General features: G+C 40.8%; 14 protein-coding genes, 2 long non-coding RNA genes and 1 other non-coding gene across 27 annotated transcripts; 8 read left to right on the plus strand and 9 right to left on the minus strand.

Annotated features, from left to right (window-relative positions):
* Positions 1-293: 293 nt before the first annotated feature.
* On the minus strand, positions 294-16,424 carry vars2 (valyl-tRNA synthetase 2, mitochondrial). The gene is made up of 30 exons (XM_019253353.2): positions 16,053-16,424; positions 15,756-15,952; positions 13,234-13,315; positions 13,041-13,141; positions 12,826-12,947; positions 12,681-12,747; positions 12,394-12,491; positions 12,223-12,304; positions 11,892-12,011; positions 11,277-11,385; positions 11,094-11,182; positions 10,338-10,428; positions 10,124-10,251; positions 9,907-10,010; positions 9,067-9,148; positions 8,916-8,992; positions 8,640-8,727; positions 8,423-8,516; positions 6,874-6,944; positions 6,667-6,792; positions 6,462-6,566; positions 5,416-5,484; positions 5,222-5,300; positions 4,797-4,927; positions 3,502-3,654; positions 3,067-3,291; positions 2,782-2,893; positions 2,467-2,672; positions 1,447-1,596; positions 294-1,294 (listed from the first exon to the last, which is right to left on the minus strand). Coding segments are annotated over exons 1-30 (3,231 nt in total). The 5' UTR covers positions 16,054-16,424; the 3' UTR covers positions 294-1,222.
* A 1,062-nt stretch (positions 16,425-17,486) lies between these two features.
* ppp1r11 (protein phosphatase 1, regulatory (inhibitor) subunit 11) lies at positions 17,487-23,135 on the plus strand. 2 transcript variants are annotated; one of them, XM_027287207.1, is made up of 4 exons: positions 17,487-17,807; positions 19,270-19,378; positions 19,898-20,094; positions 20,170-23,135. In XM_027287207.1, the coding sequence occupies exons 1-3, from the start codon at positions 17,730-17,732 to the stop codon at positions 20,080-20,082; spliced, it is 372 nt and encodes a 123-aa protein (XP_027143008.1). In that variant the 5' UTR covers positions 17,487-17,729; the 3' UTR covers positions 20,083-20,094; positions 20,170-23,135. The 2 variants fall into 2 exon arrangements, with proteins under 2 accessions (XP_027143008.1, XP_010744284.1); XM_010745982.3 differs by having other exon boundaries at positions 19,898-23,135.
* A 1,024-nt stretch (positions 23,136-24,159) lies between these two features.
* On the minus strand, positions 24,160-31,060 carry cxiiih6orf47 (chromosome XIII C6orf47 homolog). Its single transcript, XM_010745981.3, has 3 exons — positions 30,803-31,060; positions 29,242-30,585; positions 24,160-26,766 (listed from the first exon to the last, which is right to left on the minus strand). The coding sequence occupies exon 2, from the start codon at positions 30,167-30,169 to the stop codon at positions 29,249-29,251; it is 921 nt and encodes a 306-aa protein (XP_010744283.2). The 5' UTR covers positions 30,170-30,585; positions 30,803-31,060; the 3' UTR covers positions 24,160-26,766; positions 29,242-29,248.
* Positions 31,061-33,226: 2,166 nt separating this feature from the next.
* On the minus strand, positions 33,227-35,571 carry LOC104931060 (uncharacterized). The gene is made up of 7 exons (XR_002041549.1): positions 35,490-35,571; positions 35,238-35,303; positions 34,617-34,693; positions 34,356-34,429; positions 34,124-34,168; positions 33,702-33,745; positions 33,227-33,425 (listed from the first exon to the last, which is right to left on the minus strand). It is a non-coding gene; the product is annotated as an uncharacterized LOC104931060 (long non-coding RNA).
* On the minus strand, positions 34,013-34,081 carry LOC113747512 (small nucleolar RNA SNORD52). Its single transcript, XR_003463669.1, has one exon. It is a non-coding gene; the product is annotated as a small nucleolar RNA SNORD52 (small nucleolar RNA).
* Positions 35,572-38,259: 2,688 nt separating the features above from the next.
* Positions 38,260-54,741, plus strand: sacm1la (SAC1 like phosphatidylinositide phosphatase a). The gene is made up of 20 exons (XM_010745979.3): positions 38,260-38,369; positions 41,010-41,107; positions 42,436-42,510; positions 42,605-42,732; positions 45,286-45,435; positions 46,380-46,439; positions 46,535-46,568; positions 46,692-46,793; positions 46,935-47,020; positions 47,471-47,554; positions 47,640-47,708; positions 47,795-47,874; positions 48,073-48,171; positions 48,250-48,388; positions 49,386-49,455; positions 49,555-49,627; positions 49,712-49,805; positions 49,920-50,012; positions 50,107-50,164; positions 50,912-54,741. The coding sequence occupies exons 1-20, from the start codon at positions 38,341-38,343 to the stop codon at positions 51,046-51,048; spliced, it is 1,758 nt and encodes a 585-aa protein (XP_010744281.1). The 5' UTR covers positions 38,260-38,340; the 3' UTR covers positions 51,049-54,741.
* Positions 54,742-56,697: 1,956 nt separating this feature from the next.
* Positions 56,698-60,917, plus strand: LOC104931058 (major histocompatibility complex class I-related gene protein). The gene is made up of 6 exons (XM_019253376.2): positions 56,698-56,848; positions 57,527-57,793; positions 58,463-58,741; positions 58,964-59,266; positions 60,015-60,125; positions 60,446-60,917. Exons 1-6 carry the CDS (start codon positions 56,803-56,805, stop codon positions 60,550-60,552), a joined length of 1,113 nt encoding a protein of 370 aa, XP_019108921.1. The 5' UTR covers positions 56,698-56,802; the 3' UTR covers positions 60,553-60,917.
* A 14,774-nt stretch (positions 60,918-75,691) lies between these two features.
* Positions 75,692-88,256, plus strand: eppk1 (epiplakin 1). Of its 4 annotated transcripts, XM_027286165.1 has the most exons (4): positions 75,692-75,793; positions 78,956-79,034; positions 80,371-80,459; positions 81,055-88,256. In XM_027286165.1, the coding sequence occupies exon 4, from the start codon at positions 81,069-81,071 to the stop codon at positions 87,402-87,404; it is 6,336 nt and encodes a 2,111-aa protein (XP_027141966.1). In that variant the 5' UTR covers positions 75,692-75,793; positions 78,956-79,034; positions 80,371-80,459; positions 81,055-81,068; the 3' UTR covers positions 87,405-88,256. The 4 variants fall into 4 exon arrangements, with proteins under 4 accessions (XP_027141966.1, XP_027141965.1, XP_027141967.1 ...); XM_027286164.1 differs by having other exon boundaries at positions 78,956-88,256; XM_027286166.1 differs by lacking the exon at positions 75,692-75,793 and having other exon boundaries at positions 77,298-86,275; positions 87,353-88,256.
* A 572-nt stretch (positions 88,257-88,828) lies between these two features.
* fbxl6 (F-box and leucine-rich repeat protein 6) lies at positions 88,829-95,449 on the minus strand. Of its 3 annotated transcripts, none has more exons than XM_010745974.3 (11): positions 95,346-95,449; positions 93,316-93,530; positions 92,297-92,874; positions 91,581-91,739; positions 91,408-91,471; positions 91,135-91,266; positions 90,666-90,773; positions 90,421-90,534; positions 89,744-89,975; positions 89,185-89,425; positions 88,829-89,038 (listed from the first exon to the last, which is right to left on the minus strand). In XM_010745974.3, exons 3-11 carry the CDS (start codon positions 92,803-92,805, stop codon positions 88,909-88,911), a joined length of 1,689 nt encoding a protein of 562 aa, XP_010744276.2. In that variant the 5' UTR covers positions 92,806-92,874; positions 93,316-93,530; positions 95,346-95,449; the 3' UTR covers positions 88,829-88,908. The 3 variants fall into 3 exon arrangements, with proteins under 3 accessions (XP_010744276.2, XP_019110188.1, XP_010744277.2); XM_019254643.2 differs by having other exon boundaries at positions 93,244-93,530; XM_010745975.3 differs by lacking the exon at positions 93,316-93,530.
* Positions 95,442-102,028, plus strand: LOC104931053 (hypothetical protein). Its single transcript, XM_019254618.2, has 3 exons — positions 95,442-95,557; positions 97,590-97,656; positions 99,093-102,028. Exons 2-3 carry the CDS (start codon positions 97,596-97,598, stop codon positions 101,597-101,599), a joined length of 2,568 nt encoding a protein of 855 aa, XP_019110163.1. The 5' UTR covers positions 95,442-95,557; positions 97,590-97,595; the 3' UTR covers positions 101,600-102,028.
* Positions 102,029-104,866: 2,838 nt separating this feature from the next.
* slc52a2 (solute carrier family 52 member 2) lies at positions 104,867-111,398 on the plus strand. The gene is made up of 4 exons (XM_019253512.2): positions 104,867-105,186; positions 107,697-108,561; positions 108,643-108,766; positions 109,531-111,398. Exons 1-4 carry the CDS (start codon positions 105,057-105,059, stop codon positions 109,738-109,740), a joined length of 1,329 nt encoding a protein of 442 aa, XP_019109057.1. The 5' UTR covers positions 104,867-105,056; the 3' UTR covers positions 109,741-111,398.
* Positions 111,399-112,867: 1,469 nt separating this feature from the next.
* Positions 112,868-117,179, plus strand: slc52a3-2a (solute carrier family 52 member 3-2a). The gene is made up of 4 exons (XM_010745970.3): positions 112,868-112,939; positions 114,212-115,235; positions 116,129-116,252; positions 116,333-117,179. Exons 2-4 carry the CDS (start codon positions 114,229-114,231, stop codon positions 116,540-116,542), a joined length of 1,341 nt encoding a protein of 446 aa, XP_010744272.1. The 5' UTR covers positions 112,868-112,939; positions 114,212-114,228; the 3' UTR covers positions 116,543-117,179.
* Positions 117,180-121,043: 3,864 nt separating this feature from the next.
* nfatc1 (nuclear factor of activated T cells 1) lies at positions 121,044-162,826 on the minus strand. The gene is made up of 10 exons (XM_010745969.3): positions 162,428-162,826; positions 160,087-161,134; positions 159,671-159,830; positions 154,479-154,681; positions 152,140-152,312; positions 149,568-149,708; positions 139,264-139,319; positions 135,920-136,052; positions 132,523-133,143; positions 121,044-122,766 (listed from the first exon to the last, which is right to left on the minus strand). Exons 1-10 carry the CDS (start codon positions 162,444-162,446, stop codon positions 122,711-122,713), a joined length of 2,610 nt encoding a protein of 869 aa, XP_010744271.2. The 5' UTR covers positions 162,447-162,826; the 3' UTR covers positions 121,044-122,710.
* A 10,510-nt stretch (positions 162,827-173,336) lies between these two features.
* atp9b (ATPase phospholipid transporting 9B) lies at positions 173,337-213,632 on the minus strand. 5 transcript variants are annotated; one of them, XM_019254270.2, is made up of 32 exons: positions 213,491-213,609; positions 213,072-213,103; positions 210,418-210,520; positions 208,316-208,489; positions 205,224-205,374; positions 204,088-204,201; positions 203,229-203,337; positions 202,474-202,532; positions 201,788-201,839; positions 199,663-199,757; positions 197,778-197,858; positions 195,869-195,944; positions 194,160-194,236; positions 190,878-191,038; positions 190,557-190,699; positions 188,574-188,686; positions 185,858-186,109; positions 181,947-182,108; positions 181,665-181,757; positions 180,388-180,471; positions 180,015-180,185; positions 179,781-179,879; positions 179,566-179,655; positions 179,115-179,259; positions 178,672-178,736; positions 178,185-178,340; positions 177,841-177,905; positions 177,571-177,679; positions 177,401-177,458; positions 176,289-176,492; positions 175,730-175,762; positions 173,337-175,209 (listed from the first exon to the last, which is right to left on the minus strand). In XM_019254270.2, the coding sequence occupies exons 1-32, from the start codon at positions 213,568-213,570 to the stop codon at positions 175,073-175,075; spliced, it is 3,543 nt and encodes a 1,180-aa protein (XP_019109815.1). In that variant the 5' UTR covers positions 213,571-213,609; the 3' UTR covers positions 173,337-175,072. The 5 variants fall into 5 exon arrangements, with proteins under 5 accessions (XP_019109815.1, XP_019109821.1, XP_027142113.1 ...); XM_019254276.2 differs by lacking the exon at positions 175,730-175,762 and having other exon boundaries at positions 213,491-213,608; XM_027286312.1 differs by lacking the exons at positions 175,730-175,762; positions 210,418-210,520 and having other exon boundaries at positions 213,041-213,103; positions 213,491-213,607.
* LOC113747264 (uncharacterized) lies at positions 213,235-248,340 on the plus strand. Its single transcript, XR_003463509.1, has 3 exons — positions 213,235-213,415; positions 232,871-233,070; positions 247,841-248,340. It is a non-coding gene; the product is annotated as an uncharacterized LOC113747264 (long non-coding RNA).
* Positions 216,384-226,730, minus strand: sall3b (spalt-like transcription factor 3b). The gene is made up of 4 exons (XM_010742291.3): positions 225,763-226,730; positions 218,825-221,782; positions 218,368-218,708; positions 216,384-217,246 (listed from the first exon to the last, which is right to left on the minus strand). The coding sequence occupies exons 1-4, from the start codon at positions 225,845-225,847 to the stop codon at positions 216,854-216,856; spliced, it is 3,777 nt and encodes a 1,258-aa protein (XP_010740593.2). The 5' UTR covers positions 225,848-226,730; the 3' UTR covers positions 216,384-216,853.
* A 20,956-nt stretch (positions 248,341-269,296) lies between the features above and the next one.
* Positions 269,297-272,569, minus strand: galr1a (galanin receptor 1a). Its single transcript, XM_010742290.3, has 3 exons — positions 271,706-272,569; positions 271,398-271,463; positions 269,297-270,237 (listed from the first exon to the last, which is right to left on the minus strand). The coding sequence occupies exons 1-3, from the start codon at positions 272,357-272,359 to the stop codon at positions 269,884-269,886; spliced, it is 1,074 nt and encodes a 357-aa protein (XP_010740592.1). The 5' UTR covers positions 272,360-272,569; the 3' UTR covers positions 269,297-269,883.
* Between the last annotated feature and the right edge of the window lie 15,789 nt (positions 272,570-288,358).

Raw genomic sequence — 288,358 nt, forward strand, 5'->3', positions numbered from 1 at the left:
AATTGGTAGATTTATATACAGAATAAACAGCTAGATATGAGTGTAAATGCTTGAACACTAAACTGCATTACTGGCTTTAAAAGCTTTAATATTAACAATAATGGGTGATATATATGGAATATTGTAAGTACTAAATATTTTACAATCTGATGGTAAACTGCACAGCTGGCTTTAATTTGTAAGGGGCTGCCCAGACTGTGAGCTGAGTGTTATTGTTGAATATTGTGATGTCTTTGTGAAGATTTTATGTTAAAAAAAGTGGAAGTAATTATGACAACAAAAAAAGCACAGAATAATAATAAAAATTTTCTTTGTTGCTTCCAGCATTCACACCAATAATCATACATTCCTTTTAATCACCATATAATCTCTGTAACACTCGCATCCAAAGTCAGTTTTCTCTGTCGGTTTAAAGGGTCTCTCCAGTGATTAAGTATTGCACTTCACTGAAGTGAGGGACTTGTTGGAGACAGACAAAAAGATGGATGGCACACAGATGGAATGGTATGTCCACTTCTAAATCCCTTCCTAGGACGGCGAAGGGGAAACCCTGTTGTCCAATTTTTATGAGTGGGTGTTTTTAGTTTTTAGAAATACTTCCAAATTCCAAATAAATGATTTGTCTCACTCGTCTTTGGCTCAGTATTCATGCCAAAATCTGCACCACTTCTGTGGCTGATGTCATACTTAGACTGACTTCCTGTAGTCAGCCAGCAGAAATTATTAAGTGATACTACTGTCTCATTTTTGAGTGAGTTCATGGACATTTGCTGTCCAGTATGCAACATAACATGTAATCCCCACCTGACTGACGTTTTTTTTTTTTACATAACTAGCCTTATATGTTGGACCAGGGCATCAAAATTCTGACATACCCAATGAGAAAACACCTTTATCAGCTTAAAAACAATGATCAACATGAAGGATTCATAATAGAAAAGCCATTTTGTGATCACAACAAGTAAAACATCACGACAGGACACACATTTACTGATCAGGAGCGACTAATGAAGTGCAGAAAACTTCCATGAATACCTGCAGCTGGTTAAAAATCCATTCACTGCAGTACTCTCCTCATTGCAGTCCTGCAGTATCACACCTTCACGGAGTGATACTGCATTACATAAACAACATATTCATGATATAATGCAAGCTATTTCTCCTTCATTCAAGTAGTGTTCAGATCTCCAGCTCGGGTAACATAAATAATTCTTCAAGTTTGTCAGTTTTGGGTCTCTTGAAGGACTCTCAGCTGGTCCTCAACGGTCTTCAGTTCCTGCTGCAGGGCTGACATCTGAACGCAGAGGAAGAGGAGGAACACAGTGAAGAGTTAAATGATAGATCACTTCAACGTTCAAGTTTTTAGAGGAAAATGACAACACCACCTTAGATATGATGATAAACAATACCGATCAGTTCCCATGCATCGTACCGCCCGGTGCTCACCTTGCTGTCTATCTGCTCTCTGACATGAGCGGGAGCTTTGGTCAGATAGTCCGGAGATCGGACTCTGCAGAGGATTTTCTCCAGCTTTGGGACAAGCTTGTCTCTGCGCCGAGAGAGCTGCAGGATCTGTTTGTCGACGTTTATCCCACTCTGACAGAGAAAATGATAAAATACTGTTTGTTGTTCGACACGATCAACATCCCCATCACCACAATGAAAACCGTGGAATACAACAGTATACTGATGTGCACAGATGTGGTTGACTTTAAGTGAGCTTCACCTTTAATATCTAATAATTCTGTTTTTTCATCTTAATGTCTTGATTTTTTTACTCTTATACATCAAATACCTCTTCAATTTGGTCAAATAATTTATTTTAATCAGTTGTCAGTTGATGAAATTGACTGTTTTGAATGAGAAATATGGCACCCTCATGATTCAGGTTCAAGTTTTGGGCTATTTGTGCTTTACCTGGACAAATGCAGCTACATGTTTGTAAAACAAACTGTTTTGTGGTTACCGTAAATTGAAATGTTTCAGTTTAACTGAGCTACAGTAACAGTACAAGGCTGTAAGTTTGTCCTTATTTATGGGACGGGAAAACTTCGCTACAAGGACAAACACGTGACGGCTGCTGCGCCTTGACTGTTACTTCTGCACGATGTGGTCAGTGGCGTTTTATTGCAGAGAGACGGAGGAGAACACTCGAAATCTTCAAGTTCAAAATATCTATTGGTGAAGATTTTTCAGAATTTCTCAGAGTTGACATCCTCAAATAACTTATTTAGTGAGTCAGTTATTATTTTTATCAGTCAGTCCAAGCCCCTAGATGTTTTATTTATCACAATATGATACAAAGAAAAGCAGAAAATCTTCAAATTTAAGAAGCCAGAGAATGATTTTGAGAGATGAACTGATTATTAAAAATATGAAAATATATTTTTGGCATGTTAACTGATTAGCTGTGACTCAGCCCTGCTAATCCCTCTTCATTCTGCTTAGAAGAAAGTGGCTACACACCTGAACATGAAGGTGTAACTGACAGGTGTGATCCACCACGCCGAGGAGGCTTCCTTCAGGTGGAGGAGGAGCGGAGTGTGTGGAGAGGAGGTCGTCTGCTCCGTGAGGACAGTAGAGGTGGAGGTTGGAGATCCGGCTCAAAGTCCAAACAGCTGACCCGAACTGAAGGAGGACTTGAGCCTGGCTGGGTGAACACACTGCCCACACTGAAACACACAACGTGGATATGAACCACTCTGACTGCATGCGTTTATGAATCCATCAATATTTCCTGCATCCAGATTTATATCCTGCAGTCTTTGAGCAGTTACTCACTGACAGGTTTTTCTTTGGTCATGCCGCACTGGGCTCGTAGCGAGCGGGCGACTCGGATCACTTCCTGGACTAGCAAGAAGTCTCTCTCTGTTTCAGGGAAATTCCAGTGTGCCTGCAGGATGGAGAGGTAAAAGAAAAACAAACACACATACTGTATCTAGTGATGGACAAACCTCATTCTGTGTTTTTTTATTTGTTTGTTCTGCATGGTTTGTTTTACTCGTGACGACAAACTCTGCTGCAGAATATCTGCTCATCACGAGGTTTGGTTGGTTGTCGTCCTACCAGTTGAGAGGAGGAGGGATACGGCTGTAAACACAGGCTGTTGGTCTGGGCAGCAGGTCCGGGTCTGAACGGTTGGAGTCTCTGCCACAGCTCCTCAGTGATGAAGGGCATGAAAGGGGAGAGCAGGGCCAGAGACATCGACACACAGTGATAGAGGACACTGCTGGCCACCTGCCTCGATCTGCCGCTGTCATCCTGCTGGAGCAGCACAGGCTTCATGTACTCCTATAGGACACAGAGAGAGGGAGATGACAAACACACCTCCACAATGAGGTAACTACCGTGATTTTATTTAGATTGATCCGATCAATTTCAAGGCTGAGCGGTAAGTAGATTACCGCTAATACAAAAGTAATGACTTTCTTTCTAATATGTCCTTTTTTTTTTTAATGACATCAAGCTGTGTGCTGTATTGTGAAGGTAAATGCTCCTCACCATGTAGACGTCACACAGGCTGTGGACCCAGAATGAGTACAGGGCAGACGTGACAGCGTGCAGCTCGTAGGCTTCAAAAGCTTCCTCACACTGCACTGCTGTGCTGTAGAGTCTGGAGCAGATCCACTGGTCCATGCTGCTCAGAGGAGCTGTCTGAAAATTGGAAAACATTTATTTTGTTATTGTTAAAGCTACATCACGGATTCCTACAAAGAAATCATAGCACTGTACCACCAACTGCAGATCAACTGTTCGGATCGAACAAGCACGCGTCATCTTTGACATCTTTACAAACGTCTGAAGTTTGATTTCAGTCTGATTTCGCGACTGTCTGACCCAAACAACCTGCATCTGAAACATAATACAGTCTGCGATGTGATTGGTTCCCTACGGTCAGTGCCAATATTCTTAATATAGCGTGCACTGAAACGGATATTGATTTTCTGGAAGTGAGTCTTTTTTTTTTTTATGTGGCTAAAATGTGTTTTTTCATCGCTCGGCTTTTGTGTCTGCTTCTCCGAACTGAGAGAGTGCTTGACCGTCAACACTGACTATGTATAAGTACAGCATGTCATAGCACAAAAAGAGGCTCCTGCCTTTATCTGTGATCTGTTAACACTCTGTGAGCATGATAACCTCTTGAGATCCTCTGTCAGGGCTCAACTGTGCAACACCCTGCCTGGGGGCTGAAGGCAGGAAACTCTGTATCCTCCTTTAAAGCTCCACCAGTCTAAATATACAGCTTTTTCCTAACTGTTGGTATTTAACATTAACTTACTTTATCTTGTCTATATGTTGAGTTATTTGCTTTTATTGTGTTTTTATTGTAAAGCAATGTGAGCAAACTGTTTAGTAATTATTATTAAAGGCCAGGCTAACCATGTCCTGACTCCAGATCTGTACTTATGCATTGCTGCATCACAGGAATTTGGGATAATCTACCTGAAACAACAAACTGTGTGTTCGTATTTGGACATATTGGAGTTGTAATTCATACTTGGACGTTGACATTAACAGCATTTACAAGCCGGAATCTGTAGTTTCTGTGGATCATGTGACAGATTTCATTCATGTAAATCCTCCCCTCCACCATCTGCTGTAACCAGACACTTAAAGCTGCTGATTTGTGTAAGATGAGCGGCTGTGACCTGTCCTGTGTTTGTTGGTTTTGGTTTGAAATTCTTAGGTTTTATTATTGATATCTTATTATTAACGTAAAGACAAGCCTGGCCTTTCCCCCCCCAACAACATCCATTGAAATCCATGCAGTCAGATGGGCGGGTTCTTTGCTGTACCTCTTCCAGTGTTGTCACTGGTGTCGTGTTGTCGCCGAGCACTCCCAGTGTGAATCTCAGCGTCTGCCACATTTTATTACAGAAGTTCCTGCAGCTCAGGACCTGAGAGACGGACAAACTGATGTCTTCACCTGTCGAAGGCAGCAAAAAAAATGAAGGTATATGAAGTCTCACAGTGGTACCTTAAACAACTGAGCCCTCCCTGTGTTGTTTTAACGTAAGGCTTGGTTATCTGCTAATACTCTGCGGCTCCTGAGAGTTTTACTCCTAACTATGAAAAATGGAGTGGAGTTCCCCTTTCTGTGCTGTGCTGTCACAACTCATCTCTCTCTCCATCTGGCTAAAGTTTCCTGCAACACTTTGTCTCCCACTGACAAACGGCCTTCCTCGTCAGCTGAAGCGAGCAGCGGCCGAGAGTCACTCACCCTGCGTCCTGTGAGAGCAAAGGGCGAATCTCAGAGCATCGGTCCCGCACTGAGGGATCCCCTTGGGGAAGTCTCTCCTCTGTCGGAGGGGGGGGGGAGCAGCAGATGGAGCAGACAGATAAGAGAGGAAGTAATAATGAGCGAGCTCTGTCAGCCAGAAAGAAACAGATAGGAGAAAAAAAAAGGGGGCTAACCTGTGCTTCCATGGCAACCAGTTGCTCCCTGGGGTCAAGGTTCCCCTCCTTCACTTTCTCTTGAAGTCTCTGAGAGGAGAGAACGAGAAAACAAGCGGAGAAAGAGTTTGACAACAAAAAGTCTTTTGTGGGAATTCGTTCAGACGGCTGTGTTCGGTGTGCTGTTAACCACTTTCTACTATCGGCTGTCGCCTCTTCAGCTCTGTGACTCACATTCCAGAGAAGCTACGACGCCTTCACTCTTTATAAACTCCGACTCCTAAGAATGGAAGTCAGGGCAGCGCAGAAGTAATTTTTTTATGTTAGATACAATTAAATAATCTTACTAGGAGTTCTTTATTTATTATTTATTATCAGCTCATATTACTAGTCCAGGTGCATCTGTCTTTTGGCCTTTTATTTTACCAAGGTCTCACCAATGACTAAAAGTCAGTCTCAGATTTACTCTTGGCTTCTTTTTCTGTCACTTTCTCTCTTTCTCTTCCGTTAAACGTCACCTTCAGTCTTTATGTCTTTGTCATTATATCTAAAGTGGCTGTTGAGCCCGGTTACAGTGGCCAGCTCCTGTTCTGGCACTACACTGCACCACACCCTGGGCCTGAAAACCTCCTTTGGTGGTCCGAATCACTTGTGGTACAAACACGGTGCTCTGAGCTCCCTGTGGTTTGTGACTTGGTACCGTAAAGCACTACGAACTTCTCGCGGTTGCACAAAGTTACATACACATGTAAGAACAGACGTACAAATGACAGCTGATGATAAATGTTTTAAAGCGTGTTGATGTCGCTTTAATTCATCTTTATTTTATGAGCAACTAAATTAGGAAGGATACAGGACATTCACTGACTCCGACAGCTTGAAGCTGTGATGTATATTTATAAGGACAATTTAGAAGTAAACTTCTACTTGACTTCTTACTTTGGAGTGTGTGGAGATTATATTATTTCTGACACCTCAGAGTTCTGCCGCTTCATTCAGCGCGACAGATATTAGAAAGTCATTAACAGTAATCCGCCTCCTGGACCGAGCCTGTGCTGCTAACCTACCTCCAGAGAGACTCCGTGTATGAAATCTAATGGGTCGATGACATTTCCCAGAGATTTGCTCATTTTCCTGCCGTGTTTGTCTCTCACCAGAGAGTGGAGTAGAACCTGAGAGGTACGGCAAGAATACAAAAGAGAGAGAGAGAAAAATCAGCACTGTGATCCATCAAACTATGGTTTTGTTTCAGGTTTCTCTTTATTTATTTACCTGTCTAAAAGGCAGCTGTCCTGTCAGCTCTGTACCGAGCATCACCATCCTTGCAACCCAGAAGAATATCAGGTCGCTGCCCGTCTCCAGGATGGAGTTGGGGTAGAAGCGCTGGAGGTCGGCGGTCTGTGGGAAGTGCGGGTTGTGGTTATAACACAAAGGGAAAGGTTCATACAGGGATGTGTTCTGGAGGAGGGAGTGCGGTACCTGCTTAGGCCAGCCGAGCATGGCGAAGGGAAACAACCCAGAGGAGAACCACGTATCCAGGACGTCAGGGTCTGACACAGGAAGTGTGCAAACAAGAAATACATGTAATATTTACATATTTACAACATTACCTGGGAAAGTTTGTTTAGTATCTGTTGACTGTAAGATGACCTAATGTGAACTACTAATAACAAACAGCTGTTATGAGAGTCGCCTGACTGGTTATTGGTATTCAAAACATACGCACAGAACAGGGCATTTGATACTTGTATGGAAATCTGTGGCTGACAATATTACAACTGTGCACTGAAGAGGGCATATTCTTAATATTCATAATGCCATGGTGATGGTGGTGCATGCAAATATGCTGCTCTGCACCCCGCACAGCCTACTCCAGACAAATGTCCAATGACAGCAGAAGTAAACGGACAAAATAAGACTTTAAGGCTAACTCAGCCTCAGTCTCTAGATTATATTTTGGGCTACAAAAGAGACTGAAGAGAGAGGGAGGACAGGGATGACATGCAGCAAAAAGGAGCCACAGGAATGAGTTTTCCTAAGTAAGTCAGCATTATTTCAGTTGCCCTGACTCATTTTTCTGTCTGGAACAAATTCAAGCTCAGTTACTACGGCAACTTGTTCCTGTAACACTGATATTTGTCTTTTCGCAGCCACCATCGTCTGTACCCCCTGTCTGCAAAGTCTAATCTCTACGACTTCATCCTGTCCATCCATCCATCACCCCCCACAAACTGATGAGGCGCTTTGACAAACTGGTTCAACATCCCAGCCGGTCTGGACCTTCTCCAGTCTGCATTCAGAAGCTAAAGAACACGACATATGTGAAAATGTTTGTTGATTTCAGCTTCGGCGTTCAGACAGTTTGAATTGGCAGTGATTGTCTCCACCTGTTCCCCATTACCCATCTGTGTGTGTCTATATAGTTTCTGTGTCTCCCTTTGTCCTGTGCCAAAGTGTTTCGTCTTATGTCCGATCAGCCAAGCCAGCGCCACAGTGTGTATGTTCGGGAGTTTTTTTCTGCCTCTAAAGAGTTGGTCTTGCTTTTGGTTCTTAGTGTTTAGTTTAGTCGATTTATTGTCAGCCTCCCTTGGAGAGATTTTCAGTTCTTGGTTTTAGTGTACAGTATTGTCTAGCCTCCGCCTTTCAGGAGAGTTTTTGTTTCTTCCATGTTTTTCTAGTAGAGGTTTAAGTTAATGTTTTGTAGCCTTTTGATTTTCCTCCTTGAGAGTGATTTAGATAATTTTGCATAACCGGTATAGAGTTTTTTTCCTCCTTAGGAGTGTTTTTTGTTTACTTTAGTTTTGGCCTAGTTCTCCCTTAGGTTAGTTTTCATAGCATTTTGTTTTGAATCATTCTGTCGAGAGGTTTTGTTGTCTCCAAATGAATCTGCTCACTGACACCTCAGCTTCTGAGTCCTGTTTGAGTTCCGCCCTCGATCATTTATATGCCAACATTTGTTGGACTGTAATGGCAGATATATATTGGTATTATACTGATATTGGCTTAAACGACCAATAAAATGATTCACCCCGAGTCAAAGTGACGTCTTCCGGCTTCACTCCATATTTGACAGCAGCTCTCTGTCGGGCCTCGTCATCGCTCCGTCCCCAAACCCAACGCTCCTACGACAAACGACACACACAATGAAACTTGCATGCACAGTCTAGAGAAGACTGACACTCGTCCATTTCTATAACTTGTGTTTAGGGTTACATTGGCTGAAAGGCCTGAAGGTGTTCACAGACCTCGTGTCTGTCAGTAGGATTAGGAAGCTCCACTTGGTAAGCAGGGACCTGATGACCCCACCAAAGCTGCCTGGAAACGCACCAATCGCTGTAAAGCAAACAGAGGTGACATTGTTGACAAGCCATACTTTGAAACAAGAGTTTATTCATCATCAGCGTGGTGTCATTTCAAGCATGTCACGCCAGAAACGACGACACACAAAACCATTGTTCCTCCTCACACCACCGCTCGGATATATTCTTCTTTCCCAAGTCAAAGGTCGGGGAACAGTTTACCTGATGTTGGACAACCAGTTCTTCCATGTCTTGGTGTAGAAGTGCGGGATGATTTCCAGCTGTCCGTCCTCCACAGCCTGACAGGGAAGATTGAAATGTTGAGATACTCTATTCTTCACTATGTTTCCAAACCGAAGTGTTGAGATCTCACCTGTACGGCTTTTTTAGCCATTTCCTCACAGTGGACGAACCACTGCTTCTTTAGAAGAGGTTCGATGATATCTCCTGAGCGACTGAGACGGGGAAGAGAGAAACCATCACAAAGAACCAAGGAAAGCAGCGAGAAGCTTGTGCTGCATGTTTGTGACCTGTGTTTATCATCTTGTCGTCTCTGTTTGGTGAGCTAAAGAGACTAATTTCCATCCCAGGGGAAAATAAACAATAAAAAACTAAAATATTTGATTCTAAACTAAACAAACTGACTTGAGTTGTGATTCTTAACTTTCACTACTTTGACGCCACAAACAAGCAGAAAAACTGGCTGGTCAACACTGGAACAGCTGTGGAAATTTTACTGGGATGCAATGTATCGTGTCGCTGAGATGCTGTTCAGCCATATTCTTAAATATAATTATATTATTATATATTATAGGACAAAAGACAAACCTACAAACGCCAATTTTTTGTAATAATAATTGACAATTTTCACCAAAATAATGGTGATAAATCAGCGGACGTGTCCAAAAACACAGAGCTCTTGGCATTTAATCACCGATAATAATTATGCATGAACTTTATATCAATCATAAACACATATTAGGCATATAAACAGGTTAATAAGGTGAAATAAAAGTTGAATAAAGTAAATATAAAAGTTATTATAGGCCAGGCTTAAGAGAATAATTACATGTGGGGGTCCCTGTTCTGTTTGTCTCTCATCCAAGGGCTGAAAAAGGTTGAAGATCCCTGGTGTACAATTACCACGTGTGTGTGTGTGTGTGTGTGTGTGTGTGTGTGTGTGTGTGTGTGTGTGTGTGTGTGTGTCCTCTACCTGCAGACGGGTAAAGTCATTGCGTGACTCTTCTTTCCTCTGAACAGCTTCTTCTCAACCAGAGCGTCCACAACAAGCTGCCGGGCATCAAAACGCTTCACTCCCTTCAAAAAGAGACACAAGCTGGGATGAAAACCTTGAGACAGCGTCACATGTCACGACGAATCAAATCTTCTCAACACTTCACATGCAGATAATGACAGTGGTGTCCATGCACCTCCAGCCATTGTCCACAGGGGTGCGTCATGGTGCCGTCTCCTCCGATCACGGTGAGGCGCGGCAGCGAGTGTCTCTGTGACAGCAGGAAGTCGGTGTGGTCGTGAGCAGGAGTCACCTTCACTGCGCCTGAGAACCGACCGACACAGAGCGGCTCAGATATCAGGATTGGTTCAGCGTGTCAGAACGCACACAACATAAAACGCTGCCGTTACCAGTTCCTAGCTCCATGTCCACCAGGGAATCAGTGATGATGGGCAGGAGCCTGTGGGTGAAGGGGTGTCTGCAGTGCTTCCCGTGAACAGCCTGGAACAAGGCGGACAGACAGTGATGTAACAATGTAGAAATCTATCAACTGCCTCCATTTATAATGTGGTAGGTGTCCCTTAAAGGTTGACACCCCTCACCTCAAATTCCTAATTTATATCTCTCTGTGGATCAAGCGTACCAGTAAGCCAGCAGCGTTGGTGGTGAAAGAAACTCTGTCCTCATGCCACTAATGTAATAATCACTTACAACGATGATGAATGTTAAAACCACAAAAAAAATCTGTATTCATTTGCATAAAAGTCTTTGTCAAAGCCACAGGGAGCCTCTGGAGAGAGGACGGCGAGCTGCAGGCGTTTCCCTGTGAGCAAATCAGTGAGCACAGCTGATTTATGGTCAAACTGATGTCACTGTGATTAATGGAGCTTAAAGAACTGTGTTTAAGTCCCTTTGTTGGGCTCCTGTATTGTATTTTACAGCTGTATTTATCTGACAGCTTATTATTTTTCTGAAAGATTTTACATTAATGAGCACGACGAGCTCTTAAAATCATTGTTAAAGACCGAACAAACAGTTACAACCTTGTTGACTTACGATCTATTTAAAAAAAAGGTGTCTAGGTTCTCTAATTTCAACCATTCAAGGTCAAATTAACTTTACAATCATCTGATTTATCAATATTTATGTCTGTACATCTGACTTGCCTGATATCGAGGATCGTCAGGGTGGACGGCTATAGCCACGTCTCCCAGCATAGTCTCGGGACGGGTGGTGGACACCGCCACCTCTCCATCTAAAAACACAGAGAAAAGAGAGATCATACTAAAACATTATAACTAGAACAAACACAACATGTATCATATTTAGAGTCAGTCACAGATACTCGCCCTGTCCATCTATCGGGTACGCAAAGGTGAGCATCGTTCCAAACTCCACTTTGTTTTCATAACCAGGAACAGACAACGCTGTCTGTCCAGAGAGCTCCTTCGAATCCACCTGAGAGGAAAGTCACAACTTCAAATACATATACGAGTACATGCAGAGGCATCGCTGTCTGTGGCATTAGAGATCGAACACATTAACCAGTTGCCAAGACACAATACAGGTTGAAGGTTTCTGGTGATTTTCCCAAACATCAACCCCTCAGATGGAGGCCAAAGGTGGAAAATAGTTCCTGCATCGGCTCAGCAATGAGAAAAGGTCTTCCTTTCAAAATAAAAGGACATTGCTTAAGTGTAAAACTTCACTCTTGTCCTTAGAAATAGTAGTTTGGTACCCTGAAGGCCTTAAACATTTGACTTCCTTCCTTCCCCAATCATCTGACAAGTGGAACAGAAAGTCCTGATCATCGCTTGAGCAGTGAGTTAAAGTAGCTTTCGGCTGCTGAGTAAAGGGAAGCCAGTGGAAAAGGAAGAGCCTTAGTTTTATGCCGTCGATACGTGGTAACCATTATCTTGTCTACCTGCAGGATTTACTGTAAAATAAGTGTGAAGCTGTTTCACCTCTATGTCAGAGATGGCAGACTCCAGAGCACAGCTCCAGTTGACCAAACCCTCCGAGCGATAAATCAGACCGGAGTCACACAGCCTGACGAAGGCCTCAGTTACAGCCCGGCTGAAATCCTGAAAGAAGAACAGAGTAACTCATCAAAAACAGTTTGAAAGGTCGTACTTTTGACACTTGCTTAACATTATTATAAACCCTCTTCATCGCTCCTCAGTGGACTGTGAACTGTAGATATAATATTTCACACCCTGACAGTTTTTTAATCAATTTCTCAGATTTCTATGTCAACGTATGATCACTGTGGGGGGCTTAAGGCTGGAGTCTTACTGGGTCCATTGTGAAACACGCTCTGCTCCAATCCAGAGACGCCCCAAGCCTCCTCAGCTGGTGGTAGATCTCGTCTCCTTTCCTGGGACACACAGAGACAAAAACACTCAAACATCATGCAGACTAAAACAGTAGATGAAAAAACGATGTCGTAAACGCGAAGACACTCACTCGTTCTTCCATTTCCACACCTGCTGCAGAAACTCTTGTCTGGTGAAGTCGTGTCTGCGCTTCCCTTGTTCTCTCAGGAGCTTCCTCTCCACCACGGCCTGTTCAACATTCACAGAAACGACTAAATGAGACTCGCCAAACAGGTGGTGGGTTTTCTTCACTTGAACTGTAACCAACAACTCTTAACTCACAGATGTGCATGTGAAAATTGTTTTAAAAAACACATGAGCCTATCTTTTAAAACCAAAACTGTCATGAAAGAAAAAGAAGAGAGAAAGTTATCATACCTGTGTTGCGATACCTGCATGGTCACATCCAGGGACCCACAGCACTCTGTGGCCTTGCATCCTTCTCCTGATGGATTACAGATTAATATATTTACTGTCACGTCGACAAATTCTGAATCTGACTCTCAATATTTTCTGTAGTTACCATCGAACCAGAGCGTCTTCCACAGCGACGGTCAGAGCGTGGCCTATGTGCAGAGTTCCCGTCACGTTTGGAGGAGGAATACACAGAGAGAAGGTCCGATCCACAGAGTGAGGTAACGTCTCCTGATGGACATGAAGACATTAAGTTTAAAAGTTTAAAAAGCAGAGAGAGAGGCCTGTCTCTCTAATTCAGGCACAAGCACTGCTTCTACTCACGTGTTGCTCTGGTCTGAAGAATCCCTCTTTCTCCCACCACTGATACCAGCTGGCCTCCACATAATCTGGACTGTATTCGGATGGGAACGGCAAACTGGTGTCTACACAGAAAAATAATACTTTGTCAAGTCTGCAAAGAGACACGGCAGGTAGAGGAGCTGGTAACAAAACCTGCCGACAGGAAGTCAGTCACCTTTCTTTGTCCCAGCAGGTGTCTGAGCGGTGTACACGATCTTCTGCTTCTCGCTCCAGGTCACTGCTTCGTCTTCAGCAGCCTGGAGACAAAAATATCATCAAACTGTCAGAGTAACTACCTCTTTAATATCCATCTATGGGTGTGTTGGGACAGTGTGGACAATGTTACAACTCAGTTATAATCAACTGTTTCAAACAAAACGCAGCATTGTTCTCACTGACAGTTTGTTAGTTGTTGCTGCCCCCTAGACTCCACAGAGGGAGTGAAGCTGACATCCATCATGAACAACTGTGAGACTGTGGAGGCCTTAAACAGCTCCTTCAGCAACAGACTGTTACCCCCACCGTGTAAGAAGGAGCTCTACCACAGTCAAACACCAGCATGACTCACGACGATGACAAATTTTCTACATATTTCTTATTTATGAGTCATTTCTTATCGACCTTGCTGCTGTGACAAGTGAATTTCCCCCAGTGTGAGGTTATTAAAGTCTAATCTAATCGTCTCTGGTGTTTAGGAAAGCAGGCTCTATTCTGGTCAATTACTATGGTAACCAAGGTCAGAGGATGACTCACTCCCTTGATACAAAAAGGGGCGGCTGTGGCTCAGGAGTCGAGCGGGTCGTCCACTAATCGGATGATCGGTCCCCGGCTCCTCCAGTCTGCATGTTGAAGTGTCCTTGGGCAAGATACTGAACCCCAGAAATCTCTTTTTGGATAAAAGCATCAGCTAAATGACTAAAATGTAAACATATTTCTTTGTTTCCTTGTATCAAATCATGACAGGTGTATTGATAAATCCTTCACTCTCCTTGGCCAAGCTTCGATAAACCTTTCGACACTCTCTCTGTTGTGGAGAAATTGCTGAAGTCAAAGGTCAATGGTGAGGTCAGGAAGGAAGAAAGTGTTCAGCAGCCTCTGATGTCTTATGCTGTATTATTTATTGACACTTGATCAAGGAGAATTAGAGACACTCTCAAAGTTCATCAGAAGTGCCTGAGTCGGTCTCACATTCTGCCAAACTCATCCTGGTGGATCGACTTTAAACCCCAAGATAACACCACAAATACTACACACCCAGAATTAGTCAAAGAGAATGTCTTTACCCATGGAGGTGTTATTGTCGACACATTCTAGTCTGGAGACACAGATGTCTGTTTACGCAGATTGGAACGTCAACGGCCAGCTATCTATTATGACTAAGAAGGCAGCAATAAGTCTCTTCGACCCCGGCCACCACAGTGTTGAGATAGACTGCCGAGGACTTCGAGGCCCACACGTGACCTTGTGTAACCTAAGGATAGAAAATTACATAACACTTTCTCCACAGACTGGACTGACCATTGATGAATAAAATCCTCCACAACATGAGGCAAAGAAATAACCAAGATGATGTCTCAGTGTGAGGTTGAAGAGTTGCATTCTGGGATGTGTAGGCCCAGGGGCGCCATTAGGGGGCGAAAAGTTAGGACGATTCTGAGGGCCCGTGACTGACAGGGGCCCTGAAAAAATATTAGAACGTTAACATAACAGTTTTTTTTAACATATCTGTTAAAAATATCAGGATTATACTGGGGTTCAGATGTTTTAACTCATATAGTGTGTGTATCCTGTCTTTTGCATGTCTCGTGCACTTCCCTTATTTTGGACCGTGTCAAATCAGTAGTTCAAGGACAGGAGAGACGAGGATGTGACAGACAGGCCTGAGAAGTGGAATTTTGGACAAGAAACATAATGTTCATCACTAAGCGGAAAACCAAATAACCAATTATTGTGGAGGTGTCCGAGACAGCCCATTTTTAAAAATTGTATAAGAACCAACTGTTAGAGCTCCTCGAGGAGCCTTTTCTCTGTAACCCCTTTATGTGTGTTGCACTGTTAAACGCTCCTTCTTGTACAAGAACAAATGTTTTAATGTTTTACGTAATGGGTGTATGCTCCTTTTAGCATATTTAGTATTTATTTTGATTTTAGCACATGTTTAATTTTATTTATTTTAGTACATTTTAATGTCTCAGGTATTTTTATTCTTATTTATTCTAGTTATTTTAACACTTACTAGTCATTTTAACGCTAGGATTTTATTTATGTTGCACTGACTGACTAGAAGCACTTTCAATCTCGTTGTACCTGTGACAATGACAATAAAGATCTATTCTATTCTATTCTATTCTATTCTATTCAATAAATTCAACTTAAACTTTGATACTTTGAATCCAGTCCTCCTTATTCAAGGGTAACAATATCATTTATGGATTTTAATAGTTAAATTATTTAATTATCTGTTTGCAGAATGTTTCCTGCATGTCTACACGGTGATATATTATCACAGCTCAGTTAGTATCGGACTATAAGACAGCTGAAGCCTTCTCAGGTAGAGGTGTGCTTACAGATTTGCACATGGTTGGCGTTGCCTGTGTGTGATGGTGGGACCCAGTGTGATGTCTTTTCATGGGGCCACAGTGTTTTGCCTCTTAGATGTCATTCACAACTTTACCTGGCTCTTCCTTCCTTACTTACACTGGGTTGCTTTGACAGTATGGCCTCATCTCGCTCTCGTCTTCGCCTCTGTTTCTCTTTCTGGGGCCGCAGAGAGGAGTTTGACTGAGATGAAGATGAAGATGAAGATGAAGATGAAGAGGAGGAGGAGGAGCAGAGTCTGCCTCCTCTGCCTGTCAGCCTCAGGAGCTGACCTGCCCGCCACATCCTCAGCAGCACTGACAGACACACAGAAGCACAGTCATGTCATGTCATGTCATGTCATGTCATGTCATGCTTAAGACACCTTATGAATGACACCATGTGACGTTTACTCACTGTGCACGACCTTTAACTCAGCTGCTTCCTCGTTGTAAACCCTGGAAAGTGCATTTCTGTATGGTTCCTACTTAACACTACATGTAAACATTAACTCACTGTATATCCTCATATTATAACTGTTTCATTTTATATTATTCTGATGTTGTTTTTCTTTTAATCTCAGCATGAGGAACCCTTTTCTTGAACCGGAACTAATCTTCTTCTTCTTCGGGGTTTAACAGCAACATTACTGCCACCTTCAGGATTTGTTCTCCCTTTGGTTTTTATTTATTCTAAAGACATTTTTCACTCCGGTAATTCTTTAAAAAACATAAACAATTGTTCTAAACAGTTATTTCCCCCTTAAAGCATAGATTAACACATATATCGCAGATATACACCTATGAGAGGCTGTCCGTCTGGAAATATCTTCCCCACAACACTAGTGGTGTGTCGTTCGTGAACGATTCGTTCAATACGAACTAATCTTTTATATGACTCGGGAGTAATGAGTAGTCTCAGTGAGTGATTCGTTCGTTTTCATGCAGTACGTTCCCTCGCTCACATGGCAGCTGTATAAGCTCAATCAGGACAGGAAACAGAACAGGCAGCTGATCCGCGTCAGTTAAAAGACTCTAACTTCCCAAACACTGATCTGAGTCAAATGATCTGATTCCCTAAAAAGAACCCTAACTTCCCATCAATACACAACACTACCGTTGTCAAACTCAGCCGTTAAAGAAGCTAAGCTTCCTGTCAACCTTTCAAAATAAAACATGTATCGAAAAATTTTCAGTAAAAATGTCGGTCTTTTGTTCATTTGTCACGTTTACATTGTCCACAAGAGGGCTACAGCGCTAGTGCACTAGTGAATGAACAAAATCTAAAAATAAAAAATAAAAAAAAAAGATTAGTTCATTTTACCATCTGAGAGTAAGTGATCCGAGTCAGTTAAACGACTTGAACTTCCCAACACTGATCTGAGTCAAATGATCTGACTCCCTAAAAAGACTCCAACTTCCCAACGCTGATCTGAGTCAAATGATCTGACACCCTAAAAAGACTCAAACTTCCCAACAGTGATCTGAGTCAAATTATCTGACTCCCTAAAAAGACTCTAACTTCCCAACACTGATCTGAGTCAAATGATCTGACTCCCTTAAAAGACTCAAACTTCCCAACACTGATCTGAGTCAAATGATCTGACTCCCTAAAAAGACTCGAACTTCCCAACACTACCTTTGTCAAACTCAATCCGTTAAAGAAGCTTCCTGCCAACCTTTCAAAATAAAACAACGCATCACTAAAAAAAATATATTTTATTGTGTGGAATAATATTATACAACAGCCCGGTGGATTTGAATAGTTTTTTTTTATTTTCTGATTTGTTTGTGTCACCATATCTAACTATATAACTTCTAACGGTTTTCATTTTAATGTGAAACCGTTAGTTTGGACTTCCGCTTTGAGTTCAGCTAACTCATCCAGCAGCTTGACTGTGTGTGTGTGTGTCCAACGCCTTACAACCACCGGATTAACAACCTTCAATCTTTAACTCAGCTTGTTCGATTCAAACACCGGACACCGGGTTCTAACCGCGGCTGCCGTTAAACGTGACGTCACGCCAACACTAACGGTCGGTTAGCTCCGGTTCTTCCTTAACGTGCTACAAGGCTAACGTTAGCGTTAGCAGGTATGGCGGAGGTTCCCGGGACATCGAGTGAGACGATCACGGAGACTGTCCAGACCAGCACGCCGCCGCCGCCCCAGCAGGTAAAAAAAACGTTATGAGGACGTTGTGCTAACGTTGTGTTAACGTTTTTTAATGTAAAGCGTGTGTCATCATGTAACATGGCTGCTCCATCAGGAGGCCCGAAGCTGCTGAGGTTATAAAGCAGCTGTGAGAGCGAGGTGTGTTCACATGTGACGTTATGTGTTATGGACACACACACACACACACACACACACACACCTGACAAACACAGCAGACACACATACACACACACACACACACACACACCTGACACACACACAAACACAGCAGACACACATACACACACACACAAACACAGCAGACACACATACACACACACAACAGACACACACACACACACACACCTGACACACACACATACACACACACACAAACACAGCAGACACACACACACACACACAGCAGACAGACACACACACACACACAGCAGACACACAGACACGCACACACACACACCTGACACACACACACACACACACACACACACACACACACACACACAGCAGACACTGGACCTAGTTCACCCTCTTGGTGCTGCCAGCTGCAAACATCAGTTCTGGGCTCTCACCTCTTCTCAGCATCTCAGTCCATAAAGACTCAGCTGCCCTTGAGCAAGGCACCGAACCCCCTCAAACTTCTTGCAGGGTGGCTGCCCCTCATCTCTCTCCACATCTGCATCTCAAATCAAATCAAATCAGATTTTATTTGTATAGCCCAAAAAGTCACAAAGTACATTTGCCTCAGAGGCTTTACGATCAGTACGGGGAGTGACATCCTCTGTCCTCAGACCCTCAGTTCCAGTGAGGAAAAACTTGCCCACACAAAAAAAAAAAAGGTGGAAGAAACCTCAGGAAGAGCCACAGAGGAGGGATCCCTCTCCCAGTAGATGTCACGTGTACAGAACAAATCAACACAAACATATTGTACAACTACAATGAATGATAAAATGATTACAGTAGCAGTAGAACCTGTGATAGAGATAGAGAGACAGATGCACATCAGCAGCAAATCATCAACTAACTATAAACTGTGATGGAGATATGGCAGCAATAATGACAGTAATAATATGTGTAGTGGACGTCGTGCAACAGCCACGATCCACGAGAACCTGCTGGACGACAGGGACAGAAACTCCAGGGGAGAAGTTTAGTTAGTGACATGCATTAATGAGACATGAATGTTTATGGATGGAGAGAGAGATGTGACTGCATCTTCAACCAATACCGTCCCTCTTTGTATGTGTGTGGTTACAATAAAAGCAGTCAAACCCATTTCTTCCATATCACACGACCTAATTCCATATTTTACAAGTTGCACCTGCTGCACCGTCCTTTTTGTGCTTTTGTCTTTTGCCCCTGGAGACACCACACATTTAAAAAAAAATAAATTAAAAAAAGTCCCAGAGACAGCTGTTACTGGGTTTGGACTGTGGGTGTGATGATGCTACACTGTGTTATACAGGAGGGACGGAGCCTGACAATCAAGCTGAGGAAGAGGAAGACCGAGAAGAAGGTGGAGTGGTCCAGCGACACCGTCGACAATGAACACCTGGGGAGAAGGTCTTCGAAATGTGAGTTGGAACAGTGGACAGTCTAATTTAAACTCTTATAGGTCTAATTTTAATGTGTTTACTGATCAATAATCTATTTGTCGGCTAAAATATGGTACAGAGCCAGTTTGTATTACCCGAAGAATGATGGGAACTGAAGTTTCAAACACTTGTCAGTAACCGATCATGAAAATAACAACATATGACATGCATGAAGTCACGAAGACACGCAGTGACGACTGTGTTGTGTGGTGGATCAGGATCACATTCCTTTATTGCATAATTCTGACTGTTTCCCACAGGATTTAATTGATTAATTTGTTGTAATTTGGCTTAATCTTCATCCACGATGCCTCTTCTTCCTCCCTGCTGCAGTGCTTGGTTTATCAAACAGCAGCTGAAAGTCTATTTTTACCACGCTCTCCCTTTTAGTTTCGGACTATAAATGTTTGATCAAGGTTCTTTTCATGTTCAAACGGAGAGCGTGGAGCTTACGACGTGTCAGCGATCGACCCTAATCCCGTACGTTTTGTGTTCCAGGCTGCTGTATCTATGAGAAGCCTCGACAGTTCGGAGAGTCGTCGTCCGAGAGCGAGGGAGACGACGACGACGAAGGGTGCGGCAGCGCTCACTGTATCCTGGGCCACGGCAGGAGAGACCACGGACAGACGGCGGGCGGGGGCACCACGGCGCCCCCAAACTCTGGAGGCTCACACGCCCACTAGCGAGCGCTGCAGGCTGGTTGTGTGTGGAGGGGTGGGGGGGTCTGAGGGGGTTTCTCATCACGACAAAACTGCACTCTTTGTTTTTAGGTTAGCTCCATCAATGAGGTACAGACAGGACTGATGCTGCGTTCCAAGGCAGGAGTCAGAAAGTCCAGCTGCTGCAGCGACATTAAAACGTTACCACAGAGGGACAAAGACTACAAATCACACACATTACCGCTGAGCAGTTTCCCAAAGCGTGTTGGTGGATGACACTCGGATTTATTCCACTATGAAAATAAACTTTGAGGTTTGTGAATCCGTCACAGCGAACGTCACGTTGGCTTTTTTTTAAAAAAATTATCAGAGTTGTTGTGTGGAAATGCGATCAGGGAGTATTATTGTCACCATCGATTAATCTGCTGACCGTCCGAAAGCCCAAAGATGTTTCACGTCACAGTGTGATCCAATGCACAAACGATTATGAAGCTGATAATGTTTCAGTTTTTGTTGACGCTCTCAGAGAGGTGTTGATTTAACTATAATGTTTACCACTGAGGGTACTGCTTCACACTGAGAGGTGTTTCTAATATTTTGTCTTTACATACATGAGAGGGAGACTGTGCAGCAGAAAGTAGAATTATGACCTCTCGGACAGTGTCAACAAAAACTGGAACATGATGAGCTTCATAAATGTAGAATTTATGACAGAGGAGTTGTGCTGGATCACACTGGATTGTACAAGCGTGCATAATAAAGTGGCCGGTCGGTGTGTAGATAGACACTTTTACAACAATAATAAACCAAAAAAATATGATAGATTACATAAGACAAGTTACAAGTCTCTACAAACATGATTTTTGCACCATTTGGAGGTTAAAAAATGATTTAAAAAACCTAAAAGAGTGCAGTGTGCTTTGGAAACTAGTCAGCGATGGTTATGTAAAAGTGTGATTAGTCATGAATGAGCTGGAACAGCACAGTTAAACGCTTGTATGGTCGGTAAAACCAAACCAAAAACACGCATTACTGAACTGAAAAGTGTCATCACGTAACAGATGAAACATGTTTAATGTTGTCCTGATATAAGTGATAAGGAACGAGAGCAGCTGGCGAGTTTGTTTCTGCCCTTTTTATGACACATCACACTCATGTTACGTTACATAACCGCTGAGTGAACCGCTCTGGGAAGAAGTTCAGCAGTAATGTCGATGAGCAGTTATTTGTCATGAATTCTCTGAAACTGGTTACGTCATCGTAGATCAGATCAGAGTTTTGTCCGGTCTGTCCGTGCCGTGCGTGGAGTTCAGACAGGAAATGCCACGGCGTTGCACTTTTCGCCCGACGGCAGCAGCAACATATTGAACTTTGTGACTCTGGAACGCAGCATACAGAACGTTATGAGAAGGTCACAGAGAGAGAGAGGCCATGAAACGCTGTCCGGCTGTGTATTTCCCTTTTTTTTTCTGACAAAGTGGCAGAGTTCATTGTACATAATTCAGCAACATTGTTGTTTTGTTTTTTAATTTATTTGCAGGTCTTAAGTCTGAATTTGCTAACGCAGCAATCACACTCTGTATAGTAACGTATGATAAAGCAGTGTGTGGAAGACTGAAGGTTAGACATCAACTTTTGTGACGATTGCTGACAGAACTTATATATAACGCAAGACTAATTACATCACAACCGCACGTTTTCAGAAGCGTCAGTATGATCTGTGAGACCCAGGTAATCAGTATTAGAGAGCCCGGCCCTGGTATCTGTTCTTCTTCATCTGTGGGTTAACTTGTTCGAACAGTTCTTCACACTTGTTTTAAAGTTTAGAGCCTAAAGGGATCTTAAAGTTTGAGGAATTTGAAGTATCCGAAGTAAGTGCGTTACTGACAGGAGAAGCAGACAGGGTGATCGGAAAACGGCCTTTTCTTTGTCGCTGACCGTCATACTGGGGTTTTAAACTTTCTCTCCATGAAACTTCGTTGAAATAAACTTGACTCACTTTTATTTACAAAATAATAGTTAAGATAACTTGAAGAACTGAATTAGCCGGATGTGAATAGCGAGATTACTTCTAGTCTGGCTAAACTTGAAGTGAGCTTGGATTAGTTAAGCCACACATGAAGAATGGGCGGCCCTGGAAACGGTAAACAAGACGGACTTGTTAAAGTCAATCACTTCAGCTCAAAAGCTGCCAGTTAGCTCTCACCAAAGCTTTTAATCTATTTTATTTTCCGATGAAACCTCATTAACAGAAGAGTGTTGGTATTTTTAACTTCTAAATCCTGGTTTTCATTTGCTTGATTGTTTTTTTTTTTTTTTTTTTTTTTTTTAGATAAATCCACTGGACAATCCTTTAAAAACAAAATTATGTCATTTCTGCATCATCGCTTTTTTTCTTTGCATAGGATTCAATGAGTGAGGGCGGTTGGGGTCATCAGCACCGGATCAGAATAAGAAAGCTCATTTACCATTAATGCACTTATTCACTTAACTGGACTTAAATACTGGACCGTAGGTCCCCGTTTAAACTCAGCTGCATGTTGTCTATTAAAACAAACAAATCTACATTGTATCAACTCTATTTAAAGACGATGGGTATTTGTGCTTTTCCTGCTGTGCTCTGCAGACTGACTGACATTTTTTTTTATTGGGATAAACTCGATTTAAAAAAAAATGCAGCAGCGCTCTGTGATCGGAGGTCCATTCCTGACCGGGCTGTACATATGTAACTGCAGCTAATGTGGCGTATAGAAGGAGGAGAGGTGACGGTGCATGACTGCTGCTGGCCCGGGGGTTTGTTACTCATGTCTCAGCTATGACCAAAACTCACCTGATGCAGTCTAAACCTCCATCACCACCATCATCATCATCCAGTTTCAGACCATGTTTGAAATGTGACAGTAGTGTGGATTACACTCCGTTCATTTATGCCATCACTTTATGTACTATCTATACACATTGTTACATATGTACATTGTTCTTGTACCGGTAATGCACCTTTCTGTATATATTATGAAGCATAATAAGAGCAGATTTAATGTGAATTAAAAGTTTTGAACTGTGATTAAACTTACAAATGTTTGTTATGAAGTATGTTACACACGAGTACGACAATATACCTTTGTAGTCAACGCTGACTTTAAAGATGTAATAGAGTTAAGATAAAATGAATGAGTGAGCATAATTACTCCAAATTTACATGCTGATTTTGCCCTTTTGGATCAAAAGGAGGTCTCTTAGCAGGAGAAACCAGTTTTTCAAGGACATGAATGGTGTCGAGTTAAGAGTTTTGATGTTGCCAAGGCCTACTAATTGCCCATAGGGCTCATTTGGTTGCCGTCTTGAATTGACGTCTATGTAAGTGGCGGAAAAATGTTCATAACTCCTGAGCCACTCCCGAATAACATACAGTACCACGATAAATGGAAAGGTTCACATGGTACATCCACTCTTTATTTAAAAATAGTTTCTCCCACAATAAACAAGAAAAGAGTTCAATCTGGAGCTAATGATAAGAGAATAAACTAGTTTCATTTGGAAGTCTGTGGAGGTTCTCAGACGTCCAGGTCACCTTTCTTTGAAAAGAGTTAAATCTGGACAACTGGACTGAATACCTGGTTTGTCCACTGCTGACTGACTGAAGAAACCTCTTCAAGGTGAAACATCTTCACAGTCCAGTTTCTCTAGATTGATTGATTAAACTTCTTTCATCATTTGCAAGGTAATTAATAGATTTAATGTTGCGAAACACCAGTGTGCTCATATTATTACAGCGTTATTCTGAAAACCCTGATGAAGAAGTCAGAACACATTGGTTTATCCAATTAAAAAATGTTTTATCGATGATCAGAGTGCCTCAGATTTCTTCTAGATTTTCAACCAATACCATGTTCGCCCATTAACATGAAGCTGGCGGTCGTTTTCTTTATTTTTACTCGTTTACTGTGGAGCACCTGATTCGTTTACCTCGATATCACCGATTTTATCGTGTTGGCTCAGTGCAGCACTCACACTTTTTTATTTACTTGATGGTATAATTAAATTTCACGGAGGATTTAAAATCTGCGTAAGAAATCAAAACAAGACACAATCTAATAGAAGAGGATCAGATTTATTCAGCCGGTATAGAAGCATTTAACTTCAGTGTAGCGCTGGGTTCAACATGGCTATAAATTAGATGTACAGTTATAGATCACAGCAGATACTTCGTCTGACTACTTGTTCCCGAGTTAAAATTACATCACGGGTGTCGTGAGGTCCTTCCTCCTTATTTAAGGAAGCTGGACAGACTTCTTCTTAGCTACAGTGATCCTGCACTCGTTAGGTGTGTATATAAAAATAGCTTTCCTTACCAGGGATCATCAGCTTTTATACTACAGCGATTAAAAGCTCCGTGTAAGCAAACTAATGGATAAAAGACAGAGGAGAGTTGCAGTCTTGGGATTCAAATTGTTGATAAAAATTTGGTGCCGTATCAAAAAGACCCAAGACGTTCTCCCTTTGGAAATGAAACCTTGAAATTTAAATTTAATTCGTGTGCACACGTGAAACAACAAAATCCAATTTTTATGTTTGAAAATGCATCAACACTGACACCTGAACATGAAAACAATGACAAATAATTCCAAGTTAGTATAACACTGCTGAAATAACAATGAAAGTGAAAGACTTTTTTAAAAAATTGGCAGACTCTGGACCAAAAATAATGAATTGTCATAATATCAAGAGACTCTCAGAGCTCTTTCAGGAATTCTGTTAACAACTTGATGAGGACAAAGATGATTTACAAGTTATTTTCAGTTGTAATACTGCAAAACATTTTCATACAGGGCTGCAACTATCTATTCCCATCGAGTAATCTGCCAGTTATTTGATCGTTTTCTAGATTTTCTATGAAATAAGCTTCAGAAAAATGCACGTCACATACTTCTTATGTCGTGCTGACATAATATATTACATTTAAATGCGTTTCCTCTCGATCCACTCAATAGATCTTATAGCTGTTAATTCATTTCAGCCAATTCGGAAATTAGATAATTCAATTTCATGTCGTTACAGCAGTGTTAGGCTCAGGAGTACGCTGAAAAGTACTTTGTCACTCACTTTATTTGACTTTAGCAGTAGTTATGCATTTTTCTTCAAATTGGATTTGAACATTTTTAGTCAAATTTTGTCCTAAATCACGAATCATGTGCACACAAATTAGATTAAATGGCTTCATTTGAAAAATCGCATTGTTATGGTGACACAGGCGATGATTGTTGGAAATCTTAAGCATTCATAAAAACGTAAGAAATGTAAAAGTGTCAAACAAGCAACATCATGGCACAGAGTGTGACATAAGGCAAGAAAAACAACTGTGTACAGAGATCACATTATAAAGTTTTGCAGGCATCGTGTCAGTACTTACAATCTCTAAACTGATACATCCAACAAGAAACAATGATGCAAACATGCTCCTGCGGGGCTCGTATCTGAGGAATCTCGGTGTGATGTCATGAAGGTGCCTCCTTCACAGGTGAGACAGGGAAAATATATAAAGTACAAAACAGATTCAGGTGAATGTTTGATTTGTTTTAAACAAGTAGCAACCGTCACAGCTGAGCGCTGAAGCCACTTTCTTTAAGTTTTATTCAATAACTCTCAAAATCTGAGATTTTATGGCTTTAATATGGCATATTCCTCTTGTATGTGTGTGTGTGCTTAATTTACAGGTGTAGACCTCTACGTCAGGTGTGATGGTTGCTACTTGCCCATCCCTCCTTCTCAGGCTTCTTCCCTCGTCAAATTCTGATTTTTCGCTCCACTGAAAAGGCACGAACACATTCGAAACAAAGGAACGGGATGGGTAACATGAATAAATATTAAGCAGAACTATCACAGACTAACGGAACCATATCGCAGTGTAAATATCTTGAAGGAATAACTTAACATCGTAGTGGTCAACAAAGAACGATGGACAAATTCAAGGGTGTTTTTAAGGATGCTTGAATTCATCTGCTGTCTGAGCTTCAGATTAAGTAAAGATGGGATGAATATTTGTGCAGAGTAAGACGTGTAACGTGACTGTACCTCAAGAGGGAAAGATGACGGCGAGCGTCAAAGTAAACTGGTCCAAACTTGGACGTTACTTTTTAGGTTTATCCCACAGCGAGTCTGAGCTCTTACCTCTTTGACGTGACGTTCAGGGGCTCTGTGATATTTCCCTAGTTTGTCTGAACTTCGCTGCCTTTGCCGAGTTTTTTTTTTAATGCAGTGGTTTGCAGTTCTTTCCTCTTTCCTGCTTACTCAGGCTGTGCCTTTGGATGTCATGAACGCACCGATCACCTAGTCCCAAAGCAGGTGACTGTCACGCGGTAAATCAGAAGTAAAAGGGTCACAGAACAAGAACAACAACAACAAAACATGGATACAAAATGAAATGAGTGTTATTCTTCTGCATTTCAGACCCTGATGACAGGAACAGACATTAACACCAGTGAGACTAAACCTCTCTGTAGAATGCAAGATCAATAGTGTCAAATATAAAGTGACAAAAGTACAACTTCTATGAGTTTGTAATGAGTGTGCAACACAATGTTTAAGTCGCACTGCGGAACACAGCGGCGCAGTGAAACAGTCTCTGTGTCGTCCCTCTGCTGTGATGTCAAACACTTGGTGGAGGTCTCGTACAGGTGGACTCCTGAATAGACAGCAACTTGTCGTCATCTGTGGGGAAGACACAATTTTCTTAATAAACAGCTCATAATAAGTCACATGAATCCACCAACACTAAACTTTCTTCATGCACTGTGGATTCAAAAAAATTTTATTTTTAAGATTTTAACTGCTTCCACAGGATGGGGAAATATTCAGTGCTCTGCCTCTGTATTCATGTGTTCCAATGAACTCGTTATGCATTTATTTAGAAAACATTGCGTGTCTAAGAAGTTCAAAGATAAGCATAGCTAGGAGCAGAGTCGAGTTGGGTATAAAAGGTCAAATCCCACCAGGCACGGATGTGATATGTTCGTGTGGAGCTAATCGCAGCCGTTCTAGTCGATGTCTCAAAACACTGAGAATATCCGGCTGTTTTAATTTTTGGCTGACGCCATGAGCGACCCACGTCAATCTGCACAGAGCAGCTCGAGCTGACAACGAATAAAAAAGGAAAACAAAAAGACCCTGGACAAACTTACGATCGTCAAAACAGCCCAAAGAGAAATTATTTAACTGCATAGCATATTCACATGTTCAAAAGCATAAGGCTCTGAAACAGTCCTGGTTGGGTTTAAAGTCGTGTGGAGAACAGACCAAAACAGCGGCGTTGCTGCAACGTGGCGGAGTCTTGCCTGGTGAGGTTTTGGCTTTAGGAGCAGAGTATAGTATAGAGGTATAAACACAACTACAGTGAAACCACAAAACTAAATTATCCTTGCAAATAGTCCTCACTGATCCACAGGAATAAAAATAAAGGTTTCACAACACAGGGCATTATCTATCTGTGTAAAATGTAACATAGCGTGTTAAACGTCTAAAGATTTGACCTCTTTTCATGATTAAATTATGAATAATATAATAAATTAATGTTTCAACATAATGGACTGATTGTACGTCACTCTCTGCACAGATGATTAGAAACTGTGAAGCAGTGGGACGTCGGAGGCCTCTGGCAGATAAACTGAATTATCCGTGTCTCCCAGAGGAATCCTTTTATTCTCGGTCAGTGTTTCCAGCTGGTTTCACACCACTCTGAGCTTCACACGTCTATTTCTATGGCAACAGGTTCAAGAAACAGACTCAAGATGGCAGATTTATGAGTGTGTGCGCAGCTGAGAGAACAGTTCATATTTGACTTGTTCTTACAGTATCTCAAACCTACATCAGTCCTCTTTCTTTCTGTATCTTTTCCCTTCAGGTAGCTCCGTCTGTTTGTAAACTTCATCCCTCTTAAGCCACTGTTCCTGTGTTTGTTGGGAAGTGGATTAGTTTACCTCTAACAGGATAATATCAGCCTGGAATTTATTTATCTATCTAGCACCAACTGCAGCTGTCGGATAAACAGAGTTCAGTGTGAAATGCCTCATATTTGTACTTGAGTTAACAAATCTACACAGATTCTCTCTCAGTTGATGACAGCAATGCTTGTTGCAACAAGTGGAACAAGTATTTTGCATAAAGAGGGTGGAAACAAGGGCAATCTTTACATCTAGTGACAGTACCCCACGTACAAGTGCTCGTAGCTCATCGCTGGTCACTTAAGCAGCTGCTTGTTTATGTAAATGTTCAGAAACTCAGTTCCAGGGTGTTCAGTCTCCTCTGAACACTCAATGTGGACTGATAGAGGTCACATCAGATTGTTCCCTACCAATAACATTTAGGGTTCATTCAGACAGGATTCCTTGCGGATCCCATGGACGTCCGCCAAAGAGAAGTTGAGCCTGATCCAACTTTTGGGGAAAGAAAAAAAAGGTCTCCACATTCAGACCTGAAATGTCTCTGAAACTGAGACGATCCAGGTGGATTCATGGAGTCAATTCAGCTTCTAAATCTAAAGTCTGGGTCACAAATAGTGACACGAAGAAGCTTCTTTTGATTTGACAGAGAGAGAGAGAGAGAGAGAGAGCATTAGCCGAGAAACAAAGTGAATGAGAGTGAGGGAGCGACGGCGTCGATAAAGCCGGTTAATAAGAAATAAAAAGATGATTGTTTCACAAACAGACATCACCCTGCATTACCTGCTTGTGTCTGAATCTACCCTTAGGCATCGTAGTTGCTATTTAAATAAAGAACGTTGCTAAATTACCGACCTACTGCGGACTTGTTTACGGAATTTGTTCAGTTTTATTTCTCTTGAAAGAAAAATCTAACAAAAAGATCCAACTTTAGCACCGTTAAGTATCAGTATCTGTAAGAATGGTGGTAAAATCTGAACAGTACCCTCATCCCTCATCATCTTTCTCTCACTACGTCCATGATAAGCAGCCAGCAGCCCGTGAGCACGGTTCATTCTGGAAGTTTAAACCTTGGTTAAACTCCAACTGACCTCAGCTAAACTACTTGCAGCGGCAAAACTACAGCTGTAGCTGTCTGTCTTGTCACTTATTCCTGTTTGTTCAGCTGTTCTTCTGTATCTTGGATCAGTTCAAGATGTCAGAGGAAAGGCAACTTTTACCAAACTTACAGAGGAATGAACGAGCTTACCTCGAGTTTAGCTTGTCTTCATCTTGTCCTTGACAGACACAAGCTTTTCTGTATGTTCTCTACTGTCTTTCGTCTCCTCTGTCTCTTTGCCCTCCTCGTCCTTTTCTTCTTTTTCTTCCTCCACGCTAAAGATCACGCTCTGTCGAACACTGACAGAGATCACCAACGCTTGTATGATGCCGTAGATCAGAGCAAACTGAGGGAGATACTCCTGGACCAACCAGAGTAATCCCGCCATCCCGACTGTGGAGACAAAAAACATGGCCATCCCGTGAAACCACAGCCTCAGCGGTCCCTGGACCCCCAACACCTCCAAGATCAGCTTGGCAGGAGGGGACACAGTCCACAGGAAGCCGACGACAAACAGGTCAAACAAGTGGCGGAGGAAGTTGAAGCAGATCTCATGGTGCTCCGGCAGGATTTCCATCTTCCAGCCGCTGGCAAAGAGTCGAAAAGGGGACGTCAGCTGAGAGGAAGGAGGTGTTGGAGATGGAGGAGGTGTACCGTAGTCGGAAAAGTCTCCATCGACATCCCGGTCCCAGACATCTCCGCCCCGACCTTTCCTCCGTCTTAATCCGCTTGCGTCCGTCTTTCTCGGCCACCAGAGGTAAGAAGTTGGGAGATACTTCCACAATCTTGAACCTTGTTCCGAAGTTGCCTCCGTCTCTTGTTTCCCCGCACCGAGATCTTCAATCTCCATGGGTTGAAGCTTCTCCTGCGCCTCCCAGAACTCTTCCACTGTGCTACTTTGGTCACTTTGTCGTCTCCACCCTCCCCAGATCCATGTGGTCCACCCCCTTAGGCCTCCACCGCTTCCACCGCCTTGCTTCTGGCCTTCAACTACCACTGTTGTGGTTTTCCCCGACGATGCACCGCCGCCGCCCCAGGAGCGAGCCCACCCCCACGCTCTGCCCACCACAGCTGTCATTGCTTTCCTCACTAGAGCTTGAATATCGGGTTTTTGATCGAGTCGTCCGGGCAGCTCTGCCAGTTCAGACGTGAAGTCGTGCTACTTGTTCACGAGTCTTCAGGTGACAAAGACACACCTGTGGGTGTGTTTTTAACCGGTTAATCATAAAAAAAATACCAGGGCGACCCCTCCTTACATCACTCCCTTGAATGACTTTACCACATTTATAAGTCGTCCTCCTCGTCTACATGTCTCTGGTTTTTATAAACAATCTTTGGGAGCTGCCAAGGTTAGTCTCAATAACTCAGCAAGGTGTGCCTGAAATAACTAGGTTAGTTAGGATAACCACAGCTAACTAACTAACTAGGGTTGATGTTCCAAACTTTTCTTTTCTTTTTAGCATCCCCAGAAACACACAGCTTCACTCTTCATACCTGCAAACAAAAGAAAAGATCTGGTTAAAGCATTTATTCTTGATCCAACATCAAGGCGACGTTAACCAATCTTCAGCTGACGTTAACCGACGACTACTACTAGTTAGCTCACCCAGCGACTGAGTTAACGTTAACTAACACGTTTAGAGAGCTCACTCAGACTTTTATGTGTCTCTATTTAACGTTAAAGTCACGATAAATCAGCAGCATGCCTCACCTTTAGCAGTCGTTAGCTTTTTGAGTTGGTGCCCCGCGTCGTCGGCGTCAAATATCTCGACGACACGGATGAAGTTCGTCAAAACTTCTCCGTGTTGGAAACGATAAAAGCCTCAAAGGTGGAGGTAACAGCCAAACAAGAGGAGGGAGAGAGGGAGAGAGAAAGAAAGAGGGAGGGAGGTCTGACCAAGTCGACTGAAACGTTTAATTACCAGAACAAAGAGATCACGGTCGGACTTCCGGTCAACTTTCAAAATAAAACCAGCACCGGCAGGTATAAATAATACCCCACAATAACACAACTAACACTTACCTTACTATAGTCTTAGCTACTTTATTTCCCCTTTATTTCCCATCCAGTTAAAAATATATATAAAGTATAGCATGTGGCACGGGTGTGGCCCTCAAACTGTCCAGATGTTTGCAGGCCACGTGTAACTTTTTTTATGGTCTTGACTATCAAATCAGGCCTCCTTACATAACTATACTATCTTTTAATACAGTCAGATAAGCATGTAAGTTCATATACATCATGATAAGAAATGTAGCACATGTGCATGCGTCCATTTAAGTCCATCAAACTTGTATTTGTATATTAGATTAGATTAGATAGATACTATATTTATCCCACCACAGGGAAATTCACTTGTGACAGCAGCAAGATAGAAAAACAAAAGTAGAAGAGGCCAAAACAAAAAAAACAAAACACAATAGACAGAAATTAAACAGACAGAAGTATCTATAACTACACAATAACCACAAAAGAAAACAATCCTTACATAACTATACTATCTTTTAATACAGTCAGATAAGCATGTAAGTTCATATACATCATGATAAGAAATGTAGCACATGTGCATGCGTCCATTTAAGTCCATCAAACTTGTATTTGTATATTAGATTAGATTAGATAGATACTTTATTTATCCCACCACGGGGAAATTCACTTGTGACAGCCGCAAGATAGAAAAACAAAAGTAGAAGAGGCCAAAACAAAAAACAAAAACACAATAAACAGACAGAAGTATCTATAACTACACAATAACCACGAAAGAAAACAATCAACCTTCAAAAACAGATGGCAGTACTGAGTGGCATAAAAAGTGGCATGATATATTAAGAGTATTGTAGAGTAAAAGTGACCATAGTGTAAGTAATTTTGCAAAGAAAGTGACCCTAATATAAATAATAATTACAAAAATAAGTGACCATGATATAAATAAGAGCTGCAAGGTATAAATGAAATTAAATGAAATAGCAACATAAATTGCAATGAACATGAGCAGGAGACTACAACAATCAGGTGGTGCAGGTGTTGTAGATCCTGGCAGCAGCAGGGATGAAGGACCTGCAGAACCTCTCCTTCTTACACCGTGGGTCTAACAGTCTGCTGCTGAACGTGTATAGCACGTTTCATGCAAAATATACAACAAAAAGTGCTTCACACAATAAAACCCTGCATCCACTCCCAGCCCTCCAGATAGATATACTTTTATCCCAAGCTGGGAAATTACAGTGCAGCAGCAGTGACAATAGACTACATAAGAATAAAAATATAAAGAACAAACTATACACCATATAATATCAATTGTAAATAAAATATTGTACAAAAGTATATACAGCAAATTGGCAGTGTTGATTTAGTGCAAAGAAAGAAAGGAGACAGGCAGGAAAGATTTCCTGTATCTGTCTCTGACAGTGGAGCTGTAGCAGCCTGTGGGAGAAGCTGCTCCACTGTCTGTCCATTGTGTGATGGAGGAGGGTGCTGCTCATTGTCCATGATGGATAACAGTTTTATTCAGCATCCTCCTCTGCACCACAGTCTCAAGACACTCAAGTCTGAGTCCAAGAATAGAGCCAGCCTTCCACCCTATTAACAAGGCACTATGCAAACTGAGGGAGCATGAGGAAGAATTTAAGGTGCCAACATGGATTAATGTATTGTGCAGCTGGATGAATTCAACTTTCATACATGGCAATGCATTAGTCAGATCAGAATCACTTTATTGGGCCAGTGCGTGTGACTATGAGGAATATAACTCATGTTAAAGCATCTAAAGAACAAGGAGCTTGACAGGTAAACAAACTACGTACAAATATTTGACAGAATAAGATCTGCTGCAAAGGATGTTGAAATATAGTTTATACAGCCGGTTGTGTCATACAGCATGAGCAGACTGATACATTAGAACAAAAACTAAATGTAAAGATTTAATTTACAGGTTATTGGACAGGCAATGTTCCTGACTCTGGTTTGAAGTCAACTCAGGTTACCATGTTTGTATGTGAAAATCATTCTGCAGAGCAGTGGCCTACAAACTAACAGAGCCTCAACTCCAAGAATTGTACAGCACTCCAGTTAGAGTACTCATTAAACCTCAATCATCATGTGCCTCAGCAGAAAAATGAGAAAAGTCAGGAGGAGTCTGTGTTGATGCTTTTATTTGATGTGTAAAGACAAGCAGCTCTTGAACTGCTCATTAAAGATGACTGAATGCATCTTGACAGTCACTGCTTCGATGCGCTGATCTTTGAAGCGTGTCCAAACTCGAGTCGCAGTGCCTGTGAAGCCGATCCACACATCGTGTCCAGATATCATCCATCTTGGGCCACCACATCCTTTCCTGACAAGATACAGAGTGTTATCACAAGCGTCTGGCATCAAAATATTAAATTTAAAAAGTCTGAGTGGTCTCAGTGCGCTGCGAGTAAAACTTCAGTTGACATCAGTAGAACCGAATCAGTGAATCATCATCGACCAAACTCAAGACAACTACAGAGCTGAGCCCCATTTGGATGGTTTTGATTCATCAAGGGGTCATAAGGCCTAGTGCGATAGACTTACTGCACCATTAACACCATCCTAATGGGGCTTTGCCTTCAGAAGAGTTTGTACTTACCAGCTGAGAGGACGTCACTGCCATCTCCTTTCAGTGGGGAAGACCTACAACACAAACATTTCCATGAATACCACCTCATACATAGAGCTCAGGGACCAGTGTTCAGCCCATTTACTGCAATCACTTCAAGCTTTGGACAAACAAATTTAGATTTGATGATAAAGCTTCCATAAAAGCACAGGATGTAAAAGCCAGTGTCCGATTCCATCTAGATTTTATTCTAACAGCAGCCGCATTGTCCTAGTAAAGACCTTAAGTATAGCAGATGCAGTAAATGGGTTCAAACATGCCGTGTCATTGCTGCGGTAATGTGGTCAGTGCACTGTGAAAACATCTTCATGCTTAACTCAGAGACTCTAGTCTATGAAATCATCATTCCACATACCAGCACACAACAGACGGCCTTCAGATCTCAGACTTACCTCATGTCTGAAGTCTCCATCTAGAGGCCTGAGTTTAAACTTCACCTGCAAGTACAGAGAAAGTATTAGACCATGTCTTAAAGTTGCAGTTGTCTTGATAAATCAGTGATATGTATGCTCAGTGCACTGTGAAAGAGCTTCATGGATAATCAGAGACTCTAGTCTAGTGAATCATCATTGTAGCATACTGGTTTACTCAGCATAGTCTGTGCCATCACATACCGACACTCACCATAAAGTAGTCCAAAGTACTGAATTGAAGCGTTCCTTCAGTGCCCTGAGACAGATTAGTGCGTCCAAGTTCACCTGCGAGTACAGAGATCATTAGACCATGTCTTAAAAGTTGCAGTTTGTCTTGATAATCTGTGAGATGCATGCTCAGTGCACTGTGAAAGAGCTTCATGGATAATCAGAGACTCTAGTCTAGTGAATCATCATTGTAGCATACTGGTTTACTCAGCATAAGTCCGTGCCATCACATGCCGACACTCACCATCAGCTCAGGGCTTCAGTGGTAGCTGCTGCAGCCAGATGTAGTGCGGTCCTGAGACATGGTCAGGTTGTTGCATCCTGTAAAGTAAATGCATGAATAGCACTAAATTAGAACTATGAATTGCACTAAATGTATTTTTATGAAGTTCTTGCACCTATTACTGTAAATAGGATTTTATACACCTTTAATATAGTTATATTTTTGTTCTTAATAGATGGTTACCTGTTTACATATGTTGTTTGTATACTAGAGTATTGTAACAATATAATTTCCCCCTGGATTATTTGTGCATCTGCATCTGAATTAGTGTCATGAGCACATGTGAGATTATACACCTGTTTCAATTCAAACAGGTCTAAACTCTTGGATTAAGTTCTGCAGAGGGTGCTGCAGCCTTTAACATGCACAAATGATTTAGGATTAAATATACTGTATAAAAGCTATTTAAGCGTATTAATGCATCCTGTTAAACGCTCGCATTGCTTACCCAAATACAGAATAGAAAGCTTTTATTGTCATGGTACAACAGACACTAAGCACAACGAAATTACATCTAATACAGTGTAAATGAACATTTCTCCCCCAAAAAACTTTAACATCTCCTCTTCCAGAATGACTTACTTCATCATCCATTTGCAGACCTTCTCCTGGAGCTCCGTGGACACTCAGAGCAGCTCATTTTATCGTCTATAAAGAGAAACAGTTGGTAAACAAACAGTCGGTAAACAGAGGCTGAAGTCAGTCTGGTCGCCATGCCACGTGCTGAGCATGACGAGCAAACGCAGCTGTTCGCCTCATCTTTCTTTACCGCACAATTTCTACGTAAGTTATTAAAAACACAGCTTAGAAAGACTTAAAATCTATTAAATTTACCTTTTTTCGTTTTATGTTTGAGGTTAGAAACCGGAAAGAGGACAGAGAAGTTGTTTTAGTCAGCCACCCGCAGAGAGAGAAGTTACAGAGAGAGGGAGGAGAGCGCAGCGCGCAGCTTATATACAGAGCGGCCTTTAGGTGTCCTGAAACACTGCCTGTTCAAAACGACCAATAAAAGTCAGCCTACAACTAATAATAGATAAATAATAATAAATTAGATAGATAGATAGATAGATAGATAGATAGATAGATAGATAGTCTAAATAAAACATAAAGTCTAAATTTAAATATGTGCAGAGAAATTAACATTTGTAGCGCAATTAAACATTTGCATATAATTTAAATATGTACAGAGGAGTTAAAAAATGTGCAGAGAAGTTAAACATTTGCATAGAAAAATAAATATATAACTGTGTTAAGAAGATAACCCATTCTAAACATCTATACATAAACTATATAAAAAAGTGGAAAGTGACCGTAGAAATAAAAATGTTTTATACAAATAGAAAACTATATAAAAAGTAGAAAGTGACCGTAGAGATAAAAATGTTTTATAAGAATAGAAAACTATATAAAAAGTAGAAAGTGACCGTAGAGATAAAAATGTTATATACAATAGAAAACTATATAAAACATAGAAAGTGACCGTAGAGATAAAAATGTTTTATACAAATAGAAAACTATATAAAAAGTAGAAAATGGCCGTAGAGATAAAAATGGTTTATACAAATAGAAAACTATATAAAATATAGAAAGTGACTGTAGAAATAAAAATGTTTTATAAGAATATGAGAAGGAATTACAGATGGGGGATGAAGGACTGTGTACAATTAAATTAGGCTGTAAACAGATGAATGAAAGTCAGTCACAGCATGTAGCAGAAGTAGTGAGAAATGACAATGACAGAAAGATAATATAATTAATTAAATGCGCATTTGAAGAAAAGGGAAAATCAGAAATATCTTTAATATTTACACATATGGATATGGATTTTAGTAAAAATGAGTAAAAACTGAAGCAGGTTTCAATTCTAATTAAGAAATAACTGCGCTAAACTCAAATATTTGAACTAAGTATCGTAGTTAGGATCCAATCTCATGGTTGCCAGGTTCTGTCGTGTGGGGAAAAAGCTACGTATTCTACAAGTCATATCTGGCAACCTCCAACACGGAACCTAGTGATGGGAAGTTCAGTTCTTTTTAGGGAGTCAGATCATTTGACTCAGCTCACCAAGAAGAGTCAGCTTTTTCGGCTCCCAAATGGCTCTTCATTTTTCCACCTTTCATAATAAAGCCAAATTTAGCACTGTTTTGACTTATGATTTGTATTTGTACACATATATCATGTATATAGTCAATACAGCCTTTGTACTGTCAGTATTCAAAAGTAAAAAATTACATTTTCTAATATTAATAAATTACTGTAGCCAATGGTTTTCATTGCATTTACAGACCCTTGTAACTCTCTGAAACCGCCCAATAAATGCACTAACTTGCTTGTAGATCCACTCTGTTACACAAAGCAGATAGAAACACCTATAAAAACTTTTTTGTGGACCCTGCTCGATATGACAGCTTGGCTTTGCAAAATTCTAGTGGTGTGTCGGCTGTGAACGTGACGAGATGCGCATTTTCTATTTTAATTATAAACTTTGTCCTAATTCTGTCCTGGGTTTTTTACTATTTAATAATAAAAAAACATCACAAAAAAACACTTAAGGTCATGAAAATTAATTGAGATTTCACAAAAAAACACTTAAGGTCATGAAAATTAATTGAGATTTATCAACTCAATGACGCATCCACCTGATTTATTGAAAAGGATCGGTATCTGTATCGGTATCGGCGATACTGGCCCGTATTTATTTGGTATCGGATCTGTTATGGAATTTTCTATCCTTAGGTTACACAAGGTCACATGTGGGCCTTGAGGTCCTCGTCAGTATTAGTTGTTTGGCTTTGATTGAGATCAGTAGGTGCCACCATATCTCAACACGGTGGTGGCCAGGGTCAAAAAGACCTATTGCTGCATTCCTAGACATAATAGATAGCTTGCCATTGATGTTCCGATGATAACACCTGCATAGGTAAAAACATTCTCTTTGACTAATTCTGGCCGTGTAGTATTTGTGGTGTTATCTTGGGGTTTAAAGTCGATCCACCAGGATGAGTTGGGCAGAATGTGAGACCGACTCAGGCACTTCTGATGAACTTTGAGAGTGTCTCTAATTCTCCTTGGGCCAAGCGTCAATAAATAATACAGCATAAGACATCAGAGGCTCCTGAACACTTTCTTCCTTCCTGACCTCACCGTTGACCTTTGACTTCAGCAATTTCTCCACAACAGGATCGATATCAAAATATGCAGTATCGCACACCACTACAATTTACCGTCTGAGAGTAAGTGATCCGAGTCAGTTAAAAGACTCGAACTTCCCAACATTACAAAAGAAGCCGGCTCTTTGAACGTCGGTAAGGACATTCTCTTTAACTAATTCTGGGGCGTGTAGTATTTGTGGTGTTATCTTTGGGTTTAAAGTCTATCCACCAGCACGAGTTGGGCAGACTCAGGCACTTCTGATGAACTTTGAGAGTGTCTCTAATTCTCCTTGGGCCAAGCGGCAATAAATAATACAGCATAAGACATCAGAGGCTCCTGAACACTTTCTTCCTTCCTGACCTCACCATTGACCTTTGACTTCAGCAATTTCTCCACAACACGTCCAAGAGTAAGTGATCCGAGTCAGTTAGGAGGAGCCGGCTCTTTGAAGCGGCTCGTCCACGGACGCCACACCACTAGTCAACCCACTCTCACTGCTGTCGTCATTGAGGTCAGGTAGACGAGAGCGAAGATGGCGACCGCCTACGAGAGATACAATTTGTAAGTACACAGAATATAATGAACCGTTGTCCTGCGCCGCTTTGTCTCGTCTTTACAAGTCCGCCAGAAGGCGAACGAAAGCCGGGGTGACGGGTCGCGTTAAACCCGGGGGGAGATGGAGCAGAGGAGGAAGCAGGGTTTGAGTTTTTTCTTCAGATGACACAGCGGCTGAAGTTCGCTGACAGGCTCGGCTCTGCTACAGGAACCAGCCAAGTTTCTGTCCACACTCATTCATTATGAAGAATAACGTTATATCTTGGCACCTTTTACGCAGACTGCGCCGGTGTGCATGCGTCAAATGCTCCACGGCTGCAAACAGCTGACGGACAGACGGACGGACGGGTGGTGTTATAAGTTAGTGAACCTAGCTACAGCTGCAAAGGCTTTATTATTATTTATAGTTATTTATTCATTTTTCATGCTCTGCTTGAGCTGTGCGTTGTTTTATGGGCTCATTGCTCAGGTAAACACTTTTAACTACTCTGAAAGTTGACAGATCTTTCTACTTTCTGCAGACACACCCTTGTTCAAACTCATCAGTCATCAGTCTGTCCAATCTGTCCTGTCCTACCAGTCTGTCAGACTCATGCACTGTGTTTCAGGAGAAACCAGGGAAGTGTTCAAACTGTGAATTTAAAAGAGCATTCCTCTGTTTTTTTGCACGTTAAATGAGTTTTTGCAGCTCATTTCTAAGCCACAATATCTATATCTATATTTTTTCACCTATGCATCCTTTGCCTTATTGCACAAATTCACCAAAAAACTAAATTTAATATCTGAATTGATGCAGGCTTTGTGCATTTATCTTCATCGTGGTCACGGCGCTGCACGACTATAGATAGACAGATAGATAAGCACACACAATCTCATAAAGCATAAGAGTTGTGCAACATGTTTAATCTAAAATGAGTGTGTCTTTAAGCCCTAACATCATTTTAAATAGTAGGATTTTTAGTTTTTTTGTGGAGAAGGGAGATGGAAATTACCAGAAAACTACATTTTATAGTTTAAACTGAGATATAAAACTCTGAGATAAGAAAGGGAAATGTGTGCTCACGAGGCGTAAAGAGTTGCAACATGTTCAACCGAAAATTGATTTCTCATTTGAAAACTGCAGTATTTCAAAATAAAGCTAAAATAGAAGAAATGTCAGAATAAAATAAAATACGTAGAAGTCGTCTCATAACCGCGTTTTGGACCACAGATTTTGGAGCCATTAAAATGACTCCTCCACTGTTATTTTTGACTTTTCGATGAACACATTATGGTTCATGAAGTCGTAAATTCATTGCAGTGAATGTTCTGAACCTTGTCGCGTAGTTTTAACCTAACACCGCTTGTAAAATCATGATCTTGAAACAGGAATCCAGAAATCTCAGGCATGCTTTGCAGCTCTTATGTAAAGAACGCCTGGTTTCAAATACGGCTCCATAACGCCAGGATGTAGAACATAATCCTATGATTTAGAAATGAGCCTTATATAACTCTTGAGACATATAAACATCCAGAGTGGGTAAGGAACACCTTATCCTCACCGACTAACACTGTCCGGACACAGTTCAGGTTGCAAAAAAAGTTTTGTCCTTAAACCGTCTGCATCTCGGTAACATGAAGCTACTGCGTATTGTTGGGGTAGCGCAGGCATGCTTGGTGTGATCTAGATTATTAGAGGGGCCAACAATAGAGCGATTGTGCGGTTGTGTCACTGCAGCAGCTGAGTTTCTCACTACATCACCGTGAGCTCCGGACGTCACTGAACGGCTAAACGGGAGGTCACATTTTTTCTTCTGCAGGCATTTAAAGCTGTCGATGTGATCTCACCAACATTTCTCACCATGTTTTGCTGTCTGTCCGTTTAAAACCCATTAGGAGAGGTGGAGTTATCCGTACTCCAACGACTCACATGACCAACTAGAAGGGCACCCAGAGAGCGCAGATCTCCACTAGTAGGCTATAATATGTAGATCTGCAAGGACAGCCACGACATGAGGGCGTTTTTATTACCACTTGTGGCCCACGCTGCGTCGAATGCCACGCCGATTTGCATTTTCATTACCAGTTTAAACATGCCGAGCTGTGCTGAGTCACACCTGAGATGACCGTCTGCCCGACTAAGGTCAAAGTGTGTCCGACCGCCTGCGAGCAGGTTTGCGGTGATGTCAGCTGGGCTGAGCTGCGCACACACACACACACACACACATGCATGCAGAGCAGAGAGCAAAAGAGGCTGCGTTCACACACACACAATGTGGCAAAGTGGTGCCTTTCGCAAGGTTGTGCAGAGGTGTGTCGGTATTTGTGCTTTGGAAAGTAACTGTACAATCACCGCTTTGTTTACACCTACACCACTCCCTCTTCATTCACACTCTTTCCAACACTCGTTCTCTCAGCAGGACACACCTTTATGCAGGTAACACTGGTACAATGGAGGTACAAAGTACTGGCATGCCGGGCTGACGCACTGTACGAAAAAAAGGCTTTGTCTATAACTCGGAATAGGATTTGCCCTCCCGTTCCAACATGGAAGTGTTTGTGGTGTCTGTAGATATTTAAGGCTCATTTTCAGAGTTTGGTGAACCTGGCTAAACATTTACCCCTGGATGAAGCACTCTGTAACGTCTCCCCTGTTTTTTTTCCCAGGCACACAACCCCGGAGAAGTTCTTCATCGAGGCCTGCGATGAGGGGGCTGATGCCGTGCTGGCAATCGACCGGGTCTCGAACGAGATGACCCTAACAGGTGAAGTCTTTGAAAGATTTGAAAGGCTGTGCATCGCCGACAGTTGGTTGAAACGCATGTGTACAGAGGCACGTCTCAGCTTTCACCACCTTTGAACTCAAGGACTTTAATTTCTGTCCCTTCATGTATCATCTAGGCGTGCCAATCAATGACATGAGTGGTACTACAGGACTACTGTCCATCTTAAGCTTAGGAGATGTCCACATTAACCTCTTGCACCCTGTATGGATGTCGACATCCTTGGCTGACATTACTGTTGGTTTCAGAGCTAGTGAAGAGACTAGTATCGTATGAAACTAGAAGACCTCAGACAGTCATTGGTACCAACTAACTTCTCAGGAAGGAGGCTAAATAAAGCTCCAGTGGCTGAATGTCTCACTTCTTTCCATGCATCTTGCCTGCTTTCAGCATAAATGTTATTTTGTCCTAATATATTTGAATATTTCTGCATACTGGTGTCCCTAAACAGAACTGGGGTTGCATAAATTGTGACTAGAAAGCTGAGACTTTCTAGTCATTGCAGTGAGACCATTTTTTTTGGAAACCTGACCTCACTGTATAAAATTACCTATTTTAACCTCTGGGATAATAACAGCCTACTGAAACCGTACCACCACAAACTAGAGACCGAGGGCATCCAGAGGGTGGATGGCTTTCACCATACGGAGGGTTTGTGAGCAATTCACAGAAGAGAAGAGCTTGACATTCAAATGCTGAAAGATGCATTTCTTAGAGAAACGTCAAAACTTTGTGACACCAAATTACAGTGTGACTTTTTTATGGTGTTCCTCAAGATCTTTCGTGTTTTTAATGTAGGATTTTAAAACCTTTTGTAAGTTAAGTTTGGTTACATTTTGCAACAAATCAATGTGTAAAAAAAAAAAAAAAAAGTCCAACCCCAAAAAACTACTCCAACGTCTTATGACAAGGGCCACCATATACTTGAGTCATAACCCACTAAGCCCTTTATACTCTCCAAACTTTGAATATTTGAACAGGTGTCTAAACAAAACACAATATTTATTACTTATTTATCTCTGAACTAACTTATTGTGTCTTCAGCTTCCCAACTGTCCCCATAATGACCCCCAATAAAGCCAAACATCTGTCCATTATACAGAGGTTTGGAGCGGAAGAGGTTAAACTTTACAACACTGTACAGTCATGTGCTTCCTATCTCACCTTTCTTTGTAGCACATGATGAGCTCTGCTCAGTAATTATACGTTTGACACAAGGTAATCATTATCAAAGTAAAGGAATAGATCTGCTGTCTTATATTTAATAGTTGAAGCACATCTAACTTTGCAACTGTTGTTTTGCTTCACAGGTAAAAAAGATGTCCCTCCCTCGGCGGTCACCAGGCCTATATGTGGCATCATGGGAACCATTCGCCTGGTAGCAGGTAGGTACGATGGCGAGACAGCCGTCATGTCGCCCGTGCTCTGTTTTTAGAAGCCTGTACGTTTAAAACAGCTGTGACCGCTCGCACCACGCAGGGATGTACCTGATCGTCATCACCAGGAAGAGGAACGTGGGCAGCCTCATGGGCCACGCGGTGTGGAAGGCCGTGGACTTTGACGTGATCTCGTATAAGAAGACGGTGCTGCATCTCTCAGAGATCCAGGTCAGCAAGATCACTCTATCTCTATTATCAAAAAAACAAATCTATCAGAACGACGCCCTCCGCAGTCTTTGACGTGACTCTGAAGATGATTTGGCACGTTTAAACTGTAACGGATACGCAAAGTGTGGGCAAAAGTGCAGAAGGAGAGACCCTATAGGACTCCCAACCTGACGATGTTACCTCATGGTTTATTGTGTTCTCAAGTTTTTTCGGCATAAACATGTAAACATAAAAATAAGATAAGATATGACAGTGTCGCTGAGTCCGTCCAGGTCACACCTGTAATTCCAGCTTTGCCTTGTTGGTCCATCTCCTCACAGTCTTGACCACAGGCCTAGTCACTTTTATGATGTGAGTCCCAAGAGAGTGATAGGCGTCCTTTATTATGGTATAGCAATGGACCAGAACTTCTTATCCCTGGTTTGCTGTTAAAGTTCCCAAGAACAATGAGTGAAGAGTCTGGATGCTTGTGCATGTTAATTATCTTGTGCTTAGGCTCACTAACAGATGAAATGTAAACTTCCACGGTGAACTTACAGTCTTAAGAAAACAGTCTCCAAGCGAGGATGTCTCCTTTAAAAATGTGACATCTGAACTAACCTTTGTTTGGTTCCAGCTCACCAATATCTGCATTAAGCGGTCCGCTTGGATGAGTTGTTACCTGGCAGATGTTGCGTAGCGTACGGGAAGTGACCACCCACACTCTGTGAAGCATGGGGGTGATAGTTGGGCTGACGGGAGCGCAGTTTGACCAGTAGATTGTCTGATTTTTAAAAAAAAAGTTTATGCGACTACTGTCGTCTGCTATCGATTAATAGTTCGTTAGACTATCACGCTGTGTTCTGTTGAGCGGTTTGGAAATTCAGACAACTTCTCCAGGCGTCCGATCTCTCAGCGAGACCTCATGTCCTCATTCAGGTCATTCTTTGAAGTCTGGAATCGCACTGAGCTATCTAATTTCAGCGAAGCAGGCAGTGCATTATTAATCTGACGCTGCTTCTATTTCTAGTATCCTAATTGAACAGGCAGCCTATGTGGTTCACGGTGAGAAAACACTGTAGATGTACCAAAATAGCAACGGGGAAACAATTATGGACTGTTGGTCGTCGTAGATTAGAGTGTGTGGGTGACCTGGTGAGAGGAATGTCAGAAAGCAGCATTAAGTAAACGTCAGGCTTCACTCTCGGTGCTAACTGGCTTTGCAACGAGATCCTCTTAGCTCCGCAGAGATGCACAAAGCTCTAAAAAGCATGAAACACATCCGCGTTGTCTTCCTCCTCATGAGGATGAACGCAACGGTAGAAGGGTAAGCTAAGCTCCGGCAACAACAGACGTAAACCGGCCTCTCGCTTAAGCCCCTTAGTTACTGTTGACACACGTGTCGAACTTTGCACTCTAGCATGGCGTGCATGCAGCTTACAGCGACAATGGGATCTTGATTTGAGACTTGAGGAGTTAAGTTTTGTCAGCGGATATGACAGCAGCCGCTGACCAGTTTTATCAGCTGATAATTCGATGTTAATTCAAATCGGTGGCAACATCGGAGGAAGTTCCAGCTCTCCAGCGCACTGAACACCAGGATAAAGTTCCCATCGTGTTGCTACATCAAAACCACAAACAGTAATGAAGAAGAAGGTGTTTCTTTTTGTTATTTTCTACTTTGTTCCTGCAAAGCTTCACTGGCACGTCACATGTTTCACAGGTTACACAGGAACAAGCATACTGTTTGTCTCGACTGGTTTCTTCTCTTTGAGATACAGAGCAGCTGTTTGTTTCTGTCCATTCAGATCATCACTACGGTCAGAGTAAATAATGTATTCTGAGGGCGCGTAGACAAACCAGAGAGGGCGGCTTCTTCAGAAACGATATCCTGACAAGCGTGCTGATAGATCCTCTATTCTCCTTGGCTGAGCTTCAATAAACCTTTCAGCACAACACATCTTGTGCACTTCCACTCCACTCCCCGAGCTATTGATGAGTAAAATTCACCACAGCAGCTTCGGCAACAGCTGCACTGTAGCCAATTATGATCAAGGACAGGAACTATCTGTTCTGTAATATCCTTCACACAAGTTCGTTCAACGTTCTCGAGAATGTTACAAGCAGCCAAACCGCGGTCCTCGACAATAGTTCAAGCAGCACTTCATGGGGCCAAACAATCATCATTTGCATTTCATTTTTATGCCTGGCACCTTTCCTTACCCACATGTTGCTGATTATGATTAAGCAGCATCCACAGGACACTTTTATTTAAAATTTAAGACCTGGTAGTCGTCGCTTCATTGCCAGTCAAACTCTTAACTTTAGATTTTATCCAGTAAGGGTCCGTTTATTGTTTCGTATCGATTCTAGGCGTCATGTTAACTTGAAAAGATGCTAAAAGAGAGAGTTGGTATTTAAATTCAGCAGATACAAGATATAGTTGGTGTGGAAAAGTTGGACATATACAGTACCAGTTATGAGCATGCAGTTCTGTGTACTCTGCAAAGTGCATCGTCATGTTTTCCAAAAAAACTAAAAGTTTGTTTTTTCCTCTTCTCCTTCCTCTTCTAGTCTCAGGAGAATAAGACTTTCCTGTCCATGCTCAACAATGTGCTGACTACAGACGGCTTCTACTTCTGCACCGACTTTGACCTGACGCACACTCTGCAGCGATTGGCCAACACCAGCCCCGACTTCCAGGAGATGAGCCTGCTGGAGAGGGTGAGATATCTGTTCATTTATTCATGTGCTTAAAATCATAAATAAGTAATCGAGACTTGTGCTTTCAAATGTTTTTGGTCAAGAAATGTGTGTATCAGAGTCTGATAAGTCTTCTTCCTCTGTGCCACAGAGCTCCATTGTCCAAAAACTATTAGAAACACATCCGTTAGCCACACTGTTGCACTGGGTGACGTGTTCCTTCAGTATCATGAACACACACACTGTTTATTATGACTCAATCCAACATACATCGTCCTGCTGCCCCCAAAAAACTCACTAGAGAATCAGAATCAGGTTTGTTGCCACATACCATGAATTTATCTTGGTGTTATTGGTGCATGGCAAACATGAGTCAAAATATACGGTAGATAAATGTGCAAGATATTAATCAAAACGAGGTAGTCCAACAGAAAAAAAGTTGAATAAAAGGTTTTCCGCTAATCTAACTTATAGTCTGTGTATCCTGGGTATGTGGGTGGTGAAAGTCAGTGTCAGAGGGGGCTACGGGCCTCGTTGATGAGGCCAGTGCTGTGCCGTGAGGTTCTGGTCCTGATGATGGACCGCAGCGTCCTCAACGGTTCAAAGAGTTTGTGTCTGGGCTTGTGAGAGGAGGTCAGCCACAATCTTTCCTGCACACCTCAGAGTCCTGGAGAGAAGGAAGATTGCAGCCAATCATCTTCTCAGCAGGGCGAATGACACGCTGCCCTTGTCCTCGGAGGACCTAATGTGAATTAATCCTCTGCTGAAAATAGTCCCAGACAAATGCACTTTTCCAACTTTAGTTTGACCTCTTCGTCCTCCAACAGATGCTTTCTTCATGAAGGTTATGTAACCGTCTGTAGTGGTTTTAAATATGTGTAACTGAGTGTATTTGTAAGCTGTTGTCTCATGAATAATTTTTACGTCTTACTCAGTGAATCTTGTTGCTTTGTTGTGGTTTTCAGGCAGATCAGCGGTTTGTGTGGAACGGGAACCTCCTGAGAGAACTGGCTGCACAGCCAGAGGTAACACAAACGACCGATAACTCACGGCACGTTTTGTTTTTCCAGTCATGCTTCTGTTTGTTTTTATTAAATTTCATCATTCTCTTTCCACATAGCTTCATAAGTTTGCACTCCCTGTTGTCCATGGATGTATCCTTTTTCAATAACTTCTAATAGAGCATGCAGAGTTTTAATTTAATCTACAACACGCTGTAGATAAAATGAGATTAGTTAGTTCCTGAGTGAAGCCTTTCCTTAACCCTGCTGGACTAGTCATCGTCATGAAGCCGTGTCGTATAAACGGGAAGATCTTTGAGTGGATCCTCATATCCAGAAGAAGCTGCTTCCGGGCCGGCGTCAGATACTACGTTAGAGGTAAAAACACCTGAAATCTGACCCTGAAGTGTTGCGCGAAGCGGTCTGGAGTTACAACTTTATAGCTGATCAAGATCAGCCTCTCTCACTCTAAGGTTATCTACCTTCATGGATGTCTTCTGTTGACTGCTGTCTCCACAGGCATCGACTCTGAAGGCCATGCTGCTAACTTTGTGGAGACCGAGCAGTTAGTTTTGTACGAGGGAGCGAAGGCTTCATTTGTACAGGCAAGTATAAGAGATGCCAGTCATCCTATTAAAGACTTTCAAAATTTTTAAAGTCTGTGTAAAGGTAATTTCTTTAAAAATACATAAAATATGTTGTAAAATAGTTGCTGAAAACACATGAAAAGACTTTAAACAATATTTTAAAACAGTTTTTTCACCAGTTTTCAGTTCAGGATTTTGTGGGCGGTCCTTAAAGGGTGGCTCGATGACACGCTGAGGCCACCCTGAGCAGAGAGAAAGAGATGAATTCATCTCAGCTCAAAGTGTTTCGAAGTTAGTCATGTCATTTTCTGACATGTTTCAGTCGCTTCAAAATTGCTCCCATGAGCGGGCGTGGCTTCAGCGCATTCAGTGGACACACCCACACAGTCCTGGAGCTTTATCCGAATGTTCTTACTTTACATGGACCTCAAGAATGATGTTCACAATCGACTTGCTGTTCTTCCTCAGACACGAGGCTCCATGCCCTTTTACTGGAGCCAGAGACCCAACCTCAAATACAAACCCAAGCCTATAATCAGCAAAACCAATCACGTAAGAGCCTTTTTTACGTCTCTGTGTACTTTTTAAACCAGTAAAGGGTATAAAAGTCTGATTCTAACCACTTTTCTTTTAAAAGATGGATGGTTTCCAGCGGCATTTCGACTCTCAGCTTCTCATTTACGGGAAGCAAACTATTCTGAACCTGGTGAGGACTCCTCTTTCAAGCTCAGTTTAAAAAACTTATACAAGCAGACTGAAGGTTAATCTGTTTTTTTTTTTGTTTTTTTCCAGGTGAATCAAAAAGGCTCAGAGAAGCCTCTAGAACAGGCCTTTGCCAAGATGGTATCTGGCATGAACAATGGTATGCTCAAGTAAGTGTCAATGCCTTCTCCAATGAGTACGAGTGGCTGTGGTGTCATTCAGGTGTACTTTAGTGGTCAAAGTAATTAATTACTCTAACAAAGTTGCTTTTCAGCACTATTCAGGTGAAATGTACCTGGGAAAATCAGGTTTCTCTTATCCCCTAACTCCCGACGTTCTCAGCGTAACACTGTCTCCTCTGTCCTCAGTTACATAGCCTTCGACTTCCACAAAGAGTGCAGCCACATGAGATGGGACCGTCTCCAGATCCTGGTGGACGCTGTCGCCGAGACACAAGACGAGTACAGGTAACTTAACCCGGGCAGCTGTGCTGATATCTGGCTCTGTACCCTGAAGACGTATTCAGACTTTTTCTCTGTGTGCAGTTACTTCATGGTGAACTCGGAGGACAAGACGGTGGCCCAGCAGAGAGGAGTCTTCCGCAGTAACTGCATGGACTGCCTGGACAGGACCAACGTCATCCAGAGCCTGCTGGCCCGACGCTCCTTACAGTCTCAGCTTCAGGTATCTTTACAGCCACTAGGTGGCGCTGTTGTGCACCTTCTAGTCTTGTTGTTGTTTGTCTAACATTCAGGGTTCATGCTGGTTATTGAATTTCGTTAACACGCTGAATTTTAGATGTTGGGATGTTTGATCCATTTTTTAGGAAGGTCAGCAGAAACTCAACAATAATGAGAGAAGACTTTGAATAATTCACTTCAGGGCGATATGGGAGGATGTACTTCACACACAAGTGTTAGTGGATACATTTGTTTTGTGAGCTCACTCATCTGCTGGCTTAAATTTGAAGGACGAAAGTTCATTTTTCATCTTGGAAATACAAGTTTTTACAAAACAATATAAACTCAGGAGTGGCTCTATTCTCGGAATATGGCAAAAATAAATGTTAACTTCATAACTGTGTTTTTATTTGTGTTTAATCACTTGCAAATAAGTATTTTATATCTACAGATGTCTTCCACGGTTCTCTTCCACAGAATCTGCCATGTTGCACCACCATGTTTCTACAGTAGCCCAGAAAAGACAAACTAAACACTGGCTTTACACAGGAGCTCTCTCTCCCCTGCTAAATGCAACCATTGGATTGGCCGCCAACCTTTTTTGTTTTGGTTCTGTTCGAGGTTCCTGCCTCTTAAAGGCAGTTTTGTGCGTTGAGTGTCTGTAAATGATATCACAAAGAATACGGTACTAAACGTGACCTCCGACGACTTTGTGCTGTATAAATAGAAATCGGATTGAAACTTTGGGTTCTTCGTGTATTTCGTGGCCGTCTTAGTTTCTCCGTCACACTAGGAAGGAGAGGGTGAAACAAAAGGGTCGCAATGCACACTGCTACTTTGAGAGGATTTCTTCATCAGCAGAAGAACTTGATACTTCCATACTTCCATTTTTAAATGTGTGTTTCTCAGCTAACTGGTGACTAAATCGCATGTTTGTGATGGATTCGATCATTTTGAAAAGATACAAACAGGTTATGGAGTTTCACATCTTGTTTCTACAGAGGATGGGCGTTCTGAACGTGGGTCAGAGGATCGAGGAGCAGGCCGAGTTCGAGAAGATCTACAAGAACGGTACTTTGTCTCTGACACACTCGACTGTTATAGCATGTGTGGTGTCATTCGTAGAAAGTGTAGCACTCACTCTGTTTTCTGTATGTGATCTCTAACCAGCATGGGCTGACAATGCCAATGCATGCGCTGTGCAGTATGCAGGAACCGGAGCTTTGAAAACAGACTTCACAAGGTAGAGTGCTGTAAACATCCTTTAACCACACATCAGCTGACTGTAACATGTGTTGTTTATAATCAAAGTTCACTTCTCCATCAGGACGGGGAAGAGGACCAGGTGGGGGCTGCTGATGGATGGCTGGAACTCCATGATTCGCTACTACAAAAACAACTTCTCTGATGGATTCAGACAGGTGTGATTTGTTGTAGATAGAAGCACAGTGTCTAGAGTCTGAGGGGATTTAGGAAAAGGTGTGTACGATGAGAAATGTCCAGCCAATGTATCAGTATGGTCTTGCTGCTTTCAGGACTCCATCGATCTGTTTCTGGGTAACTTTGCTGTCGACGAGTCAGACGGACCGACTCCTCTCCGCGTGCAGAAGGACTGGAAGTTCCTCACAGTCAGTACACCAGATGTTTGTTATCAAGTAGCAGTTAGTAAGTGTGACTGTCAGTCTGACTCTTTTAAATCCTGTTTTTAATTTTTTAATGCAGCTGCCCATCATCATGCTGGTGGCATTTTCCATGTGCATCGTCTGTCTTCTCATGGCTGGTGAGTACACTCATATCATCTATGGTGAGAGGAGGATGACAAGTACTGTGTCTGTATTCTAACTGAAGAAATGAGACTCTAACCAGTGAGTCTAATAGTATCGGCGTTTCCAGTGTAGCCTCACACATCGACGTGGTCCTGCTTCTTTCTCGAGCTGATACAAATATAATATAATGCAAATGTGGTTGGAGAGACATGTTTGTATCTGAAAAGTCTCTCGGTACGTTTGTAGCTTCCAACTTGAATCTCTGCGGTTACATGAAATACAATAGGTTTGTCAGAGTTATAAACTGGTCTTATAGACAGTTTATTGGGAGCGACATCACCGACCTTCAGATCAAATGCTTGGACAGGTAATTTCTCTGGTTAGCAACGTGATGGAAGGCTCCAACTATCCCCAAACTCCCCCTGGTGGCCTGATTCAATATTTTGATCATCTTATAAAGCATCCACAGATTTCATAAAGTCTCTTTTTTATCTTTAGAAGCTTGGGAGGAAAGGTCTGCGTAATGGAATAAAGAAGTCTATAGGTTGATGTGTTTATCGGAAGCTTTCTATCACTAATATTCATGTTTTTTAATCATTAAAACATGCCTCGGCTCTCAGCTTTGTGCATATAGTACCAGTGAAACGCCTCTGTAGACGGACACTTCCTGTGCAGACAGGCCTCCAGCTGAAGATCTTCAGGCGTCAGGTTCTTGTTATTGTTCTGTAAACCGCCGTAAATGACTTCCGTTTGTGTTCCAGGCGACACATGGACAGAGACCCTGGCTTACGTGATGTTCTGGGGGGCCGCCAGCGCGATCACAGCCACTATCATCCTGTTTAACGGCCAAGACTTTGTGGACTCCCCCAAACTGGTTCACAAGGAGAAGATGGACTGAGTGTGTGTGGGTATGAGTGTGTGAGTGCGTGTGTGTGTGTGTGTGAGGAAAATAAAACTGAGGAGTAGCTGAGCCCAGCAGGCTCCTATACCTCGTCATCTTCACAGACTTCCTCCCCAGGTCTGGACTCTAATACTGATCTGCTGCCTCTGTACTCGCCTGTTAAACACTGTTTGTTTGTCTGTCTTACTTGTTTTACCTTCTTCTGTTCTGTACTGCACACACTCCTTCACTTCATGGTTTACATTCCATCTCCTGCATCACTCATACTGTATCTTTAGGTTGGTTTTTGTTGGTGTTATGTTGCCGGAGAGGATCTGTGGCATCAACCGGTTTAGTCTGTAGTAAAAAACAAAACATATATAAACACTACTACTCATTTTCTTATCGCTTCCCATTCTTACAATTCTTACTTCATTCATGCACCTTTTTAGTTAAAGACACAAGCGCCGAGGCTGATTAGACCAGTCAGGTCAAAGTCTACATACCAGTAAAAGTAACCACACCCAAGCAGAAACTAACACAAGAGTGATGTAAAGTGTAGTTTCCCGAAAAGGACTGAAACAGCCGTGGGGGTTGACGATGGCTTCAAAGCTGCAATTACAAACACGATATCTGACATGTTGTCAAGTTGAAACTTGTTCGCAAACGTTCGGGGTTGGGCAGCTGATGTACACGAGGTTCAGAGCTGAAGGAAGATTAAAAAAAAAAGCTCTGCAGTGCCTCAGAGTTGGTGTCCCCAAATCTCTGTGGGGTTGTCAAACGTAGTAATTTGAGTCATTATTAATATAGAAATGTTGATTAGATACTAGATAATATTAATTAACCCTAAACTGCCACACTCAAAGATGAATATACAGAATGTACGTGTTGAGTTTTGAATGTAACAAGCCTTACAAACTTTCATACGATGAAATATAAATATCTGGCGAATCTGTACGTAGCTGGAGTGAACGACATGTCTTCCTTTTAGGCTAACTTGGGAGACTTATCTGGTCATTTTGCACTTTGGAGAACCGTGAAAACAACGTGTTGCTTTTCTAGCCCGGGTCCAGACCTCTGCGTCTTGTTCAGTGATTCAAATAAGTCTGATACCGTGCTCGTTTAGCCAATTTAGTGCTTTTTAAACAGGATTAAGAGAGAAGAAGACATCCGTCTACATCTCTATGCAGCTACTTGGCTTCATCCATGAAAAATGGAAACAGAAAAGTCAACGCAGCTTCATGAGATCAATACAGCCTCTGTAAGTTATGTCTGTAAGTCGCCTCGCTGACTTTTTCTTCTGCATCATCATGGAAAAACGCTCCTTAAACCTTGAAACAAAGTCTTTACATGACCTGGAAATGCTTTGCAGCACCACTTTCTATCTATAGCGTTGTGTTAGTGATGATCTTGTGATTGTCCCTCAGTAGAAAGTGATATCTCAGATCTCGTCTGTGTCATTTTCAATCAACACAGGAGCTGCAGTAACGGCTGGAAGCAGTTTAGCTACACTTTTTTCATGAGAATCAAAGAAATATCAGTTTATGAGTCGACTTACAACATCTTAACCCAACTACTTTTCATGGATGTAGCTAAGTACTTGACTAGATAGTTATGTTCTTAAATTCCACTCACAAAAGTAAAGGTAGATGTTTGTTTTTCTTTACCATGGGAGCACAACACCAGACAAATTTGAAAATCAGAACAAATCAGAGATGCGAGCTGTTATTCAGAGGTATGCAACCAGGCTGATTTGACACGACTGTGTAGCTTTAAAGCCTGTTCCTCTCAGCGTCTTTGGGTTGATCCCTGTCAACATGCATAGTGTCTTTTTTTTGTTTGTTTTGATATTACGACTGGGACTAGAGCCAGAGTTTGAACATTTCCAGTTCTACACATTGTGGCTTTAATTCTGACGTTCTCTGAAGACATTAGTTTTTTTTTTTGTGGTTATATCGGGACTTCAATGCCTCGTTATGTTGAGTTAACTGACTCCATGGTCTGTCATTGATCATTCCTCTCATTTGTAAAAAGAAAGAAATATGAAAACAGAAGCGGTGAAAGGAAGGTTTACGCATAATGTTACTGCTATGACCACAATTTGATGTCTATATTACCTGATAAATCATTGAATTTCGTGTTATGGCAGTCATAAAATGTTATAGAAGCACCACAAAAACAGCATACAGAGGCTCTCGGCTTCTGTTCATACAGATATTTGGAGTTTCTGTTGCTCTGATCGCTTCCCAAAAAAAATTTTGGACCACTGACCTGGTTACAAACAGTTAACCTTTTTAATATAATCATTAAAGATCCGACTTGGCTTTAAAACCTTTCTCTGACGTTTAATTTATGATGTATTCTATATTTTTTGGTCACCGTACTTTCTTTCTGTCCTGTGTATGATTTCACATACGAGCTGTGCCGTGTTAGTTTTGGATGACGTGTTTAAGATCATTCCTGCGAAACATTATCTCATGTAACAGGTTTTACAAGCCATCGGATCAGTGATCGAATTAGTTTTATGAACTATTGTTGAATTTAGTATAAGAACAACTGTACTCTGATCACGCTTGCTTCTCGAAGATGTCTAAAAATCTTGATCTGTGTAACTTTGTGACGGTAACAGATCAAGGTAACTTCTGTGAGCAGGACTTGTGTGTCTGGGAACAAGATGGCAAGTTGTGCGTAATAATAATAATAATAATTGTTTGAATCAAGATGTGTGCACAATATCTGAATATCTTGTTTACACTAGATAATAACTTGTTGATATTAACTTGTGTGCACCGTCTTCTTTTTAAAAAAATCATCTTCAGGTACACTGTACTTGTTAGACATGCATCATATGGTCAGTAAAAGGAGTTGTTGTGGAGCTACATTAATGTTTGGACCTTGAGTTTCACACCCTTCATGTGTCACAGTGCAGTGTAGGTGAAGTCCGTCTCATCGACATAACCTTGTAATGCCTGTACTTTTTTAAAATTTAGTCTTTACAGATGCGATTTGTGGGTGCGGGTGTTCGTTTCAGCAGTCGGCAGCACCTCCGTTGAAGTATGTTTCAACATGAAGGTTCCAGATTCATGTGATCATTATATCTCTACTGTGTAATTTATGCTTGTAAAGATTTTAAAAAATGGAGCCAATGACATGTTACTGTGACATAAACCATGCTCAACTCGAGGTGTTTTATGAGATTTTTATGGTATAACATGACTTGCAAACTTCACTGCATTCATACTGTGGTCAGTATGTGTGCATACAACCTGCTTCACGCAGATGTAAGTAGAGAATGAGGTCAACAAACCATTAAATCATCATTCCTCTTTTAAAAAATAATCAAGTGTATAAAATGAAGCACTTACAACCTCTGTTAGCAGATATTGAGTTGTAATTTGTGTCACAAGTTTGCAAATGATGTTACAGCCCTGTGCAGTACGGCTGATGGTTTGTTTTGGGACGTTATTGTCACGTAATAGGAACATTTGGGATCGTATAGCTGTGAATGTTTTATCATTTTAAGGCTACAAACTAAAGTCTTATCTGAGGCGATGGAAGCCAGAATCAGTTGTTCGTCTAGTTTGTGGTGGAACATTGTAAATTACTCTTCAGTGTTTTTCCTCTTCAGCGGTCTTCAGTGCTCTCCTTCCTGAGTCAGACTTTCATCCAGTACTTTCTGTAATTGTCAATAAACTCTGGTGAACACACAAAGATTACCACTGAGGTTGCTTTATTGTACATTTAACATGCCGTTACAGTATTAATGTGCTGTATGTACACCATCAGGTCCACAACCAGGGATCTTACTACCATCAAGGACACTGAGGTTAAGGATTTTGTTAAACAGATGAAGTTTGATCAGCATGTTTGCCAAAAAGACAATTTTTTTGTGCAGTCAGTTAGTTAGTCATCCCACCTTTTGCCACCTGACTCGTCATGGCATGGACTCCAAGGTGTGCTGTGGTATCTGGTAGCAGATCCTTAAAGTCCTGTAAGATGCTCGATTGGATCTAAGGATTATTTTTATTCACTTTTTAATAATTATTACTTGAATAAACAATTCAGTTGATCTGTCATTGTCAATTTTATCAAAAATGATTTAAAAATACCTTCCAGTTTTCCACTTTTTTTTTTTTTAATTTGAGCATGTTCATATGCAATATATACATATACATTGACACATATATACGTGATTAGATCATCTTATGGTGTGTGTATATATATATATATATATATATATATATATTTAAAGAAGTGATCAGTCAGTCAGTAAAAATATAAAATATGACGAGAAAAAAACCTGAACCTATTATCTCCGCTTGCTGGAGGGTCAAAGGCATCACAGACGTTCAATGTTTTACACAGTCTATGTTCACCGCTTATCTAAAACTGGGCAAAGACTGAGAGCTGAATGAAACCTAGATCAGACCAAAACAGTTTTTTGTACCAGGCTGTAAACATGTTTATTTCTGCTGTGAAGTTGTGACATTTGAACATGGGGACTTACAGTATGGATGGAGCGTGACTCAGGCAGCATCTAGTGGCCGTTTGAGGAACTGCAGCTGTGTTTGGCACTTCCTGGCTCTGAACTGAAGACACACCTTCCTCTGACAGGTGAACCAGCTCCTTTTTGTTTTTATTAAAACAAGATGAAACAGATATTATTCTTGCTTCTCTTTTGTCACGTTTCATCAGCAGGTAAGATCACATTTTAAATCTTTGTTGAACTCTTTAGTTTCTAATTTAACTTTGACCTCAACTTGCTAAGAACAGTTTATATATTTTAATGTACTTTTAAATTATATAAAAAGTGTGATGATAGTGTGTGTATAATTATTTAGAGATGCCCCAATTTATTTGAATAATTATTTATTTGCTGCTGATTGATTGTCTATGAGACATATCAGCTGATACCGATTATCGTTTCTACTGGAATACAGTTAAAATACCAAAAGCCGTGTTGAGTTTACAATAATATAATTAGTAATAAGCAACAATAGATACATTAATTTGGTTTTTAATTGCAGAACATTCAGACAGAGTGTAGTCGAGGTTATCCACTCTTAATTTGACCCTTAGACTTACTTTTAATATGGAAATTATTATAAATTATTCTAAAGCTTCTTATTATGTTCTAGTCATGTGATTATATTTTTTATATTTCAGTTTGTTGAATATCACTTTTTACTTTTTTCAATAAAATTCCCAACTTTCCACGTCCACTCTGTTTTCTTTGAGCATTTCACAACTTTTCTTTACAGTATCACAACTTTTTTTGGAAATGTGTTGCTGGCATCAAATTCACATAATTTTGAATTTAAACTGTAAATTCAATATTAAGTCATTTTTTTCACATGAGAAACAAACCCTGGTCTCCCGTGTAAAAGTCCACTGGTTGACCCATCCACCTTCTTTCTTACATTAGATTTTGGATGTGGATGGTAAAATGTTGATATTGATGCCCTGGCAATGAGAACAGACTGGAAAACTCTTTGTGTACTGATTATGACATGAAATGTGCAAGTAAAAACACAATAACAATAATAGAAATCACTTATATCCAGAGGACAAAGCACTGTAAGCGCTGTTATATGCTCTACGTGACTAACGTCCTTTCTGTGTGATAATGCAGATAAGATGAGTCAGTGAAAGCCAGTGTTACGACGACTTCTCTAAACTGCAAAAGCAAAAGTAAAAGGAAACATAATCGGGTTTAGCTGGTTTTAATTACAGAAAGGCTGAGCTTCATTTGTACTTCTCTTCTAAACCAACATGAAGGTTTTCTTGTTGCTCTTCTTCTGCCATTTTTCATCTCCAGGTAAAAAAATATTTAAAAAGCTTTAAAGCTCTTTGCTGTTTCGTTTGACTTCTACGAGCTGCCGTGTAGAGCAGGAAAAGTGACAACTTATAATATCATCAACATCAGAAGCAATGTATCAAATTCTTTACATAGTACTACTTCAGCTTTTAAATATATTCTAGTATGATTCACTTAAACTTTCAAACACAATACAAATACAATATGTTTCAAATCAAATCCAGTACATATGTTTTGTTCCAAGTGAGCAGCTTCAGGAATACCAAAACGAGGTGTGTCTCTATTGCGAGCTTTTTATAGAGTCATTAACTCACTACAGTGTATCATCAAAATGACTTTAAACCTGTTATCTTATGGTAGACATGTTCCTTTAAACTACTTTTAAAGAATTTTTAATCATAATCCAGTGATTCGTTTAATGTTTTAAATTGTTTTCAAATTTGCTGTTTTAATGATTTTAAATGACATTCTGATGTTTTTAATAAAATTTTCTTCTCTTTTTAATTTTTAATTTCTATTGCTATTGCTTGTCTTAATGTCAAATGTTTTTCCTTGCCTCTGTAAAGCACTATGAATTGCCTTGTGTACGAATTGTGCTATACAAATAAACTTGCCTTGCCTTACATGACACTCACAGTTCAGTTTACACTCATTACTTAAAAAATGTTTTTATTACAGTGAAACACACGATGAAGTTCTTCTTCACTGCGTCTTCTGGAGTCCCAAACTTACCAGAGGTCGTGGGTCTTGCTCTGCTCAATGACATTGAGGTGGGCTACTGTGACAGCAACATCAAGATAGGATTAGCCAAACAGGACTGGATGGAGAAATTAAGAGACGGAGATCCAAAGTACTGGAAGTTGCACACGCAGGAGTGTACGGTGCACCAGCAGCGCTTCAAAGTCGAATTCCACAATTTGATGAAGCGGTTAAACAAAACGGACGGTATGTTTCACACACGTGCAGTTTACATCAGCCCAGCTCGGCGTCTGTCTTTCACCAAGCTCTCACCAACCACTAAAAGTCAGTCCCAGATTTACTCTTGTCCGACGGCTGTGGCTCGCTCACTTTCTCATTTTCTCTTCTTAGCTTCCTCCATTTACGTCCTCTTCTGTCTTTTCACCTCTGTCATTATGTCCATAGAGGCTACTGAGCCTGGTTGCCAGCTTGCCCAGCTCCGGCTCCAGTTCTGGCACGACCCCAGCCTGAAAACCTCCCCTAACCTGAGGCACAAACACTCCCCCCAGGTGCTCAGCCTGGACAGCCCGGCTCACAAACTGAGCTAACAGCAGCTACAGTTGGCAGCAGTTTACTTCACTGTCCATCAGGAAACTCTGTAAATCAGAGAGAGTTTAACATTTCCTCCATAAAATATGATCCGAGTGGGAGCACACAATTTACCTGATTACATGTCAGTGTATCATCACTTTACCTGTTATCTTATGGTAGACATGTTCCTTTAAACTGATGGTGCAATGCATCCTTTTACACCCTGACTGAACCACGCATAAATGATCTTTGGCATGACGCCACTGTTCAACAGTGTCATTGGTGTCTGTGGATCTCTGTGATAAATGGTGGTTCACTGCACTGTGTGTTCTCCTCTTCTTCTAGGCGTCCACATTTTACAGAGATTGTCCGGCTGCGAGTGGGACGAGGAGACCGGAGAAATCAAAGGTTTTCATCAATATGGGTATAACGGAGAAGACTTCCTAGTATTTAATCTGGAAACTGAAACATGGATCGCCCCCAAACCTCAGTCTGTGGTCACTAAACACCTGTGGGACAGCGACACGACGACAAACAACTTTTGGAAGAATACCCTTAACCACGTTTGCATCGATTGTCTGCAGAAGCATTTGAAGTATGGGAGGAGCTCTCTGCTGAGAACAGGTAGAATCACAATCACGTTATTGTTTTTATCTGAGTTTTAACTCACACATTGAATTCAAAGGGGCATGCACCATTTTAGTAGTTTGTCATGTCTTTAAAGTATTGATCTCTCCACCTGGGCAACATAATTCAGCCTGTGCATGCACACATTGTTTCCCCATTTTCTCTTGCTTCTCTTCATCTTATTTATTTCCTCTCCCCTCTTTCTCTCTTTTTCTCCAGAGCTTCCCTCAGTGTCTCTCCTGCAGAAGACTCCCTCCTCTCCCGTCAGCTGCCACGCCACGGGTTTCTACCCTGACAGAGCCTCACTCAGCTGGAGGAAAAATGGAGAGGAGCAGCACGAGGACGTGGACCACGGTGAGATCCTCCCCAATCACGATGGAACCTTCCAGATGAGCGTTGACCTGAAACTTTCATCAGTCGCGCCTGAAGACTGGAGGAGGTACGACTGTGTGTTTCATCTCTCCGGTGTAGAGGACGACATCGTCACCAGATTGGACAAAGAAGAGATCAGGACCAACTGGGGTAAGACTGGGACCAGAAGTGACAGATCTTAGAAAGATTAAATTCACTTGTCTTGACACATTATTTGCATTATGCCTTTTTTTTCTTGTTTTCTTGAAGGTCGGTGTCATGTTTTAGTTTCCTTTTTTATGTTTGTATTCTCTCTTCGTGTCTTTAACTTCCTGCCTTAATTGTGTTTCTCCTTATTTTGATTGTCTGGCCTGCTCTGATTAGTCTGGTTGTTCCTTTGTTTCACTGTTCAACTGTTACTTACTAACTACAAACTTACATTTATGGAAAATAAATCTAAATTTTTACAGTAACTTTCTGTTGTTGATATTTTTAATGATTTATTATGAACATTATCCGTGAATCAGCAACAAATTCAGATTTTTCTCATTAATTTTGTACAAATAAATTACTATATTATTTCTACAGTGTTTCTTTTCTTTCTTAAATTACATACAAATGATCTATAATTACATTTGTTTTGTTTGTTTTATGTTTTTTTTTTACTTTTCCTGCTTCATGTTTATTTGTTTTCCTCCTCATGATTCTGGAAGTCATTTGAGTTTTGGATTAAATCACTGAAATGCATCAACAACTGATCAACAGCTGCAAATTTAGCCACTTTGTTTTCAAACTAATGCAAGTGACCAATCACATGACATAATTAGATAAACGTGTGTGCATTAGGTTTTATTTAATCGGCGGCTGGAAGCACTTCTGTTCTAACCTGCTTTGTCTATGTGGTTTGTTTTTCCATCAGTCGTTGAACAGAAGATTTCTTACGCCACCGTTCTCATCATTGCTGCAGCCGTTTCTTCTGTTTTCGTCTTTATGGCTGCTGTTGGATTCTTTGTTTACAAGAAAATAACAAGTAAGACATCAAACAGAAACAGAAATGTGGCAGGGTGGCATTTATAACCATGACAGATGAAATTATTATCTATTTATTCTCTTTTATCTGACATGTACTCGCATCAAGATGTGTCACTGCAGATTATTGACACTAAATATGAATAACAAAATCAAAGATTACAGGACAGGTTACAGTATCGCTACGTGGCACAAATGTCATTGCTTCTGACAGATGAAACATGTCTCTTGGTGGCAGAGGCGGCTCACACCGAACACCTTCTTGTGGTTGTAGCAGCTGTTTGTTAGAAGTAAGGCTAACTGTTTGTTTTTTTCTTACAGCTCCTGAAACAACTCTGAATTCAGAAACAGAGACAGAAACCTCCACACACAGTGTGTGTGACAGTGATGTCACGCAGGACAACAAAACAGTAAATGCTGCGATGTGAAGTGTTCACAACTCTATTTATAAAATATGATGATGTGCAAAACACCAAAACCCATATTTCATAGAAAATAGCACAAAGACAACTTACGAAATGTTAAAACCAAGAATTTTTTTTGGTAAATAATGTCATTTTGAATTTAATGGCAGCAACATTTTAAAAAAAAAAAGTTGGGACAAAAGGCTGAAGAAGTTGTGAAATGCTAAAAAGAAAACACCTTTGGGAATATCTCACAATTCTTTTGGGAAACGCAGTTGTAGCTGTAAGAAAATATCTGTGACAGAGATGGTTTCATATGAAGGCATGAAGGAAAAACACAAGCTTTGGATCTATGGTGATACTTTAAATGAAGTATTATTCCCTTTTTTTTTTAAAACAGACCTCTGTTCTTGTGAATATTTTAGATCTCGATGAAATCAAAATCTTCAGGTCATGATATTCTAACTTTTGAGTTTGACAAATATTTTTTAAGTTGAGTTTATTCTGTATATATACTGTATGTACATTGTTCTCTCCAGTTCTTTAGGTTTGTCGTTAAAGTGTCAGTTCACAAAAATGACCTCTGATGGTCAGTAGTTTTTCACATTAAAGGGATTAATTTATTTTTTGAGTGAGTTGATGGATTTATGAAGGGTGTGTGTGTGTGTGTGTATAAGTCAGGTCTGTTAAAATAAAGGTCATAAACTAAAGAGCTGTGTGTCATGTTGTAAAAAAATAAATAAATAAAAATGCCCAGAAACAACTTTGACACAAACCATACAGTGTGCTATAAAATATATCAGAACATCTAAAAACATTAATATATAATATCACATTATTATCTGCTGTGAGAAAACATGTAATTTAGGAAATGTAATCTGAAAACTCATAGGAGTAAAATCATCAAAAACAGCCTTTGAAGCTAAAAGGAAAGGGCCTTGAATCCAGGCCTTGAAGCAGCATGGTGCTGATCATTGCACAGAGGAACATGGAAAGCTCCCAGCAGCAGGATGTGCTCTGGGCTTTCTATCAAAATCTATGAAACAACCTGAGTGAAAAGTGCTGACAACAAAGTTTCTAGATGTGTGATGAGTATCGGGATGGGTGAGTCAACGTGCCCAGATTTAGAATCTGGCCCAGACTCAGATTTCTTATCTCCAACAGACATGAAGTCACTTTATGTGTCATGGCTTCAGTTTTTTCACCAAACATCAAACAAGCCGATTAAACATTAAACAAGCAGCTACTAGTCCAGGGGTCTGTGTGATCCACAGATTAGCCGAGCTATTTAAACGTTACAGATTAAACATCTTATCTGCAGTATTATTCTGCCTTACAACAGGAAGTTAAATGTGTCCGAGGTTGTGGAAGTCCGGGATTGTGACATCGGGATTGAGAGGTTGTTTTGAGGCTTTTGTTTTTAACATTTACTGACAAAAAATATTAACGTGTATAACTTGTGCTCATGTTTTAATCTCATGGTGGTTTTAATAAACATTTTTAAAACATAAGACGTCTGTATTTTCACCATTCTGTCTTGTTATTTTGAAGTTTCTTTATATTTGAGTCACAGTTGTGCAGCAACAACGTGCATCTGGTCTCCAGGCTAAGAGAGACACTTCTTTTTTTTAAATACTTCTCCATAAATAATTACCAGAACTGAGTGTAGTTTATAATAATAGACTTATAGTGGAATAGAAACTATAATATTATTTAGCAACGTGACAGTTGCGCAGTTTAAACTAAAGCCCAACAGAGGGAACCAAACGATGTCATCCATCCATCCATTGCAATTCTCTAATATGAAACATGCTGACGAGTTAGATAAGCAAAGAACTACAACTAAAGAACATGTCTGTGCTCATGAGAACAAGCCAAAGAAGATATATATTTATATATATATTCTTAATGATAGATGGTCTTAATAACTTAATATGTATGGTGCTGGTGAAAATTTGGACAAACTTACAGTTTATTATAAAAAATTAGCCATTTCTTAGTCAGTTCTGTCCTGCATCTTATCTGTAAAGTGTCTGTTTACAGGGTTTCAACATGGTAACCAGTATAATTCACTCCAACACAAACAACATAACACACGAGAAAAGACAGGAAACTGACTGATTTGGCCGTATTATCTGACATCTTTTGTACAGCTGGGATTTCAAGAATCCGCACGCCACACTTATGAAATGTGTCATCGCTCACAGAATATAAATTTCATTGCTGTGTAGTTATTGTCTGTCTTTCAGTCTTTTATTTGAACAAGCTCTCGCCATGAGACTTAAAGTCAGTCCCAGATTTACTCTTGACTCGTGGCTTCCTCTTCGACCACTCTCTACATTTCTGATCCGTCAACATCCTCTTCAGTTTCTTCCGCCTCTGTCATTATGTCCACAGAAGCTGCTGAGCCTGGTTTACACTGCCTGCTTACCCAGCTCCGGTTCTCACGTTTACGGAACAAGTCACAAAATGACAAACCACAAAACTAATTGAGACAGAAAGGAAGGGCGTTGATGTTAGATGACTCTGAGCATGCATGAAATATAAATCTGTAGCTTGATGGACGTGTGGCGTGAGAGCATGTGCAGGACCGGCCCTGACAATGCAGCAAGCTTTGATTCCGATTTATACCTTCTAATACAAAATTAGGTAACAGTCTCTGAGAGCACTGCTCTTCAACTCAAGATGGAAACACGTCAGTCAACGCAGACTACAGCAAACAGCGTGCGGCACCGGTATTTGCATGAGTGTAAATCTGCAGAACAAGTTTCAAAGGTCAACACTAGATACTCCTTTGACCTGCCATAGCCTTGACCTGCAGACAGACAAGGGAGGGATCTGGATTAGGCTTGCAACAGTAAATACCTTTCACCAACGACTTTGTCTGGATTTACACCGCCTCTAGCATGCGGCTTCAGTTCTGCCCAGATTCCAGGTGAAAAACACATGTTGAATATAAAAATACCAGATTAGGGCTGGTTGCTCTGGAGACGAGAGATTTCAGCCCTAAAACAACACACTGGCTGTTGTGGTCTGCTTTTACTATTTAGAATAATCAGACCCTCCAATCACGTCTCGGTAAACTTGAAAATTACAATTTAATCCTCTCCAGCATTAACAAAAAAAAAAAAAATCACTCTTACGCCTCCAACTAGTCCAGAACACAGCGTCTAGATTTAATTTGAATTTTAGCTTCTGTTCATTGACTTCTGGTGTGTGTTATGGCATGTTGGATGTAAAGCTTCTTCTGCCTCCTGGCTATTCTAATTATGTGGAAAGATGTCAATCATCGGTGGACCTGAGGCAGGCTGAACGACGCCTGGGTGCTCTAATAAGCCACCTGTGACGACACCCACCTGTCAATCAAAGCAGCAACGCTGTTAATCCTGCATAACTTTAAACCTTAATATAATGTGAACAGGTGAGTTGTATATAAATTCACCCTCAGTACAGTTGTCATGAACAGGGAAATTAGCTACAGAGACCAAAACTGTTTTTTGTACCAGGCTGTAAACATGTTTATTTCTGCTGTGAAGTTGGACATTTGGACATGGGGACTTATGGAGATTAACATGTTTTGCAGCCACTTGAGCAATTACAGATTTGATTTCATTGTACTGATCTTGTGTGGCCTTTGGTTGTGTCTGCTGCTTTTTATCTATTTAATAATCTTCAAAATCATGCTGGTTTAATCGGAGATAAAATCAGTGTTTATATTTAACAGGTCATGACATGTCAATAGATGACAATTTATGTCTGCGTGGGTGTGTGTTTTCTTTAACAACGCTGCAATCTTCTGTGGCTCAAGTGTGAGAAATTCATTGTGAGTGGTTTCCATGTAACAGTGAACGCATAAGCAGCTTCGAGGAACTGTTTTTGATTTTACAGTTGGCTGAAGAAGCTTTAACACCCAAAACTGTCTCCACTGGTTTGTTTCTGCAGAGGTCGAGCCACCCACGGTCTCACGACATCCTGATCTTTTAATTCCCTTTTGGTGTCACTGACTCTTAAAGTATGAACAGTAATAGAACTCATTGTGCAGAAAAATGCTCCCTGTCACCGTTCTCATATTACTGCTTTAAAAGTGAAAGTATTACCATGGTGCATGTAGCAGCTGGTGCATTGCTATGTTTGATATTTAATAAGGTAGCTTATGTTTCAAGAGGTATAGTTTCATATTCATACATACTGCTGAGCTGAGTAGTTCGGTCTTTCTAATACATCATATATGATATATGCTGACTGTATGTTTTGAATTAAAAATCTTAAGTATAACTGTTTGTTCATGTGTCAAGTTGAGCCGGATACTCGGCTGAAACGAGTATCCAGTATGGACAAATCACTTTTGCAGGTTCGCAAGTCTTTTTCGTTGACGTTTAGGGTTTCTTCAGCGTCAGGTTTATATTTACTTATTCACCAGTAGAGTTCTGGTAAACCTGGGTTTGTTCAGACGTGGTGCTTGGTACAATGTGAATGGCATTGTGTCTCTGCCTGTCAAATACACACACACTCTCTCTCTGCCAGTCGTTAGAGTTTGTTTTGTTTTTTAAACCGTCAACTGGCTCTAACCAGTTTTTTGACTTCGTAGTAGTGGTATAAATAATATTACAAATTAAGCGACACTCCTACACACACCTGGTGTGGAAATAAAAATAAAATAAAAAAGAACCATAAAAAAACAAACACTGATCTTAACAAAATATTAAAAGTTTAAAAAAAGAAAGTTATGTTGAGTATAAAAACTCCTGTTCATTCATCTGTAAATAGTTTGTTTGCTATCGTGATCAAAACCATTGATCTGAAGCTCAATGCTGATGCTGTCCTGTAAACAGTTTTCTAATCAGCAATAAATATAACAATTTCTGATCAACCCATATCAATTGCATGATTAAAATAACATTAAATCCCGCCCACTCTAAATACGGATACAGATACATATAATTCATATGATTAACAGATACAGATACACGGAGGTCGCTGCTTGATTTCAGCTGCCAGAAACAACACTTTTGGATACACACCTAAAAGAAGCATGTCAATACAAGCGAAAAAGAAACTAAGAGTGAGTGAGAAAAACGGTTATTTGTCTTTAAAATACTCCACCCATACGACTTATCATCTGTAGTGGTGACAGCTGATGTGGTGATAACAAGCACAAGTCAAGCGTACAATAAGTGTCATGAACACCGTCCTCGGAGAAGAGTTTTGAAGCTATACTGTATGTACAAAGGTTACATATATGACCAAAGATAACAGAAACTACCGTGTGGTCTCTCTTAAGCAGTGCAAACAACTCTTTTGCACACACATCATCTCATTTCTTGAAGTAGATCCACTAAAGACAAGTGTTTCTTCATTTGCCGAGGATATGAAACAGTTGCGAAGGAAGATTTGCTCTATATACTGAAGATTTTATGTTAATTTCCTCCAAGAATCAGCATTACTGGCTCCCATCCTTCCAGGTTAATTCCATTAGATTGCTGTAAATTAGCATTTCACCCACTTTGGTTTTGCTTGAGCTGAACAAAGACGCAAAGGAAGGTTTGGCAAAATGATCGGCTTTAGCATCTGATTACAAAGCGGTTTTATAATAAGTGGGTGAATGCTGTGTGGTTTTTAGACTTAAAAGTTAAACTACTTTTAGTGGAGAAGAATTTTCCAAAGAAGACACACCTCATTCATTCTTACTTCTCAGGACTTTTTATACCATAATTATATCTTAACTTCCTTTCGATGGTTAAAAGTTAGGAATAGATTTTATTTTACTTTTGTATGTATTTCTCGATTAATATTTAGATATACTGCATTCTGCTCCCCGGTAGCTCACCTGGTAGAGCATGTAGAGCTCCAGCCTGACCCTGATAAGGGTAAGCAGATCCAGATAATGGATGGATGGATGGGAGGCATTGAGGTGATGCTCTTTGGTGGTGCTTATTCTGTTTATTTACTGTATTTTGCAGAAGATTTTACCTGCAGCATAAAACATGCTGGATTTCGAGAATCTGTATCTGTTATCTGTAGTTAGGCAGAACTAACCTTGAACATTTGAAATCAATCTCTACCTCTGGCTACATTTGAGACAAGATAAGAGGCAAATTTGGGTGATATTGCAAGATTTGGCAACATGCTTTTAGTCCATTTATACTGCTAATACTGACATATAAAATGCTTACTAGACATTTTTGCATTGCTTCTGTCCTTAGGCAAGGCAACAAACATATAATCTTTCAGCATCTTCCAGAGAAGCAGAGATGATGTGCCAGATAATTTCCCAAAGGAGACACACCTCATTGTTTCTGTTAGTGCTTTGATTTAAATGATTACAGGCCACAGTCACAAGCACAAAGACTGTAAACAGGAAAAAACAGCTATTCTGGCTGCTTCCTGAGGTAAATCCCATGAACCAACACCTCTGAAGCTCACACGTCTGTTTGGTATTTAAAGCAAATTGTAATTCTGACTTTACTTTGGGGGTTATGCAACAATTAGGTCTAATCAAATCCTTGATTGGACAAGAGTTGTTCCATGAGTGCTGATATAGAGGTTTGTTTCGTTAATGGCCGTTAAGAATCTTAAATTATAACTTCTTAAGTTTAACTTTTAACTTAAGCTATGAATGGTCGTCAGAAGAGGACAAAGGTACAGAGAGAAGCCTATGTGTGCTCAAAAATGAAGCTAACGCCGAACAACATGGACGTTAAAATGCTCTCAGACTTGGCTCAAAGTCTCAAAAAAACACGGTTAACTGGGCTGCAGTGACACGAAGATTCATACATCAAAGATAGCAAGCTACTTTTTAGGAAAATGCCCTGTGATGAACTGGCAACTTGTCCAGGGTGTTCCCTGCTTCTCGCCCTAAATCAGCTGGGAGAAGCTCCAGCACCACCCTACAAACCTGATGAGGATAAGCAGTTACAAAAAATATGACATTGCTGCACTATTTGTTGCCTCGGAGCAGTAACACTCTGGAGTTAACCCGTTATGTAAACTAAAGGATTTAAGTACACCTTGAAGTGAAAACAAATACACTGTTGACCATAAAGTAAGAATAAAATATGTTTACCTCTTCTCATGAAACGATCGTGAAGTGTATCTTCTCCAAACTTTATTGATCAATCTCTTCCACACATATCACGGTGAAAATTAAACCACAGTTAGCCTGATGTGCATAAATTGGAATAAAAAGATGAATGTGTCAACAGTGTAGTTCCAAAATGTTGAATTATTCCTTTAAATAAAGCATTTTAATGCCTTTCCCACCACTGCATTTTAGCCCTTTTATATCCTTATATCTATTTATTCTATTCTCTATCTCTCTCTCATAGAAATAAAATTTATATCATTAATATCCCAACTTTATTTCATAATAAACTGATGTCGCACCACAAACCGTCATTTGTACAAACAAGGCACAACATGTTGATAAAGAGCTTCAGGGGTGTGAAAGCCTTCACGACCTTTGTCGCCTTTGTCACCTCGCTGATAACAAGACAGAATATGAAAGATGAGGATTAAATGTTTAAACATGTAGATGTTAATCATTACTTTTAAATCCATTCTCCTTCTGTTGAGCACTATCGACATGTGTAATCAAGCGGTGAGCAAACAGCTCGCCATCAGGGTGCCCCATCAGTAGGAAAGCTGTCAAGACTTTAAGTTACCATTGATGCATGTGAGGAAAGAGGGTGGGTGTGCCTGAGATAACACCATCTGATAAAACCTGTCCAGTGTGGTCCTGGAATGCAGAACGAACCACCTTGTCTTGACTAAAGGGTTGAGTGATTTCAATAGATACGGAGCTGACACAGACACACATTAATATATGTGCGTTAATGTGCCTAATGTGCAGATTTTCCTGCAGATCTCGACTGGTTGTCACTGGTTCAGATTGGGGATTGGTAATCAAAGTGACAGTTAGGACAAGGATTAGGTAAGAGGCAGGGTTTTTCATACAAGCAGGAGAAAGATTGGTGAGTTGTAAATAGACCCTTTATAATTTTAAATAATCAGAACAAAAACACATTATCTTAGCAATTTATATTTAGATGCCCCTAAAGAAATGTAGACAGATATTAATGAGTTGAGGCAGTCAGGGGCTCTCTGGGCAGAGCGAGCTGGGCGTGGTGTTGACAACAACAATGGAAAAAGTATTTAAAAAAACATTCCTGGCCTGGTGCATTCGTTTGAGGCAGACTAGGAACACTGAGCAATATCCTGCATGACCTCTAGATATGTGGGCAGCCAAAGGAAGAAATCTTTTGCTGATAAGTGGGTGATGAAAAACACATGACCAGGGTTATGGTGAGGGCACTGACATGAAAGAAGCTGACCTGGAGCTGGAATCCTGCCTTGACTCTGAAGAAGCAAACGTGGTGTGTGAATTCAGAGATTTATGATTGAGAAACTGGACCACTTAAATCCTGGCATTAACATTTAAACCTCCCTCGCTCTTTTTCTAAGTGTTTTTTTTGTCATTATGAAACTGAGAGAGAGCTTTGCCCATTTTCACACCTCCACAATTGCTGAAGGGACTCTACATCGTTGGTTTCGGTTAGTCACAAAAATTGGCCAACACAGACTGGCTGAATACCAAAAACTCATTTTACGAGCAATGAGAGGAACCTCCCACTACCTACGAACCATCACAAACACTGTGCATGAGTTACACAACAGTTATTCTATAGAGCAGTGAGGAAACGTGTAGAACACTAAGAAAAAGCACTAAACCAGTTGATTCCACTAATTAGTTTGTGCATGTTGGAAGATTAGTACTGCTACTCTGGCTGTGGCGCAGAGGCAGAGCACTAATCAGAAGATTGGCAGTTCGGAAGACTAGAAAGGCACTACATACATAAGTACAGTCCATTTACTCTTTAACCCTTTATAGGGCACAAATACTTGAAAATTTTTAATTTCAACCTTGGAGTATTATTGGTGGATATAAGACATAAGATCTAAGACTTTTTTCGGTCACTCGCCTACCTAGGGTAAAAAAAAGTTCCAGAAAATATGTGGAATATTTATATGCAAAATAACAATCAGACATATGTCTTACAAAACACTTATTTCAAAAATATCGTGCAAAAAATGTTAGGATTTAGGGGTAGAGTGGGATCCATTAGAGGCCATAGCAATGCTGATTGGCTGGAGAAAGCCTCCTTCATTGAGAGATGTGAGGGGCACCATGGAAGTTACTGTACACGATCCGATAAAGGGTTAGAAAGGGGATTCCCACTTCTGAATGCAAGTACATGATGATGGCCAGAGCTTTGCAAGAACTTCTGAAACAACACTGGTGAGTAATGGGACATACTTCCCAACCAACATGTTTCTATAAGCACTCTTGGGGCCATTATCCACAATCAGAAGGAAAATCACTCCGTCATTAAGAGACCACACAAAGGAAATTCTCACAGGATTTCCGACAGGAAAAATCAAAGAGTCAGAAGAGTAGGTCAAGAGCCAAGGACCACTTGAAAAGAGCTCCCGAAAGGACCATGAAGCAGGTTCAGTCATTGCAAAGCAAACAATATACACTGCAACATAAGTTTCAGTTATCCACAAAGAATCATCACCCAACACCTGCAGTTCCTATGAGCTCTGTGGAGATTTTTAGCCTCTTTTAGCTCATTGTTTTGGTTTCCCAGACTTGATATTCTCCTCTTAACTCCTCTTAATCTCACTGTATGATACCAAGCGAAGGGAAATATTGGATTTGCATTCATTAGATTGCCAGAAACTCAACTCCTGATAGTGTTGCTTAATAAGATAATAAGAAATGTCTACTAACATGTAATGTGCACAAAGCAGGACATCAGATCTTTAATTTAACAGACTGCTGCTGTCGCTGGTCCAGCAATAGCTGCCACAACACCCCAGTGCCAGATACAACGCCCCAGTGCCAATGGTGGACTCTGGAGACGTAACCACATGACACTTACCCTGACAAGCTTCACACAGATTGTGAAATGTCCCACCAGAGACAATAAAACACTGGATTTATTGTCTTGTCAATTAAGTGTATAGCTTCACATTTCTTGCCGCACTTGGCAGGTCTGATTACAACCTGGTTCACCTTTTATCTTTGCAACATGCAACCACAAGGACAGTCAGGAGTTGGTCGCTGTGTGTTGTGTTGTGTTGTGTTGTGTTGGGTGGTGAAGACTGAACCATCTACAGCTGACCATAAGCAAGAAGTTGATTGCTGGACTAAGCCCTTGTTTCCATTCAGGGGGTCTGCGAGAAGATGCTGCATATGTTCTGCCTTGATGGTGACCAACGAACAACTGATGTGTGCTAGGGTGTAACAGGTTGGTTAGGCTGATTTGGTGCCTGGAGGAGGTGGAGGAGTTGAGCTGGTGATGGAAAACAGCATGCTGTCTCCCACCTACTTCCCGACATACTGGATAAGAAGAGAAGTATCTTCAGCTGAAGCCAGCCTTCTTCCCTCAAGATGTTCCAGTGGTCATTCAACTCTATCCCACTATGGACATCAGGGGACTGGGAGGCTGCTGAGGTTCTTACTGGACTTGCCATTTGTATTTTATAATCGAATTAGGACAGTGCAATAAATCCTCAACCATCCCTTAGTTTTGCTGCTATAGGCCTACACTGCACTAAGCTCTTCTGTTCATCTCTCCCTCTCCATCTAAACACATTTGTGTCCCACTGTTACGAACTTTGCTTCCTTCCCAGAGTTTTTCTGCTTTCTCGACGCGCTGGTTCTCTTCAATCGCCTATATCTGGGATTGGGGTTGCACCTGCTGCTGCGGTCCAGCTTGACGTCCACTACAAATACCATTATTTTTTACTACTACAATCAGTCATACTGCTGCACTGTATCTTTGTTATCTCTGTTACCTCTCGAAACTCAACCAGTTGTGGCAGCTGGACAACCACCATTAGCTGTTTCTGCTTTAAGTTTCTGCGTCTTAAAGGAAGCTTTTCCTCGCCACCGTTGCCAAGCGCTTGCTCATATTGTTGGGAAAGTTCCATAAAATAATTTCTGTCATGATTTGGCACTATATAAATAAAACGTAATTTAATCTTTTTAACTTTCAAACTTATCATTGCATCCATTTTGCACACTTGTGTGCCCATTCTTTCCTTTATACTTGTTTTTGTTGCAATTCGTTTGCTCTTTGATTGAATCTATGTGTTTGGGTGTGTTGTGTCAGCGTGCGTGTTTTTTGGCTTGAGGATGGTAATAAAACAAAGATTGGAGGTTGGCCACGTTGATTGTTAGGTACCTGGGAGATGAATAATCTTGTTGACGCTTGCTTAAACCTATTCAGTTCAGTGAACATGCAGGATGTTGGCAAGCAATAGTACAAGATAGTTTACATGCAAAAAAAGCCAGTGGAATCTGTCACAGCATTATCCCAGGCTTATGCAGGTTCAACAAAGAAGGTTGTATCATTGTTTTATTCCCTGAAGATTTATTAGTGGAAATTACTTGAATTAAGACTGCACCATGTGAAACAGCAGGCTGTGTTGTCAAAGGTTGTTTAAACATGTAATGAGGAGCAAAGCATTGTGCTTAATGTGTCTTAAGTGTTCAGCAGGCAGTAGTAGAATAAGATTAAGAGCTAAAAACATGAAAAGAATTCAACTTCTCCTCAGACTTTGAAACACACGCCTGTCTCTCTTTCTGGAATGTGTCAGGTCAGAGAGAGTAGAACATTCAGTTCATCTGAAGATAAAATGCTGAAGAAAAATGTCATGTAATATCACACAAAAGGGCCAAAATATAAGGGTAGATGTGGAAATCATGCATGCATGTTCCAAATGTTTAAATCTAATATGACAAATTAAGCACATGACAACATGCTGCTTAATGCTTCAATAATAACTATGTAAAATATAAAACACTATTACACTCTGAAAGGGGCTTTTCTGTACACTTTAAACCTGCAAAAACTGTTTTTTTGACCACTTCTAAAGCTGATACAGCAAACTTAGTTAATAAGTAGTTGGATATTTACAAGGCCAGCCAGGAGACACAAAACAACGTCGGCATTCATTTGGTGTCATGGTCCTGAGGAGGAAGTGTACAGTTGTTTTTTTTTATTTGGTGAGTGAGCAGAGAGAGTAAATAAAACTGCAGGCCAAGTTGCAAGGCTCAACACCAAAACAATAAGCTGAAAGTTAAACTCGAACCGAGGGTCTAAGGACAGAGGGTGTCACTGATTGTCACATAGATTGTAAAGCCCTCCGAGGAAAATGTACTTTGTGACTTTGGGCTATACAAATAAAATCTGATTTGATTTGAAAGACAGTTAAAGGCTCTATAGAGCTGAAGGTAACTGCAGAGTTGAGTGAGAATAAACTGTGAACTTGTAACTACGAGTGACTGATTTCACATTACACAAAGTCATTTGACCTAATATTAATATATAAAAATAGATTTTAGCTCTACTTCTTTCTGTATTTGAATGAATTCACAGTTTACATTACAGAACATTTACTTGTAGTTTGATATTTGTGTTGCTTGAATAACGAGACCATTAGGTTGCATGAAAGAAGCTGACCCCATGCTTTCACTTGTCCTCAAATGTCCTGCAGTGCACTAACTGTGCCAAATAGCACAAGAGTCTGCAGCAGTGCAAGTTGCTTCAAAAGGCTGTGCTTGTACACAGTGCTGGCTTGACCTAAATACCAACATCAGCAAGTACGATGCTGAGCAATGTTAGTATGCAAATATTTGCTAATTAGCACACAACATAATGTGTTTTGCAGGTATTTGATCATAAAGCAAAGTATTTGACCAGAAATGTTATGGCAATCCATCCAATAGTTGTTGAGACAGGTCACTTAAAAGCCCAAATATCAAACCTCTCTGGGCAGCATGATGTGTGTCCAAACGCTGTACTTTGACCTGTTGGTGGTGACTGAGCCTCAAAGTCAGCAATGTCAGAAACACCATCCATCCTTCATCTAGCACTTGTTAAGTTATTTCAGTTTGGACCAAAGTGGTGGACCCATAACGAATAGTGGCAAACCTAGAGAGCCATGTTATATTTGTGCTACTGTTCCTATTAAGAGTTATTGGTTTTTAAATGTAACTAACATGACAAAGCCGGTTTATTTAACTGGTTCCAAGCCATGCAAGGGTATGTTCCAACATCTAATAAAGACTTCACTTGGTGGCCAGTAATGTGTTGGGCTTGATTTGGTGTTATTAGGTTGGGTTAATGTCCCCATTTTCAGGGTGACTAGTGAATAATGCTGCCACTTTCCTGTAACTTGTTAGAAAAACCTAGATTTTCACACGTTTTATCTTCAGTAATGACATACGTCATGTCCTAACAGATGTCTCCTGTACATGACGTGCAATTAATTTTTTTATTAGTCGAGAGACGTGCTCCAGCCAAGTCTTGTTTTTATGATGACGTACAAAGCCTGAATTTGCAATTATTGCACAACCGAGACAGATCTAGCTTTTTTTTAGTGAGATCTTATAGAGAGAGATCCTCTTTAGTCCACTTTAGTGAGGAAATATGTCATGTTCTTTACAATAAAGTGTGATCTTTTTGATATAAAACTTAAGTTATTTAATTAAAATATACTATCATGGCCCAGAAAATGTGATGCATAAAGGCTGAATCACGTAATAAGTTATTTTAAACAACAATTTTGGAGCACAAAATACGTTTTTTCAATTTAAATTACATCTGTTCTTTTAAGCCATTATAAGTGTCACATGTGGAACAAACCAATGCGAGACATTATCGCGTGATTGATGTTTTACATCTAGTTTATGCAAACAATAACAGCTGTACATGTAGCGTCTGTTTTGTGACGAAATAGACGTAATAGTCATGCCACGTTAATTATGAATGAACATTTTCTAAAGCTTTTTTCGAAGTACACAACAGTCATGATGATAATGATATGCAAAACTATGCAAACTATGTCTGAATGTGGTGCAGCAGCAGAACAACACAAACATATGGATAAACATAACATAAATAACACAAAGGTAAGTAAGAAACAACCAGTAAAGTAACAATAAATACATGCCACGAAATAATTTCACATGGCAGCAGGAACAAGGAGTCTTTATATCCGTTTGTCTTGTATTTGCAACCTGAAGGTAATAACACAAATTAGGATTTCAGGGGGTGACTTGGGTCGGCCAAGACTGACTGGTCCTTCTTCAGGGTTCTAGTCTCATACAGACTGTGTAGGTCAAGACCCATACCTGCTCACAAAGGCGAAGATAAAAAATAATAATAATAATAATTCTGTCACTTTAGAAGGAAAGTAATATTCTATATATTTTTGTTGTAATAAATCTTTTGTAGAGATTTAGTTTCATCTTCAGTGAGAAAATAAAGTTGTCAATGAGATCTTCATTTTTTGATAGCAACCCTAATTCATTTTGAAGTTATTGCATTAAAGCGTGACTTATAGAGGCTGGATTTTATTCAAATCACTTCTGTTCTTTTAAGCCATTATGTATGTGTTCTGACATGTAGAACCTGTTGCAGCTTTCCCCCTCCAAAGCAAAAACTTTCCATCATTAGTCACAGAACAATGCGAGACATTACCATGTGATTAACGTCTTTGCATCTGGTTTACCACCTGTTTTCTGTTCGTGAGGCTTGTTTTGTGATGCAATTGATTTTTTTTTTTTATTGTAAATGAATGCACCCACCCTACCAAGCTGTGACCTGTTGAGTCTCTGCTACTCAGAGTTGAAAACCTGCCAAACCTGAAGGAAATTTACACATAAAGACAAAGCTCCCCGTAATCCCAGGACATCCGCTCTGCTTGTCAAAACCTGGCTGGTTAGATAAGGAAGATAATGTCTCGCTGCTCACTTTCGATACATTGTGTAAAAGACAAATCATTTACTGTACACCAATAAAACACAAAAAGAGTTTAGGACCCCTGTGTTTGACCAGAATCATCTATAAGACTTGAATGTATGCGTGCAGAAGATTACATTGTCACTTGATTAAACCCGCTCACCTAGAGAAGAGATAGGAACACTCGTTATTGTTTAAAAGCACAATGGACATGCTCTGAGGAAGTTAACAGGAATTCCTGGCTTGAGTTCAGTGATCCCTGGCTGCTACTCCCTCACAGTCTGAACAAAAAAAGGGTTGTGCCTCAGGAGGGGAGGGACTTTACAGCTGGATCTAGTGTATATCTGACCGGTGAGCACTGAGGACTACTCTGAGATGTGAGGAGCACCTCAAGATCTCCAGGACTGCTTACCGGCGCTGACAGGAGCGGAATTTCAATATAGAAACATCAGGTAAGAGGAGATTTTATTTGTAACATTGGTGTAAATTCAAAAATTTGTTTAACTTTTCTAAATGTCTAATAGGGGAAAAAAAGAGAGATTTCAGTGAAAAGTTGAAAAATGAAAGTCCTCCTTAATCTGAAGTGAAAGCACTTTTTGTTTGATGTGGGATAAGTTGTACCGCAATAGTCTTGTAAAAGCCGAAAGTTGAGAGAAAACCTTCCTGCACTGTCAGCCCACACCCTTCTGATAAGAAGAGAAAGCAAACATTCCTTGTTGATCATCTGTGACTGCTCACACAATCCTCATGACAATCCTAACACCAGACACAGAAAATATTGTGCAATCCATGCGTGTGTCTACGTGATACTTTGTTCAATCATTGCCAGTTTTTCTAACCGGTGATTATGTCAGAAATGCACCCCAGGGATAAAAAGGATAATGAAATGATGAATCTTAAGATGAGGTTCCCCATTGGATTTTCTTCAAGGCATAAAGGTGGTAGGTTCACATGCTTGTCTGACAGATTCTTCGGTTTCTTACGTTGAAGCTGCAGTTTAAAGTCCTATAACTCATTCAGACAAGTAGGTGTAACTAATTCACCTCAGAGACAAGTCAAAGTCATTAATAAGTACATCTGTACAAAGTCTATCTTTAACGATGCCTCCATATGCCTGTCAGGGTTTTTTCTTTTTACACTGTCACAGAGGTGATAATTGAATTATGTTTTAGCATTGAGGTTCTAGTTAAGGTGGTTTCTATATGTATGTTTCCATACATGTGTATGCAAATGGAAAATACCTCTGGATATAATATAGTCCAGTACAACACCACCTTTAACTATGATTTAACTCAATTGACACATTTCTGATAATGTCACCAATGTCACCATGATCTTCTTAAAGACAAAGGTTGTTGTATCGGACTGCATTAGATTGCTGGGTACACCCTAATTAACCTTAAATTTAAGCCAGTGTGCAATTACTGCAATGCTATGTAATCAGTGGTTGTATCTACATGTTACTTATCTTTCTGGTTTTACTATTCCTGAAATTGTGCCAAGGATGCACCGCAAAGATAAGGTGATAGATCTGAAATGATACATGGTTGTCAATCAGCCCATCCAAGACATAAAGCTAGTAGGTTCAGTGGGCTGCCAGACAGTTTTTTGGCTGAGTTGAATCTACAGTTTGAAGCTCTATCACTCATCCAGACAAGTAGGTGTAACAGTAATTTGCCTTTAAGACAAATCATCACGTGTATTGGCTAAGGTGAACAGACCTGATGATTAACGACTTGACAATGACGATTTTTGCTGCTTATCCTTGTTGCGCATTCTAGGATATTAATTATCTTTGGGCATCTTTGGACGGTTGGTCAGACTTCACCTTGGGCTCTAAGAAATGATTTTATAGGGCACATTAATTAGGTAGATTTATTAGCTTATAGGTATTAATTTATAATACTATAATTAACCACTTTATTAGGTATATCAGTCCAATCTAAAGTCTATTTTTATGATGCCTGTATATGCCTGCCAGTTTTTTTTTCCTTTACACTGTCACAGAGGTGGTAATTAATTTATGTTTTAGCATTGATGTTATAGTTAAGGTGCTATAACTGGAACATGACCTTCTTAAAGACATGTTATGGCAGGGTTGTTTTATTAGACTGCGTTATATTGCATGGGTGTGCCTAATTATGTTTAAGTTAACGAAGTGTACAATTACTGTAGGTGCTTGGAGTTGCTGCAAGTGTTTACTTAGGCACTCTTGACTGTTCTTTGGACAGGTGCATGAATTTGTCCAAGTTTAAAATGTAGCCTGAACAGTGAAGCTACAGTATGTTAACACTGCAACAGCTTCATGCGACTAATGTATTTGCATTTACGACACGATAAGAGAACTTGTGCGGTGCAATAAATGTAAAGAGGGTGCCAGTCTCAAACAGCAAACTGTGCAATTGCAGGCAGAGATAATGTAATGTAGCACCACATAACTGCTGCTGTAAGTTGTCACAGCTATGATGCCGTAAGTGCCACAAGATCCACTTTGCATCGCATGCACTAGAAAGCAGTACACACCTTCAGTCCACAGAGATTATAAATGACAGGACTATTTTTAACCGTGCAGGCTTTTGTGAAGGAAATGGTTGAATGGCAGTTCACAAGCAGTGAAGCTAATTAAGCTCATTTTTGTGACAAAACTCCCACAGTAAGCAACATATGGAAATAATAATGTACAGAACAGAGCCTTGTCTATGCTCCTGAACCTTACACACCCTTTTTTTCTGTTCACTCCTACTGGGCAGGCATGACATCATCTATTACATAAAACACATTCTCCTCATGTAACACTACTGGAATTGTTCAAACTTGAATGTCAGGTTATTTCCTTTTGATTTCAACCTTTTCATAGGATCCAAAAAAAACAAAAAGATAATGCCACTACTTAATTATATGTATTTCACAGTTAGATTAACCGTAGCTGGTTTATTTTCTGATTTACTAGATGGGAAAATTTCAACACTGGATCATATGACTTCTGGTACACGAAACAAAATCCCAACTCTGCAGTTCCTCTTGTATTGAGGATTTTTGCATTGCACTCATTTTTGGATTCACTTCCAAAACGTCTACAATATCAGCTCTAAACAGCAGTCAGACAAGAAGAAGAGGTTAGTGACGAGCTGGTGAACAAAGTTGGAAAGTTAAAAAAATTCTATGATCTGATTTCTTTGAATGCTTGAAGTCCATATTGCATATTGCGATGACAAGGCAGTGTTGTGTAAGTATTTCCATGCCGTTTGTTGCAACACTGGGCGTCTTGGCTGTTCCACTTATAAAGCATGCCAAAATAAATACGTAATGTTTGTAAAACCTTTCATGAGAGTTCATTTCTAATCTGAATAGGTACATGACGAAAAAGAAAAAAAAGATGATGCCAATATACTTCTTGGTTTAACAAATAATGACACTGTGAATCAATTTATATTCATTTCAAATTAGAAAATCACTGGCAGGCCACTACCACCTTCATTAGGTAGATACAGCAGGTTAATACACAGGTGCAATAAATATAACTACACGATAATAAAAGTCATAAAATAATCACATCATAAACATACTTATGGGAAAGATAAACAAACTGTATTTTGCTTGTCTTATCTCTACAGGGACGGAGTTTCCAACCCTGCTAAAAGCCTGGGTAACGCTACTGATTTTGGAACAGTAAGGAGCATCCAAGGACCAAAGGTTGGCCACTGATTCATAAGGACACAAAAAAATTTTATTTAAAGATGAAAGAGAGATCATATTGTAAAACCTATCTCATGGGTGTCATTCAAGTTCAGTTATCTGACTTTAAAGGAAAGAAAAAAGCATCTACAGAGTCGGATATTTCCTTTTAACAAAGTAAAAAGTACTAAAAGAAGGGTGAATGTTGAGGAATGTAATGATGAGGTTTAAAGGATTAAGAATGGCACAGTGTTTATTATAACAATGAGCATCTGGATGTTCCAGTTTTGAAGTATGCCAAAGCAAATACCTGCCGCTCGGAAAACATGACCTGAGAGGTGATTTCTAATGTATGATATGAAAAGTGAGATGATATGAAAAGAAAGATATAACCTAAATTAGATTGTTAGTTAGATTGTTATTAGATTTATGAAATACGTATGAAGAAAGAATATCGTCACTTGAACTAGGCGCTCAAAAATATTTAAATTCTGTAAGGTATGTCGAATAAAGACTTACATTTACTAGGAGGTGCTATTATTGTTTTTACTGAATCAAAAATATGTGTTAATAGTTGTATTAAACTTCATTCATTTTATTTATATAGTAACTTTCATATAAGAAATGCAGCTTAAAGTGACTTAAAACTAAGAAATCACATGCTTCAAAAAGAGCCATGAAAAAGGCAAAAGATAATGTGAAATAATAAAAACCACTTGATACTAATAGTAGTCATGAGATAAGGAAAATACCAAAAAAAAAAAAAAAACCCGCTGACTAAAAATAAAGTAAGAATGAAGTGAAACACAACATTTTAAAGCGGTGCAGCAGTGCATACATCAGCCTGCAACAGGAAAAGCATGTGTAGTTAAAATCTATACTTCTTACAAGCAAGTAGTTAACAAGACGGTTTGCATTGTAGTCCTTGCTATTAAGAACTTTGCATATGAGAGGGGGACCTTAAAATCTTCTATTGCCTTTTATATCTACTAAAAAGAAAGCAAGAAAATCTGCACTGTCAAATTAGAAAATACTATTCGCATCACGAAAACATTTTGTTAGTTGGGTATTTTTACTTTAATGGTTAAAAAACATTTGCTTTGGACAGAGCATATACAACGAGAGAGTTTTATGAGTGTTGTTATAAACTTGCTATCTTACTATTTATTTGATAACGTATCTGGCGTGTGTGTGTGTATCAGTTGAATTTTATGGCATAGCTGTGAGGTAAATTACATAGGTGCAATAAAGTAGTACATAAGATGTATGAAATAATCCATTGTTAAATGATAAACATGTCTGTGAAGAAATAGTTTGATGAACGAAATCTATTTTGCTTGACTTATTTCTACAGTTTCAAAGCCGCAGGGCTAAAAGCCTGGAACAGGGAGAAGACCATCCAAGAATCTGAGGGTGCCCAAAGAGTCATAAGGACACTAAAAGGTTTGATATGAAGTTAGAAGACAGACCATATTGTAAAATGCTATGGGTGCCACTTAAATTCAGTTCTCCAACTTTAAGGGAAAGAAGAAAAACTCTTCTTTAAGAAAGATGACCTAAACGACTGAACGAGGAGCTGTTGAATTTGACTGCATTATAAAAATATAGTCTACCTTTATTTATACAAATCAGAAGCACCTCTGAGTATAATAAAACACAGTTCAACAGTACTACAACCATGAAGTCTACAAGATGGCCATACAGTTGAATCAGCACCTCTCTAAAACTGAATGTTATGAACTTCATGCACTGTGTTGACGTGTGTTAGACTGAATTAGTTGAGGAAAGTGGCACATTATACACTGAGAGTATGCCCAATTTTTGTATTACTTTGATAGACTATCTGGATCTTAACATTATGTGCAGCTAGTTAAAGTTAAACATTTTCATAAAGTACTGCATATAATTTGAACAAACTATTTTCTAATAAGAATCAATGTGTATACAATGTGGCTGAGACAAAAATATCTTAATGTTTGTTAAAGACAGTTCATGCAATATTGAAACTAATTTAAGATAATGTTTTTATATCACACAGCTTTTTAGACCAAGATGGACTCTACTGGGGTGAAGGAAAATGGCCACACAAAGGTCTACAAACCTGTGGCTGGAATCTTTCTCGAAAAGACAAAGGAGAAGGTAACCATATACCAAGCCATGAAAAAACGTCTTCTTAAGCCAGGAACAGCATTAGCCCTGCTTGAAGCACAGGCAGCCACAGTGGGCATCATCGACCCGATAAACAATCAAATACTTCCCGTAGAAGATGCTGTTAAAGAGGGAATAGTTGGACCAGAGATGAAAGAGAAACTCCTCTCAGCAGAGAAAGCTGTCAAAGGCTATGAAGACCCCTACACCAAGCAAATAATATCTGTATTCCAAGCTATGCAAAAGGATGTAGTCCCAAAAGATTATGGATTGAGGCTGCTGGAAGCGCAGATAGCCACACAAGGCCTGTTTGATCCTGCTGAGAAGAAAACAATTTCAGTTGAATCAGCGATCCAGAAGGGCCACTATGAAAAGGATTTGCTCAACAACGAGATGTCAGAGCTCAAAGTGTTCTACAATCCAAGCTCACAGGAAAATCTTAACTACAAAAACCTCCTAGAGAAATGCACTGTGGAGCCTGAAACAGGCCTGATGCTCCTTCCTGTTTGCATCACCTTCAAAGGTCTGCGAAGAGGTATTTCCTCCACTGAACTCCTTCAGTCAAACATCATTGACAAAGAACTATTCGATGACCTACAGAAGGGAAAGACCACAACACAAGATGTGATGTTGATGGAAACAGTGAAAGAATACCTGGAGGGCAAAGGCAGTATTGCAGGCGTTGCTGTACTCTCAACAAACCAGAGAATGAGCATTTATCAAGCCATGAAGCAAGGCATACTGATGCCTGGAACAGCACTAGTTCTTCTGGAGGCACAAGCTGCAACTGGATTCATGATAGATCCTGTGGAAAACAAAAAGTTCACTGTGGATGAGGCCATCAAAAACCAACTTTTTGGGCCAGAATATCATGCAAAACTGCGTTCTGCTGAGCGGGCGGTAACTGGATACAAAGATCCATACACAGGTGAAACTATATCCCTCTTTCAAGCACTGTCAAAAGACCTCATTGTTAAGGAACATGGGATTCGCCTGCTTGAGGCACAAATTGCCACAGGTGGAATAATAGACCCAATCAACAGTCACAGACTTCCCACAGAAGTAGCCTTCAAGAGAGGTTATTTTAATGAAGAAATGAACAAAATACTAGAAGATTCAGGGGATGATACCAAAGGGTTTTTCGATCCAAACACAGAAGCCAACCTAACTTATCTTCAGCTGATGGAAAGGTGCGTTATTGATCCCATCACTGGACTCTGCCTCCTTCCTCTCACTGAAAAGTCAGGCAAGCTGAATTTCAACTTCATTGACTACCAAACTAAAATGTCCTTCAAAGAAGAGAAGGTGAACGTGACATGTGGAAAGTACATGGGAATGACAGTGTCTCTGTGGGAACTCCTGATGTCAGAATACTTTGATGAACATCAGAGGAGGGACATCATTCAAAAATTCAGAGAAGGGAAAACCAATATCAAGATAATCATCACAACAGTTCTGGAAGTCATAGAAAAGTCTGTGAAAACAACTAAAGTTGTTTTTGAAGGCATCAGAGACACTGTCACAGCCAAACAGCTTGTGGAGGCAGATATCATTACCAAGGAGGTCATGGAAGATCTACAAAAGGGAAAAATAACAGCGAAGGATGTGATTGAAGATGAAAATGTAAATGTGTACCTACAGGGGAAAGAAAGCATTGCGGGTATTCTGCTTCCTAATTCTCAAATCATGACCATCTACCAGGCTAGACAAAAAGGAAAGCTGATGCCAGGAACTGCTCTGATTCTATTGGAAGCACAGGCAGCAACAGGGTTCATAATTGACCCTATTTGCAACAGGAAGTTTTCAGTGGATGATGCTGTCAAAGCAAAGATTGTGGGGCCTGATGTCTGTCAAAAGCTGCGCTCAGCAGAGAAAGCGGTCACTGGGTACAAAGATCCATATGATGGCAAAATAATCTCCCTGTTCCAAGCAATGCAAAAAGATCTCATCCTAAAAGATCATGGAATTCGACTCCTGGAAGCACAAATTGCTACTGGTGGGATCATTGATCCAGTGAACAGCCATCGCATTCCTGTCCATGTGGCCTACCAGAGGGGATACTTTAATGAGGAAATGAATACGATTCTGGATGATCCAAGTGATGACACCAAAGGATTCTTTGACCCCAACAACCACGAGAACCTGACTTACTTGCAGCTCATGGCCAGATGCGTTACTGATCCGAGTACAGGTCTGTGCCTGTTGCCACTCAAAGGCAAAGGTCACAAAATTAACATAAATGATAATACGTGGGAAAAATTCAAAACAACAACAGTTACTGTTAAGTATGGAAGGTTCAAGGGCAAGCACACAACTCTGTGGGATATCTTTAATTCAGAGTATCTGTCTGAGGAAAAAAGACAGGAGTTTTTCAAGCTCTTCAAGTCAAGGAAGATCACAATTGAGCAACTCATTGTCACCATTTTGGAGATCATTGAGAGCAAGGAGATAAAACAGCAAGCAGGGCTGAACTTCAAAGGTCTCAGAGGAGAAATCTCTGTTGTTGATCTTTTGGAGCTTCAAATTGTGGATAAAAATACATACAACAATTTGATCAATGGAAATATGACAAGCACTGACGTGATGAAAATGGACAGTGTACATGCCTACCTACAAGGGCAAAGTTGTGTTGCTGGAGTGATTCTGCAACCCTCCAATCAGAAGCTAAGCATCTATGAAGCACAAAGTAATGGCATTCTCACACGTGGCACTGCCCTTTGCCTCCTTGAAGCACAAGCAGCCACAGGATTCATTGTCGATCCCCTAAAAAACAAAAAACTCACAGTGGAACAAGCTCTCAAAGAAAAGGTAATTCCTCCACAGGTGTATGAAAAGCTTTTGTCTGCAGAGAGGGCTGTCACTGGTTACACAGATCCATACACTGGTCACAAGATCTCACTCTTCCAAGCCTTGAAAAAGGATCTCATCGTCAAACAGCATGGCATCCGTTTACTTGAAGCCCAGATTGCCACAGGTGGTATCATTGATCCTTTGAAATGCCTTCACTTACCCCTTGAGGTTGCATACAGGAAAGGATATTTTGATGCAGAACTTAATCAAATCCTATCAGACTCAACTGATGACACAAAGGGCTTTTTTGACCCAAAGACACAAGAGAATCTCACCTACATGGAAATGTTGGGTAGATGTGTCAAGGACAAGGAAACAGGACTTCTTCTCCTGCCACTGAATGCCTCACCAAAAGCTACAGGAACAAAGGCAAAAATGTATACTGACACAGAGATAAAGCAAGAGTTTGAAAAGACATCTGTGAGCATATCAGTGGGACGCTACTCAGGGAAATCAGTTTCTCTGTGGGACTTGATTCACTCTAGGTACTTCACTGAGGACCAACAGCTTGAATTCACCGAAAAATACAGATCAAGGACAGTTAGCATAGAAACCATAATCACATTAGTGATTTCCACCATTGAAAAACTGGAGAAGAGTGAAACTCCCAAAATGACAATGGGCCTGCGAAAGCCCGTCTCTGCACAACAACTATTGGATTCTGATATCATTGATGGAGATGCATTCAAACAGGTGAAAGAAGGGAAAGTGGCTTTTGAAGCAGTAACCCAACATGAACCTGTGAGAGGATACCTGAAGGGAACCGGAAGCATCGCTGGAATTAAACATTATCCGTCCCAGAAAGTAATGAGCATCTACGAAGCAAAAAAACAAGATCGGCTGACACCTGGCATTGCACTTGAACTACTTGAAGCACAGGCTGCAACAGGATGGATTATCGATCCTGTCAAAAACAAGTTCTATACTGTTGATGAGGCAGCAAGAGAGAAAATAATTGGACCAGATGTACATGAGCAACTTCTAACAGCTGAACGAGCTGTTACAGGCTATAAAGATCCATACACAGATATTACAATTTCACTATTTGAAGCCATGAATGAACAGCTGATTCAAAGAAGTGATGGCATTCGTCTTCTTGAGGTACAGATGGCAACTGGAGGAATAATTGACCCAAATCAAAGTCACAGACTGCCTGTTCATGTTGCTATCAAAAGGGGCTGTCTGGATGGTGAAATCAGCAAAATCCTGTCAAACCCCACTGATGATGTGAAGGGATTCTTTGACCCAAATACCAAAGAAAACCTCTCTTACCTTGAGCTCATAAAGCGATGTGAGAAAGATCCAGACACTGGGCTACTTCTTCTACCCCTGCATGAAGAGGAATCCCATGAATTTCACACAAATGAGGAAATAGAGCTTGCCTTCAAAAACAAAACTATTGCCATGGATGCAGGGAAATTTAAAAACAAGAAGGTGACCTTGTGGGAAGTATTGGTCTCTGAATACATTTCAGAACAAAAAAGGGCGCAGCTCATACAACAATACAAGACAAAAGCCATGAAAATAGAGGAGATAGTTGAAATCCTCACTGTGATCATTACGGAGGTATCATCCAAAGAAAGAAAGTTCAAGGGACTGAGAAAGCAGGTCTCAGCCAGTGAGTTGTATGAGTCAAAGATTATTTCAAAGGAGCTTTTTCAACAGATCATACAAGGGAAAGTAACTGAAGAGAAAGTTGACAAAATGGAATCAATTCAAAAGTACCTTGGAGCTACAAACTGTATAGCAGGTGTCAGAGTTGAATCTACAAAGAAAGTTATGAGCATCTACGAAGCCAAGAGCAAAGGCCTTCTGACCCCTGGTACGTCTCTGATTCTGCTGGAGGCCCAAGCTGCCACTGGTTTTGTCATTGACCCAGTCAAAAATAAGAAACTTTCTGTTGAGGAAGCTGTAACTCAAAGAGTAGTTGGCAGTGAGTGGAAAAACAAACTACTTTCAGCAGAACGAGCAGTTACTGGGTACAAAGATCCCTACACTGGAAACATGATTTCCTTGTTCCAGGCCTTGAAAAAGGATCTCATTGTCAAAGATCATGGAATTCGTCTTCTTGAAGCACAAATTGCCACAGGAGGCATCATTGACCCAGTGTACAGTCACAGAGTACCTGTACAGGTAGCATATGAAAGAGGCTACTTTGATGAGGAAATGAACCAGATTCTGTCTGACCCTGATGATGACACCAAGGGCTTCTTTGATCCCAACACTCAAGAGAACCTCACCTATCTCCAGCTCATTGAGAGGTGTGTTACAGATCCCATTACAGGCCTTGTCTTACTGTCCATTGTAAACAAAGGCGAGTTTTATTTCTTTGTTGATGAGGCGACAAAACTCATTCTGAAATCCAAAATGACAACAAAAGCAGGAGGGCAATACCAAGGAACAACTGTTTCTCTGTGGGATCTGCTCTACTCCAAATACATCACTGAGGAAAAGAGAAGAGAACTTGTGAAACAGTTCAAGTCCGGATCAATCACAATTGAACGGTTTATGGAAATCATCCTGACAATCATTCAGCAGCAGACCGCAACAACCTCATCGTCATCAATTGTGACATGCCAATTACCACAAACAAAAGTAGACAGCAGCAGCAGCAGCAGCACAACAATCACCACCACAATCACAGAGACAACTGACGTCACAACGTTCCATGGAATCAGAAAGGATGTCACTGCTAGTGAGCTACTTGAATCAAAAATCATTGACGAGGGTCTCTACAAAGATCTTAGTGCTGGAAAAATCACAGTGACAGACGTAAGTGAAATGTACTCAGTACGTAAGTACTTAGAGGGGACAAACAGCATTGCAGGAGTGTATCTGCAGTCCACTCAAGAGACAATGAGTATCTATGAAGCCAAAGGCAAATCCCTACTGACTCCTGGAACTTCTCTTGTTCTGCTGGAGGCCCAAGCTGCCACTGGTTTTGTCATCGACCCGGTGAACAATAAGAAACTTTCTGTAGAGGAAGCTGTAGCTCAAAGAGTAGTTGGCAGTGAGTGGAAAAACAAACTACTTTCAGCAGAAAGGGCAGTTACTGGGTACAAAGATCCCTACACTGGAAACATGATTTCTTTGTTCCAGGCCTTGAAAAAGGATCTTATTGTGAAAGATCATGGAATTCGTCTCCTTGAAGCACAAATTGCCACAGGAGGCATCATTGACCCAGTATACAGTCACAGAGTACCTGTACAGGTAGCATATGAAAGGGGTTACTTTGATGAGGAAATGAACCAGATTCTGTCTGATGCTGGTGATGACACTAAGGGCTTCTTTGACCCTAATACAAAAGAGAACCTCACCTATCTCCAGCTCATTGAGAGGTGCATTACAGATCCCATTACAGGTCTTAGCCTACTCCCCTTGCACGGGTGAAGGCAGAAAACTTTTTCTCAAGCAACCTTAGTTGTATTGCCAAGTTTTTACTGTGTATGTTTATTTTTTACATTAACACAAACTTCCAGTTAATATAGTTTTTCCTCTTAGTAATACAGAAATCTTACTAAATGTTTTAAAAAATGCATTTAAGGTTGTCCTTAAAGAAATATGGAAAAAAATACAGTTCTACCACGGCACTGACAAACCAAATTTGAATTCAGCCATTACTGAAATCCTAAAATGAATCCAACCTGGGGTAATTAAGAATGAATGCACTGAAAGCCTCTCATATATTTTCAGAAATCTTTAGTCTATAATCTAATGATGACAAAAGATTCTATGCATATAGATTCTAATAGCGTTAGTTACCTGTGTTAGATATATCAAATGTCTGCTGTGAAAAAAAGTCTACTGGTTCTATACGAGTTTACATTTAAAAGTACATATCTGTTGGCTCTGTCTTTTTCTTGTTGTAAATCTCTTTATTATGACTTAATTCTGGTCTTCTTTGAAAACACACAAGACGGTTCCAAACATATTAAATTGGGTGATTTCTCTGTTTTTATATTGTTTTGTGGGAATCAATTGCTTTAATTGTTTTTACCAGATATAACTTGCCTTTCGCAGAAAGTAGATTCAGTTTTGTTTTACATATAATGCTTTTTAGCTTTTCTTACTAAATTTACCTAAGTAAGTCAAATATGAGTAAAGAGAATATAGTTTTGCTTGGTCTGCTTTGACCTCACTTGGAAGCCAGCTAGACGTATTGTTTTTTTGTACTACTGTAAAACATTTCTTGCTCAAAGAGCTTCATTGTGTTGCTCAATAAATAAATAAGCAAGGAATAAATCCTATTTCTTGGCTTTTTTTCCCTCACACATCTTGACATTTTGGAAGCATCTGTTCTTAATGTGCATGAACTCAGTATGACATATATTGTGCAAGAATTTCTCAGTTGAAGATTCCTCACATGGGTTGGAAAACATTTAGCCTTTGAAGCACTCATACCACTTTAAATTAAACAACACTAAAGGAAATTAAATCCTTTAAAGTTTAAAACAAGAGGGTGAAATATATCTGAGGGTGAATAAAATTGTAAGACCCCATTTGTTCATTGTGTACATTCAACTTGATACTACAGCACTCTCTAGTGGAATGAAAGAAAATAACCAACATTATAGTTGAACATTTCATTTTTATCTTCAAATATTTTATGACAAATGTTTGTCTGGAATTATTGTGTGGAACAAAAAAACAGAGTCTGATATACACAACAGAATGTCCCTGTAGGTTTACAAATGAGGTTATAAATGTAAATCCAAAAACAGAACAATAATTATTTACAGAATCTGACAAACCCTTGGTTTGTGCTCTCTAGCAACAGTAAGGAGTGGTTCTGCATAAACCCAACCTCTCAAACCTCAACATAAGGAACAAAGAGGCACATTTAAGACATTGATATATGTCTTGTGAACTCAGTTATTTGCTCAGAATATGAGGACTAAACCAATTTGTCCAGCAGTTGGCGAATGTCTTCTTGGCCACGGTAAATTCTCTTCACTCCTCTTGGAAGATAACGGCAGGATGAAAGATTGAGGTAGTTAAGAGCAGTCATTTGACCAATGACTGGCCTGCAAAATAAAAGTATGGAAAAAAAATATTGTGAAACCCTTTGAAAGATAAACCTGCAGTATTAAAAATGTTTCCCTACAGATTGACTTAAAATGGTTCATTCATAGTTAAATTGATTATTTAAGTTAAGAAACATGTCTCATACCTGAGGGCGGGTGGTGTGATCCTGGTCCCACTCAGGTTGAGTGAACGCAGGGTATCTGCCTCGGTTGCCTGAGCAAGGTGACTCATAGCCATCTCCAAGTCATCCTCAGAGAAGAGCTGATTTGCAATGTCAAGCTGCTGTAGTGTTTGACTCCATTTCTGGGTCAGCATGTGAAGCCCCTTGGGTGCCGACAACGCACTACTGCTGCTGAAATAGTGTCCCAAGAACAGACACTCAAGTTCTGTCAAATCACAGATAAGAACATAGCAGTGATTAAAATGCAAATTCAAACCACTGATATGGAGCTGGATATTTCATTAGTAAATTCATACTTACTATAACGTTGTGTACATGCTTAAAGACATTAGGTACTATTTAAAAATGCAGGTAACAGACCACCAATACATTTTCAGGTCTTTGTGGATTAAATCTGGAAAGAACACACTAAACTTTTCAGTATGGTACCCAAATAAGGGTTTATTTTAACCATACTTAAGTCACTTAATAATAATAATGTATGAATCTTAACTTAAGTATAAATCTCATGACGTAGCCCTACCGAGGCAGGGTAGTGCTTCGAGACCAGCCGGTGTGACTCGCGAAGAGCCTCGCAGGTCCAGCACTCGCAGTCTGGTGGATCCAAAGAGGATGTCCCACAGATCTTTGTCTGTCAAGTAGGAGTACGACGTGGTTGCGATACAGAGCTCCTCTAGTAACGGGAAGCCTGATGTTGACTTGGCAACGTTACGCATTGTCTTTTGAAGAGGTCTGACATTTAGCATCCGGAAGGTCTGATGTGAAGTACAGTAGAAGTTTCATGGGTGAACACGGTGCATGAAAAGTGCAAAATGTATCACACAGTGAGAGGAGACAAGAAATAATATCAGCCTGCAACTAATTATTGTATTTCTTGCTGATTAATCTGCTAATTTTTTCCACAAAACTGTAACATTTCAGAAAATACAGAAAAATGTGCATTATATTTTGTCAGATGCATTTTCAAATGTCTCGTTTTGTCCAATTAAGAGTCCAAAACTCAACTGTAAACTCATATATTCAGTTTACAGTGATATGATAATGATGATAAGAAGATATGATATGATAAGAAATGAATAAAATGTCAAATAAAATGACTGTAACAAACAAACAATTTATAGAGCCAAATGCATAAAAGAGTCTCATACCAATTACATTTGCAGTTCAGTCGTAGAGAACTTTAAGTTTATATTTCATTACCTTGAGTTTCGGACATGCCATCTGCAGTGCCTGGATGCAAACAGGAAGTTCACAATATGTACTGTCGAGCTTGGTGTTGATCTCCAACAACTCCAAATCAGGACAGCATCCCTTCTGAAGAAACAGATGCAACAAAACAACAACAATGTTGCGTGTACCAGGTTAATCTGTGATCCACGGCTTGGGATGTGTGTAATGTGCTTTACATTGAAAACATGTGGAGGAAAAAAAGGAGGGTGACTTACTGAGAGGGTGGCTAAAAGTCTGTCATTCTTAACTCCATGAGTGAACCAAATTTGCTTGATCTGGCTCCCGTGATCTTCAAGGTACTTTAGGGGTCCCTCAACCTGAAACTACAACAAAGAAAAATTAAATTCCAGGTCATGTAGCCAAACAGCAAGAACCATGACTAGAGCATCAAATTAGACAATAAATATCTATAAATAAGAGATCCTGTTGTATTTAATCCTTCATTTGCAGCCTTTAAAGTTTTATGTTTGTCTGTGTATGCTTGACTGTACACAGGGTGTTCATGCAAATAAAAGAGAGCTGCATCACGCTGTATAAAGAAAGGTTGGCTGTTAATGAAGTTAACTTAACCCAAAGCTGTAGCTGATTAACTTTAGGATGCATTCGCCACCAACAGAACATGTTATATTGTAAAAGTAACACTGCAACAGACAAAAATATCTACTGAGCTGGTTCTTGGTGTACCTCTGAATACTGGAGATTTATGCTCTGCAGAGCTCGGCTGTGCAGAGCAAGGCTGTGGAAAGCACACGCTGTCAGGCCTGTGCAGTTGGAGAGCGTGAGGGAGCGAAGGTGAGGGCAGAACTCCGACACGACCTGAATTTTATTACAACATAAAGAGAAAAACAAACAAACAATTAAAGCCTGATTAAATTTCCAACCTGTTTGGTTAACTGGCTGATGTTTTCAGTTCAAATATTACTTGTAAAGGACAGATATTTAGTCTTGATTACTTACCTTAACTGCATAGTTAACATTCTTTTTCCAGTGGTACAGAGAGAAGTCTCGTAGCTGAGAGAATCTGAAAAACAAGAAATGCAGTTCATTGTTATTTAAAGTATAAGACACTAAACGACCTAAACCGCTAATCACAGCCCATATCAAACCTAAAACAATTAACTATCATAGACCTGTTCTGTGCCAGCCAGTTTAAAGTGTCCTTAATCTTCTTCTCAGTTTTTGGTTCCTGGTTTTTCCCCGGTGCGACCCAGCAGTGACCTATAGTCACCTTACGCCACAGGGCCGGACTGGAGGCAGCAGCGTTCCAGAGACGACACACACTGCCCACCCTTCATCACAAACACAGAGAAAAAAATAAGGATTTAACTCAGTGTGTAATTTACATATATAATAATATGCGTTATCTCGTTATAATGCTCAGTTAATAGATAAATCAATCAATAGAAGGCTAATCAATTTCAATTTGTTTGTCTTCTTTGGTAATAAATTGAATAAATTTAAGTTCTGGATAAAAATGTTTGTTTGTTATGGACAATTTTAAGACGTCACTTTAAGATCTGAAATTAAAATTATATTTTATTTGGTCCATAGAATTGTTATAGACCAAATGATAAAATAATCAGCAGGTTAAATAATTAAGAAAATGTTTATTTGCTGTCCTAATCATGATTTTGCAAATGTATCCTGAATAATATATGAAAAAATGGAATGTGTTAAAATGACAAAACTCTTCCGATGTATACTTTATTCTGCTTCTATTTACTTACTTTTGGTATATACAACAATTTGATCATCCAATAATGATAAAATAATGGCCATGTTTAGCTGTATATTCTGTATGAAGTACAGTATAGCATAGGAAAATACTCAAATATGTGTTTATTACCTGCATAGAAATGGTACAGCACCATCTTGGCCAACCACCATCTGAAAAATGTTGATTAGCACCTCTTCAGGGAGACTTTCGCCCCATCTGTGGTCAGCTGTTTTCTGTGGCACAAACAGATTAGTCTCCTCTTTTTCCTGGAAACTGGGAACTGGATTATCCGCCGGTTTAGGTTTAGCACGGACTTTCTTTTTCTTCTTAATCTGGACAGTTTTCACTTTTCCTTTAGTGCGCTTCTTCTTTTTGATTTTCTTCTTTGGGGGACTCCAAGGGAGACCATTAAACTGGGAAGAAGAACTTGATATGACAAAAAGCATATCTTCCCCTTGATGGACGGTGTAGCCGAGCTTGGCAGCCCGGAAGACTCTGCCTTTCTTTTTAACCTTTTTCACCTTTTTCTCCGTCTTTGCCTTCTTTGGCTTCGGTCCATCTTCTCCTTGAGCTGATGTATTTGATGTACTTGCCGTGTTGTCTTCTTTTCTTAAAGCCTGCGCTTCAGAGGAATCCATCGTGTGCTGCTAACTAATCTTTACCGTGAGCTTCATTCCAAGGAAAGCAGACATGTGACGTGTCAGCATCTGAAAACAGAAACACCATAAGATTAGTCTGTATCCGGGCGCTCTCTGCAGTATGGATAAAAATGTCATCTACATAAGTAAAAAGGTAGAAATGCAGCAGAGCGGATGAGGAAAAAGTAAATAAAATTGAGCAACTCATTAGATTGTAGTCATATCTAGCACCTACAGTACATCAGCAGAAACATCATTCTTAACTCAGTCTCATATTGATGTCACATTATGACTAAAACTGTTTTTGTAAGTATATCATAGCTGAGATTCTTAGAAAAGTGAGAACTACAGGGGGACAGTACAATATCACGAGCATCTGTACAATCTATGTAATCTAGCCTGGACTTTTGCACACTGAAAAGTGATGAAAACACCTACATTAGGTGGTGGATTAGGAGGTGGAGGACAAATGGTTCTGGTTAGAAAGGGTAGTCTGTGCTGCATCCTGACCTACTGCTCCTCGGTGTGGTTCTCGCTCTGCACCGAGGCAGACCGGGAGAAGCTCCAGAGAGTAGTTAAGACAGCGCAGAAGATCGTGGGCTGCTCCCTCAAAGACATTTACTCATCTCGCTGCCTCAGCAGAGCGCAGACCGTTGTGAGAGACAACACCCATCCCGCCCACCACCTGTTTGACCTGCTGTCCTCTGGCAGACGCTACAGGTGCACTAGAGCCAGGACAAACAGACTCAGGAACAGTTTCTTTCCAAAAACCATCACCATCCTGAATACACACATGCACTAGCCCCCCAACATGCAAAAATCTCTTGTGCAATAATTGTATAATTGCTTTTACCATTTGCTATGCATATACAAGCAAGATGCAGCATTCACCCCCTGTTCTTCTTGTATAGCATCTATATTTTATTTTTGCCTTTGTATTTATATTGTGTTTTTTATCTTTGTCTATACTGTAATATTACCTATATTAGGACCAGCACCTTGGTGAAGCCCCCTGTAATTTCGTTGTGCTTACAGTATGTCTGACAATAAAAGCTTTTTATTCTATTCTATTCCAGTCAGTTTGCTGTTTATGAGCTTCATGTGTGATACAATGTTGATGCAGTGGCTCAGTCTGTAGGGATTTGGCCTGGGAACCTGAGCGTGGCCGGTTCACGTCCAGCATGGACCAGGATCTACTTTGCAAAGTACCAAACAACCTGACTGCTCCCAGGACTGAGTTATGGGACGCCTCAGGACTACATGGACCATTATCAGTCATTTCATCGTGTGATTTGCATCCTCGATTGTTACCTCTCACTCATAGACATATATACATAGACGCCTCATTGAGCAGGTTGTTACGTTAACGTGTCCGCCATATTGGATGTGGCAGATCGATCTGCCCCGTAATCTAATAAAAGGAAATGGACTGAACTTCATAAAGCACCTTTCTACAAAGTTCTTTAAGTTAATGCCTCTTATACACCCATTCACACACACACACACTAATATTTCTGGGAAACAAACAGGAACCAAAAACACTGCTGTAACTTTTAAAGTGATGATTATAAATGTTTACTCCTTATGTAAGCACCAAACCAACGTATGTATTTTTCTAATGTTTGCAGCTACTAATGTGTGTAACACTGTTACTGTGATGATAAATATTGAAATATTTATATTTAACATTTAATCTGTGTCTATAATAACCAGATCCTGAAATGTAGATGTGACATGAGGATTTTCTGAATAAAGAGCACTAACGTTTACATTTAACTGATTTTGATTAATCGTTTTATATTCACATTGATGAACATATACATACATGTATACGTATGTATGTATGTGTATATATATAAATAAAGATATTCACAGTGTAGATATAGCAGTATAAACAGTGTGAATATATCAAAAATACACACAGAGGGGGGTGCACATTAATGAACATATATACACGGGGGGCATTGATGAACATACATATCTATACAGCTATACAGTTGCAGTCTGTATGTGTGTGTGTGTTTCCAAATTAAAAACCTTGGTAAAGAGTCTGTGTGTGTGTTTCCAAATTAAAAACCTTGGTAAAGAATACTCTTGCACAGCTTTTTCCGTGTGTTTCCACTCTGCAGCCTAAAGGCTGCTCTCCACTTTGCCACATCCAATATGGCGGCGACGTCGACGTACGACTCATCTACGTATATACGTCTACGCTCTCACTCGCATCCACTCATTGTTGCAGGTTTCTTTGTATGTAGAGTGAGATTAAAAAAAGACTATAGAATAACTTACATACATAATATAACCAACCTTATTTTGTGGCGTTTAATATAAACAAACATTCACCCATGCTAGCATCAACGTTATTTCGTTAGCTTTGTTAAATTAGCTGTTAACTACTCAACGAGCCGATAACGACGGCGTAGCAACTGTTGCTACGCGGACAACAAACTCTACTAACAGAAACAGTTGAGTAAACCCTAAACTGACTCATATTAAATTAAAATAAATGAATATTTTTACTGTTTTTTTTGTTACATTACCTGCTGCTAGTTCACGAAAAAACGGCTAGCAACTGCCAGCGTAATATACCCAAAATGCATTTCACACTCCCGCTTCTGATTGGTGGAGATCACACCAAGAGCCCGCCTTTCTTTGAACTATCCAATCAGCGACCAGCTTCTCTGTTTCCCCCTCTCGCTGTGTATGTTGTGATCTTCACGAGCGAGCGTGAGGCTCACGCGCTAGTTTCCAGGTAAGAAGTTGTGTTTCTAACTCGTATTTTGCCACGAGCGTGTGTGTTTTAAAATGCTTTGTGGTTGCTACCTCTCATTGTGTTGTTGTGTCACTAACAAACTGTAGTTTAGGTTGTTTGTGAAGTTGGTGCTAACAGCTAGCAGGCTGCTCAAAGGGCCTGCAGAGGCAGCTCGTGCAGCATTTGTTGTGTTTCTACTCTTAATTTATATCATAGTTCATCTTGGGTTGTCACAGATACTGTTATAGAATAGAATAGAATAGAATAGAATAGAATAGAATAGATCTTTATTGTCATTGTCACAGGTACAACGAGATTGAAAGTGCTTCTAGTCAGTGCAACATAAATAAAATCCTAGCATTAAAGTGACTAGTAAGTGTTAAAATAACTAGAATAAATAAGAATAAAAATACCTGAGACATTAAAATGTACTAAAATAAATCAAATTAAACATGTGCTAAAATCAAAATAAATACTAAATATGCTAAAAGGAGCATACACCCATTACGTAAAACATTAAAACATTGTGCACATAATTTTTTGGCAGCATTCACAGTGGCTATTGCAGTTGGATACAAACTGTGTTTCAGTCTATTTGTCCTTGCACCAATGGCTCTGTATCGTCTGCCTGAAGGCAGCATTTTAAACAGGGGGTGACCAGGGTGTGAAGTGTCCCTTATGATGTTGTGGGCTTTCTTGAGACAATGGGATCTGTGTAGGTCTTCCAGTGCTGGGAGAGGGCAGCCGACAGTCCTTTGGGCGTTGTTGATGACCCTCTGGATGACCCGGTTTGTTTGGTGAGCAGTAACATAAGATAAGGATAAGAAATGAAATGGAAGATGACAACTGATTCAGGTTCAGGAGTTTATTTTTTCCTAACAAAACTCCTGCTCAGACCTGTGTTATTTCATAAATGGGGTGCCCACATGTAAAGTTAATGATTTCAATGCGTTGAGAGAGCTGATCCTGTTGGAGGACTTTAAGAAGTGTTTGTCTGAGCGCATTGTTGTGCTGGCTGATGAGTAGGGATGTAACGATACACTCAACTCACGACTCGATTCGAGTCACGATTTTTTGGTTCACGATACGATTTTTTTTTTAATCAAAACGAGCTACAGACAAATTATGACCAAATAAAATTATCTTTTTATTTATAGGAAAAAAAATCTTTCTTAACAGAAACTCGCAAACAGTTTGTGTTCTCTTGTAAAAAGTGCAACTTACATCTTAAACAACAAAATACATAAAAAAATATCTTACAATATTTACATGCTGTTTTGGTTTTGTCTGTCCCTTTCTCACGGTTGTATTTGTGCATATAGGGAATCCAAAATGCCGCCACACAGGTGATTTCAAACTGTCTTCCCTCGCGCTGTGCTCCGTACCTACGTAGTGACCTGATGTCTGATGTTGAACAAATGAATCACCAACCAGTGACTTTTTTTTAAGATAACGTGACCTATTTCTAATTTTTTAAACGACGAAAAAGAACATAACCTACTTCTCTCGCATTCACCAAGAATCGCGATTCATTTTTTGTCAACCGATGCGAGTTGTCACGCATTTGTACCAATTTTTAATCATGTCACGATGCATCGTTACATCCCTACTGATGAGTATGTGTTAACCCATAAATCAGCTTTTTCTCCAGTCTCTGCTGTCTCATGTCCCTCCTCTCCTCTTCAGGAAAGAGGAAAGGGAATGTTATTGTTGTCACCACATTGGCCATGTCATTGCAAACTGTGCGACATTTAAATGCAGAGAGCAGTCCTCACACTCTTATCAGGCAAAAGGGGTAGGACTGATTAAAGCAGACTGTGGTGTGAACACTGACTCATCTGATTAGGAAATTGATGTCTGTTTTAAGCCATTTGTATTTGATGCCTTTGTGTGTCTGACTGGTCCGCTGATAAACACCCCATACGGGCTTTGAGAGATGTTGTGATGTATATCTCACCCATTTGAAAATAATATGTACTTGCATGCATGTGTGTAAAGCTACTATATAATGTGTGTCTCTCTTTTAAAACAGCACACCATGGAGGAGTCTCAAAATTTCTCCCTTTGTGGTAAAGCGGCTGTAACTGAAGCTAATCTGAGTAAGTCAATTTATTTATATAGCACATTTAAATACAACAAGACATTGACCAAAGTGCTACACAACATCAAAACAAAATAAAATACATTATAAGGAAGGAAGAGAAAAATAAAATAAATAAATAAAACAAGTTAAAGACAAATTAAGCAATTCCATAGAATAATGGATAGTCATAAATACTGTAGACAATAACAAAAATTGAGAATTGATCAACTCTTCAAACGCCAGCGTGAATAAATGTGTTTTTAATCCAGATTTGAAGGCTGGTAGCGAGGTTGCCAACCTGATCTGGAGTTGGAGGCTGTTCCATAGTTTTGGAGCTTCTACTGAGAAAGCCCTGTCAGCCCTGAGCGCCAGTCTAGATCTGGGAACTACTAATAGTTGTTGGTCGACTGACCTGAGCAAGCGTTGTGGGACGTATTTATGAGATCTGTCAGGTAGGCTGGGGCTAGACCATTTAGGCATTATTATAGACTATCAATAGTAGTTTATAGTCAATTCTATAAGGAAGGACAACCTGTTGAGAAGGGAAGGCCATAGAAAACAGCATTATAGTAGTCAATCTGGGATGTGATGAATGCATGAATTAAAAGGGTTTGAATCCGACCCAGGGCCCTTCCCTTATTTGGACTGTGTTTTGCTGAGGATGGCAGGGAGAGATATCAGTAGTTCAAGGACAGGAGAGACAAGGACGCGAGAAACAGGCCTGAGAAGTGTCATTTTGATACATAATGTTCAGACTCCTCAGTGAGGGAGGTGTCTAAGACAGCCCATTTTTAAAAAAATTATAAGAACCAACTTTTAGAGCTTCTCAGGGAGCCTTTGCTCTGTAACCCCTTTTGTGTGTTGCACTGTTAAACGCTCCTTCACTTTGATACTTTGAATCCAGTCTTCCTTATTCAAGAGTTTTTCTTTAAAAAGTCCAGTAACAGGCCCTTTTACTGCATGTCTCTCCCCTCTCCCCGCCTTCCCGTTACTCTTCAGCTACACCTGTCTAATAATGCTCCAAATGCCCAAAATCTTAAAAGAAATTCAGTGCTGGTTTGCGACAGAGTTTGGAAATGATGTGGCGGTGAAAGAATGCAGTCTAGATCATGTTTTTTTTTTATGCAAAGGAAAGAGTGTTATCATGAGTGACACCAAGGCTCATGACATAGCTGGAGAAGAGTACAGGGAAGCCACCAATGTCAAAAACATAGAGTAAAATGGTCATATAATAAAGCTAATAAAGCAAAAATATTAAGATGATGACATAAGCTAATTCTCTATTATCTATGTTGATGATTTTTAGCGTAATCATCATGTTATTTATCAGAAAGCATAAATCAATACATTTAACCCAGTACAGTCAGATTTTATTAACAGTCCCCACCTTCACCAATTGTTTTATTAAGATTTTTGTAATCTCACCTCAAGCTTTACTTTTTTGCTTTTCAGGAGACGAGTACTACTGGAAGCTTGTTGCAGACTTCATTGGTCCTCAGTCGGGTGAAGGATTAGATCTTGAGGTGGCACCATGCAGGAACAGACTTTTGATTCAAGTCGGTCTTCTGAGAGAAGACAATAACTTTCCGTGGATCGCTATTGTAGAATGGCTCAAGAAAATCTTCCCCAGTCATTACTCAGCTGACTTTCGTCGTTTGATTGAAAGAGGCATCGCAACAACGTTGAGTCTGGGAAGCGATGCGAGGCTGACCTTCCTGGAATCAGATGCCAACTTTAACTTTGTTGGCCCGATATGTGATAGCATCGGAGTTGAGCGACAGCATCTGTTGGAAATGAAGGATTTTTCAGAGAGAGGACAGTCGATTGAAGTCACAAATGGATTGATTTTAGAGTTGAGCAACTTTGTCGCCAGGGAGAAAATTGCACCAGTTATTTTAGTTACTTGGCTTCGAAATTTCAACCCTGAGTTTTGCAAGAATGGGAACGTTCAAAAGGCGTATACAGTCCTCAAAGCCAAGATAAAGAAATTAAAACTTCATTATCGCAACTATGAAACAAGAAGTCACAGGAGAAACGTAGCGATGGAAAATCTGCTTCAAAGTCCATTTGAACTGGTACGGAAAAAAATGCCAAGACTAATCGTGAAGAAACGCATTAAAAGGGAGGACTCCATAAATTATGAAAAAGTTACAATCAAGGAGGAATACGAGAGCTGTGAGATCTCACAAGGTGAAGGCTCTGAGATGAATGCGTGTGGTGGAAGAGATAAGGATTTGGATACATCCAACAGGACAGAAGAAAGCTCAGATAAAATAGGAGAGTCTCTGACCCTGCTGGATATTGCAATGCTGTCCGTCCAAAAGCTGTCAAGTGTGTATGGTGGGAAAACCACGACATGCAAGCAAGTATCCTTAGATCTCCTCAGAAATCAATACACTTTAACATGCAAGGAGCATCCAGCCATGGAGGAGTTTGAGAAAAAACTTGACTTACTCTGTGAAGACGTTACACTCGCCTCTCCTGTGGTGTTTCTAAACTACAATGCCAACTTCCTTGTTGACATCCACGACACCATCGAGCAGCAGATTATGTCCTTTGAAAAAGAGATTGTTCTCTCGACGGAGCAGAAACTTGGCCGCGACAATCTTCCAAAGTTCAGGAACTTTGTGAATTTGTCAGAAAGCGCCACTTCGCGCTACATTCACATGGCTTGCGATATCTTAAGCTCTCGCACGCCCGGTTCGCACAATTACAGAAAACACTGGGTAGCATTCTGCGAGGAAAAGAAAAATCCCTCCAGACTCGCAGTAAACGAGTCAAACCGATTCAACAGCTACTTCGAAGCTGCAGCTGGCCTTATCCACCATCACAAAGAGATCGCACCCTTCTTCTCTGATTTACTCTCACTTATCAGCGATGAATGCCCAAACATTATTCTGGAGAGCGTCGCTGCTGATGCTAATGATTCTGTGATCCAAAGCCTCGTTTGTGTTCTCGCCATCATCTACTGCAAAGTCCTCGGTCCTTACTGGCAGCTCCTGAAAAGTGGAGGAGAGTACTCGCTCTACAGCAAGTACATGCTCTGGCTCTACCAAAAGTTCCTCAATTGGTCCAAAGATCCTTCAACACTGCTGGAACCTGAAGAGGGTACAAATGTTTTTCTGCAGTTCCCGTTGCAGGAGAAATCCTTCAACGGAGTGTTCCATTACTGCGGTCAGTGGCACACAAATAGGGACCTAATCAGAGCTTGCTTGAAGAGGATGATAAAGGTGATTGCTGCCGTCACTGAGGAACACCTGAAGGATTTCCTTCCAGGAGGACCATTTTCTCAAGTCCCGTCACCAGATCTGAGCTTACAACTGGTCAGCTGCACATTCTCCGTCTTGATGGCGGATTATCCGTTCGGCCATACATACCCTTACAAAACAAAAAGACCCGACAAGACCGTCAAACGGGGCTTCTCACACAATAATGCATCATCAGATAGCTCTCAGGAAGACGACGACCGATCTGGTTCATCTGACCGCAGCTCAGATGAATCTTCCGGTTGGCATGATAAAAAGAATGCCGACCAGCAAGATGACTACAGTCCGCAATCAAAGAAAGGTAAGAAAGAAAGGGTACCTAAAGAAGAACCTGAAGAGATAATGGATTTAGACTACATAACAGCTACAGTGACCAGAAACGGAGGGCCGTGCAAGACCCAGCAGGATGTTGACAAAATGCTTTTGCAGTTTGACGGAAAACCCCGAGCTGAGAGACGGGAAGCGATCCGCTGTGAGATCCTGTACCAGAAAATGATCCTGAACAACAATGACCGAAACTTGGATACTGCTTTCAACAACAGGTCACAAATGTTGGTGAGGCTAAAGCTCTCACTTCCTCGTATTAAACCCGGGTACTCTCTTGTTTTGGCGCCTAGAAAGACAAAAATAAAGCCGGCGCCCAAACGGCAAGTGGAAGCAGCAGCTGATCAGAGTGAAACCAGCCAATCATGAGAGCTGTGTCATATAAAAAGTGTGATATCAAGGAGAACGAGGGAAATGAAATTATGTGACTGATCATGTGACTTCCTCTTATGATTCTTTATTTACAGACTAAGAAGAAATACTCTATCATGTATGAATCTGTATATAACAGATGGAGCCGTCATAGCTGTGTTACAAACTGGCATTTTCAATGCCAGTAATTGAAATGTGGTTTGATTTTAAAGCTCTTATACTTGTGATATAACATAAATCCTTATTTGCATGGTGCTGTATTGTAACAATGCTTTTCCAGAAAACTTTTTGTTGCTAAGAATTGAAACTATTTTTTTATGTGAGATTGTACCGATTGTGATCATGCAGAGGTCAGTCGATGATCATAGCTGACTTAAAAGATGTTATAAGTACTCAGACAAACAGAATAAACATCAACTAATTGAATTTGTTCAGATTTTATTTTGTTATTTACTTTGACAGTCTAATAGTACTAGAAAAGGTAAAACTAATGTCATTAGACAAGAGGTCTGATGCTTTAGTTCATGGCCATCAGTCAGGATTTTGAAGTTTTTTCAGATTTGAAGGGCATTTGTGTTCACAGGCTTCTGTAATGTCACCAAGTTCATTCTTATAAAAGCGTTGACTGGGAGGAGCTTGGGAAAGTATGGAGGCAGTGATGAAAAAGAGTGAGAAAGGGGGGCTTAATGGGGTCACTGTGCCAAAAGTCAAAGTCTTAATGGATTTATGTTTTCAAATATATAGGAAAAGAAAGGAACCAAACCACTACGACTCCTAGAGAAGACAATGGAGTCCTCAAGAATAATTCAGAAGATTAACCGGTTGTAAAAAACTTTTCATGCAACCCAAAGCAAATAAAAACAGAAATACAACATGAATGAATTGAATCTAGCAAAATAGATAACATGTAAATAAAGGTCATAAAATTAGAAAAATGTTATAATAATTAAAAGCCAATAAGAAAAAATGAAAAAATAAGTTTAACAACAATTACATAAAAATCAAGGACCAATTCAACAAAACATAAACTACAACAATAAAACCAATAAAATGTTACAAGTACATTAAAACCTATGAGGTGAATGGAACAGTTACAACATATTTATAGCTACTCAGTGCATGAATCATATCTAGAAAATAATTTAAATAAATAAATAAAAAACAGGTCCCTAAGTCTACCTTTAGTGGTTAAGCCACTCACATCAGTTGTCTGGAGGAGGTAAAACAAACACACCTGTGTGGTCTGTTGTGATGATGCCTTCATTGTTCTCAGGAAACTACGCTATCTAATAGACCGAGCGGTTGTCATGGATTCACAACTGCTGAAGCCGCTCACACACAGTGAATTGGGTAATTTTATGGAAGATAACTGTTTTTCCAAATTACTTTTAAGTTAAGTTTAGGTTATTACTTCACAGTTAAGCTTAGGGACTAGTTTGTGTACATTAATCAGTATGCAAATCAGAGCGGGAATAGCTCAAATGTGGCTAAGGATGCAGATGTTCTTTGGATTAAAAGACCTAACAATGTACAGTGGTCCCTTGTTTATCACGGGGGATACGTTCTAAAAATAACCTGCAATAGACGAAATCCGCGAAGTAATCATCTTTATTTTTTACAATAATTATACATGTTTTAAGGCCGTAAAATCCCTAACCACACACTTTTATACACTTTTCTCAGAAAGTCATTAACATTTTCTCACATTTCTCTCTTATTTAAACACTCTCAAAGTTCAAACTTTCGCAGATTTAACAAAAATAAGTACAATACTGTATTAGTAAATGAAACCGTATTTCACAGTTCTCCTGGTGTCGCTCCGCTGTAACGGCTTTTTCCTCTAAAGGCCTTGATGCAGGTGTTTTTTTCCGAGTGCAGAACATACAACACATTTTGTACAGTACTCCCTTAGCCAATCAGGACGCCGAACACAATGCGCGTTCATACTGTACAGTACGCTGTAAGAAAAAAGCATGCAAAATTACACTAAAAACAATCCGCGAAACAGTGAGGCCGTGATATAGTGAGGGACAACTGTAGCAACGCAATATGACAGCTCAGCTTGTAAACAGTTTGTATTATTCATAAATAATCTACACGAGGTACTTAAAGGTCCAGTTGCATCTAGTAGTCTAATCGCTGCATTGCAACCCCCTCACATCACCCTCCCCTTCTTAGGCCCCGTTTACACGTACACGGGTATTTTTAAAAACAGAGACATTTCCCTTCGTTTGTACCTATCTTTTACACGCAACGAATCTTTCTAAAAACTCCGGCTAGAGTGGAGATTCTGGAAAACTACGGTTTTGCGTTTGCATGTAAACTGAGATAAACAGAGTTTTAGGCAGCTGATGCGCCAAAAGTGCGACCAATGTTTACCTTTTGCTATGACGATGATCATGGAAGCGGCCACCCATAGGCTTGGCGTAGTTATGATGCCGCTCCATGCCGTAGTTATGCGGGTTAATGTAGACGAAAACTTTTTTGAAAACGATGCTATGTGCACGATGTTATTTTGGAAAACGGAGGGAGGGAAATATTCGTTTCTCAACATACCCAGCTATGTGTAAACGTAGCCTTAGTGTAAAGGAGAAGGAAAGTCTTTAGTTTGTCTGTTCTGGGCTACTGTAGAAAGATTCAAAATGGTGGCCTCTATGAAAGAGGACCCGCTCGGGCAGGAGGCTGCGGAGCATTAAGAGCAGGACCACCAGACTGAGGAAGAAGCTGTGAGACTGCTGAACTCTGGAGGACCCCTGTAGCCCCTGCCCCTCATCCCCACCTCCACCCCAACCCCCATCCCCCATCTGGACCCCCCACCACAGATGCACAGACAATAATACAAAATTACTTTGCACTGCAATTACTTGCACAATGCAGTTGTTTGCACAACCTGGACACTTGCACATCTCACTACCTCACCATGGTGTTATACTGTTGTTGTTTTTCTATTTATTGTATATACTTTTCTTAAATTTAAATTTGCCTTTACTTTTTATATTTTATGTTCTATATATATATATGTATATATATATTTTATTTTATTTTTGGATATTGGGCTGCTCCAGGACCAGGGGAAACCAATTTCGTTTCATCCCATGTTTACATGTGTTGCAATGACAAATAAAACTCCTTGAATCCTTGATTCCTTGAATCCTACTGTAGGCATAAAATATTTCAAAAAATAAAAAAAAAATCTTGATTTCAGGTGATTAAACCTAGTTATTATGAATATTATATTGCATATCTTTTGAAAATAAATTGTTTCACGTGCTGGAATTTACGAGGGGTACGTGAAGGCAACTGAAGGGGCGGGGACTTGTGTCCTCCATTCAGGTTGAGCGTGTGGAACAAGAAGAGGAAGAGAGCGACACATTGTCGGTGTTTTACCCGACAAACTCACTCGGTTTACCGGCGTTTTCTAGATAATCTTGGCTGAAGTGAGGGGGTTGGAACCATGTGCGGTAGCTGGTGGAGCAGCTCGGCGGTCACCCACGGGCTGATCGCCTTGTTCGCCATGGGTTCGTGGATTTCCGTCAACAGTCTGTGGGTCGAGCTCCCGGTGGTTGTCAACGTGCTTCCAGAAGGTCAGTAACAGATAACAGAGAACCTTTGGACTTTGTTGGATTAAAACCTTTTTAATTAGAACATTAAAAAAAACAAAACATTTTGATTGGTTTGATCATTAGCTCACCTGACCTGAGCCAAATGATGTAACTAGCTGAATAATAATAATAATAATAATAATAATAATAATAATAATGTTTATTTTGAACAGTACAGGTGAGTTTAATGATGGTTTATCTGCTCAGAATGACCAAATATTACAGAAATAATTGTATAGGTGTATATTAAAATAATAATACACAAAATAATTTATTTACAGTGGTGAAATAACTGAAGTTAATCACATTATTATTATTATTATTATTATACATCACTGTATAATAACAGCTAAAAACAGTCACTGCACATTTCTTACTTTGCACCAAATCAACACTGCCAATTTGCTGCATATACTTTTGTACATTTTTATATTTTATTATGTAAAGTGTTATAAAAACTAGGAGTATACTGGGTTGCAGATGTTTTAACTCTCATAGGGAGTGTGTGTGTGTGTTTTTCGTTCTTTGCATATTTCGTGCCACTCCCCTCTTCTGCCAGGTATTTATTCACTGAGGCTGGCACGGAGAGATGATTAAATAAACTAGTCCAAGGAAAGAGAGACAGCCCATCCTGAGATAATTGCATAAGAAGCAACTGTTAGAGCTCCTCGAGGAGCCTTTTTCTCTATAACCCTCTTGTGTGTTGCACTGTTAAACGCTCCTTCTTGTACAAGAATAATAAATTCAACTTAAACTTTAAAACTTTGAATCCAGTCCTCCTTATTCAAGGGTTCTTCCTTTCGTGACATATAGATTGTTCTTTATATTTTTATTCTTATGTTGTCTGTCGTCACTGTGTGTAAAGCTGCTGCTGCTGCTGCACTGTAATTTCCCAGCGTGGGATAAATAAAGTATATCTATCTATCTGTCTATTAAAATAACACTACTCATGCACTGTGTGTGCCTGTAAGTGTTTCATCCTCATGACATTGTACTTCACTACATTTCAGAGCGAAACGTTACTTATTACTGCAGGGACCGTCTACAAAGTGCAAAAGATTTTACAAAAATATTCAAAAACTTCACTATAGTGTATTGTAGTGTAATCTGTAGCAGACCAATGAAGTGTGTAGTGATTTTAGTGACACTACACTGTATCATACTGAAGTTACTGATTAATATTCCTAATAAAAATTCCCAGAAATTATGAAAAGTCCTAGTAAACACTGATGTTCTTGGCGTGGCTCGTTTTAATCAACACTAGGTTGTAGCTCGTTGTCTTGTTTTGTGTTTTAACATCGTTTCACTTAAGAGTTAATGACCCCGGAAGTTCGAATCTGCCAATATCTTTCCAACTTTACCAAGGTGCAGTGGCCAATGTGGCACCTTTTTCTTATCTCCCGTATTTATTAGTCCACAGTATCTCAGGTACAGGTGAACATGTTGCCCCAGCTCAGGTGTTGCATATGATAAACACAGCTTATCATGCATCACTAACTGTAAAGCTCTGACTCACCGCTGAGAGCTTTATGCTCGGGTAGGATGGCCTTGTTTAGCTGATGTTGTTGATTTTCATGTTCTTGTACTTTTAGCATTTTTTAGACTAATGTAGTTCTGTTTTTAATTTGTTCTGGTTTCTTTCCTGGTTAAATAAAGGTTTACTACTACTACTACTACTACTACTACTACTACTACTACTACTACTACTACTACTACTACTACTACTACTACTAATAATAATAATAATAATAATAATAATAATAATACACATTCAGGTTTTATATCCAGATTTCTAAGGTCTAATTTTAATGTCTGTTTACTGTGTCTCATGCTGCTACTGGATGCTTTAATTTCCACCAGGATCAATACATTAACTATCGATCTATCTAGTTGAATAACTTTGTTACAGTAACATATTATATCATAGTTGTTTCCTGCATTGCTGCAGATGCAAACCTGTTTCTGATTGCTGCACAGCAAAGGAGATTTACATAGAGACACTACACTAGACTAGACTGGATATTTTTTAGACATTATCTAGCCAAATATTCACAAACTCAGTATTTAAATATTTACAGGCTCACACAACCTGTTTACATAAAGTTTTAGGAACATCCGAGTCCAGAGATCCGGAGAGAAAGAGTAAGAGAGAAGGTGAAATATGCAAAACACCTACTGACTGTCTGTACCCGAGCAGCATGCATGAATATGCATATTGAACGTGAACAATCATCACCAAGAAAATTTAAGCATCTTCAGTCTTAAATTTAACTTTGTAAATTCTGTAAAGCAACTATCTTGTCAATAACGGATTAAAACCCATAAAATAAGACCCGCAATGCATCTCAAGATCGATTTGAAAACTGTAATTTTTATCAACAAGAGAGGAAGTTTCTGAAAGGGCTGGATGTCACTCTCAAAATGTTTTCATATTTTTTTTATTTCAGCATGTAAAAATAAAGTGAATATTGTTGTTTTTATCTTGTTTTCAGGATGGAACCTGCCCGCCTATCTCTCAGTACTGATAGCGTTTGGGAACCTCGGTCCAATAGCGGTGACGATCGCACATCACTGTGCTCCGGGACGCTTAAACGAACGCCTCGTCATCCACGGCATCCAGATGCTGGCGGTCGTGGCCTCCGCCCTTCTGGCCGTCTTCTGGTCACACAAAGTCACGATAGCTGGAACGGAGAGGTCACTGATGTTCCTGCTCTTCACCTTTGTGTTGTCTTTGGTTTGCTGTACATCCAACGTCACCTTCCTGCCTTTCATGTTTCATTATCCACCTCAGTATGTTCGCACTTTCTTCATCGGCCAGGGCTTGAGCGCCTTGTTCCCCTGTATTGTGGCTTTAGGGCAAGGCGTCGCCAGGCTGGAGTGTAAAACCGTGAATGGCACAGTGACGCCGAGTTATTTAAAGGAGAACTTTCCTGCACAGAACTTCTTCTGGTTCTTGTGTGTCATGCTGTCAATCTCATGCCTGAGTTTCTGGGCTTTAACACGAAGGCCGACAGAGTCACAGGAAGCCGCACCGCCGCTGCCGCAGGAGTCTGACAAAGCAGGAGCGGAAAAAAACGGAGAGGAGACGCACCCGCTGCACGTCGGAGGGACGCCGGTGTCGGAGGAGCAGACGCCGCCGTCGGAGGAACCGTCGCCTGCTCAGACGTTTTGGACGCAGAGGAACATCTACCTGCTGTCGCTGCTCGCCGTCGCCAACGCACTCACCAACGGAGTCCTGCCGTCCGTGCAGAGCTTCTCCTGTTTGCCGTACAGCTCCATGACCTTTCACCTCTCTGTGGTGCTCGGAAACATAGCGAACCCTCTGGCCTGCTTTCTAGCTATGTTTGTTATCCTGAGGTGAGAAACGCATACATTCATCCTCCCAACAACTCTTTAGTTGTTTCTACATTTGACATTGGACCCATGTTTGTTCTCCAGGTCGTCCGCCGGTCTGGGCTTCTTGTGTATAGGAGGGGGAGTATTCGCTGCGTATCTCATGGCGTTAGCAGCACTCAGCCCCTGTCCACCACTTCTGGGAAACTCTGCTGGCGTGGCTTTAGTGGTGAGTCATGCTGGATTTTCTGAGGAAATTTAAGTTTAAATTGATTAACCGGACACACACATCCAGGCTTCCTCTGTTAGAAACCCAACGATATCCTGTTACATTCGCATTCGACACAGGGGGAAGTTTGTTAAAGCTCAGTCAACATGTTGGGAAACACATGGACAGCATCTTCCTGCCAGACAACACCACGAATGATTATAAAGACAATGAAGACGTTGTTGTCTAAAGTGGGGCAAAGATGACACCACTTGCTGCATAACATCTTAGACACAACATATATAAAAATATCACCAATTTTCTTAACTAACTGATGTCGACAGCATTTAGTGAACTAGGTGAGTAACCGCGCACATCTCCAGTGTATTTAGAGCGAGGTATCGATACTGTACTCTGGATTTAGTCCTGATACGAAACCTTGATTTTTACATAGATGTACTTGTTTTTCTAAGGAAATATATGACTCAAACTTTTCCAATCTTTTCTAAACACAAGCAGTCGCGTCAGAACTCTGTCTGGAAAAAAGATTGTCTAGAAATCGTCTGTGATCAAAGAAGTAGAAAACAAAATAACTCTGACCAGACATTTGATGCCATTTCTGTCTCTTTGGTCTGTGTGAAAAAAGTATTAAAGCCCCTGAAAACCTAATGTTCTTTCAGCAAACACAAGAAGTTCTTGAGAGATCTCTTTATTTGTGTTTGTGAAAGAGGTGATCACATGTTTTCTTGCACTCATCGGGATTCTTGTTTCTTCTCCACGTGCAGGTCATCTCCTGGATTATTTTCACCGGCCTCTTCTCCTACGTGAAGGTGGTGATCGGGACTTTGCTTCATGAAGCAGGTCACGCTGCCCTCCTGTGGTGCGGCATCTCTATCCAGGCCGGCTCCCTTATCGGAGCCCTCACCATGTTCCCTCTGGTCAACATCTATCACGTGTTTGCCCGGGGTAAAGAATGTGAAAATAACTGCAGCTAGCAGGAGTCAGAAATTCAAACTTTCCCTAAATTCTGTTGTTTTTTTCTTCTTCCTGTGTTTGTCACAGGGAATGTCTGTTTTTAACCCTGTTTTCGGGGTTCCTGTTCAGTCTTGGCCTCTGTTTTTGCAACGAGGCATCCTCACCTGATTCAGAGGCCTCTGAGCTTGTGAAAGCAAAAACATTCCCAGACAAACGGGAGCATTGTGCTGCTGCTGTAGTACCATAAGTGCTTTGAATCTCTGGAGTTGTTTACAGAAGCAAAAGCAGCAGCTGATGAATTTTTTTCCCAACTACAACAAACCACGTGAATTCTTATTTACTCAGGGACATGAGTACGAACTTATTCATCGACATTTGTTCCTCCTGAGTCTAAGGGTACATTCAGACAGTAACCGCTGTGAAACAAACAGAAAATAACTTTTTATTTCACTGATTAACCGGCTTTATCGATGCCGTCGCTCCCTCACTCTCATTCACTGTCTCTCTTGACTAAAGCCTTATTCACACCAGGGATGTAAGTGCCGCGGGGTCTCACGTACGTTCACGATTCTCGCGTGATCTCGCAGCTGGCTTGTTACGCTGCCGTCACGCGCCCGGTATGAATTGACGGAGCAAAATCGTGGTGCAGCCGTTCCGCAGCGCTGTGTGAATCCCTAGTAATGCTCTCTCTAACCATCGGACACAAACCAAATTAAACCTCCATGAATCCACCTGGATAGTCTCAGTTTCAGAGACATTTCAGGCTGACTGTGGAGGTTTGACCGCTCCTGATTGTCTGATTTGGCGGCCACAGTTTGGCTCAACTCCTCTGCTGCAGGTCGCTGCATTTTCTGGCAAAGCCGCAGCCAAAACGCACAACGCCCATTCAAATAAATGGAAAAACCTGTGCCACTTCATGTCTGAATCTACCCTAACTCCTGACAAATATCCACACAGTCCCATTCCTACAGGTAGTGTTTTTTATTAAATTTTTTGGTTACCTTTTTTAAAAAAATGTTTGGCTACCTCTTCCCTTTGACTTCAGATGAGAATAAAACGTAATTATATTCACTGTTTCATCAGAGTTATGATGCGCTGAAGTCAGTGTTATGAACCTTCATCATTTGTAATGCAGTAATTTTGACCATGCAGTGACAAATAATATTTATGTGCCTGAACACACAGCTCTGATTTGAGATTTCTCATGATGTTTTATGTAATTTGGATTAATTCCAATAAACCGTAATGTTATGCCACCTTAAGGAAACAATTGATGCTTGATGGGTGGATAGCTTCGGTAAATAAGGGATCAAGTCATCTCAGTCTTTGACACTAATGTCTATCTTTGATGTGCACTAATACCTTCTGGTCTAATTTTATTAACCATGCTGCTACAGTCACATCAAATTAAAGCTATATAAAGCTCTAAAGAGGTTTACAAAGGAAGAATAACTAAACTGCCTTAACTTCATGGTGTCAATCCGGATTCATCAATAAGCTGATCAATTCTGTGCTGATTTTACGTGCCTTGAATCACGTCATCAGCTGTTAAATGGTTGATGGTGCCTCTGTCCTTTTTGTCATGTTTTTAGTTCATGCATACAACATGTGACATCAAGTGACTGGTGAGTGTTGTTGTGAAATGACTGGTGAACAATAAAGATTTGTTGAAAATGCCCTCAAGCTTCTTCTTCTTTTTTTGGTCTATTTGATGTTTTAGTTACAGAAAAACATATTTAAGATACAGCACAGTATAAACTCTGAACTATAACAATAGATATTACTTAATAGTATTTTACTTCTAGACGGCACTGACTGCTTGATTCATTGGCTTTCTTTTTTTTAGATAATTTTTTTGGCCTTTAATGATAGTACAGCTGAAGATAGACGGGACAGAGAGAGGGGGAATAACACGCAGTAAATGGCCGTCCGATGCAGGATTCGAACCAGGGGCAGCTGCAGCGAGGACTGGAGCCTCTACACACGGGGCGGCCGCTTACACTACCGACCGCCCCCATTGGCTTTCTTAATGAAGGTAGTAGTATTTAGGATATATAAGAACATTTCTGCTTCATGCATCCCTGAACAGCATAAACAAATTAACTATTAATTTAATTAAATAGCGTGATTTAGAGAGCAGGAATGTGAACGAGAAGCAGCAAAAACAATATCTGAAGAAGTCCTGACATTCAATGTGTTGAGTTTTATGTTTTCTAAATTCATTTTACATCAAATGAAAAATCTCTAATTAAGAATCTCAGGAAAGTGTTTATTAATTTGGAGAATAAGGACAGAAAAGACTGAAGTTAAACTAAACACTGACAGGTTCAAATCATCTGTAATGGCACCTGCCAAAGTGTCCATCCTCTTAATCCTGCATAACTTTAAGCCTTAATATAATGTGAACAGGTGAGTTGTATATAAATTCACCCTCAGTACAGTTGTCATGAACGGGGAAATTAGCTACAGAGACCAAAACTGTTTTTGTACCAGGCTGTAAACATGTTTATTTCTGCTGTGAAGTTTTTAACATGAGGACTTATGGAGACTGACTCACTTCTGGAGCCAGCCTCAAGTGGACGTTTGAGGAACTGCAGTTTTTGACACTTCTGCATTGAATTCACCTTAGATTAGAGCCATTAGCTCATTAGCTTAGCATAAATACCAGTGCCTTATTTTTAATGGATCTTTTTGGAGAGTCTTCTCATCTAACCCCCCGTCAACAAAATGTATTAATATATTTCCCAAAATGTTAAACTGCTCCTTTTAATATTTGAAGGTATGATGCCTCATGTGATCACTTGATTACTGCACATGCACTGGGGTTTGTTCAACCAATGAAATGTGCAGTTATGTAAGTAAACACTCGTTTCCACCTCTGCTCCCATGATCCCCTTAAGCAGAATTAATGAATTCTGTTGAGTCTTGAATGCAAAAAAAAAAAAAACTGCTTCAAGGCAAAAAGAAATAAGGGTGATGGGATTCCACATCACAAGGCGTGATGTTTACTGATGACCCTAAATCGTCGTGACAGCGAGGATGTTTAAGGTTTGAGACAATGATCAGCTAACTGAACATGTGTCATGGTTGGCTACTGGTGCTTTCACACCCACTCGCCCCCAAGGAGGGTTTAATCCCTTCCCACAGAAACAGTTTACCTCAGAGGACTTTGGTTTCTTTCTCTCTGCAGAAAAGTTCAAACTCTCCACGAAACAGCATGTGAGTATCTGCAGGGATGCAAACGCTCATCTATTTCCTTTAAATAATTCATGTTTTGTTTGTTTGTTTGTTTGTATTACAGGGACAAATATGTTATTTTTCTGTATTATCAGAGCTGTTAATCAGAATTTGTTGATGTTTTAAGCAGTTTTTTTCTAATATTCATATGCCAAATATTCACATTCAGTGAGTTTCTTTAAAATTATGATTGTGCTTCAAGATCTAACAGGTATTTGTTTGTTTTTTTATTGAACAGTCTGTTTCAAGGACTCTTGGCATTAATTTCCGAGAATTATTTTCTAATTTTGTCACTGATCAAAGGCCTCGCTGCATGCATGTACTTTCTTTTTCCAATGAACAATGCACCGGTCAGATGTTTTCATAGGTTATGTAATAGTTACCACTCCGGTAGGTGGTCGTGTTTTCTTTGCTTTATGATTGGTGTTTAACACACACCCTCCCTGTGATCATATGAAAATAACTTTTAACTTACGTGACTGACTGACTCTGCACAAAATAAAAATAAAAAAACATAGCAGACAAGGAAAAGACTGTAAAACTGTAAACATTAATGAAAATAAGTTACTTTAGCAAGTGTTGGTACTCTTGGTAACACATTAATGTGTGATGTACAGTTTCAGCAGCAAAGCCTTTGGTTATTCGCAGTTAGGAGAACACCGTGTCAACTACTGTACCCAATACTTATCCTGACTATAACCCAGCATGAACCCTAAACTTTAAACTATTTGGATAAAAACGTCAGCTAAATGACTAAATGTAAATGTTGATCTAAAACCAAGTAACTCACTTATGGTGGACCATCGATTTGTCCTCTCAACTTTTGCATTTACATTTTTTCACACAGATTGATTTTAAGAGATTTGAACCAACAGAAACTGAGTCTAGATGGTTTTAGTTCAAGTCAAACTTTTCACACCGTTTACCACCTCGGAAAATATTCAGCTCTCCGAGTAAAAAGCCAATCAACTATATGGATATAGTTCAAACAGGAGGCATGTTTATTCCTAACCAAAAGATTTTTTGAATCAGTTCAAGAAGTTAATTTGCTGGAAAAGGGGTACTCCTGATCAATATGCATGCATAGATAAATAATACTTATGTTTTTGAGTGAGCTAATCATTGTGACAGGTTAACAGGTTGATAGATATTCGTTTAGCGTGTGAGAATAATTGCAGATGATTTGCAGGATTGTCTTTCATTTCATCTCAAATTTCATGGCAATGGATTGATGACCTTTTTGTACATTTCTAGAGAAACACTCCATCATCATGTCCCTTCTCACCCACCTGTTGGCGTGCCTCTTCGGGATGGGCTCCTGGGTCTCCATCAACGGCCTCTGGGTGGAGCTGCCCCTGATTGTCCCCCAGATCCCAGAGGGTTGGTATCTGCCCTCTTACCTCTCTGTCCTCATCCAGATGGCTAATGTTGGGCCTCTCTTCGTCACTCTGATGCATCGCTTCCGGCCCGGCGCTCTGAATGAGACGGCTGTCATATATGTGATCATCGGCCTGGGTACTGTGGCGAGCTTCCTGCTGGGTTTCTTCTGGAAGGAGACTGTTGTTGTAGCGGGAGTTCCTCGCAGTGTAGCCCTCCTTGTCTTAACTTTTTTCCTCTCGACTGTTGACTGCACCTCCTCCGTCACCTTCCTGCCCTTCATGATGCGTCTCAAGCCCCAGTATCTGACCACCTACTACATCGGGGAGGGTGTGAGCGGCCTGCTGCCGGCTCTGGTGGCTTTGATTCAGGGTGTTGGGGTGCTCCACTGCATAAACAACACAGAGACTTTAAACCACACCCTGATCTCCTCCAACAGCTCTGTGACCTTCGATCTCCAGGCCCAGTATCAACCAGCCAACTTCTCAGCTGAGGTGTTCTTCTTCTTCCTCAGTGCCATGATGCTGGTCTGCCTGGTGGCGTTCCTGCTGCTGAACTACCACCCATCTGTGGCCAGGGAGCTTCCCAAAGGTCGATACACCAACGGGGTCATAGAGAAATCTCAGAAAAACAGAAGGTGGGCCGAGCAGAACTCCATGTTGGATCCATACAGACCTGCAGACCTGAGAAGCAGCTTCGGCACTGGCACTTACAGCTGGATGCAGGTGTTCTATATCTTTGCGATCCTGGCCTGGGCAAACGCTCTGACCAACGTGGTGCTTCCCTCCGTGCAGTCTTACTCGTGCATGCCGTACGGGAACAACGCCTATCACTTATCAGCCACCATGGCTGCTGTGTCGAACCCGCTCGCCTGCTTCATCGCCATGTTCTTCCCTATAAGGTCAGTGTGTTGTATGTAACGATATCACAGTTTAGTACAAGATGCAATACAGGCTCATGGTTTCATACACATTAAAACTTAGTGAATTTTCTATAGCCCAAAACCACGGACAACTTGTGACAAAACACCCTTTAACAGAGAAAAAGTCAAATCTTTGTGAGTTGTAAATAAGCAGGAACATCTGTGGCTGCAGTTCCTCAAACGTCCACTTGAAGCTGGCTACAGAACGACTCAATGTCCATAAGCCCCCATGTTAAAATGTCCAACTTCAGACAGAAATAGACATTCATTCAGCCTGCCTCAGTTCGACCTGCGCAAAATAAGTGCAAAAGTGCAAAATGCATAAAGTATATTCTATTTAATGGAAAAAACTTAAATAGTTTTTAACATACAGGTTTCTCCGAAAGGCTGCACTGGAAAAAAACGCTGACATATTGTCAGCACATTGGATTTTTCCCATTGTTTAAAAGAGCTGAACCAATCAATAACCTAAATAAAGAATTAAATATGTGGTGAACTTGGTTGGAGTATCTTTCCCCCCAAACACCCCCAGATGGGCCAACACAAAGATTTATTTCCTCAATGAATTGATTTAATTTGTTCCAGTTTCCGAGAGCCGAGAACAGTCTGAACCCAAAGACACTGAATCTTTATCATGGGAAGGCTCAAACTTGACAATATTTCCAAATGGTGCTGAAGAAATATCTCAAGATGATCAACAGATTAACAAAATACATCCCAGTTGTCCACAAACCTCGATCTTTATAGACCTCGATCTCGATCTTTTACACAAACTCATTTAAAACTCAGACATTCGGATGTTTTTGACTTACTGGCTTCCAAATTAACCCTTTAAATAGACAACCTCTGTAAAGTAACATGTCATCTCACAGATCTCTGCTGCTGATGGGAGCTCTCACAGTGATAGGCAGTGGAGCTGGAGCTTACATAATGGGCATGGCAGTGCTGAGTCCATGTCCACTGCTGGTTAATGAAACCTCAGGTGACGTCATCATTGTGAGTACACTGTCAGGTATCCATTAACTACCTCCGTTATCTGTGTAGAAATGAGGAACTCACCTCCCTCTGCTCCACAGGTGTTGTCCTGGATCCTCTTTGTTCTCACTCTGTCCTACGTGAAGGTGATCATCGGGGTGATCCTGCGTGACGAGGGCCACAGCGCTCTCGTGTGGTGTGGGGCTGTGGTGCAGCTGGGCTCCCTGCTGGGAGCTGTGACCATGTTTCCAGTGGTCAGTGTGTACAGCTTCTTCTCATCAGGAGACCCATGCAACACAAAATGCCCCTAAATGAATGAAGAAGTCAAACAGCAGAGCCTGGAGGCAGATACAGAGAAGACGTGACAGGTTTCACGTCTTTGTTATGTAGATATTTAAAGGAGGAAGTCTATCCGTTGTTGTTTTATATCTTGATTTATTTACTTCATTTCTGTTTATTACGATAAAAACAAACTACACAAATATAAGGACATAAATACAAGCGAGACAGGAGAACACTTGAAATGACTTTGAATGGCGAAGGTGAAGGTGCTGTTAAAGGATGCAGTTTGGACACATCTTTTTAGGTCTTCAGCCGGGAACAAACATCCACTGAAGTGTGAGCGTTAACAAATTAACTAATATATGATTATCTGTGAGTATAAGAGCAGCGAGGACAGTACAGTGGACCTGAACAGGAGCAAGCTGGACCGGAAACTCCAGCAGAACAACAGGAAAGAGCTGGAGTGGCGTGGACAACATCACTGGATTCACCCTCCCTCCGCCCAACTCATCCGCCTCCTCCACTGGGGATCAGTTTAGTATTTTTGACTCTGATAAAACTGAAACGAGATCACTCGTTCGTGATGTCTTAGGTTCAGTCTGTTGAAGTGTCAAGTATCTTTCTGTTTATACGTGACTGTAAAAGTTCAGTGTTACATTTGACTACACCTGCATTTGCTGTAATATAAATACCTGTAATATAAATAATTCTGCAATCACATTTTTATTTTCATGTGTTTTAATCATTTTGTTTATTGTACTTTACAGATATAAATATTACTAAAGGAACATCATGCATCTGTTGTCTTTACATGCCGAAGTGACAAACACAGAGGATCTTGAACGTACATAAATAAACAAAAAAATTAAGTTAGTAAGTCAATAATAAGTAAATTAAAAACATTTTGTGGGATTACAAAGTCACATGTCCAAATATTCGGATGCACATAATAATCCACCCATACAGATGTTTTCTCTTAAGTTGCCTGATCAGACCTCTTACTTTACTCCCTGCAAACAGCCCTAAACCAAAGGTACACACACAAAGTATAAAGACAGGGGTGTCCACATAGTTATGGCCACATGTAGACGTGTAGATTAAACCTGAAGACAAAGCAGCATGCAAATAAAACTATTTTCATATTCCACACAGACAAATAGCTTGATGCAAAAAAACAACAACACAAGTGTCAACACATAATTTACATCATATTTTCATAACATATTGTCATATTTTCCATTTTGCCATTAAAGCGGCAGAAACTGGTGTTTGCAAACTGATGAATAATTCAGCTGAAGAATTGTTGTCATGGCTAAATCTCCACCCTGCATTCCTACAGCTTTACTCAATGTTGCTAAGCAGTGTCACGTTCATTTTTTTATCTCAGCAGTAAAAGAAAATCATCTTTCTTTCTTCACTTTAAAGCAGGTACGCAACTGTCCCTGGGTGGAGAGGTAAAAGAGTGGATACACGACACTTTCAATAGACAAGAACATCACACACAGAACTTTGACTGTGCACTCCGGTACGCTTTCCCTCACAATCCAAAGCCTTTGGAGGAAAACAATGGGAGCATAACAAAAGAAAGTGATGTTTGAAGTGGCACAAACAATGTTAAAGGCTTTCCTCTTTGCAGGATTCAGTTTGCCAGTCCCTGGACCGGATTCCTTCAGTGTCCTCGCAATCTTGATGCTGCAATGCACCATCATTCCCATCATGATCCCCAACACGTACAATGGGAAAAGTCGTGATGCTTCGTCTCTGATAGAGGCGATATCAGTGAGAAAACACATCAGAGCAATGCTCACAGAAAAAAACCAAATCATCACAACGCTAATCTCCCTGAATCTGTATTTCTTGAGCAGAGGATAAGACATGGGGTAGATCACAGCAACATATCTCTCGATGCAGATACAAAAAAAGCTCATGGGCCCTCCGACTTGCCCGAACGCTAACGAAAATGTGAGTATTTCATTGTGGACAGATGGCTTTGAAAACAGGACAGTTACATGAATGATGGAAATCAACTGGTGCAAGTTGTTGAAGACAGCAAAATTACAATTCAGGATATCTGGCGCCTTCTTGGACGTGAAGGTGATCCACAGTATTTTGGCGACCGCAGGTTGTCCAATGAGAAAAGGTAAGATGTCGATCAGTGACATGAACACGAAAAGAAAGCCCTTGGCAGAGCTGCAGACGTCAGAGTTGAATGTGACGTTGCTGGATAAATTCGCCATGACAGGTGTTCAGAGCTGAAAGAAACAAACCATCAGAAAATTTAGATTTTTCTGATTCCTTCATTCACAAAAGTGTCTGAACTTATAATTCTGTTTTCTGAATGAATGAAAATGTATTTAAAAATTATTATACTGTCAGATTTCTGTCTTTGTTTTGAGAGAATTTTATTTTTAGGACTAATTTCTTATGTTGTAATCATGTTTTGTTCTAGTCTATTTTAAGATTTTGGCTATTTTATTTCAAACGTTTTGGAAAAAAAAAACCCAAAAAAGTAAAAAATACACATTTAGTTTGCTACTATAAAATTTCAGAAAACCTGCAATAGAAAAAAAATAATAATTGTCTTAATTAACTGGGTGATATTTATTAGTTAAATATTTGTTTTAACACATTCACCTGTCGGGAATTTCACAATAAAGTGAAAATATGGTTTGATACTTTGATTGATTTGACAGTATTTTCTGATTTATGACAAAAAAAGAGATCTCAAAATGTTTCTCCTGTTGTGTCTCCCTGTAAATCAAAGTTTAATTAAATAAGCAACTTGTAAATAGATATTATCCACGTTCTTGAATCCTGTATTGTTCTAAATGAAGTCTCTTACACTGTCAATCATATAATTTATTACAAATAATTTAACATTAAACACAGATGAAATCAGGACTTACCATTCAGTTGGTGTTGCAGTTGTTGTTGCCAAAGAATGACTGACAGATAATTTGCCAGCTGAGTGAGAAATGATTTCTAATTTTCCTAATAGATGTAAGACAGGTGCGAGGCAGCCGAGCAAAAAAACAACAAACCCCGAACGCAACACGTCCTGATTTCCATAACAGCAAAGTTTCGGGTGAGTGGAGATCAGATCAGGCTCCATCAGGTTTAAGAAAAAACAACCAAACACACAGATGCAGAGATTCATTCATTCATTTGTATGACACTGCAGACACCATGCAGACCACAGGATGTCAGTGTAACACAACCGACGTCCGTGCACGAGCAGCAGGGAAGCCTTCAAGAGCAATATTACATAACGAAATAAAGACTTGTGAAACAGTTTTTGATGTAAGATTTAATCTCACTGGAGTTATTGATCATAAAAGCTGTGTGACAACACTCCAGCTGTGAAATAAACTCTAAACCAAACACTGACCTTCGTGACCTGTGTGGATGCAGGGAGGAGTGAGATGCTGCTCGTGACTCATCTGCAAACGTAAGTGACTCTCAGTGGAGTTGAGTTTTTCTACTTCTGATATCAAACACTGAATTACTGGTTCTCTTTTGCTGTTTGTTTCCACAGAGATTCTCACCACAGATGCACGATATTAACTGTGCAGCAACTGTGAACTGTGCACTTGTATATAAGACCCAAAGCTTTATTTGGCATCTGTTTTAGGGTGTATTCAGACCTAAGATCTAAAAATATTACTAAACTCATGACTTCGGTAAACACCACAATCAACATGTCCACTAACTGCTTTGCTAAACATTTCCAAAAGCAGTTTTAGATGTATTTTTAGTGAAGTACTGCTCAATTCAGCCTTTGGTTTCCATTTATTCCCGGTGGATAAGAAAATCATTGCATAGAGTTTTAGAGTGCAATACCACTGTGGTAAATAAGGACAGCTCTTATGATTGTATTACTCATGATCAAATAACTATTAAGTCGATAACTTTGCCAAACAGCCAAACATCAAGCAAGGTCAACAACACAAGACACAGCAGCCAGCTAATATCACTGACTAGTCCAACAGCAGTCAGCCCAGCTTGGCGTCTGTCTTTCAGCCTTTTATTTCACCAACCACTAAATGTCGGACTCACGTCATTTTGTCCATAGAGGCTGCTGAACTCGGCTACATTGTCCACTTGCCCAGCTCCGGTTCTGGCATGACACTCCTCTTGCAGACCCTGTGGAAAGCGGGAAACATTTTCTCCATAAAATATGATCCATTTTCACCAAAATCAGTAAAATGGTTGGTGGTGTGTCGTAAACAGCACGTACTTCTCGTGGATGATCGTACCCGTAGTTACATGAGATATGACAGAGGCACCATTCAGCTGATAACAAGTCAGTGTAGCATCAAAACGGAAATCTGTTCCATGATGTTGCTCTAAACATGCTTTGTATGTGATATGTAACATGCCAAACCACTTATCTCGACATATAATCACACCCAGTGCAGCTGGAGATGATTAGGTAAGAACAAATGGATGTTTATGTCTATTATGAGGCACAGAAAGATACAGATTTATGTATAAGGTTTCATATACAGTAAGACACAGATCATTCAGATGAAAGAGATGAAGGCTTATTTATTGACAAATACACAAAATAGATCACAAAGCAGAATTATGAGTTGTAGACTAACAATAACCTCCTTGGTAAACATTTCAGTATGGCTTCATTCATGCCCTTCAGTTACAAGGATTAAGACTCATAAATACATATAAAAGTGGGAACAAGGGTGTAAGCCCATTCAGTTTTTTGTTGCTATAAGAGCGCAAAAAAACAAAAACAAATTAGTAGATAAACCACAGTATGTAGGTAAAAAGCATGTAAAAGAAGCTGTATGATAAACATGACTAAACGGAGCACATGCTGAGAGAATAAATATGAAAATACAAAAAAAACAAAAAAAAAACATTAAAGAATTTTATATATTTGTGTTGCTGTTCACCGTCGTTAAGTATTCTTTGGCTTCTTCCTCGGTTACAGCGGTGAGCGTTTACATTCTTCGAGAGACTAAATGTTACCTGCGTGTTGCATAGCTTCCAGGTAATAATAATAAAAGTCAAGCTTTGTCAAAACTGAGATGATTTCTTCTTCGTAGAAAAAAAAAACAAAGAGAAAAAGAAAAAAACAAACCTGTAGCCAACAGTTGACTCCAAAGTTCATGTTATTTTAAAGTCAGTATGCAGTTTTTTTTTTATTATTAGTATTACTCATTTATTCTGTGACCACGCACAGTTTTCTGTATTGGAAGAGCGCTTAAAGACATAAGAACTCCAGGTGAGGAAAGTGACATCTGGAAAGTTTTACCGTTTTTTTGCATGACTTTACGTGACTTTGTATCGAAGGTTTAGTGGTTAAATGTTGGTTGTGAATACAGAAAATGTATTCAATTTGAGTCATCTTAATTAAACCAAAAATAAATGCCCAAACAGACATATGATTCAAAGATTATTTAATACACTTAAGTGCTTTGTTGCTAAAGCCTTACCTGGTCCGGTATGACCGGCAGCTTTTGGTGGCTAAACTTTTAATAGACACAACACATCATTTAGCATTCAGCATTAATCCCATAATTGCCACATAATGTGGCCACAGATGCCACTTACTCAGCATTATGTCACTTTAGAAAAATCTTTTCATTTTAAATTTGGAAGTTGTTGAACGTGTGAAGCCAAACACAGGCCACATTTTTTTTTTTTTTTCAGTTTCCAGTCAAAAAACAAAACAAAAACAAAAGGCACTTCTCTCCTAAACTGTCTCTGTCTCTCTCTCTGTAAAGCCAGATATGCAAACTGAAGCACTACAGATGCTGTATATACAAATTACATAACTCATAGGCACTGAATCATTTACAAACTGCAGCAAAGAAACGACATATAAAACAATTTTTTGGTCCTCTAAAAGCATACTTTGGTTGGGGGGGACGGGGACGGTGGCAGGTTTGGTTGCTACATACTCGATTTACATGTCTTAAAAAAAGTCAGTCATGTGATGCATTCCTTGGATAATTTCTGTGTAAAAGGCATTTTATATGAAAAAAAACAAGGCACACATTGGACCCTGGTCATCTGGACAATACATTTACATTTGTTCTCCTTGCATTTCCTTTTTCCTGCTTCCTGCATGCTGTAGTCCGAGCATGAAAAGCACAAAGTCAAATTTTTGTTTTGTTTTGGTGTCTCCCTTTAAATTCTTTGTTTCCTGTGTCAGTTTTGGTGGTGACGGGAAACTACGCGTGGCTGTGGACGGAGATGCTTGACAGGTCGTTCCTGATGATCTCGTTGACTGTGAAGGGAGGGAGAGAGAGAGAGAGAGAGAGAGAGAGAGAGAGAGAGAGAGACAGGGACGTTAGTATGTCAGACACTTCTTTAGGATCTTCACATGGAGTAAAGCCACCATACTGAGTGTGTGCATGTGCAGTATAATGTTGCATGTAACATCTTTAAAGGTCCTGAAAAAAATTTTTCTTCTATATTTTTTGTTCGTTTTTAGTTTTGGTTGCGACACATTAGAGATTTCTGCATTTGTGTTTTTATCTGTGGACTTCTCGCAGGTTTGAAGTGGCCGGCGATGGAACATTTTCTTCAGAATTTCCAAACATTTGACTAAAAACATCAGCTGACAGTGAGTTAACTTGTGCTTCCAGGATAGTGTCGATAAAAACAAAGCCCTAAAGCCCAAACCCACCGGGCACGTCGCAGCTGCAACGCTGTTTTTGGTACGTTCTCTGCGTGACTTCAAAGCCTACCAGGAGCGTTTTGTCCCGCTAGACTTTGTTAACTTAGAGATAACTAAGATTTGGCCATTTTCTTGGTTTATGTGCTTCTGGTGGAGTTTGAAACACTGACTAGAACAGCTACGATTAGCTGTGTTTGCTTTCCAAACTTCTTTTTTAGTTTTCAGGGGGCTTTAAAAAATAAACTTGCATAAATTCATTTACTGGCAATGCAACAAGCTGCACAAACACAACATAGACAAAGCTACTGTAGCTAAAATGTTTGCAGACGGTTCCTAATTTACATATCTAGCAGACATGTAAAGCAACATTAGCATTTAAAAGTCCAAAAACTCACTCTCCTTTTTATTTTCTCTGACGGAAACATCCGGCTATTTAGCTGCTAAATGCTCCACTATGTTCACCAGATACTGTAGTCACTCACTGTGTCTGTTAACCATTTGGCATTAGGGCAGGTAGCACACAGTGAGTGGGGCTTATCGGAGAGAGATTTTTGGCTGTAAATAGCTGCCACATGCTGCGGAAAAAAGACACTGATGAAAGTGGTGAGAACCAAAACAGTACGAGGAAGATAAAAAGATGACATCTTTATATATATATAAATATATATATATATATATATATATTATATATATATATAAAACTAATTAGCGCAGCTTTAAGGAACCTTTTTCAGCCGCTGTGAATACAATTCTCCGAGCTCTATAGGGCCTGTTATTTCCTCTGAGTCGACCTAATAGAATCACTCCATATCCGAGATCCCCAGACCTTTTTTTATCAAGAGAGATGATGCAACCTGCTGCCGTCTCTGAAGGATCCAGGTGCACTTGTTTATCTGTTTTTATCAGCTGTGTTCTTTGGCTGACGGAGGTGGGGGTGGTGGTGGTGGTGGTGGTAGTGGTGGTGCAATCGAGCAGACTTACTGAAGGTAAAAACCCGTGAAACTATGTAAATATCAACGAGAAAATGACAAATCGCTCATTTCTTCCCCCCACTCTCTCGTTAAAGAGGGATTGAGAGAGTTCATTTTTCACCGGCTTTTATTGCTCTTATCTGTGAACTCATTTATCACTTTGAAGAGATAATCTACACAGTTCCTCTCTCTATAATCAGATTCACACTTTTTTAATCAGCCTCCAGGTTTCCAGGATCAGGCCCCTCACTGAGCTTGCACAAGGATGAGAAATGTGCGAGGGTAAGGGGGGGAACACCCCTGGAGCTGCCTCCCCGAGAAACAGAGCCAACAAGGCCGAGGGAGGAATTCCCTTTGACTGACTGGACGTTGGAAAAGCAGCCTGGAAACCTGAGATTCCTCCTTCCAAACAATGGAATTACTTATTTTATTTTCATCGCTTGCAGCTTAGCAGCCCTTCCCCTTCGGTGACCCAGCTCTGGCACAGCCGTTTCCTACCAGAAACACAAGCTCGCTTCCTATCACGAAAAAAAAAAAAGATGACGGGGGCGTACGTGCCTCGCAACAATTCAAAAATCTTCAGGATGAGGCTGCCATGGTAAAAAAAACACAACATTAATGTGTCATAATGGCCTTAGGCTATTAAAAAAAAAGGAAACTGGATCCAGAACCAGAACAACAAATCATCTGAATTCTGACTAAAGCTGTTTACAATTACAGAGCATGGGGCGATATGTTACACTCGTCTAGACATGAGGTTAATGTGTTTGGCTTGCTGATTGACTGCTATTAATAAGGGAACAGGAAGATCTCTTGAGAGGTTTGATAACGGTTACAGCAGCGATCTCACACAAGTGTGTCACAGAAACACATGGACACATTGAAGCTATTATGCGACCATGAGGAGAGGGTGAGATTCACAGCAGCATGTCTTTGTGGAGGACTTGGCAAGCGTGGAAGACACTCGTCAAGACGGCGGAGACGTTTATATTCAGGCGCTCTGCATCATTTATGATTTAGCTAGAGGGCCCAAAAAATAATGATAAACACATCGTGTATGTTCAAATGTTTATTTTAAAAAAGGGGGCGCTACAACAACTCTGCAGACAAAAGGTCAGTTTACCCGTCATGAGGAGGACCACTCAGACTGTGAAAACAGTTGTGTAACGTCGTCTGTGGCTCTGGAGGGAGTCTGCTTTACCAACTGAGGGTCAGGGGTTGGAAAGACTGGGAGAACAGCATTCTGGGAAATGTAGGATCCAGTGATTTTTACATACGAAGGACTAAATGTCAAAATATCTCAGCCTCTTTTAGATCTGCCTCTTGTGAGGCCTCCAACTTTATGCAGGTATCTGTGGCGTCACCCACAACCTCTGCCACCTCCTGGCAAAGACATGAACTGAATGAAGCCTGGTTGCTCAAACAAGCCACCTGTCAATCAAAGCGTCCACACTGTTTCCTTTAAGCCTTAATATAATGTGAACAGGTGAGTTGTATATAAATTCACCCTCAGTACAGTTGTCATGAACGGGGAAATTAGCTACAGAGATCAAAACTGTTTTTTGTACCAGGCTGTAAACATGTTTATTTCTGCTGTGAAGTCATTTTAACATGGGGACTTATGGAGACTGACTCACTTCTGGAGCCAGCCTCAAGTGGACGTTTGAGGAACTGCAGTTTTTTGGTTCTTTCTATGTTGGATGTATTGCACTGCTATGGAGGTTGCTTGGTTGCATGGTCTTTTACACCTTGCAGGTCGACATTAGTTCCAATCATTTCCAGCACACCATCCAAACAGTAAATGTTATTGCATGATTCATTTTTTAATCTAGGGACTTTACTAAAGACTCAGTAATGGTGCATTCAGGGACACTCATTCATCTAAGAGTAGTCTGCCCAACAAAAACAACAGTTGATTATTGAAATATCACTTTTCGTGCTTTTTGTTTGACTTCTTAGTTCAACAGCAGACATCATAAATACAAAAGTTCTAGTTTTTTTTAGCAAACTGACTTTTAAGTCTTGGATGTGAGACCTTGAATGCACGACCAAGGTGGTCTCTTCTCACAGCTGCTGTGCCGTGCAGCAATAATTAAACTTTGATTAATAAATAAAGGTGGTTAACGTTGATAACTGTGAAGAATAAACAATCTCAAATAGGTTTCAGATCTCTGCAAGCTGCTGAAACAAAGACTCTGTGTTCTATACGTAACGGGCTAAAACGTGCAGAGCGACCTTTGTTTTTGGAAACGTAATATATCATAAATAAGTGGGTAAACCCATGTGTTCAATATCCGTATGAAATACAGTGAAGAGAATGAAATCTCCTCCCTAAATGAGGCTTGACAGGAGTGAATCAAACCTAAACCCTCCAGGCTTTAGCTCCACTTTCATCAGGATCAGTAGTAACTCTGTTATGGTAACAGTCAGATTACAATGGCCTATTTTTCTGTGTATACAGTAATGCAAGATGCTTTCTAACATAGCTCATCATCAGGACAGCATGCTGCCACCAGCCATGTGAATGTGAGAATATAACCAATATTACCAAAACACATACTTGAACCAGAAGAAATAAACACTCAAACCTCATCTCCACCCTCCTACAGTGTGTCGTTCCGCTGCCATGTGTGCTCTTCCCGGACCAGACTGAACTGACTGACCTCCTCTCCTCTATTTGATCTGGCTTTGACCTTCTGCGCATCTGGAGGTGGAAGGATATAATCTTTGAGTTCAAACCTCAACGGGGAAGTTATTACACCGACTTCTCAACGCGCACATCGAGCCTGGGCGCCGGTTGTAAATTTAGGACATCAAGACATTGTCAGACCTCCACATCGTGTCATCACCTGTCCGGGTAGGCTATCAAAATGACGGATGAATTATGGCGTTCAGATATTTTTCCGTCATGTGCCAGATGTGGTGCAATAGCTTGCACATCATAATGAAATGGTAAAAAAGACAGAAATCAGTAGTTAATTCTGATCTTAAACAAAGGAAGGCAGTAAAACTTTATCTATCACCCCGCCGAGGCCACAACATTTACTGTTTGTGCCGTCGGTTGCCATGGCCCACTTTTCGTTGTGCCGTCACATTTGATGTGGAGGATCTAATTGAAAAAAAAGTCAATCTATTGATCTCTAAGTGCGCTTACAACAAAGTCCTAAAAATACGCTCAGCACCAGTGTGTCATGTGTCCCCCGGTCACATCGATTCGCTCAAGAGACAGTTGAGTGATAGAGACGCCAACATCAGCAAACGCTGCGAGCGAGACGACAGATAAACTCTTGAATTCAGATTTTTTTACGTGATCATGAAAGAAAGACTGTTCGGTCATCACAAGGTTCATTTTGTGTCTGTTCTGGAGGTTTCCATCATATCATGTGATCTTCATCAGTAGATTGTGTTTGCCCAGCTCAAATCTTTCTATAATTTTTAAGGACTTTTTGTCTATGTTGGCTCAAAAACTGTTTAGTATTATGACTGTGATTTGATAAAAGCTCCACAACAGCTACTAAATGGACCTTGTGGTAAGACTGTTTCCTCAACTGCTGTTTGCCTAAGGCCAAAAATGAACTTCAACGTGGACAAAATGTCTTTAAAAGTGTTTGTAAAAGTTGAAATTTGAACATCTATGATCCAGTGACGATTGGGTAAACTCGATCTTCTGAGAGAGATCGTATGATATGATCAAAAGCTCCAGAACAGCTACCAAATGGACCCTGTGGTGAGGCTGTTTCCTCAACCGTTGTTTGCCAAGGTCAACAATGAACTTCAACATGCACGAAAAGTCCTTAAAAGTGCTCGTAAAAGTTTGAAATTTAAACATATACTATCCAATGGCCACTGGGCAAACTCTACCTGCCGAGGAAGATCATGTAATATGATTTAAAGCTCCAGTACATCTACTAAATGGACCTTGTGGTGAGATTGTTTCCTCAACTGCAAATAATTAACTTCAACATGCAACAAAAGTCCTTAAAAGTGCTCCTAAAGGTTGATATTTAAACATCTACAGTATGATCCAATGCCAACTGGGCAAACTCTATATGCTGAGGAAGATCATGTGATATGATTTAAAGCTCCAGAAAAGCCACTAAATGCACCATGTGATGATATTGTTTTTTCAGCTGCTCAGTGAGGAATGCAGTATATACATCATTTGTGGTCATTTCATTGAACAGTATTACTCTATATTAAAAGCATGCATGAAAAACCACAACCATCATTGATTAACCCCATTGCATTGCTATTAATTTAAACACACTGCACTGCAATGTTAGTGGGTTAATTTGTCTCAAACTTTACAGTTATTTAAGAGTCAGGAAGGTCGAGTTTGATATGAAGTAATCCAGGAACTGGTTTCCTGTCCCATGGAGGTCCACAGCAGCTGGAGCTGACTGATACAGCTCGGCTCTCCAACCAGGAAACCCCTGAGAAATGAGGAACTCCCAAACAATTAGCTGGACAGCACTGTTCGCCTCATTAAGGGCTGAAACGCGTCAACGCAATCCGGCCTGTAATAACACAATACTACAGAGGAACTGATCAGCTGGCGAGATATTCAACAATCCATCTGAACGCTGGGAATAAATCATCACCGGGGATTAAGAGCTGAGACAATAAGAGAGAAAATAGGTTGGGGGGGCAGAAAACACCACAAATCTTCTCCCCCCCTTCCCCATTTACTGCCACGTCAAGTCCAGGCCACAAGCCACGAGATGTTCTTGGCCCATATAACGAGGCTCCTACTGGGTTACTGCAAGTCAGTCCCACAGAGCGGTTCTGTAGTTCACCACAGACGCTGCCAATTTTCGTTTTAACCCAGGTATTATTTAAAAAAGAAAATGTCTGGATAATTGCATTTTGTAGCGCTGAAGAAAACAGAATAATAGAAAGAGAGAAGACGTCAGCAAAATAAGACCGCAGTGACAATATTCTTTCATGCACAAGAGTAACCAAACCTCACTGCTTTTGTTGTCGACATACAAACTGTACACACACTCCCACACCTACAAGTCAATGCATGGAGTCATGAACGATTAACATACAAACTGTTCTGTCCTGAATTGTCTCCAGTTGTTTTAACACAAGTTTAAAGGTCCAGTGTGTAAGATTTTGGGAAGTGTATTGGAAGAAGTGTAATATAACCATAGAACAAGTGATTTATATCTATATATGAAGTCGGTCCTCTTCCAAGGCTTTGAAGGGAAGGGTGAGGCGAGCTGTATTCAGTCGGATGCGATCTGCAACTTCACCACTAGATAGGAACGCAAAAAAAAAAAAAAAAAGCTAGGCAGGTTTATTGGTTTCAACCAAGCAGCAACCGCCGTGGGTGTGAAGTGAAGTCAAAAACTGCAGTTCCTCAAACGTCCACTTGAGGCTGGCTCCAGAAGTGAGTCAGTCTCCATAAGTCCCCATGTTCAAATGTCCAACTTCACAGCAGAAATAAACATGTTTACAGCCTGGTACAAAAAACAGTTTTGGTCTCTATAGATAATTTTACCCAGGCTTCATTCGGCCCGCCGATGATCAAGGTCAGAGCCACGTATTCTGAGCTTCAGAAGCCTGTAGGTGATGTCATGCATACGCTGTCTATGGTATTTACATTACATTACAACTTTTCTTTACCTCCCGTGAAGCCGACACATCTGAAGGCGGAAAACTGAACTTTTTAAGTAAGGTCGTTGTTGTATTGAATTACATTGTACGGTTGTTTTTCTTTCTGGCCACTTGTTGTATTTAAAATTGAATCAATAACTGTAACTGAGGATAAGTAATACATACCAGATGTGGACGTTACCAAAAATAATAGCTGGTAATTCATTCAGAACCATAAATGTGACAACATGAGTAAAGTCCGGGTGAAAAGGCTTCACGTTTTGATCGTGCAAACTGATGATGAATATCGCTTCTTTTTCTGTGAGCTGTAGCTGCAATTAATTTGAAGAAGCAGGTGAGTTTACAGTTTAAAATCAGATTCAACAGAGCCTTCAGTCAGATATCGGTCCCCAGTTCACTCTCAAATACTTTTCCTATGATCATCTAAAGTCTCTGCTCATCAATCGTGCTGTTCTGACATCTAACAAGGCCACGACACGCCGTAAAAAAGCATTCCGTAATGCTATTTGGCTCGGATCTGACTTTAAAATGCACATGTTTTGCTCATGTTACCTCATCGCTGACAAAAGTCTTCGGCACACTACTGTGCAGCATAACGTATGGCTTTGGCCACCTCTTCCAGACTTTGTCTCTGAGCCAAAGGGAAGCATGCAAACCTCTCCAGTCAGCAAGTTTTATGGCAGCGTGGCCGGCCTCCATCTCCCTTTAGTCTCAGCAGCCGTGGAGTTTAAACTGTGCACCCTGCAGGCTATCGGTCAAGCTCGGGGGGCCAGACAACACGATTCATACTTTCCATGAGCAGACATGTTTGTGACCACTCGGGGGGACGGTGTGAAAAAAAAAAGTGTAACAGAAGAGAGATCCTGATGAATACGAGAGAGCTGAACAAACAAAGGAAAGATATGAGACGAGAGGGCGACAACAAAGTTGGTGTGGCAGATAAAAAAACACCAGACTTCATGACAGGATACTACTTGACGGGATAAGTGGTTAAACCTTCATGGGTTTAACTTATTCACTCAAATGATTTGCATCAAATTGCTCTGGAATTAAATTAAATTGCACGACATTAAATAAATAAACGCCAGTGATTCATCTTAACTTCTGGCAATAATGTACAGACGGTTACTCAGTAAATTAAAGCCCACAGACACAAAAACGATCCCGTTTTCATTTAATATTTGTAACGAGCGTCGGTGTCTCAGCTCCCTGAAAGTCTCAGATGTCGCCGTTTGGGTTTTAACGAGCATGGCCGACGTGAAATTACAGTAACACCACACCTGAGCGAGGCCAAAAAAAAAAAAAAAAAAAAAAAAGAAAGTCGTATCAAACTCTGCCAAAGCTTTTAATGAAGTGAGAAGCCACATTAAGTTTGGAATGCTTAGTAAAATTTCCTTCAATTTGCCAGTGAAAACAAGTGTAATTGGAGGCCCAGCTCCTCAGAAATATCCATTATGGTTATGGTGGTGTGCTTTAAAAACTACACCTGGTTTGAAACAAAAAGAAGCAGCGGTGGCACCACGTGAGAGCATAATTACAAATCAAATCTTTAGCTCAAACCAGCCAAATATCCCGGCAGACGGGGGTTAACAAGTGTTAATGTATTTACCCAGACTGTTCAGAGGAAGTGGCATGGGAGCAGTCTGAGTCCGACAGTCTGCGGCCCAACAACAGAGTCTCGCTCGCCATCGCCAGGAAGCTCGGGCCAGACGATTCAGCGGGGGCTCTGGTGTCGGATCAAAGCACCGCCGCTCTGTCCACTGATAGCCACTGGTTAGTGTTTCTTCATCTACTGCACTCCTTTTCACCACACAGTCAGGGACTGTTTCTTTTTTGCCTCTAGGAGGATCATTTATCCAATTTATTTCGAATCACAGCAGAGCGCTCAGCCCCCTGATCCTCAGCGGTGAACGCAGAGGGCCAGAGCAATGAGATCATGAAGTTTGCGCTCCTAAAACTCGGCTCTCTCTGAGATAAATAAAGGAGGGTCACAAAAACTGTATTTATTATAAGTCATTCTGGGTTTACAGCCATATATATCAAATACTACACCAGCAGGGTTTCTTTGATGTAGTAACTCTTTAGAAGTTAGACGACGAAGAAAGCCAAAGAGCCACAAACGTGTGAGAATATCTAAGTAAAGCTGTATATCCTTTGGCACATTTATTCACTCCTACTCTTCCTGCAGTGGCAATGTTTCACAATATAGACAAGGCGGTGTGTTACCCAACAGAAACACCCACTGAAGACGTCCTGTTACAATAAAACTGATGTGTCATTGTGAAATCTAGTTTATTTTTTCAGTGTTCGTTTGTTTGAAATTTGGTTTCTTGCACAGAGTTACAAGAAACAGGTCGCCCTTTTAGATATAACGTGTTAAATGAGCTTTGGATGGAGCCTCGCTTGCTTTTCATCGCACAATCTCCTCATCTATCTCTCGACAAGAAAGCGAACAAGCACATTTTCCCAAAACATTAAACTATTCCGATAAATGACAATGAATGAGGAGAATTTTCTCCAAAACAAAAAGTTCAAACTGAGGTTGAGGCCAAACGTTTCAGCTCCTGGCGAGGTGATCGGTGAGTCATACTCCCTCTATGATACCGATCAACAATCCTATCAGCACCTGAAGTATTACAGTCATTATATGCTGGAGGACAATAAAAAACCTTTTTGTTTAGTTAATTAGGGGGTTGGATGGGTTGTTCCTTTAATAATTTTTTCCATGCGCTGGATTAGAAAGCATCATTTTGTAGAATAAAGTGCTCACCATCATCAAGGTACATCTGGTCCAGCTCCTGTGGCTCTTGTTTGATGCTGACAGCAAGAGCCGGTGGGCTGCCGTCCTCCTGAAGGGAGGCCCGCCCCCTCTCGGGCACCTTGGGCTGCTGCTGCTGCTGCTGCTGCTGCTGAGCTCCTGGGCTGGTGCTGCCTGGTGTCATGCAGTGGGTCGGAGAGAAAGGGGCGTCAGTCGGGGTGGATGGCTGCGAGGTCGGGGAGGAGGATGAGCTGCTTGGTGGGTAGAGGTTAGGCGGCTGGTAGCGCCCGGGTGTCTCCTGGATGATGGAGATGTGCGGCTGCTGGCCCGGGTGGTGGACCGGTGGGCCGGCCGGAAGGCACTTGGAGAAGGGCGACGGCGACAGGTCATGGAGTTTGGGGCTTGTGCTCGGAGAGGACGAGGCGGGCAGCGAGGAGGGTTTGGCTGCCAATCTTTGCTGGCTTACGGAGTAAGCTCCGCCCACCACACACGGCCTGAGGTCAGAAGTCAAACCCGGGGTCATGACCTGAGGGGGGAAGTATGGCTTTGGGTGCAAGGACAGGCCGGGGCCGTGCTGGCTGCACACCAGCGGGGCGTCGTAGTCGTCATGTGGCTCCGTCTTTATTGTTGGAACTGAGAGAGGAAGAAGGAAAAGCTAAATGAGTAAACACATATTCCAACCTTCCTGCGAAGTGTGAGAGAGAGAGAGAGTGAGTGGGTTTGTGGCTAGGATACCCGCTGCCAAACAAACACTCTCATCAATGAGACTCTGTGTCTGCGCCCGAGCTCTCCCACCCTGCCGAAAATATTCACAAAAGCAGAAAAAAAAGCAGGAAAAAAGGGATGACTCATCAACACGAGAAACATCCAGCTGCTTCTATAATAAAATGCCTATTTTCTTTGGACCCCACTCTGGTGCTAATATCCACTAAATGTGTAATATGAAATATGTTGCTGTAACAGCAGCTCCGTGCTCAGCAGGGTTCAGCAATTTAATATAAATTACTGCTCACTCATTGAGACAAAGAGAAGAAATTTAACCGAACGTGAAAGCTGGGTTGTTTTTTTATTTTTAAAATTTATTTAAAAAACGCACAAAGATGTGGCAGAGGAGAAAAAGACAAAATGGAGGCTTCGGCTTCGGGCGTTTGAGGATTGTGGTTATCGTATGAGCAAGAAAGACACGCTGAGTTCAAATGAGGCAGGGCTTGTTCTCAGTCGCCGGCCACCCCGTCCAGATTCCAGCGCAAAAACATGTTGGACGGCCGAAAACGTGGGCCGCCAATCTGCTGCAGCAGCTCCTGACACGGCATCAATCTCATATAACAAGTGTTTTCAGTCCAGTTACAAGCCAACGACGGCACGGCTCTGACCCCGAGCTTCATCACTGCATCACTTAAACTGGATCTAGTCCTACTTTTCTATGTGCCGAAGCTGGTTTAGATCATGATGCGAAGCATGTGCTTGAAATAGAAGCAGAAGTTGTAAATTATTCTTCCTTCTGTGACTCTTTTATTTCACTTCACACACTCATTTAGTTTTTTTGTGACTTTCTCTTGCTCAGGGAAACCCCCCTTTTAAATCTCGCAGGCTTAAGAAAAAAGAAGAAGGTCTAATTAGACTAAAAAAACAGCGAAACTAGGACGCGTCATGCCTTGGTGAAGCTTCGACTGTAAAAGAGGAACTGCGCTGAGATGATTGCACCGACCACAGCGCTGAAAATAGCACACGCACCCCTATTTTCAGCCCGTTTTCAGGAAGTGTGTCGCTCTGCCTGTGGAGGATAGGCACAGAAAAAGAGCAGAAGAAATGCAAATGTGCATCGAGAGAGTGTGCCCCTGGGTTTCCGGAGTACTGTAAGGGCCCGAAATAAATCTGTTGTTTTTGTAGGAGCTGCTGTAACACCTGCTACAGCTGCAGCTGCAACAAAAAAAAAAGTTTGCAGTGATTTTTGACTTGACTTTCTCCTTTTTTTTGAAGACTTCCAGATCAACCCGAGCTTCGCAGACTCTCACCCTTTTTAGTGGCAGACACTGACCAGACTAGCTGTCCCTCCCCTCCCTCACAGTCTCTGCATCCCGAGGACAATGCTCTACTTTCACAGTGGGGCACTCCGTCGCCCACGTTACAGGGCTGGGCCAGTTTGCTCTTGAATCGCAGCTTTGAACCACCCACTGGATTTTCGCTCCAAGCCCAAAGCGCAATTAGCAGTGGTTTTTACATTTCAGTTGGTGGGTCAGTGTTTATATTTAGCTTGGCAATAGGTTCTCTATTCAACTAACATGCTTTTCCCATGCCCCTTCCCCACCCATGTGTGTCCAGTCATCGCAGCGTTCATGTAGCTACAGGTACGGAAAACAACAGATTTTATAGATTTTTTTTACAATGAAGGAATAATAGCATTGCTTTGTTCCTCCCAAGCAAACCACCAGACAAGGGGGAAAACAAACTGTTTGTTCTCGTCCTCAAGATGTAAGATGCTGGCAGAAATGTTTCTAATTAGTCTGGGATATGAAAGAGCAGACGGAGGGTGGTGGTGGTGAAGTGCTGCGGCGATGACAGGAGCGTTAAAAAGAAAAAGGCAAGAATAAGCAAAGGATGTGCTGCTGAGGGCTCCGAGGTGCTGAGGAGGTATTTTCCGATGTCGGTGACACGTCTGTATGAAAGTTTAACGTCTATGAAGCGATGTGGTGACAGGTTTGTCGCCAAACGTCAGCCAGGCACCAAACTCAGCAGTGACTGGCTGGCAGCTACTGTGTTGTTGACACTACAACACCTGACATGACATGTCTAACATGTTTAAAAAGGACCAGTGTGTTATTTAATAGCATCTAGTGGTGTGCTGTAGTTGGAGCCAACTGAATACCCCATCCCTCACCCACTCCCTCCAAGCATGCAGGAGAAACTAGGGTCTCTGCAATGTGAAAGTCCCAATCCGGAGTGGTTAAAAGGACCAGTGTGTAGGATTTAGTGGCATCTAACAGTGTAGTTGCAGCCAACTGAATACCCCTTCCCTCACCCACTCCTTTCCAAGCATGTAGGAGAAACAGTGGCTGCAGAAGTTGCTGCTGTGGAAACATGGCAGACTCTGTGGAAGAAGACCTGCACTCTATGTGAGTAAAAAATAAAAAACATAACCAGTTGTCGAGTTATGAATATTACATTTTGTAAATAGAGCCCTCTAAACTTACACACTGGTCCTTAGATTATTTTTAACTACATCCAGATCCTCAATTAGCTGAATATTGAATTACATTATTTACATTTTTCCAGTGGTGCAATTTAATCAAACAGTTAGTTAAATACACAGGAAAAGCAGCTTCATGCTTCACCACCCAGTGCCTTTATTTTACGCCTTAATATCTGTTGTGTGTGTCCTGTCAGATGTGGATGAGGATGAGCTCTTTACCGCTGGCAGGGACGTAGGTGAAGCGCTGGTACTGGCTTCTTTTCCTCTTGCCGTTGCAGACGTAGAAGTTCACGTGGACCGGCGTGGAGAGTCTTTGGTTTCGATAGGGAGGAATCTCGACGAGCAGCGAATTCTACAACGAAGACAGATGGAATAACTTGACTGAAATCAAGTCACACATTCATATAGTTTGTATAAACAAAGAAACAATGTCTAGTTTATTGCACAGTATGAAGATTTTTATATCTTATTACTTCGTATGAATGTTAGTTCTCCTGGTTTTTACTCTTTTGTATCTAGTCTGCCTCTTGTGCTGTTGAAATTGAATCAATAAAGTGTTATTTTATCTTATCCTTATATATGAATAGGGGTGGTTGCATAAACTGTAAGAAGAAAGCTACTTGTGTGTTCTTTATTCATCACTTCACAGATTAATGAATTAATCTCAGGCGTACGGACTTTGAATATGAAACACACATTAACGCTTGAGGTTTTTGTGGCTTAAGACGTAGAAACATTTTTATTTTTTTTATTGTTTTTTGTTTGTTTTTATTTCTTTGTCCCGTTATTGTTTTCACTTAGTCGTCTTTCCTTTGAATTCGTAGCCTTAAGTCGTGTGTGTTTTTCTGGGCGGTGGATAAAATTCCAAAAATCTGGTTGTAATCTCAAAAAAAAATAAAATAAAAACAAGGGAGCCACAAAGAGACCATGAAGCGAGGTTATAGAGAGCTACGGTTGTTTGCACAGTGAATAACTCAGCTGATGTGAATAAATTGAACTTGGGATTGTCCAGATAGTTTATTTCCCCAGCAGAGCTCCCTGCTGTCTGAAAAGGGAGCGCGAAGGAGGCGAGGAGCGACCGTGTTCACGAGTTCATTCTGTGGCTATATCAGCCCCATATGTGTGTGCGAATATACATGTCTGAGGCGCTGCGCGGTAGCCAGGGAGGAAGTCATCTGTCTGCAAAACTGTGCTCTGGATGACGGCTGGCCCTGACATGTACAGGTGAGAGCAGAGACACGTTGTGTTAAATCACTTCAGTCGTAAAGTCAAGTGAAGCCAGATGAGACTTTTTTGACTTCTCTCATTCACCTCCGTCTGTCCTGTCCTTCAGAGAATTAGCAGATAAAACTCTCTGGAAAGGTTTCACAGTTTGCACAACGTAAACTTTAATTGCATTCAGACCTGAACAGAAATTATCTACGGCGTTTCCACTCGTGTTGCAGCTTGTCCAACACGGTGATTTACTGATAAAAAACAGGCTTAATTTTTCAATCCAAAACATGCTCGGGTGACATCATTCACTTATTTTTCGAAAGTTTTATGCGCGCACATGTTGTGTTATAAAAATCAGCCCGCTGAGGACCAGAATGAACCTTCAATTTGTGTAAAAAAAAAAAAGCAGGAGATGCTCTGACCTGACAAAGTAATATCGCTCATGTGGAGGGGAGGAGGAAAAATGTGACAAATTAAGCATGAAGAAGCACTTTTGGACTCTGTAAGTGATTTTAGGTGATGTATCTAATTGTAAATAATGCTTAAAATTAAAGCTAAATCATCCCTCTTCTCCCCTCATCTGCGTCTCCTCTCTTGGGTCGAGGTCAGAGTGTGTGTGCAGGTGACGGAGGCGGTGAGGTATTCTGAGTTTTTGCGGTTGCGGTGGAACAGCAGAGGTTAAACCTGGCCAAGGCAGCGTCAGTGTTTAAAGTGGGACCAGTCCAGCAGACTGGGCTAAAGAGAGGGGGGGGAGGTAAAAGGAGGAGAGGGAAGGAGGCCCTTTGTCTATTCAAGCAGACAGATGTGTCCCAGCAGTCACTATATGTGAGTGTGTGTGAGAAAGAGAGGCAGTGTGTATGTTTTGCAATAGGAAGAGAGTGGGAGCAGGTGCAGTGCCTCACATATAGACACCCTCTAATCCCCTTGTCTATCTCCCAGACTCCCACCACTCCGTCTCTCTCTCTCTCTCTCTATGTATGTCTCTCTCTCTGTCACAGGCCAAGACAGGACACACTGCCAAGCACAAACTCCCACAGGTTGAAGGCTGAACTTTTGAAAACCTTTTCCACACGTTTCAAACACAACACTGCTGTTCACCTCCACCCTCCTCTGAGGGCTTCAACCCCCGGGCCGAGATAATAAAAATAAAAAAAAAATCTATGCTCTTATTCCAGTTTTCACTTCTGTGTGTCTGTGTGTGTCCTGTCATGTCTGCACGCTAAGTATGCCGTGTGAAGTTACAGCTCGCAGCCTGGCTCAGGTCTCCGGGGGTGACAAAATCTGCCGTTTGTACAATCACGAGCAGTTTGTGTCCAGATCAAACAAGCAAGATGGAGCAAGAACTATTAGATCAGGACGAGCAGAACTAGTTTTAACCTAATTTCTTAAGAATAGAGGAAATAAAATTCATTTATGCAACTGCGAGTTCATTTCCAGGAGTGAAGATGTTGAAAATAAAAGACTATAAAGGGTTAAAATTAAAAAATAGTTCCTCCAAATTACAACGAAACATATTTTCTTATTTATTTCCAATGCAGGTTTAAGTTACAGCCAGCAGTGATTAGCCTAGCTTAGCACAAAGACTGAAAACAGAGGGAACAGGTAGCCTGGCTCGGCCATTTCTGTCACCATAATCAAATTGTGTGTGAACAAATACGATATATATTGATATAATGTTTCAGTGAACTTCTTCTGTGTTACTTTTGAAAGCAGCAAGGCTGTTAGGTTGGTTGTTAATTCATGTATCCTGTCTTAAATTTAGATTTTCTGCAACTACGATTTCATTTTCAGGATTGAAGATATTAAAAATAAAGGAGAATTAAAGGGTTAAAATTTAAAATCAATGGTGATTAAAGTGTTGGTTCCTTTTCTTATTTATTTGCAGTGGTATCTAACCATGCAGATGATCCTTCTTGGATGTTTTCAAGAAGGTAATTTGGATTTTTTGTTCGTGGCGCTCACAGACATGTGGAAACAGTTTCATTGATCCTGTATCATATTGCAGACATTTCAAAGCTGGATGTCTGAAAATCAGGGCAAATGAAACCAAAATATATCTGCACGTTTGGTTATCATTAGAGGTAAATGAGAAAATATGTTTGTTTTTTTGACTTTAGGGTGAACTTTGAGTTGGATAAAATGCAGAAATATTCAGGAATATTCATAAATCAGCCGTCTGCGTGGAGCTCTATTCGCTCTCTGCTTGATTTAGACGTCAGCCTGTCAAAGACTGAAAATGTTTTGCCACTTAAAAGTTTGAGATTGAGAACAGCTGCTTCATCCTCGGTGCTATAATCCTGAAATGAGACCAGATTCGTCACGATAACAGCGTCACACGCATCACTTACAGACTTTGAGGCGTCTCTATCGACCTTGGCCTCGGTCTCCCAGAGGTGGTGACCATCTGAAAGGAAGAAAAACAAAAAGAGAGAGTTTCTTTTTAGTGACAAAATCGGAAAATAATGCACCTACTTGGATCCCAGCAGAAATGAAGAAATGGAAGGAGCATTGTTATTATCATCTGTTACATCAGTGACTTATAAAACAGCCACAGAGAGCCGAGGGTACCGCTCACGTCATACTGTCTGACTCGCCGCTCATGAGCTCATATCCTCAGTCTAACAAAACCTGAGACAGAAAAGAGAAGACAGACAAACGGAGAGAGAGAGAAATCTGATGCAATCCTAAAAACATCTGAGTCATACCAGAGAGATGAGCGACATCTTTGGTGGATGAGAGAAACCTTGACTTCATCACTGTGTGGAATCCCAACATGCTCGAGCAGCTGGTCGACTCATTAATACACGACGACTGGAAACTCGCCTCGACTCTGACTTCTTATTTCTTCTTGCGTTCTCATAGGAATATTCCTGTTATCCCCATATAATGATTGTTAAATGGTATTGGTATTTGCTCTTTTTTTTTTTCCCTCCTTAAAGTGGCCACAGTAAAGAGGCTTTCCCATCAGGCAATAAAACAGAGGCATCATGTGAGATGCCGGAAAAGCCTTGTTAAAAAAAAAGAAAGTTTGATTTTGATATTTTGCCCAATGAGGTACAAGTAAAACTATATTTTATGTTACCAATTTACAAGACACAGAGGGAAACATTTGCAATTTCTTTACACCCCTGACTCATTAACAAGGCCGTGAAAACGTCTTTACGTGGAAACCAAACTGTAGTTTGAAGGAGAAAAAAAAAGGTCAGCTGCAGCCAATCATTCTTGAAGTAAATTAACTGAGATACGCGCGGCGTTGCTCAACAGGCCGTCTGCAGTTTGATAAGTGGAGCGTTTGAATTGAGCAGACAGCGCGGTGTAGATGGACGGGGTAACACTCGGAGTTGTGAGGTGGTAGAGATGGAGCGAGGTGTATCTTGGCGCTGACATCTTCTATTATGTCTGAGGAGACACTGTTGAACTTCCCCTCACCCTGTTCGTTCTCTCCCTGTGTAGCACTGAGAAGTAAATATCGGGTGTAACACCTAAAAGAAGAGAGGCGAGTTTTGTAGCCAGATCTCTAAAAGATTAGGCACGAAACGTGTTTGGAGATGCTGTCTATACGCCAGTAACCAAAAATAAAGCGATGAATGGCCGAAGGAGGAGGAGAGGCTCAGCTGGGCTGTGAGTCAGTTTTAAATACATACAGACTCTTTGAGTATGTTTGGTCACTTTTCCAATGCACCTGCCGATAATAAGTTTGTGCAACCGGGACACAGTTATAGTTTTAGCCTTCGAATTTGGAAACGTTTTCTGCAGACCTCTGTGTCTGAGTATTTCAAATAGCACCTGGCAGACGGAGGATTCAAAAATATATCTCTATCCAGTTATAACCTGAACGTTTCAAACTGACATTATTTATACATTGATATTATCATAGATAATAACCTGAACCGGGTTTTTGTGCGTGTTTATGGACCAGTCTGGGGCAGAACATCAAATGAAAGAGTTTGCAGAGCTGCACCAAGTTGTAGAAAAAGTCTATACGAGAAGTTAAGAAAATATATAGTCATTGCGGATACAATGATCAGTTCTGGGTGAAAACTGAACCTAAATTAACTTTAGATTAGCTAATTCATGCAGACTCCTGTGGCAGATCTGGCTGGTTGTTGCCTGTTGCGCGTTACTTCATTGGTTGGTGTTGTGAGTTTGGCCCGGATACATGCAGCATCGCTGGGTTGCCACTATCTGAGTGGATGTGGATTTATAGCTTGGAAATTTACTGAGGTATCAAGACAAACGTGTTAATTTCTGACATATAAATGATGTAATGTTACAAAGCAATGGTATAACTAACGATTGGGGCCAACTATCTAATGGTAACCAAAGCTAAGTCGGTCTTCTTTGGTGTTGGTGATTTGCAAAGCCGGTTAGTATCATGGAGCCAATATCCCAAATAACATATAGGACCTTTACAGATAGTAACATTAATCTAAACATGACTGTAATTTATATTCCAACATTTTAGCATTCACCCAGGATGATGCACAAGAGTGCAAACGCAAGCAACAAGATGCCGACTGCAGTTCACCTCACAGCCAGAGGTGTCCATAGTTATTCACAAGGCTTTTTCTGAATGTTACATAAACATTAGTGAAGAGAGACAAAAGGCTTCTAGTTAAGATTCGTGACTTAGCCACCAGACTATTTTCTTTCTTCTTAAACAGGCCTGGATTCCTGGTGACAGATAAACCAGATTCTGCAGCTTTGAACCTCCCAAAAAAGAAATCCCACAAAACAAACAGTGGAGATTTTCTTCTGTTTAAATAAATATAAAGTTAGGTAAAAAACAAAAAAGTACAGCATTTTCTGGACACCATAAAGTAACAATCGTGACTGGCCCAGTCACGGCAAGGTGCAGACAGCTGGCGTGCAAGGAAACACACACCAGCGTGTCGTACTATGAGTCAAATATAACAGTTGTATTTCATGTTCCCGAGGAAGCCTACATGTAAACAACAGAAATGAAAAGGAAAACAGCTTGTCATACAGGAAGTTGTACAGGATCTCTGCTGGTACACGGTGCCCTGTGGGTATTTTAGTTTTTAAAGTCAGATTCTACGTGTGCAACATATGAATAATTTATTATATCAGACTCAAATAACTTGTCCAAAAAAAGTTCTGATCAAGTTGATCAGAAAAGTTTGGATTTCAACTCCACCAATGAGATCATTTCTTCCTCGGTTGAAGCATCTCTGTCTCTTAAAACTGTTTGTTTGACTTCAATCTCTCTCTCTCTGTCTCGCTGACTCTCTTCACTTTGGGAACCTCTCCAGAAGGGAAGCCTTCAGCAGCCGATGTCGATCCACGGGAGGTAAACATGTTTTTCAGATCTTCCTCTACGTCTGCTGCGCTCGCTCGCTCTGACTCACATCATTTTTCACATCAGCGCAGAGATAGAAGAATTAAATTTAGCACTTTGTCTTCAGTGCCCGGCTACCTATTGCCAGGAAACTTCTCGAAAAAAAAAAGAGCTTTGAAAAAAAGCTGAATGCGTGGGATGCCTTTTGTTTGAAAAGAGTGTACCGGATAATTGATAACCACAGAATGTAATTGATAACCGCAGAATGTTCCAGAGTTATAGGGCAACATCTGCACAACGCCTGCACCAATCCAATGAAAAACCTTCAGCAGCAGCAACTCTCCAGTTCCTCTCCTACCAAGTTTCAGTGAGCACAATATGGTTTCTAACTCCCTGGCTCACTGTGCTGGATAATATCCAATATTATCTAAGTTAAACAACTCAGCCTAAAACCTCTCCCCCCAAAAACCACCCCGACCATATAAACCCAGTACCCCTCTCCAACTCTCACAACGCCCAAACTCTTCTCGCCTTGGCCGCGTCCCAGCCTCGCAGAAGTCTTACAATTCACATTTCGTTAGCAATGGTCTATACAAATCATTACTTTCTCAGAACAGACATAACACAGAGCAGTCAATGGCACAGCGGTGGTGTGCTACACAGAGTCATGGCAGCTGAGGGGGATCAAACAATATACAATGCAGTTATTTGTCATGTTGGGTTTATAAAAGGGAATCAAACAGCTCCTTGTGCTCCTTAATTGGAGCTGGGTGGAGTGAAACTTTGGTGCCCAGAGTGAAACAGCGGGGTGGCGTGTGCCCAAGCCCTCATAACATACAGTAAATATAAACACATGCTCTACCCAGGCCCATGTGGCATGCTGAAAGAGTTCCCTTGTCCTCTGACTGATGACTGAAAAGTCGTCCTTCCTGCCGCCCTGCAAACACGCAAGCCGCTGCGGTGTTGGCGGGAACTTGAGGTGGGGGGGTGGTGTTGGCGACTGAGCTCAACGCCGAGCTGATAAATGGCGGTGGAGGAGCAGAGTACATCCACTCTTCAGCAACAGCAACGCTACTTACAGCTACAGTGGCGCCCGTCACTGCAAAAAACATCATCTGGATGCAAGGCAGCGCTTTCATCAGGAAATCAATCTCTGGAGTTTCTCAAATTGGCCTGGGATTTTTTTTTATGAATCATACACTGTAATTTATGAAAACATAATCCCCGCTGTTTATGCGGCTGTAATTGATTTGTTTATGAAAACGGCCATTGTTCTCAGAAGTGTCGGAGGCAGCCAAAACCGCTGAACGACTTCAAGTGGAAGTCATTGTTCTGTGAATGCAACCGAAACCCCTCGACCGCCCCTCCCTCCAAGATAAACCCACTGCTCGGAGTTAGCAGGGCTCACCGAGCTACCACAGGGCTCATGTTGAAACAGCCTCATTACCGCCGTCTTGTTCGCAGCTCTCATGGGCTTAAAGACGGATGGTTATCTGTAATTTTCTACAGGTAACTCCAGACACCATCTGGCAGCCTTTGCAGCATGCTAATCCCCCCCTCGCAGGTCAATTTACTTGCACGGCCTCTTCAAGCCAAGAGCAATTAGACATGACAGGCATGGAGAAGCTCGTCCAGGTCGCTACTTGTTTGAAAAAAAAAAAAACGGACAGGTGAGGAAGACGGTTCAACAAAAACACGGCCAAATCGAGGCCGAGGAGTTGGCGGATCGGAGGGGGGGGTCGGCGTGGGGGTGGGTGTTATTCGCGGCAGCTGTCCAGTTCAACTGGCCAGATGTGAAAGTGCTCTTCTCACCAGAGGGCTTCTCCTCTGCTAGGATTTCCTTCAGGATCTCTCGCTCAAATTAAGCTATTATCAATCATGGCGGGGAAACACTGAGCAGAAAAGCACACTTTGTTAAAAAAGACCCTGAAAGTAACCAATAAAAGAGGTGCTACACAAAAGTACTTATCCACACACTGTATGTAATATTTTTTATAATAGTCGTGTAGTTTCTAAACTAACACTCGTGTGTTGAAGGCTGCTTGTTTTATCTCTAACCAAACTGCAACCTCTGCGTCAGTGAAATTAAGTGAAGCAGTTCCTCAAACGTCCACATGAGGCTGGCTCCAGAAGTGAGTCAGTCTCCATAAGTCCCCATGTTCAAATGTCCAACTTCACAGCAGAAATAAACATGTTTACAGCCTGGTACAAAAAACTGTTTTGGTCTCTGTAGCTAATTTCCCCGTTCATGACAACTGTACTGAGGGTGAATTTATATACAACTCACCTGTTCACATTATATTAAGGCACTTTTATTTGATATTATTCTGACATCTGCCTAGCAACTGATTTGACAAAAGACCTAGTTACTTCTTCCAACAGGAAGAGAAGCAACAAACCTTTTAATCTTTTAAGTGTCAATTTATACTTTTTTAACTTGCACATGGAAATATTTGGATTGAGCTCCACTCGAATGCAGACGAAAGCTAAGTAAGTGTACCTTTAAACTCAGACTATCTTGTTACAGTTACGTAAGTTTACTCTACTTTTGTTTATGTTACTTGAAGCTGTGTTTTATTTACTTTTGGTTTATTTAGTTCAGTGTAATCCTATCGTATCCTCTCCCGAGCCTACACTACACATACACCTGTATTTACTGTATTATATGCTTTGCTATAAAGATACTAAAGTAATAAACTTTTACAGAGCATCATAACAGAACTCTGCTTCTTCTTCAGCTAAACAAACCATAAAGACTAAAAGTTAGATGAGCTCACAAATAGTCAGAAAGCTGAAAAGCAGCTGATGAAAGCTGATATTTTGGGGATACATACACCAGAACTCCCACAGTCACACCACTAACGAGCTCCGTGTGAGTTTATTAAAGTTTAATTTGTATTTGAGTGTTCACGAAGAACACTAAAAATCACTCTCTCTTTCTTTCTTTCTTCGGTTTCCAGCCTGGGTTCAATCTCTGCGCCTCACACTCTTCTGTCTTTCATTTCGATTTGGATTTCGGCACTTTTAGTCTTTTACTAACAGACAATAAATCACATTTGAGAACTCATCCAGCAGGCGGGGGGAAAAAAAAGAAAACAGAGGTGAATAAAGGACAGCAGGACCTAATTTCCCAAATGGAGTGAGTGTGACTTATCAAAGACAGCATCTTCGGGGCAGGCCGGGGGAAAATAAAAGCAAAGTGAGATTGAAGCAGGTTCAGATTACAGGCTGATGTCTGCAGCTCAGAGGTCGTACAGTAAATCTCCTATGACTGATTGGATGTAACGGGGAGTGACAACTGAACTGATGCTATCTCGGTTATTTCTACCAGGGAGGCGGCGGCGGCGGCGAGTGCGATAGAGCAAAGCCGACACGCAGTTACTGTTTTCAGATGTTGTGCTCTGACTGAGGAGCAGGTGACAGATTGCGTCTCCGTGGGGGAAACGAGGGATTTCCTTCTGCATGAGTCATGGGTAGCAACAACAACACACTCGAAAACATGAATATGGAACTGTACACCATATCACCGTCACCGTCTCTTCCTCTCTTTCTTTGTCTGTCAGACACAAACACACTTAAACGTGTCTGTGTGTGTGTGTGTGTGTGTTTCCAGCCGAATCTCATTTGTCAGCAGAGTGGAAACATCATTGAGACCATTGGACACTAAAACAGAAACCAAAACAAGTTAGTTTTTTGGCAGTCTCTTAAGGCTGGGTGACCCATCCGGGCCTATAATGACAAGGGAAACTCTGACACACACACACACACACACACACACACACACACGTCTTGTAAGTACAGGATACATGCAAACACACAACAAGTCAGTGGCCACATGTTCTGTTACCGCAGCTTTGTTGAACGGTATTTTGTGAGTGTGCTTTATTGGAAGATTTGCAGGAAAATTGTCCATCGGTAAAATTAAATGCTTAAGCCCTTTATGGCATCCAATCCACCGCTGTGGATTTATGAGTTTGATCGTTAAACTCTTTCTCAGAGCTGTGTTTGGCATCAATAAAATAACAATAAAAGCATATTGAATTTCCACTTTCTATCAGCTGGACGCGAGCGAGGACGTGAAATCAGGAGGGTTTTTTGTTTTTTTTTTAATATGCAAATGTCGTTGTTGTTTTGCATCTTTCCATAAACTGTGTCTTATTATACCAGTGTTGCCACTTCACCCCAGAGATTAGTGATGTCTCTACTTGTCTACTGTATCTATTTACCTATCTATATTTATACAGAGAGCAGCTGTAAAGAAGACCCGGTACGATCCGTGGGGAGTCCGACAACTCGCAATGAGTTAATGAACTGAGAGCTGGTGGCACAGAGGCAGCTTGGAGAGAGAGACGTGGAAGGATGGAGGGAAGCAGAGGGAGGGCAGTGTTGTGGAAGCCTGGCTTAAGGGTGTTTCCATGGTAGGATTGCCCAGGAATCTGATGCTGGTGCCAGACGCGGGGAAACCCTCATCAAAAACAAGAGAGCACACCCATCGACACCAGTCCAGAGCCTGCACATGGCCCTAAAGACAGTTGGATTCAGATCTTGAACAGAACCAGAGCAGCTACTGACCAAAAACAAGAGTGTTCAGTCGATTATTTGTTTCTCTTTGTTGCTACACGACAAGCTGCCCGCTTCCTTTTGTCCTTTAGGTTCGAGTTTTAGGTTTTTTCTTCTTTTAGAGGTCAAAGTCATCGGTTGAACTTAAACTTAAAAGTTGGACATTGATGGTACAAGAAGATAAAATGATCAAATATGTTAAGTTTAAAAGTTTAAAAGTTTAATGTAATGTGTGTTTAATGTATTACATCTATATCTATGTATTTACAACTTTTTAAATGGAGACATGAAGAGTAATGAGCTGCTGGAGATTACTAGAATTCAATATTTTGAATATTTCTGAACTGAGGAACTATTTTTCATTGCTCATGTATCCTGTAACCGAGCAGTGGAGTGACGCCTCAACCCCCAAAAACTATAAGTATTATAACGTTAAACTTTGCTTTAATCATGAACTCAAATTATTTATAATTCTTTGGAAGAAAAAACTAAATGGAGGCCAGCTTTCAGTGGTGGAAGTCTAAATCCTCCAATAAAGTAATAATATCAGTATTATAAGTATTATCAGAAAAATAAACTTATCAAAAGTATTTTACGGCTGTTAATATCTTATTAATATATGTAATGTTTGTGATTCATATTACGGCTTCATTAATGTGTAAGTTGCATTTTATTGTTGCAGATATTTACAGTTGAGCTCGTTTTAACTCACTTTATACACTGTTATTGTAGTTTAATCAAGAGCAATGCATCATATCTGTAGCGTGGTTGTCCTGTGAGAACAATTATTATTAATGAATAGTTTATTTAACTGCAGAAGAAGGAGACTTTTCTCGATCCATGAGGGAAATATCAAAGTTCTTCTTTTCATTCATCTTTTTTTGTTTGCTAACTTAAGGTGTGGTTCTACAGTGAGTTTTTAACTGGTTCGACTGGTAACTGCATGAGCAAATGAGGTAATCATAAATCATAAGTTATGAATCATAAATCAGAGACGGATGGCTATTTTTCAGGCTCCATTCTCTACAATATCTGATGAAATGAAGAAGCTCAGTGAGTTCACGGTGAGTTGTGTGTTTACCAGCTAAAAGGATGCAGGAGGAGATTTTTCTCCAGATAATTTCATTTCTAGGAAAAAGAATTGACTGAAGAACCAAAAAAAACAACAAAAACAAAACAATGGAGTACAAGGCAAAACCACAAATCAGCCTTGGTGGGCCGTTCAGCAGATGGAGAGGATTGAAAACAGATCCTGAGTCTTCCTCCTGGACAGGTGAGTAACACGACGCCTGCAGCTGTTTGTTTGCACATTAGCATGCAATGCAAATGTCTGCGTACAGTCCACGGAGGTGCAGGTCACCGTGGACGTCACTGTTCATTCTCCACCTAGAGCTTCTTATTATGAAGACATAACACTACAACAATAACACATCGGTGTATGAACTTGAAAGGAAACACGTATAACCATGTGTTACCATGGTGATATTGAATTGTTTACACAGAATGGAGTAAAATATATTAAATACGATTATTTTGTGTCTATTATTTAATTAATTATGAGCTTCTTGTTGTCCAGATCGACCACATGGCGTTGCTGAATGACGCCTGGTTGCTCAAACAAGCCACCTGTCAATCAAAGCGTCCACGCTCTTAATCCTGCATAACTTTAAGCCTTAATATAATGTGAACAGGTGAGTTGTATATAAATTCACCCTCAGTACAGTTGTCATGAACGGGGAAATTAGCTACAGAGACCAAAACTGTTTTTTGTACCAGGCTGTAAACATGTTTATTTCTGCTGTGAAGTCATTTTAACATGGGGGCTTATGGAGACTTACTCACTTCTGGAGCCAGCCTCTAGTGGACGTTTGAGGAACCGCCTGTCTTTACCACTTTTGTCCACAGGGGGCAGCCAAAAAATCAAACAACTGGTTAATATTGTTATTGTCTCCAGACGCCGCTCTGCCTTTAAGAAACCTTACTTCACTCTCAGGACGTGATCGGCATTAATCAAAGAGGTCGAGATGAGGGGAACAGACCTGTGCTTATTCAATCATTTCTTGTTTTGACAAAACAATCTGACTCCTCCATTGTACAGAGCTGGATCAGTGGAGGTAAGGAGGGGAAGGGGGGGGGGCACCGAGGCGGCCTTGAATTCTTCCTTTCACAGGTGGAACAATGAAAAGGCTTCCCTCTTTCTTGAATGAGTCACAGGCTGATAGGATCACACGTGTTTACATTGCTCAGCCTTGGCCCAAACTGTACCTCACGTTGCTTTGCTGAAGCTAATCAAGGAAATTGCTGTTTGTAAACCTCCTCGTATCAACATCTGGGAGCAGTCCCCTTCTCCCTCCAAACCGAAACGGCTTCAAGTCAGAAAAAGAGAAACAAATACTGACGCATCACACACACACACACACACACACACACAAAAGTGCACGTGTCCACACTACGTGCACAGCCACCCACCCACACACACACACACACACAACACATGCTGCATTTGTGATCCATTCCTCTGCTGAACAGGCAATGGAAACTTCTGCAAATGTAAATCTGCTGGGTTAAAAATACAGCGCATTAATGTGCACCACATGTGGCACTCTGGCAGGATGGAGGATATTTTGACGGCGGGGGGAGAGAGACGGAGAGAGGGAGGGAGGGAGGCAGTCCTGGGGTTTCTCCAACAAATGGGAGACACACACACACATACACACAGCTGTACCGAGACGACACGGCTCGAAATCCAGATCTTTTTTAATTTATTTATTCATTTATTTTTGTTTTTTTTACCTTGAGCCTTTTCCACGAACACCACCTTGGAGTCGTGCTGGAAGTTGTGTCCGTCGAGGAGCATCCTCTCCCCTCCGGGGGCGGGACACGTCTCCAAGCTCTGCTTATCCACCAACGGCAGCTCCTGGGCCGATCTCTGGGCTGTGGGAGGGAGAAGAGAGAGAGAGAGAGAGAGAGAAGAGAAGCCGGGCCTCATCGTTACAGCTAATACACACCCACTCCCCATGCAGACCTGAGCATCCAGACTGAGGCTGAATCACTACCTAGACAGCTTCCACAGAGCTGCCGGTAAAAGCTGCAAAAGCTCTACGTCTTCATGTTAGAAGCGAGGGAGAGAGGCTCCTGTGTCGTGTTTATTTGTTTAACTCAAATTATGGTGGATGTTTTGTCTTAAATATTTGGTTTAAGACCATCTTTCCTCTCCTCCTCGCGTCCTTCCTTTTACTCCTCTTACCTTTTGGCTTGGTGTCCTCATTCCTTGCTTGCTTTCAGTTTTCCCTGAAATGATCTACTACTTAACCATAAAATATTTGCAAAGCTTGTTTTTATTTCTGTCTAAATGCAATGCCGATGTCTTGGCCTGGTCTCTCTCTCTCTCTCTCTGTCTAGTGACAGATAGCTGTAATTTCATTTTGATTGACCGATATACATAAATAGAGGTTCAATAAAACCTGAATATTTTTTCTCATACGATACATTTCTCATCATTTTTTTGTAATTCAATGCTCCCACTCTCGGATTTTGATAAAACTCTTAATTCTCCGCCTTTGGAAAGCATCAATCTTTCCCCACATCTCTCTGTTTCTCTACCTCCCTTCCCTGTCTGTCTGTCTGTCTGTCTGTCTGTCTGTCTGTCTGTCGCTCTCTCTCTCACACACACACAAAGTGAATTTTGGTCAAAAACAATTGCTCTGTGGCAGTCGTTCAGAAACTAACAATGGTCTATTTCAAGGGGCTGAGATCATGGTTTAACTACTGTCTTTCATTTACCTCATAAGACTTAATCTCTATGGCAGCTCTCGGTTGCCAGAACCACATGAAGTGGTTGATCTGCTTGACTTTATCCCCGGTCCAGTGAAAGGTCAATCCCAGTGCAGTGCAGACGAGTCAATAGAGTTTATCGAACACAGTCCTCGCATCGCCCAGATTAAAATGTAGCTCACGATCACGTGCGCGAGCGTCGGGCTGATTGACTGCCCGATCTAATGTTTATTTTTTTAATCAAGTGATTAATCTTTGGGTCGATAAACTTTTAGTGACTGTTTTCACCCATGAACGACTTTAAGGATTAATTGAATATTAAGTTTCTGCCCGTCGCGTCGCTGATTAATCTTGGTTTTTTCCCAAACTTTCTGTCTTGTGATCTCTTTAAAACAGAGCACCTTTCACTTGCCTTCATGTGAGTTACGAGCAGTTTCACCAAAGTATGATTTTATTTCCCTTTCTAAGCTTCTCCTTCTAAGATTGTCTTTAAATTGTTTATTTATTCTGAAGAACAGCCCAAAAAATCAACAATAATTCATTTGTAATGACAAAGGAAGAGACACGCAGCAAATCGTCTCATTTGAAAAGCTTGAACTCTCGTCACTGTTTGAATGTTTTGCTTCATAAATGACATCATAGATTAACTGATTAATCCTAAATAGTTTCTTGATATTAATCCAAACTTTTTATCCTTACTTACAACTATCTACTGTGCGTGATCAAGTGAGTACATCAAGTTCAGATCAAACACCGGACTGTTAAAAAACTGATTTTCTTTCAAAAGGTCACTAAAACAGAAAATGTATTAATCTCAAATAGACGTTACTTTGTTATCACTGCGTCACATATTTCTCATTTATTTATATTCGGTTGTTTTTTGTCTCTATTGTGGGTTTTTGTTACTTCATATGAGAGTCAGTTCACTTCTTTATAAGTGGCTTGCACTGCAGCTTGCTGCCTTTATTGATGCTGTGTGAATTTTAAATCGTTGTTGTTGTTGTTTTTCTGAGGACTGAAGACTAGCAACCACTTTAGTGGAAGCTAATGGAGATCCAAATAAAGAATAAAAAGTAAATAAAGAACATATGAGAAGTTCCACCATGGTTTGATTTCTCTTTCTAGGATTAGATTGTTTGATTTGAAGAAATATCCGAGGCCTGAAGTGGTGAAACTATCCAGTCCTGTACCATAACAATGCCCACCACCTTTGTTTAGTGTGGTAGCATGCTTGCATTTGCTACCCTAAACCCAAAGCTCAGATGTGGCTCATGGGAATGGTATCCATTAATTTGGAGGCAAGAAAAAGTGTTTATTGACCCAATGATTGCACTAAATAAAAGTCAGGAGATCGCCAAAGTGGTTACAATTCATCATTTGGTGTACATGTGTGAATAAAACCAAGCATGGCTAAGAAAAAAAAGTAAACATATATATACTTTCTCAGCCCTCAGAGAGGCCTGAGCACCGTGTTGGTGGTCCGTAAGTCGGTTAATCTAACCATTTTAAGTTTACGAGGCATTTGGGCGGATTGAGGAGTTTACGAGTGTAATATGTTGAAGGGGAAACAAATCTGAGAAGATGAACTCACAGCACTCGATGGGGTTGGATGCAGCCTGCAAGGACACCGTTCTCCCCGTCGGCTGATTGATGTGAACCCGGAAAACCATCCGCACGCGTGTGTTCTTACGCCCGATGTCAGTCTCCCCCTTCCTCAGCTCGATGTCCGAGTTGCGCAGCTTCAAGATCCCGGCGCAGTCGATCCTGCGATATGTGTGGAGACTTGTGTGAGATGAAGAGCTCTGCCAAATTCAAGTCTGTCTACAAGGCAAATCAGCATGTGCATCGATGACATATATACTCTCGGAGTTAATCAGGCTGTGATTTATACATCGGTGCGGCCAAATCAAAAGTGATTTTCACTCTGGGATCCATCAACAAAGTCCCAAAGGAGGCTGAAGACATGTCAACAGAAGATTAACACCACCACCCCCAACAGAGCCTTTACACCTCAGTGCACCCACACTTGGGTGAAGTTCAATAGAAACAAATGGATGGGAACGTTCAGGAGATGATTTCTTTTAGATACTGCTCCCCTTCCACAAATCTCACGAGCGAGAATTGATTTTTCACGGTGTCAAAGTCTTCATCAGACACTTCACGAAAACCTCACTCCTCTCTCTCTCTCTCTGTCCGCGCTGCACTCATCAAACTTTTTTCATACTTAAATACCTTCGAGCCCTCTCCAAACGGTTTCTGGCATTTCCATCGGCGTGCTACTTGATGCCGCATTCCTCAAAGCCTAGTTAATGTCAACTTTTACACACATTTGAACACTCCCTGAACATTCTTCTCAGCCAGACACCGGGGTCTGCTTCTGCTGGCGAAGTAATCAGGTGTTGATGCTAAGGACCCCAGCTGTTGACCCTCCCCCCCCCCACCCTCCATCCCTTCATCCCTCCATCCCTCCTCCGCCTACGCAGACAAGCTGAGTGCAAAACCACATACTGAGGCGTCCGTTCAGTGCCTGAGAAAACGCTTTAGGAAGGAAGGCACAATACCGAGGGGATAAAGAGGGGGCGGTAATTTCTCTAATGCTATCATTTAAGTAACGAGGAGTTAATTGGAGTCATACCAAGTTGACCAACACTATGTGTGGCTTCATATTAGCTGAAAAAAAATGTTGATCAATGATTTAATTTGACACGTAAATCATCATGAATGAATAATGCCTGTATTCTACACCACGTGATAAAACATCTACTGTATGTGTCACACTGGAGTACTCGTCAAAACGAATAAATCTCCCACAAATCCCTGGACTTCTCTGAGGCGTGTGCACCATGAGAAGAGAGAAACCATATCCCGAGGTGAAGCCGAAGCTTATGTGTTACATCCATTAAAAAGCAAGTGAAAGTGCTGATGGTAGCAGGCTGCTACTGCCTCTGCAGCTACAGACACAAATCCCGGAGCTTCCCCGGTAATCTGATCTCTGAGGCTTATAAAATGTGTACAGAGGGAAACACTTTCACAGCCCAAAGGAAAGCACGATCGTGGAGGCACGCATCGAGAACAAACTCCAGATCTACAGATTGTTTAAGTGACGATCCAACGTGTTTTGATAGTTTCATTAGTCCGAGAGGAACAAAACGTTCACCCTGCAGACGACCAGAGAGATCTCTGCAGAAAAGTTGGTGTTTGATGGGCGTCGAGGACAAACTGTAGCACGTCAGATGATCACTGTATCGTATTAAAGTCTTTCTGGAGCAATTAAAGTTTAAATTAAAGTCCAACTTAAGTATATGTTTACCACAAGTTGTCATGACTTGTTATGACTGGGTATGTGAAAGGAAGTTCTTGACTAGAAGGACTTGGACCAGCTTCAAATGAGAGCAAACTTGAAGTGGACTTGAATATTTTCAGTCCAAGTCTCAAGTCTTTGTTAACCATGACTTGTTATGACTAAAAACAGCCTTGAAGGGAAGATGAAAAGTCAAAAACATATCGGACTTTCAGTTTAGTTATGGAGGGCTTGTCTCGACTTGGACCGGTTTCGAATGAGTCCAAACTTGAAGCAGACTCTGACTTGTCTTGAGACTTCACTCTGACTTAAAAGACTGGAACATAACTAATAGGTTTCACTTTTCAACCAGATTTAGCAGCTTTTAATCTAAACATCTCAAACTTTTGAGGCAAGTCCAAGTCTCAAATCAAGTCTCAAATTATTGAAGACAAGTCAGAATCCATGTCAAATCTCAGGTCATTCAAGACAAGTTCATGTTGACTCTTGAATGAATCAAGACTTGGCAATCCAAAGACAAAGTCTTAAATTACTTGACTCCAGAAGTAGCTAGACATAACTCTACGAGCTACAAAGTTTCATTGTCACCTGATCTGACCTGCTGTAGATCAGCAGCCCGTCATACTCACATGGCCCGCATGTTGTTCTCTGGCAGCAGTGGGATCTCCAGGACCTTGGTGTTGTTGTGCAGAGCCTCGTGGCTCGGGGTGGACACCGTCTTCCCGGTGATACGGTGGACCTGGTAGAAGGCGTGGGGCCTCAGCAGCCTGTCGTCAGCTGTGCCAATGAACAGCTGCAGGGTCAGAGGCTCGCTCTCCATGTAGCCGTGAAGCTAAGAAGGAAGAAAGAAGAGAAAGACACAGTTGTGGTGAAACCCTTGGGTCCTTTCCCTAGAAAAAAAAAGCCACTTGTACGCTGTTTAAACAAATGTAGGTCTTTGAGAGGTCAGGCTTTCAGCGTGATGGTTTTCAAACAAAGTACCCATTTAGGATCTTGTAATCACCCTTTTCATCTTCTTTAATTTACTACCAATGGCCTGTGTACACTTCCTCCATCAGTTCATGTCAGATCTGCCAAGATGTTGATCCCACAGTAGCTGGATCTCAGGGGCAGCCGCAGCCAGAGAGCAGTAAAACCACCTACAGCGAGCAGCGTTTTGATTTGCGAGCGCTGCGTCCGCCTTGTGACAAGACTAAGCTAGTGTTTCAGAAAAGTCAAGGTCAATGTCAATCCCACCGAGCCTCAGCCAATCAGGGTCAAGAAAAACTCTCAGTAGTGACCCCCGCTCTGATTTTTATCAGGAAAAGTGATTCCCGGCACGACAGGAGCTGGAGACAAGCACGCAAAGTGCTTCGCGCTCTAGCCGGTGGAGGGTTCGATGCAGAGCTTCTAAAGTGCTTCCAGACCTCCACAGGTGTTGCTTGACAGGAGGCCTCCTGCCAGGATGACCTCAGCCACCCAAACTGCAGGCATGAAGCCCAAAAGCCGCAGGCTGAAATATGAGAACAGCGGCTACTACTGACAAACTGTCTGCGAGTTATGTATGTTAACCATACGGTGTGACAACGAGGACTTAGAGCAGGATGTGTATGATAACAACGTACAGGGGTCCCAATATATGATAAATAATATATAATAAGTAACTTAATGCTTTAAATTGTTAGAGTTTATCGTCAAATTCCTGTTTAATGTTGTTTGAAAGGTTAAAGCTGCAGCTGTGAAGACTTTGGCGTGTTTGTGAAACAGTCTCACGTTAATCTCGTTGGATTGAAGTGAAAATCTCATAAATCAATCAGATATGTGAACAAAAATATGTTGTTTTTTTATATTGAAGCGATGATTTATTGTGTTGGATGATGAAAAGTGAAGTCTCTCTATTTTTCTGCCAAGCATCACAACTGGACATGTTTGGGGGAAACTTTTCCATCCTTTTAATTAACATCGAGCAATTTTCGCCGCACACAAAACGCCAACAATGATCAGATCTGAAGTCAGAGGCAGCTAGTACTGTCGGCCAATCAGGGCTGAGTAATATCACTGAGGAGTCAACGCTCAGATTCATGCAAACTTAAGGAATACTGTTTCTATCTTTGGCCACAGCATATATATATAAAAAAAGTGAAATGATGGGAGCTTACGAGGAGAAAACTGGCAGGAGTAGGCAAGAAAAATTGACAATATGTGCACATCAGCGTCCGCAGACCCTGTCAAAGTGTTGCAGAGACACAGACACTGAACCACACCTCATTATACTCCACTGTGGATAGGATTATCAGCCGAAACGGCCGGCAGGGCGATGTTGAAATGGAGACCACAGTTTTTCACTTACATAAGGGGAAGAGCGCTCGAGATGAGAGGAGTAGCCACAACGAGAGTGAAAGGCTCAGAGCGGCGGAGGCACAACATGTGATTTGGAGGAGGATCCCTGTCAGGGTTAAGAGCCTGCAAAAGCCCTGTATATTTGTGTAAGGAAATGGGTTGCTGCCTAGCAATGCTGTTTATTTAGGCAGCAGGAAGCTGGTGTGATGAAGTGAGGTAGCCGGCTCACGGGGTAACTTTCAAGATGTAATTACTCACAGATTACGGATTATCTGATTTGAATTATTATCGGCATCGAATCGAGGAAAATAGAAATAATCAGACCCCGATAATGTCGGCTGAATGATTTCAGCTGTTCTTCGAATGTTTCCCGAAAGTTTGCACACGTCAGCGTTCGGCATCTATCATCTATCATCCTAAGACCTGAAATTATCTAAGAGTCAAGATGTTTCTTTTGCTCTCTGTGATCCGGATCATCTGTTTCATGAAGCAGCTGCAGCAGCAGCAGCAGACAACCGTTATGTTTTGTTGATTCAATTACTCTGATACCACTTCATGTAAACCCTCCTCCTCCTCGTCCTGCACTCCTCCACCCTGGCAGTTTTGACGTTGGCAACACAGCCACCCCTCCCTAGCTCATATTATCACCCACAAGAGGAATGCCGAGACTCCGGCTGCTCAAGGCACCGAAGAGGAGGAGGAGGAGGAGAAAAAAGTGGGTAAGGGCAACCGGGGGGCTCCCTCATCATTCCTATCATATACCAGAGTGTGCCCAGCAACTCACCCTGTCACATTTCTAACTTGCACTTTGTTTTATTCAATCACAAAGATGAAAGCCAAGAAAAAGGCACATGACTCCTAAATAATAACAGAAAAATGCACTTCCAAACCGCTCCTTGGACGTGTTTTTCAAGCCGTAGGCAGATCATGAAAGCTGACTTCAGATGGAGGAGGGAAAAAAAAAAAAGAGAAGACCTCACAGACTTGAATAAGGGGTATTTCCTCTCCACCAAAGTACAGCATGAAACCCTGAGCATTAACTGCGGTGAGGACTGCACACAGCACTTCAGAGGGGCATACTTCAGTCTGGTGCTGGTGTAAGGGCGGGTGTGGTTGAGTGCAGGCGGCAGCGATGGCATTGAAAAAGAACAGAAAATAGCTGTCTTAGCTTGTGCTAGATGCTGGACGTGGAGAAGAAAAAAAAAAGAAAGTGTACCGCACAGAACTGCTGTCCAGAATAAACTCAAGTAAAGTCTGGACAGGGTTTGAGGCAAAAAGGAGTGACGGGACCAGCCACAGAGGATTCGTCAGCCAGCGTCCACAGCAGAGGCTGCGACGCCGCGTGTAACATGTAATCAGGAAGTCACAAAGATGGGGCTGCCTCTTTCTTTTTTTTTTTTCTGAAGATCCCTCCAACATCTCCATCAGAGCTTGCCAGAAACGTGTGTGGTTTAACCGCTGCCGCCTCCGCAGGACGCAGCGTGCGATGATGTCAGTCATGCACACGGGAACTTTCCTAAACAAAGGGAAGTCTGTGTGGTTGGGGTGGTAGCTGGCGGAAAAGTAAGTAGAGGAGGGGGGTTTGGGTTTAGGTTTAAAGAGAACACACTCTCTTTTTCAGCTGGGGTGAACCCAGACCCCTATCATTAAATCATTAGCACCTTCTCATGGACAAATACGCGCGTCTCGCACAATGATGGATGGTACAACATGTTTGGGTTTCCAAATGTCTTATTCCGCTGGTGCATGCGAATATAATACTTCTGTTTCTTTGATGCGACGCTGCTTCCTCCGTGAAAACCAACAGTTTGAGATGCAGCGCTCAGATGCAGATGTTAGTTTGGAAGTAATATGTGTCCAATATCTTCTTGGAGCTTTCTCACCCACAGTCTGGGTCACATTATGTGTTTATGTTTTATCAATATTAGTTTTGGCCTCCCGCTTAGGGGAGTGAAACAATTCATATAGTGTACATCGAGTAAAGATTGGTTTATTTAGACGTCAGAGCAACAGCAGCATAATTTGGTGTTTTATCGAGAATGGACGGCGTATGCGTGACGTCACCCACAGGTCTCTAAAGATCAGTGGCGCCACCATGTTTGTAGTCCTGTTTCTGCCAAAATCATGGGTCATGGGACCTGAGGCGAGATAAATGTGGCCTGGGTACTCAAACAAGCCATCTACTGGCATGTTTGGACATTTGAACATGGGGACTTATGGAGACTGACTCACTTCTGTCAGCCAGCCTCAAGTGGACGTTTGAGGAACTGCAGTTGTTTGGTTTTAATCCAGTATTCACTCTGTGTTTGGTCTCTACCAACTCCTGAGAGAAATATCTGTCTCTTTAGCTGCTAAACGCATTCCTGTTAGATGTTCACTAACTGGCTTTGGGCAGAGTATACTCCAGTGAGAATACTTCGTCTAGTCGCTTTTGTTGTGTGAATATTACTTGATATAAAATCTGCTTAAAGTTAGCATGTTAGTGCAGAATTGGGACACAGTCTCTTCTTTCTTTTTAAACTGGCTCTGTGGCAATGTTATTATTACCCATTCAAACTAGAAGCAGGATTAGCTAACTGCTCCTCTGTGGCAATAAAGAAAAAACTACCCCACGCCAAAAAGACATTTTATCAAAACTGAAAGGCAAACACAGAAAACTCTGCCCCACATGTGACGAACGTCTGCTAAACTTGTAGACTCATTGTGATGTATTAATAAAACGTCAAAAGGTATTACTTCAACTGACAGCACGGCTCGCCGCTCACTTTGCACGACTCCTTTGCTGCAGACCCTTTTATTTATTCAGAGACTGAGGTCAGCGATGTGGAGTAATGGTTAGGGGGACCAGATGGGTTTATAGCCAAAACATATCTGCAGTTGTCCGCATTTTTTTTTCTTCAGACTCGACCACCAGTGCTACTGTGGTTAAAGCTCATGACTAAGCTCTTACTGGCCATGCTACATCACTTTGTAACTGTCTGTGCTGCACTTGAGAACGCAATGGAAAAGTCTGAGTCACCCTAGTCTGGACAGGAACTGACTGAGCGGACTGGTCTGTCTAATAGCATACCTATGGTATTCCATTCAGAAATGTGACATCTTTGAATAACATAACAGCCTGACCATGAAACACATGTCGCACCGATCTATTTTAACACCAGAGGTAAAGGGAGGGGAGAAAGTGTTGAGGCGAGAGGTGACGAGCTAAGGAGCAGGAGTGAAAATGAGACTAATGGTTGCACAGTGTGTTGGTCTAATCATCACAGGAAACCAAACAGTCTAGCTCAGTGCTTCTCAAAATATGGTTTGGGCCACTTAAAGGGGGGGGGGGGGGTTGTGCGATAAATTTGAGAGATGACGTAGGTGAAAATGATGTTGTGTTTTTCTAAAAGGATGTTTACTTTTGTCTTGCGAAATGCTGGAATATTCACATGACTAAAGGAGAGAAAGTCGAGAAGGTCTGTCAGGCGAGGAGGAAACATCAACTTCAGCAGCAGCAGACCTGAACGACTGGGTGTCCTCCAGCCAGGGCCTTCACCGCTCCCCTGCTTCCCTCCGTCTCGTAGTGGGCTCGGTGGTGCGACTTGGGCTGCACGTCGATCTGCAGGCTGTACGGGCCCGAGCTGGACGGCAGCTGCCAGTCGAGAGCTGGCAGGGATGGGCTGTCGGAGGGCGCAGAAAAAAAAAAAAAGCATGTCAGCTTAACAAGGAGGGAGGAAGGCTTATTTTAGATGCACTTATCAAGGTAGAATGTGCAGAATGTGAACACTGTGATATGCCAGACCTTGTGATAAACCTGCAATGAAATTACAAATATGTTTAAGCTGTTCAAGTCCAAGCAACCAGAGTGCATGTATGGACGACTTCTTGCATGTTTCTAGTTATTCCCCTCAAATCTTCAGAACCTTCCTTGCTCACCTGACATATTGCTTCGGCTTGGACCAGGAGTACGGGTGTTGTGGCACGTCCAGAAACCCTCCACAGTAGCCCTCCTTCTTCAACGGCAGGCGGTTTGCGGGGTGCTCGTCCAGACAGAGGTCCCCTGGACTCAGCTCCTCACCTCCAGGCTCCACCTTCAGGCTCACTGTGGCGTTGTGCTCCTGGCTGGTTTTCCGGGCCTTCATGGGAATTCCCTCCCCAAGGTCAGCCACTCCGTCTGTGGTCAAGGCGTTAATGGCTGCCAGGATGGCTGAGTTGGTGTACTGGTTAGTGTTTGGCAGCCAGGTCTCCTCGGTGACACTGAGGCGAGGGGAGGTCTGCGGGGACGGTCCAGGGGAGTGGTTGGGCGAGTATGGGAAGTGCTTATGCGGCGCCCCGCTGCCGTTGAAGCTGTACTTCCTCTTCGCACCACAAGGGGAGTTAGGCCTGGAGCCACGCTGACCAATCCAGTTGTCGTCTGTAACACTTGTGCGAGGGGAGGTGGACGGGGAGTGGCGAGGGGAGCCACCTGAGGGGCAGCCATCACCTGGCAGGGTGAGGGTGGAGCCCTTGGGGGACACAGAAGGCGACTGCCAGGGGGAGTTCTGGGGCGAGTTGTCGTAGTTGTAGGAGAAGCCCGATTCATAGGAGGAGGCCTCGGAGTGGCAGCTGCGAGATGAGACGCTGCTGGCCGGACTCAGGCAGCTGGGGTCACGGTAACCATCTGCACTAGGGAGGGTCAGCGTCACTATGGAGTTGACTCGCTTGGCCACAGGAAGGTTGTTCTCCTCCACCTCATCCTCAGGAAACTGACCGTAGGCTGTGATCTCGATACGAGGGCTCTCCAGGGTCGGGGCTCCGTTTGGGCGGATGCTCGAAGATGAATAGTAGCCGGTCACTCTCATGTCATCCTGGGCGTCATAACTGTGGGGCTCGGTGACGGAGACGGATATAGTCGGGCTGGACTGGAGGCTGTGGTACTGGGAGGGAAGACAAGGGTTGCCCAGTGGGAGGGATAGACTGACATTTGGCGTGTAGCCATATGCATCTGGAAAGCAAACAGATTGAGTTTGTTACCATGATAATCAAACACACATTCACTGGCTTCCTCACAGAGAGGGAGGGACAGTTGCCAAGTTGAGTCTTAAGAGAGCTGTTGCCTATAATGGCAAAAGAACAGCTTGCCTACCAGATTTGGCTCTGAATATTTCCTGATGCTTTGAGCTAACGCCTTATCTGATGGTGGCGGGGACCGCGTGCGTCCATGCTGAGACCGGCTAGACAAAACATCTCCGAGTGACCCAGTTGATACAAAGCAAAAGGTGAGAAACCAGATGAAGGAGCCAAAAATAACTTCAGTCTAAAAATAACCAAAAGGAAAGACCAGGTGTGTTTTGTTTTTTTTCCACTTCACGTTGCCAAATTTATGCCTCTTAATGCCCATAAACTGTAACATTATGAAAACACACACACTGATGCTTTTGTTGGAAGGTTTCATGCCATCAGAAAATAAACACAAAGAGGGACATGTTTATTTGCATGCTGTAAAGGTGCACGCTGTACCCAGCCCTGGGAAAGCTCATGATTCTGTGCCAACGCTCCCCGCTGGGTCATATGAAACTCTGCCTGTCTGTGGCGAAGGCTGAGGTCACAACCGGGGGGCAGAGGAGGAGGAGGGGGGTGGGAGAGGGAGAAACATGGGAACCGGGGTTGTGGTTATACGGTGACCACAGTGGAGAGCATTGATACGGATGAGGCCGACTGCTGCTGCTGCAGACAGCCTGCAGTCACCACAGCTCCTGTCTGCTGTAAATTAAAGAGAATTAGGGGCCCCACCATAAAGACTATGACATCAGTGCAGCACCATATGACTCCTTGTAATAAAAAGAAAATGATGCTTACATTAAATGCTGCTTGCGGTGTGTGACACAGTAGCTCTAAAATGTTTGTTTTCTATAATTAGACTGCTCTCAATTAGCTGACATCCTAACAGGTAGCCCGAGGGAGGGCCCGGTGCCATCAAATGGCATCTGAAACCCACAGTGTTACCCACAATTCCGCGTCAAGTCATTTGCATTGGTTCAATTCTGACTATTTTGGGAACACTCAGTCTGAGAGACTCACAGGAGCAAAAAGAACCACGCCCACCATGCCCAAACCAGCAGGGAGGGGCGCGCACTGAATATCCACACACACACACACCGCTGCTTTAATACTGCAACGCGCTGAGGCTGAATACAGGCATTCAAAAGTGGGAAAATTGTGTCAAACAGTGATGAAAAGTTGCCACATTTATAGCTTCACTGCAGTGTGATGTTGATGAATTAAAAGTCAAACTCACCCTCTTCAGCAGATTTCATTTTCTCTCTCTTCTTCTTTTTTTTTATTTTCTTTTTTACGCACGGAGCAACGTCTGAGATCAAACTCTGAGTACAGCTGCTGCAGTTGGGAGCGATTCCGTATCCATAAGAGTTTATATATTCCCCCCAGCTGTTGCTCAGGATCTTCTCAGTCCTCGCTGTATCGTCGCAAACAAACAACGAGAAATAATAGAATAAAAAAAAGTAGAAAAAATGACAGCCAAATCTAAGAGAGGAACATGTGGAATAAGATCCTGACTGATGCAGTCGTGTTCTCTTAGAAAAGCTATTTTCGTCTCGCAGTGGTAGGTTAGATATCGGGCTCTGTGTCGGGGGATCCTGGCTCGCCTGGGTCGCTGTGACGCACTGCTCCGGCGCACAGAGGACTTCTGCGCTTTTAAACCCGGGGATCACCTCGGCGCACGACGCGCCGCCCCTGCGCGCTCTGACGCATCTACACGGCACGACCACCAGATGGGTCCAATGGAGATCCCTCTCCTCTCTCTCTCTCTCCTCTCTCCTCTCTCTCTCTCTCTCTCTCTCTTTCACTCTGGGGTTTCCAGAGGCATAGGAGGCCAATTAATGAAGCTGGCAAGTGGAGCCTGGAGGATCCGAAAGATGAGTAAAATAAACCCCCAAATACAAACCTCCAGTGATTTGGAAAAAAAACAAAACATCTTATACAGTCAGAGTGGAGTTAATCCAGCAGAATGTGAGCCAGGGTGAACATCCTTGTGAACATAAACAGTGGAACAACTACAGTTGAAATACAGCACGGCATAAAACACTATGATTTGCTGGGTGACAGATGTTGAATGAAACCGTGCAACTCAAACTGTGTCCCCATGATCCATGCCTGACTTAATGAGCACGAGCAGCATTAATCTACAGTTTCCACTCTATCTGCTCCCCTTGGCATCATTTACAAAGGAGTCATCAATGTGCTGCTGCAAGACATTGCACATGGACTCCCCCCCCCCCCCCCCCCCAAATCAAGATTTATGTGTAGACTAATCCTCGCGAGCGTTTTACATTAAACTGCTGCCATTTTCACCATGAAAGAGCCATTCATCAACCGGTTACAGCAGGCGGATGTTCGGTCAAAGCTTGTTTTTTTAGATTGCAGCTGGAGCTCGAGCGAGATACAAGGACAAGGTGAGCTGAGGCAAACATGCCAGAACATATAGCTTCATGTAAAACATAAAACTTCCCTCAGATGTTCTACGTCTCATGGGGGTTTTGAAGTTATTGCAAAGGCAAATAATTGCTTTTCCACTTCCTCCTGACAGACTGCACGTCTGCGGGGCACAAAACACATAATTATCCATACTTGCATAGACGCACTATATAAAAATCAACTCTTATACCCGGTCATTTGACACGCTGAACTGAGAGTCTTCATAGAGTTTTTCATAGGCCGCCCTCTGCGGTCGGTGTATACTTATTCGGCTTCTCCCTCCTCGGTGCATCCAGCCCCATGCAGGCAGGGTTGTTGCTATCTTTGGCAGGTCTGGAGCTTTGAGCAGCTGGCAGCAGGCCTGTGGTTTCTGTGATGACAATAGTCACATGATGTGGGCCCTCTTAAGAGTCTGTCCATCCCCGGAGATGGAAAGCTACATTACTGCAGCACTGCATCTTATCAGCTGGCCCTAGTTGGTGTGTGATCTTCGGCGTTGGTGAAGTGTCATGCCACCGACACTCTCAGCCAGCGAGTGTTGAGATGGGTCTTTATTTAAAGGTCATAACTCCTCGCAGTTTGCAGCAATGTGTTTTTTTCAGTCTTGTGAGGTCATTTGCTTCTTTAAATTTAAAGATTTCCAAGAGTGAAGCGCGCAGGTGCATTTGGAGATTTCTCTTCGGGGCGACAAAGATATGTCCGTGCCAAATCTCATGACAATCCGTGCGATAGCTATCAAGATATTTCACTTACGTTCGACCTCCTGATGGCACTAGAAGAAAAGTCAAAGGGCGTCACTGATGACTATACCAAAGAAGTTTAATCTAACAGCTGCTGAGAGGTTTTAGCCAAGCAGTAACCTCTGTGGCTTGGAAGTAACAACAGCTCCTAACTATATTAAGGCCTAAAGTTATGCAGAATTAATTATTACACTTTGATTGACAGGTGGGTGACGTTACAGATGGCTTGTCTGAGCAACCAGGTGCATCAAATCTTTTACAGCTTGCACATTTTCAACCGTTTACATCGTCTGTATTGAGGTGCAAACTACTTCCAACTGCACCATTGTTCTCATGAACTCTTTCCCTCCTTTTTGCTGTTTCAGAAATCAGCTCTTAATCCACATTTGTTGTCTATTGTGCAACCACATGGCATGCATGCCCCCACACATCCAATGCAATATCCCCTCCTGACCCATTGGGATCTCATTTTGGCAGAGCTGTCTCTCCAGCAGAGTATCCGAGGGAGTGACGGCACTTGTGAAACCCTATAACTCTCTGTTTCATCATGGGGACGTGGCTTGGTGGCTCTCCAGACATTTGAAGAAGCCCACTCATTTCTTTTGACCTCATGGAAATCTCTCATGGGGCTGACGGGGGGCTCTAATTGGGGCAAAAGAGGGGGGCTGCCGCACCACAGTTACAGCATGTGTAACAGAAACATGTGCCACAGTAAACACTTCCACTCGTCTGCAGTTAATAAATAGCTCTGCTGCTGATTGACTAGTGGACCCTTCTACGTCAGGGCAGTGCTGGGGCTCGTAGTTTTTCCAGCCAGGCCTGGTGCTGGTTAGTGGACACCTTGGTAACAGCCCGCTACAGACTGGATGAATCCAGAGCCACATCTGAAAGTAGAGAACATTAGATAATGAGAAACATCACCGACGTCCTGTGTTGATAATGTAGACACAGCAGAGTAAGCAGGAGACTCACTTTGATATCAACAAGCTGCAGACGGTGAATTTATTTAATGCTACAGCTGGTTTTAAGCCGCATGGGGTAAGTCTCAGTTGAGCTGAGAGAAATCCATGTCAAGTCTCCGGATTTGGGAAATCGAGTCTCAGTCTCAAGTCTTTGAGAGCGACTATTAAAATGTCACGGCATTGGAACATTTTCCTTTCAAAACACCTTCTTGTTTTTACTAAACAATCTTAATCTGGAGGCTTAAATGATTTTGTTTTCAAGTCTCAAGTCCACGCGAAGTCTCAAGCTGCGACTTAACGCTGCACTAATTGATAATGTTATATTAACAATGGATTAGATGATTATCAAGCGGTAACTTCCACGGCTGTGAAGTGACAACAATGCAGAAATGCCAAAAGCTGCAGTTCCTCAAACGTCCACTTGAGGCTGGCTCCAGAAGTGAGTCAGTCTCCATAAGTCCCCATGTTCAAATGTCACAACTTCACAGCAGAAATAAACATGTTTACAGCCTGGTACAAAAAACAGTTTTGGTCTCTGTAGCTAATTTCCCCGTTCATGACAACTGTACTGAGGGTGAATTTATATACAACTCACCTGTTCACATTATATAAAGGCTTAAAGTTATGCAGGATTAAGAGCGTGGTCGCTTTGATTGACAGGTGGGTGACAGGACAGATGGTTTGTTTCAGCACCCAGGCTTCAGCTCCATCGATGATCCACGTCTTTGCAGGTTCACTTGCACAGGTAACCAACACCCAGGAGTGATGTCACAGTGTACTGACACACCCTAGAGTACAAGTCTACATCACTGAAGCAAAGTGAGAACTTTAATCAGAGTTTCGGTTAAGTTGCTTTTGAATAAAGACAAAGACCGGCTTTCACACTCACAGACAGTATTGAGTGTTTAAGACACAGGGTAACTGTCGGGCATCAATGAACTGACTCAGAGTTGTCACTGAAATCCCGCAGGAACATCTGGTTACCAGGAAGTGAACAGACTCACGCTCATTGTTGGCCCGAGTGCGTCGATTTAAATCAGAAGATTTAAGGTGGTTTAGACGTGAAAATATGTTCCTGCTGTCACATCTCAATCCATAAACTCAGAGTGTGTTCACAGCGAGACCTTCACGCTGTTCCAACGTGTGACCTTGACTAGTGCAGCTCAGTGAGGACAACACAAACACAAAGCAGCATCCTTAATGTTCACATGATCACGATGCTAATTCAATCAGACTGTCAGATAATCACGTCTGGGAAACATTTAAATACATTTTTGAACTCTTGTCTCACTGCGACTCTTGCTGCCTGCCGGGAACGTTGCCCAACTGCGTTTTCCAAAGTTTTGCCTCGTGTATCATCGTTCGAAGAAGTCCGGGATTGAATTATAAAGGAGGGAGGGGAGGTGGGGTGGTCTCACTGTCACACAAGCCCACACATTTTTTGTCGTCTGCCATCCCATGTGTGGCCACGCTGCCAAACTTTTGTGAATACTCGGCCCCCGGTATGACGTGGTTTGGCCAAAAAACGAGGTGGAAAAGACCTCAACTCGTTTTTCTTTCCACAGTTCTTAAACCTCAGAATCCAGTGCCTGGCTTTATTTGTGTCTGAACAAAAACACGACGGAACATTGGAAAGTGTTATAAGTTATTCATAAACTAAGAAACAAACCGTCTCCAAAATGCCGGTCTTCCCACTGCTGAATCACCTGTTTGTTTTGGAAAAATGAATTGGAAGGAAACTGAAAAAAATATTACTGTACTTCTTTGTCTTTTCGAGCCTGCTCACTCACACACACCCCTTCTCACCATATGTGCACTCATAACTGCTGTTTTATTAAGTGTTTCTTGATGTTGAATAATAAAAACATTATAAATAGTCTCTATGACCACATGCTGAGATCAGACTGTGACCAGAAAACTGGTTTCAGGGGACATTAAGTAATGTGCAACCTTTAATGCCAACCAGAAATACTTAATAAAAAAGAAAAAGAAAGGGAAAAGTGCTTACGTTGGCCTGAGAAGGCACAACAGATGAAGAGAGAGGTGCGTAGTCAGAGCTGAGATCAAACAAAAAATGTGCAGACGTAACGCATCAGTACGCGTAAACATTACATGACTAATGCCGCTTTTAAAAGCGAAGTGTTCAGTCGTGGAGGCCAGATATTTCGCCACCTGGTGAGCTCATCTCTGAATCATGGTATTGATCAATCCTGTGTTTGCATTAGAGCCTCTTTGAGCTACTAGGGAGTGAAGATCTTGCTTTTTGCACCTTTTAAACTCCCCCTTTCTCGAGTGGTATGTAGGATATTTTGTTGTTATTCAGCCTGTCAGAGGAGTGTCGACCCCACCGCCGCCCGCCACCATCCCTGCTCTTTCTTACAGTCAGACTTCCTGTCTCCCATCAATGTTCTCCTTTTTTCTCCTGCCGCTGTGACGGAATCCCCTGCTCTGTTTCCTGTTGTGAAGGCCCGTTGCCTGGTTACAGCCAAGGGAGGAGTTTTCATAGCCGAGGGAGCGTTTTGCAGCAGGCCGAGAGGTTCATTTCCCCCTCCCTAACGGTCTCCAAAGCTGGCATGACGCTCGAGCACAACACACAAAGCAACAGCTCCCCGAGGCACAGCAGCAGCGTTTTACAATGTCTCAGTTTGCTGGTCATGGTTGCACAGGGCACCACGTGCCCAAGGTCGTTTACATAAATCAAGAATGGAGCTAGTGTAACTGCAGGGAAGTGTGGTTACCATACCAGTTTGTTGCTTTGGTGCACACTGAGGTAGGCTTGTGAAGCAGAGGAAGTTTTAGAAACGTCCTCGCAGGAATTTTTATTGACTGTAACAAGCTGAACAACTGTAGAGATACATGTGGAGTCAAGTTTTTTTTGAACATGTTTCTTCACAGCACGAGTCAACAAACAAAACAAAGTCATCCAGTGGGAGGAAGGAGACAACAACATTGCTATATTTAGCTCAGAGTTACAGAAGGGGTGATGTATGAACATGAATCTGTTCACATAACGTGAGAGTGAAGTGAGAGCAGCTGAAAGCAACTGAAGTGCAATCTAAACAGTGAGATACAAAGGAGTGAATGAAAGGGATTTTGATAGCGTGGGAAAGTGGAAGTAACGAAGAAGATTGAAGTGGGAAAAGCAGGAAATTAGCAGAAATTCCCAAGTGGCAACCTCCAAGTGGGCTGTGAAGTGAAGTCTCAACAACTGCAGTTCCTCAAACGTCCACTTTAGGCTGGCTCCAGAAGTGAGTCATGTTAAAATGTCCAACTTCACAGCAGAAATAAACATGTTTACAGCCTGGTACAAAAAACAGTTTTGGTCTCTGTAGCTAATTTCCCCGTTCATGACAACTGTACTGAGGGTGAATTTATATACAACTCACCTGTTCACATTATATTAAGGCTTAAAGTTATGTAGGATTAAGAGCGTGGACGCTTTGACTGACAGGTAGGTGCCGTTACAGGTGGCTTGTTTGAGAAACCAGGCTTCATTCAGCTCCACCAAAGATTCACGCCTTTGTATAGAGAAGAACAAAGAGGCTCCAGAGAACCTTATAGTTACCCTATAGTTGCTGAAAACATATGAAAAGACTTTGAACCATATATTTCTGAAATGTGGAGTTAGAGCTCAAAACAGTTTTTCACCAGTTTTCAGTTTCAGGATTTTTGTGGGCGGGCCTTAAAGGGTGGTGATGACACGCTGAGGCCACCATGAGCAGGGAGATAGAGATTCATTAATCTCACTCAGAGTGTTTCAAAGTTACAGGTGGCTTGTTTGAGCACACAGGTGTAGTTGCTGCTTTATTTCATTTAAAACAAGGAACTCCACTTTCTACAATATGGGACCTTTAAGTGTCAAGAGATAGTCGTAAAATTGTGGGTAGTTTGTCTGCAATCTGTCAGCTGAAAAGTGAAAATGGAGTTGAAATATCAGTTGAATTTTAAGTGCTTGAAGCAGTCGGAGTGCTGATTGAACGGTAAGTAATGAAAGCTTTGTTTATTCTGTTGAGGAACACCCACCTTGCCACTCCTCAAATTCATCATAATAAAAGTGTGCAACTCTGAGAGCACAGTAACTCTGCTAGAAAATATTTTGTACATATGTATAAATAATTGAATGTTGGACCCCCTGGATTGAGGAGGAATAGTCTCATCTTCCTCGAGACATCATCAAAAGCCAGTGAGGGAATATCATTACCAGTAACTTTATCTCTACTGGCTGTTGTTTCTTAATTCAAACAGCGTGCTGTGGAATTTTATAACAAGCTCAGTCAGATGGAATATGGCTACAGAAGCCACTTAGCTGCTTAGTAACAAGATAGCATAATGGCATAATGGCAGGTCTTTCTACAGTGTATGAAAAAAACAAAAAACTGCAAAAAATGTGAAAAAAATAACAACTAATTTGACAAAATGTTCCGCGCATCGGAAATTTCTGCTGCGTAAGTGTTTTGTATCCCACTTATGGGCTGGATAAAATCTAGTTTGGAGAAGAAGTGTTTTTCATCCTGGAGGGCTTAAAACTAAGTTAGGACAGAGTTTTTATGACAGACGCCAATTTGTTGTACAAGAGATGAAACATTAGATTATTAACTTCCATTTCGACAACGTAGCAGCTCCACCGCTGTCGCGTTTCCCGCACTTTTAAGACATTAAAATAAATAAATGTGGAGCGTGCAGCCGACTTCAGCAGCTTCTCCTACAGAAGAAGCTGCAGTCCAGCTTTGTGTAGGTTTTACATATAGAATGTATTGAATGTAGGTAAACATTTGACTATCAAAGCACTGCTGGGACTGACTAACAGAAAACAGCACTTAGATATAAGAGTGTCGGTGATGATTTGAACTGAAATCTTTGTGTTGCTAAGGAAATAAATCTAAACTTTTAATAGTAAAACAGAGGCTGTATATTGTGATATTGAAATGAGGAACTACCTCACTCCATGTCTATCTGAGTCAGACGAAAGAAGGTTTTTATGAACGACAGTATTTCCTTTTAATATTCTGATGTTTTCTTTGTATATAAAGAACATTTTCTTGTATGTTGCCATGTTATTTTTTATCATCAGTTGCACCTTAAAGTCTGTGTAAAGTGAGAATAAATAAAAGAAGAAAGTGTTGTTAACCACCCAAATATGAATGATTAAAAAATATCGACATGTTTATGAAATTAGGTGTCAAAATCGGGTAAAAATTAATTCTCAGCTAACTTTGAAACACTCTGAGCTGAGATTAATGAATCTCTATCTCTCTGCTCAGGGTGGCCTCAGCGTGTCATCGAGCCACCCTTTAAGGACCGCCCACAAAAATCCTGGACTAAAAACTGGTGAAAAACTGTTTTGAGCTCTAACTCCACATTTCAGAAATATATGGTTCAAATTCTTAACTCAACTATAGGGTAACTATAAGGTTCTCTGGAGCCTCTTTGTTCTTCTCTATACAAAGGCGTGAATCTTTGGTGGAGCTGAATGAAGCCTGGTTTCTCAAACAAGCCACCTGTAACAGCACCCATCTGTCAATCAAAGCGTCCACGCTCTTAATTCTGCATAACTTTAAGCCTTAATATAATGTGAACAGGTGAGTTGTATATAAATTCACCCTCAGTACAGTTGTCATGAACGGGGAAATTAGCTACAGAGACCAAAACTGTTTTTTGTACCAGGCTGTAAACATGTTTATTTCTGCTGTGAAGTCATTTGAACATGGGGACTTATGGAGACTGACTCACTTCTGGAGCCAGCCTCAAGTGGACGTTTGAGGAACTGCAGTTTTGGGCACTTCATTTCACTGACGCAGAGGTTGCAGCTTGGTTGGAGGTTAGAAGTAAGAGATGAAACAAGCAGCCTTCAACACACGACTGTTAGTTTAGAAACTACACGACTAATATAAAATATATTATATACAGTGTGTGGATAAGTACTTTTAATGAAAGTTAAAAGCCATTAAAAGTACTTTTAATGAAGAGGCTTTTAATGAAAGTTGCACTTATATATCTTAATGGTTTTGGCAACTTTAACATCAATTTTATCCAGTTAAGTCCATAAATTCTTCTTAAAAGTTCATAACACATGAAAATAAGACCCAGACTCATCTGAAAATTGTTTCTTCTGAAATAAATTAATGCACAAGAGACTCCAACAAAGATGAACTGTCCTCTATTAGTAGAATAAATCATTAGTCACATGAACATTACCCGGTCCATCAAAGCACCTCATGCAGCACATTAACTGCAGCTGCTTTGGAAAAACGCACCACCACAATGACCTTCCATAGACGCACGTACTGTAGGAACAGTTAAATGCAACCTATAGTCCGGCGCTTCTTTCCCTCGCGTGGATGTTCGAGCTACAAAGTGAAAACGAGGAGATGAAAGCGAACATTTCTTAACATGTTAAAGCCATCGGACCATCACATTCATCACTGGGTCACAAAGTACTTCCTCCTCTGCAAGGGAGAAATTGATAACACATTGTCTGTTGTCTCAATGACTGCCTTTGATTACATAGTAAAACTTTTTACTGTATACATTAAATCTTCCTCCACGGGGTGCGTATTTAAAAGCACAATCTATAATTACTATATGGTTAAGGCATGTTTAAAAACTGTGGCTCTCTTTATATACAGTGAGGCTTCAATATTTAAAGATTCCCTCCGCACAGGTTTTAACACACATACTTTGGTCGTGAATATTTGTTTCTGATATGGTTTTTACACAAAAACACAGATTCGAAATGTTTTAAAGTCACGTCGAACCTTTCTTCTTTTAGTCACAAAGGTTTAAAGATCTCCTCCAGACGTGTTTTCAAACTCAAAAGAGTTTGATTACCCAGTTAGAGATTCTTGAAAATCTTTGTCTTGTGCCATCCAGAATCAATAAATGTATTGAATCTATGAAAACTGATGCTCAAGAAGTGTCCAACACTCTTTGGGGCACCATTTTTTGCTGTTTAAGGTTCTTTCGAAGTTCTTTTAAGTCACAATTGCAGAACTTTTGGAGCATGGAAGAACCTTTTTATGTCTATTAATCTTTTTTGTTTTCCTTTTTAAAAGGTTTTTGGGAATACTGATTACAGGTATGCGACCTGATTTTGATAAAAAACCAACAAAGAGACAGTTTGAACACCTTTTTTTGTGAACATGATGACTTATATGGCCAACCTAATGACTAACCTGTGGTTGTGTGTAGAAATGATTGTTGTGGTGTCATTTTCTAATTACAAAGGCTGATGATCTACAACATTTTTAATTAATTAATTAAATAATTCACTTTTTAAAGTATTTTAGCCGATGTTTCATTTAAAATTGAATATTTTCTGTGAAGAACATGCTCATGTTCTTTGAAGGTTCTTCTATGGCATCACCATGAAGAACCACTTTAGGTCTGAAACTTTATTTTTGATGGTGAACTCCAAAGTGTAGCTGGGATTGGCTCCAGCTTTACCATGACCCTGATGAGGGTAAGCGGTTACAGATAATGGATGAATGGATGGAACATCACAGGAGGTGATTGATTGGCTCCCCAACACAAAATCCTACTGGTAAATCCAGGTGTTACAATTTCAGGTGAGAACGGAGAGAAACTTTCTTCCTTCAGCAGGAAGTGAACAAACTATACTCAGTCATTGATCTGTAGAATGAAGCTCAAACATCCCAGAGATTCAAGAGAAGTAAAAACACATTTTGGGGGACGTGAAGGTATGAGGCGGATAATTTGATTTAAAGGACCAGCGCATCAGATTTAGTGGCATCTTGTGGGTGCGGCAGCTGACTGCGACCCCCGTCACTCGCCCTCCTGTTCAAAGAATAAAAGAGCAGCTCAAGTGGCTGAAAATGCACTAGATCAAGTTTAAATTCATGAACTAAACCTTTAAATGTGAAGAATATTGTGTATTTAACTACAGTGCTCCTTCACGTTGAGTCTCTTCTGTTGAGGCTTTAGTCTCTACCTCCATCTAGTGACCACATGATGAACTTCAGGATGTCCACACAGAGAAAAAAGAGAACTTTTATTTTTTTTGGCATCAGTTGTTTCTTTTTATTATTCATTAATCAATAACAATGTTATAAATAACAGACATACTGTTAGAAATCGCAGTGTAAGACATGGAAAGCAAGTTCACGAGAAGGACAAACGTATACATCATCACATACACGGAACAAAGACCTCGACACACAGGAATCAACATTTGGAATTGCTTTTTTCGTAACAACGCAGAAATTTAAACCCCTAAATGCAATTTGCATTAAAATCTCGCAGCCACAACAAACTCTACCGACTACTTCTCTGTTTTAATCTTCTCGTAGTGTAGCTATATTTTTACAGTATTGGTTGCCACAATTTAAAACAAAATATGTCAAGGAATGATCAACTTGAGTTTAACTCAACTATGATTTGACAACCCGACTGATAAACATGGCTAAACTACATCCTACTAAACCCAACATTTAGTTTAACATTCATCTATCTGATCATTTGTCACTGTGCTCGAATGTGCTCAATACTTCTAGTACGCGGAGCGAATGATAAAACTCATTCCTCCTTAATAAGAGCTGAATGTCAACGTCTGCTACAGGCCAAAGTCACGTAGAGGCCCAGGGGAGTCATATTGTCAATAAAGGCCTAAAAATACACGGCCGACAAGTGTTTCAGGGTCCTCCGTCGTGACTTCTAAAGTAGTTTTTAGCATCAGAAAAAATGTTTTCCGAGAAGAGCAGCAGGATTTAAGCTCCTGGAAGTTCAGATCTGGCTGCAGAGGTAACAAAAACAAACGCTAAACCAAAAAAACCTCTGATTGATTGCTCAACATCCAGTGCCTGTAAGACGCAGCTTCAGTACATTTAAAATACATCATAATGAGGCACGAATCGAGCTGCCATGTCCTCACAGGGGGGGCAGGGAGGACTGGCGGCTGCTGACAGACATCAGAAATGTAAAATTATGCAGTATGATGAAGGCCAGATATGCTGACGGTACAACATTTAAACGTGGCGTATGGAGTGCTGGTTTTATACTACGGAGATGGTGGATTGATGGAAGTCATTCGCGGTCGTAGCGTGGGCGACGAGGACGTAGAAGCAGCACAAGAAGTTCAGTTTGAAGCTCCAGCATTTTTCTTGGTGAATGTCATTCTTGTAATGCACGTTTGTACACGAGTTGAACGCAGTGAGGTTTACATCGACAGCTGTGGTAATCAAAGCTGCGTGTAAAAGGCTTTTATTTACAGTAAACGTAGGAAAACGTTCAAATAAATCTTTATTTTTTCTTTTTATCCCCTCAAAGCAACTCAACACTGCTCACAGATGCAGGCCAGCAACTGTAATGAATACCTAGAATAAAAAATAACACTTAAAAAAGTCTGAACTCCACATATAAAAATCGAAACGGTGAAAGAAAAATGCATCAGAACCGTATAAAACGACACTTGAAGCTGATTTGTTTTAAAATGCTTTAAAGCCAACGAAGGCAGATCGACCCTTTTTCCAGACAAAATGAGGTCAAGTGTTTTCAGGCCTTCTAAGTGCAGTCGCTCACACTGTTTATGTGCTCTGTTTTCTTTTTTCAAGTCATCCCAAGTCTCAGTGATATAATCCAAACAAGTGTTATCCAGTTCGAGTGGTTCCTCGACCACCGCGGGTCACCTTGTCCATCACTGAGGATCAGTGAAGTAAAAAAAAAGTGCTGAAAATACAAAGCTCAGAGAAGCACAAAACTACAAAACAAACATCAGTTAATCCAAGTTTTGGCTCATGAGGAGAGTTTGGAGTAGCTCGGAGGTGAAAACTTGCGCTTCAGGTACTTGATTATGTAGAGAGGAAGACAGCTGACCAGCGTGATGGCGGACACCTTCCACAGGAAAGGCCAAGTCGTGATGAACGAGAAGTCTGGGAGAGCAAACAAGAAAAACAGCTTAGGTACGCGCTCGTCTCCGTGTGACGTGTTATGATGATTAACGGGAGGAATGGGCGTTCAGTCAAGTAATGCAAGAGTCAACATCACTTGGGACAAAAAAGATAAAAACGTGAACGTTGCAATGCGAGCTTAGAAAAATCAGATGCTCGGTGTTGGCATGACACAAATGATAGAAGATAACAAGTAGGACTCGGGAGTGCATAGGATCTAAAACAAATCAAATGAAAGAGACAGAATGATGACAGGGTAAGGGTACATTCAGACGGGATAGGGTTGTTCATTTTGGCTGTGGTGGCAGCCGGATTCAACTTTTGGCCTCTGGTTTTGTTTATTTCACAAACCCAGCTTCTGAATCTGAGTCTGACCCACAATTTCTTTAGCCCTGATGTCTGAATGTACCCTAAAACATCACTGGAACATACAGAAACAACAACATGTAGAGACAGACGGACGAGGGAATGAGGAGGATGGATTTACAGGCTGCACACCTACCAAGGAAAGCTCCAAAGGACACCCTGCCTATGCCTGTTGCCAACGTACAGAAGCAAGAGAAATGCAGCAGAAACAGAGTGAGTGCAGTACAAAGGTTAGGAGTGAGCAGAGAAAAGAGAGAGAAGAGAGAGGGGGGGAAGCAATAAAAGCACAACTACTGCACGACAGTTTGGGTGCCAGGTAGTGTTACATCAAAAACAACACAGAGCGGGAGCAGTGAAGAAAACTGAGGCCGCCTTGAAGCGACCAGTCCGTTCGATACTGGACGTAACAGACAAAAAGTCGAGTTGTTCCTCGACTGTACTGAAAGCAAACACGCGAGATCGTAAGAGCAGTTAGGCGATCAACAGAAAGATTTATTAACTTATTTACTATTCTAATAACTGATTAATCATTTTTATTGGTGGATTTGCAGCTTTTCTTTGTCACATGCGACAGTAAACTGAATCTGAATACTTCACTTTGTGTTCTGGGAATATATAATGAGTATTTTTTTTTTGCTATTTAGTGACATTCATTTAGACAATATAACAAAAAGTAGGAGTGAATGGATACCCACCAAAGTACTCGTTGAGGAAGGCGAGTGATGCCAGGTAGCAGCCCAGGCTGAAGAACTCGGCCACCACCATCAGCCAGTGCCAGGTACGAATAGTCAGCGCCACCATCAGCAGTTCGGTCAGGATGAGCGCTGTGAAGGAGATGGCGACCACGTGCACAAACTCCGACTCGAACAGCACCAGAGCGCCGTACATGAGGATGCCACCTGGCGGCGCCAAAGGAAAGAAACCACGCGGCGTTAACTCGTTGTTGAGGTGTAAAAAGCTCAACCGGGACCAATCGGTGGAGGTTTGCGTCTGGACCGTTTCTTGCATTCTTTGTGCAAATATTTTTGCCGCGTCAGCTCGACGCGGTACAAAACACTTGACTGAGACGTTTAAGGATTAATGTGTCTGGAGATAAGAGCCGATTCAGTGACACAATTTATGGAGGTTAAAAGATGCACAATGTGCTATTTAAGTGTCCAGACACTCACTCATCTTTGGGCGCCTACCGTATCTTGATAGTCTTTTCATTTTTATCATAACACGAGTCAAATTGAGCTTAATGGCCTCTAACTGATCACATAATTGCCTTTGTCATACAGTGCATTCCAGCGAGTCACACTCTGTGATAAATTACGCGAGATTGGCGCCTAATATTTTTCTCCTCCTCCGCTGTCGTCCTCTCATATCCTCTTCACGTTTCTTTTTTTTTTTTTTCTCCCTTCCACAGACCTGGTATTGGCCTTTAATTAAAAAACCTCGAGCTGTCAGGAAGTCACGCTCGAGCAGGAACATAGATCTTTCTCACACGCTGCATGGCTTAGCGATTACAGAAATATCGATTTACTGGACAGACAAAAGCCTGCATGTAAAAGCGGATGGCGGCTGGAAACCTAAGATACTGAGAAACTGACTGTCTGAGAGTTTGAAGGGGGCCCGGGGTCCCTGGTATTAGACAAAGCAGAAATTATGAAATGGTGGTTGAAGAGTTGCTTTGACAGTCTACAAAACCAGACTGGTCATCCTTTACGGACACGGTCATGGTGTGGTCGGTTGTTGAAAACGTATAGTTTCATTTTATGAAGCTGATATGTCGGATACAGTGACTGAATGAGTCTGTGCGCCTTACCTTGATACACGCTGACCAAAACCCAAATGAGGAATGTCTTAAAAGATAACGAACGCCCCTGAAAGACAGAAATGTCACCTGTGAGTGCAACATACTGAAGGTTCACACGCGATATGAGCTGTTAAAAGTTGTTAAGGGGAGAAATTGTGGATATAAAAGAGGCACTGTACCTTTGTGAGGTCTTTATAAAGCTCTGGGTAGAGGAGAGCCATCTCAGGCTTCACGTCTTGGTCCAGAACCAAAGAGAACACAGGAAACATGGTGTAGATGGTGGCATACCTGCAAAGAACAGAGAGAGAAATGAACTACATGCTAACATGGTCAAATATATCCACACGTCTCTGCTGTCCTGTGAACAAAAAAACAACAATTCCTCATTTTTTAAACACAATAAATCACGACTAAGAAAGTTAAAGCGTCTTTTGGAGACGTTAACATACCCAACCATGAGGAAACCCTGGTATAAGGGCACGGAGGCAAAGTAAAATATGGAGGAGAAGACCGCCTGAGGACAGAAAACAAAAAGTCATAAAGTTAGTTAGTTGGGAACTTTATTGTCCACAATGTGGAAAATTGTGGCTTCGCCGCACAGCGCAAAATAAAAACAAGAGCATTAATTGAAAACAGACATGAAGAACAGAACATCAACAAACAGGACGTTTAAAAAGGCACAGATGCAGCCATTAAAAAAATAAATCATTAAAAATACCCTGAGTTTTTGTTAAATCACGAGGTGACACGCAAAAACAAGTCTGTCTGTCTGTGTTTGAAATATTCCCCGTACCTGCATGGTGGAGATGATCATGCCTCTGTGCATGACGAACTGGCCCAAAGCTGCCGAGCGCTTGTAGCTGTTCCTGCCGTGAACCATGAGCAGGCGACCGATGTGTTTAAACTGAGTGATGGAGAAGTCTGCAGCCAGAGACGCCTGCTTCCCTTCCTGTTTACACACACACAGTATAAAGATGCTGCGTTACCGCGCGGCTGTAAAGCACTTCCATTTAAGTACCAGCTGTCTCTGAAGAAACGATACAAACCTCAAAACTGACAATAAAGGCAGATGTAACTCGAGTTTCAAAGCAAGCAGGGGCGCTGTTAGTTATCATAAGACAAGTCTGTGTGCATGTTCTTTATTATTAAGACGTGTGGCCTTCGGGGAAACATGTCACGGTACGCCTTTATAGTTTTACAGCTACATATGTTTGCTCAAGATTATCAGAGGTTTGCTGACTGGATTAGGTTACAGCTGCTAATCCAGAGTTTTCTTTTACCTTTCCTTCAATACCGATACCGCAGTCTGCAGCCTGGATCATACTGACGTCGTTTCCTCCATCACCTGTCACAAAACAGACAAACACACATTTAGAAAAGGCTTCACGTTGATATCTGAGGTTATAAAAGCAGCGGACCTCACTGGGAGCTTCTCTTCGTGTGTTTTTACTGCCATCTTGTGGATATAAGAAGTAGTAAATAAATAAAAGTCTGGTATCCGAGTTACAGTAAAAACATCCTTTCTGAGCAGTTTTACAGAATCTGTCTTTTACACATTGTTTAATATTTTCCTCCCCTCAGGGTCGAGCTGCACAGACGTCCTCCCCCCCACCATCCCACCCCGACTCTTCCTGACAGATTTTCCCAGGCTGTTTGTGGACCGAGGCCAACAAACCATCCCTGGCACGTAAAGCTTGCTGCCACATTATCTGTCAACACTCGCCTATGGCGCAGGTTCTGTTGGCCGTGTGCTGCTGGAGGAGCGTGACGATCTGGGCCTTCTGAGTCGGCGAGCAGCGACAGCAGACCACCGCCGGACACTGACACGCCAGCTCCACGAACTCGTGCTCGTAATATCGCAAACACAGCTGCGGCGCAGAGACGGAGACACAAAAAACACAGGTTACCGGACAGTTATGACCATATGTGAAAGTGGAGACGCTGATTTGTTTCCCTTCCAACAAAGTTCTGATTGTTCTGCCTCATAAAGAAATGACCAATATGTTTTGAAGATTTGTTTTCCTCCCCAAATCCTCACGGCCTTGGTTGAACTCCAGCGCATTAGTTTTGGCTGAGAAGTACTTTTTATTCTCTCAATGCCTGTTTGGCTGTCGTCCTCAGCATCATCTGCTGCGCATGGAAATGTCACTGTGTGCTGCACTGTGTTGTAGTACCTCTAAGGAGTCTCCAGAGATAACCAGAGCACAGTCATGTTTCCTTCTGAAGGCGTTGAGCTCCAGATGGGCCTCTCCTCTGTTCGAGACCTGCTCAAGAGCCACAAAATACAATTAGCCATGAGGATATTAAGGCTTTTCGCCATGTCCCATTAATTAGTTGCATTGTGATTACATCAAGGCGCCCGGATAGAGGGCGCGTTAAGGCAGCGTACCGGTCTGAAGACGTGGATGTCTTGGTTTCTGGAGACCAAATGGGAGCTTTTAGCGATGCATGTAGCCGTCTCAAGCTTGTCGCCCGTCAGCATCCAGATCTGAGCAGAAAACAAGTTGAGGATGTGAGATTAAAAGGCACGTGACAAATACAATTCATTTCCTATAGAAGATCATCAATTTTGTCTGAGTACAACCCTGAATCCCTGCTGAGATGTCTTTATTTCCTTGCTAACCTTGATACCAGCGTTCCTGAGCAGCTCCAGTGTCGGCCTGACGTCTGCCTGCAGTTGATCTTCCACGCCGGTCAGACACAGAAGCTCCATCTCCCTCTCTAAGCTCTCTACCACCGCTGCAACCTTCAGGTTTCTGTCGTGGATACTCAGCTTGGCCTGGTTGTATCGGTTCTGCAGCGAGAGAGAGAAAGACAGAGAGAAAGAGAGAAGAGTAAAAGACGAGGAAATTGTGGATTTAAAAAAAGACCAGACAACGGAGAGAGTGGAAATAAAAACTGGGAATTCAGAACAAGGTTATCGAAGTTAAGGAAAGGAAACAAGAAGAGGATGCACACAGAGTGTGTACAGTACATACAGTGGTGTTCATTCATACCTCAAAGTCTTGATACTGTTCCTCGGATAGAGACTTCTTGGCCACCACCAGCGTCCTCAGGCCTTCTCTGGCCATGTTCCCACACTGACAGAGAGGAGCAAAGATGTCAGCAACCAAAAGATATAAGAAAACCTTCATTTCATGGCTGAACTTGAAGATTTTGGTTATTTAAAATAAACGTCTGTGCATGTTTAATTACCCCCCGTTAATTCCCAGAGATGACTATGAATCAGATCTGTTCTATCACAGCAGCTGCTGTATAAGTACACCATGTACAGTGCTGTCAATAGCAGCATATTGTTACCAACTCCAAAGAAATCAATAGCGAATAACATACCCTCTGGTGCAATCCAGAGGACACAGTAAAACAAAGGGGATGGACGGCGGTTTATTTTTGATATGAAACACCAATGGGGCGAATCAGTCCTGTTGATTGGTTATTGACAAGCAGAGTAACCGTAGCGCCGGGCCGATTTGACAGCGGGATATTACAGCCAACAGGACATCATTAGCACCGTTGTTCAAGAATATGACATACTGTAATTACTTCAACTTTATGTAGGTCACTAATTAAATCAAACGCTGCCCCCAGTGCTAAATGACTCAATAATGCCAATATAATTATGAACATACGCACACGAGACCTTCGACCACCAAACGGTGAGTGTCCTGATTAAGAGAGGGAGCCCGACTCACGGAATATCAGTGTGTGACAATGCATGTGTTTATCTGTGGTTTGTATTTAACCATTTCACAGTGGCTCTTTTTAAACGAGATAAAGGTTAGCTGACACTTTAAGATGAGACGTGGCGGCTGCTAGAGACTCCTGATTTACCTCGGAGAGAATGCTGTACATCACATCAACAACACACAAAAACAAGTAAAAAACATATTTTTTCCGTGCATACTCGCTGTTTTTAGCACATTTTAACACTCAAGAGTTCTGCTGTGTTCAGATCATGTAGTTTAGACATAATTACAAGCAAGAGTCTGGATTTTTTCCAGAATTTGTCTGATTTACCAGGATTTATCTGAGTGTGATATCTCTTTATGAAAAGAACAAAAGAAGTGATGCAAAGCCGGCATATAACACTTAAATAAAATCCAATATAATCCAACTCGTTCCATCCACTCGAGGAGCTAAAAGTAATTCAAATTAGGACACGTAACGGACTGTAAAGGCTAGAAGTGTGTCAACACTTCCAAACTGGAATAACCAGAAGTGTTCCTGATCTTCTCATCCTGTTGACATTGTGCGAACGCTTCGTGTGTTTTACCTCTTCCTCCAACCAGTCGTTATACTGGACGATGCTTGCCATGGCAACGTCGGCACCCTTCATGTAGAAAGTGATGTCTCCTGTCGACTCCTCCTAAATTACAAATGACAGTAAGTACAGCACATCTATATATTTCTACACCAATCATCACGCAGCGCGTTCACTTCAGCAGCAAAGGTCCGCGTGGTTTATTAGTCACACAAACACACGATCCAGCAAACAAACCACCACACAGGAAACAACATCCACACATCATATTGTAATTATACACAAGCTCCACACCCTGACGATTATGCCCATCCTTTTGCTCTCGGAGGTGAATGGGAAGATCTGCAGGATGTAGAAGGAGAGGATCTGTCCGGAAGGAGTCTTCAGCTGCAGGGAGGTCAGGTCTCTGTTCACCAGGGTCAGGCCGACGCTCTCCGTCCACCGCACCAGCTCCACCTGAGGACAACAGAAGAAAACAAACCGCTCACACAAACATTCAGATTTTCACCCCCTACACTATGAAACTTGCGCTCCAAGCACAGCCAGGTGACAGATTTACATGTTTGGTGTGTTCTGGCATTTACTTAATTACTTAATACTGAGAAAGCATCACTCTGACAAACGTGGACCATAAGCTGATGGGATCTAATTTCACTTTCAATTGAAAGACGGGGCATGAGAGAGTTACGGTATCTCCAGAGCTGCTGAGCTCTCTTCATTCAGCTCCAGATAAGTGTTTTTCTGTTTCTCTTTCCTCTTTTTCTCCTCAGCAGGAACTGCGGCCCCCCGAGTGAGCGTTCAGCTGCACACGACTCAATCCTCAATGGGTTCATTTTCAATTTGCTCACTCAAAGGTTGTTATTATACTCTGACCTACAAATTGGAACTTCCTGTTAATACCCCATCATTTCTCCCGCTCCCCCTTTGAGCTCCGTAAAAAAGGGCTGCCTATATTTACTTAACACACATCTGTGTGTCATTATCCTCGTGTGTGTGTGTGTGTGTGTGTGTGTGTAGAACACGCACAAATGGACACACACACACACACACACACGCCATGTGTGGAAACCAGCTCTTCAATCTACTTTATCAGCTCTTCAGAAACTATTTAAAGCTTTGTCACCTCTGACACAAACTGCACGTGAATCATTGTCACGGCAGTAATAGAAAAGAACACTTTATGACAGCGGCACACCGACTTAAACAACCCCATCAATCATTTCAACTGTGTTCGCAGTGTTGGAGGGATCATGTTAAATCTCAATGGCAGCACTTTTAGTTAAAATGAACTAAAGCATGTCATGATGAAAATGGACACTTGAAAATATAAAGAGAGCACACTGAAGAACTGCGACCGTTTAACACAGTTTTACTGGATTTTAAAAACTTAATAATACGTATGTCTAATACTACATCTATAGGAACTACTTCTACTTGGATTCAAGTTAAGGACACAACAGTAGCAGCATATATGAATATGTATTAACCGCTTTGGGAAGTCCTGCTGCGCTTGTTGGTGACTACTTTTGTTGTGTTATTATCAATAATAAATTAAAAAGAGGCTTTAGCACTCATCCTCGCATCTCCTTGTTGTCCGAGAGTGATGCATGAACACCAAGACAATTAAAATCAGGAGAAGTGAGCAATGGCAACGCATAAATAATCAAACAAGTAAGAAGTTCAGTGTGGAAGGGAAAGTATCCGAGTATTTTTAAAAGATGGACTGTGTACGATGTACAATACTTTAATTAGTAACAAAGAACACATGTATTTATTCTTAGCTGTACAGTATTTAGACTGATATTAAATAAACAGGAGATGGAAGCCAAAAACAACATTAGGAGGAAGAGCGTGAGACAACAGGAGCATACATGTTGAAATATGAGCGCTATCCTGGATTAATGTTTTAAAACTTATCATAGTTTTACTGTGTGTATGGTTTGTATTGTTTATTTGTCTAGATCGCACATGTTCATATCTGGTACTTGTCACAGGGCAGGTGTGGGTGTGTGGTTTCACCTTATTCTACCTGTTCACTTGGCGGCAGGATTCAGACAAAGAGGAGTAAAGATAGGCTTGAATATTTTCTGTTGACCGTCTTGTTTTGTTACATTACGTTAAGTTAAGTTGTTCTTTTAATGAACACCATAAAATGTTGGATTTTTCTTTTTTAATTAGTAGTGGTCGTTACACTGGATTATATATTTTCCTCTTTTCTGTAATAAGTGCTGGTAATTTAAGATTGAATTTCGTTAATTCAACCCTTTATTAACAAATAAAGACTTTACCTTGTTGCTACATCTCTGTGTTTATTCCTTCTATTGTAATTATCTATACTAAATATTTTTTTATGTAAACATAACATTTATTTATTTCATTTTAAGTTTCCATGAAGCTCAGGCCTTGAGATTAATTAAACGTCTGAGTGTGTGCACGAGTGAGTTACTGTCTGCGATTATATGTTTAAAATTTTTTTGTTATTAAGCTTTTATTTTTAAAATATGGAGTCCAACTGAACCATTTAAAATATAAATAATTAAATTCTTGTCAGTCGTCTGCTGCTGCCTGGCTGCTCGCCTGGTGACCACTTTTAAAAGTAGCTGAAGGAATTAGACTTTATTTGCATATTTAAGATACCGTCTTCCTCTTTGGTGCACGTCCTGCGTAGAGACGGCCTGTTAAACCCAATTGGAAATGATAAAGCACCCGCTCTCCTGGACATGGCAGTCATTAAAGGCTACAGTCAAATGCTCTTGTCTGATATTACGAGGGTCAAAGGTTACAGGAGGACTCTGTTCACAGCATGGCTGACCAGCAGGTCAGATGACCTCTGTTCTGACCTCGGCGGCCGGCCCAATTCATCTCCTTAATGACGGCTCATTACATTAGAGAGGCTGAGCGGAGAGAGCCAGGGCCAAACAAACTATCACTAACAGAGGTGCTGTGGCCAAGATCTGATGCTGCAGTCAATGAAAGTGAGGAGACAAGTGGAGAGAGAGAAAGGGAGGGAGGGAGGGAAATAAAAGGACAGAGAAAGAACAAAGAATGTAGTAGGAGGGGAAGAGAGAGCTCGACCAACAATCACAGACCTCCACCTCTCATCGTCTCTGAGAGAAAATTAAATATTGATCAATCCAAGCAGTGTGAGACAATGAAGAGAGGGGAGATAGAGCAGGGCGAGCAGGGATATAAATAAATATATACATCAACTCACTCGGGGGGGAGGACAGACAGGCAAAATGGAAAAGTGAGAATTTATCTTTCGCCACCTTTTTATCTTCGTTTTGATTGCTCGACTCGAGTGCGGGTTAGACGCGGAGTATGCGAGCCTTACAGAGGATTTACGAAGCCTCACGTGTCATGGGTGATAAACGCGGTAACGGTCCTAAACTTGGGTGTGTGTGAGAAGATAAACTACCATTCAATACACATTAAACATATCTTTAAACAAATACTGACAGATTTAACAGATCAAAGATTTGTTCACGTCTTCTTGATAAGTTTTGTGTTATGATTATAAATACTTCATTACAGACTGGGTAGTGCCAGCTCTTGTGTTACACAGAGCCTAGCGGACAGGAAGCTATAAGGAAACCTTCGGGGATCGTTTCTGTGCCGCATTCTTCCTTCAGCTGCAGCCGTAAATCCTCTGGAAGCAAATACAGACGATTAAATAGCTTAACCTCCGCGAGGGGTTCGCGACCTCTGACTTTCTGATCGTGTAATGACTATTATGACAAACCAGGGTTATTTAGGAGCGCCAATAAAACATAAAGACAGAGAACAGACTGTAGAGAGGAGCTCCTGGTATTCTCCAATGTTTATTCTTCCCAGAAGGGCAAACGTGTATAAAACTGTATCTGGATTTAATCTGGATATGAGACACTTGAAATGACAAGTGGAAACGGGGCCTTAGAGACCAGAACCATTTGTCAGCGTTTAACTACTGTCAACAACATATGACCTCCATATGGGTTCTGGTTGATGATGGTTTGTCTGAAATAAAAAACACAAATCCTAAACAAAGAACATTATTAAATATGTCAGATATAATAAGTGTGTGTGAGGAGTGTTAAACAGGTTTGGTTCCGTGTAGTATGAACCATTTAACCTGCTAATTGTGTAGTAGAAGAGAGGAGTCTAACAACATTGACGCTCGACTTCTGTTCAAGCTGCCGAACCCGTTCTCTGCATCTCATATTTACCTCGTCAGGGCTGGAGGCCTGGTATGTGCGGTTGTCATCGCTGAAGTCCTGGTCGGCTTCAGCGGACTCCGTCTCTCCGTTTACGCTGGTGTGCGTCTCGTAGACGGGCGTGACGTTGTGGCACAAGGCGATGGCCTTCACGGCCTCGTGGATGCGGCTGCTGACACTCTTACGGACCTTTGGGGCGGACGTTTGGGTCTTCCGCGATGGAGTGGCGCCACTGGTGCTCCCGTTGGAGGGCTGGGAGGGCACCTGAGATCAGAATGAATAAGTAATCCGTGACTTAAACCAATCTTGGCAGTTCAGTCACATTATTTATGACATGTATGAGATATATAGTTAACCAAAATAGGCAAAATAGTGCATTTAATCATTCATATTTGGAGTTTACATGCTATCATAGCCAGATTATTCATTGATTTGCCTTTTATTGTTGATTAAAGGCTAATTTTCATGATCAATTCCTATAAAATATATCGGGATACTACCTAAAACCAAACTTAATGGAAAAAGCTGCGTACTTATTAAATAAGATTACCGCCTAATGTACACATCAGTTGAAAAACTGCATATGAGATATGTTACATAATCTTTTAAACGTCACAACGTCGTTTCCTAACTATAGTGTCCGCGCACATGGTCGAGATCTAATCCTACACTTGCAGCTGATTCACTCTGACACCCCTTATCAAGCTAAATGACACAGTGAGGGGAAGTGGTGTATCACCGTCTTTATCGTGTCATATCTGCTTTGAGGCTCTTTTATGTGTTCCGCTGTTTTGACATCAACCATCAGTTTAACTGGGTGGTGACTAGCGAGCAGGCAGACGGCCCACTGAGCCAGCTGCGTTTGACAGGGCCGACGCGCTCTACTGAAGCGTTTGATTTTGGCTTATTATTAACCTTCAATCCTGCCAGGCTCAGGGAGGAGGGGGGCCAGGCAGGGGGTACAGTAAGGACGAAACATGACAACCTTCATCAAGAGCGACTGAAAGATCAATGGAGGGATCATTAAGTGATGTCGTCGGACAAGTTTAGTGTCTGAGCTACATGTAGAGGACGTTAAATGATGCAAAAAGCAGAACTTGATCTTGGTATAAGTCTAATGTAACATAGAGAGTCGATAGATGATTAAAGATGTCCTCATCTGGATTAAAACTGAAACAATTAATTGATTAGTTTACGGGCAGAAAATACAGAAACGTATTGCTGCCGCACCAGAAAAAGAACGATTTATCTATTAGTTATAAGATGAAATGATAATTTGTTACGACGTGAAATGTCAAAATGTGATCATTTATTGTTAAAATGTGAAACAATTCATGTTAAAACATGATAATTTATATTGTTTTCACATTGAAACATGATAAATCTGTATGTTGTAATAAGGTTAAACTCCCGTCTGAATGAGGAAAGGAGTGCTGAGAGAGGATAAACTGAATATGGCTCATTTAATTGACTTGATAAAGTTTTATTTCATGGTTATATTTCTAGCAACATCAGAATTTATCACACTGGACTGGAAACTCTCTCACCATTCAGATGGAATAATGTTTAAAATAATAGTATTTCCATCCTGTAATCATGTCAGTAACATAGTAAAAAATCAGCTGGACGGAGGCATCGCTGCTCTGCCCTGCTTTTCGGCTGTGCGGCTCTAAAAAGACGAGTCATTTTTCATTAGCTGAGATTACACATAAGGGTGTGGGGCAGATGGTTTCAGTGTTGACCAGCTGTTTGGAGCTGGCTGAGAGCGAACAATATCATTCTGTCGTGGCTGCAGCCAGATCTGAGCCACCCAGTCAGGAAAACACTTGCTTACAGTACGAGGAGTCGCTCGGGGACACTCCATGATGAATGAACAATATGGGCTTCTTTCCTGGAAAACTTATCCTTGGCTAATAAAAAAATTGATTAAACTGATCTGTGGGGAGAGGCGGGAAAAAGCAGGAAACACGGAGTGAAACATGGTATGTATTTGTATTTTTTTGACAGGTTTTGCTTTGTTTTGGTTGGTTTTGTCTTGTGTTCCATACTGGAACATCTTGATTTTATATTATATTATGGGAATAATAACTTTTAGTGGTAAAGGGTATAAAAAAAAACATCAAGCCACTCTCATATTAGCATCTGGATGGCGGTTTATGGTCACTCTTAACTGAAATATCAAAGGAACATGACATCAATGTCAACGTAGGACAACTGAAAATGAAAAGGTCTGAATCAGGTGCGTTTTTTAAGAAACGTAAAAATGTTTTTTTTATGTGAAGGTGACTAACCTGGCAGAGAGGTGTTTGTTATTTAGTCTACCCTCATTAATTTAAATGGGGTGGACAAAATATCAGAAACACCTCTCAGTATGATCATAAAGTTTTACCATGCTAGGATTTATTACAGGGCCGTTTGTATTTGTTTTAGCTAAAGTGTTGCTAAAATACTGGCAACTGTGGAGTGTGTATATCACAATCAACACATGTTGTCATAACCAATCAATCTTTCAAGGCTGGTTCCAGCTTTGATTTTCGAGGATTTACAGCTTTTATGTTATGATATAAACTCAATGTCTTTCAGGTTTTGATAAACGAGACATTTGAAGGAGTCACCTTGACATCTGTGAAACTTTTTTCACTACTTTATGTAACTAACAACCCCGAAATGATTCAATTAATAATGAGAATAATTAGTTGCAGCCTTGTTGAACAGTAATAAATCGTACCTGTGCATATGACTGGATTATGTGGCTCTGTATCTCGTCCATGGTGTCGGTGCCGTAGGATACAGTTCCCAGGTGGAGCCGCTTAAAGACCATTTCATTCTGTGTCAGTGTGCCTGCAGAAGAAGACCAGCTTAGATGTTGCAGAGCAACAAACTGTTGAAATGATATCACAACTACACAGTATGCCACTCTTCGATTTTCCACATGAAGATTGTCGTTTAAAAAGTCTGACTTGTCGAGGCTAATACGGATACGGTAAATGGGCGGTACTTATATAGCTCCTTTCTCGTCTTCTGAGCACTCAAGGCACTTTTACACTACATATCTCTCTCTCTCTCACACACACACACCCACTAACGGCTTGGACTGACATGCAAGGTGCCTTTCAGGAGCAGTTCGGGGTGCAGTATCTTGATCAAAGACACCTTGACATGCAGACTGGAGGAGCTGGGGATCGAACCACCGATCATCTGATTAGTAAACGACCCGCTCTACCTCTTGAGCCTCTATATATTTATATCTTTTTATATTAAAGAAAATAGTAGTAAAATTTAAAAGGTATTAAATTTAGGAAGATACATGACCATCAATTTTGGTAGGAAACCCTTAGGATTTTTTGATACATACTGAGTGGGACATTCATTGTTCTCTAGTGATGTAACAGTGACGCTGTTTCCAAATGAACTATCTGTGTAGCTCTAATTAAAAGCTGACATAATGTGCCTTTAATAAACATACAGTGTGTACAATACTCAGTAATATCTTTGCATCTTCTGTTCTGGGAATACAAAGCGCTAAAAAACAAGCTGAGTAAGACAGAAGTATTTCTGTAAAATATGTCAGCTGTGTCTTAATCACACTTCTTCATAGCAGAAATAAAATATATTTAAACATACTCAGCATGTCTGAAAGCACACACACACACACACACACACACACTGGGCACAGCATTTGTCCTCAGAGGACTGCCTACGATGCATCATGGGACCTGCAGAGTGGTGTGACTACCGTCTCATTGACCTAATCTCATTACCAATATGGACTGCATGTCCTCTCTAACCAACACACAAGACACAACATTGCATACAAAAAGACTGAGTGAATGTTCAGACACTGAAACAAGAAGAAGAAAAAAAAAAGAGGCCGTGTTTAATGGATGGCTGTTGCCAGAATGAGCGCTGATAGAGCATAAAGCTGATTAGAGGGCATCTAACTTCCAAAAACATTAAGGCCACGGGGTTAACCAATTCTGCTGGATTGATTGTTCCACGTGTTTTAACTATCAACCTGGATAAATAGGCTGTGCAGCTAATACATTCCTACCTAGATCAGCAGGGTAAGACAAAGGAGCGTGTCAGGACCACCGCAGGAGTTCATCACTGTGACACGCCGTCTAGCATTCGTTAGCAGAGAATCACGCCGTGACTGTGAAAGGAAGTGACCTGAACAACACCTGCGAGTTCAGCTCTTTTCTTCAGCTCACAATGCGGACAGGCTCAAATCAGATTAGATTTTAAGCTTGTTATGAAACTTAAATCAAGTTCATTTCACTTCATTTCTATCTGAAATAATGACGCGTCAGTATGTTGGGTCTTTGTATTTTTTAATGGTCAGCAACCGACTCTCAATCTCGTCTTAAGTTTTTAGATGATTTAAGACACATTTGGGTTGATTACATTATTTTATTTTATTCATGTGCGTCTTTTACTCCGTCAGTGGAACATTAGGTTAAATTGATTGCGTTGCATCTCTTTTGACTGTCACTGTGCTCCAATTTTTCAAAGAAAGTGAATTTGCACTTGATATGCTTTCATGTCTGCCAGTGACATGTTGTGTACGCGGCCACAATCAGTGCTACACTTCTTGAATAAGGCAGCGTCTGATGGAGCGTGAAACTGCACAGTATACACTGTTTTGCTGCACAGCCTATACTTTCAAAGCAGTCGCCCTTGATCCTTCTCTTCAGTCCGTTTGGACACTTACCAGTCTTGTCTGTCAGCAGATAGACCAGCCGGCCCAGTTCTTCCGGGATGGTGCTCGTTCTCACAACTGTGCCTGGGATGTTTTCATCCTTCATGATCATCCACCCGTAGGCTGACTTCCCCATGTCCAAGTTTACACGCAAGCTACACATGGGGAAAAAGAAAGATGTAATCTCTCACAGAAAAAACAACCAATAAAAAAAAAAAAGTCTATGTACGAGGAAGGTTTTTAAAGAAGGAGTGGAAGATCTTTTTGTTGTCTTTTATAACAGACGACAAACGATAACCTCCTGTCAGAGAACGAAGAGGATCACAGAAGTACCTGATGGGGATAATGTACGAGAAAAGCACGACGAATCGGAAAAGGTTGCGGAACCAAGGACCCACAAATCCCTGCAGTGCTACCATGACGATAGACAGGACCACCTGGGCGAGGAACAGGGCCTTGGTGAGGCGGTTCAGCTCCAGGTCCAGGAGGCCAACCTATCAGGACGAGAGGTCAGAGGTCAAAACCGATGAAAGATAGATATTAATTTTACTTTTTTTACTCATTTCCTTGAAGCAGGTCAGACGTTGGGGATTATATCTACATGTATTTAGTCATTTAGCTGACTTTTATCCAAAAAAAAATGGAAACAATCGAGGTACAATGCAACACGTTAGTGCAGCAATAAGTAGTACTCGCATAGAAAGGGGTTAGATTGATCATGTCCGGTTGTTGGTAGTGTTGGAGAGGAACGTTCCACCAACCGGGAACAACAGACGAGAAAAATTAAAGATAATCTGATGAGTGTGTGTTTGAGGTAACGATAGTTTTCCTCAGTGGGAAAAACATTATTCCTTCTCTGACAACTTATACGAGAGAAGTCTCTTTGTAACTTTACCATCTGCTCCCAAAGCCTGACAATATGCTATACAGAGAGAAAAAACAAAGCCAATGAAAGACATTCTTGGCTGCAGGCTTTTATCATGCAAACCGTGTGTACGACATAAATACATTTATTGGTGGCCTTATTTTCTGGTAAACTACGAGCCACGCTGTATTAGTATTGTCCTCGAATGCAACAGAAGGTCAAATGGCTTCAAAAATAAATAAAGTCCCCATATTGAGATGGCTCTGTGGAAAAAAAAAGGGGGTCAGAGTTGTCTTTTATTTTTCGAGTGTATCTCCCAGCCAATGGAGCATGTGGGAAAAAGATGTCAAATAAAGAAGTGCCCTTCCCCTTTCTGGCAGCGCTCACAGCAAAGCCCTGTACACAGAGGGCTTTCTTCTGACGCACCACGCTTACAAAAACAGCAGAACATAACATCTCTCCTCCCTCAAATAAAAGAAACTGCTCTGAAAAGGAGGGGAGGGGGCAAGCACATATAAAAAGCAGCAAAAAAATTCCTCCACTGCCTAAAACCCCCACCAAGCCCGTTCCCCTGAGGACTGGGAGAGCTGGGAGACCAGTGTGACTGATTTATCAGTTGCTGTTAAAACTCCCAGTAGCAGAGAGTGCGGAGAAGGGAAGGGTAAGGGGAGTGAGCGAGCGAGCGGGTATCTCCCCACCCCGCTGCCTCACTACATGGTTCATGGTTGAGCTATTGAGAAAAATAGGGGGTTTGGGTGGATTAAAATGAAGAAAAATTAAGACAGAGAGCACAGAGCATGTCTGAAAAGCAAAGGATCCCCTTCTGCTCGAACAATGGCTGGTCTAAATTTTCCAAGCCTTGCCGGGGATCAGATGAAGTCATTATTCATTCAGTCAAGGGGGGGAAAAAAGGACTCAATTACCTCAACCTAAAGATGCTATCAATGAATAAAAAAAAGTGCATATTTTACTCCATTCATCTCCAAGCCATTAAAAGTGAAAGGAATGATTCGATCTGCCTGTGTGGCTTGTATTTTAGCATGTGTGTGAAATCTGATGAAGAATTGCAGTCCCGGGACATGAATATTCATCGAGTTTAAACCAAAGAATATCAGGACTTTAGTCAGTAAGTAGTGTGTTGTTCGGTGTTTGTGACACCGGCAAATCGAGGAAAAGAAACTGAAATTGATTCTTGAGATCTCAGTAAACAACTTTTTTTTTTTTAAAGACAGTTTGAGAGACGTGAAGTGAGCGGAGTATCGGGACTTGGATATGTACTTCAAACAAATCTTTATTGAAGAGCAGCCTCTTGTCAAATGACATTGTTCTGTCTCTTTACTCAGACAGAGGTCTGTCTAACAATACCGAGACAAAGAGTGAATCTACGTCTGACGTCCTGTCAGATTGATCTAGTGCAAGGCATTGTCCTGGCCCGGTGTCACAACAGATTATATGAGGCCAAAACGTTCTTGCGACTTCAGCCACACTGTATCGACTTTCTCCCCCAGTCTCCAGTCTCCGTATTGGCACTTCTGACATCATCTCCTTGAAATATTGAATTCCTATCAACTGTCGAGGCTTATACAAAACAGTGGGCCCCCGCCGTTCGACCGGCCACATCAGCGTTCTTAATAAAAGACACCGGTGTCAAAACTGTGCTGCAGTAGGAGGGCGCTATGTTGTGCCACGGAGAGCTTTAGTGGTGCAGACAGCTGTAGGTGATAACTTTGTGTGGAAAAGTCATCGCGTGGCGGATGCACGGTAGCCTCTGAGATCCCATTGATGCCCGCCTCTCTATCAGCTGACCTGTGTCTATCTAGCTCAACCATCTTCCAGGTAAAATCTTATATTTAGAATCAAATTTTCATTAATCTCCTCAATCTGGGGACAAAACGCTCGATGGGGATTCTGTGGGATTAACTTTCAGCTGAAAATGTCATTTAAATCCTCGGTTAGTTAATTTCCCTTTTGGTTAATTAGCAACTGGCGCTGACCTTTTACATTGACAGGTCCAACTTTATCTAGAAAGTCAAGGTTAAAAAACCACCTCGCCAAAGTGATTGATTAGTGATTAGAGGCAGGGGGAAAAAAAGATGGCATGAGGGGAACTTGGAACAGATGTTACTTTGTGTGAGGTGTTTCACCCTCTGCAGCTTTTACAAAACATTTATGTTTATGTGGCCAACACCTGAAAAAATAGATTTCTCAGCTTTTGCAGGATATCCTTACAAGGATTTTAAAATATCCCCCCCCCTTAGAAAAATCAGTGATTATCTATCAAAGTGGAGAAAGAAAAGGTGAATTTTAGTGCTGTCAGCGACTGAATAGAGCTGAAACGATTAAAACTTAACCAGCAAATGTTTTGAGAATCTTTTTGTTAAGGATAAATCCCAACAATTACCTAGTTCCAGTGTCTAAAAAGTGATAATTTGCTACTTGTTTTGTTTGTTTTTTTATATATGTGACAGTAAACAGAATATCTGTACGTTTTCAAAGACATTTATAGATGTCATCTTGGGCTTCAGTCAATCGTTAAGTGCAATTTTCTGACAAACACACAAAACTATTGCTCGATATTTTAAGAAATCAGGATCAATATCAAACAAAAACAACATATAATCATGATGTACTATCTTCTTAATCATATAATTTGTTGTAATTTACAGAAAACAATACCCTTGAGGCAAAACTCTGAAGCAAAAATCGCAGAACTTTCCTGCACAAAAGGAAAAACCTAAAAAAGTATTCACCTTGTTCTTGGCATAGGACGTGTTCAGTACGCTTCTGGTCTCTTTGCCTGTGTAGATCACCACCCCTATCACCGTGCCTGCCAAGGAAAGAGACAAGGAAAGTAATGCTGCTCATTAACTGCACCCCACCCCCACCATCTCACACACACACACACACACACAACGCACACATGCATGCACACACTCATCTTGGTCAAGTAAGATGAACTGCATGAGAGGAAACACAATAAGGCTGTGCTGAGGCAGTTTTGTCTCATTGCCACTCAAGCCAACAGACAGGAGGTTTAATACGCTTAGACTCTCAGGGCCTTCAGCCACCCTATGGAAGCTCATAAAACCTGATCAATACCCTGCCATCTTTATTTGCCAATTCATTACGGTGGCCTTATTACAAAGGATTAATGAGTCATTAATATTAAATGAGCTTAATGGAGGAGAAAAGGCAATAATAAACCTAAATACAGCCTCTGAAATCCCCAAACTATAAAAAACAAACGGTAAAAAATGGGCAGGAAACAAAGCGAGCGAGAAAAGAGACCGATGGTTGCGGGACCTGAGGAGAAAGGTGATGAATTACTCTCGTTGACTTCTAACTTCAGAAATATTGAGCGATGTGACAAATCGTGCGGGACTCAGCATGCAGAGGGGTTTCAATTTGAATATGCGAACAACTAATTCTCTTGTCACAGCTGGACTGGGGCCTGTAAGAGTGAATACACGGCGATCCGGGCCAGTTCAAGTGCCCAGAATGCCACTGTAGAGCCCGTGAAGTGTCTGTCAAGGGGGGAGGCTTGTGGGGAACAATGACATTCCCAAGCAGAGATGATGTAAGGGGTCTAAGTCAGGCTTTTTTGTCCAAGTGTGTGTGTCTGTGTGTGTGTGTGTGTGTTTGTTCTTTTGGTCAAGGTCAGGCCAGAGGGGAGAGCAACACCGCAAATCAATGGTGCGGCCATGGCTGGGAGCGTCACAAACACTCTCAACTGACACAACCGTTTCTGTGGGGAATCGTTTAGTTGGAGCGAGGGAGGATTACCTCAACTGTGGGTATTCTCAGAGTTCTTCAGTCAAGCACATCGCAGTATCAAATCAAACGCTTTCCAAGGTTTAACGCCGTGACTCATTTGGGACAGCACAACAGCAAGAAGAATCATAAAGTACAATGAGGAGGTTCGATTAAAAACATTGCAAAGGTTTTGAGCAAATTTCTAAAAATCTAAAAACTATATTTATGTGAATATAAATGTGCCTCCTCTGATCCGAGTTTACTCTCCTGTGTGCCACTGCGGTGGGTGGTTGGGTGGAGGAGGGTGACATTCAACAAGGGCCCCTGTCTGGACTCAAACCGGGGTCGTTGAGGTTACATACGCTCCCAGCAGCGCTGCTCTTTTTATTAGACTTTACTCTTTTTTTTTGTGGGCCGGTTGCATGTAACGCTGAGTGACATGAAGAAAGAAATGAATTAAAAAGAAGCAGAATAGTGTACGGTGAAGTGAGCGTGTTTGATGCGTCAGTATTTTTTAAGTACAAAGACGTTTTTGTGATATTTAAACTTTCACTTTTCTTTTGAATTTGTAAATTCAAATTAGTGTTTTAATGTAGTCTAGGTGTTAAAATGACAAACATGGCAGAGATCCAACAGCCAACAAACATAAAAATAATTATGTCTCATTTTAAGATAAAACTTGAAGTTAAAGTTTTCATGTACTCACCTGATGCGACAACTGTGCTCGCCCAAAGAGTGTTTTCAATACTCAGACTCTCGTGGATCTGTGGATCTGTGTCCTCCTACAAGACAAAACGGACAACGCTTAAACACTTGTGCATTTTTGTTCATTGTCTGAGCTTTGATAACGACCGTATGGCAGTACAGCACAGTACAGTACAGGGTACAGCAGCACAGCTGTGTCAAACTCTAATAAACATTTGAGCTAATAAATGAGGCAGTTCAAAAAGGATGGACAACTAAATATAATTATTACATAATTATTTGTTAAATTATCTATTATTTTCAGTTATTGTGACTTAGTAAAGATGTTGGTTTCGTCTATATTTGAGCTTTTAAAATGTCCCCTGTTGAAGGGCAGAAAAGAAACTACTGAGCGTCAGTGGAGAGATACCTGCTCAACGTCGTGAATTTATTCCTGCTGTTAACCAACTTCTAATTAGTGTTGTTTAGTGTGGCCCTGGAGCAAATAGAAATAATAAAACTAAGACCATTAAGTCATGAAAAATGTAAATAAATTGCAGCTGAAACCGTCTCAAACATTCATTATTATAGGAGCTCCTCTGTGCTTTGGCAGTTTCTTATGTTTTATATTTAAACAGTTTGAGCAGCATCTTTAAAAAAATAATGACTTATTGTGAACATACGTACACTGCACTAACCAAATTTTACACTAAACCGTACAATCTCACAGTGAAATTATTTACTTTTGCCCTCATATTCACCGTTCTGTGGCAGCAAACAAAATGTGGCTGAGAATAAAGATTTCAGCTGAACAGAATAGAGGTGAACACGAGCTCGGCTGAGAGCGAACACACAGCCTGACCAGAATGGCCGAGCTCTGCTGTGCCATTAATTTTCACAAGCACCTGACACAGTTGTGCAGACTGTAGCAATACAGTAGTCCCTTTATCAATACTTTCGCTAGATTTGGCATGGCGATAGAGGCTCCTTTTAAAAACAGTAGAGAGAGTGCACGTAGATGAGATTTCAGTGATAAATAAGCCCCTGGAGAGCCTCTTGTTTCACCCTCCCCTCCTGTTTTACCCCTCACTCTTAAATAAAGACGAAAGCTGAAAATGGCTCAGGAGTCAGGAGTGCAGAGTCAAGGCTCCAGTTTCGGCTCAAATTGCCTGTCTGATATGATAATTATGATACCTAAGCACCCACATCCTGTCAATCCACTCAAACATGGGAAGAGGTGCATGAAAAATAAATGGCAGGTTGCGGAACGCTTGACCGCTCTGACATTGGCATCAAACTACGGTGTTCATAACTGCAGAGGGTCTCAATAAATACCACAGAAACAAAGCCACCATATCCGTCTCAGGGAAGAAAAAAAAGAAAAAGGAAAAAAGAAACCCTCATAAATAGGTAAGTTCATTTGCTGCGGATCTGTGGGAACCCATTTTTTTCCCATCCTGCTCGGACTAAAAGCACACGCTATGCAAAGGAAGGCCGCGGAGGATGAATGAGCGGAGGAAGTGCTCGCTCACTAAGCCTGGTGTGTGGCCAAGAGTGAAGACCGGCCACAAAGCCTTCCTTTGTACTGGAGCTCTCCTCTCTGTGGGGGCTGCGCTAATCTGCTATTAATAAAAAAAAAAAAAAAAAAAAAAAAAAAGAAGAAGAAGAAGAAAAAAAAAAAATCACTGAGCAACAAGCAAAACGGGATGGATGGAGCTGGAGCCGCGAGAACCTGCCTGTGATGTAAGAGGTACTCCTGCTGGAGGTAACAACAGGCCCGGATGGACACACAGGCTCTCATTGTTGCCGCTTGTCAACACATTACAGTGATACACATCTTCTGTGTCAATCCAGCCTCTATTGAAAAAAAAAATCTGCATGTGTTTGAGATTTGTTTTACAGCTTATAAATATGTCAACGAGCTACTGTACCCTTGTGAAGTTTCCCTCGAAACTGTGGATGTCCAGCTGAGGCTTCTGGGCGTAGACGTAGGCGCTGATGGAGAAGAGGTCCTGAGACGAGGAGACAAGGGACAGAAAGAGAGACGATAAATTAGTCTTATTCAACTGAATTACCACAGTTAGTCAGTTACAATACAGGATTTTAGTGCCTGTCTGTAATCTGCGACTTTGTGGAGCTTTCATGTTTGCAGTTTTTGTGTGTTTGCTGAATTTCTATACTGATATAAATGTACTTGAGCCAAGCGGCAACCTTCGTGGCTCTGAAGTGAAGCCAATGCAGAAGTGACAAAAACTGCAGTTCCTTAAACGTCCACTTGAGGCTGGCTCCAGAATTGAGTCAGTCTCCATAAGTCCCCATGTTCAAATGTCCAACTTCACAGCAGAAATAAACATGTTTACAGCCTGGTACAAAAAACAGTTTTGGTCTCTGTAGCTAATTTCCCCGTTCATGACAACTGTACTGAGGGTGAATTTATATACAACTCACCTGTTCAGATTATATTAAGGCTTAAAGTTATGAATAATAAACAACATGGACGCTTTGACTGACAGGTAGGTGCTGTTACAGGTTTGTTTGAGCAACCAGGCGTCATTCAGCCCACCTCAGATCCGCCAATGATCCACATCTTCTAAGATTTTTAGATTAGTCAGGAGGTAGAAGAGGCAGGACTCCCAATACTACACTCTGAGTGGGTGACGTCACGTCATTTCTTTATACTGTCATTGACTTGAGGGTGAAAATTCCTTCCTAAACTTGGAAATAATCTTAACTTAAGGTCCACAGAACATCTGAACCCCATCTCATGGTAAGTCGACTTTTTTGTCACTTTCCTTGTTTGACTCTCCAAGTCTGATGCTAAATAAACCCATACTCTCTCGTTTCTAAATAATCTTTATGTATTATTGGACGTAACATATGGAGGAACATCGAAGAAGACCTAGTAATGAACAACATGTCATGTGTTTCTCTCAATCACACCAACAAGTAAGACTGCAGCTTTTGGCCTGTCAAGGACCTAACGCCAGTCTTTTTTCTTTCCCCCCCAAGTGGAAATTGATTGTAAATATTAAATTATTCAGGCAGGCAGCCTCTGCAGCGGCAAGGCAACCCTCAGTCATGCTCAGATAGTGTTCTCCTAGTGAGAACATGGGCAGAGCGGTTAAAGAGGAGCAGGGAAGATTATTTTACTGAACCCCCAATGGAGAGTAGTGTTGCTTCGGCATTTTACAGAAGAAGGCTCAGAGAGTCGATGGGATCTTGATGCATACAGAGACATAAAAGTGGCTGCTAAATATATAATGTGTGTACAACTGGCGGAGTTTAAACTTAATACAGAGATACAGAATTTGCTTGATCTTGAACTTACGATCCAGCACAGAGCACAAACAGCAGATTTTGACTATAAATCTTGGGTAACATGTTGCCTGTGAGGTGTGCGTCACACTGATCCATCTTGGTTCCCGACAAAAAAAAAAAAAGGTGAGGACAACATTGTACGGAGGATGAATAGTGGCTAACTGACAACTATGTTCAGGTCTCTTGAAACTCAATACGGATGCCACAGCTCAATCATCAAATGACTTGCTGAAACTTTAATTCTCTGATCACATTAAGTGGCAACAAAAAAACCCATCAACTCAACTTAAATCTTAAGTGTTGAGTGTCGCCTCCAGTTAAAAGGAAGCTGCTGTCAGCTCGAGATTGTTCCTGCTGTCCGTCATCGGTGATTAGGTTTCCATCACAGCCAGACGACTTCATTTGATGAGCAATGCTTTTAGTGATAACAGAACACTCATTCACTTATTCACAAGTCGTCTGTTACCAGAGATTCACGGCATCGTAATGTATCCATACCCCCACTGCTGGTAGTCGTTGCGTGCAGCCGACAGCGACCTTCAGTTTCCAGTCTGTCTCTCCGTCTAGTTGATCTGTTCTGATGAAACACGCACCTAAAGAAAAAAAAAAAAAAGAGTACAGAACACCATAAAGACTGAGTACTGCTCTCTTATTGCATACAGTTATCGTATGTTTATGTAGCTATGCTGCCTTTACCTGGATTTTGCACCTTCCTGTACACCCATGTCATTTCGCATAAATAAATAAATAAATACCTAAGGCTAGTTACTTGAACCCCATGTCACCATGTTTCCCCTCAGATTGATCTACAGCACCCATAGAAAACACACACTGTAGAACAAAATGAGTTTAATGTTGCAATCTACTTGTTTTTTCTATGTTCAACTGGGTGATCCAGTGGTGTGTTGGGGTGGAGGTGAGGGGAGGCTGCTGGGAGTGTGTCTATTTGTGCTGAATATGTCCACTTTGAAACATTTAGATAATAACTTAACATTATTCCACTGATTAACTGGCTTTCTTCGTGCCGGTGCTCCCTCACTCTCATTCACTGCTTACGTCTCTTTCTTTCTGTCGCTCAAACTATCGGACACAAATAAAATTAAAGCTTCTTCATGTCACTATTTTGCCGTGTAAATTGCGAGCCAGACATAGATCGAGAAACTCGGGACACAACAGGTTTAGTGTCACTTTCAGAGACATTTCAGGCTGGCTGTGGAGGTTTGACTGAACCGATCGTCTGATTGGCGGCTGCGGTGTGACATCAGGTTGCGTTTTTTTTCCATAAGTTGGACCCATCTCGCTTTTTTGGCGGACACCTCTGTGGCCTGTACCACCAGAGCCAAAACTACTACCCATTGAAATGAATAGAAAAACCTGTGTTTTCACCACAGCAGCAGATTCTGTCTTGAATGTGCCCTAATATCAATCTTATTTACTGGTCAGACCACGTCAGGCTGTAGCAGCCAAACAATGAGTGCATTAAACTGATGGAGAGTCCATGTTACATCTTATATTTCATTTCCTCTTTTAAAAGTTGCAGACTCACTTTAAATATAAGACTTGTAACTGTATCAGATTTTCACAATAAAACCTGACGATTTATTAGGATTCAGAATTCTGTTGAGGTTCTAAACAACAAACACGAGACTGTTGTAATGAATTTGTGTTGTTGAAGAGGTTAAATGCATCATATAATGCTTACATGTCACACATCTCTGTGAGACATAATCAACTTATGAGCATGTAAAAGAGATGTTACTATAATAAACAGCGCAGTACATTACAGCCTGTAGCACAATCCAGAGCGTCTGTGGCTGTTGCGGACACCGCAGGGTCCGATAAACGTTGAGCAGTCGTGACCTGTATTGATCTGAGGTAATATTACATATGAAACTGATGGACGAGAGCAAGTATTTGACAGAGAGGCTAAAGGGCAGCTATAAAACATCCCTGGAGGGTTAACTATGATGGAAAACATTAACACGAGGCGGATGATTCATGGCTTCCTTCTGCTGCGATGGCACTTCAGCTCATCACATGACATCACTGAGATATGTGTGTGTGTGTGTGAAAGACAAAGTATATGAGACAGTAGAAAGATAAAGATGTGTTTATGTATAGGTGTGTGTGTGTGTGTGTGTGTGTGTGTGTGTTGGAGGTATAAAGACATCAGCAACTCCCTGCCAAGATTATTGGCACATCAAAGATTGATGGAAATGATGTCCTCAGAACATTTCCTCCCGATGCCCCTTAGAAAAGATCCCGGATCTGACGCAGCTCATTGATTAATTGGAATTTGCATCATCAGTCACTGGAAGAATGTGACATAAATCATATGAATCACCTGCTGCCTCGGTCGGATGATGTCAAAGAAGTGGAAGTGTGCGGGAAAAGTCACATTTCTCACCTAAATGATCTTGACACAGTTTGTTTTAGTGCCACGGGGCAAACAAAGTTCACCTGGAAGGCATTTTGTATTAATATTACATCTACCGCAATGATTTATTCATGTTTATCAAGATATTTCTCTACATTTTTAAACCCGGAGCAGGGCAGGATTACCTCTTTTCAGCACCGTCCTGCTTCACATTGATAAAGTTACACCATCACTTTGCCTGCTCACCATTTTTCTCCGATGTTCTCAGGAATATCATGTCTGCAGGGATCCTTTGGTTCTACAAAAAGAAAGAGAGAATGGCGTCATGTTATTGAGCACTGTGGCAAAAGCCCTTTGAATCTTCCTGAATAATTAAACAAGGTCAATACCTTGACCGGAGTGTGACAGGGAAACTGTTTTTTTTTTAAACTCTCTTTATAACTTGACTACCTTCTCGGAGCAGCTTCATGTTGACTGAGCTGAAGATCACATGCTTAACAGGTGATCTTTACAGTATCAAAGGTTCATTACCTAAGTTATTCTATCTACTTTCAAACCCTTTCAGAGGTGAGGAGGATGTGTAGTGACGCACAAAATCATTGATTTGAACTAAAAGTGAATTAAAATTATGCTTAAAAATGCTAAATTTTCTCATTAAATTAACTCAAACCTGAGAAGTAATGCAGCAGTAATTCTCCGATGACAACACTGTATTAGACCCATTAACTTTTTTGTGCTGAGTGCCTCACATTCAAAAGGGAGGGGGGGTGCAGCGTAGTCACGGCACACTTTAATACCAGCTGTAATGCGGAGGTGCAGAATTTTTATGAAGTAAAACACTTTGGAAATGGATTATGTTGGCTATATTTTCTAAATTAAAAACACTTAATTAATAAATTGTTGTTGACTGAAACTGGAGACTGAAGCGTTACCTTATCGACGATGATCAGGTCCCCGACTTGTATGTCTGAACTCTTCACTTGAACTTTACCTGAGGAAAAAAAAAAAGAGAGACAGATTGAGCAATCATAAAGTTTCACATTAAAATTAGCCCTCTCCATCTGTTTTTTAAGATATGCTGTGAATTTTTAAATAGCCATGAAATACAGCGCAGGTATTGATTTCTGGCTCTTGGAAATGACGCTGACTCTCAAAACCACAACCCATTTTTTCGCTATTGCTCTTCTCTTTCTCCCTCACCTTCTAACAGATCGATTACCTCCAGCATGATAACGTGATACCCTTCTGTTTTCATCTCTGGTCTGAGGCATAGACTAAAACAATGGCACATAGGGTCACTTTCAATTATATTGCCTCAATATCCGCTACGACCCTTCTTCTTGCTCGCGTGCACACGTGACTGTGTACATGCGGCGCATGAGCACATGGAGAGTGGCGACATCCTCAGCCACGGTCACGGATACCACACAGGGGGATTTTAACCACACATTCAACAAAGGGACAGATCTTAGATCATACAGTCTTGAGAAACTGAGAGAAGAAAAATCAATGCAATTACAGCGAGAAGAATGACTTCTGTTACAAGTGTAGATCCAGTGGAGTGCCGCCTCTTAATCGCATGGGGAGAGCTTGACTGTGCGCCGGAATATCCGTTATCATAATGTCAGCAAACAGTTACAGGCATGAGGAGGAGTGCGGATACATTTCCTTCAGTCCTCTCACTGACCTCGCACTGTGAGCTTGCTGTAGAGTTGAGAGTTCATCTCTTTGTCCCGCTGGTACCGTCGCACTTCGTCCACGGCCTCTCGCACCATTGTGACGGCTAAGACGAAACCCTGGGCGACAGAAGAAGAGTAAACCAGATCAGACACTTCATGATCATTTACAAAGCTAATACCAGAATCCATTAACATATAAAGCTTACTGTTACACACAGGAAAGGTTCATGTCTCACTTTAGATGAACTGTAAATAAAAGTCGTCAACCTCTTTTTCTAACTGTAAGGTGAATTTAATTTCTTTATGGGATTAAAAGATGACTCTAAAGTCTGTTAATATGTAAATGATCTATTGCTTTTATCTCTGCAACTAACGACAGATTTCATTATCAAATTATCAGATTTCTTTCTTGATTAATTAAAAAAGGAGCAGTGTGCAGGATTTAGCGGCGTAGCTACTGATTGCAACCACCTCAACATGAAAGTTGCTATCTAGAGCCAGTGTTTATTCTAAGGTAACAATTCTTATTTTCAGTGGTTTACACATTAATGGAAATTGCATATTACATTCAATTTCTGACATATTCAGTAAATAAAGCCTCCAAAATTTCTCAAACTGCACCTTTAAAATCAATCTTGTATCAAAAAATAATGAAAAAAAAGGCACATTACAATTTAAATCACTTGTTCTGTCTGACTAACGGTGCAAAACCCAAAGATATTTGAATGCTGGAACATGTTAGATGGACTTAAGCTTAAGTAAACGACAAAGTGATCAACTAATCGATTAATCATTTCAGCTTTAACTGGCTGTGTTGCAGGGCAGAAATATAAATCATTTACAGGGTAAAACCTGAAGTGTATTTACCAGAGGTGCCCAGTATGTGTACAAATATCCGATTTTCAGCGATGGCACAAACTGGGAACAGGCCACCACCAGAAAGTAGAGATTGAGGAAGAACTTGAACTGCTGGTAGAGAACCTGAGAGGGGAGCAGAAGACAAGGATTGGGAGAGATGAGCGAACATGTCAGCGGGACGAGTCAAAGACGACGACAGCTGCCAACGAAGACAAAGAGGATGCTCCGAACAACAGAGCGGCAGGGATGGATTACTGTACACGTTCCAAAGGTGGAATAAGATACATGTTAATGCTGTTAACTTTACATTAACCTAATGGAAACTCTGACACTTTGAGAACTTCTGTTTCAAATGGCATTCAGGCTACGGATTTCACTTGGCACGGTAACTTTGTACAATGTCGGTTGGTGCAGAACAAACATACAGCACAAAGACAAACAGGAACTGAAGCACAGTAATGAATGGAGACGGAAAAGAGGCCAACTTTCTTAAATCACACATACAGAAGTGCCACCTGTGACTTACCGAGGGCTCTTTGCTAATGGGCCATCCATCAGCAGGGATCTCTCAGTATTCTATGCATCGAAGGTCAGATTTTGAATAATGTTTGCAATAATGAGAGTCTGGGATCCAGTCGCAGATTATCAGAGACAACGGGATCAATGCACGATGCTCTACAGTTAATGAACCCCCTGACCTTTAGGGAAAAATGCACACTGCTAAACTCAATTTGTGTGTATTTAATAATTCAAAGTGGAGGGAGAAAAACAGAGCCGTTTGGTACACCATCGTTGAGAATATCTACGTCTCTAATAGACAGTTGACATTTTATGGCCGGGGCCGAAGGCAGCCCTCTTAATCATGGAGCCGTTTGGTTTTTAATAAGTAAGTCTGATGGATCTCTAATGTCCCCTACAGTGTAAAGCCTTAACTTAATGACAGAGCAGTTAACAATTAGACCCAGTGCGTGCTACTGTGCTTTACGTACTGTTAATCTCTGGAAAGAATTGCTACTGTGGAGACTATAAAAGTTAGTAACAGTGGAACACTGACTCGAAAAAAGCATGAAACATGAAGTTTGTTACATAACGACAAAACAGTTGATTAAACACAGGGTGTAGGTATTTGTAGTTCTCTAACTCACCCCGGGCACAAAGGTGAAGATGTTATACTTCTGGTTTTTGATGGCGTTTTTGGGATACTTCTCTTCACATTTCTCCGGGCAGCCCAGCCAAACTGTCCTGGCCTTCAGCTCCTTCTTCCTCCGACACATGTGAGCCAGACAGTCACAGCAGCTGGAAGAGAGGGAAGACGTCGATATGATCCAGCGTAAACACAGAACACGAATGACATGCTGACATATGAATAGGCTGTAACTAAAAACTTCCCAATTAATCCTCAACCATGAATCCATTACTTGCCGATCATTTGACCAAATCCGCCAATGGAAAAATCTGTTACTAATCACTGAATCTACTAATTGTCTTGGCTCTATTTGTCGTCTAGCTGTGTTTTTTGTACCCCAGTCCACCGTTGCAAGTCCATGTCTACACTCTCAGACACAGTTAGTAACCAAACTAATGAAAGATACTGACTTATGCCTGTAAATTTTGGATTTTTTAGGCTTAGGCCAACAACTATGCAAGAATTAAGTAGGGAGGAGGAAGTACACTTCCCCTCATACAGAAGAAGAAGTGTTTAGTTGATATTAGAATAAAAATGGAAGATGTCTTCTTCTTAGTTTCTTGTTTGCAACATTCAAAACAATAAAATTAAAGATGTCTTTAATTAAAATAGATCCTACATGCCACATTGTTAACAAATATCAAACCTCAGTCCTCATTAATTTCCTCAGCTGTTATCTATTGTGGTCACTGCAGCTGTGCCCCGCTGCATCCTACAGTACTAATCTTATTTATATCCTCGGCCTTGTCGGTGTTAATTAGATCTTCAAGGCTTCTTTTGACGCAATTTTATAAAAGAAGTCCTTCTAATGCTTCTAGTCCTTTGTATGAATCTGAAAAGGTTAGTATCTCACCAGGAGGGAATTCCCTTGCTAATGCTGTGGGAGTGAGACGCTTTTAGAGACGACTAAGCCGCCTTACCAAACAGACCTGCTGCATGTGTGCAGACAAACATACTGTACGGCAGAATATGATACGTATCTGTCTTTGTTTCCTTGTTAGTTTTACCTTGTGTTGACTCTTTCTAGCATGCAAAGAACCTTTCCTATGTACCTATGTTATTATTGTTCAAAGATTAGAGAAGAGAGATGGATTGTAGATTTACTTTATAAAAAGTATTTGACTTTCTATCAACCTGCTAATGACTACTTTGGGGCTTATCTAGCATATCTGATATCAAATGCAAACAGAGGTGTAGTGTGGGGGTAAATTACAATGAGAGCGGCTCGATGCGAGCATGACCTAAACTGGCACCTGAGGGAGGGGGGTGGCGGAAAGAGGGGAGAGTTGTCAGTGTATACCGTCATGCTGCTCGACTTGGCTTTTCCACTTTTTAAGCAAGTTGGCAAAACATAAAGCTAAATAAATCAACTTTGGTAAAAAAGTCGTGTTTGTATTGGCCTCGGTGTTCTCTGTCTCTGTGCACTCCGAGTCCAGTTTCATAAGAGCGATTATTTGAGCAAATGAATGCTATTCAAATAATATGCCATTTGAACAGTCGGGGCTTATTCAGCGTGAATTATTTGTGTTTTATAATCCCACACTAAGCACACATAAAATTACTGGAAAGCATCAAACTGGTCAGCTGTGAAAAATCCGATTTGTTCATTAGTGGGGGGGTGATGGGGAGGGGAGGTGGGGGGGCGATCAATATGCAGCTTCAGCTGGAGATTCACTGCTAACAACGACGACAACAACAACAACGAAAAAAAAAAGACGACACCCAAAAGAGAAAATTCTATGAAATTCAGTGAACGTTTCACTTTTTGGACACTGAAGTGCTGCACAAACATTTGTTTATAAATGTTAAATTTTATTGTTCTGGCATAAACAAACAGTCGTCTCTTAGCCAGAGAGAGAGAGAGAGAGAGAGCTGAGCATCTTTAGAGGGCAAAAAGCTGTCAAATTAATCATTAGCTGGATAAACCGCATCATTCTGTTTGACCTGAAAATCTTTTTGGACTGATGGTGCGCATCGAGGAACTCGACCAAAAAACATGCCCTTATCCTCTCTTTGCACTTCATGCACAACTACCGGTGCGTTTGAAATCCAAACTGATCATCATGGGCGTACTTACCGACATTATACACTACACGTACATTTACAGAATGACAAAACACCGACAAGTTTCACAGCGGTTAAAAGGTCCAAATGGAAAAAAACAATGACTCTTACATGAGAGGAATTTATTGAGGTTTTAAATCAGCACATATCTGTGAACCTCACAGACATTCTTGGACTATGATTAACACAAATTTTACAGTAAAACTTGAACTGATGTGTTCTTTATGTTTAGAGATATTTTTAACGGTTGCAATGTAGAAATATTATATAAGTAGTGTCATAATAGTGAGAACATTATGTCACAGTTTATGTTAAACTGAATTCAGACAACGTGCTGAACGTAACTGCTGTGAATCAATCAGGAAATACGTTTTTTTTTCGCTGATTAACCGGCTTTATCGATGCCGGCGCTCTCTCACTCTCATTCGTTGTCTATGTCTCTTAACCATGTTTGCTTTCTCTCTGTCAAACCATCGGACACAAACAAACCAAGTTAAAGTTCTTTGTGTCACTATTTTGCAGCGTAAATTACGACCCAAACAGATTTAGAAGCTGGGTACATGAAATTCACAAAGCCAGAACAGAACAGGTAGAGTATCAGAGTTTAGTCCATGAATCCACCTGGATAGTCTCAGTTTAGAGACATTTCAGTCTGACTGTGGAGGAGTTTGGCGGCCACAGCGTGACAACTTCCAAGAGTTGGATCCAGTTCAACTTCTCTGCAGGTCGCTTAATTCTTTTCGCGGCCTGCATTGCCTACCACAGTGCCAGGTTTTGTCTGAATGCGCCCTAACACCTGATAAAATGATGTAGCAGTTAAATCTTTAGAATATTAAATCTTTAAAGTTTCAGTAGGACTGAACTCAATCCAGGGGAAAAGGTCCACCTACGCGAGACCAGGATGTGATTTCTTTTGAGTCATCATGCGCAGATGACTGAGTCATTATGTTGTGAAAGAACAACAGTAATTTAATGATGTAGAAGTACCTGCCACAGAGGACTTTCCACCCTCCCAGGAGGAACCAGCCGAGGCCTCTCTGTCTCTGATTGACTCTGGCCCGGGGCAGCGTCTGATAGTCGCTCTCATCGTTCTCAAAGCCTTCCTCCGACATCATCAGAGGCATTTCATCCAGGTTGGACGGCTCATCTTCTAGGGAGTATCTGTGAGGAGGACAGAGTACGTTCACATATAAAGAAGCCGAACAGGAAGTAGATTGTGAGTCACACACTGAGAATTATACACTCTGCACATTACTCATTGCGCTACACTCCCCTTTTAATCGATGTGGATGCTGAATTATACATGATCATACAGGCAGTGTGGTCAGCAGTGGACATTTTGTAGCTGGTTGTCAGGAGAAGTCTCTTTAGAGGACCAGATGTGCAAAATGTGGTGAAGGGCTGAGGAAAAGCCAACATTAAAGCTGGTGAGAATAGTTCTCAGTTCAGTCGCTCTGTCACCAAATACCGTAGAGTACATCTCCCATTCACGTTACAAAGAAACACTGGAAACACTCTTGAAAGGCACATTATGTCTTATTCATGAGGCCCTTCTAAAGAAGTCTGTAGCCTAACAGGGAGAAACCTACACAGACTCACAACACTGGCCAAGTCACCATAAACCCGAGTTTGTTTCACACTGACAACACACAGCAATACAAAATGTATACTATAGACCGCAATGAAAATATGCAAATGTCAGAGTCTCACTAAATATAAAACAACAACATCAAACCACAACAAACTTTGAATAAAAAGGAACCTAAAACTGAAAATATAATCTCTTGTAATATGTTGATGTTTAAGTGAATAGTAAGTAAGAGTCAAACACAGCTAAATGTGACAGATCGCCTGCTGAAGGACACGACGAGTACCGAAGGGGATATCAGGTTTACTAAAAGAAGAGCCAAGAAGACAAAGAAGAAGAAGAAGAGCTCTTAGTCACGATAAAGTCAAGGCCGTTTCTCATTCTGCTGCCGTGTGGTTGAATGTTTGTCATTATTCTTCAACTGCTTAAAAAAACAACAAATATATTCATACATGTGACATTTCTGCAGCCACAGAAACACTTCAAAGCAGCTTTCCCCAATTTTAAAGCAATAGACTCAGTTTCCTGGACAAATTGAATAAGTTAAAGCTGCTGCTGTGACCAACTGACAGAGCTGATTAGTCGTTGAAGTAATTTTTCATAAAGTAAAAGAAAATGCTGCAGAGATTGACAAAACAAAAACATTTAAAGACCTTGAAGAAACTGGGATGGACATGTTTTACTCTTTTTTGACATTTTATAGACCAAACAATTAAATCGTTTCATTCGTTTCGCAGTCATACCATCTGAAACTATCTGCTACATGTCTGATGCAGAAACGTTATGTGGTTGATGAGACCGATTTTTTAAAGGTTTAAGACAATCGAGAATCACTCTGTTATGAAATATTTAGGAAAGAAAGGAAGCTGCCTACTTCACTACCGTCAAAGTTTATGACTTACAGACACTAATCAGATTTATTTTAATACACGATAGACTTTCTAAACCAAAATACTGGCCACATGTCTGTCTATAATGCCTGATCACTTCCATTGTGACTTATTGAATGCACAATCCCGCTCCAACCACTGACAGTATAATCAATGGACAACGTATCCGTGACGTCACCCACATGGGGACTTATGGAGACTGACTCAAGTGGACATTTGAGGAACTGCAGTTTCAACACTTCACAGTCACGGAGGTTGGTTGGTTGGTGCCAACACGCAGAAAGAAAATGACTCGTTATACCCTGACAAACGCCTCTTGCTTTTTTTGGGTGTGCTGGTGTGAGTCTGAGGAGGTGTTAACTGCAGGTGTTGAGGCTCGCTGAATATTTGCTGATAAATGTTTTGGTGTTTTCTGCACACAGGGTGTGAATCTGAAAAAGCATCGATGATAAAAATAACACCCCACTTTTAGAAGTTCAAAGACGTCTGTGGGAGCCGATTCCCAACACGGGAAGTATAATTAACAACAAAAGGTGTACATACAGTAGGTCATACATTTTGCACTGACGTGAATAAATATATTGCAGCGGTGTGAACACAGCGTTTCTCACAGGTTAGATATTTGCGGTGGGGAGCTTTCACATCCAACACTTGAAAGCTGCAAATTCTGGGAAGCTTTCAATCCGTCTGGCCTTAAAACGTCCTTTACTTGTTCTAAAAAGGAAAACACAACAAATACGGGGAATATTTTTAGGTAGGAGGCAGATCTATTTGCGTAGGTTGTCCAAACAGCATTTTTAATTTAGAAATTCTGCAATATAAGCGGCCTGAAAGGTCACGCAGAGGTAGACGGGTGACTGTCTGGTGCCAGAAACAAACCCTGAACATGTGAACAAGCGTAGAACTAGCATCAGCAGGATTATGAGCTTAAGATAAACCATTCACACTTTCACACATTGATGCGGCTTCCCAGAGCCGCTCATCATGTCGAAAGATAAAACATGCAAAAAGCTGAAGCAGACTGAGCTGAGAGCGGCTGTAACTGAAGCTCGAGAAGCAGAAGAGAGAGATAATGATACACGAATAGACTTCAAACAACTTTTTATCTGCGAGTGAGTGGACTGTAGCATACACAGAGTAAAGACTGTGCACCACAAATTACTCAGGTAACGTGTGGAAACATATTCCAGCATCTCACTGCATCAACAAGTTTCACCTCAGTCAAAGCAAACCTGAATGAATTTTAACCTTAATCTGTAAATACAACACAGGCTACTACAACTAATCACAAGACTGGACTAATCACAGATTTTTCTTATTAACTGTAATATATCTGTTGACTTCAAGCGTCCTCTCCTCTTCGAACAGAGTTTATTCTAGACTGAACGTCTGATGATTGATTTCCACAAGATTAAGTCAACCACAATATTGTCAAATTATTATTTTCTTCACTGCTGTTTGAATGAAAGTAGATAAAAATTTAGTTTGCGTGTTCATGCTCACAACAACATTGGTGTGGAATTATTTACAGGGAACAAAACTACTTTTTTATACATCTGACTACATGGGATGTAAAATCTTTGAGGTGACTTTACATGAAATTAAACTTAAACTTAGTTTCTAATCCCATGAGCTTTATTTACCCATAGAAATATAGCTGTTATGACAGAATATAAATAGGCGTGTGAGTTCACTGGAAATGAGGAGAGCGCACTCAACTTACCGTAACTTACTAAACAAACTCCCTGAAGTGTTATGAGTGAGAAACATGAGTATAAAGACGGTTATGTGGGTAAATATTTTACTGAACATGTGACAGGCCAGAGATCCTAAGCAACACATGTAACATTTCCACTAATAAGAAAGATTATTTATCTATTTATTTCCTCCTTGTACTATGAAGTATATGATGTCAAGGCTGGGTTAAACGTTTCACCACATAAATCTGAAAATGTTTCTTGGAAAGCTGAAAGAAGAGAGGAAAATGTCAAACAGAACAACTGGACACAGGGCAGGCTTCAAAACAGACGAAAGGGCTAAAAGTCTCACGTGCCGAGCAGAAACGTCAGACTTGTCATACACACTCAACGACAGAAGAGGATTAGGGCCAAATAAAAATAAAAAATTCTGACTTTTAATCTTTCTGACTTCTCTGACTTTTAAACTCAGAATTCTGAGAAAAAAAGTCAGAATTCTGTTTAAAAGTCAGAATTTTGAGTTTAAAAGTCAAAAGTCAGAATTCTAACTTTAAAAGTCAGAAGTGATCTGAGAAAAAAAGTCAGAATTCTGACTTTAAAAGTCAGAAGTGATCTGAGAAAAAAAGTCAGTCTTTCTGACTTCTCTGACTTTTAAATTCAGAATTCTGAGAAAAAAAGTCAGAATTCTGTTTAAAAGTCAGAATTTTGAGTTTAAAAGTCAGAAGTCAGAATTCTGACTTTAAAAGTCAGAAGTGAGCTGAGAAAAAAAGTCAGAATTCTGAGATTTTTTTTATTTATGTGGCCCTATTCCTCTTCCGTACTCAACCAACAACAACACACCGAAAGAAAGAAATATGCTGTGGGATACTTTTAAAATTTTCTCTCCGTCGTTCTGTCGCTTGAGGACAACTTTTCTCTTTTTTATCTTAAACTTAAGCAAAATACAACAACTAATACGTCTTCTTACCAACTTTTAGTGGTGGGCGGATCGATGCAAATATCGATAGTATCGATACCAAGTCGGTATCGGATCGATACTAGCCTGGTGAGGTCAATTCTTTACTTTAAATTCCTGCTCTTGTTTGCAATGCTGCTAAAAGACTGAAAGGATTACACTGAATACTCAAAAAGCGGCACATAACGAATACTTTTTGGTGGATTTGGTTCCAAACCTGCCAACAGCGCTGAGGCAAAATATGAATCAACAGCAACCAGGAACTTGTCATCATGTGTTTGTTTTCTTGTTTACACACTGTTAAGAAGAAGAAGATTACATAATAATTCAACCCTCAACCCAGTGGCGACGTGGGCTGGTTTGTAACAAGGTTTCTCTGGCTCTGGAGGATTCACCAGCTTCAGGATCACTGCAGACTGTCACATGAATGTGATTACTGAGAGCATGAGGAAGACAGAAAAGCAGAGGCGTGTCCCCCTCTATGAGCTAAGACCACCACAAGTGAAGAAAAGCTACCAAACAAACACACTCACCATGTAAACAAACAAACAACAGACTACTGCTAAGGTGTGTAGTGAGTACCTGATCCCTTCACCTGCGGTCCACTCCTCACCTGAGGGCTTTAACAGATCCTGGTCATCCAGTCTGCAACATGAACAGTGATGACTAACACTTTTATAAACAACTTAAAGAGTCACGTGATGTCATCTGAGTTTAAACGCCAACGGTCAACGGTCAACTGTCACCACACACACACACACACACACACGGTGAGGTGTTATATATATATTTAGTTTGTTTTATGGGTGTAGTAAAAACATTAAACTATAAAACTGACTTTATCTTTGGAGGTGATAGTGTGGCCGAAGCTGTCAAAACACTAAGAAGGAGCTAACAGAAGCTAACGACCCGCAAACAAGACGCCGACCCCGGGGAGGGCGGAGCGGGCACAGCCAGGTAAGACATGTAAGAATAAACGAGCGTCCCCTCAGGTGGCGGACAAAGAAACAGCCCGGCTATCCTCCTCCGTACCTTGAGAGTCGGGCTGAGTTGTAATACGGGATCCTCTTCGAGCTCTTCCTCACCGGATTTAACGGGATGCTGTCAGCCATCTTGGCTGGGCAGTACACAAAGCTGACGTCACGGCGGAAAAACCGTTGGAGGGTTTGATGCTGCGTTCACGTGCCAAGCAGAAACGTCGGATTTGTTAGATACACTCAACGACAGAAGAGGGTTTTTTATAAATATAAAAATAAAAAACTCAGAATTCTGACTTTTAATCTTTCTGACTTTTAAACTCAGAGTTCTCAGTTTAAAAGTCAGAGTTTTTAGTTTAAAAGTCAGAGTTTTTAGTTTAAAAGTCAGAATTCTGAGGAAAAAAGTCAGACTTTTTAGTTTAAAAGTCAGAGTTTTTAGTTTAAAAGTCAGAATTCTGAGAAAAAAAGTCAGACTTTTTAGTTTAAAAGTTAGAATTCTGAGTTTAAAAGTCAGAAGTCAGAATTCTGAGAAAAAAAGTCAGAGTTTTTAGTTTAAAAGTCAGAATTCTGAGAAAAAAAGTCAGAAGTCAGAATTCTGAGATTAAAAGTCAGAATTCTGAGTTTAAAAGTCAGAAGTCAGAATTCTGACTTCAAAAGTCAGAATTTTAAGAAAAAAAGTCAGAATTCTGAGATTAAAAGTCAGAAGTCAGAATTCTGAGATTAAAAGTCAGAAGTCAGAATTCTGACTTTAAAAGTCAGAATTGAGATTTCTTTTTTTTTTTTATGTGGCCCTAATCCTCTTCCGTACTTAACCAACAACAACACACCGAAAGAAATATGCTGTGGGATACTTTTGAATTTTCTCTCCGTCGTTCTGTCGTTTGAGGACAACTTTTCTCTTTTTTATCTTAAACTTAAGCAAAATACAACAACTAATACGTCTTCTTACCAACTTTTAGTGGTGGGCGGTATCGATACCAAGTCGGTATCAGATTGATACTAGCCTGGTGAGATCGATTCTTTACTTTAAGTTCCGCTCTTGTTTGCAATGCTGCGGTTTCTGCAAAGAGGAAATAGCCAGGTCGCTGCAAACAAACAAGGGCAGTTAGTTAGTCACAGGCGAAGTGCATTAAAAGCAAAAAAATGTTAATTTGATACTGTTTTTGAACAAAAACCTGTAACCAAAACACAGACTAACTAAAGGCTTTGGGGGTTGTTAAGTTGTTAACATATTATTTATATTTTTTACCAGATTTTTACCAGTTGTTGTTTTTGAACAGTACTTGTTTGTTTTCATTTGTTTTCTGGTTTGCAAGTACTTTTTATTTAAGATTTTTCTGAAAAATATTTGATAATAAAGCATTTTCCATTTAATTAGAAACTTTGTCCTTATTCTGTCCTGGGTTTGAACTATTTAAGAATAAAAAAGGAAACATCACAAAGCAATTTAATGATGCATCCACCTTATTTACTGAAAAGTATCGGTATCGTATCGGCGATACTGGTCCGTATTTACTTGGTATCGGATCGATACCAAAATATGCAGTATCACACACCACTACCACTTGTAGACCTGTGACAGTAAAAAAACAAAACATAAGTGCTCGCTTTTCCGGGAATCCGTGAAGGCAGCATAATGATCCCTTACCGAAATTCATCATCACTTCACTTTGTGGTAAAAGTTAAATTATTAATGTTAAAAATCGAGACTCTGAAGCATTATATGGCGCTATTATCAGTTATATTTAGCACAACACGTAATACCAAGTGTATTAAAAACCAAATGAGAAACAAGCTCTATAATTTAGAGCTGATATTCTCTGATAAAGACCGTGAGAAAAGCTAATAAATGAGGCCTATAATAAAAATAGTCATCTAAACCCTCCCATTTCCTTATCAACAAGTCTAAAAGCTGACCAAGCTTAATTACTTTGTTTATTTTCCACATAAATACCAGATAATATTCCAGATAAATCATCAAGCATAATGACTTTTTAATTGGTGGGTGTCTACCAAAAAATATTTCCAGCAGATTTCCAAAGAAAATTTCCATTCATCCTCTCACAGGAGAGCGACAGGATGTGCATGTGTTTAGTCATATGCATGTGCATGATGAGCAATCAAGTATACAAAACTGATTCATCATTTTAAACAGAAAACTGCTGGCACCAGAAAATAACCCCATTATTATTATTGTTGTTAGTATTACCATTAGTATTATCAGCTATTTGAGATATGCTGCAGTTTTACTGCTGTTAAATGAAAGAATAATAATTAAATAAATAATTTTGTTCATGAGTTCACATCTTTATCTGAAGTTATTTGACTGCAGAAAAAAGAGAAAGGTAACGTTTGCAAAAGTATAGATCATTATTATTATTATTATTTATAGAAGATCAACTATTTGTCACCTTGTTATGGACGTTTTGGCTATTTTCTGACATCATATGAGTAAAATATTATATAATAAAATATTTAAGATAATCAGCAGACTAATAAATAAATAAAATAAGGAAACATTGCAGCCCAACATTGATTTTTTTTGTTTAGAGAATCAATAGCAGAAACACTACAAAATCTCTTCCAGTGTTTTTTGTATATGTGGCTCCCTTTTTTAGTAAAGAGGAAAAAACCAAGAAACAAACGTCATGGAACAGATTATTATTAATAGTAGTAGTAATATTGGGAAGGTTTTGAGAAGGTTTTGTTTATGAGCGCACATCTTAAGTTGTTTGTTTACAGAAAATCATGTCAAAAAGGTCAAAAGAGCGGTAAAGTTTGCAAACGCAGTCATGGAGATGTCGCTAAATAAAATAAAAGAACTCTTTCTATGCTGAACTTTTTACTCGAATGTAATCTCCACGAAGTAGAGTGTGAAATAACACCAAGACAAATAAGCTCTTTCCAGTGTTTAAACACACAGAGGTAGTGAAACTGAACATACAGAGTGTTTGTTCTAATTTTTATTCGGTCCAACTGTTGTTTTTAAGAATAACAATTTCTCACCATAACATTGACATGAATAGCTCACTGCAACTCGTAATCGTGGGTATTTATGAGCGTGTGTTTTGTGCTTTGCACCAGCTATCAGCATTGGGCAGCTGGTCCGGAGGAGATAGCAGACTCTTTGCATTATTGATTTGAACATATGTTCCCTTCTTCAGTCCAACCATACCATAGGGATTCTCAGGTACAAGTTAAACAACTTATTTAATGTATAGAAAAAGAAAAAAAAAAACATTCACAAATGACGGCAAAGTAAAATAGCAAAATGTGAATACCCTACTATTCTCTGTCAATTGATAAAAAGTTCTTTTTTTAAGTCTATATATAATACATAAGAACAAACAAGGTGTTTTACAAATATTTGAACGTCCATAATAGATTGCATAAGTATCAAGTCACCGTTCAGCTTTTCTCAATTGATTCCAATCTCTTTGCTGTCGTCAATCAGCATAGAAAAATGCCTATTATTTCCCAGGTCCATGCCTGTCTTGGTTCGACTGGTTATTGGACTTCCTGTGGTGCTCAGTCTGTCCATGCCTGCAGTCAGTGGGTGAAGCTGAGAGATGCCTCTGTTCTGAATCACTGAGATCTCGTTGTTCTTCGTGGCCAGGCTGTTGGCGATAGCTGTCGCGTAGCGGTTCCAAAATCCAGGGTCTACATTCATCGCTCGGGCTGCCAGGTCCTTCTGGAACATCTCTCCAAACTTCACGGCCTCACCGCCCAGCAGGGCCATTGGGTTCTCTACCGACAGCCGGCGGCCTCTCCTGGCTGGTGCGTTGTTCCACATGTGCGTTCCCATATGAACCTGAAAATGGAGTATAAGATTCAGTGGATGGTTTTATATAAAATGCAAGCATGGATGTTCCCAGTAAATATCAGGCCCGCTGCACTAAAAGAGCTGGTTTAACCCCCCCGTTGAACTATACTCCCCCATTTCTATATATTAATATAATGACAGGCCTGTTGAAACATGGTATATATGTTATAATGATACATTTTCTGACTTGGAAAGACTTTTCATGGGCATCTGTGTCTACAAGATAGTTCCACTAACGTGGGTTTTTTAATGCTGATACTGATTTAGAGCTGAAAAATTAGTTGATTCATCAATTAGTTGCTTAACAGACAATTAATCATCAACAAAAACTTGTTTGAGCTTGTTTTTTTTAAAGAAAAATGATGAAGAATGATGATTTGCTGCTTTTCTTTGTCTTATATGATGGTACACTAAAAACATCTTTAGGTTTTGTCTAATTTGATCACCTTGTCACAGATATTTTGACTGTTTTCTGACATTTTACAAGTAAAACATAATATAACAAAATATTTAAAATAATCAGCAGACTAATCAATATAGATTTTTAGAGAATCAAGTAGCAATAGCGAAAACACTAATGAAATGCTGAAAAGGTTTTTATCTTTGTTTCTTTTGTATTTTGGTCTTTTCTTTGATAGAGAAGAACACACCTCTATTTAGGTAGTGCTGTTTAACCTTATGTGGATTTGGCACAGGCTTTTATTTTGAAAGGCACACATTCACACTTCCGGCGTTCCTTCATTTCTCACGTCTCCTAGTGTAAAGCGTAAACGTGTTCTTGTGACAATAAGCCAGAATTTCTGCTACTTTTTGGATAAAAGATGAAGCGTTCTGTCTTTCAACAGGAAGTTTATTTACAGCTTGGCTCTGTTCTTTGTTGGACCTGACCGTGGGAATGCACAGAGCACATTTATGCAAGACAACCTGTGAATGCTTTGTTTCTCCACGAATGCTGGGAGTTTGTGTTGCCATGCATTAAAGTACTGAAAGACGCTCACAGGAAGTGCGTGCTCTTATTCACTACACAACACAATGCAACATTACACCCACTGTAGTTTAGAAACTGATTGATTATATTTGTTTATTTTAGCTGTACATCCTCAATCTACCTTCAGGTTGCCTTTCGTGGTGAAAGCTCTGCCGCAGATGGAGCAGACAAACGGTTTCTCTCCGGTGTGCGTGCGCTCATGGATCTGCAGCGCGCTGGCCGACGAGAAGTTCTTCCCGCAGGCGTTGCAGTTGTGCTGCTTCGGCGTCCGGCGTGGAGGAGCAGGGCCGAGCAGGGAGGTCATGCCCGGGCTGCCGACTGAAGCGTAAACCGGTGGGATGTGGATGCTGAATGGTGGGTGCTGCCCTTCGGACGTGTTGCTGTTTGGCTGATTGTGACCGTTCACCTCGGTTTTTATCATGCCCGATGATGTGCTGGTAACCAGGCCGGGAAGGTTTTGACCTGAGATGAAAGCGCAGGGTTGAACATTACTCAAACTTTTTGTGCTAAAAAAAAGAACAAACTCTTGAACACTTTGAACTTCAGTAGGCTAAACGAACACAACGTTTCAAACGTACCTCTTTCCCTGCTCAGCTGGAATGACATACTATAAGGCGTCTCCTCTTTCACACATAGCTTGCTGGCCTGTATTCCTCTCAGATCTTGGGCCATTGCAGCTGCTGATGCAGAGGTAGGAGACTCAGATTGCTCTCTCTTCACTGAGGCTGCCAAAGGCTCCTGGGATTCTGGCCTGTTGTTCACTGCAGGTGATTTGATCGTCATGCCCTCTGAGTTACTTTGAATAGGAGACGCTGATACACGAGGTGAACAGGAGGATTCCGACACATTTGGGCTGTGATTGTCGACCCTTTTCTCCGATAAAGAGCATTTAACATTGAGTTGGCTGCTGTCATTAAAGCCGTTTGTTAGGGATTTTATACCAAAGGAGTGGTTTAAGTTTACAGTAGAGTCTATCATCCTCATTTGGTTCTCCAGAGCGGCTATACTTGAGACAACGCTGAAAGACTTAGGAGGAGAATTACAATCAGAGATCAAGGGTTTGGATGGATTTACACCATCCTCCATATTTTCTAGCTCCTCTTCCTCTTCCTCGTTATCATCCTCCATTGAAATATCATCAAGGAGATCATTGCTATTGCTGCTGAGACTGTCAAAGTTCCTCTCATTGACCGAGATATCGCTGTCCATCTCGTGCAGCCCGTCCACCAGGGTTGAGTCTGGAATCTGTCCAACCATGTGCATGCGGATATGCTGCTGGAGGACAACGGCGTTGGTGAACTTCTTCTGGCAAATTGGACACGAGTGTTGCACTTGAACGGGAGGATTTTCTCTATGGACGCCAATGTGAGCTTTCAGGTTTCCTTTGGTGGTGAAAGCCCTGCCGCATATTTTACATTTAAAGGGCCTCTCGCCCGTGTGAATGCGGTAGTGCATCTTTAGCGCGCTCTGACAGCTGAGGACGCGGTGACAAAGGACACACTGGTTGGGATCTGTAATCTTTTTATCAATGTTCTCCACCAGCTGCTGTAGCTTTGAGGTTTCAGATGTTTGCATAGAGTCCAAGAGGCCACCGGGTGGGAATTTAGTTTCATCTGAGTTGAGCGAGAGGGGTGGAGAGTTGGAAACAGGGGACGCTGAGGTGACGGGTTCAGGCGTGGTAGCCACAGATGAGATCGTAGCACTGGTTGCTTCTGTTACTGGGTTGGCTCTCGGTCTGAGGGAGCAGTTTTGGGGCAGGTGTACCCCCTCTGTTTTCAGCATATTGGATGCTTCTGTGTCACGGTTAGACTGTGGAGACTCTGAAACAGGAGAGAAATGAGCCTCACTGCCTCTGTGGTTAGGTGACAAAGATACACATTCAAAAGGAGCTGGCTGGTAGGGAGATTTAACAGATGGTGTTACACTTACAGGGTCATTTGAGCCGCCGATACTGGTAATAGTGGAGGAAAGCGGAAGACCCATAGTGGCTGGCAGATTTGCTACAACAGGTTTGCTATCCAGCCATGAGGAGATGGGTTTTTCAGGAGGGATGGACATTCCATAGGGAATCCCAGAACTTGTTGGCACATTGTCTAGATATTCTGGCACCGGGTAGGGGTTCATCTGAACATGAGGATACTTCTCTTTATGCCTCTGGAAGTGCACCTTTAAGTTTCCTTTTGTGGAAAAGCGATTGCCGCAGATGTTGCATTTGAAGGGCCGTTCCCCTGTATGAGAGCGCAGGTGTATCTGCAGAGCGCTGTCGCTGCCAAACACTTTGGCACAGAACCTGCATTTATGCTTGAAGAAGGGCTCCTCTGGGCTGGGCTTGGTTTCGAACAAGGACACGTTAGGCAGCTTCCCTTTCCTGTGCTTCATCAGGGCTGCAAGAGGGTCAAGTGCGTTAGCTGTGGCGGCGATGCTCGCCAAGGGATTGGGGAAAATGACGCTGCTGGGGGGGCTCTGAGGTAGAAATGGCAGGTTGGAGGATGAGCTGAGGAGACCGCTCTGGCCCAGGGGGAGCGGGCTGGAGGAGCTCAGTGTCTGAGTGCAGCTCATGCTGCTGGTGTGTGATCCTGTGTATGGAGGCAGTAATGTGGAGATACTGCTGCTGCAGCTGGAGAGAGATGGGGTTGAATTTTCCGAGGACGATGAGGTACATGTTACGTCTCTGAAAGTGGACTGGCCGCATACAGTTTGTGAGGGGGGACTTTGTGACTTTTCAAGCACAGAGGACAAAGAAACAGCAGCCTGTCCGTTGACGGTTGAGGGAATCGTTCCTGATAGCGGCAGGATTGGAGGAGAGGGGAAAGGGTTCGGCGCCAGAGACAGAGATCTGGAGACGGGGTTTAACGCCGCCTGCGTTGGTTGTCTGTTCATGATGGCTACCTGGCTGCAGATCTGCTCAATGAGCTGCAGCTGGTGGACCTGTTGTTGCTGCAGAGCCAGCAAATGCTCCAGGATCACCGGGATGGCCGCTGAGGCTGCCTTCCCTCCAGTACCGCAGCTGTTGATCCCCTGGGAGAACTGGGCGACGGCCACCCTGGTGCTGTGAAGAATCTCCAGCGTCACGTTTGTACTCGGCATGCCGTAGCTGCCAGCGGCTGACATCTGGGGGGAAGTGGACTCAGCTGAATCAGGAGGCTGAGGGCTGGAGGTTGTGGTGTATTTGTCCTGTGGGCGATGCTCGAGCTCCATGGCTTCATCCCCCTCCTCCTCTAAATTATCCAGACTGTCGTTGTCATTCACCAGCGTCTCTCCCAGATCAAAGCCAGCGTCAGTGGACTCTGCTGCAGATGAGTCACTGGACGCAACGCTAGGAACCGGAGAGGGTCCGATAGGTGACTCCTCAGGAACTGGCATCCGCTCATTGTCCTTCACTATCAGCACCAAGGGATCCTCAGTGCAAACTTTCTGATGTTCGCTCAGCTCAGTCCAAGAGAAGAACTCAGCGCAGCATTTGTCACAGATGTGTGTTTCCTCGCTGCTGTGGCAGCCTCCACTGCTCTCCTCTCTCTCCATGCCCTCCACGATGCCTGAAAACAAATTTTTAAAAAAAAGAAGAAGTTTTAGAGATTAAGAACGCAAAATGGCTCATTTATTATCCTGATATTTCACCAGAGGGACACGTTGTAGTTAATCGTCCCCTTCACACACACAGCAGTGAGCACATCTTTCCCTGAACTCGTGTTTTGTGGACAAGCATTGTTTAAACCCACTGAACACTGAAGAGATCCCAAAGTGTCCAAAGACAACAAACACGACAAGCTGAATTACAAGGAGGATTTTTTGGATATAAAATGATGCAAAACAATCGAAAAAACAGATCAACTGATGTAAAAACATCTTAAATTTCTCTATTTATTCTCTATTATCTATTTATGACATGAAATACTTATGCTACTTATTAAGTCTGAAGTTTTTTTAAATTATATTATTTAAAACCCGAAGTTTTCCGAACTATTTAAATGTGCACAACTGTTAATAATTGCGCTGGATTGCAGCTATATAAATTCTTGTTTTATTATTGGAGCCTGAATCAAAATAAAATTCAACAGGCCCCCGTAAAACAAGCTTTTTTTTTTTAAACTCACACCTCTTGTTTTCAGATGTTAATAATCTTTCCGAAAAATCAATAAAGTTCAATGAAGTTATCTGACCTTTCAATCGTGCATTCAGACAGATAATGAAACTCCATACAGTGTATTGATTTTCCTCTTTTTTGTGACGTGTGTGTGTGTGTGTGTGTGTGCATTCATATATTTAAGTAATGTGTCTCATCTTTATGAAACAAAACAGTGCGTCTATCACATTTTGTTTGTGACGGATTTAACTGTAACACACACATGATGTGTGTGTGTGAGGTGTGTTTCTATGATCACATCACAGCCATCAGACTCTCCAGGTTTCAAACACGTCTAATTCTGATCAACTTATCTGTTGTTTCTCATATTCAGAAGAACACAGCTGTAGGTTTGAGTTAACAGCATCACTGTGTTCATTTTAATCTATAATACCGCAGCTTCAATAATGTTCTCCCTTTTAGTAGTAAATAATAAATGATGTGTGCAAAGGTTGCCACTCTTACGTGTAATCGGGCTCTAAATTTACACAAAAATAAAAGCGCAGAAAAACAATAAAACAGTCAGAATATCCTGATTTGAACAGCACGTAACATGAATTTGTTGTGTTTAATATCATCAGATTACACTTGTTTATAACTATGAAATACATCTGTATATAACAGGTGACATATTTAACATTAAAACTTTTATTTTCTTTCTGTTTGACAGCGATTCTGACACGATATTTTCCTTTTTGTCCTCGTTCAGTGGCTGATATGTGACGTGCTTTGAGGAGAGGGTTTTTTACACTTTTGCATCTGTTCAGGCTTTGCTCCATTAGGAAACAGACAGCGAAACCAGATGGAAAGATTTGGGGGGAAATCAATAGTAAATTATTGTTACATACACTCGGGCTTCCCTCACACCAAATTAACAATTCAGAACGGGCCAAAAAAAATAAAAGATGGAGCTAAAATATGGAGGTTCGAGTGTGAACATTTCTTTTCATTCAATATTTTTGTATTTTATAAAAAAAAAGATTTTATTTCTGCCACGAAATCATCAGAAAATAAGACATCAAAGTGTGTGTCAGTGTGTGTGGCCGACATATGTGCTGCAGTTTAAACGTGTGTGTGTGTGTGTTTGTGCCTAATTTAACATGTACGTGTGTGTTTTTGTGTTTTCCAAGTGCACTCCAATTATCACTATGTTTCACCACCTGAAAGAGTCCCAGTGTGCTCGAGCTAAACACAGTCTGAGACGTCTAACACTCAACAAATCCTCGTGCAAACAACACAATTCAATGAGTTTGTTACGTTACAGGCTCTGTCTCACATGTGGGAGAATGTAAACTGATTTTAACTTGTATTTCAGTTTGTTTTTAAAAAAAAAAAAAAAGCTTGAACGTAACCGCAGTCGAGTGAGTAAAAAAAACCTATTTAAAAGTCAAACTCATCGGTAAATAATCTGAGTCTCTGGTTCACCATGTGGGTGGTCTGAAGATCACCAAGGCGATTCAGCAAACACAGGCGCGAAAACACTTTTAGCTGTTGTAGCTCGAGGATTTCGCCTGCACTTTTTTGAGGTTTACCTCCAGAAAAAACAAAGAGGACATCGGCTTTTGATTTAAAAAGGCACTGAGTGTATTTCCAGATAAAACAACAACTGATAGAAAATTTATTTTAAAATGTCACTCTCACTCAATCCATATTGTTAGGGGGCAGAAAACGGATTTATGTCTGTGTTCTTGCTGTGTAGTTTGGCGATGGAGCTGCTGCTGCAGCTGAAAAGCAAACAGACTCTCAGCCCACGCAGCGTTGATGCCTCTTTGCCTCTCCGCCTGACCTCCTGGCTGCAGAGGTCAATGGTTCAGATGTACTAATTGTATTATGATCCAGACATGGAGCACTTGCCCCCTTCGCAGGGTGAGGCTTACAAAGGTTAAGTCAGCAGGCTCAATCAAAGCCCATCTCAGAGTGGCGGAGCCCCCCGCCTGGCTGCAGGGCTGTGGCTGTGGGAGGGCCTCTTTTTCACACTCGACACCTTTTCACAGCCAAAAATAATAATAACCTGACATATAATTTCACCCAAACACAAGAAACAAGAGCTGCGATGGGGATCATTTTTGAATCAATGCGTGATCATTTTTGTTTGGCTTCAGCAGGCCTCTTGCTTTTGAGAACAAACAGACGCCTGGTGCTGGAAGTCGATATTGATAAAACTAAACACACACACACACACACACACACACACACATGTGAAATTGAATCATATTACATCTGATTAATTTTGATTAATTTAGATTTATGAGCTGCCATTTGGATCCTGCCAGGATGTAAACTCAGGATTTTACATCGAATTTAAAAAGAGCGCACTCGAAATTCAACACACATATCAAATAATTGAATTTATGGTCAAAATATTGGTGCTGATATGAGTTGGCTGCTCAGCTGTCAAACGGTTCAAATAACATCCAGGTGTTGCTGCACGCACGTGAGGAGAGAATTAAATTGTTTAATGAAATATTAAAATATTAGAAATGATGTTAGGCCTCTGGTGTATCATAGCATAGGCTGGAAACATGAGGGAGAAGTGAGATCTGGTTACAAATAATGTGTGCAAGGCTTTAAATAATTATTTTTACACACTCCTGGAAAAAGATTTATAGATTACTGGACCTTGAGATCGATTTAATTGAATCACTTTTCATATTACTGCTGCAGAAAATAAAGGAGAATTTAGCATAGCAGTAAAACACATGTAAACACACTCCTATGGTGATTTTGTTGAAGGCCACATTTTTTCATTTCAGATTATTTTTTAATTGTTTTTTAAATGCAAATTGAAGTTTTTACAGTTGTCAGGAAAGGCCTCGAGCCAAAAACACAGAATAACTTTAAACATAATCAGCAGAAATAAACCCTGAACATTAAATAAATATATCATCCAGTGGTTTGTTTCTATTCTGTGCAGTGAGTTCACAACAGGCCCCGGTTCTACTAAACTGTTAAACATGAATGAAATCAAATAGATGCTCCATAGTTTGAAGCCTGTTTGTGTTCCATCTGATTTTTGATTAAACTTTATTTTTTTAAACAATTAAATTGAGCACCATTAAATTCACCATCATCATAAACTTTCTTTTTAGTCTAACAAAAAAGACTAAAAAAAACAAAACTGTGATAAATAAATAAAGATTGAGGCAGAGACAGGAACGTAAAAAAAAAAAATCACTTTATCGTTCGTTTAAATGGTGAAATAGAGTTTGTCCAGCTTCTTTTTAAAGATATTTTTTACACATTATTCCCACTTTTGTCACTTAAACATGCTGTTCGAGATTAATCCCTTTAAATAAAGCTGCTTTTAAACGATTTCCACCGGTGCTTTATTAGCAGGAGCTGAAGTAAAACCCGCTGAAAGTCTCTGCTTTGAGCCTCCCGTTGGACACCTACCATTGTTGCAGAGGAGTCCGCTGCGTGTGTGCGCCTCTTCATCTGACTTCAGGTGCTGTGGCTTGGCTTGCTTGCGGCGGGACATGTTGATCTTTCACTGCGACTCTCTGCTGCTGCTGCTGCTGCTGCTGCTGCTCCTGCCTTTCGCCGACTCATCTACGAGCAGCGAATGGGACCCTTCAGAGGGGAGCGGGGTCGGAGAAATAAGCGAACGGTGGCTGGTGTTGATGCCCGCGTGTGCAGATTGCGCATGTCAGTGTAATTGTGATGGAGGAAGGATAATGCTTTTACGACTCTTGCTGCCCTTCGCTGGGTGATTGGCTGCGATCCAGCCAGCTCACGCTAGATATGGAAATGAGGGATGGGGTTTAATAATAATTAGTTCACTTCCTGTCCGGTGGCGCGGTTCGCTTTTACGCACAACTCCAGCGCAGCTCCAACATGGTTTAGTCCGACCTGAACTCCTGTGTGAGTGTCTCATGCGTTTTTTTTTTTTTTGGAACAAGTCTTGGGTATAGTCCGTTTATGTTTAAGATCCCGGGTGAGTTTGTGCAAAAAAAGGTCCAGTTTTTTTTTTTTGGGCTGACTCCTCCGGCTCTGGATAGGCTGTGGATGGATGGATGGATGGATGGATGTTGCAATCTGTCGCCTCACACACACACACCTAAAACAGCGGTAACACCAGCAGGAGCAGTTATCCTTCTATATGGGAGGATATGCTTTGTGTTGAGTCTCCTAAAGCTGCGTAAAGTCCAGACTCGACGCGTAAAAAGAGGTAATTCTTGCGTAAAAGGGTTAAAAATCTATATATATATATATCGCAGACGGTGCGTAAAGTCAAACTTTGCGTCGCTCAGGTCGCAGATAGGTCCGTGTGGTCATACTGCTGCCTGTCGGAAGTGAGACTCCCTGGTTTGTCCGAGGCACCGGCGCTTTCCTTGTTGCCTCCGCCTCCGGTCCATCATTAGCTGCCCTTCAGCCGACTGCGATAGGCTACTGCCAGGATACCACAGGAGGTGTTGGAGCCCTTGCTTCATTTGTTACGACCTCCCACAATTTGGCGCCATTATAGACTGAAAATGTCTCTATGCTGGAAAAGAAAACTTCCTTTGAGTGATGATCAGGGATGTGTGGAGGGCAACACCTGAACCCTTTGTAATCTTATGAAGTTTAAACGCTTCAGTTTGTGTTTTTATTCAAGTTTCTTTTGCACCGGTTGGTGATTTTGTGTCAAATTTTAAATAAAAACTACACAAACTGAAGCTTTGAACAGGTCAGATTTCGATTATTCGTCACCCTATCGATCACTTAAAGTCAAACATGAGCATGCAGCATGTCATGAAACCTGTTTAGATGTTATTGTTTGATCCTCCTCATGCACAGACTGTAGCTATTTCAAAGCTGCGAGGATGAAACATACTTCACCAGAGCTGTAATCCCTTCTCACCAGGCATTGTCCCAAAACTTGTAATTATGTGGTATTAAAAGATGCAGCTGGGGGAGGACAGAATCAGCTGTTGATAATTGCAAGTACTACACAACAGCCTGGTATTGATCGGCATGTCTCCTATTCCCCTGCCATGGAGAGATAAGGAGGCCCCACTCCTGTTGGAATATAATTTCTTCTGACCTATCAGGTTTCTACAGACTTATGATGAATAGCCAGAGTGGCCAAGAGCGCTTATCTGGAAACTCAACCCTCCTTGATTCGATATTGATTCTTTGTAACCAGCGTCGGCACACAAAATCAAACTAGCAACTACTTGACCATGATCTCTTCCAGATTCTAACTTGGCCTACACTGACGCAGACTGCTCTCACAGCCTGAAGCACCACTTGAATTATTGTGTACATCTGTTAGAGGAACAAACGTGTGCGTTTGTTTGGTCTGATGAGCAACTGTATCCGATCATTAATCACAATAATCAGGGATAAATATGACTTTTACGGGAATTAAACGACTGGATAGAGTTGCGCAATAACATAATAAACAGTCATGCAAACAAATACTACCACTGTGAGGCTGAAACTGTTTTGTCAGCAGTTTGCCAGAAACATGTTGGTTCACTTCATTCTGAGGCTGTTGGCTGAGTTGTTACACTACATTGCAATAAACGGAGAGACATAGCCAGGATTTTTTTTTAGAAATACTGAGGTCACGAATCCAAGATAAGAGTTTGGGTGGGTTTTGTTTTCTTTTCATTTTCTATTTTTTCCCCGTATTAGACTTCAAGTTGTACAATTCAGTCATCGCCTGAGTCTTCAAATATTACAGAAATGCAAGCATAGATGTGAAAACAGCAGACACACTGATATATGGATAAATATTACACAATGTTATCTTATTGTTTAAATGAATACCTTCCTAAAGTGACATGCACTGTTAGACACAGTCAGAGAGGCATTAATTTAACTGTTATGTTTATTATTGAGGCTGTAGTGTTAAACTGAACTGCATTATATATATAACAGCACCCTGAAAGATTATAAGCTTTGTAACAGTAGAATTCATGGCAGAGTTGTTGTATTGGATCACATTGGATGTGCAGGTGTATCTAATGATATAACAGAGCCAGAAGTCTACATGTATGCACATATGACCAGAGGACTAAAACAAAATTAATTAATATGATTTATGTCGGCAAAATAAACAAACAAGGCTACGCTGATGCTATTATGCTGAGCTTTATTTGACCAACTTGGGTTATTAGTTGCGTCCTCAATCACAATGATTGATAAACGGGAACTTTTATCTGCTTCTGGAGGGCGAGAAAAGTTTGAGAACAACTGATGTAGTCAGTGATCTTTATCCTGGAAAACTATTTCTACATCTGATCACCTTTAAAAAGTAAAATCTTGAAAATCTGATCTCTCAAATCTCTCAAAATACAGACAGCATGACCTCAGTGGTAGCCAAAGCTCTGAATATAACATATTTCGTCAATTGTCCACCGGATTGAGATTATAGTGCATTGAACTTAAAGGTGTTTCTGTAATTTTGGCAACACTCAACAACACAGTAACTACAGCGTGACATCATATAGGTGTTCATGGTATTTTGTCCACACCAAAATAAACTGGAGTTGTATACCAAACGTTATGTAATTCTTAATAACTCAAAACTGAGAACAACAGGTTAAAAAAAAGCATCAAACTCACTTTAATAGTCAGTTCACAGACTAACATTTATTTAGTTACCAAATTTGTGCCTGAGTCATTTTTTGTTGCGGTAGATTGTCACCGAGAATGAAGTACGGTCCGCATAAAAGGTGAAAATTGAGTGCAGAATTGAGAAAACCAGTTTCTGTCCATATGAAGATTACAGTGTAGTGTGTGATTTACTAGCAGCTGTATGCAGGAGCAGATACAGGAGCAGCAGCAGCAGCAGTCTTGTCAGCCCGGTACCAGCTGAGGAATGTGAGAGCTGCTGTAACGGAGCGTGAGGCCTCAGATATGACAAGCTAATGGCCCCTGACCCGCCGCTGAGACAGACAGACAGCGATCAGCCACTAGAAAAATGCAGAGATACGTCAGGCTAAAAGACACGACGAGACTCCTGTGCCTCCGTACTGGAGTATTCACCGAGTTAAAAACTTTACTGCAGTGAATTTCATAGCACGTTGAAAGAAGAAGTTCAGCTGCATTTTATGCTCTAAAACCTCCCTGACCCGCCGGAGGATCAGTCATCACGAGCTCACACTGTGTTCAAGCACCAGGAAACTTATTTTAAAGTCTACCAGTTGAATTGAGGGTAAAATGTATAAAATGATACATTATAGATCTAGAATATGTGACAGTCAGACAGTGTGGCATAACACTGCTAAAGAAGCTCAAGGGGGAATAAAAAGGGGACAGCCGCATTAATAAAGTGTAGTTTCAGTGGAAACCATCCATGAACTAACCAATTAACAAAGCCCTGAGACCTAAAAATAGATGTTTGTCTTTGCAACTCAACACCATCACCTACGTCCACCTTTGCTCAACAATAGTTTCATTTGTCAGGTCGTTCTTACAAACACGTCCGATGCTGTCATTTCTCCGACAGCCTCATCCACTCGCTTTTTTATTATTATCATTATTTGGAAAGACACCTTGTTGTTGACCTCTTCAAATGTCATTTTTTAATGCTTTGAGCCAACCCGCAGAAATGATGTCCATGTTTCAGCACACAGATTTACATCCAGTGCCAAGTGCTGTAAGTGTTGTGCCCTTCATGTAATGAGGCAGAATGTATGGGTGTGGCTGTCAGAGTGCTGGATTGGCAGGTGGCCATCTGACTTTTTTTTTTTTACGTCCCGTCGATGTAACAGCCAATGTTTGCATTTTAAAAATGTAACCACAGTCGTTCTTTGTCTTTAACAATGCCGTAACTGGTATGTGCATGAAGTGTAGAAATAAGAAATACAAAAAAATGTTGCCATTGGATGTTAGAAATGATAAAAAAATCCATGAGATTGTCTGAAAAATTGTCCTAAACAAGTTTTATTGTTGTGTTTTTGTACCTAAATGTGTGTTACTACAGCACCAATGGAGTAGGACAATATCTACCTCTAACTACAGAGGCTTTCTTTATTGGAGTAAAAGTTTTGGCACTGTGAAAGAACTGAAATGATACAAATTTAGTGTAAATACCAACATGTGTAAACTGTGCAGAATATCAGAGACATATTTCTTCAGTTCTGTTACATCCACTGATAAGAGAAATATAAAAATGCTGTTTCGCTCATTAGTTTCCAATATCAAACTGATACCAGGCACAAAAGAAGCAAACAAATTTAAGATTTAAGTCGATTTAAAGTCCCTAAAATTATTTGTAAAAGTGAAAAATTGTAAAATAAATAAAAATATAATTATCATATTGGAAAAAATACATTTACCTTCATTGCACTGAGGTGGAATCTCAACTTTATAAGGTAAATATGTCAAATCTTTGGTAAATCTAAACTATGTGAATGAATTGATACACCAGTGATACGTTGGAAGATGTTTCCCTTTTTTAAGTTTTGGGTGAATTGACCCTTTAAAGTATGTTTTAGGAAATTAAGTCAAATCTTAAGTGGGGCACAATTCCTACATTCCTACAAGTGCAAGGTTGAAATCCACAGGCCGCAGCCTCAGTTTGTAACTTATGAGTCTATCGAGCCTGCTGCTTAGTCTGATTTACTTCTCAATGAAACCGACTGCATCATAACAATTTTTTAGTTGAAAATATCTCTGGGAGGGCTTCAGGGTGGCAGTCTGTTTAGACCCCGCCACCTCTATCGTGCTGCAAAAATAGATCTAAAAGAATTACACTCGCTCAGCCTTTGTTTCCTCATATAATCACACAAAAGGATTTTTCTTGAAAATGATCATAAATCACAGGCCGGATCAATACACCGGGCCCTGGCTGCACTAGCCTGATAACACAATCAATACAGGGTATTTGGATTTTAATTAATACATGACGGAGCCTCAGCCCTGAAACGGTGAAATATGACCTCGGCCCCTTTTGAAATACGTCCTGCAGAGCATCACATGCTCCAGCCCATCAGATGTCGATGTGATCTGGTACCTGAGGAGCCGAGAGACAGAAGAAGGGCGAGAAAAAAGACAGTGGACGTACATTTGTACAAGAAGCAAGTAAAACAAGACTCTACTAGGAAATGCTAACATTAGCATCCTCACAAGGGCAATAACAACGTGCTAATGTTAAAGTATGTATGTCAAAGTCAGTTGGATTCATCCTCTGGCGACCATGAATCTTAATACCACATTTCACAATGATCAGTCCATTAACTGTGAAGCTATTTAACTAAAAACCAATAAATGTCAACCTGCTTGTGGTTCTAAAAGAAAAGTCAGCAAAGTTATTAGCATTCATCCCCTGGCGACCATGAATGTACAAAATTTTAAAATAACAGTTGTTGAAACCACCACCAAAGTCAACATCAAAGTCACATAATTCAACCTTGTGGTGTTCTAAGGAAAGTCTGAGGATCGCCTAAGTCAGTTGGGTTCATCCTCTGGCTACCATGAATGTCTGAAGAAAATTCCATCATAATTTGTCTGTTAATTGTTGTGATATTTAACTAAAAAAACAATAACTATAAACCTGCTTGCCATTCTAGAAGAAAAGGCAAGGGTTTAGCATTAGGATTCATCCTCTTGTGACAATGAATGTCTCAACCAAATTTTATGACAATACATCTATTAATTCTGGATATTTAACTAAAAACAATAACTATAAACCTGCTTGCCATTCTAGAAGAAAAGGCAAGGGTTTAGCATTAGGATTCATCCTCTTGTGACCATGAATGTCTCAATCAAATTTTATGACGATACATCTATTAATTCTGGAGATATTTAACTAAAAACCAATCCCTGTCAACCTGCTTGTGGTTCTAAAATAAAAGTGAGAGGATCAGCAAAGTTATTAGGATTCATCCTATGGGGAACATGAATGTCTCAACCAAATTTTATGACGATACATCTATTAATTCTGGATATTTAACTAAAAACCAATCCCTGTTAACCTGCTTGTGGTTCTAAAAGAAAAGTCAGAGGATCAGCAAAGTTATTAGGATTCATCCTCTCGGGAACGTGAATGTCTGGAGAAGCTTTCTTGGCAATCCATCCAATAGATGTTGAGATATTTCAGTCTGGACCAAAGTAGCGGACTGACCGGCAGACACTGCTGCCATGGCTGTGGCTAGCATGGCTAAAAACAAGAGACTGATCACTGCAGTCCATCCTCGTGTCCCTCCGGAGAGACCAGCAATTGTCAAAGCTGATATGGAAGCTCAGACAGGCTCTCTCGCAATATCCAAAACCTTCACTCAGCAGTTATTGCAACTGAATGGGAGCAGGTCCTTCATCCCAAAACACAAAGCAAACGGGGAATAGACCAAAAAGAAATCAAAAGTGAACAAAGAGGGATTGAACAGAGAGCAGGGAGTGACAGACAGCATCAAGACAGGGCTGTTAGGTTATGTAGACTGAGGGCTGAGTGGCTGAGAAATTTCTGATCGCTTTAATTCACTACACCAAACCTGGTTCGGCTCTCTCCCCCTCTCTGCTTTTATCTAACACTGTGTTTCTGTATTGATTTTTTTCCTTTATCTTCAAGGCTGGATAAGAGGACAGAGAACTACGGGAGTCAGACTGAATGGAGAACTTTCCTGAAGATTGCTGCTATTCTCCGGCTTATTGCCTCCTGTCCTTCATGGTTTCACATGACGTCCCGGGTGTCAGGATCACCTTCAAGCTGTAAATGAGGAAGCTGATGATACGAGTGGACTGGGATCAAAAAGGAGGAAATTGGCAGAGGTAGAAAGAAAGCGAGAGGGAGAGAAACATGAAATACATTTCTAAAAAAAAAAAAGAGTGTGGGATAATCTGAAAAATCTGTGTAAATATTTGTTGGAGCACAGGCAGGAATATTTCCTTTGGAGGATAAAACTTTTGTTGTTTGAGGAAACTCAGGAAGGTGTTAAGATAATCTCTCAATTTAGATCAGCGTGGGAGAAACAGATTAAAACACCTCCTCAGATGCAGTTTTCTTTACACATAAAAGCTTCGTAATGATGTGTTTGGGACTTTGCTTACATGACAACAACCTAACGGCAAAAAAGAAGCTGCAAATTTCAGGAGAAGTAACAAAGTAAAAAAAAAAGAGGAAATTATTCCTTCTCACAAACTTGCATGCCAATTACAACAATGGATGCAATAAAACTGGAGGTAATTACAACCTTTGAGCGAGTAACATCTGAGGCTGGTGGAGGAAAGAATCGCCTTCTTTACGTGAACTACAACAGAGTCTGTTAGGACAGAAAAATCCGGTTTTCAGCTGATTATTCTGTATTAAATTTCAAATTAAGAGAGAAACTTTCCAGATAATAGATCCCTTAAAACAAAGAGGAGATGGTTTTGAATGTAGCAGCAGGACGTCTCTTTCTTATCCCAGAAACAATTAGACAGCACAATAGTTTTGAATACGAATGGACTGTTCCAGATCAAAGTGAAAGTAAGAAGTCCTTTCAGAGCTGACTAACAAAGCAGACTACCTGCAGGTAGCCCCCTTTGTTTCATTTACAGCATTAACAGAAACAGCATTTCATATTAACTCTTGACAAATAGTTGCCAATCACTTAATCTGAGAAACATTTAGAGGGTCAAACTGGGGTGATTTTATATTTCGGGGGGGTTGAAGAAAGCCAGGAGACTGTCTGAAAAAATCACCTTAAACAAGTTTTATAGTTTATTTTTGTACCTTAATGTGTGTTACTGCAGCACCAGTCAGTGGTGGAGTGGTACTTTATTATTCTACAAGACTACAGAGGCTGGACATATACTGGACTTATTGGAGTAAATCTTTTGCCACTGCAAAAGAGCTGAAATTATACAGATTTAGCAATATCAAAGACAGGTCTTGTTTCTTTACATTCGCTGATAGCTTAATATATGTAAAATGCAGAATATCGCTGGTTGATTTCCAGTATCAAACCGGCACGAAAGAAGTAAACAAACTGAAAATTTCAAGAGATGAAAGTCAATTTGAAATGTTTGACCTCTGATAAACAACTGAAAGAATAAAAAAAATAATACTCACGACTTTATGGGATATCTGGAATATCTAACTCATTTCATAAAGTTCACTAAAGAGTGAAATATTGATCATATTATAGGACTGTAAGAGATGTAAGTCAACCAAGACTATCTAACACGAGTTAGATAAGCTTGTTTATTGTGAGTGTGCAGTAAATAAGTAAATTAAGCAGTGCAACTAACAAACCTTTTTAAGTTTATGTAACTTAATAGCGATGCTTAGCGTTAACTTAATTAACACTTTAAGTTCTGCTCACTCATGTTTCAAGTTCTCTTAAAATTTTAACAAAAAAGCTTCTTTAAAATAAAAAAAGTCCCTAAAATTATTTGTAAAAGTGAAAAATCCTGAAAAAAACAAACTTTTATTATAGTCCCTTCTTCTTAACTACATGTCGGGAGTAGCTGTGTCTCACGTAACAGTCATAGTTAGTAGTTACACAGCAGATAAAGACTTTAAATAAACCAACTTGTAATGTAACGATGCATTGCGATCAATCCAAATGTCCAGCAACATATAAAACGGCTGAAATGAGCTCCACCTTCACCAGCTACAACAACTTTTGCCATGCTTTGTTGATACTGCGCATAACTTGAGTAAATCTGTGTGTACAGGATGTTATAACTTGTCATGGAATACTGTGGTGTTTCTTTCTGTGTACAGTAAATGATCTGAATACGTCTTCCACCACTGGCACAAACACATATTGAAGCAGTAAGAGGAGCCCTGCAGCCATCTGTGACACGTCGAAGCAACATATGTGATTTTTTTTTTAGCCTCCTGGTCCAGTGAGGAGCTCAGTAGGAGACAGAGAGAGAGGACAGAATAATAATTAGGAAACTCATCCTGAAGCACACCAGGAGAAACACGCAAAGCGTGCTCATAACTTAGACCAATAACTGCTGAAATGCTGCCCTGCCACGTCACCGGAGTTTGGGAGAACAGAACCAAAGTTTTCTAGATGATAACAGTTTAAAAGTTTGACGTGAAGACACGATGAAGTCATGCTTACTCGTGTCTCTGTGAGGTTACAGATCCTCGTGAAAATCGTGAAGCTTAGACCTCACAAAGATCCTGCAAACGAATAAAGGTGTTGTCTCCCTGCCAGTAAAAGAGCAAAGCCTCCTGCATACAATGAAAAGGAGGCGAGAAAAAAAAAAAAAAAAGAAACTAAAAAAGAGCCCAGACTGATTTTTATGTGAATGTTGACTAAGAATGGTCTCCATCTGTGTAAACCCACTCAAACAGTGACTTCCTGTGAGTAACAGTCTGAAGCCTGGAGCAAATCACTGATATTTATCATGCAAGATGGCACACATTCCCAGGGTTACACTTTGACTGCTGCTGGTCTCTCATTCAGGCTCGGGCCTGCTGCGAGAGGCTACTTTTAAATACCACAACACCGGGATCTGGTTTTCACAGTTGTCGGTAAGACGTCTTTGGTTTTATCCAGACATTACAAACGTGTTTTAGATACTAGCATTGGGATTACGAGGAAGAATAACTCAACTCGTACAGCCTCTGTCGGACTTAAAACTCTTTCGCCGGCTAAAAACAAAATTCGGTAAGATTCAAGAGCCGCGTTTACCAATTATTTGATCATTTCTGGCGTCTTCAGACTCTCCGGAGTTTGCTTTATTTACCTACGTCATGTTTGCTTTGTGCACCCATAGGCGAATGAGCTCTTCATACACATAAAAACTGTGTAATTATAATATAGCGAATACAGGACGTAACTATTAGTTATTTATTGTATATATTTTGATTATTTTTAACAGGTTTAACAGGCTATGTTTTGTCATGATGATCATAAAAGTTGGGCGTTTTCCCCTGCGTCTATATTTCTGTGGAAATTTCCACACACAGAAATTCTGCCTTTGTTTGTCGGGAGCTCAGCGTTCGAGTTATGTTCCTCTTGAAGTCGTTAGCGTCTTTAAATTCCACCTGAACAAACTGAGGAGGTGGCACTGAAGGGAGCAGACATAAACAACGTGACAGCCGCCCTCCTTCCATCCATCCCTTCCCATCCTCCCTCGCTCGCTCTTATTGATGCTATCCTACATGTTACAGCATCCCCATCCCCATCAATCACAGCAGATGTGGAGGTGATGTGTTTGTCTATCCTCCTTGTAAATAAATATCTTGGCACTATAAAGATCCGAGTTAAGATAGATGGTAAACTCGTCATTTTGCTTTTTCCTCTGGGAAAGTTTGGAGACGTTCTCTCGGTTTTGGTGCGTGTCTTATTGGACGTAAACACACCGGGCCGGTGTTTTTTCAGACTTGCCATTGCCCTCGGTTGTCACCCCGGCTTCCCACGTATTAATGATGCAATAAAAGCCAGTACAGGAGGAGCAAGTCACGGGTAATTGCAAAGTCATGCTCCATAGGGCCGGTGGTTTATTTGATTAACCTCTAGTGACAGGTCAGATGTTGTGAATATGTTTTTCAGCCAGATGATCATGGGTCATTTATGACCTCCTGTTGAAGGATAATCAATAGCTGGATGGACAGACGGCTGGACAGCTGACAAAATCTGTCATCGCGGGTTATGTTTGTATTATGTCTGTTCCTGAGGCGTAGGAACTGGCAAATATCGTGATACTGCTGAGGCTCGCTGACACTTCTTGACTGGTCTGGTGTTTACACAGAAATGAAAAGAAAAGAAGAAGAAAGAAAGACGGAGCTTCTCACTCAGTGTGGCCTCAATTACACCCAGTAAATGTTTATGTTTCTACCTGCCTCACTCTCTTGTTCTCTTGTAGCCACGACACAGTGGACCGAGCCACAAAATGGCAGCATGTGCGTCAAACAGTTCATTCAAAGAGAGGCTAAAAGGGGGAGGAGGAGGAGGAGGAGGTGGAGGAGGAGGTGGGGTGTGCAGGAGGGAGGGAGGAGGGAGGAGAGAGAAAAACAAATGTCATGCGATGCAAACAGTAAAAAGAGTCCAATCTGCTTCACAACAGTTTTACAGCACATCCTGGGCCGAGCCTCACTGGCTGCCTGCAGACAAACCCTCTCTCTCATATCCGGGCCTGCTCGCTGCTGCCATCCTCGCTGGCTGCTGCACTTTTAAACCGCCACCCGCTTTGAGCTCCGCGTGCCTGTAAACAAATGCAATTTTGCATTTCCTGTAGTCTAGACACAACTGAGGCAAGAGCTGCAGCGGTGCTCACACATCGTCTGCAGAGGAAAAGAAATGTTTGAACTCTGGTAAACAACTGGAATGACAAAGATTTAGTCAAAATACTAACAAGTGTTGACTTCATGGAATATCGAACTTATTTCACAAAGTCCGTCAAAGAGAGGAGATGGAAGGAAGAGGTGTAGGTTAAAAAAAGAAGTTGACAAGTCGGAGAAGAGATTTTAAATTGAGACAAAAATCCTAAAGTTCTATTATCTTTAAACAATTTAGCCATAAAACGTCTTAAACATCCTAAAAATCCTCAAAATTAAAACTTAAGCTTAAAAAATAATAAACAAAAAGTAAAAGAAATCATAGATAAAAACCTAATATAACCCATATATTAAACAATACGCTGAAATTATTAAAAATCTGAAAACAAAACCTTTAGAAATACTTTAAAAGCCATTAAAAGTCTTGAAACTCATCCCAAAATGTTCAATTTCCACAGAAAATATGAAATAAAAAAGCAAAAAATTGTCCATAAAACACACAAAAATACAGTGAAATGAATGAAGATCTTAAAACAAAATCTTTAAAATACCTTAAAAGCCATTAAAATACCTCAAATCCCCACAAATAACAAATATGCAATTTTTTAAAAAATGCATAAAAATCCATTTAAAATGCTGCCTAAACCTACAAATTAAATTTAAAAACACTGAAAATACGAAAGCTTTTTGAAAAGTGTAAAAATGTAAAGGTCCATTCACTGATGAAGACCATGAGAAGTGAGTGAAAGCCCTGAAAAGACAAGCAAGTGGACCCTGGGCATGAATTAAAGAAAGTCACAAATGTTTGACACTCTTTATATAATGCAACTGAACGCACTCCCTTTTAAAATAATCCATTTTTCCAGCCTTATTTTCAAAACGTTCAGTCAGTGAACGCACCACGCCTTTGAAGTGCAGCCTCTGTAATTTGTCCCCACTGCTGCTGACACAGAGACAGTCGGGTCTGTTCTGCTGCGCAGCCAAACGAGAACGAATCAAAGAGCCTTCGGAGAGATGATCATTGATTTAATCACATCATCAACTGCAGCCACTTCAGGCGCCAAAGTAGCTAATCCATAACCAGCCAAACAGAATCACGCCAACGCCTGCAATCATAGCTAAATGGGGATCAGGAGGTGTCGCGCAGGATATCAGCTTCTATCACGCTCAGATGTGTTATGAAGTGTTTCAGTATCGACCAGGGATAACAACTACATGTCCATCGACCACATAAGACATAACTGTATCGACAAGAGAATTAGAGGGATAATTGTCTCTGTCATCTAACCCTAACATGACTGTCCTTCTCTCTGTGTGTGTGTGTGTGTGTGTGTGTGTGTGTGTGTGTGCTGCAAATGTCCATATAGAGACTGGCATTAGGACTTTCTTAAAGTTAAGGGGTCGGAAAACACAAAAATAATCAACACGAGACGAGCAAACTGAAATTTATGTGCGTAATTAGTTCATCTGTGTGCATAAATTTAAAAAAGGATGCCTCATTTTGATGTTCCTTTACTTCAATAAAAGTACCAGTACGTTCTGTTTGGATGACTCGTGATGCAGCGCTCGCCCTCATACGTCACAAAGTCACAAGGAAGAAAAACAGTAAAATGACCGTAAAGTGAATAAATGTCAAAAACTGGAATCTTACAGAAGACTTTGCATAGAAACTCTGTTGTTTTAAAGATGAAGTACCAACACATTCTTGTAAAAATACACCATTTGAATGACCTTTAAAAAACTCAAGCGACACCACTTCGCTTGTTGTTACCTGGTGACTTTTTGGCCATTTCTGCAGAGACAGGAGGCGAACAGAGGGTTAAATTAAAAGTCTTTGTGTAAATACTGTCCTAACAATGACTATTAATTATCAGGATACTCTGTGACTTGGCATACCTGTAATTTCAGCAAGCTGCATCGTTAAAAATAAAGTTTTTACCTGTTGGTTCCTTATAATCAAGTTCTTTTTTAGTCAATAGGTTCGTCATATAGCAGCCATGAAAGCCACACTGCATATATATATGTGTGCATATGTCATGAAAAAACGGTAAAATTACCGTAAATTAAATAAATTTACTGAAACTTTCTTGCACAGAAACTTTGTTATTTTGTTACATTCTTGTATAAATACACCTGAAGCCCTTCGTTTAAAACCTTTACTTAAGTAAAGGTACAAAATCAGTTAAATATTCTTTAAGTATCAAAAGTAAAAGTACTCATTCTGCAGGTTAACGGCACCTGTGACTGATGTACATGTAGTATTTTATCGCTCTGGCTGGTTGAGGTGGAGCTAATTTGACCTACTTTATATACAATTGGGTAATTTATTTTCCCAACCGAGGGGTCAGGGTCCTTTGAAGGGTCACAGGATGCATTCAGGGGAGGGTCATGAGATGATTATCAGGTTACCCAAAGACAAAACTTGTATTCTCTTTTTGGGCTTGTCTCTAATCCTTGCTTTTCTTGCAAGATAGTGGATAATTAATCAAAGTGAAACAAAGTTTAGAGGTGAAATGTGTCTTTGATTGAGCTGCTAACAACTCGCAGACAATTGAAACATGACGAGAGGCCTCAAAAAGCTGATTTAAGCTTTGGTAATGTGTTGTATTTCATAATACATCATTCGTTTTTTTATGTAAAATCATAATCAAGTGATTACAGCTGTCAGATGTCACTTGAGTAAATCTACTTAGTTACTTTCCACATCTTCAAATGGCAAATATGTGTCCCAGGAAATAAACATAATGCAGCACATTATCTTTTGTCGTTTCCCAGAGTCTGGCTGAAGGTTTAAAGTGCCAAATATTATTGTTTTATTGATTTAAAGTCTCATTAGTTTCTCAGGATGTGTTTTTTTGTTACAAAGCGAGATAGCGAGGAAAGAATCAAAAGGCTACTTCCTTTTTTATCTGATATCTGGGTTAGAAAAGACTTCTTTCCTTCCTTCTCTTGGGTGAAAAATACAGCCCTGGGAAAGCTTTGGGTTTATTATTGGATGTCCACTCTAAAAGTATTTCCAAACAATCCAATGTTGTGCTCTAATAGAAATCTATGAATGCTTCTCAGGGGCAGAGGACAAAGCTACGGCGGGGCTGTACATCTGTGAGTTTAGAAACAAAGCTTTGTTTGTGAGCCTCAATCACTTGTGCTCATGAAAGCAGACACTTACTTGAAAAACTTTCTTTTTCTTTCAGGGTAGGGGTGTGCGGGTGGTGGAGCCGGTGGGGGAGGCAGAACACTCTAAACCTACATCCTGGTATAAATTTGCAAAACGCAATACAGGCCTGATTGTGTGTGGAGTAGACGCAGGATGCATACAAATAGAATCCCTTCTGAAATGTCCCCTTCCTTGCATGGCTCAGTGGCTAATGTACAATAAATCAACAAAAGGGGGCTTTAATACGAGCAACGGGCAGGTCCAGGGTACTGTTATTTTATCTTTTTTACAGTATTTAATTGGAAGTTTTCCCTGAAACATAACACCGCGCTTTCAAATGACTTTGCCCAAATCTAAGAGGAGATTGATAAGAATTTCTCTCCCTCCCTGCCTCCCCCCTCCTCTCTTAAAGTTTTTTTTTTTTTTTTGCCTTTCAGGAGAGAGCAAGTTTTTGCCGAAGGGAGACTAAAGTTACAAGTGTGTGGCATTTTGTGGAGGGAGAATGAAATTGGAGGCTCGGAGGGACGGATAAGGACAGGCTGGGAAAAAGGGAAGTTGGCAGTGGTAGCGGGTCAACAGCGCGCCTCAGAGCCTTACCCACTGCACCAGGTGTCCACTTAATTCAAATGATACTATTATTCATAGACAGAGGAAGAGTATTGAAACGACCCCCCCTCCTCCTCCTCCTCCAAATCATTTGCAACTGAATACAGATATAATCCTGGAAATATAAGTCTCCATTAAGGCTATCCCATTTAGCAAACAAGGCTCCCATTGTGCAACATGTTGTGTGTATAAATCACAGTCTGAGAGAGAGAGAAGGAAAAGAAAAAAGAAGAAAAAAAAAAGACGACGGAGGAAAAGTAAAACATTCAGTCCAAGACGAGATTTGAGAATGTCACTCAGTCGCAGATGACAATTAGGAGTGTGTTTAACTTTCTGATTTTATGGCGGCGTTTGTCCTCTCTCCGCCGCCGTGATTTTATTCCTCGGAAATAAACAGAAGAAGGACGAGATCAATCCTGTAAGAGCAACACTGAGATTCTTCTTAATAAATGTTAAAATCATTATATTAATATAAGTTAGGGAGCTTTACAACAAAGCAAACCACAATAACAACAAGTTAAAAGCAATAAATGGATTAAATGTGAACTCAAACACAAAAAGGCCCCTTTTATAGAGGTGCGTTTGCAGCCCTGATGTCCTCATGCAGGTTATTCCACAGTCTCAGAGCTCAAACTGTAAAGACTCCGTCACCTTTGTGTAGAAATCTGGACCGAGAAACAACCGGAAATTACGCATCTGAGGATCTAAGGGAGCGAGAAGAGATGCAGGACACTGAAATGCTTTAAAAAAAATCAACTCCGTAGTCGATTAGGCAGCAGGTTTGGATGAGCTGGAAAAAACTTAAATGTTAGATATCTGTCTCTTTATTGTCCTGGCTGGGAATTTGTAACTTCCTGTGTCATGAACGCACTTCGAAACTGTACAGACATCCCCAAAATATCAACACTCCAGGAGTCAATAAAAATGCCGTCATCTGCACGCTCACACTAACCGAAAACGAATAATAAAGCGTGCTGTAAAGAGGCCCCGCAGGCCTCAAACTCGACCTGAGTTTGTGTTTTCAAAGTCGATCTCAAACCTGCAGAATATTGTGCTGCATGCTTCTTTGTCCAGGTGCTGAGTGCAAAACAGAAAACTGTGATCTCTCACTGATAACGCTGTTCAGTGCTCCCTTTAAAAAAATCATTTTATTACATTAGAAAAAAGTACAAAGTTTCAAGCCTAAATGGGCTCTTTCTTTGTCGGACACAGACGTATCAAAGAGGACACTGCGCTGCTTCTAAGAATGTAATAAAATAATATTAAAATTAAATTACAATTAAAAAAAGGGATCTGGCTAAAGGTTTGCGAGTTTGAATACTCAAATACACTCTGAGAAAAACTTGATAAATTCTCTGGAGAACCGTTTTTATCCTAAATAACCCTTTTTGCTTTGCTGTTTACGCGTCTTTGGGGAACCGAATACAAAATAAGAGTTTATTAAGTCACAATTTTAGCTTTTGATGCTTTTTACGTCTGATAATCTTTATTTTTCCTTTTAAACACTCTCGAGCACTGATTACCGGTTCTTTAAGTCACGCTTTGCAACAATGTGACCTAGTTTTGATTTAAAAAGAGGCAGTTTGAACTCCTTTTTTTGTAAACTTAATGCACGTATATGCCTTGTATTCACTAACCTGTGTCTGTGTGTATGAATTATTCTCGTGGTGTCATTTCTAATTATAAATTGTGATATTCTACAGCTACATTTCTGAGAGATAAATCAGTAACGTGCTAATAATTTATATAAAGTAACAAAAAACTTCACCGGAGTACCTTTTTAAAGTAATTTACCCAGTGTTGTTTAATATTAAAGGACCAGTGTGCAGGATTTAGAAGCATTTAGCATTTAGCTGCTGATTGCAATCGCCTCGATTCACCCTCTCTCCTCCCTAACATGAAAAAACAATTACAGGCCCACGAAAATGCCCAAAAAAAGCGAAAGGCATTAGAGCCTGTGTGTCGTTTTTCTGTGGGCTACTGTAGAAAATGGTGGTTTAATTATTTTAATTCAAATAATTACATATTGGACCCTGAATGAACTCAGGGATAAATACTAATTACACTCATTTCCTGATAATAAATGGTTCACCATGAAGAGGGTTATAGGTTTTAACTCTTTATTTTTAAAGGTGTAGGCCGGTTTTGATGTAAAACTACGTCAGAAAGTATAACAGCAATGGTGTGGTTATTTGTTTTTCATAATATCAGACACAAAAGTTGAAAAAACCCAGTTTGAAACCTCTTCTGGCATCATTTATAGAAAAAAAAAAACAGTTTACAATCTTTTCTGGCGTCATTTATAGAAATAAAGTCTCCTTTTTTGTTCGGCCTTAACTTCTCTGGACGCTGATCGCTTTATTCACCCATGCACCTTCACTCCTGTCAGAGGTTATATAGTCAACATTTTTCACCTCACAGCTGCAGAGACTCTCTTAACAACACAAAAAATACATCACCACACACCCAGAACTGATTCCCAGTTGTCTAAAAGCGGTAATTAATTTCAGTAAAAAAGAAAAAGGACAAAAACAGCTTTGGGACCACACATCCCCTCCTGGTTGTTTGCTGTTCTTTGCTCGGTACAGTACAGACACCAAGAGTTCATCTTCAGTCGCCGGATCAATCTAATCCTTCAGAGAAACGTTGTGATGGACCGGCGCAATCATACCAAACAATGGCCTAACCCTTCACGCAGGAACTCAAAGGTGAAAAGAGAAGCTACTTTATAAAAGCAGACAATATCAAAGCTCCTGATAACTTCTTATTTCACCGACCACAGGAGAAGAAGCCAATTACAGTTCAATCCCCGACTCCTAAATGTCCCATGATCACAGCTTATTTTGACAGACGCCTCAAGCGACGCTCGTCCTCGTGCCTGATGACCTGTAAGCCATTTCTGCAGAGACGGGTAGGGATGTCTATGTAAACTGACTAATAATCATCAGGATACTCTGAGATCTTGGCATACCTATAATTTGAGATGTGTGCAGCCACAGTAAAACATCCCATAATACTCAAATGATGATCCTGTATGATACCAAATATGGATTTAAAGTATAAGAAACTGAGTTTTTACTGTTACTCTATGGGATACTTGTTGTTCTCTCACAGTTTGTGTCAATCCTCAAAGGATTATCACAGTCTGAGTGTTACTTTTAAGTTTTAGAGCTCATCTTTTTCAGTCTTTTATATTGTGCACAGCTGATTTGATTAGTCAGTGAATCGACAATGATTCAATTGACAACGATTTCGATAGTCGAGCGAGTTTTGAAGCAAACATGTCAGAAAATCTCTTCAAATATCGGACAAAAAATGTGGATCATCAGGCTGAATGACGCCTGGTTGCTCAAACAAGCCATCTGTAACGACACCCACCTGTCAATCAAAGCGTCCACACTCTTAATTATGCATAACTTTAAGCCTTAATATAATCTGAACAGGTGAGTTGTATATAAATTCACCCTCAGTACAGTTGTCATGAACGGGAAAATTAGCTACAGAGACCAAAACTGTTTTTTGTACCAGGCTGTAAACATGTTTATTTCTGCTTTTAACATGGGGACTTATGGAGACTGACTCACTTCTGAAGCCAGCCTCAAGTGGACGTTTGAGGAACTGCAGTTGTTGGCACTTGCATTCGGTTCAGACGTGACACGCAAAGGACGCAGAAACAGGAAACTCTATATCTTGTATAAATAAAGGTTTTAATCAGTCAATCAAATAAATAAAAAATAAAAACAGCTTGTCGTATATATCTACACTATCTTCATAGCGCTGACGTAAACCCTTTATAAATTCCTCATTCAGTTTTTGGTCTTTTCATTATCACTTTTCTAGACCTCTCTGTGTCTCTCTCTGTCTCTAAGCTGCAGTTCCCATGACCCGTCACAATACAGTGATGATGTATTCAAGCAGTGATGTATGAAATTCGGGCAAATAAAAACCTTTGTCCTCCCACACTGGCTAATTATTTGACAGATTGGAGCCCTGTTGTGTGTGGATACTGTGAAGGAGCCCTCCGTCGCCCATCCCCCACCCAATAAAGAGGCCACTTGCAGAAAAAAATTCCTCTATAGCCACCCTTTTCTATTCTTTGTTAGAAGATTACATTTTTTCACCACATTTTGGAATGACAAAATGAAGGGGGAGAACTAACTGAGGGTTTTTTTTTTTTTTTTTTTTTTGGGGGGGGTACCCTGTGTGCTCAGGCAGTGACGGAGGGGGCCAGGACAGCAGTCAGTGGCAGTTTAAAAAGATTTTCTCAAGCAGAAATATTTAATCTTCTCAGGGAAAATAAAGCAGAGAAAAAACAGAGGACAAAAAGAAGCTAATCATCCACAGGTCTCCCCCACCTCCTCCTTCTGTCTCCACCACGGCCTCCCTCAACATAGTTATCTGTAAAAAAAAACAAAAAACAACAACAACAGAGAAAAAGATTATGAAAGATTGATAGAATAAATCTACATGTATAATTATGAATTATACGTGTTCCCACATTTCTGTGCTGTTCTTTTATGTCCATTTTAACACTAAGACACATAGAAGTACAAAAAAAGCTAAAACCCATCCTTTAAAACTCAATATCCTGCATTTCAGTCTGTGTTTTTCTCTCTCCAAACAGGACACAACAGCAACAACTTTCTGGGCAGACTTCTGCAAACGGCTAATTAGCAAAGCTGGAAGCGTCCAATTACTCTCTTAACTGAGCTCTGTTTGTTGCATTTGTATGTGCAGAAGCAGCATAATTATATGCACATCACATGCAGGTGCAAGGCTGCATTGGAAACACAAAAAAAAAACAGCAATGATGAGAAGAGTAACACCTGCACACTGACTGCACACCACAAATTTATTTAAATCTGAGACTTGTCTTCGTCAGGTCAAAATGTTTGTTAATGATTCTAACAGATATAAGTCTGGTACAGTGACAGGTGTGGACTTGAACCAAACAAATGTGTGTATATATGTATATTTCTGTGAATAAAATAACAATATCATTACATTAACTTAGCAAATGTTTATCAATATGTTTATTAATTGATGGTTTTAATTACTGTATCCAAAATCTTTTCAGACTCAACTGCAACTACAACTTTATATACTAGCCACATTAGCCAAATTAGCATGCTAACGTAATACAAACTGTTGTCCAAGATTTACAATAATAGTTAGTAAATGTACATTTAGTGACAATATTTTAGGTCATTTTGGTTTCTTTGTTGTTGTTGTTGTTAGTTAGATTAGCTAACAATGACGACAACATCCAAAATGTCATCAAAATCAACTGCTTAAACAACTAGCCACATTAGCATTACGTTAGCATGCTAACGTAATCCAAACCGGTGTCTAAGATTTGATGGTAGTTACAATAATAGTTAGTAAATGTACATTTAGTGACACTATTTTAGATAATTTTGGTTCCTTTGTTGTTGTTGTTGTTAGTTAAATTAGCTAACAACAACGACAACATCCAAAATGTCATCAAAATCAACTGCTTAAACAACTAGCCACATTAGCATTATGTTAGCATGCTAACGTAATCCAAACTGTTGTCTAAGATTTGACGGCAGTTATAATAATAGTTAGTAAATGTACATTCAGTGACAATATTTTAGGTCACTTTGGTTTCTTTGTTGTTGTTGTTAGTTAAATTAGCTAACAACAACGACAAGATCCAAAATGTCATCAAAATCAACTGCTTAGCCACATTAGCATTACGTTAGAATGCTAACGTAATCCAAACCGGTGTATAAGATGTGATGTTACTTATAAGAGTTAGTTAATATACATTCAGTGAAATGCAAACTGTTGTCCAAGATGTGATGTTAGTTACAATAATAGTTAGTAAATGTACATTCAGTGACAATATTTTAGGTTATTCTGGTTTCTTTGTTGTTGTTGTTGTTGTTAGTTAAATTAGCTAACAACAACGACAACATCCAAAATGTCATCAAAATCAACTGCTTAAACAACTAGCCACATTAGCATTACGTTAGCATGCTAACATAATCCAAACTGGTGTCTAAGATTTGATGGTAGTTACAATAATAGTTAATAAATGTACATTCAGTGACAATATTTTAGGTCACTTTGGTTTTTTTGTTGTTGTTGTTAGTTAAATTAGCTAACAACGACGACAACATCCAAAATGTCATCAAAATCAACTGCTTAAACAACTAGCCACATTAGCATTACGTTAGCATGCTAACATAATCCAATGCTAACGTAATCCAAACTGGTGTCTAAGATTTGACGGCAGTTACGATAATAGTTAGTAAATGTACATTCAGTGACAATATTTTAGGTCACTTTGGTTTCTTTGTTGTTGTTGTTAGTTAAATTAGCTAACGACAACATTACGTTAGCATGCTAACATAATGCTAACGTAACGACAGTAACTAACTCCAACTTTATACTAATGTCTTCACTGGTATCCGTTCATCTGTTTAAGTTGAGTCAGACGTTTTTTTGGTATTTCTTGGTTAATTACATCATATTATAGTATCACTCTGTTCTGTTGTTTTGTGTTGTGTATTGTCTTGTGATTTCAGATGTTGTTGAGCCAGAACACAAACTGGCATCATACATCACACCCTCTCTGTGACTAATATCACAGGCTCCGGTTTTGGACACAACCTTGATGTTGTGGTCCTGAAGCTACCAGAGTTTATCCTCTTGGCATCTGGCTGCGAGGTAGAGGGGACCGAGAGAAAGCATCTGTGGGGTCTCGTCCTCCTCCTCCTCCTCCTCCCTGCCCCCCTTCGTAGAGTCGAGGCTGGAGGAACCCTTGGCACCAGCCCAGTGAAGAGGTGGCTGGAGTATTAACCGCACAACTTCCCCCACGTAGAAGGTTAAACCCCTTTCACAGTTTCCTCCCTCCCTCCTTCCCTCGGCAGCAGCAGCACAGAGCATATGCTCTTTAAAAACATATGGTCAGCAACAAAACTTCAACTCTTTAAACAATGAAAACACTGGAAATGCTCACTCTGAATGAAAAGTGAATGTAATGATACTCTTCTTTTTTTTTTTAATGAAATAAAGGCGATTAGAGGGTCCGATGCCAAGCTGTGGTGATTTATCACGCACATATTGTCCCAATTAGCAAGATTATGGCGATGGCGCAGGCTGCTTGACCTTCTAGCACCATCCTCATTTGTATCGTGTCAACGAAAAAACAGCTCCTAAATCACTGCTCCTCACTCCCTGGTCAAATCGCCGCACACTATTTAAATCCGTGATCCCAAAGACACAGAAAAGAGACACAGTTAAGAGTGAACTTTCCTGAATTTGATTGTATCCACCTACAGAACAAGTGTAAGATCATTTAAAACTAGTCGGAATAATTAAGAGATAATTGCAGATAAAAAGCACCTTTAAACATCTTATCCGCATTTTAAAGTCTTAATTTTGACGTTTTAAATGATAAAATTTTTTTACTGTATTAAATCTTTTCAACTTTTTTCTAATATTACGGTAAAAAGATATTAGTACTGTTGATTTCACGTTGAAGATTGGCCGTTTTATTCCATATTTTACCATATAAATACAAGTTTTTAGCATCAAAAGAAATGCAGTTTGTGCCATATAATTGATATAAAAATACCATATGAATGCTGTATAAGATAAAAAAAAAAGGTGTTTTAAAATAAAAAATATTATTTTATCCAGTATAAATTCCCTTAAAATGCTGCATAAATAAAGGTTTTTGTCATGAAATGTGACTGTGAAAAAAGAAAATTTTTGCAGAATTTTACCGTGATAAATACGGTACAACTTCTTCTAATATTATGGTCAGAAGATATTAGTACTGTTGATTTCACGTTTAAAGTTGGTGTTTTATTCCATATTTTAGTTTTTTTTTCTTCCCCCAAAAGATCAATTACCGTATAATTCAAAAAAATGTTTCAGTGTCCTATTAACAATCATTTAAAGTAATTTAAAATACGACTTAATTCTGTTTAAATAAAGGTTATGTCATTAAATATGATGGTTTTTACTGTAAAGTGAGACACAAAGCATTGTATTAAAAGTTGATACAAAGTAAAGAGTTGATGCAAGATAGATACAAAGCAGAAGCGATTAGTACAAAGTATATAAAAAGGTAAAAATAACAGGGTTGATATAAAAATGATTCAAAACAAATGGAAATGAGTAAGCAGAGTCGAAACAGATGTAAAGTTGGTGGGAAATACGCAGATACGATGTTTTCACAAGACAACTTGACTTGTGTCTCAATGAGACGTTGCATGAAAGCAGATAATGCGTACAGTGTGTGTCACTGATGACTCTGTCGACTGCAGAAACAATGACGCTCCTCAGGCCCACCCGTGTATTGAAATGAATCTCTGGATGTTTTGTTTTGGCTAATGGCTGATGTGTCAGCTCGTATGTCTGTGTCACACCACTGGCCAAGGCAGCCTCCCGACAGAGCTTTTTGGGCGTGAGTGTGGTGGTAACAGAGAGTTTGGAGTCGGGCGGTTTTGGGAGGGGGGTCAGGCTTCGAAGGGAGCACATGGAAATGAGACCCATTCATCCCTCTACCCATAACCCCCCCGATTGGCATATGGCATGGCATTGTCCTTGGCCGCTGAGCCAGAAGTGATGCAATTTGTTGGCATGTCCTGTCATTTCACAAACTACCCATCCCATTGAGGCCTCCAGAAAACAACAACAGAAGACATGGAAGGGCAGCCAACAGCTCAGCTTCTACGGATGCCCTGCCAAACTCACTCAAGAGGGAGACGGAAAATAAGTCAAAGGTTCAAACATTCACAGATATTCATCCAGATTTTTACATTGGAACTAAAAAATACAAAACGTTTCTTTAAATTTTGTCTGAAATTCAACATTTGTTGAAGTACTTAAACAGTTGAAGTGGCAGCGGGATTACAAATACTGAAGCTGAAGTTTAAGTGTGAACGCTGAATTAGGTTGAAGTGTGTCAGTTTAAGTGTTCACGCTGTGTCGAGTTGAAGTTTCACATGAAGCTCAAGCACTGAAATGTGAAAGACAAAGTGTTGGAGTAAACCTTAAAATTAATTAAAGTGTATAAACAAAAAAAATACAATGTCAGTTAAAGTGTTACCTTACCTGAAGTGTAAACAGTGAAAGCAGCTGAAGTGTGGAGTTACAAGAAGTTTTATGTTCAAAGTCGAGGAGAGAACTGATTTTGGGTTTGTCTGTTAGAGTGTGAGAATTGAAAATAATAAAATGTGAGACGAAGAGGTGAAAGCAGTTGAATTGTCAATTTTGCATGAAATATTAGACAGTTAAACAGTGGAAGTTATGGTTGAAGTGGCAGTTGAAATAAAGATAAATATTCACTTGAAGTGTAATTTTTGTTATTGTTCAAAATGGAAGAACTGCGATCTGAAAGGATTTGAAGTGTCAGTCAAAGTGCAAGCATTTAAAAGAAAAAGTGCTGAAAAGTCAGTTGAAGAGGACGAAGATTCAGGGGAGTTTGAAGTAATTGAAGAATCAGTTGCTTATACACTGAAAGGAGAAAGGGGTTTGAAGTGTGTACACTGAAAGGAGTTGAAGTGTCAGATGAAGAGTAAGAGACAAAGGGCTGAAATGTCATTTGACATTTAAGTAGTTAAAGTGGAAAAAAAAACTTTGAAATACAAATACTGAAAGAAGTTGAAGTGCCAACTAAAAACGATAGTCCAGACAGTAGTTAAATATTCAGGTGAATTTGAAACCAGTAAATGAAGTTGAAGTGTCAGTTTCAGTGAAAGCACCAGATGAAGTTGAAGAATCAGTTGAAGGTGGAGGTGGAAGTAACTGAAGATTCAGACGTTTATACACTGAGAGTTGAAAGGGTTTAAAGTGTCATTTGAAGTTTAAGCACTGAAAGGAGTTGAAGTGTCAGTTTAAGAGTAAGAGTTTGAAGCAGCTGAAATCTGAGTTGACATAAAAGTAGTAAAAAAAAAACTCTGAAATACAAATACAGATTCAGGTTCATGAAGATTCAGGTGAACTTGAACTCAGTAAGTGAAGTTAAAGTGTCAATCTAAGTTTAAGCACTGAAAGGAGTTGAAGTGTCAGTTGAAGAGAGACTGAAATCTGAAAGATCAGTTGACGTTCTTCGGTTAAAGATTCAGTTGCTTATACACTCCAAGGAGTTGAAAGGGTGTTATTTGAAATGTAAGCACTGAAAGGAGTTGAAGTGTCAGTTGAAGAGTAAGAGACTGACAGCTGAAATGTCAGTTGACATGTAAGAAAAAAAAACTTGAAGTTGAAGTATTAGTTAAAGATCCAGGTGAGCTTGAACCTAGTAAATGAAGTTGAAGTGTCATTTGAAGTTTAAGCACTGAAAGGAATTGAAGCGTCAGTTGAAGAGAGACTGAAATCTGAAAGATCAGTTGGCGTTCTTCGGTTGAAGATTGAGTTGCTTATACACTCCAAGAAGTTGAAAGGGTTTGAAGTGAAGTTATTTGAAATATAAGCACTGAAAAGAGTTGAAGAGACTGACAGCTGAAATGTCAGTTGACATGTAAGAAAAAAAAAACCTTGTAATACAAATACTTAAAGAATTTGAAGTATTAGTTGAAATGAAAGTGCAGAGAGTAGTTAAAGATCCAGCTGAGTTGGAACCCAGTAAATGAAGCTGAAGTTTAGGCACTGAAAGGAGTTGAAGTGTCAGTTAAAGATCTCAAAGATCGATTGACACGTAAGTAGTAAAAGATAAGTTTATAATTTATTTAAGTTATACATGAAAACAGTAAAAAATCTTTGCACAAGTTGATGTTATTTGAACTGTAATCTACAAGTTTCTACAAATAATAAAATATTTCATGCATACAGTCACGATCGGATAATAAAAGTCTTTTTCTTTTCCGCAGTGAGCCGAGGCTCAACCCCAAGCTGTCCAATGTTTAATTAACTCTCACAGACTTTACGGGGGGGAGGAGGCAAAATCTTCAAAGAATATGACCAATGCTTTGTGAAACATCAAATCCAGCTCTAGATCCTATTGTGCAGAGTTTGCTCATAGTTGACCTCACCTTCTGTTGGGATATCCTGTTGAAAGACACGACCGGCTCGGACCGCCCAGACAAAGAGGATTTCCCTCCAGGGAAACTCTGAGCCGTCAGTGGGAGATGCTGCTACTGCTGCTGATGCTGTTGTCATGTGTCTGATCTGTTACTCATAAAGACTCGAGGCTGAAAAGGATCTACGGAGACGTTTGTTGTTGTTTCTTTTCCTTTCATATGTTCGTCTGAAAATCTGTCAGCCCCATGGAGAGACTCCTATTGTCGCTTCTGAGGTGACATACTTTGTTTCAATTAACACACACAAACATCAATTTGTCCTTTTTTTCCCCCCACACTAAATGTTTTCCAGATTAATCACAATCCACTTGGATCTGCTTTAAAACCTGCAGTTAAGATCAACTTAGATGAATAAACTGTTTTTATGTTTTTATGTGGAGAATGTAAACCCAGAGTGAAGCTGTGTCTGCTGCCTCTGGTGGTGACGGGACAGTCACAGTGTCTGAATGTTGACAAGTTTGATGATAATTACATAACTGCAGGATCATCTCACATGCACAGTAAATTATTTTCTTAATATGTAGATGACATGAGAAGCTGTACATCTTTAATATCAGTACATTTACATATATATATACTAATATTTTTTTAGTTTTAAAATGTAGAACTCAAAGGTAAATTAAATTTTTGTGCTTTTAATGTGTTTTTAAGGACATTTTGGGGGAAGTTTTGTCTTTATTCAGACGGGGGCAGAAGAAAGACAGAATGATATGCAACCAAGAAGTGCAAAAAACTGCAGTTCCTCAAACGTCCACTTGAGGCTGGCTCCAGAAGTCTCCATAAGTCCCCATGTTAAAAACTTCACAGCAGAAATAAACATGTTTACAGCCTGGTACAAAAAGCTGTTTTGGTCTCTGTAGCTAATTTCCCCGTTCATGACAACTGTACTGAGGGTGAATTTATATACAACTCACCTGTTCACATTATATTAAGGCTTAAAGTTATGCAGGATTTAGAGACTGACAGGTAGGTGTCGTTACAGATGGCTTCTTTGGGCAACCAGGATTCATTTAGCCCGCCTCAGGTCCACCGATGATCCACACCTTAGTGTAGACCAAGATGAGAGCAGTCAGTTAATATGTTTTAGATTTATTTACAATCTGTTTGATTGATTAATGTTCATGTTTGATATTTTAAGCTATACAAACAAATAAGTCACCTAATAATTAATATTTTCTTGCTGGTCTCTCGTGACATCTCTCAATTAGACAGCTATAATAGAAGATTGAAGTTCAGGCACCATCCATCATTTCAGCTGACCAAATAAATAGATAAAAAAAAGGTTAAAAGGGGCATTAGAGGAGTGAAGGAGGAGGATTCGACAGATCACTGCTGGGTAAAGTCGAGGTGACGGCGTCCCAGCGGGGGACAAACCTGGAAAGCTGATCTCCTGACAGCTGGTTCACACCACGGCTATCAGTGCATCGTTTTCAGGGTCAGCGGACAGATGTGATCCCTCCTTTCCTTCCCTTCTCCTTTCTTATGTGTGCTTTTTTGCTTTCCTTTTCTTAATTTCCATTTACTTCTCTTCTCTTTCATTCTTTCATTTCCTTCTTTTAATTTTAATTTTCATCTCTTTCCCTTCCTTTTATTCTCTTTTCTTGTTTCCTTCTTTTAGCTTTCCTTTTCCTTTTCCATTTCCTTTCCTTTTCCTTTTCCATTTCCTTTCCTTTCCTTTTCCTTTTCCATTTCCTTTCCTTTTCCTTTTCCATTTCCTTTCCTTTCCTTTCCTTTTCCTTTTCCATTTCCTTTCCTTTCCTTTTCCATTTCCTTTCCTTTCCTTTTCCTTTTCCATTTCCTTTCCTTTTCCTTTTCCATTTCCATTTCCTTTTCCATTTCCTTTCCTTTCCCATTTCCTTTCCTTTCCCTTCCTTTCCATTTCCTTTCCGTAATAATAATAATAATTTTGAATTAACTCTTATTCTGAATAAATGTATCTCTTAATAACTCATTCCAGCACTTTAATTATTCAAAATCATTTCTGTGCGTAATAAAAACATATCCAAATAATAAATATTAAAGTCATAATAATATCATATTCCTGCTCTCTGCACAGTAATCTGTATTTCTCTTTTATCTTCACAGTCTGCGTGTCGTCTTTCTTCATCAGTTAAGAAATGCGTTGGCATCGCGGGCCGAAAAAAGGGATTGAGTAATGCTGATGATGTCATTGATCCAACCCCACAGCTTACAAATCAAAACAAAATCATAAATCATCTCACAGATGTCTCCCCTCATTCGATTAGCACAGTGTCCATATGGCTGACTGTAGTATATCAATCAGGCAGAATATGGCCGCGGCTCGCTGGCCTCTCTCTTCCACACAGACAAGCCTTAATGGAGAACACGCGGTAATACCGGTAATACATAAACCCCTCAGGTTTTACACTTTGAAATGTCTGATGATATTGTTACGTTGCCAGAGCTGTTACTTCCATCACCGTCATCTTTTATTTGTTTATCTTGTCGAGGTGTCGGCCAGCTTTTTTTTTTTTGACACTTCTTCTGTTCGCCTCCATTTTTTATTTTTATGTGAATCCAATTTGCAAACACAGCCATTTGCATTTCCTGTAAAGTGAAGCTCTTAGCCGACTGCCTGCTCAAAGCCTGATCTTGCAGGACTCCGAAGGTAGCGCGGGGTTATGATAATTTCACGCACACAATAAGGGCTGCCAGCCTGTGAGCTTCATAACACGAGCAGGCCTCAATGCTCCTTCTCTGCATATCAAAAACACAACCGTTTATACGCCGCGCAACTGAACTCATCTCATCTCGCATCTGAAGACTCGTCCGACCATTATATATTTTGAAAAAAAGATCTCAGAAATCATGCAAAAAATAAATTAATTAAGGGATTCCTCGTTGCAAATATGAGCCATGGCGCTAATTATCGCACTGTTGTAAATGTATTCCGTCGTGTTTCAAGTTCACTCTATTGATTTTAGCGTCGTTCCCTCTTAATAACATTTCTTTTATGTCTCATGCATTAGTCTGTGGCTCTCATTTACATTCAGGTCTAAAGCTCCACAAATGACATGATAAAACCTTTGAAGTAGGTGAATATGATTTATTCATCTCAGTAACCAGCGAGTCTTACTGGATTCAGGCACAAACATACAATTTACAGACAGAAAACATAAAGTTTTTGTAGATTAAGGTGCAGGAAATCTTTAAGGAATACACAGAGCATGCTTTACAGGAAGAGGAAAATGGAAATGAGAGACAGAGGTGACAGAAATATGAAGAAATATATCAAACAAGTACGAATAAAAGAGTTTACGGGATGCTGCACACACATTTCAAACAAAGCTGCCACGGAAACAAGCATCGACTCGTCAAAGTTGAACTCAGCAACCTTAAAAATGACTGACTTCAATTCAGAATAAAGCCTCTCTACTGCACCTAAACTCATGCTGTATGTATCTATATGTAGCATATGTACAGACACATCCACGTCTGTCACACCCAACAGACAGAATAAAAAAATACTTTGCCTCCTTAATGTTTTCTAGGTTTTCTGAGCCTAACTTCCACATCATCAATGCTAGATAATCCTGTCAGATGTTGGCAACAGTTATTAAGACATGGTGCACGCTACATCAGGTAAGGTCACCAGGACTCCCCGTGTTTTAAAAACTGTTGCCAGCATCTGACATCATGTTTATATACCAGTTTGCACCGTAATCGCTGAATCCATCCTCTCCCTTTCCCTCTCTTTGCAGTTTTCTGAAGTCATCCTCAATAAAGACATTTAAGGACACTTCCAAAGATGTTATTAAAACATTGCCAAACCTTTCTGCACCCTGTTTTTATGTTTTCAGGGGTCAGCTTGAGAACTGGAGTTTGGAACAATATATAAAAACAATTTTACATCTTTGGACCACTTAAAATGTTAAAAATCAACAGTCTAATAAGGCAAAAGTATATTTTTTTAACATTTTTTGTCAATTTTTCCAGGAACAACTTGAGGTTCAGCCTATAGCTCGACGACAAAAGGAGGCAGTTAAATAACCTCGATTCAACCTTTTGACGAGGACGCTATTTTAAAATTCATATGTGTATGATTATAAAATCTCAGACTTCGATGACTCATAGTGCTAGAGTAACAAAAGAGGCTCTCACCTTCCAACTGTGGGATACTGAGAATAAAAGAAGACCGTGTAGACTGCAGCATGCACGCATGTTCACTATTAAAAACAGTTAATCAGAATAACATTAAAGATCTACACATTGTAGCTTTGGGAGCTACAGATGTCAGATTTTAATTGACAGAGCTGCGTTTTGTTCACATTTACAGAGATGTATACATTTTTCTGCGACTCTCTAATTGAGTTTGGACATCATAAGATACAGAATTAATAACTCAATACCACGACAAAAGCCGCCTTTCACTCTCGCGTCTGAATTCACTGGTGGATCTTCACTCGTTGCGGATTGAATGGCTGATGTATACGCCTCATTGTCAATTGAGTGTTGTCTGGTGGGTACTTGAAAATGCATTAACCTACAAACCAGGGGGAATAAGCCGGAGAGGTTCCATGTAAAACCAGTGAACCCATTAAAAGGCCTGATCAGAGCGCTCTGTTTATGAGTGTCTCCACTTCATCCTAATGTAGCTTTTAGATGATGCTAATAGATCACAGGCCATTGTGATCAGACAAGGTAATGGACCTTTGTCACAGCTTGCTGAGTATGGCTTCAGGGCCACACACACACACACACACACACACACACACACACACACACAGGCGTTCAAACACGGAATTACATCTGCATACAAAGGAAACACACATAAACATAAACAGACATCCACACACACGCACACACACACACACACACTAAAACAATGACCCTAATTAATAACGATTAGTCCTCTCTCAAACACACTCGCAAAATGTGCAAATGGAACAATAAATATAGCTCTTAAACATGGCTTTTACAAGTGAGCTGAAACAATCTCTACTAATCATTAGTAAACATCCCCCTCCGATTTGTCATTATTACTCTGTGATGCATGGAAAGGCAGATAAACCGGAGGGGGGTCAGGTCTGGCACAGAGCGCAGCAGCTCGTCAAAGTTTAAAGTGAGAATCAAACAGCTTTGTAAGTCCAAATGCAAACTCAGGCCAAACAGACAGACAGAGAAAGAGACAATGAGTGTGGTTACTCAAACATGTACCGCTCTGCTGCAGCTGAACTTTGTGGATTAACATTAAATATGATGCGTCGTCATAGAAACACATCAATACCAATGAAACGGCATGCTGTTCAGGAAGATATGATTGAGAAAACTCAAAATATGGAAGCTAAATGTCCAAGAATGTTGAATGTTTTTGAAAATACGTATCTGTGATGAATAAAGAGCCGCTTTAAAGTTCAAAATCTGCAAACACGTGGATCATCGGTGGACCTGAGGTGGTCTGAATGACGCCTGAGTGCTCAAACAAGCCACCTGTAATTGGAGCATCCTGTTAATTCTGCATAACTTTAAGCCTTAATATAACCTGAACAGGTGAGTTGTATATAAATTCACCCTCAGTACAGTTGTCATGAACGGGGAAATTAGCTACAGAGACCAAAACTGTTTTTTGTACCAGGCTGTAAACATGTTTATTTCTGCTGTGAAGTTGGACATTTGGACATGGGGACTTATGGAGACTGACTCACTTCTGGAGCCAGCCTCAAGTGGAAGTTTGAGGAACTGCACCTGATATTTCACTTTAGTCTGGATTTAACGGTGGGTTCAGGCATCATGATATGAATTAGGGTATTTCTATTTTTCATGTTTAATGTCGTGCCCTCCATTTGTTCCCAAATTTCCCTTTTGAGAGTTCTTTCATCCTCTTTTATAAAAAAACATTTCCAGCCTTCAGGCCTCCTCTGATCTCTCATCAATGACACAACCTAAAAATTAAAGTCATCTCCACCAAGTCCACCACTCCACATCACACAGCATGAGACGTTCACTGTCACCGCTGCGTGAACGATTAGCCAGTCGATCGACAGTTAAGCTGAAAATTAAGAACAAGCAGTTGGAGTAAATCTAGCATCCAGGCTTCTCAAACATGAAAAATGTGTCGATTTCTTTTTATATCATTGTAAACTGACTATATTTGGATTTTGGGCGGCTGGTCGGACAAAACAAGAGTTTTAAAAGGTGTCACCTTGAACATTTTTAGACTTCATTAATCAAAAAATTTATATAATTAGCTGGTTTAAGTCGACAGAAACTGTGTGGGACAACATGACGTGTTATTAAAATGAAAATATGCACAAATATCCACATTGAAATGAACGCTGACTTATAATGATTTTAATAAAACTGTCAAATGCATTGCAAAGAAAAAGGGTTCACCTTCTTTGAGTTGTAAAACTGCAGCTCTGCTCCAAACACTGGCTGCTGTGTGTGTGTGTGTGTGTGTGTCACTCTGAAATAATCCGTTGTCTTTCCCCCCTAAAAATCACGTCCTCCATGAGTGACCCGACCATCAGAGCATCACTTCTGACAAACAGCTTATTGTTTTAGCCCAGAGAGACAGAGCAGAGCGAGAGCACAGAGTGGTGATAGTGGTGATAATAGGGGACATAAAAAAAATAATGATTAGCCTACTATGTAAATGGCAATTAAAGGACACCAAGCGCTGCAGGCGTTGTCCTTGCGTTTCATGGTTGGTTTTGATAGGAACACACCCAGCTGCTAAGCTGCCTCTGGCCTCTGACACTCATTTGTCAAAATGAGACAGAGAGGAGGGGGAACAAATCTGGCACTATGCATTAAATCAATTATGTATAGCGGAAAAAGTGATCAGTCCACAACCAGGCTCCGAACATATAGGTGATCAAACTACTTTCTGAGGGTTGTCCAAAACTTTTGAGCCCACTCCACACATCCTGAGCTGAACGCTGATAAATGATGGAGATGGTGGACAGAGTGCTGCGGTGTGCGGCTCACAATGAGCATCATTAGTTTTACTTTAACTCAAAGGGGCTCTCGGAGTAATTGAAGAGGAGGTTATGTGAACATGCTGCTGCTCTGTTAAAGGATCAGAGATGACCTGAGAGGGCGACGAAGAAGAAGAAGAAGAAGAAGAGACAAATGAATAAATAAACGATGGATGCACAGGCTTGCCAGAATTCAAACACAGCACAGAGGAAGTGCAAATGATTTGCATAGACGTGCACTGCCACCTAGTGTTTAGAGTTCATATGCAAAACCACAGAAATGAGACCAAGGAAGACTCATCAGGGTCACATTGTACCTCTCACTCACTGATGGATGACAATAACAACAATAATTATAATAATAAATTAATATTTAAAAAATCAAAGTAATAAGAGTGTTTCACAGGAGAAGAAACAAAACTAAACTAAACAAAACAGAAAGGGGGTCCGATACATAAAGATGGGAAAGAAAACAGCACATGGAAGAAGGAAGGAAGGAAGGAAGGAAGGAAGGAACGAACGAAGGAAGGAAGAAACAAATGAAGGAGCTATAAAAGGAAGGAAGGTAGGAAGGTAGGAAGGAAGGAAGGAAGGACAGAAGGAAGGAGCTAAAAGAGGAAGGAATAAACGAAGCAAGGAAGGAAGGAAGGAGCTATAAAAGGAAATCCACAACATCAAACAACAACACAAGACATAGCAGCCAGCTAATATTACTTATTAGTCCAACAACAAGACAAACAGACAAACGGAGGAGCAATAGAAGGAAGGAAGGAAGAAACAAATGAAGGAACTATAAAAGGAAGGAAGGAAGGAAAAGAATGACACAAATCACAGGACTCTTCGATGAGATCTTTCTTTTCTTAACCATCTACACCACAAGATTTGGAGATCAGTGACGAGGAGATCACGTCCACTTGATCACGTGATGATCGTCGTAACTACCTTGCGTCCTTCATACCTTCACGTTACCTTTCTCTCTAACAGTGTCAGCTGATCTTCTGTCATACAGATAGTTCTGGTTCTGTTCTGATCTTCTTCTTCTCACTTGATAGAGATGAATATTTTGTGAGGAAGCCTCAAACTTCCTCTGTACCTGTTCATACTGTATCTACTCTCACATCCTCCTACCTCATGTCGGATCTGAGGTTTGTGGCCCCCCCATGAGATTCTTTTAAAGGCATCATGATATGAATTTCTATTTTTCATGTTTAATGTCGTGCCCTCCATTTGTTCCCCAAATTTCCCTTTTGAGAGTTTCATCCTCTTTTATAAAAAAACATTTCCAGCCTTCAGGCCTCCTCTGATCTCTCATCAATGACACAACCTAAAAATTAAAGTCATCTCCACCAAGTCCACCACTCCACATCACACAGCATGAGGCGTTCACTGTCACCGCTGCGTGAACGATTAGCCAGTCGATCAACGGTTAAACTGAAAAGTTGAAGAGACAGCAATAATCGGAGTGAATCTTAAAATGTGTTGCTGTTTTCTGTTTTATATCATTGTAAACTAACTATATTTGGATTTTGGGTGGTTGGTTGCACAAAACAAGAGTTGTAAAGGTGTCACCTTGAACATTTTTAGACTTAATTAATCAAAAATTTATATAATTATGTAGCAGCCCTTGGATCCCCAAAGAGAGTCTCGACTGATGCTTAAGGTGTTCTTCATTTTAGTTTCAGCAGAATCAGGTTCACCATAGCACCGTGAAAACTGTGTGTCAGGGTATACAAACATAAAAACAAGTCACCGTACAGTCTTCACAGTACAAACATAATTTTGCATCAATATTAAAACAAGCGTTCATTCAATCAAAGCGTTGCATACATAATACAAACTCACGTTACAAAGATACAATATTTCAAATAGACAAAATAACCAAACAAACATACCTCGCTGCGCTCACCAAGGATGCTTAAATGTTCATGATGTTTTCTTCTGTTTAAACAGGCGTCACAGTCCCTTTTTGTGCAAATTAAGTAAAAGTTTAAGCTGGAGCCTGGAGAACAAACTTTTTGTGACTCAGGCTCAAACAAAGCAGCTTCCTAATTACCAACACCTGTGGGTTTACCTTTACCTGTCTCCCTCTTCTGGAGCTACGGTGTCACTCAAGGACAAAATTCATTCAACACCCATACCCATCCAAGTCCATACAAGATTCATACACACAACATCGCTCACAACATAGCAATTATTTTAAGCACACATAAAATAGAAGCATTATTTAATAATTTAAAATTTGATTTTTCTTGAGACATAATATGAACAAGACAAATTTAAATAGTTTTACTCAAACAAAACAAAACACATACAAAGGACTAGTGTGGTCCTTTACAAATTATTTAGCTGGATTTAAGTCAGCTGAAGCTGCAGGGAAGTGGGACGATATAACATGTTGAGAAAATGAAAATAATATCCACAATGTAGGAACAAAAATGTCTCAGTTTGCATCCCAGCTTCACGAACATTAAAATGTGTTTCTGTTTATGTCATTGTACATGTTTTAAAGGTGTCATTTGGGCGTTGTGCTGATCATTTTTTTATTACTTTCTGACATTTTTTTAGACAGAATGAATCGATAGACTAATCAAAATTGAGACTTCAGCTGGTTTTAGTCAACAGAAACAAAATAATATGATAATAAAAGTGAAATATGGGGCTTGTTTGTAAATACTGCACCACTGCACTAATATCTAACAAGTGTTCTTGTTATATATATATATATATATATATTAATAGATATATATATAATAGAATTGGATATATATTTGATCTGCTCTGTCGAGCTCCTTGTTTTTAGCTGTATTCATGTCTGTGTATTGCAAAGCGAGTCTTGCATGTGTGCACGTACCTCACCCATAAAAGTATATTTGAACAATCACAGCAACATCCAGGTTAATCTGTAAAGTCCACAGAGCACACTGTCAACAGTTTTTCAGGTATTTAGTAACTTTATTGTTGTCCACATTTTGTTCAAAACAATAAAAAGACAAACAACAGGGAGCGCAGCAGGATTCTCAGTGGGACTATTCCTCAAGTAGAAACGTTCTTCCAGTGAAAATTATTCACAATTTTGTTGATTTTTTACGACTCCGAGCGCCACAAAAAGCTCATATAGCTTCTTTTTTATTGGGTTGGAGGACTGAAATCTCAAATAAAACCAAACCTGCACGACTAGATTCAACTACAAAAGTTAGTCTGTTAAGATTCGACCCTTTGAGCTGTGACGGAAGGACTTCTTTGCATGTCAGCGCTCCGTCAAACCCGCCCTCAGACTCAGACTTGACCTCTCTGCGTGACAGGGAAAGCTCTCTTTGTTCCCACCAGTCGAGGACCAGTAATGAAGTGGCCTGAGCTCAAACTCACTGATGATCTCAGTGCGGACACGATCTGGATGTGAAGTCACAGTTCATTTCATTTTTTTTCAGCGCCCGATGAGATCTCTCAGCCGTTATCAGATGAAATTGAACAACCATTACTAAGCGAATAAAGCTCTTTTGAGTGCTCGCTAACAGAAATCCAACACGTCCCCCACTTCCCTCTCTCTCTCTTTGTCCGCCGGTTTTGAATTCATTGGCCTCCTCTCGACAAGATGATAGGAATAATCTCGCCAAGTGAGATTGACAGTTCATTTCAGAAATCAATATTTACAATTTACTTCTTTCAAAGTTCATTCTGGGAGAGGGCTCCATATTATCCACCTCCCAAATAAGCTGATCATATCTCCGCCGGCCCTGGAATGAGTTTCCTCCCCAAAATGTGTCGTTTTTTCTCTCTCCTCCTCCCTCTCTCTCCCTCTCAGAAATCAATGTCTGCGTTTGTGTGCTTTAATCTGGCCTCTGATGACAGTAAATCTTTATCTGTTTCTGGGCGAGCAGCAGTGAGCGGCTGACACCATTTCCCATCAGAACAAAGAGCCAGGCCTGTGTGGACTCTGGGAGATACATGGGGCTCTAATGTGGCTGGACATGTTTCAGCAGGGCCATTAATCAGAGGGGGTGACAGCCAGACCTGCTGTGGTTGTCGTCGAGCCCAGAGATCCGCACCTTTTCATCGGCCTTACTCAGAAAACTGAGGAGTCCGGGGCAGGTGGATAGAGATCAAACCTCAGGTCCTGTTATCGCTGTCACAACACGGGGCGAGATATTTCTATCTCAAGTCCTGTGTTTTCTCCAGAAGTTTGCACTCAAAAGAAACATGTCACCAGAATTTTGAAATATATGGAGAAAGGAAGACTGCGACGGTCAAATTCAAGGATTTAATAATGAAGTCACCTCATCCAGGAAGATGTTTGATATTCCCAAAGCTTATAGTAACTTCAAAAAAAGCTCACCTGTGCACAAACACAACATGAAATCAATTAAAATATTAAAAAGAAATATTGCACATCTACAATAATACAATACACGTGTGGTGTAGCTAAATCCAAGAAACCTCTTCAAATCTTTAGAAGATTAAATATTTATAACTAAATAAGAAACACGGAGGCTGCCGTCATGTTGGCTGTCCTGCTTCTTCTGCCTCCTGACTCATCTAAAAATTGGTAAAGACGTGGGGGCGGGCTGAATGAAGCCTGGTTGCTCAAACAAGCCACCTGTAACAGCACCTACCTGTCAATCAAAGCGTCCACACTCTTAATCCTGCATAACTTTAAGCCTTAATATAATCTGAACAGGTGACTTGTATATAAATTCACCCTCAGTACAGTTGTCATGAACGGGGAAATTAGCTACAGAGACCAAAACAGTTTTTTGTACCAGGCTGTAAACATGTTTATTTCTGCTTTTAACATGGGGACTTATGGAGACTGACTCACTTCTGGAGCCAGCCTCAAGTGGACGTCTGAGGAACTGCAGTTTTTGGCTTCACTTCACAGCCGTGGAGGTTCCCACTTGACTTAAACGTATGGAGCTAAATTCTAACATCAATATGCTGATATGCTAAAAAATCCCAATGCAATCCTAATTTTCTAGCAGGTAACTATCTTAATTTAACATATAAACATTTGTTTGTGCAGCTAACGTTGATGGTTTAAATGTAAGTTTATGGTAATCCATCCAACAGATGGAGATGTATTAGTCCGGACAAAGTGGTGAACCGACTGACCGACATCCATAGAGCTGAGGACAAATCAATACAGGAAGCAATCAGGAAATCTAATAATGCAAATATATACTGTATGCGGGAAGGAAGCATTGGAAAACATCTGGGAATTAAGTACAGTAAGACTCATATCAAACACTGGCTGCAGAGAGCCTGATGTTTGCATCCAGTAGGCCAATAGTTGTTTGTACAACCTGATCTCTGTTCAGGCAACAAGAATCTTAGTCAGTGAGTCTACAAGGACTTCATAACCACTTATTCTTATCATGGGTCACGAGCAGCCGGAGCCAGTCCAACCTGACCTGCAGGACACCAGTTCATCACAGAGCTAACACACACACACACACACACACACACACACACACACACACACACACACACACACACACACACATCTGTAGTCTCAGAATAAACCTTGAACACATAAAATCGCTAAAATCAGGTGTAAGATTGAAACATTGACAGGATATATATATATATATAAATAAACACGCTGTACAATAAACTCACACACAGCACATGTATTTATTTGCATTTAACCTGCTGGAGGATTAACCCTGCCTCTAACTCTCTGTGCAATATGTTTGCTACAATGATACTCCCCCCAGATTATTGGTGTCATAATTTGATTAAGCTGATCAGTTTAGAATAGATTCAAGCACAAAGGGGTTTACGTAACAAAGCAGATTTTGACACAGGGATCAAGTAATAATGTCGGACAGACAATAAGGGCCCTTTGTTGCCGGACATTATTCTTTATTGCTCCGTATCCCTGACAAATGTCTGATTAAATTAGGATAAACCAGATGACACAGAGTGAGTCTGCAGCTGCTTTTAAATGGGGTCACTTTAGTTGAACAAATTATGAAGAAACAGCTAAATTAAATACATTTTAAGTCGATGCTGACATTCATATCATACCAAAACTTCAATTAAATAAATCCAAAAGTCTGAAATAAGAGCAGAAAACACAAAAACCAGACCACAAGTTACTCAACCCAGAATAACCTCCCCTGTATTAATAACACCACCTCCAGCATTAAAGAATGGACTGGAGTAATATTTATTATTCAGCAGATTTATGACGCCCTCCCACATCCCAAACAAGACTCAAACAGCCCCCTGCTCCACTCGCTGTGGCTCCACGGGGAATTATCGGGTGGTAATCTATTGTTAAACAGCTTTTAGAGTGATGGATGAAAACCCACCACGACCTACACACGATCAATTCATATCTAATTAGCCCGTATTATTTATGACACTTTGAAGAGGCGGGGGGGGGGGGGGGTCTCAGGGGAGCGATGGAGACCTCAGCTGCCACCGAGGGAAATGAGAAATGGGAGAGAGGTTATCAGGCGCAGGTATTGATTAGCATAGACGACCCAGAAATGAATTTCCCACCAGTGGGAGGAGAGGAAGCAAGGTTGATTTAGACAGACACAGACAGGAAACACAACAACAACAACTATAACAACAACACGACAAACAACAGGCCACAAAAAAAATCACACAAGGTTTTGTTGTTTGTTTTCTTTTATCATATAAGCAAAAAAACAACAACGTGTAAACAAAGAAACAATTTTTATGAATAAAAAGTTCAGAGAGGCAGGAAAGGAAAAGAAAAAATAAGGAAGGAAGGAAGAAAGGAAGGAGCGAAGGAGCTATAAAAGGAAGGAAAGAAGGAAGGAAGGAAGGAAGGAAGGAAGGAAATAAGGAAGGACAGAAGGAAGGAATAAAGGAACAAAGGAGCTAAAATAGGAAGGAAAAAAATGACTAAAGGAAGGAAGGAAGGAAGGAAAAAAGCGACGAAAGGAAGGAAGGAAGGAAGGAAGGAAGGAAGGATGGAAGGAAGGAAGGATGGAAGGAAGGAAAAAAATGATGAAAGGAAGGAAGGAAGGAAGGAAGGAAAAAACAACATAAGGACAGAGCTATAAAAGGGAGAAAGGAAGGAAGGAAGGAAGGAAGGAAGGAAGGAAGGAAGGAAGAACAAACAGACAAATGGAGGAACGATAGAAGGAAGGAGAAAGAAAGAAAGGACTCTCACTCTGTTGTCTAAGTCTGCCCTCTGCTGTTCATGTGAGGTTTTAACAGTGAAACAAATTCAAAGTTTTCATCGTTCAGTCTGAAATCATCATCAGCATGACTCAGCTGTTTTTGTTTTTATGAAAACCTTTTAAAGAAATAATAATAATAATGCAGCTGTAACATTAAGACATAAACATGATGTACAATAATAAAACATGTTGCTGATAATACCGTTACTTCAGTCAGGCTTTGAACGCTGGACTTTCACTTGTATTTACTTTGTTTGTAATTTGTTATTTTTTCATTCATTTGTGTCACTTCTGTTCAGGTGGTTTCAAATTTTGAATTTCAAACATGTGCCTCTTCAATCACATCAAATTACACCGAATGAATGTGACGCCTGATTAATAAATGTCTCAGCAGAGGCCTCATTTACTGATTTTTGCCTAATTACAATCTAACTTTGAGGACTTCATCTCCGAGAATGAGCAGCAGTGCTGATTTTATTTACGCGAATGAGGAGGTTTGCATCAAGATGATCAAGCTTGCATCACTGTGCTGTTTAAATAACCTCGACAGCCTCATCACACAGCTTCCCTTTCAGTATTAAAAACTGTATTTACAAGTAAATGAACTGTCTGACACACAAAACGGTGGCAGACTGCTGACTGTACCTGTAAACCTCATTTTTACACCTGCAGTGTGAAAGGTTTCAGCGATGACTGCGGGTGAGGGAGGACGTCACAGAGACAGCATACAGTGTTTTATATCTATGCATCCATCAGATTCAGCCTTGGGGATAAACAGGAAACAACGTATAATCTGCGTGATCTGAGATTCAGGAGGCAAACCAGCTCGGCACTGCTCTGGTGAAACTGATTAGATCCGAACACAAGTGTACCGTACGTGGATTACAGCTGCGCTTCATGCATGTATGAGTAAATAATCGATTTGTTTTGTTCACAAACATGTCGTACATTTATTTATTTATTTATGTTTTTCATGCATTTTTTTATATATTAAATTAAATTAAAACATTTCACAGTGACATCAACTTTCAAGATACAAACACTAAATCAGAAATCAGAGCACAGAGTACAGAAAGGTTTGAAATATGCACGTGTGTGACTGTGGGTGGGAGTTTTATTAAAGCAACATTGTGTACAAAGTTTGTGACGGCTGTACACATGTATTTATCATGATTACATTACTTACAACTAAGGAAGGACCTATAAAAGGAAGGAAGGAAGGAAGGAAGGAAGGAAGGAAGGAAGGAAGGAAGGAAGGAAGGAGCTATAAAAGGAAATCCACAACATCAAACAACAACACAAGACATAGCAGCCAGCTAATATTACTTATTAGTCCAACAACAAGACGTCCAGTTCGGCGTCTGTCTTCACCAACGACTAAAAGTCCATCCCAGATTTACTCGTCCTTCCTCAGGCACTTTCTCATTTATCTTCCTCTGTCGACGTCCTCTTCAGTCTTTTCACCTCTGTCATTACGTCCATAGAGGCTGCTGAGCCTGGTTACAATGCCCACTTGCCAAACTCCTGTTCTGGCATGACATCGAGTCTGCTGCACGTCAACATTCGGCCAGACCTCCTCCTCTTCCTCCTCTTCCTCTTCTTCTTCTTCTTCTATCCGGTGCTCTGAGTTTACAGTCCGGGCAGCCCGGCTAACAAACTTTACAATAGTTGGTGGTGTGTGACTTAGTGCCATAAAGCGTTACGTTACGTTACTTCTCGTGGGTGCACAAAGTTACATATTTTGAGAAACATTCACCTGATTACACAAAGATCTGTTATTTTATGGTAGCAAAGTTACACAGTGTTGCTTTAATGTCCTAAACCTTCTCCTGGCCCTCGGTTTATCCTGCAGATTTTCCTTTTGTGAACAGTCTCTGGTAGTTCAGGTGTGTCCTTTTGTCTTTGGGGACGTGGTTATCTGCAAGGTCATTTAAATGCTGCATTATTATTTGCTCATATGTACCTAATGTTCTCTGGTATAGGGCCAACATATGTACATAGTAGCCCTCAGATATACTAAACAATCAGATCGCCTATATGTGAAGAGAACGGTGCCTTTTGTATTTGTCAGGGCCGTAACGAAGAGGTCTGAATGAAAGGTAGAAATTTAGTGGTTGGGAAATAATTAAAGAGACCAGAAACCACGTCACACATGAGAGTATTTGTTCTTGAGTGTCTCACCGTGAGCTTGATATAAGTACAATCAAACTGTGCCTTTCAAAATTAAATCCTAGGGCACCAACTCTGTTATTACCTCTGAACTGCAGGCTGATATTATGAGCAGAAAGCTCCGCGCAGATAGAAAAGACAGGATCTATACACGGCTTATCACCCTTTCACAATTTGACACGTGTATTGCTCTTTCATCGCGCCCAATTTGCATAAATTTGCTGCAACGACAAAAATAAATAAAGAGTGGAATATCTCACATTACATATTATAAGCCATGTTGGTAGTCCTGCCTCTTCTAAAAATCAGCAAAGACGTGGATCATCGTGGACCTTAGACGGGTTGAACGACACCTGAGTGCTCAAACAAGCCATCTGTAACAGAACCCACCTGTCAATCAAAGCGGCGGCACTGTTAATTATGCACAACTTTAAACCTCAATATGAAAGTGGAAAAGTACCACAAACTGCAGTTCCTCAAACGTCCACTTGAGGCTGGCTCCAGAAGTGAGTCAGTCTCTATAAGTCCCCATGTTCAAATGTCACAACTTCACAGCAGAAATAAACATGTTTACAGCCTGGTACAAAAAACAGTTTTGGTCTCTGTAGCTGATTTCATCGTTCATGACAACTGTACTGAGGGTGAATTTATATACAACTCACCTGTTCACATTATATTAAGGCTTAAAGTTATGCAGAATTAATTAGTTAGTGTGGCTGCTTTGATTGACAGGCCCTTCAGAAGGGTGAGGTCACACATGCTGTAAAAAGAAAACACAAACTGACATATATTTCTAAAGATCGTTACATATCTAAAGCTGGTTAGAGAGCTTTAGAGGTGTAGCGGGTGTGTTTTGTTACCTCCGGACAGAGCTAGGCTAGCTGTTTCCCTCTGTTTCCAGTCTTTGTGCTAAGCTACGCTAACTGGCTACTGGCTGCTTCATATTGAGAAACATGAGAGTGATACCGATCTCATGTAATCGTTGAATACTATTCCTTTATTTATGAATAGTTAATTCGTGTGGCTGAATTATCGCAACACCTGCTTCGTACCAATTATTGGACAGACATGCAAATCCTCATCTCGTCTTATGTTCATAAAATATGGTGGTACTGACACTGACAGAGCTCTCAAGCAGCAGCATTATTTACAACAAATATCAGATGAGAGATCAGTATTTTTAAATCTCAAATATCAGTATATGCATCAACCTCAAAAAGCCAGTCAGGTCCTCTATACAACACAGAAGATGCTCTCAACGTCAGCAGCGACATCAGAGCATTTTACTGATCTGAGAGTCATGACCTTTGTAGGTCACGCTGATGTTGGTGGACGGCGCCGTCTCCACTCGGCTGCGGAGGTCCCTGGTGTCGTTGACCGGACACTTGCTGGGAATGCGGCACCAGAAAACCTGCTTGTAGGAGTTCCTGAAGTTCTCCGACAGGAAAGCGTAGATGATGGGGTTGACGGAGGAGTTGCTGTAAGCCAAGCAGTGAGCCACCACCCTGAACACGAAGGAGGCCTGGCTCAGGGGGAAAGAGCCAAACTCCACCCACAGGTGGACGATGTGGTGGGGCAACCAAGACAGACAGAAGACCACGACCACCACCAGGACTGTCTGGGCAGTCTGTGGAGGGAGGACAGAGGAGATGACGGTTGGTGACACGATGTGATAAATAAAATTACATTCAGTCATTTAGCTGATGCAAAATACGAGGACAAGGACATGTTAGTGCAGCAACTCGTAGATAGATTTAGCATGTCTAGTAGTTGGTAGTGTTGTAGAGGAGGTCCTCTCTGAAGAGCTGGAGGTCTTCAGGAGGTTTTTGAAGGTAGAGAGGGACGCCCCTGATCTGGTAGGAACTGATAGGACGTTCAACCAACGGGGAACAACAGACGAGAAAAGTTTGGATTGTCCTGAGCGTACAGGTGGCAGAGCCAGGCGTCGCTTATTGGAGGAGGTAACATGTGTCTGTATGAGGACGTTCAAGTAGCAGAACCAGAGATTACTTTGTAGGCAAGAATTAGGGATTAGAATTTAACGTGGGCTGCTACAGGTAGCCAGTGGAGCTCGATGAGCAGCGAGGTAACGTGACCTTTTTGGGGTTGATTGAAGACCAGGTGCCAGGTTCTGGCTCGTCAGGAGGGATTGGATGTTGAGTCAGGTAAGGCCTCATTTTTCTTATGTTGTAAAGTGTGAAGCACAACTAGACTTTTCACACAAGGTCACTTATATTTTCAGTGATGTAGAGCACAATGTATGCAAGTATAGCCTGTCCCAGCATGTCACATCTGCCTTATATCACAAGTAGGTCACTCAGATCTTCTGACTTAATCTGACTGGCTGTCGACTGAAACAAAATCTGAAGCAGTGGCTCCGACGATGTGGAACGCTCTTCCTGAAGCCTTTAAAAGCAGCTCAATACCCATTTACTGTTAAGTGTTTTCACATTCTGTTGTTGCTCATGTTTTATTGTTCTGTGCTTTCATTTTTAACAATTTGTGACCTTTCTCTGTGAAAGATGCTGTACTAAATCAACTTATTTTTATTTATTATAGTCTTTGAAATGTCAGAAAAATTTAGGAAAAATGCAGTTTCTCGGAATCCAAGGTTCCATCTTCACGTCATGTTTCCATTTATTATCATATGTGGCAAAGAAAAGCAGCAAATCTTCACATTTAAGAAGCAAAACCCTGGCAAAAAAATGGTAATAATAATTTCAGCTCTATTTTCAACTCCATTCCACCTGCTAAACACAGAGACAGAAATAATAAGCTCACACCAACCTTCCTTTTGGAGAGCTCTGATTTTTTGGAGACATTCTTCAGCTTTTTGTGTAGATGGTTTAAAACCTGTAATAATAATAAAGATAAAATATAAAAGCAGGTTTTGAATCAATGCAGCAGCGACAGTTTTACATATTAAAGACTTCCAAACAACATTTAAACACTCGAACAACAGAAAATGTGACTTTCATGTGGATTAAAGCCACAAATATTCAATGCTTGCATCTAAATTTGCTGCAGTATTTGATCCAAACTGTGCGCCTTTGCTTTGCGCATTCATCCACTCACAGTGATCCATGCGCACCCACCTTTGCATAGCAGACGGATATCAAAGTGAGAGGCAGCAGGTATCCGAAAACAAAGGTGCACATCACGTAGACTTTCCTCTGGTGGTCCGGCCAAACCTCCCAGCAGTAGGTGTTGTTGTCCTTCCATTCCACGATGTTCTGGTAGTGCGCCACGGGAGCTGCCATGACCAGAGACACGATCCAGATCAGCACCACTCCGATCATCGCATGCCTCCCTACGCGGATGGACGAGGATTTCCTGGCGTGGACGATGGCCACGTATCGATCCACGGACATCGCGGACAGAGTGAAAATACTAACCAGCATGGACACGGTGAAGAAATAGTGGATGAACTTGCAGATGAAAGCTCCCAGCACCCATGAGGTCAGCATGTAGATGGTGGACTGGAAGGGGACGCAGAAGAGGAGGTAGGACAGGTCCGCCACGCTCAGGTTGAGGATGAAGATGTTGGTCGTGCTCCTCGGTTGTCCCGGTTTACTGCGCGCCAGCACCGTGATCACCATGGTGTTCCCGAGCACACCGAGGATGAAAATAAGTCCGAATATCATGAGAGAAATAAAGTTATCTACACCCACCTCCAGGATATGGTTACCTGGCAGCTTCATTGTGTTGGTGTTGAAAGACTCACTCTGGTTCTCCACCTGTAGCTCCATCTTTTCTTTTTTCTATTTCCCACTATTTAAGAAAAGTTGCATGTTGATTAAAACATACTCTCTTCCACCTGGAGCTCGGGTTGAGGATGGGGGTGTTCTCTTGAATAAAGGTTGGATGGAGCTCATGCATCTGCAGGCTTGCTCCCTGCCTTCCTCTGGCAACGTCACCATGCCGAGCGCACCAATACCTTTCCAGTGTTTCCAGTGACCTGCAGCCAGTAACAGACAGATCACTGCCTAAAACATCCAACATGACACAGATAAATATGATGCAGCATCATGAATGGGTTACCAAACATAATGTAGCATCATATATGGAGAATATTATGGAATTAGTTTATATATTGTGCAATAAAAATATACTTTAATGCACCATAGTTATAATAATAATACACTTTCTGCAGTGTCATTCACACAGTCCACTTCACTCTATATTATAATGAGTGGTTATCGTCTGAGACATACACTGTACTGTATGGAAATTAAATTTCTGCTGCTCTGAGACCTCTGAGAGGTAATTCATTCATTCATTTTGTGCTTGAGTTATTACTGTACTCAAAAAAGATACAGTACATGTGGATATATATAAATGCAAATGTAGATAGATAGATAGATAGATAGATAGATAGATAGATAGATAGATAGATAGATAGATAGATAGATAGATAGACTGTAAAATTACCTATAATAATAATAATAATAATAATATTGACAACCTTTTTGTGGCAACACGTCCTGTTAAATGTGATTAGGACAATACTAATCATATACTTGAAAGGACAAGTACAAACAGGATGCCCGGACATAATAATAAGTAAATAAATACACACACAAACACAGTGACACACCACTTTTTTAGACAGCAAGACATCACATAAAAGCAAGTCTTTAAATATATATATAGTGTTTTATCTATTTCTTTTCTATTTCTAGTATATTTTATAATTTATTACTGAGTACTTTTCTGATCTTTTGATGGTGTGCAGGAGCAATCAAGTCTTATCTTATCCTTTTTTTTTAACATAAATATTGTTTCAGTTGCATAGTAGCATATTGAGTTGCATTATGGGAAGTGTAGGAACCAGTATTTATTTGGCGCTTTAACAAAACTAGGAACTAAAAGTTATCTATAGAGACCAAAACAGTTTTTTGTACCAGGCTGTAAATATGTTTATTTCTGCTGTGAAGTTGGACATTTTAACATAAGGTCTTATAGCCCAGCCTCAAGTGGACGCTTGAGGAACTGCAGATTTTGGTACTTCTGCATAGGTAATGCTTAAATACTAACCAGGTGCCGCTGTGATAAACACAGAGTTCAGCGTGTTGTTTGTTAATTAGGGCTAAAAACAAAGTTAGTCGTTATTATTTGGTCATAAACCAAAGTATTGGACACATTTCTCACCTGATGATGGTGCTGGATGAAAAGTAAAAAGCTCAGTCATTACATTTAATCAATTTATGGAAGTGCAAATTAAATTCATTTATCTAAAAATAAAATAAAACACTTGTTTGTTTTCCTGTAAGTATTTTTGATTTAATCCTTCTAAAACAGTCAAATATAATACGTGTAAGTGTCTCAGACTCAACTTGGAAATTATTTATATTTTTTTTCTCTTTTCTGGGAACAGCTGACGTATTATTATTATTATGCAAGTCTCAGACAGGCCAGAGATCTGCTCGAGAAATAACCATCTGGAAATGACGAGAGAGATGATGCTCGGGCTATGTAACCTGAGAGCAGAGGCCGATGTTATCTCACTTGTCCTCAGAGGATTGTTCATGTTTGAAGCTTTTATTGTTTATAAATGTGTGGTTAATTTTCTGGTGTTAATTAGATAAATTCAACACAGTGAGTCAACACAGAACCTTATAAAGATGATGATGGTAATGACACTGATTATAATGATGAAGGCGATGCTGTAAATTAGGGTGTTTGTGGCCGATTCTGCCACTTAGTCTTTTCTGTAAATTAATAGCAGTCATTATGTTACTTTTTTATCACGGGCGTTATTATACTTTCAGGAGCACGGCCGTTGTTTTCTAAATTGGTTTTCTTAGCTAATGTCCTGAAGCAGCCTGAAGTTTCCATGGCGACTCTTCACTCCATCAGACTGAGATGTTATCCCTCTTTCTGCCGGGAAGGAGAAAGGAACAGCGAAGCCTCAAGACAGCACAGTGTGATGTCGGTTTTTAAAGAGAACAACAGATAAACTGTGCTGTTAGATTACTGCTCATCTGTACGCGGTGCTGAAGCTCATTAAAAAACACACAGAGATGATGTTCTGGATGATTTGGACGACTCTAGCTGGATTAAATTTCTTTCTGGCATTTCCAAAGAGGATAAACAAAATAATATTTCCAAATCAAATGAGGGAGAGTTAATTCTTATTCTTTAAAAACTGTATTTATCATCCTGGAGTCTGATTTTTCTGCCATGCTGGTGGCATCAATCTGGCAATATATAAGTATGTTGTTCCACAATCTCAGAACTGGTGTAACCTCTGGGGACAACACCCAATGTTTCAGGCCTTCCGTGTAGCCACCGGATGTCCAACTTGATAGGTGAAAACGACAATAAAGACTTGAATATGTCAACAAAGGTTAAATGTATTTTAATGAAATGTACAGACATTCATGCTCCCCAGATGATGAATCATTTTGACTTTAATGTTCTTTCACTTTTCCCTTAGTGGCACAATGAGGTTGTCGTTTTAATACAAATGTTTCACCACCTGTTGGATTGCCATGATATTTGGTCCAGACATTAATGTCCCCCAGAAGATAAACCATAATAACTCCTCTGATTTTACATCTAGGACTGTGGGTAAAGAATTAGTAGGACAACAGCGTGTCGCATGACCTCACTGTTTTCTTAACCATCACTAACATTACAGGTAAGGTGTATCATATTATGTAGTGCCTGTTTTAAATGGTTCTGGTTGGACACCTCTACATTTAAGAGTCGTCTTAAGATGTTCCTTTTGGACTTGGCTGGTACAAGCGAGTCCTCAACCATGCCTTAGTGATGCTGCTGCACTGCCAGGTGACTTCAATACATGTTACTAACTTTCTCATCTTGTAGGTTTTCAAGGATTGTGGGCTAGAGCAGTGGTGCTATGTAAATAAAACAGAACTAAACTGAATTAATTAAAATTCAAAATATAATCTATGATTTTACATTCTTCCCTTACTTTAGATGAAATGCCCTCATTTCAAAAGGTTATGAAAAAATGATAAACAATTTGGTGTTGAATTGAAAACAAAATCATCTTCCCTGTCAGAGAAACTGTGCATTCAAATGTTGGATCATCTGATTTTAACAAACGTCCTGAATCAGTTTCGCAGAAAAGTGAGACTATTTTGAAAGCAGAGCTGTGACATTGATTTTTTTGCAGATGAAAAGTTGGACTCATAAGAACTAAAAACACATCTTTGTTCAATAAGTACACTCTTGGGATTGCCTTGAGCGCCTCACTTCATCTCGAAGAAAAGTTAATCTCACTTGAAGGTCAGTCTGACCGCAGAAAAGAAGAAGTTCTTCATATGAGGGAATAATGTTTATTATCTGGTGCATAAAGAATACCAGGTGTAATCCATATTTTTTTATTATTATTTCTGTAGTTATGAAGAACCTGCAAAGATCAATATGTCTGACAAAATAAAACCTTTAATATAAGTTTGTGCTGTGCCTGAATGTCTGGAGAATGCAGCTTCCTTTCTTTATCTACATTTTAAAAGTCAAATAGTGATTCAAAACATTCATCAAAATCAGACCTTGTCTGAATCTCTGAATGCAAAAGGAGAAATATCCTTGCCTTCAAAGCCAAAACAATGCCAGTCCAAAGCAGGAGACATCTCTCTCTTTATAAACACAGCTGGGGAGGTTCTGGCAGCCGTTGATGCAACCATGATTCAATGCTTTTAATTAATGTTTTCCAAAGAAGAGAAACCAAGAACCAAATGAGTTCATTTTTACTCTATTTATCATCCGTGAGTCCAATTCTTTTTAGCCCTGACTCTATGGCAATGTAGTTTTGTTGGTCCACAATCCCAGAACGATTAGCCTCTGGGGACAACGCCCAATATTTCAGCGTTTTCATTGTAGCCACCAGATGTCTAATTCGAAAGACACATTTAAATATCTCAACAAAAGTTAAATTGAAATGTTGTACAGATATTCATGCTCCCCAGATGATGATTCATTTTGACTTTTGGTGTTTTTACTTTCTCCTGTAGAGGCACAATGAGTCAAATGTTTCACCAACTGTTGGTTTTGCGTGATGTTTCGTGCCCCCAAAAACTTCAATGATCCTCATCATGGTTTTTCATCTAATGCTACCATGATGTCAAACTTTATGACTAAATATCTGCAAAATTATGTTTTGTCTTGTCTCAGACAAAGAGGACTCTGGATTTGAGTTCAAGACCACAACTGTGGGGATATCTGCAGGGGACACTTAATGAGGTGACTCAATGCAGCAACTAAGCTTCAATCAAAGAGTTTTCATAAATTTCAGCTACCTAAGTAGGCCCTATACTTTCTGGTCTTGGTCTTGACTTGTTCTCAACCCCTCAAAGTCTTGGTATTGATACACTCTGGTCTTGGTCATGACTTGGTCCCAGTTTAGTTGGACAACACTGATGCACAGGTTGTGGTCTCAACTGGTCTTGAACTAAAATCCAGACTTTTCTTTGTCCAAGACCTTTAAAAAGTGGTCTACTACAACACTGACCTTGTCTATAAAACACCTTTTGCATGTCTCCTCAGTTGTCTATGAATCCCTCTGAGAGAGATGTGTGATTTTGTGCTATTTCAGTCTGACTGGACAAAGCAATCTGCCTTTATTGTATCTGACAGAGTAAGAGGTGAAGAGGAGGAGAAGTCACAAAGAAACCATTTAAGGTCTTTGTGTCAATACAGACTAATGAAGTCTCGGAGTGTGGGATCATGCCGCTGTAATGTTTAAGGTCCTCTAAATTTGTGTTTTTAGCTTTAACACACGGCGATGTAACAATATCATAAACTCCGTGTCACCTCATCATCTCACCCTCACCTGACCGGATCCAGCGATGTTTCTTTACCAACCTTGTTAGAGGCGTAAGAAGACAAACTGCTGCATACCCCGTTGCTCTTCCTCTCAGGTGGTGGAGCTCTTTAGCTCAGCCCGGTCAGACCTGTTGTTACCATGACACTGAGCCATGAGAGGAGACCACAGCAACAACACATCCATTTACCCCAATAATTTGAAATGGACTTTAGCTTGTGTGCTAAATAGCTGCGAGCCACAGACTGCCATTTCTTTCTTTATATATATATAAGCCTTTAGAAGATGATGGTTATTTATGAGTCTGGGAGATGCTGAGGATGATAATGTCTCTTAATGCTTCTCCTCTTCTTTAAGCTGACATCAGCCTTGGGACTGAAGACTCAAAATATAATTTAGCCAAAGCTCCTCTTCTTTTTATTATTTATATTTCACATTGTAGGCTATGTAATGTGTTTATTTGTGTATTTAAAGGATCTACATTAGCTGATTTCACAATCTATCTAGGCTCCACACCAAACAAACAATACATAAGACATTTGTTGCATTAATATACAGAAAAAATATATTAAAGCTTACATTTATATACAAATCAGTATATCAAATATGTGATAAAACATTTAATTATTAACTTTATTCTCATAATGTCACGATGGAGTTCAGGAAGTGGATTCAAGACACGAAGGTGAAGTGAACAAAAAGTAACTTTATGTTATGGACAAACATGGAAGTAACTGAGGGCGGCTGAGAAGTCCAGACAGACGGAAATTCATAAATCCAAAAGTAGTCGAACAAACCGAAGTCCAAAATAACAGAATCCATAATAGAAAAGAAGAAGAAGAAGAAAGCAGGAACACGGAGAAGAACCAAAACATCCACAGGACTGCCAAGCAGACATAGTACAATCTGACAAAGACACACTGGGACTAAAAATACAAGGCAGGACAACGAGACACGGGTGAAACTAACGAGACACGGGTGAAACCAATCAGAATCAAAACTGGTGGGAAAACACAACAAAGGCAGTAAACATGCACAAGACACAGAGAGGGGAGAACTACAAAATAAAACAGGAAACACAAAACAACAAAACCACATAATATCGTGCAGACTGTCTCTCAGATATCATTTTAGTTTTTGTTTTTGTTTAATTCACAATAAGTAATCCGTTCTGGGTTACATTTAATTCTTTCTTTTCTCTCATATATATATATATGTTTTTGTTATTTTACAAATAGTTTTATTGAAAGACATTTATTTATGCACGATTATTTTCTGACAGCGAACTCACTCAGCTCTTGTCATTTATTTTCTTCAAAGTTTCCTGATTTGAACCCCAGCTGGGACTTTAACTTATGACACTACATAGACAGTTATAGCATACTATGAGTTCTGTTAAGGTGTGTGTATCGGTGAGTATAGGTAGATCATAATGTGTTATAAGCTCCATGATTCAACCTTTAGTTTATAACTAGTCAAAAGCTAGATAATTCATTATAAGTCACATCTATAATGTTTCATGACACAGTGCATTATAAATGCATTATAAGTCATTATAGCCCCATAACACACTATAGATGTCGTCTCCAAAGAGTGTTACCAAATATATTTAATGAATGTACATTCGTAGATATTAAACAGATGAAATAAAGGACATAAACACACAAACAATAAAGATATAAAAGGGAAATAAAAATATAAATAACTAGAAGAAATAGAAAAACGGTAGATTTAGTCTCAAATTTAAGCACAGAAGCATAACTCAGATACGGAGTATTTATCTTCCTTTTGAACATCGGTGATAGTTGACTTGTTTAACGGTTCAGAAAAGACAAACAGCCTTTAATCCTCCATTAAAATGTTGAATATTAATCTTAAACGACAGCCTGCTGTCAAGCCAAAGTGTATAATGTTGATTTTTTTTATTGCCGTCTGTGAGTCAGAGAGGCGCTGATGACCATTAAGTTAATTTAACATCTCTCTAACACAGTGAAGTTATTTAAATCATATTTTCTTTCACAGTTCCTCACACGGGCAGTAGAGGGAGTGAGGGAGGTTTGCCTCTGCCTCTTGTGTCATCACAAAGTGATTCATCGTCCATAGATGACACTGTGCAAAGACAAAGCGGTCTGTTATGAGATGTCTGGAGCCAGAGGACGTTTGTCTTCAAACCTCAGATTAATGTGCTGAACATGTAAACGTGTCACAGTACACACAAACACACACTGGGAGCCGATTCATGGCTCTACAGTCTACATACAAATGCAAATTAAAGTTGTTTACTCAGTCGAACACACACACACACCCACTACCATAGTCTGTCCATGCAACGTGTACAAAGCAACATATTCAGCGAGTGAGACATTTAGTTTAGTCCTCAGACCATGTGCATGCATCTGAGGTTACGTGTTTTAAATGTCAAACACATCTGCAGCTGAAAGATTCATATGAAAACTATAAAAGGCAGCACATGTTCTCAAATGTGACTAGAGGTTCAGTATAAATACATGATGCTCTTTAAAGCGGTGTTGTGTAACTTTTCTACCATTAAACAACAAATTTAATTAATTTTGTTGCTACACTGATGTGCAATCAGGTGATTTTTGTCTCTCTGTGATTTACAGAGTTTCCTGATGGACAGTGAAGTGGTTTTGGACCACCGGGTTAGAGTACTGGGAAATGTTGACAGAGCGGAGCAGAGACAGTGTCATGCCAGAACTGGAGCTAGGCAAGCAGGCAGTGTAACCGGGCTCAGCAGCTTCTATGGACATGATAACAGAGGTGAAAAGACCAAAGGGGATATCGACAGAGAAGGAGGGAGTGACTCACCAAGAAGCCGTCGGACAGGAGTAAATCTGTGACTGACTTTTACTTGTTGGAGAGAGCTTGGTGAAATAAAAGGCTGAAAAACAGACGCCGAGCTGGGCTTACGTTAACATTTGGCTGATTTACACCTGAATATTTTTCTCTCTCTTTAGAAAAAAGTCGCTGCAAAGCTCAGGAAGCTGCAGAACTTGTATTGTGTTCGAATTAATCAAAACAACAGACGGTCGGCCTGGTATACTTCAGCGGCACAGTGAGTGAAATCTGTGAAAACGTTTTTTGGCATTAAGGTCGAAAACATTGCCAAGTTGTATTATTGCAAAAACAAACAAGGCTGCACTTTGTTTCAGACCGTGCCAATCTCACGAATGTGACGAAAGCTTTCAGCAACACGTCGCTGAGGCAGAACATCGATGATGGGTGTTTTTATCGATGCTGTTGATTTTGGCACGAAGATAAAGCTGGAAAACTAAGCTGCCTGATATATTTCATAGATGAATTCATCGTGAGTTTGGTTGCCTACCAACATGTTTGCACTTAAGGACTGAACCAGACTGGAACACCCTAACAATGCCTCGTCTTGCACAAAGCCCAATGAACCAAGGACATGTGCCTCAAACACTGAGAGGGATTTACTGTGTTCATATGTGACACAAAGCTCCAATACGAAATTCATCATTGGCTTAAAGAGATTTACCGAACGTCCCTCTGATCCAAGACGCTCACCTGTAGCACTTCACTTTCAGTGAAGGCAGCAGGTGCATATGGGTGCTTTTTTTTTTTTTTTTTTAAAAACACATCAGTGAATGTAATGAATATGAAGTACCGTGGATGACTTTAATCTCTGCCGGTGCCACCTGTTGTGTGATAATCAAAGGAGGCTGTGAATTTCTGTGAGAAAATCTCATTTGCACCTTATTCCACAGGTGCGAGGCAGAAGACTGAGTAAAGAAAGAGAAAGGTGGATTACTGTGCATGTTTTAATATTAGTACACTTAAAAAGAAAGAAAGAAAGAAAGAAAAGCAGAACAAAACTTTTACAGTAGCTTTTTTTTAATATTGTATACAAAAGTCAAATTACGTACATTTCCTGTAAATTAATAACCATTTTACCATTAATGACAAATCTAAAACGTATTTCTCATTTTGTACAGAAAGAATACTGTATTATTGAAACAGGTACAGTGTTTTTCTCTTTTCTCAAATTTCATTAAAAATGTATGTGTGTTTGTTCATAATAATTCAGGGTAAATCTGTAAAATAACAGTGTTTCTCTGTACTTTATACGACAGTTAGTTCCGACCACTGACAGTATAAAGAAAGGACAGTATGCTGATATTTAGCACAACATCACAGCTGTGAGTGAGTAATTACCTTTATGTCTTTTGTTTGGTCAGTTTGACCATTTTATTTACATTTTTTTACAGTGTAATTAAAGTTAGATTATTCTTTAATTAGTAAATGTTATGGATGAATATGAAAAGTGACAGAAAAACTCGAAGTACATGACGACCTTCTATGTCAAACTGAAATTAAATTGTGATCATCTCCTGCCAGAATATTCTGTACCCATATTAATAAAAAATACCTGAAATTACAACCAACTTCCATTCTTTTATTTAAAATTTTTGATGGCATAACGATGGCTGCAAACTGTTTAAAAGAAAGGTAAAATAAGAAAAGACAATCAGCGTGTAACTTTTCTTCTTTTCTGACATTTAAAACCAGAAAAAAATCAATTTCTCTGTCACTCTCCTGTTTGCAACAATCCTTTATTTACAGCAGCACTGCCTCAAAAATATCCTCCAGTCCTCCGTTTTAAACAAGAGAGCATGATATTGTTGAGATGCTAAACAAATGATAGCATTATGCCCGAGCCAAACGTTGAGGGAATCATTGGCTTTCGACCACCGAGACATTTGCATTGAGTTGTTTACGAGCCAAAAGGATCGCTGTGAGGACACGCTGTGGGAAAAGAATCCATTCACGTCTTACAGTTGATCCTATTAGTGCAAACAATGGGAATTTTCTGAGACAATGAAGACACAAAATGCGTCAGAAAACCAGCTCTAACGGCACTGCTTCTCTATTCAGCACGATTGATCATATATATGTACATGTATGTAACGTAAAATGAGACACGCTTAGATGAGGAGGAAGTGCAGAGACTTTTCTTGGCCAGAGCGACGTGGATGGTGACATCAGCTGCTGACGTCATAGCTATGTTGTCATCTATAGGCTACAAGAGCTGGATACGACACAAAGAGGTCATCCAGGGCGACGAAGACACGACAACACAACAACAAAAGCTCTTCACTCTCAAAGCCAATTAGAAAAGAATCAAGTATTCCTGTTCTCCCTTGAGTCACCGTCATCTCTGATGCATCTCTGAGAAATACCTACCAACTTATATAACACCATCTGTTTGCATGAGACAAATATATATCTTCTTGGAAAAGAAAAGCACTTCTCGGTAATTATGTAGCAGCAGTTTTCAGGGTTAGGACGGAAGGATGCTTTCCAACCCTCTAAAAATAAAGCTTGGATGAAGTACTGCAACAAGTATGTAACAATTCACAACACTAAGTCACACAACAGCAACTATTTCACAGATTTTGGTGAAATTGGATCATATTTTAGAGAGAAAATGTTTTCTGCTGATGTCCTCCAGCTGCTCGCATCAACTCAAACTATAGCTCTTGTCTCAGTTTGTTAGCCGTGCTGCCCGTACTTTGAGTTCAGTGTTAGTGTTTGAGTAGGTGTTGTACTAGAACAGGAGCTGGGCAAGCTGGCAATGAAATTAGGCGACGTAACCAGCCTCTATGGACATAATGACAGAGGAGAAGAGACAGAGGATGAAAAGGAAGTTAACAGAAGAAGCTAAGAAGAGAAACGTGGAGAGTGACTGAGTAAGAAGCCACCGGACAAGAGTAAATCTGAATCTGGTATCTGTTGACGAGAGCGTGGTGAAATAAAAAGCTGAAAGACAGACGCCGAGCTTGACATCTTGCTGTTAACATTATCTGTCTGTTGTCTAAGTAATATAACCCAGAACAAATACACATGTAGAGCTGTCCACAGTGGTATTACACTCTGAAACTGGGGGGTAACTGGGGCAAAAACACCAATTTCTACGTAATGTTGCTTTAAGGATATCAACCTTAAATGACCTCTCAGTAATCCAACAGGGAAACGGAGAAGAGAAAGAACAATGAGTCAGCATCCAGGTGTGTTAGACAAGAGGGAAGAAACAGCTGATATAATGGATAAAACATGTTCTCTCTGGCGAAGAGATTGAGAGCAATAAATAGAACAAACTCTCCAGAGAAAGAGTCAGATATGCTAAGATATGGTAAAGCATCCGGGGGAAGGAGCATTCCCGGAGTTGTTGCAGCTATATAACAAGTGTGTGGGAGGAGGGAAGATTACCAAGTGTATGGAAAGAAGCGGGCAAGGATCCATCTAAACCTGCTAGTTACAGTACAGGCCAACAGAATTAACATCAAATATATGGAAGATAATGGAGAGGATGGGAACAGAAAGTTATAAAATGAGTTTGAGAAGAGAAGAATGCTGTTTTCAGGAAAGGAGGGACAGTGGACTCCATGTTAAGGCTAGGAACTGAGTGTTTGTTACATAGAAAAGGTCTATGACATGCACCAGATGGTACAAAATGTTGGTTGGAGAGTTCCTCAACATCATAAGTTATTTTTACCATCATGATCAGTGTCATCTTCTCAAAGGTACAAGTAGATATGGCCCTGTGGAAAAGAGGAAGTAGCATGGAGCATGCAATCAGCAATTCATGAAGCGGTGGTGGAGCATTGATTGAGTCTTTTTCACCAGGAAAAATGAGGATGGGATGAAGCTAATGATGACACACCCCCTCGGGATCCTATGGAAAAAGGAAGGTTAGGAAGAAATGGGGTTGATGTCAACTACCTCCGTTTAGCAATCAACAATGCACACACCTTCTTCTGGTCCTCTGGCTCTGTGATTTTTACACTCTGAGCTTCACAACGCCTCTTCAGAAACCTCAGAGATACGACATCCATAGATGTGCCATAGATTCTAACCAAGGTTAACAATGAAACACAAATACTGATAGGAATATCATTAGTTTTACAGATATTTGGTGATAAACCAAAGTATTTTTGACCTGATGATGGCACTAAAGTTATTTCAGTTCATCCTGAGAGCCAGTGTTGGACTCAGGCTAGTCTGAGGGGCAGGGGTGGAAAAAAGGGCACCAGCACACAGAAGGTCGTGATGCATTCATGGACCACCCCGCCAATGAGTCCACCAATGCTGAGGGGGTAAAGAATGTGTGCGCCATCCGTTTATCAGATGTAGAGATATTTCAACCGCAGGGAAACATGAATGTCTGAACAAAGATTCATCCCAATCCATCCGGTAGTTGTTGAGATGTTTCAGTTTGATTGATGCTACGTGATTTATTTATACGATAAAATATGGAATAAAAACGACCTTAAACATGATAGCAACAGTACCAATATCCTTTTACCGTTATATTACAAAAAGTTATACCGTATTTATTACAGTAAAATTCTGGTAACCACAGCTGCCCAGTCACCATGTCATATTTATTGGCAGACAGCATTTTAAGATTTGAAATGAGAAACTGTTCATTGTACACTGTCATGTTTCATGGTAAAACCTTTTAACAGCATTCATACAGTATCTACATGTCAATTATACGGCAAAACATTGTTTCTTTTGATGGAAATTTTTTTTTATTTATACAGTATATTTAGGAATTAAACCACTATCTGAAACTTTAAACCAACAGTACTTTTACCGTAATGTTAGAAAAAGTTATTTATTGCGGTAAAATTCTGGCAATGACAGTTTTTTACTGTGAAAACGACATTATTACAAAAACAACTGTAAAAATCTCTAAACCACAATCCAACAACAGCAGCAGGTCATGGTGGTAGGCTGAGCGTACAAGGATGCTTTGATAGAGGGATTTCTTGTTTTGATGTGGTGCAGATGACAATAAAACATGAACTTTTACTTGAACTGAACAGCAGGTTTTTGTTCCCAATGATCCTGAAAAGTCATTTATATAAATGGAAACAACAACAAGCTCCTCTTTGACTATTTTTAACTCAAGTGACCTTCAACGCTCTTTGTAACAGTGTGAAATGAATTGTGGGAAGCTCTCAGGCTAGATCTTTAAAACTCTTAACTCATTACTCTAAAACTGTCCCATATGTTCATTTTCTGCACATGTGATGGAACAGAGGAAGGCTTTCTTTGTTTCTCTCTCTCCAGCAGTAGCAGATAGATATTCAGCTGCCTCTCTCAGTGGGCGTCTTGGTCTAGATCAACATTCCTGCCGGGGTTCAAGGATATCTCCCGTGTTTGTGTCCCACAGCTCTGTTGCATGGTCGCTATTGTTTCCCCTGCGCTCAGCCTCGACCTTCCAGCCTCAGGAACAAATCCAAGACTCTTCTGGACATGAGGGCACAAGCAGTGTGGTCAGCCTACTCCCTGCATTCTTGTATCTACCTCTGTCAAGGCCCGTGGGTGCTGCACTGAGGCTCGGGCCTGCAAGACAAACAGACAGAGCACTGTGTACAGGCCAGAGTGGACAAACATATCTTCCTCTGAGTATCTCCCCATCTTGCTCTGTTTATATACAGGAAGCTGGGCAGCCATGTTGGCTCCATAGACTTCAATGCTATGGACGCTCATGTTTAAAGTTTCACCCACTTTCATATTCAGGATTCCTCGGATCAAATGGAGACGTTTTACGACTGGTTTTCTCTGAATCACTGTGTCTAATCTTTGCTGAATGAGCTCTGTTTGAGCCAAAAGATGATGTATTTATATGATGAAGACTGACAGCTGAAAATATCTGAAGCTAAAATGCTGAACTCATAATGAGATTTATAGATGTACAGATACAGATTTGAATGGGTTGTTTGATTTCCATGTAGTAAAAAAGCTTCAAAGATAATATAGAAGGGTTTTGCCCTATACGTGGTTGTCTTCAAATACCTACTGACCAGATGATGATCCCACAATGTCGTGCTATCACAGCAGGTTCCTCAGGATCTGGAGGTCTTCCACCTCCTGTCTTAGGAGCTGGTTGTCAGTCATGAGGACTGATAGCTTCCCTCAGAGTTTCTACTTGAAGGCTTTTTGAAGATTCCTCCTTTATTGTCTGGCGCTGACGTTCAACTTCATTGTGTTGGGCTATTAGATTTACTCACGTATCAGCTCGTAACAGGTGGCTTGTTTGAGCAATGAGGCGTCATTCAGCCCGCCTCAGGTCCGCCGATGATTCACGTCTTTGTGGATTTTTAGATTGGAAGAGATAGGACTACAAATATGGCGGCAGCCAAAGCCACAGAGTTTCAAAACTTCTCTTCAGAAACCGATACGCTGTCTATTCTTTATACCGTCAGTGGTCAATATCAATAAGCAACATTAAAGAAGATCGTAGTTTATAAGTATATTAGATATATTATCTTGTGTTTTGCTATTAGAGACTTCTGAGATTTTCATTTCCCTCTGTGGTTGTCATAATGCAACAAAATAATCAGAAACTAACGAGAAAACCCAGCTGAAGTTTCAAGTCTAAACCGATTTGAACTGCACATAAACAGAGAAGAAAAACAGGCTCTGATGTATCCACCTCCGGATACTGTGTGCAGGCATCAGCAGGGGGACTGGAGAAGAAAGAAACATGATTACACCCTACCAACATTATCCTGTAATGAAGCTTAGTGATACCACAGCATGACAGCGGAGAAACTGCTCCTCTTCACAGCCGGTTTGAGACTTTAACAGATATTTCACCCACCCAGAGCTGGTTTCTAGCTCATTTCTAGATTTTGTGCATTACGTATCTCTGTGAGAGTCCACAAATGGAAATCAGGTCAAGTATTTTTCATTATGTGTCTCGGCTCATGCAGCTGTTCACATCTGAAGAAACATATCCAGGAATCATCTCTCCTGTGTGTCTTTTTGTCTCTCTCATGTCTGCTTCCTTTATGAGATGAAACAGAAAAGCCTGGACTGCTCACAGTCTCCTTACACGCTGTGTTACAGAGAAAAAGTGCTGCATGAATTCATTTAAAGTAACGTTACGTAGAAATTAAGTGATTTAGCACTCACAGTTTCAGGAGTCCAGTTATACACGTGTATTTGTCATGACTATATTACAGCTAATATTACAGCTCGGCGTCTGTCCACTAAAGATTTACTCTTGTACGGCGGCGTCTCGCTTGCTCACACTGTTAATTTCTCTGTTTAGCTTCCTCTTAGCTTCTTTCACCTCTGTCATTATGTCCATAGAGGCTGCTGTGGCTAGTTACATTGATCAGCTTGCCCAGCTCCTGTTCTGGCATGACACTACCTCTACTTCCTGGTGGTACAAACACTAACCCCTAAAATACACTGCACTCCGACTGCAGTGACCGGGACCGGGAGCTTCCATTTTTCCTGGACGCCCTGGAGCACGGCGCATAAATTCAGCACAGAGCAGATTGTGCCGGGAAGAAAATCGGCTGCAAAATACAAAAGAAAACCCCGGTTGATTTTCAAAATAAAATACTCTGTGTTCACCGCAGATCAAGTTTCATTACAAGAACACGTCATAATGGGCGGGGCTAACCTGAAGTCAACAGGTCAGAGGTTTTCAGGCGTCTTTTCACCCCGTCGACACCATGGATGAGGAGAAGTTGATTCTGGAGGTACAAAATCAACCTATAATTTCTGACACCTCACATTCTTTTTATAAGGACACCAGCAAAAAAGATGTGCCGTGAAATGCCATTGCAGGAGTCAAAGAGACTACAGCCGGCAATATTGCACGATTATGCGTGAATTCGTGAGATCTCGTACGTTCTCGCAAAGCTCGATGTCCGGCACAGCCACACCAGTGTGCATCACAAACGGATTATGTGCGAGTTGGTGGACGGCGGAGTACGTTGTCGTTCCGGAGCAGAGCCGTTCCGCATGCAATGTATTTACAGGGTGACATTTCCCCCCGGTGCCCTGAACTCAGAGCCTGGGCAACCCAGCTAACAAACTGAGCTAACAGCAGCTACAGTTGGCAGCAGTTTACTTCACTGTCCCTCAGGAAACTCTGTAAATC

This window comes from Larimichthys crocea, chromosome XIII (genome assembly GCF_000972845.2).
Source record: "Larimichthys crocea isolate SSNF chromosome XIII, L_crocea_2.0, whole genome shotgun sequence".
NCBI lineage: Eukaryota > Metazoa > Chordata > Actinopteri > Sciaenidae > Larimichthys > Larimichthys crocea.

What these genes read in the sequence shown, in the direction of transcription:
- galr1a (XM_010742290.3), bottom strand. Translation starts at nt 272,359, where the DNA reads ATGGAGCTACAGGTGGAGAACCAGAGTGAGTCTTTCAACACCAACACA. An exon ending in TATCCGTCTGCTATGCAAAG is followed by an intron (nt 271,464 to 271,705) that starts GTGGGTGCGCAT and finishes TTATTATTACAG; the next exon opens with GTTTTAAACCATCTACACAA. An exon ending in CAGAGCTCTCCAAAAGGAAG is followed by an intron (nt 270,238 to 271,397) that starts GTTGGTGTGAGC and finishes CTCCCTCCACAG; the next exon opens with ACTGCCCAGACAGTCCTGGT.
- eppk1 (XM_027286164.1), top strand. Translation starts at nt 81,069, where the DNA reads ATGGACTCTACTGGGGTGAAGGAAAATGGCCACACAAAGGTCTACAAA.
- slc52a3-2a (XM_010745970.3), top strand. Translation starts at nt 114,229, where the DNA reads ATGTCCCTTCTCACCCACCTGTTGGCGTGCCTCTTCGGGATGGGCTCC. An exon ending in GCCATGTTCTTCCCTATAAG is followed by an intron (nt 115,236 to 116,128) that starts GTCAGTGTGTTG and finishes GTCATCTCACAG; the next exon opens with ATCTCTGCTGCTGATGGGAG. An exon ending in CCTCAGGTGACGTCATCATT is followed by an intron (nt 116,253 to 116,332) that starts GTGAGTACACTG and finishes TCTGCTCCACAG; the next exon opens with GTGTTGTCCTGGATCCTCTT.
- sacm1la (XM_010745979.3), top strand. Translation starts at nt 38,341, where the DNA reads ATGGCGACCGCCTACGAGAGATACAATTT. An exon ending in TGCATCTCTCAGAGATCCAG is followed by an intron (nt 42,733 to 45,285) that starts GTCAGCAAGATC and finishes TTCCTCTTCTAG; the next exon opens with TCTCAGGAGAATAAGACTTT. An exon ending in TCTCTGATGGATTCAGACAG is followed by an intron (nt 49,806 to 49,919) that starts GTGTGATTTGTT and finishes TGCTGCTTTCAG; the next exon opens with GACTCCATCGATCTGTTTCT.
- LOC104931058 (XM_019253376.2), top strand. Translation starts at nt 56,803, where the DNA reads ATGAAGGTTTTCTTGTTGCTCTTCTTCTGCCATTTTTCATCTCCAG. An exon ending in AGAGATCAGGACCAACTGGG is followed by an intron (nt 59,267 to 60,014) that starts GTAAGACTGGGA and finishes TTTTTCCATCAG; the next exon opens with TCGTTGAACAGAAGATTTCT. An exon ending in TGTTTACAAGAAAATAACAA is followed by an intron (nt 60,126 to 60,445) that starts GTAAGACATCAA and finishes TTTTTCTTACAG; the next exon opens with CTCCTGAAACAACTCTGAAT.
- slc52a2 (XM_019253512.2), top strand. Translation starts at nt 105,057, where the DNA reads ATGTGCGGTAGCTGGTGGAGCAGCTCGGCGGTCACCCACGGGCTGATC. An exon ending in GCTATGTTTGTTATCCTGAG is followed by an intron (nt 108,562 to 108,642) that starts GTGAGAAACGCA and finishes TTTGTTCTCCAG; the next exon opens with GTCGTCCGCCGGTCTGGGCT. An exon ending in CTGCTGGCGTGGCTTTAGTG is followed by an intron (nt 108,767 to 109,530) that starts GTGAGTCATGCT and finishes CTCCACGTGCAG; the next exon opens with GTCATCTCCTGGATTATTTT.
- vars2 (XM_019253353.2), bottom strand. An exon ending in CGTGTTTCACAATGGACCCA is followed by an intron (nt 12,012 to 12,222) that starts GTAAGACTCCAG and finishes TTCTTCTTTCAG; the next exon opens with GATTTCAGCCGGGCTGTAAC. An exon ending in AGACGTCACTTTGACTCGGG is followed by an intron (nt 6,945 to 8,422) that starts GTGAATCATTTT and finishes TTCCTGTGTCAG; the next exon opens with ACCCTGACGTCCTGGATACG.
- atp9b (XM_019254270.2), bottom strand. Translation starts at nt 213,570, where the DNA reads ATGGCTGACAGCATCCCGTTAAATCCGGTGAGGAAGAGCTCGAAGAGG. An exon ending in GAGAACATCGGAGAAAAATG is followed by an intron (nt 199,758 to 201,787) that starts GTGAGCAGGCAA and finishes TTTTTTCTTTAG; the next exon opens with GTGCGTGTTTCATCAGAACA. An exon ending in AGGCCTCCAGCCCTGACGAG is followed by an intron (nt 182,109 to 185,857) that starts GTAAATATGAGA and finishes TGTTGTCCTCAG; the next exon opens with GTGGAGCTGGTGCGGTGGAC.
- LOC104931053 (XM_019254618.2), top strand. Translation starts at nt 97,596, where the DNA reads ATGGAGGAGTCTCAAAATTTCTCCCTTTGTGGTAAAGCGGCTGTAACT. An exon ending in TGTAACTGAAGCTAATCTGA is followed by an intron (nt 97,657 to 99,092) that starts GTAAGTCAATTT and finishes TTTGCTTTTCAG; the next exon opens with GAGACGAGTACTACTGGAAG.
- sall3b (XM_010742291.3), bottom strand. Translation starts at nt 225,847, where the DNA reads ATGTCCCGCCGCAAGCAAGCCAAGCCACAGCACCTGAAGTCAGATGAA. An exon ending in CGGACTCCTCTGCAACAATG is followed by an intron (nt 221,783 to 225,762) that starts GTAGGTGTCCAA and finishes ATTTGTTTTCAG; the next exon opens with GCATCGTGGAGGGCATGGAG. An exon ending in CCACGAAAGGCAACCTGAAG is followed by an intron (nt 217,247 to 218,367) that starts GTAGATTGAGGA and finishes CTCCATTTTCAG; the next exon opens with GTTCATATGGGAACGCACAT.
- nfatc1 (XM_010745969.3), bottom strand. An exon ending in GTTCGTGGAAAAGGCTCAAG is followed by an intron (nt 139,320 to 149,567) that starts GTAAAAAAAACA and finishes TCTTCCTTTCAG; the next exon opens with ATGGTCACCACCTCTGGGAG. An exon ending in CCAGATGTACCTTGATGATG is followed by an intron (nt 122,767 to 132,522) that starts GTGAGCACTTTA and finishes CTCCCTTCACAG; the next exon opens with TCAACGAGATCATCAGGAAC.
- cxiiih6orf47 (XM_010745981.3), bottom strand. Translation starts at nt 30,169, where the DNA reads ATGACAGCTGTGGTGGGCAGAGCGTGGGGGTGGGCTCGCTCCTGGGGC.
- fbxl6 (XM_010745975.3), bottom strand. Translation starts at nt 92,805, where the DNA reads ATGGATTCCTCTGAAGCGCAGGCTTTAAGAAAAGAAGACAACACGGCA. An exon ending in GCTGTACCATTTCTATGCAG is followed by an intron (nt 91,740 to 92,296) that starts GTAATAAACACA and finishes TTTGTGATGAAG; the next exon opens with GGTGGGCAGTGTGTGTCGTC. An exon ending in CGAAGCACTACCCTGCCTCG is followed by an intron (nt 89,426 to 89,743) that starts GTAGGGCTACGT and finishes GTGATTTGACAG; the next exon opens with AACTTGAGTGTCTGTTCTTG.
- ppp1r11 (XM_010745982.3), top strand. Translation starts at nt 17,730, where the DNA reads ATGGCGGAGGTTCCCGGGACATCGAGTGAGACGATCACGGAGACTGTC. An exon ending in CGCCGCCGCCGCCCCAGCAG is followed by an intron (nt 17,808 to 19,269) that starts GTAAAAAAAACG and finishes TGTGTTATACAG; the next exon opens with GAGGGACGGAGCCTGACAAT. An exon ending in GGGGAGAAGGTCTTCGAAAT is followed by an intron (nt 19,379 to 19,897) that starts GTGAGTTGGAAC and finishes TTTGTGTTCCAG; the next exon opens with GCTGCTGTATCTATGAGAAG.